This window comes from Dromaius novaehollandiae, chromosome W (assembly GCF_036370855.1).
Source record: "Dromaius novaehollandiae isolate bDroNov1 chromosome W, bDroNov1.hap1, whole genome shotgun sequence".
NCBI lineage: Eukaryota > Metazoa > Chordata > Aves > Casuariiformes > Dromaiidae > Dromaius > Dromaius novaehollandiae.
The window spans coordinates 70,628,194-70,916,411 of NC_088130.1; the positions used below are offsets into that span (position 1 = coordinate 70,628,194).

The 288,218-nt window shown below is 43.8% G+C and overlaps 2 protein-coding genes and 1 long non-coding RNA gene across 7 annotated transcripts; 1 reads left to right on the forward strand and 2 right to left on the reverse strand.

The window, feature by feature from the left end:
• Positions 1 to 301: 301 nt before the first annotated feature.
• LOC135324255 (uncharacterized) lies at positions 302 to 19,670 on the reverse strand. 4 transcript variants are annotated; one of them, XR_010385622.1, is made up of 6 exons: positions 18,076 to 19,670; positions 16,301 to 16,398; positions 15,335 to 15,395; positions 14,820 to 14,898; positions 9,872 to 10,013; positions 302 to 5,872 (listed from the first exon to the last, which is right to left on the reverse strand). It is a non-coding gene; the product is annotated as an uncharacterized LOC135324255 (long non-coding RNA). The 4 variants fall into 4 exon arrangements; XR_010385621.1 differs by having other exon boundaries at positions 14,820 to 15,395; XR_010385620.1 differs by lacking the exons at positions 14,820 to 14,898; positions 15,335 to 15,395; positions 16,301 to 16,398; positions 18,076 to 19,670 and adding exons at positions 10,169 to 10,465; positions 13,425 to 13,862.
• Positions 19,671 to 26,045: 6,375 nt separating this feature from the next.
• On the reverse strand, positions 26,046 to 46,063 carry LOC112985189 (thioredoxin-like protein 1). Its single transcript, XM_064500718.1, has 8 exons — positions 45,797 to 46,063; positions 43,711 to 43,807; positions 42,472 to 42,645; positions 38,427 to 38,549; positions 37,985 to 38,054; positions 37,184 to 37,356; positions 34,423 to 34,527; positions 26,046 to 27,752 (listed from the first exon to the last, which is right to left on the reverse strand). Exons 1-8 carry the CDS (start codon positions 45,892 to 45,894, stop codon positions 27,723 to 27,725), a joined length of 870 nt encoding a protein of 289 aa, XP_064356788.1. The 5' UTR covers positions 45,895 to 46,063; the 3' UTR covers positions 26,046 to 27,722.
• Positions 46,064 to 48,130: 2,067 nt separating this feature from the next.
• LOC112985188 (WD repeat-containing protein 7) lies at positions 48,131 to 212,361 on the forward strand. 2 transcript variants are annotated; one of them, XM_064500699.1, is made up of 28 exons: positions 48,131 to 48,345; positions 61,064 to 61,235; positions 62,482 to 62,588; positions 63,584 to 63,662; positions 64,240 to 64,414; positions 66,953 to 67,029; positions 70,601 to 70,720; positions 71,158 to 71,303; positions 72,432 to 72,534; positions 73,503 to 73,644; positions 74,468 to 74,716; positions 76,290 to 76,510; positions 78,024 to 78,219; positions 79,347 to 79,561; positions 86,134 to 86,903; positions 87,465 to 87,553; positions 90,846 to 90,935; positions 93,121 to 93,239; positions 95,371 to 95,494; positions 107,962 to 108,075; positions 133,621 to 133,842; positions 155,201 to 155,387; positions 168,007 to 168,124; positions 169,408 to 169,557; positions 170,507 to 170,589; positions 177,128 to 177,227; positions 205,826 to 205,930; positions 209,472 to 212,361. In XM_064500699.1, exons 2-28 carry the CDS (start codon positions 61,077 to 61,079, stop codon positions 209,673 to 209,675), a joined length of 4,464 nt encoding a protein of 1,487 aa, XP_064356769.1. In that variant the 5' UTR covers positions 48,131 to 48,345; positions 61,064 to 61,076; the 3' UTR covers positions 209,676 to 212,361. The 2 variants fall into 2 exon arrangements, with proteins under 2 accessions (XP_064356769.1, XP_064356770.1); XM_064500700.1 differs by lacking the exon at positions 90,846 to 90,935 and having other exon boundaries at positions 48,142 to 48,345.
• Positions 212,362 to 288,218: the final 75,857 nt, after the last annotated feature.

The following is a 288,218-nucleotide window of genomic DNA, read 5'->3' on the forward strand; positions in this document are numbered from 1 at the left end:
TGCAGGGCAGTTCCCTCTCCTCCCTCGCAGTCCGGAGGATTTCATCCACGTGCCATTCGGAAGAACGGTCAGGATTCGCTGTGGTGCCCCAGGTAAATAATGTGTGCAATATTGATGAATATGTTCACGGGCTAGACCAGGCGGCGGTAGCTCCTGCAGAGCCGTTCTGGCCCGGCCGGTCGGTAATGCGTGCTTGGAAACCTGCGATGGGAAAACCGGAGCGGCTCCGACCGCAGAGCTGCCCGGACTGTTATCACATCGCGCCGGAGCAGCGGCAGAGCTGAGAGTCGTCCTCCTCCTTCGCTGCGCACCTGGGAAACCCTGGGAATCAAGCCCTGGTGTCCCATGCGCTTCCAAAATTCAGGCACGGTTGTCTTGGTGGCAATGCCCACGGCGGGGAGAAGATCAAGTAACGACGTGGGTTGTTAGGCTGCACTCGTGTCTCTCTTGGAAGCTCAGGCCATCAGCCTCGGGAAGGAGGACCTGCCCCAGCACCTCCAGAGCCCGCAGCACCCTTGCTCTCCGGTTTCACGCTCCTTTGATTCGTCCATTGGATGGACACACAAGACACGTTTGCAATGACATCCTGCAAGAGTTACTGAAGGTGGAATAGACATCTTTTCACTTCTTTAAAAAGAGATTTTCCTGTTTGAACAAGCCGGACCCATGGATGCTCTCTGGCACTACGGTTAGCAGACAATTACGGGCAGAATCATGCAGCAACTACTACCTAAGTTCGCCAGCATTTCTCAGAGTCAGACCTTCTCTTCTGTTCTTACAGCCGTAGCAGAAGCAGTGGCCCTGGCAGGTGTCTGACCACGGTTTCTACCTGGGAAAACACCAACCTCGTCCAGACAGCCATTTCCAGAAAACGGACAAGCAAAATGCAAGTCATTTGTGCCCGTGCAAAAGGGATTGTAACACTGAGATCTGAGGCACCCAGTGAGAAAGTCGAAAGCTGCTGCCTGATGTAGGGCTTCTTATTTGCAAATCATACATTTTTTATGCTAAAAAATAAAACAGTCTATGAAGAAAACTCATTGGGTTGAGCCAATATCAGTGATTCAGGATAAGTGAATCCAAGGAGATGAAGCATGTTTAATGTAATTACACATCCACTTCTTGTGATGTACGACCATGCGAAGCATTACTAATCCCCAAACAGATACCTGCAGGGAGGACTATCAAGAACAGCTGTTTGGACAACAAGAAATGAACCACACGAACTCGCAGTTCTGCCGGCTTTCAGCAGAGCGGCTCTGAGAGTCAGGTTTTGTCCAGTAAGTGCAAGATTTACAAGGAATTAAACAGTGTTCCGCAAGAAAGTACATTAGTTTCTTTTATAAATCACACTGCCAACTCATTTATTATTGTAATAACCTTCAGCATTCCCATTATTGGAGAGGACTTCTCCTGAAATGAAAAATGACTTTCTTAACTCAGTGCATGGACCTTGCCGTCATACTCATTTTGGCTTGCTCTTTCAAATGGCAGCAGAGAAAGACGTAAACCTTTATTCCCAAACAGTAGCATCAATTGCAAACTAATATGCTGGGTGAGTTTATTATGCATTTGAGAGTTAATAAATAAGAGAGATAATAGCATAAGCAGTATCTTTCCTCTTGGTTTACTCAAGAAAACTCCTCCATTGAAGTTGTTGAAGATGGTTAAGCTATCAACACAGTTGGTTACATGCAGCCCATTTAATTACAAGAACCTATAAGCTCTTTACCATCATATTACAGTACTTTAATAAGCTATATTTTATTTATAAGTGATTGCCAAGTTTATTACACTTATTATCAAACATTCGCTTAAGTGAATAACTAGAATTACTTTTGTGAATTTTTTTCAAGTTTGCAGTGAGATAATTGAATTATGAGCAGCCGTTTCCTACAGATGCCAACAGGTGCAAGGAGGATTGGCAGAACTGTTGTAAATGTTCCCACCACTGCTTTTTCAAAGCACTGAACGAAACATTTTTATCATAAAGGGCTGGCAGCAAATGAGCGCTTTTCTCCAAATAACGTATCAGTGCACACCTCAAGGATCTGAGGACTGAGTCCGGTGGCATCATGGTCAGACCATTATATACACTTTTACCAAATTTGTTGGGGGGTAACTTGAGGACTTTGAGGGTGCTAAGACAGCTCTTTGTGATTTTGTGGTGCTGGGGAGTATCCCGTTCTCCCCAGGTGCTGATTTTTCCAGTGATTCTTACAGTATGATGGTAGCAGGAGATGTCTACCTTCTAGCCCTTTTCAGGGCTAGATTGGTGCCAAGACTGAACACGCCATATTCATGAAAGGTTTCTTGCTACCATCAGAGAGACGTCAGATAGGTGTTCAAGTTACGCAGGCGTCTCAGCACCTGGCAAACCACTCAGCCGTAGCAAGTGCTCAAGGAAAGCGATTTGTGTGTCCACAGTTCTCTTTTGGTTGTATCTTAACAGGTAACATGGCAGCGTCCCACCACAGAGCTGCAGGAAATCCAAAGATCTCTAGAACACACTATGTCCTAGATATATATAAAATACTTCTCAAGAGATCGTAGCTGAGCATAGCAGGGGCACAGGAGGTGCACAGCTGCTTCTCCCGTGCTCCAGTGCGAGTCTATGCCCCGGCGTCCAGGTACGCCTTGCTGCTGCGGGATGCGTGCTTCAGACTTGCCTTGCAGTCACGGTTGGCAAAGTGGAGGTCTCGCTGCTGGGTAGAAGTCTTGCATTAAAGAAGGCTTCCTCTTCTGAACATTAGTAGAGTTATTGAAGTGATTTTAGAAGATATGAACCAAACAAAATATCTTAATGCCTCTTAGAAATAGAGGCATTCATGTGTCCGATGCGGCACATGATTCATCTCAGGCCACAGCAAACACGTCCACGTGACGATCAAGAGTTTCCTTTTGCAGGACTCTTCAGGGTCTGGACTGGTGCAGTGTGTTTGCCAGTTTCAAAGAAAAGCATGCACATTATAACCGTTCTGTGCTCTTACTGTAAGAATATATTCCTCCCTGGCAGCAGGCTGGCCAGGAACCAGCACTGCCGCATGTTGCATCCCATGAAGTGATGAAATCGTGGCTGTACACCAGAATTTTTCAGATGATGCTGAATGCCGTGCAAGATCACACTCTTCTTTCCGTTTAGCAGCATCGGCCCTGTGGCTGCAGGAGATGGGCCATCCTGCTTATTTGAGGACAGGGATCTCTTTGTCACAAATTTCATCTCCGTTTGTGTCTCCCCTCCCTTTTTTAGTTCAGGTTACTTTGAATTGGCTGCACCTGTATTTCCCGTAGTCCCACCTTCCCTCTCTCCCTCTGAAGACTCTTTGGAAGTTCTCCTCAGTTTCAAGTTCAAAGGCTTGTTTTAAATCATTATTTCATTGCATTCTGTGCTCTTCGGAGATCCACATTTAGACGTCCCCCAGAAAGAAAGCCCTCCCTGCAAATACTGGAGGTCTCCCAGGGTCCCTCTCACCGGGGAACGTGCTTGCCTTGACAGCTCTCGGGTGGAGAACCGTGGACTGAAAGGCGCTGGGATCCAAGGGGCAGGACTTGCTCTCCTGAATGCGGTTCGTGCGCATTTGAAGAGCTGCAGGACCTTGCTCTACGTGCCACCGACCGCCTTCCCTGCCCTGGAGGCGAGTATCTACGATCTACTTCAGATGTCTGGTCTCCCTTGGTCACGGGAGCAGGCGAGGACACGGCTCCCCACCGCTCTGAGCGGGGTGGGAAGCACTGCTGCCCCCGTCGTGTTCACCAGCCATACCGTACATCATCACAGGTGCGATAAAAACACGTGAAGAGCTGGGACGTGTTCCGCCTTGGACACGTGCGCACAAACAATAACATTTTTTCTGTCGCGATTGTCACAAACAACTACATTTTTCCTGTTGTTATTGCCAATACACAGTATAAGCAATAGATATAGGTCAGGGAACCATCAGGCTAGAGAGGAATCAGAACTGCGCTTGGTTTCCAAGTCAGGTCGGTTCAGATAAAACAAAATCTAGCCACATTTCTATAAACAACTCAAACGTAATTATTTTGAAACTATTGGCCAATGCACATGCTGCCATGTGTGTCCTGCTTTCAGGAATTAATGTGTTTTACTCATAAGCCACCTACTGCTGTTTACTTTATTAATGACATTCTGGTCATCTCTCCTGAGGGCAGTAAACGGAAGCTAAATTTGGCTCACCGTCTCCATCGCAGTGATTTAGTCTATCGGGCACTGGCTCCTTACAAAGCTGCACCGAACGTGGACAAACACAAAGAGAATTATTGTTCGCTGCTAATGAGCAGTCGTGTGGCAGGAGCCGCGTTGCGCTGCCGAAACGAGGGGTTTTCCATCGCTCTCCTCGCGCCACGCGGACGGCTGGGGCTCGGCCCCGGCTGCCGGGAAGCCAGCGGAGAGCAGCGACCGCCCCGCACGCTGCGAAATGCTCGGAGCCACCCGTCGCGCCGTCTCGGGGAGGCTGGGTGTTTTCACTGTGAGCAAAAAGAATGAGTCTCCCTAAGAGGAAACAGCTTGACACCGGCCGAACAGGTCACCGCTGTAACAGGCACGATAATAGATTTCTTAAGCTATATGTTTTCTCCAGCCCTTTAGATGTTCGACAATGCTCGGACCACCCAAGTTAATTTAATGCAAATGTAATTTAACGGGTTCCTTGTGCGCGGCTCTTAAATGACTCAAGCTTTCTGCAATGCACGCATCCAAAAATGAGCGAGGATTCGTGCTCGCTCGATGCTTTAAAGACGGGGTCGAAGCGAACGGCAGCCGCACTTTGGCTTTGCACAACAGCAACAAACTCAGCTCACAGACCAGGCGTTTTGGCTCAAATAATGACTCCCATTAAAGAAACGACAACCCTCCCTTATAATGCATCGCGTATAAGGAATGGCGTTTATAGTATGGAAAACTAATTGGTTTAGGAATCAAATCTGAAAAATGCACCATCGTCACCTGCCGCTGGTGGGTAGCGAAGCCCCGCGGCCCGCAAGCCGAGGCGGGTCCTGGCAGAGCGGGGAAGGTGCCGTCCGCGCTCACGGGCGCTCGTGCACGCTTCCACTCTTGGCCATCGGAGATTAAAACCCCTGTCGTGGTGGTCGCACGCGTTTCCCCGAGTGGAACTGAAGACCGCTTTCCTCACCTTATCTCCAAAAGCTGTCGCCGGCACGGCTAATGAATATGCTACTATGCTTATTAGCATTGTTGTTTGTTTGCGTTGAGCTAAAATAAATTGGAAGAAAGGCTTGCCAGATGCTTTCTTAAAGACAGTGGTAGGAAAAGAAAAAAAGCACACGAGCAGGGGTGTTTGGGGAAGGATTGCTATTTGCATGCCTTCATTTATTTTCCTTTCCAACTCACTTCTGTGGAGAAACCGTGGAAAAAGCTGGCTTTTCTGGGCTTGCTCCCCGCTCGGCAGCGCTTTAAGGTAAGGCTTCAAGCTCTGCCCCGGCTATGGCCCTGGCCTATGGGGTCATCAGTAGGGAGCAGAGTGAACAGGAGAGCAGCCCAGGGCCACGCAGCGTGGTGCTGCTCCTGTGTCCTACAGCTCTCCTCGCACAGGCGCGAGAGGACCGGGCACCACGCGCCTACGTTCAAGGGTTTGGGGCCAGTTTTGCGCCGGCGGAGCGGCTTTGTGCCGGGGGTGACGCGCAGCGCTCGCCGCCCGCTCCCTGTGTTTACGTTCCTTCTGCTTAATATTTCTGCAATCTTCTCTGGCATCATACACTGGTAATTTTTCTCCTCCTACTTCACACTTCTGATAAGCCTTCTGGTCCCGCAGCAGATGCATTGTGAATCTTCTCCTCCTAAGTATCTTGCATATGTTTCATTAAAAGTGTTTGTTTCTTCCATCAGCTTGAAGTTCTAATGGGGAAAAAAAATAACTTTTTGGACTTTGCTCGGCAGCACATGGCCCCGCGTGCCGCAGCCCCGCGGGGTCCCCACGCCGGTCACACGCTGTGCCGGTGCCGCCGGGGCACGGGGGAAACTGAGGCACGGCTGCGCGGGGACAACCGCCCGTCAGCACAGGGCCCTTGCACCCGGTGCTGCGCAGCATGGAATGAAAAGAGTAAAATGCCTTCTTTTTAAAAAAGGAACATCAATAAAATTGTTAGTTTAAAAAAAAAGAATACAACAGCCCACTTGCGGGTTCGTGCCTTGCAGACGAGGCGGCCAGGTCTGGCACACAGCCGTTAGCGCGGCGCGGTAATTACTAACTTCTCCTTGGAAGAGGCACAAGACAATTCCTTCCGCATTTCCCTGCCTGCATTACTTTCTCCATCGTCCCTTGGAGGTAGCCCCAGCCCCCTCCTACACATTGCACCAGGCACCCAGCCCTTGCCCGCGCCCCAGGCGCAGCACTAACCCTGCTGGCTACAGGCTCCCGTGGGAATTTGGAGATATCATGGGGGGGGGGGGGGCGAGGAGGGGGAGGTTGTACCTCAGTTCCCCAGATGGAGAATGGGAATAATAGTAAAAATAACCTTTTTTTATATTTGCACCTAACTCCCCTCCCAGGCAGCCCGGGCAACGCGAGCCGGGGCAGCAGCGAGCGCCGCGTGCTGTAACTCCGCGCCAGACCCTCCGCACCGCGCCAGTAAGACCCCCGCCCGCATTAACAGCCCAGCGCACGCCGGTGTCGCGTCGCCCCGAACTCAGCTGCCGTTCGTAACACACCTCAGCCCGCGCTTTCCGTCCCCTGGGAGAAACGTAGGTAGTTACAATGCCTGCAGCGTGCGGACGTTAAAAATAACATAGCGTCCTGCAAGTCCTGACAAACTTCCCCCAAACTGAGTAAGGGTACCCGAAATTGTCTGATTCCACGCCCTTTTATAGAAGTGGTTTTGTGCCCTATTTCAATACGCATTAGCCTCTGCACGAACGGCTTCTGTCCGTGTCTGCAAAGCGGAGCTGCCGGGGCGGCGGTGCGGGGCCCCAAAGCGCCTCTCCCGCTCCTGCTATTATTTTTACTAGTATTTTTGCGAAGCCCCTCGGCGGGGCTGCAGCCAGGCCTGGGGGCTGCGGGAGCAGCCGGCCTCTCCCGGCGTTTCGCCGCCCGCCGCGGCTCTTCCCGGCGGGCAGGACAGACCTCCGCGCCTGCTTCCCGCTCCTCCCGCGCAGGCGGGACAGGAGGGTCTCCGGGAGCAGCGGGGGCAGCGCCTCGGAGCCCCCCGTGCCCACGCGACGGGGGATGCGCTGGGGCTCACGTCTCCGGTCACCAGCCATGCAGGGGCCACCACCCACATGGCCCGAAACACCAGCTTGGGAGCTGGGCAGGGGCTTGATCCTGACACGCGACTTGCTGCTTGCTCCAAGAGTCGCGTCTACCAGCACCATCGATGCACCATAATATTTCCCAATTTTTAAGAAGCGGCACAGTTATGCACTTGTTCCAAATATCCCTAAAACTCAAATTTAAAAAAAAACCTAAATAAAAGCATGCTATACTTCCATTCATTCTGTTTGCCATATTTCTTATCAGAAAATAATACTAATTCTTACATAGAAGTGCAATTAAATAAATGCTATAATAGTTACAAATACAGTCAAATAAGCCTTCAACTGTAAGAGTTTATACAAAATACATTATGCCACAAAGATAATTTAGGTGAAAGCTGAGATATGCCTGATGAATTAGTTCATAATATTTACCTAGATTATGTATAATAAATGTAATGTATATCATTTATATCTATATACTCCTAATTTAGTTGCAATCAGAAAATAATGCAATGTGAATTCATATAAAAAAGCAATTCTGCACAGGAAAATTAAAATGGTATAGCATATTGTTTTATATGAAATATTGAGCTGTGTAATCATATTTCTTATATCTTTAAAGCAGATTCCGTAGGAAAAACATGTTTGCTCTCGTTGGAGCTTCTTTATACGAGTATAAAAGCTTCCATTTCATATCGTCATAAACAGGGGGAATTTCGCAAAAACGCTATCAGCGTTTTTCTCCCTTTTCCATCAGCATTAAAATGTGATAAACAGATACTCAGAAACACAGGCCACTCCTGATTTTGTTTCTTTTGTGTTTCTTGAGTTATTCGGAGAGACGCTTTTGCTCATTTATTAAGAACGGGGCATTTGTAGGAATCAGCCGTGCGGGGCAGGAAAGGCTGTTGGCGATTTTGGATCTCCAAAGGGACCTCGCCAGCTCTCAGAACAGCCCGCAAATTAACTGCACAACTACAAATTCCCCTTTTCTTTGATTCAGCACCATCCCCTTCAGGAAGGAAGTACCCCACACTGAAGCTCTCTGCGATATATTCCGCACGTGCCCACATTTAATTACTTTTTCCTCTCTCCCATCCCCACGCGCTAGGTTTTCCCCAGCCGATAAGGCAAACGTTGGCCCCTTCCAGACCCAGAGCACCCGCAAACCCCCAGCGCTTAAGCAAGTGCTACGGGAAGGAATGGAAAAATCAATAAAATTGACGGGTGCTAATTTTAAAAATAGTTCTTTGAGGCTTTCCCATTATAAGCTAGCTGTGCAATTAAAAGCCTACAGTACGGTTTTTCTGCGGCGTGCTGCCCTCCTCTTGCTCTCCGCTAGTTTTAAGGAGTTTCTTCTTGCTCCTTCCCCGGGCGGCACAAGCCAGGTTTCGGCAAGGAGCAAACGCGCTCCTTATCGCTTCCTGGCGCGGTAAAGACCGAGCACAACGTGGATCATTCCCGCGTGCCTCCCAGAAGCGGAGCAGTGCTGCGGCCGTCATAACCGGGATGTATTTCATTTTAATGCTTCCGTTGCGAACAGAGCGGGATGAAAAATTTCCATTAAAACTTTCATTCTTCAATGGTAAAGCGTCCTTTGCCAAAAACACCTATTTTTGTTTTCCCTCACAGACCATTTTTTAATTTTTAGGTTTCTTACCTAACAAAGTCATTCATTGTTTTAAAGAAGGAATGCTAAATTTAAGTATTAACTAACTATAGGCAGAAGAAGTCAGGTAACGGCAGAGCAGCGGCTGCTCCAGATGGTCACTAGATCAGTCACAACTTCAACCAAAATAAATTTTAAAATGAAAACATGCCAAATAATTGAAGGGCAAGTAAAAGGGGCTTCAAATAACGAGAAAAAATGAGAAAAGACGACGTGTCTGTGCCTTAGCGACGTGGCTGAGGAAAGGCTGCTGCGTCTCGCCCCCTTCGCCCCCCGCCCACGCTCGCCCTGACGCCCGTGTCACCGCGCGGAGCGTGCGGCTTGCCGAGATACACGCCAGGGAAAATGGGAGAGACAAAGTTTAAAAATGTGCAAACAAATAAATTAATATTTCACAAAAGTTCACTGCAGAAGAAACTGCATTTTCCCAACGAGTGGCATCGGGACAACCTGCGCGTTGGGCTGCCTGCGCGCCGAGCGGAGAGGCAGTGGTCTTGGTGAGTAAAATACATGTTACAAAGGTTAGAGAAAGTCACCGAGCAATTTTCATTGTCTGCTCCCTGTCAAGATGCTGAAAGTCGAAAGTTTCCCCCCGTGCTAATAACACACTATTAGTTACACATGACTGCCTCACTGGAGCTGAACCAACACGGCTCCTGCTCGCTCAGTCCCACATTTCTCCGGCGGCAGCTAGGGAAGGAAACCAAACCCTTCCCAACTCGCGGCACAGGTCAGCGCGCGGGGCGACAGGCACCTTCACACCGGCCAAGCGCTGCTCGGGCCTCCGAGCACCTGCGAAACACGCTGCAGGAACACGGGGGCCTGCGGACGGAAAACGCAGGGGAAACCGTGGGATTATGCAATCTAAAGGTAACTCCCAAAGGATTCCTGCGGTATCCGTAGGGAGCCGACATGATCCGCCGCAGGATCAGGCAGGCAGGTTTGCTTGGCGGTTCCTCCGCTACGACACATACCTCTGTGCAAAGCCAGGGCTGGGGAAAGGTCCACGTCACCTCTTATCATCGCTCTGATGGAAGCTGAAGAAACCCGATTTCTCTCTGCTGCAGACGTTTTCCGTGTTCTGCACTTGGCTATGTTGTTTTTATACCGGCGTATCTGAATAGAAAATTAGGCCCAGTAGATTTAATCATGAAAGAAAATGGAAATATTTCTATCGGAAATCAGTTTTAACTTAAGCATCCACATGCTCTTTAGTTGATACAACAATATTAATTCTATAAGCACCGAGGAACTCTGTGCCTTATACTCACCGAAGACAGAAGAGATCCTGGGAAATCAGATACATCTCCAGAAGATAAGGTATTTAAAGAGGATTTGGGAAATGTCTACAAAAATGTTGCTACGGTTCAGCGCTCAGTCTCTCAATACACCGGAGGTGGCCTGGCCGTTGCGGGGACGAGCCCCGAGGTCAACTCAAGCTCCCCGGAGCGCCGCTTCGCTGTCTTGGCCATCACCAGCGATCATGGGAAAGAGGCAGAAGCTCCGCATCCCAGGAGAGGTCTACTTCCATCTCTTTTACCATACACGACAGCTTATTTCTGGTACAACTTTAAAAAAGCATTTGCTCACCATAAGCCCTGCTATTCTGCATGGAATCCCCTAAATTACAGCTGCTGCTACGAAATTAAGATGTATATCGGGAAACCACTTACAAACCCTCTATCTGTTGCATCTGGAAGTTCTGGAGCGCTGATTAGTTAAACTCAATTATGAGATAGCCCTAAAGGCAAAAACTGCAAGTAGTGACTTTTGCTAAGGATTCTCCTGTTGGCGTTGTTACCCAAAATACAAAATGCTGCGATTCTAAATATGGAATCTATCTTCATGAAAAAAGTTAAGAGACTCAACTTCTTCAGAACATTTCTTCCCAAGTTAGGTAATAATTAAATACAAATTAATTACCATCACAAAGCATAGCATTTAGGCAAAAACGTGCATTTTTGAGGAACGTTAGTAACTCGTTCTTTAACTACGCAGCTCGGCAGCATAGTTTGGTTTCAAAACTGCCTCATCTTTATCCTATTGCTTCTAGAGTCTCCCTGTGAGCTCCGATTTCAAAAGGGACCATCCATTCCCACATGTAGCATGTCGGTAATGCAAATAACATGTTGGCACAAGCTAGACCAACAGCGGCTGACATGTGGAAATCCGGTGCGAGCTCGGAGAAGCGATCCAGAGAGTCAGCAGCTGCAGCCGAAACAGATCTGCTAACTCGCCAGCACGGGAAAGCACTTAACCCAGTCTGGAGCCCATGTGAGGCCACGGGGACTGCTCCCCAGCTCCAAGTTGAGTCTATGCTGAAGTGCTTTGCTGGAACAAGGCCTAAAGCAGCAGCATCCGTCACTGCTATGTTAATTAGAGTTCTTAGGATTTTGGAGACCAACTTTGATCTTCCTGGGTGCTGATTTCACCATGCCAGGTCAACTGATCATGCTAAATAATTGATTTTTTAAGTCTTTTCTGATCTTTGTTTTTAAACATACTAGCAAGACAGATTTATTTTTATTTTTTCAAGAGTGCTTGCAGAGTAGGGTTCAACAGGGTTCAATTTGACATTCATCAAGTAACGGTCCTCCACTTCTTGCCCAGTGTCAAAGCATCAGTCCAAGGGTCACCCAACATGACAGTGTAAAAATTAAATGCATCAAGAAAAACAAAATCTTATTCTTGAGAAGAATTCCTCTATTACAAAATTGGCTTTGTTCTGAATCAGGAAGATCCAAATACCAAAAATATTTATGTAATGGAAAACCCCCAGAATTCTGGTTTGAAAATAGCAGAATGACCTTTTGGAAGCAAAGCATTTTGGCAATTATGTAATATTTTTAAAAGTGTAAAAAGACTAAAATCTTAAGGTCTACACTAACATTCACTTTCCCTTTTTGTCAATCCTTTCAGAATTCTTCCATGGAAAAATTTATGAAAACTGATGTTCTCATCGACCATTTCAGTTTCCACGGAAGTGCATTTTCCAATGAAAAATTGTTCAGATAATTTCCTTTCTGCCTGCTTTAACTGCTCAAACTGGTTGAAAAAAAGCTTTGGGAATTTCTAGGGGATAATTGCTTTAACCATTCAGCCTCACAGCTTGCTATCATGAATCCTATATCTAGAGAAAACTCTCTGTTAACACAAGAAGTTACTGGGAGCCCTCAGGTGCTTTGTGCACTTGAAAAATCAAGCTATTTGATTGAATTTCTGAATATAGTTTTTTCATACTGGAAGCAGAATTATATTAAATTATATCATATTATAATTTATTGCTTATGAATGATATTGGAAGTGCTGATGGAATACATGAAGTATGACATTGGAACTCACATCTTTATTTCATTCCAGAGTAATAAAGGGTTATTCTACCCTGACGTATTTATAGTATTGAATGGAGGAGTCAATTATGCGCCAGGTAATTCTCTACCGGGTCTACCTATAGCCCCGAAGACTTGTAAGATAAAGGAGGCGACAGGAAATTAGGAGTGTGACAGTGCACCTGTACTTCATAATTGGCAAACCATCACCAAACCTGGCCCAGAGGCCAACTGCGATGGTCCTTCCCGTTACCTTGGTGGGCTGCTAGCACACCAGTAAGACCAGAACCATCATCCTGCTTGCTGTAAAAGTGCATTTCTTTCCTGTTCCATTTTCCACTTTACAATATTCTTCTTCTTCCACTGCATCAAATGCCATAAAAAGTGGACGTAGCCAGGAGATTTTTGCCAAAAAAATGAAGATCACTGAAAAATGCTTGTTCATTTAAATGACAGATTCACAAAATAGGTTACTGCTTGAGAAGTCTCCTGTCTCTCTTTTCCTTTCAGGGAGAAACAGTTAACCTTCTAAAAACGCTATGTTTAAACATTTGTTTTGAGAACTCATGTTTTCAGATTTTTCAAACAGCTTTTTACAGCATTTAGAATATTTATCTATAAACAGGTTTTCATAAAAGAAAAAGTCAAAATTCACATTAAGCATTACAAAATAAAGAAATGTTTCAATGGCTTTTAACTTTCTCCTTCAGTTTGGTGATTCATGGGAAATTGTGCGAGTTTTTGTCCAGTTCAGATTCACACCAGCTTCAGGATGTGGAACGCCGTGGCCGGACAAGGACCGTGTTTCCTGCCCCGGTTTAAAAACCCCACGGCTGCTACCCGCAGCCAGAGCTGCCCTGAAACTGCTCACTATAACATTAAGAAAGAAGTTAAGACAGGCAACTCCTACATTATGTTTGGGAAGAGAGGACCTGCACATACACAATAATAAAGCCTTCCAAAGCCAAAATTAGATGAGAGGGTATTCTTCATAAATGTCTTCAGTTTTTTAGTAGGATCATAGTCGAGGGCAAAGGAACTGTTTTTTCCCAAGTAAGAAGCAGCTGAATTCAACCAAGAAAGCCCTTGAAAGCAACACTGGGATTTCTGATGACACTGAACAGCTTGGATCAAGACCTTCCTTGCCATAAGCACAACAGAGTGAAACCAGAAGTGCTGCAGACATGCACTAATTTACCCTGTGCAGCCCTCCGTCCTCCTGAACGCGAGATGCTTCTCCCGGGCAGCGGACACGGTCTCGTGCGTGCACTCACCGCTGCCCGTGCATCGACAGGCACCTTCCACGCAAGCCAAGAGCATCAAAGCGAACGTGCAAATTAACACGGTAACCTAAAAACGAAAGATGGGAGATTATGAGGCCGTGCTTTCCCTTGAAACCCGGCCACCCTGGGAGCGCAGGTGGGGCGCAGCCGAAACGCCGTGCACCTGCTCTTCTTCTCTGCTTTTGTCTGTACTGCCGGCACAAGCTGAGCATCGCCTTTCGTTATCGCTCTCCTACTTATCCCGTAACCACCAGGAGCTCGGGGATACTGTAAATGACACAAGCCACATCCCTCTCTCACCCCGCATGCCCGCCGCTGCACCAGCCCAGCCGCCGGAGGGGATTAACGCGTTTAACGGGCGGCTCCCCACTCCGCGCCGGGCGAGCTTGCCCACCACCCCCAGCCGCTGCCGGCTCCACGGCGGCTCCTCCCAGCCGGGCAGATCACAGGATGTGGCGTTTCCATGTGCAAACACACCCTCTTGCAGCGCTTGACATGCAAGTGGACGTGAAGAATTCTATGAAGTGCGAGATTAGGGCTTTTAAAATAATTGTGATAAATGATAGCATCTGCATGCACTAATTTCCCTCAAGATGGGTTAGATTAATTTCATGAAGTTAACGTCCAGAATAGCAAACATTAGCTGTTCGTGTGACCAGCGTTTTGAAGCGGTTTGAGCTCTCGCAGCTCTGCGTGTGCTTTCGAGCACTGTCAGTACAGAGAAGCACCAAGAGATTTAGGAAAAAGAAGTGAGGGAGCCCGAACTGGCCTCCTGACAAGGAACTCGGGAGATTCAGTGGGTAAACTGGTTACCTAGGCACATCGGGGTCCATTGGAGCTCAACTGCTCCTCTAAGCAAGATGCCCATGTTTGAAGGCAACAGCGATGGCCACGTACTCCTGCCCCTGTTGGCCATTAGCACAGGCGGTGAAATGATTCTCCTCGATTTATCTATTACACAAAGACATACAATTCCCATCCGACTCCTGCAGCCTTCATGCGTGACAAACTTGCGTTGTGCCTCCTGGAGTTTTGCCCACACGAAGGCTGTGAATCAAGCCTGCTCTTGTGCGAGCGTTTGGCTTTCCACGACGAATGGGAAATTGGACTTCCTCTGTGCAGGTGCAGAAGTAGAGGAAAGAGCAATTTGGCAGGTGTTTGTCCTTCCTGGTGCACCTGGTCATTGGGAGTTTGTTGATTATCGTATCATATTGGTGTACCACCGTATAAAGTGGTTTAATTAAGCCCACACAGCCATCAGAGCGCAAGCGTCACCTTTCTACCACGGACAAGGCAATGCCCATACTCACCCCCATGCCGCCAGCAACCTCGCACAGGCAGAGCGTCGCAGGAGAGACCACATCGGCAGGAGACAACAGCCCTTCGCATCTGCTCAGGAAACAAAGTTCGGAGTTTGGTATTAATATTTTATTGTATTACTAGCGTGTATTAGCGCACTTATTCCATATTGCGTATCACGCTGCTCGTACAGTAGGGTGAAGGATCCTTTAACAACATTTGCTGAATGCTGTGAACAACCTATGGCTGAGGACAATCAGCTCTACCAAGATAAATAGTGTTTGACCTGTGTTTTTCAACACCATGTATGTTACTTGATCCCACATAAGACACAGCTGAAGGGGATCGTATACTATTAGTTCACTATGGTTTCCCTTTTGAACAGACTGTAGAGAACAGACGGTGATTTTTACTGTCCACAGGGATGTGTGAAGTGCTGCAGTCACTTGCTCCTCCTCTTTTTCAAGATCTGGGACTACAATTTCCAATGCTACCAAGTTCACATCAGTGTTTGAACATACACCACCTTCTCATCTGGTTCAGCGAGCTCCATCACAAGTAACCAAATGTCTGTGAGATACAAGCATCTGGAAGAAAAAAAGCTTAGCTGAAACTCAGCCCAGAGGAAATGGAAGTTAGCAGAAATATGGTAACACTTAGCAGAGCAAGCCAAGACCGGGATTCTCTCCTCCGCTGAGAGGATCCATGCTGCAGCTGCCAAACCAGTGCCAAGAACCGGGATATTACTGGGAGCCTGCTCTATGAATAGGATTGGGCTGTCGAGAAACAAAGAAATCATCTATTTTATATCATGTTTATTTGCCCAGTTCCTTCCAGACCTACCAACCCTGATGGCACATGCAGCATCTACAGGATGAGCGGCAGTCATTCCTCCTGCCTGACCTAAACATCAACATCAGCCAAACCTCTGCTGAGCAACCACGCACAGCTGAAGCAGAGCTAGATTTCCTATCTACTGCAGGAATGATCAAAGCCTCTTCCATTGCCCTACTTCTAGACCCCACCTGTTTCCTTAAGACCCTCCGGAGTAAGGAGATATTTTAATGCCAAGACACCCAGGAGACTCGGACAGGAGGGTTGCAGAGCAGTCACAGCCTGGGGTTACTGTCAGGCCCCTCAAAAAAGGATAATCTTCTAGCAAAAGATGAAAAAAAGGGTAGGGGGAAGGTTATAAAGAGTGCAAAATTCACCTTTTTACAGAAGCTTATTCTTCCTAATGCCCCCTCTGCCTGCACACATCTACATCATTAAAACCTGCGCTACCAGGAGATCATCTGCACAGTCTGGATTGCTGCTTCTTTTGTGGGCTAAATACTTACACCATACAGCAAGTTTTATTTCCAATATTTTTACAGGATATTTCTGGAACTGAGGAGATAGAAAGCGTAGAGGCATGGGACAGAGTGAAAAATAAAAGACACATTCAGACCACAAGATGAAACACATACAGTTGTGTACACTACAGAAGTACCTTTATCTGAAGAGAGGTCCGCGTTTCAGTCACGTTTGGAGTTCAGGTCTCGTGGCCAAGGCCTCCTCCTGAACAGCTGAAGCCTTTCCAGCTGGACACTTTGTTCGAAGAAAGATAATGCACAAGACACAAGGATCATTTCAGCTGCTCTTGACGAGGCACCTCCCTGACACACCAGCTGCTTACAGGCCAAGCAGGACACGCAGCCTACGCACAGCTCTGAGCACGCAGGGCTTATACTATGCTTTAAACAGTCTCTAATATATATGTATATATACATATATATGAAAGCGTAACTTCAATTCATTAGGATCTGTGAAGTTTGCCCTTATCTTCTGAAATTGCTTGTGGCATTCAAAGCCCTCCTTAGTTAACAACCCTTTTGGGTCTTATAGCTTATTTAAATTTAAAAATGCTTTTGCAGAAACTCTGTTGAAGTTGCAATATTTTCTGCAGCAGCGTTCCCTATTTCTATGTAACCTGTACCCACCCCAAACGTGAATCTGAAATTCAAATCTACAACAACGTACAATAAAGCTCACATCAGGCCTTTCTATCAAAACATGCTTGAATGAGTAACTCGGTGCTGATGGTCCTGAACCCTGGGGAAAGCCAGATCTGGGGACCATAACTACAGTGGCCAATTTGCTTGCTTGCTTGTCCCAAGGGCAAGCTTGGTAAGAACAGGTTATGGCTGAACAACAGGACTGAGAGCTGCATAATTAATAAAATAACAGGTAAAAGTCAGGTTTTGCTTCGCTTCGGTCACAAGCATGAGACTGAACTCCGAGAAGCACGTGGACCCGAGCTCCACCGCCGGGTAACCATCGGTAGAGGGTCAGTACAGCTTCCCACGCCGGAGGGCAAAAGCAGCAACAGAGCTGAGCACCCTCTGAAAATCTGATTGTGATTTTTTCCCTCACAAAAGACAACGGGCTTTACGTTACACAACACGATGACTAGAAGAGGGAACACAAACTTGCCCCTTTCACTATACTAAGAAAGTATTTGAAAAAATAACTTGAGTTTAAAAAACATTTAATTTCTCCTGTTCATCCTATATATTCCACTGTCACTTCTAGGGTGAAACAGACTCCTTGCTGGGGCAGAACTCACAACTGATGCGGTTTAACATCGTGGCCCTGAAACATCTGTATGCAAAAAATTGCAATGCTTAACATCGAGAATCGACGTTTGATAGTAATTATCAACTAATGTAATTCATTGAATGCATTTGATTTTATTTATAATTTTAAAATGTTTGTGTAACTTTACCAAAGGGCTTTTTTAAATGTATAAATGACTTTTACATATATGACTGCATTATTGAGATTGTCGTGATTGACTGATTGAGGTGAGGTCCTGACCTTACAACTAAATGCACCTTTATGGCACCTAACAGCTGCACAGCGTCACAATTTCAGTGGAATCTGTGCATGCAGAAGCATTCGTTAATAACAGAGCTGTCTTTTATTTTTATTTTCTTGTATCGGCACTACATAAGTACTCTGGTCTTGGCAAACTAATCCAAAATACACGCGTACCAAAATAATTCTCATTTCTGCTAATTTTGAGGAGAAGGAAGCCGACTTAGGTTAGAAGAACGTGGAGGTGGGAATGGAGGGCGACAGCGGCTGCAAGGCTTTGGGGGGTTCCTCGCTTTCTGCGCTCGGCTGGGGAGGACGCACCGACGACCTCCCGCAGCCGCAGCGCCAGACCAGCGCACAAACAGCGCGTTTGGGCTCTACGGCGCAGATAAATACGTATATACATACATGTATTTTTTAAGCTGGCCTTCCCAGGTTGCATCAGAGGCGTTGGCTCTGCTGGGAGAGGTGCTCGCCGCTGCAGAGCGCCCGATGGTCGGTGCTCCTGTGCAGTCCCAGCTCCTGAGGCCAAGTCACCTTTCAGATCTGTAGCGGAGATTTGTCCTGGGCCTGGAGAGAGAGAAAGAGCCACTCCACGGCTACACGTGCAGATACGGGGATGTGAAGTTGCTGTCCCCCCCGACAACACACACACACCTTGCACCAGACGCCCTGCCAACAGCAGAGCCAAGCTTGGGATAATCAGTCTAAATGTAGATTCATTTTGGCAGTTGCAGACTCGAATTAGAAAAAACAATTAGCTGATCTGTCAGAGGCCCTAATAGAGACACACAGTTCAGAGAGCTCTGAAATTTAGGTGCGTAGATTTAAAACAACGCAGGCACAAAATCGTGCAATTTAATCTTTAAGCGTAGCACCTTTCTTCCTCCCCCTTTTGCAGGTGCACGAGGATGCCGGCAGCCCCGGGCGCCAGGGCACGTACGGGCGCTTGGATTTCGCCTCCGCGTTGTTTTCAATTAGAGGCTTTCCTGCATGTGATGCACCAAGGGGAAAACACCACTTAGACTCAGAACTAAGGTACTCCCAGGGACAAATATGATTAATGGGATAATCTTGTAGATTACAATAGTTAGAGGCAGTTCCTGCCATTTCCCGCTCTCCGAGGACTGGCTCCGCTCGCATCCAGTGCAGACAGCTGCAGACTCCGCAGCGCTGGCATTACCAGCGCAGGACTGTGCTCTGCCCCCGAAACCGCCCGCGACGCGCAGCTTCCACGGGCGCCTAGGGTCCAGGCTGCGCCTTACAGCCAGATCTCCAACCGGGGAAGGTTCCTGATGGAGAGAGTCTGCGGAGCCAGCGGCGTGCATGCTCACCTTTGCATAGAGATATGCACATCCACAGCATGCACATCCACAGCAGGTAATGTCCTTAAATTCATCAGGTCTTAATTAAACAATGACCAGTGAGACAGCCTCACATTCACTGGAAGAGCTGCAGCTGATGGGTAATGGCAGCAACGGCTCCCGACTTCTGCACGAGCCCCCGTCCACGCAGGGCTGCAGACGTGCTGCGGGAGGCATCTGCAGAGCTTCATGGAAAGTTTCTTAGAGCGTACAACAGGGCACCAGATATGGACAAAACCCTCCGCTATCGAATTCAAGTTCTTTTTCTCTGCCCCTTTGCACTCTGTAGCACTCAAAAATTAATGGCAAAAGTTAGAACACACTTTATCAGAGAAAAGTCATTTTGGCAAATAGCTGGCAAACCCCAATTTCTGATTCTGGCATAAGAATGCAAGATTAATATTTCCAGCAAGGTGATCAGCAAGAAAAATCTCTGCATAAACACTGGCACGCAGATGATTGCCACCGGGCTTCGCGGCCAGCGGCACAGTGAAAGGAGGAAGGCAGTTCACTTCTTTCAGAGATTTGTTTCAGGTCATCGTATCTGCAAGCACCACCCGCATCTATTCACTTTGCAGGGTGGGCTTTGGATTTTCCTTGTTTTGTGGGGTTTTTTTTGGGGGGGGGGGGCGGTGGGGGAGGGAGACAAAACAAATTCAAGTGCAAAATTCAACACAAGAAGAGACAAATTACATGGCAAATTTCATAGCTGCAAAGTTTCAGAACACACAAAAACTTGGATAACATTTTTAAGGAACATAATTAATTGAACTTGTACTTAGGTTTCACCTAAACCTTTGTTTGTGCAAAACTCTGCTGTTCTGAAAGAATGCAACAAGGAAAAAGTATTTTTATGCACATTTATGGGATGTTCAGCTGAACTCAGGCTGGTGTAATCGGTGCTTTACACGTACCATGTATTATTCATTCTGGGAAAGAAATGCTAATTTTGAGTATTTTCAACTCATTTTTTTGTATTTCACCAGCTCACATATAACTATTCATTACTGTTTACCTAAATTTACACGAAATTTGCTTTTAATTATATATGCAAACAGAATCTTAATATGAAGCAAAACAAGTCACACATTGTCCACTAGAACCATCCACACCTTACAGTTTCTGTGATGCCCCTCTCTGCAATCAGAGCCCGTTGCAGCTGCTCCTTCAAATTCAGAAGGAGGGGTACCTGAAAACAAAAAGGGGAGGGCTTGATTTTTTTTCCATATAGCTCACCTGTTTGCTCTGCCAAAGATGGGAGGGTTAAGATTTCACTTGAAATTAGTCACCTACATACAGGGTGGAAGCCCAAAGAATCTGACCACCTAATTTTCATTCATGGTGATGCAGTTTTTCTCTTTCTTCGACTGGTTTATTGTATCAAGTAAGCCAGGGTTGCTGAGATCTTAGCAATATTTCTTTGACTTTCTCTCTACCCAGTGGCCCCTGAATGAAGTGGAAAATGCAGTAATCTTTCTGTATCGCTACTTATTAGGCCCCTTTATCTATCCCCATTGGTTACTTTTTTCCCCTGAATTCAACTTTTTAACATTACGTATTTAACATTACTTATGCAAACATAACCTATGCAAAACAAAGTACATTCCCTTCATCCACCCCACAGAGCCCCTCCGAAATATTGGATATTTATCTATTTGGAGCAAAATTAACAGAAATCCTCCTACCCCCTGACTTATTCACACGTACGATTTTATTTATCCCATCTGCAAGACTCCCAACCACCAGGAAAGCTAACACACGTTTCTTCAGGCAGGATATAACAAATTGACTCCTTCGATTTAATGAAAACAAGCTATTTTCCTGGTGCTTTTGTCGTCCTCCAAGTCGGGGCACAAGGCAGGCTGTGGGTGAGGCTGGCTCGACCACAGCAGCCCGAGCTGGCCGCGGCTCGGACCCATCCGCTCCCGCCGCGCGTAGCTGCTGCACGCTAAGGCAGCGCAAGGCTCCCGCCCGCGCCCCAGCCTTCCCGGAGCGCGTTACCCGAGCTGCTACTGGCATCTGGTGGAAGGCGCAGGCAAGGGAAGCTTCTCCTTCACGAGCGTGTCCCTGTGGTCACACCAAATGACCAAAATGCACCAAAAGGTCTTACTAAGATGTGCAGCACACGCATGCTTCTGACCCCAAAAGTGTTCAAACGTTTCTATGTTTGAGCGCTTTTTCCATTTTTACTGTACACTATACACCTATATACTATACACTTATATGCAACAATAAAGAAAGCAAAATACCACCTTTTTCAGTGTAAATGGAGGTATCTCAGAATCTTTACACAGAAGGTGTGTCGTGCAAGTTGTACCCCGCTTTGTCTGCTCTGAACAAAGACTTCACCAAAGTTAAAGGATCCGATTTGAAGCTACTGAGGAGCGTTTCTCTACTAAAGCAGGGCCTTGGGGGCTCGCAGGGGACGGAAGAAAGGGCAGAATGTGGTCAGGATCTCGGACAAAGCGTTATGGGCAAGACTGCTGAGGGAGATGCAAACCCAAGGCTACCTGCAAAGCTCCCCTCAACCACGTAACTTGCGGTTTGCTTCATTTAGAAGCATCTGTTTCTTAGAAAAGACTTCCACTAAGAAAAATTTGTCTTTTAATATTCAGATAAGAAGGTCAATGATTATAAATACGCTATAGCCACTTAAACTTTAAAAAAAAAAAAATCGTTCAGCAGAATTATGCATGAACAAGCCAGCCACAGGCATTAGATAGTTGTGTACAAGTAACACTTGGGAGCACAAACTAAAGCAATAGAAGAATGGTGTGGTGCGTTATGTGCTCACCCGCTTTAGTTCTGTTTCGGGAATACCCTGTGTTGGAATAAAGAGGAATCCAGAAGTCAGACCTTCCAAATTGTGCCAGCATTCAAGGGCAGCAAGGAGGAGCTGCTTTGACATCAGTCCCTGTGCAAAAAAATAGAAATATTAAGACAGGATCAAAAGAGAATCAAGATGCAGGAATACAGTTAATGCCAATTGACAAAGGTTTATGGAAAATAAGACTTTAATCAAGCAAAGCTAATTCATACACACTTCTTTTTTTTTTTTGACAAGCTTACATGCTTAGATGGAAGGTAACTGTAGAGATATGTTTTCTAGACTGTTCAGCTTTCTGACAAAAGCTGGCACCCTGACATCAGTAAAACATGTGAAGTATATTTAAAAATAGCCCAAAAGTAATTTAATGGAATCATTGTCTCCTGCACACATTTACAGAAACGTCCCACAGGAACTGGGTTGCAGGACTGACACTGCTCTACGCTTACGGGTGATCTGGAGCCAAGCCTAAGGTCATCGTTGATAAAACATCCAGATAAGGTCGCACAAAAAAGTAAGTAAGGACAAAGCACAGAATGATCTTGGTTGCTTGATGCGAGAAGCATTTTGCTGGAATGGTGTGAATACAGGCAAATACGTTTCACAACAATGAAAGCAGCCGTACTTAGCGAAAGGGGGAGGCACGCAGGACAGGAGGTCTAGCAAAAGGATCTAGGAGCCATGTGGCAAAGCAGGCATGTTACATAACCCAAAATAAAAAGGGTCTTCTGTCACCTTGTGTCATGCATTGCTAGGACACTTTGAGGTAACCTGTAGAAAAGGCCCTAGCCAGCAGAGGTAACCGAGCCCACACAGACACAAACCAGCGGTTACAACATTGAATGTAACTGGGTTGCTGGAGGCATCAGGACGAAGCGCCGGCGGCTGGGGAGGACGGCGACGTGAGCGTAACCGCGGAACAGGCACGGAGGAACCGGGACAAGGCGCGCGGCCACCAGCGGCCAGGGAGGATAGCCATCAAAGACAACCACAGAGAACATGTAAACCGGCGCAGGAGATAAACCAGAAACGCGCCCCAGCCACTGGCTTCTCTTACAGTGGCATCAGGAAGGTGCAAGAGAGAATATGGGAACGCACTGCTCACATGTGAGCTTCTTACTGATTAAAAACTGAGTTTTGAAGAACCTTACTCAGCTGGGTGTATCGGCTCGTCATGTACTTAAATGAAGATTTTATTTAAATCTCTGGTTAAGTAAGACTGTTGCTTGGTGTTTAACAAGTTAATGATGCTCCAACACCGGTTCTGAAACCTCAGCAGACCACTTCACATCCAGAGCTTTGATCCAGTTTTCTCCAGACATGGTTGAACACATGCATGTGCCAAGACCCTTAAAGACACTCACCTGTACTCTGCCCATATTTTGAAGGTTTTTGCAAGCCATAGGATTAAAAAAAAATGGTTTTGAACAAAAACCTTACAGACTTTTTCAAACAGCATGCTGAGCATGCTTGAAGGTTGCAGTGGAGGTGGAGGGGAGTGCAGGGGAGCAGCAGTGCACCCATGCCACTTACACAACGTTCCCATTGCTTAACGTACCTGCATCACTCCTTCCACTAAACCTCTCCTTCCACTCACTGCTGATAAAGATTTTTTTTTCCCTATTTCCTCAGTCAACATTTTCACATTGTGCAATTATTCAAGAAGGGAACTTTACTGGTGATTTATCATCAAGAAAAGAAAACCATTTGGCAGTTAAAGGCTACAGGAAAAGAGAAACCACATATATTTTTATGTCCTAAACCACTTACGCAACACACTGGCATTAAGCAAGGGAGTATGCCCCTTACTTCAATAGAAATACTTGTTTAAGAATTAAGTATAGAAAGTCATCTGGATTTTCACTACACTCAAAAACAAACACAAAAAAGACATTCCATCAAGAAATATCCGAATGGAAGAGACCCTACACTAAAGGTTCAGCCAGAAAGAAGGGATGTATTTAACATCACAGAACCAAATCTTTAAGAAGACTAGAAGCAAAAGTTAAGAGGTACAGAATGCACTTCAGTTCATGCCAAACTAGGCTAGGATTTAAATTCAGTATTAGATACTCCTTATGTTCCCCAACACATGTGAATTCTACTACACAAAATCTTGATACTTGAGGCAGTACTTCAGTATTTTATTGGCACATCTCCAAAGTACTCTTGTAAATCCAGTTATAAACTTGCTGCTACAGCAAAAGATAGTGCAACTTCCACAAAATTTGTGTTTGCCACAGGTTAAAGTATTAATCCTCTGAGCACAGTAAGTCTTCCCTCATTCTGAGTTTTATTACCTTTGATATTTCCTGCACATTCAAAGTATTCCTAAGTCAGGCTCCCTTCCTCCAGGTGCATTAGCAACGCGTTGGACAAACACAGACGATACCTAAAAAAGCAATGTCCACAGAAACAGCTATGCTAGTTCAGCCAACGCAAAATCCACAAACACACACGCCCCAAATTTAACCAGCCAGCGGCATCGGTCTTCAAGCTAAGTCTTTATACAAGATGCATACAAAAACATCGTGGAAAAACAACCATGAGTTCCTGAACTACCAATTCCACCACTGAGCCCATTTCATCGGTTTCGGTTCTGCAAAGTCAACCGAGGACAACGAACCCCGGTGCACCCGCTTGCCCCTCCGCATCGCGGCTCACCAGCGCCCTTCCCCTCGCCGCAGCTGCAGAGCGCGAGCCAGCGCCGCCAGCGCAGCTCTCCTACTGCTAGGAAATCCCACAAATATCCTGAACTAAGTGACGACACAGTAGAAATAGGAAAGCGGTAACACCTATTTCAACGTGGTATTTTGTAGGAATTGGACAGATAAAATACACACTTCCTTGACCATGAGCATTTTTCAGGCCTTTGCTTTGAACCATTACTTTTATACTTTCTTAATTTAGGAACCAAATGGTATTTAGAGGTTAATTCTTTAATATCTAAAACCCATATCAGAAATAAAAACAGAGAGGACTACAGCATCTAAATAACTTCTCTAGCATTTGCTATCTCTAGCAGTCTTCAGATCACATCCAGCAGCTTTCTGCTAAAACACACTTACTAAGCTCAACACCGAAGTAAAACAAAGGATGCTCTTAAGATGAGCCTCCCTCGGAGGCTCCTAACACACGATACCTGACAGCAATTCCAGGCCCCCTTTTGAATTTTTTAATGCATCCACACAGGAGTGTTTTACACTGTGATATTCCACAGTATCGCACCGCAAAGAAATTGCTATATGCAGCCCGCAGCCTGAGAGCCCAGCCCAGCCCAGCCATCGATACAAGCCGATCTTCAGGATCTCCAGGATTAGACAATTTAAAGAACCTTTTAAAGAACCTTTTGGCATTTAAATAAACTAAGCGAAACAATCCTCTCACAACCAGCTTCACCATTTCTGAAGGAAGTGAGAAAAGGTTCCAGCTAAGAAAGTGGTTTTTAAGCTAACAGATCAAGCTGGATGCTTGCTACAAAATACATGTCTACCCACAAATTTTCACCAAACTCAGTATTTCACTGCCCATTCAATGGGACAACCTTTGCTTAAAACAATACGGCAAGGGTGGGGAGGGTGAAGGGGGAAAAGGGGATAAGACTACTTTTAAAGCTATGTCAGACCTTGCTTATGCATCAAAATATGCATTTTTTAACACATACCTGCCACTCACCTCAGTAAGATTTCTGAACAATAAATACATCAGCTTATTCCACCTGCTTACCCTGAAAAAAATGTCAGTTACAGAAAATTTTTTTATATGTATATATATATATATATATATATGTATATATATGCAGAAAACTGAGCAGAAAACTGATTTAAACTAAAGGCAGTGAATGTTAGTAACCTGCAACTTGGGTTAGCAATGAATTCCCATTAACAGGCCCAGCCTTTGCAAAATCTGAACATAAGGAGGATGATGGCTTCCCTTTTAGGACTCCTGTTAAATTATGAAACAGGTAACTTGATCACATAACTCTTCCATTAAGAAATGAGCTCAGTAAACAACGTAAGCGCTTGCATTGCATGCATTCGGTCTGAGAGCGCGAGACAGATGCATACACCTGCAAACACCATTTAAAGGTAACGACACTCAGTATCACATCATAACTTCGGTTTTGTTATTTTAGGCTTCTCATGCATGTTTTTACCCCACTTTCCATTAAGTGAAACATGTAACAGTTACCTCTAAACATTTATTTAAATCTATTTACATAGTATCATTATGGAAGGTATGCATCATGCAACCAATGGAATCACAAGAGTCTCATAAACAATATAAATTTGACTAATCTTTTACAAAGATGAGAATCACTAGGTTATCAAATTCTCTCAGGTATAAATATTATGAGGTAAGCAATACTTAAGATGAGGCACTTAAACAATAACCCAAAAGGTAGTTAGTGTACAAAATTATAAACAGGAACAGTTATTTATATTGCCCTCAATTATATTTAAAAATGATTTTATATTCTATATACAGTGTCTTACATGCCTTATATCCCCCACTGAAGCAAAACATTAAGTACGAAAGAAATCAAGTCATCATCACATGCCATTAGATATAAGTATACAGGTAGATGAGTAAACTGGAATATGCAGTGATACAGTAAAAAGAGTGCCTCACAAAAAGAATGTTTTTCTAGACAATTCCCAGTTTTCTGTTTGGGGAAAATATATATGCCAACAGAAAGTTAACTTGGTATTAACATACAAATCTGCCAAGCCAGAAAAGAAGAACCCTACTGTGTTCAAGGAAGGAATGCCAATTAGGACAGGATTTAAGCCTTAGTGGGATTTATGGTAATTAGAAATGTAACTTTACAAAGAAATTAATTATGTCAATTAAAACACTTAGTAAATTTTACTGGGAATTTATATAGTATTATATGTATATAGTGCCGATCAATGCCCAATTTATTAAAATTACTTAGGGCACACTTCCAAGAAAATATACCAAAGTAGCATAGGAATTCCAATTAAGATGTGAAACTAGTATTTGCAATAAGCATTTCCTTATCAAGATGCAGAGACAGGAAAAAATGCCCAATAAAAGAAATAAGGAATTAAAAGGGGGGGGGGGGGCAGCAGGGGGAGGCACAGATGTCTATTCATCCCCATAACTGCACAGCTTGCTGGAGTCTGCCTGGGAAAGAAGATCAATATTTTCTAATGATATTAAACAAAAAAAATCCAAAAGACTCAAGAATTCTTAATGCTGAAAAACTTCTACCAGCATGCTGTTTGCAACAAATCTGCACATTAATGGAACAGAATCTTAAAATAGGCTTCCTCATCTTATGCTTTTCCTTTTTTTTTGGGGGGGGGGGGGGGGGGGGGCTAGGGGGGAGGGGGTGTTCCAGAATGGGTGCAGTTATTCCTGTCTGAGAATTATCTTTATTTTGTGGGAACAATGATCCTAATTTCACTCAGCCTTATAACAAACTAGCTCTGAATTTTATTTTTAAAAGGCCTGTGAACCAGCCATCTATGTTTTACTTATATTTGACATTTTAAAGTCCTTAAACAAATGCAAGCTACATTATGTCTTCTGTTTCTTAAGATAAGCCAGTCTAGTTTTGAAGTTTAAATGGAACAATGAAAGAGCCACAGTTACTAGAATAACAAAATTAAACTTGGCAAAAGTAGTGAATTTTATTTACAAATACATGTACCAGGGATTACAACAGAAACACACTAGTGAAACTCCATCTCAACAAAAGCAATGATTTATTGATAATGGCATTAATCGAAACAGACTGACGGTCTCTGGCTATGGTCAAGCAGTTATCCAGGAGTTGTAGATAAAGGTGAAGATCTCATCTGACTGCAATAAGGCCTTCCAGTGTCTTTAGCATCCTAGTGGCTCTCTCCTTTTTTGCCAACTACCTGATAAAAGAAAAAACAGAAAATCATGAATGTTTAAACTGAAAACCACTTGCCAAATATCTTTAAAGTAAGCCTTGATATAAGTAAGAGCTACTGGATTTTCAACTAAGTTAATGCATTTAAGCATGCATTGTAGCACCTGCAGAAGAAGGAGCTGTAAATCCCTCTAAAGAGCTTTAAGAGGGATGTGAGACACACGAGGAACTCCTATCTTCAGCATTAATCCAGCTAGCAAAGCATCAATCTCATTTTGAGAAGAGTTACGAGACAGCAACAGCAACAGAACAGCCCACACTATTAAAAATATACGTTACATACCAAACATCCAACCCTAACATACTACATAAAACACTACAATGGGAAGAGAACCACTAGGTGCTCAAATTTAAGTCTCCTCATTTGCCTTGGCACCATGCCCTTACTACATACCTCAGTGAGAACATTTACCTTATAATGCAGCTCAAGCCTAAAAACAAATGCAGGAGTCACCTGTTTTTCAGTTACTTCCTTGTCAAAATGTTATTCCTTACCAAGGCTCCTTCTAAGCTCCAATTCTGTGAATTCGACCTAGAATCAGAGTCAGCTTGGTACTTTCCTTTTTAGAAAGGACCACCACCGCCATCAGACTTCGGTGAGGTTTGCCCGCCAACAGCAAATACAACTCCATCCCTCTATACGTGGCCATGCGGGTTTAGAACGTGAAGTTAATATAGTTCATAAAGGAAGGGTATCCAGTCCCCTTCACTAAGATAACTGAACACGAGACAGCGAGCAGAAGGTGATGCTGTTTTAGTCGCATTTCAGGAAAAAAAACCTCAGGCTTAATTCTGTGCTCTTGAAGACAATAGAAAATATCCATTTAAGTCAAACCAAACTAAAAAGAAAGTCTTCAAATTTAAGCCTTAGAATTGCAAGAGAGACCTTGGGCAAGGCACCAATTCCCAATCCATTTCCATCTAAATAGAGAGTAGCACTTACCTATCTGACAAGGTGCTGTCAGAATTAGCAGGAACAGAGCTTTGAAGATGTACACTAATGGAACATAAAATTTCTCATTGCTACTCATAATAATGCTAGAATCTGAGGTAAGAGATTCCTTGTGTTCTAACAAATTTACTTATATGGCAAAATGTGTTAAGGATTAATTTCCTCTGCAGTTAAGTGACAATATACCACACAAGATTCATACAGTCAATACTGAAAGACTGGGGCAGGGTGGGGGAGACACCCAAAAAACAACCCTAAACTACGCAAGCCTCATGGACCCACTAAAAGTATTCTTACTGATCCTTCCCCTTTTTCCAATTCTTGCCAAACTTCAAAAGGGAGAGTTTTCCACTGTTCAGCTGCTTTTGGAGATCTCAGTTCTCATCTTTGCAAAGTAATGAGATCTGTTGATGAAAAGCACTTTTAAAGACAGTTTTCACCTTTACAGTGCCCTTGGCCAGGAACATTTTCACCAAGGCATAAATTTAACCTAATGCTTAAGGTCTGAAAATTCCAATTTGACAACACGAGGAAGGAAAAAAAAAATTCAGAAGTCCAATCACTTGCATTAAGATTCAATTAATCAAGTTAAAAAATACAGTTAAACTTGACATGGAGCAATATTTATTCTTCATGTGCTTCCAAAGCAAACTGTGTTCAGACTCAGATTAAGCAAAAAACAGTTACAACATTAAAGATTAGATGTTAGCAAGTGTTTAACATCAATGAAAAGTATTGCTGTACCAGTCTGTGGTGGAAATTGACAACTCGCCCATGTGTATAATCTGCAAAAATTAATCACGCTCATATGGATATTTTGTCACCACAGGTCAAAGCAGCTCATTTTCTGATCATCCCGCTCCACCTTCCCAAACAGAAAATGCCTACATAAACTGAAAAATTATCTCTATTCTTGTCTCAGAAATAGATCCACCTTCCTTCTGTTTACAGGAGGAACCATCATCTAGTATAGTCTAAGATACTGGTAACAGCTTGTAATTCTGACCAAGTACAAGAAAGTTGAGGCAAGCTTTTTGTAAATGAACTTCCCAAGAATCAGTCCACAGCCTGACAGTGACAACAAAAACAAAACAAAAGAAAAACAAAGACAGAAAAAAAGACAAAAAAGCCCACAACCCACCCCTTGGTTCGTTACAAATGGCAGGACTGGAAACATCACGCATCACTGAACATCTCGGAGCAGGTAGCTCTTTAAAGTTTAGTTTTTTATTTAAAGGGGTCAAAGAACTACAGTTAGGTGCTGTTGGAGAACCCTCAGCCAGCTGCCTATGCGCAAAGGCTCAGAGAGGAGGTGCCCAGTGCTACTCCTGGGACAACTGAGAGCACACTGCTGCCCATTCTGGCTTGCATGCTACTTATTGAAGGATCACATCAAGGAAGGATGCTAAGCCCTAGTAAGATATTAACAGCAAAAACAAGAAGATCAATTCCTGGTAAAGCATTCCACAAAACACTTCAAAAAGCTTTACAAAATGCAATGCAGACTGAAGAATGAGTTACAGAAAACAGCTTGTAAAAGTGTTTTATGGTATGCCTTTAAACTGCCTAGTTAGGAACAGGAGAGGACCGAAAAATTTGGCAAGACTGAAAGGTAAACATAAGTGTTTAAAGTGAGATTTGGAAAAAGATGAATTGATGAATCAGAAGGTAGAGAAGGCTGCTCCAGACGGTAGAAGGTGCAGAGAAGAAGGCTCTTGCATCAGTGCTGAGATTGTGGAAAGGGTGAAAGAGATGCTAGATGAACACAGGGAGCAAGGGAGGGAGTAGTGCGAGACCAGACCAATCTTATTATTACTTTTTTAATTTCTTCTGCATTTTTAGTTCTTTAGGGATGGGAAGTTAAGCTGAAAAACAAACAAACAAAATGTTACAAGAAAAAGAGAAGCAGCACAGAGTGCAAACAGGCAGTTTTGAGTAGAAAGTCAGTCATCATTCAAGAGGGGACAAAACAAATCCCCCAACCTGTTCATATTCATCTGTGCCCCCACCTCAGAACTGAGCAATGTCTGTTTTATTTGTTAATACCAGAAATAAAAACAAAAGCCTTACTGAGCATCAATTAAGAGTTGCATGCTCTTCTAAAACAAAAAAAGCACGTTTAAAAGTTCACCACAAGATTCACAGGAACGCACCTAAGACTAAACTATCAATCAATAGGGAAAAAAACCCACAGAGCTTTGCCTTGACTCAATACTGTTAGTGGTCTGCCCAACATAGTAATTTGATTGAGAAACGTCTTTGAGCAAAAGACTAAATCTCAAATGTGGTTTACTACTGTAATTTGCATTATAAGTTACATCTTAAGTCAGACCTTGTGTGGCCAAAAACCAGGAGAAATGTCTCTAATGTTAAGGATACCCCTCTGCCCCTTTTTTAAAGAAAAAAAAAATGCCTTTAAAACAAGTTTTTCCAAAAGCATTTCAGAGTATATTAAATATGTATGGCAATGGAAAATTCAAAATAGTCTTCTGCTGTTTAGGACCCCTTCATTTAAACAGGGCAAAGGATCTTAGGTCTCTCCCCACTATTCTTCATGCTTAACCAACACTGCAGTCACTTCCATGTGAGATATTGTTTTTGTTTCCTCTTTCACTGCTACTGAAATGTTATGGGAATTGCCAAATTTTCCCTCCTCCCTAGATGTTAAAATCCAAGCCTGTGAAAGGAGCAGAATATGCACAGTATATAAAACAAGTTTAAAGCAGCTTTTTGCAACTGTATTCACTGAATCTATCAATAGCAACTACACGTATGTCAAAATTAACTTGGGGCAAAAAATTACTACAGAAGGACCTTAACCAGGCCTGTGTAGCACTTCTGTTATTACTCAGAGTAGATGAAACTCAGCTTCACATTCAACAGTGAAACAATACCTCATTTATATTAAAATGCATGAACTGACTTCCTGAGCAAGAGAAGGTGTTTCTTCTCACAGCCTAGATGGTGCTAACAGAGCACCACACAAGCAAATATGAATTTTCCTTGACTGTCTGGAAGACAAGAGTGCTTCAGTTATGTATCTTAATAACCAACTGACGAGCTGGGAGCTGCCATGACAAGGTATGTGTTCAGACCCCACCGCAGCTGGGAAACAAAATACGTGAGCCTGATCCTCAGAAGTAGTAGTTTAAACCATTGACTTTTTACTTTGAAATTGCATATGTATACAATTAACTGAGCAGTGATGTGATGAATCGTAAGAATATGACTGGTCATGTTCACATCCACTTCTTAATTATCTAATTTGCAGAGCATGAGTTAACTGATTCTTATAAACACTTTTCAAAAACTCAAATTCAAGGAAAAACACATTCCCCCATCTTGTTAACCATGTTGTAGTACAGTTTCCACCATAATTAGAAGAGAAATATGGAACAGTACAGAGACAGACTGAGATGAGGGAGTGAGACAGATGAAAGTGGTGAGGAGTAGTGTGGGTAACTACTCAAGGAGATGAAAAGAAAAATAAGGTTTCCCAGCTAATCTACAGACCTAAAAATAATTAATGCCCAACGCTATATTAAGGTTTCGTAGCTGACAGGATCACTGGAAGATGGGAAACAAAAGTTAAAATTCCTAAGAGCACTGTAACTCTGCCAGACTACACATCCCATTTGTTATGATAAAATATTTTAACAGCCTAATATTAAAACTACATGTTCAGGAAGCAAAACAGGAATATTATATATAGTGTCTACAAGTATCTGAGTTGAGACACAATTAGCTACTTCTTAACTCAGTAAGGTAGGCAACACCCCTATTTAAACCAGTTCTGACAAGTTCCTTACCAGCCTGATGTTAACATTACAATGTCAGCACTATGTTACTGTTTGGATTATATATTCTTCATAGGTTTGTTCCCCTCCCCCCCACATAAATGGATGTCACAAGAGACAAGGGCACACTCCTTGACGGAGCTAGGGAAGCTGAAAGGGTTAACCGGCGTGGTATTTACTAGGCTGTATAGCCGGCTTCCAAGCATCCACGCCGCCTCTAAAGCTGAAAGATTTATATAGCCCCTCAAACTACAGACGATGATGCTTGGAGACCCACACTGTTTAAGTACTCAAACCACTCTATAAAGACACAGAATTGGAACTGCATGTGTGAATTAAAAAGCCTGCTGGCCACAAAAACACTGACTGGACTTCAGATTGTTATACAGCAGTAAACTTTTGGCTAAGGCAGTACTGAGCAGAGCCACACCAAACCAAGTCTTTGTCCAGGCAATTTAAAATATCATAGGGAAAAAAAAACATTACACAGGCTCAGCGTTAGTTTCAAACCCACATAACGTTCCAGAAAACTTTAAATTGCTTGACAGTGCACCCAAAACAAGACTGTTCAGATATTACGTTTTTATTGATAAGCAGAAGGTTGGGTTTAAAGAGGGCACTTGTTTTCCCCGCCACCAAACAATACCAGGATGTACTGCAGGTTAATGAGGTTATGTTAATATAGTAACTGCATAAACCATCACACAGAGATGCCCTAGTAACAAAAGCAGTGACAAAAAAGCAGTAAAACAAAAATCAAAACATGTAAGTATATTGTAAATTAACTAACATATTTCTAGTTTCAAGTGAACCCGGGTGCTGCATTAAAATGGTCCAAAACTGATATCCAATTGATTTTAGTACACTGGAGCAACTTTTTCAGTGACTTCTCTTCAGGTTGCAGTGAAAGGCAACAAAATCTGTTTAACTTCTATTACCTTAATTATGATCTGCAAACATACTGAAGTTTTACCTGTAGAAATTCCTAAGATCAAGTTTGAATGTTAAAAACATTTCAAGTACATGAAATGTTGGCAAGCGTTTGCGTTTTTAACCTTTTAAAGTTTTAGGCAGTTTGTATAATAAGTTCCTTGGTGCTTTCAATGTTACTGTTGTCTATATAGTAGCTTAGTAGATAGTGTTACAGCAGTATTTGCCCTTGTAAGAGGACTAGTAACTCGGTAAGTTTTAAAGCAGTATATTTAAAATATCTGCATTAAATTTTCAAAAAGCTGTAAGCAGCTTTAAAGTTTCAATACTTTCAAACCCATTTCACATTCTCAAAAATCAAAAGGAATTGAGAGAGCCTTACTGCTAGGTACCAGCGGGTCTAAGTCATACTATAACAAGTTGTTTGTCTCTTCTTCATTTCCTCTTAAATGAGAAGAGAGATGTGTTTTAAAAATACCTTGTGATCATTTTTTCAGATCTCTCAAGTTACTTAAAGTTGCCCCATGGACAAAAATCATTCACCACAGCAGAAATCAAAAGTAGTCTATTTTGTCTGTGCGCTTGCTTCTCTACTTTCTGAACACCACCAGAACACAAATTTCAGAATCAAGGCATACATCTCAAAACTATTAAAAAACAACACTATCTGTAGTGTAAAAAACTTCAGGGACCTTCAGATTGCAAGCACTTGCTGTATATATGTTCTTACCAGTTACTTTTACAAAGGTGATCAATAAAGAACCTGCAAGCAAGTCAAAAGATCTTTAAAATAAAGGAAGATGTATTGTTCTGGATGCCAAATCTACCTTACCTTAAATTGTTGAAATACAGTAACAGCCAAGCATATTTGTTCAGTCAGCCCATTTTCAAGTAGCCTTAAAAAACTCAAAAACGCTTTAAAAAAGAAAAAAGAGAGAGAGAGAGAGAGAACTCACTCGCTTGAAATCATTCATATTTGTTGCTTGGACTGGAGTTCCAATAAATGTGAAGTACGTAATTCTTGTTGTTTCTTCATCACCATGATTGGATTGGACAAATAACTAAGAAAAAAAAACCACCACACACACCACAAGTTAAACAGTCCATTCCTCAATTAATACATAAGATCTATTAGGCTCCCAAGATTTTTGAACTAACCAAATAACACACTTTCAATTACAAAGGCCTTGTTATCCTTCAGAGATGTTTTTGTCCGCTTATTTTAAATAATTATACAGGATGCTACTATTTTTGAAGTTTGTTAAAATATTTTGCTTGGGTTTTCCCCAGTTTCCTCTCCTAATCTGAGACCGCATGCAGCAAATGTAAAACTATGCATTTAAGAAATCAAAATTCACTATTCATTTTATTCTGATTTCAAATGAAGTTAAATGTTGATTTAACTATGTTAGCTGAAGCCCATACTCATAAATAAACTATTACAATGGCTTTATAATTATGTTTTTCAGTATGAAAACTAGATCTATGATGTTATTTCAAGGTTTCAAGCAAATATCAAGCTTCTTTTGAAATACGAATTAAGAATTAAAAATAGATTTGGTCAGTCCTTAGCTAACACTGGAACCACTACACTTTAGCAAGCAGACAAATGAAAGGACAGTTTTTTGCATGAAGCAGTAGTAGTGAGGAGCCTGGACTCAGAAGAGCAATGAGATGTTTATGGATCTCTCCACACTACGGCGAGCACAGGGAAAGGAAGAATGAGGAAGAAGGTGGGTAGTTGGGTCAGCAGCAGAGAAAAGAAAAAGGAGAGGGAGGACAACACGTGGGCAAGGGACAGCACTTATCTCAAGGCCATTCCACAAGCAATAGCAGTAACTACTAAGATGTCATTTCTGTCTCAGAAATTTTCTGTGCCACAGACCACCAAATGCTGAGGGTACACATCACTACATGCTTGCCTTGTATTTATACTTTTTTTGCGACAACACTGAACGCTTGAGTGTGTGTGATAAGCTAGATGGATGGCTGATCTAAACCAGTGCAGACATTCACCCCTCTTCCAAGTGAATTCTCACTACGTATTTTCCTATAAAAACAGCATGTATGGCAGGTCAGAGTTGAAGCACTGAAAAACACCACAAAAAGTACTTTTTGGAGAAATAGAAGAGCATGTCAATGACCAATTTGTTGAAAAATAATGTGAATTGCCATTTGTTTAGCAAAATTCTCTCTCAGTAGCAATATTAAAAGTTCAGTAAATAAGGAGACAAAGACTAAACATCTATGCTGATTTAGTGGCAACAAATACCACTGTAGTGAAGAGAAGCACAAAACAAATGGAGAAAAAAACATACCTAGACCATATGAATCAGAAGTACAGTGTTTAGAATTAATAACTAAAAACTAGCTTAGGAGCAAAAGAAACCTAGCAGCAACATATATAAGTGAAGGATGAAGCTGCCAATACTGACATGGAAGTGTTCAATAAATATTTCTGGTTATGCTTGGAAGAAAAGCAGAACAATTTATGCATGCTAAAATTGTGCCTCCTCCAGTTAATCAGGAACAAAACAGAAGACTTTTCTCTGTAGAACACTGAGTAGAACTTCATAACCTGCACTGGAAAGCCAGATGGCTGATGAGATGTCTGGCCTTCTCATTTTCAGGGAGTCTTAAACACAGAATTCAGGTTTAATTAGGCAAATAGGAGCATACTATTGTGGTGTCCACATCCAAAGAGTGCAAAAAAGTGGAACATCTAGTTAATCACATCATCATTTGTCTGGTGCTTCTACATCAGCCTGAATAAAGCTGACACAAGATTTTCTTAAAGAACACACACATAACTTGTACTTGTCAGCACAGCTTTGTGAAATACAAGCCTATTGACAGATCCCCGTTTCATTTTGGGGAGGCTAAAGTTGTTATCTTGATTGCAAAGGTAACTCCATGGATGTAACAGACTGGGAAAGGAGTTACTTAGGCTTATCAGTATTATCAGTAAAACAGGCTAAATATAAAAGTGGCCAAGTGATCTAAAATGCAGTCCAATTCAGACCACAGAAAGCATTTTCTTAGAACAGAAGTCATTTTGGACAACACAACACTAGAGGAAATGGGGCTCAGGCAGTACCAGAACATTGAATTAATTTCAGTGCCACTTTAGTCCTAGCACATAAGGTACTAGAACACATATTTTGAAAATGGAAGAGGAGAAACTGCACCTGCATTTAAGAGGCATAAAAACTACGTGAAATCTGCAGAAAGTATCTTACAGCTAAGGAATTTGAAAACTCATTAAAAGACAAAATAGATTTGATTACAGCATTTAAGAACCCTCACAGGGACTAGGTACTGAGTTTAAAGTCATAGTAAATACTTCACTTGATATTCAGAGGGAAATAGCTGTCTCATTTCAATAATAAGACTACTGAAAAAACAGGATTCCTTGACTCTGAACTCTTCAAAGACAAGATGCCTCTCAAGAAGGTGTGCTAGTAAAAATGTGTTAAACAGCATACTAGCTCATGAAGAGATGGAAGTAAACTCTATGTTACATAGGCCAATATATACATCGCACGTGCACGGCCTTATCTTCCCTGAAATTCCACAAATCTGTTTAGCATGAACATGCAGCATGCAACCAGTTGAGAGCAACTAAGAACATTTGCAATCAAATAAACATGCACAGTGTTTTAAAAAACCTATGAAGTTCTCAGCCTGCACAGATTTCAGAACAGAAGTTTTACTTACAGTTACACTGTTAACGTTCTGAAATTTTACATAGCGAAGCTGAACAATACCATCTTCTTTAATATCATCTGGTGTTAGCTCCAGGGCTTGAGTTGGTTCACTTCGTTCTGCTTCCTCAAAATCCATAGATCGAGGAAGGTTAATAAAGATTTTTATGTACTTTGGACCTTGTCCTGTGTTAAAATAAATTAGTTACTTTAAAAATACAACATGTGGGATTCAGTTGCTTAAGTAAGTTTTCAAGATGCTCTCTGAGAAGCTCTTGCATATCCCAGGTCTCTCACTACTGCTCTAGAAGCCTTCAACAGTTCCAGCATCTTAGTTTGCCAATCCTAAAGTGACATCCTGGATATTGTAGAATATCTGCAGGTGTACTACTCATCTATGGTTATGCAACAGAGTTTCACAAAAGAAATCCAATTAAAAAAAAGTTTGAAATCGACAACTTTACTTTGTCATGTAACACCTGAACATTATGTTTTGCTACATACTAATTACGCCACACTTTCTGGTAGGTCTCACATTTAACTCTTCAACTGATTGTAGGTTTTTCCTTGCAGGAAGTCAAAAGATAATAAATATTTACATTTGTGCCACAGCAAATACTAGAGTACCAGGTCAGCACAATATTGATGCAAGACCATTATTATCCAATTCATTAACACCAATTTTACTGAAGCTATTTTAGGATTCACAGAGGGCAAAAGGTTCCAGTAACAGCAGTCTCACTTTCAGGAATTTCAGTCAAATACTGACAAAGCTTTGATTTAGAATATGACTGAATAGACACACTTCACTCACCATTATCTGGCCCCTGAAGTTTCATAGAATAAAGCTTGACAGGTTGACTAAAAGCAACAGTGATAAGCAGCTGTGGAGGAAAAAGTTGGTGTTAAATACTGCTTTCTTCATTCATAAACAAATAGCACAATAGCTAACCAGAAATAAGTCTGAGCCTTCAAACGGAACCAGTTATTTACATTCACTATATTCCACACATACACAAGTCTGTCAATTTAAAGCATCAGTACATGCTATGCTGCTGGGAATTTATTTATACATAAAGGGGTGGAAAACTGGAAGTGCTATAGTAACCTCTGTATATAAGTTTTACTTCTATCCTACTACCATCTCCCACTATTACTTACACTACCATAAGGATATAAAGACAAATTCTTCAAAACATGTTTGTAGACCAGACCATCACTGAAAATATCTGACTTAAGATAAGCGTCTGCTGTACCTGCTCATCACAGTCTGATTCCAGGTAGGTAGCGTCTTTACGTAAACAATTATCAAAACCATGCTCATCACTTTCATTAAGACATTCACAGCCAGCTTTATTGATAAATGGCATTAAATCCATCTGAAAGTAAAAACAAAAGAGCATTGCTGAGTGCACAAGACATGTGCCATCAACTCTCTGGGGATTAGTAAACATCTGAATTAATGGAATTCTTCATTCAACATATTAAAAAAAACAAAACCAAAACAAAACATAGAAAACCTCAGGGGTTCATATCAGAAGACCTTTCAAACAAAAGCTACAGATATGGTTGTACTTGAATTTATCCTATTCATAAGTCAATGAAGTTTTTCCCCCTGTATTCAAAGTCCCACATCCCTGGAACACAGGTTTACTATATCCAGAATGAGAAATTGGGCAAAGGGAGAATTTTCAGATACACTTTTGGTAAACAAAGACTACAGCATTGTTAAGTCCTCACACCACAAGATCACAAATTGATCAACTAAAAGCTCCGATAGATATGTCCTGGCAGGTTAAAGTGGCCCCTATCCACGCTGTAAAGCCTCAACCCTTTAAAAGGTGACGTTACCGCAGAGGCAGAACAGCCTGAATCAATCTCCAGATTGCCAGAATTTTTGGCCTAGCAACTAAAGCAAGCCAAGTTTGATTTAAGCATAATAAGCTGGGCTAAAATCAAGTATTTCATATGTTAAGGCCTAAAGCTTGAAGACAAACTATCTCAACACCAGGATGTAGAGTCTTGGAACAGTCTGGATGTAAGAACTAAAGGAACTTCCTTAAGTACAAAGACCTAAATAGCCCTTCTTAAAGGCATTATATATCAGATCCCAAAGGATAATATATACCTCAAAGAAAAATCCTACACGTTAGCTTGAAAACACAATTAACTAAATCCAAACACAGGCTGCGGAGGGAATGGCAGTTTCTCTGTCCTACTGCTCATTTCCGATATCCCACTGCCATTAGCTCTAGCAATTAAGTTGTTCTGCACAAAGAGTAACACTTTCTGCTCCCCTAGCTTTCAAACCAAGGCTTAGCTTTCAGCTTGCCTGCTCAGTAGATAGAAGGTAAGACAGCAGAAGAAACACACAGCTGAGCAAGAGCAGGATACTTTCCTGAAGCCAGCGGCAGTCAGGACTGGATCAAGCATATAATAAAACTGCATTTCAGCCCATCACCAACTGTCAAACAAGCCTAGCAGGAACACCATATAGCTCTGAATTTAGTCAGGGCTTGATTCATATGGGGAAGATGCCATCTGATTGGTAATAGGTTATATTTGTCTCAACATTACTCTAATGTAAAAGAATCAGATACACATGAACCTCATGTATTTGTCATTTACTTAAAAGGTTTTCAGTGTGTTTTGGGCTGCAAAAGTAACAAGCAAAACCTTTGCCTTTTGACATTCCCACACTGGATTTCACCTTAAACGGGAGCGTTCACACACAAAATGAAGTGCATGCATACCACAGAACAGTTTAACAAGCCGTGGAGCTGCTAGCAGTTCAAGTGACCACTGCTCTCGCAGTTTATTTAAATGAAAAAAACTCAATTGGATTTGTACCCTGCTTGCACATGACATAGGTGAAATGTAATACACTGCACAGCTAACTGTTTATATCTGTCAGAACAATAGACATTCTAACTTTAAGGAGTAACATTACACCGAGGATTTCCTGGAGAACACCACCTAAGATGACAGCTCTAGGAAAGTGTTTTGTCACATTAGAGTTCTCATTTACATGTGTTTGTTAGTACAGCTGTCAGACACGCTTATGATTTGCAACGCACAGTTGCCCTGAGGTAATATGAAAACACGCAGAATACAGTGAAAGTAGTTTCCTGAGAGCACCAAATATTTCTAATCAGATTGCTCTGTGACTGAAGTTTTGGCCAAAACTTCAAGTATGCCTTTAAAGTTTTGATTTGTCTAGAAGACATGGGCATATCACACCATCGTGAAAATCTATTCATAAATACTCCTTCTTTAAGGTTCTTTTAAATGCTCAGAAGAAAATTTTAAAAGAAAACCTTAGAGTTAGTTGAGACTTTGATGCAAGATTTAAAACCATTCAGTTTGCAAACATGTATTTATGAGTGCTCACTTTTCAGTTTGCAGTTCATTCACTAACAATTCAGCAATTTCAGCTAAGTGCTGATGAGAAAGCCAGAACGTAAGACCAATTTAAAATTCCAGAAAAACAATTATATTTGTCATCTTTGGCCAAACCAGAATGTAGAAAGCATTCAACCTCACTTAAGATGCTCCCATTTTATCATTCTGTAGAGTAATGCAAAGAAAACTGTTGAAAAAATACAGCTATAGAGTTAAAGATATAGATAAAATATCAATGGGTTAACATAACATTACACATTTATGTCAGCATTTTTTAAATTTACTTTTCTTCCACATGAAGTTAAATGCATTTCAGTTATCTGTACCTCTACTGGTTATTTAACACTTTCACACTATGGAAAAAAATAATCTCAGACTTAATCTCAATCTTATTAATGCAAGCAGTGATATACAAGGAGAAAGGAATCACACTCTTTTGCACATTTACTAATTACTAAAGCTTTATTAGGTGTTCTGACTGGGATCAGCAACTAACATCTCAAAAGAAAAGAAACCCTTAGTTTGTCAAAACAGAAAAAGAAGTTCCTGACAAGCTGTCATTGATGAAATGTTTCATTTTCCCAGTGGCTAGATAAATGTCTCTCCAAGTACTATCCTGCAGGAATTTGTCTCGACATCACTGAGCATTTATGATGATCAAGCAAACAGAAATCAGAACACATCATAATGCTAAGCAACTGTTTTCTACAATAGGCAAAACAATTTAGTTTAGATTATCTGTGAATGCTGGATCAGTGAGTTGCTAACAGTTATATGCAGTATCCCAGCAGAAACAAAAATGAGAGGCGTTCAGCATTAACTTGAAAGCAAGAAAATATTCAGCAAAAGGTAATTCTTGTACGCCACTCAGACCAGGTACATCATATCTCTTTCAAGGATTTGTATTACATTTTATACTCTATATCCTCTTAAGTTCTTTACAGAGAAGGAAGAATCTGAAAAAAACATTCTGTAGTACCATCCACTTCTGAAAACATTAGAAATTAGGCACGGGAAAAATCATTCGATATCATTTATCTAACAATACTCCCCAAAAGGCAGGCCATTTCAGGGCGAGCTGCTGTAGGACAAGATGGATCCAAACTATTTCCGAGGTTAATTCCTTTGGCAAAGAGATAGTAATTTTTTTTCACTTACACAAATCCATACCCTATTTTTATCACTGTTGCAATATGCTACACCCATTACTTCCTCTGTATTGAAAGGCACCAAGAAGAGAGAACAAGGTTTGGGGGTTTTGCTGTTGTTTGAGGGGGTAGGGGGAAGGGGACTGTTCTAAGAGACAGGCGACACGGAGAGGATTAAAAGAAGGGTAGGGAAGAAGAAGAAAGAAGAGGGGAAAAATCCAGGTCAACCTATCACCACAAAGACAACAGAGAAGATTTCTTTGGGAACAACCAGAGCAAAAAAAAAAACAAAAACAAAACACCTTTCCAAGGTTTTTGACAGTTATTTATGACGATGCTGTTTTCCCACGGAAGTTTTTGCACTTAAAAAAAAAAAAAAAAAAAAGCTTTTCGTGCAGATACCTGATCAGGGCACAGATAAGCAGCAGAATAAGCAACTGTAGCAGAAACTTCCTCGTGAAACATGAAATTCACTGTTTTAACCACCAGCACCTATGCTTGGAGATTTTTTCTTAATACATTTTACAATGCTACAACAGCGCTTACCAGTATGTACATGTTAATCTTTGAATTTTGTCTGAAAAAGGAAACCCAGAGAGGTGATCTTCCCAAAGCCTTGCAGAACTTGCACTGTTGCCTAAAGCAGCATTATTTGTTTGACCAGAATATGTTTAGAAAGCAACAGATTTTTCATGTGTTAAATTTATGCAAACATTGGAAAAAAAACAATCTTAAGAGAAGAGATGCATACATATCCTTTTGGGATATCTGTATCTTCATTGTTTCCAGGGTCATTCTCCAGGTGCTGTTTAATTTTTTCTTCTAAACCTACAGCATCTGCTCCTTGATATTGGTCGATTCGCACTTTGTTTCGAAAAAACAGAAATGTTGGTGTTGCTGATATATTATTGGTAGCAGCTGTTCCCTAGAATGCATAAATTAGTTACAAGTGTTACCTAACAGACTAATATTAGACAGAAACATTAGCTTGCTTCACTTAGATAAGGATGTACATATTACATGTCAATCAGGTTTCGTCACCTCCAATGTCACAAACATTTGCTATATAAACAGCTGTAACTCAAATGCCAATTTAAAATACATTTATTCTTCAGCTTCTCCTAATTCTTTACATATTTGGCTATTCTTTGAATAGACTTCATCTTGTCAATAGATTTGTTTGTACACCATAAAAATCACTGTACTTCCTTGTTCTCAAAAGCAGTATCTGTTTCAAAGAGGAGGACTGCTTCATTTAACACTTCTATTTTACAGGCTTTTCTTTTCAACTATATTCCTCCTGCCCCCTCCCAAGCCACGTTTAAGCACATCCAGGAAGTTGCAGCCTGTGGGTGACAGTGACTTCCATTTGATTTCTACCTGTACTTATATTTGTTATGCATCCATAGTAGTTTTTTCTACAACTTTGCACAATTCAGTGTCATTTGCAAATGAAGTTACCATTTCATATTCATCTCTCTCCATTATCATCAGCAATATTTGTAGTAATTCACGACACTTTGCGACACTTTGCACTGCATGCTAAAATAGTACTGCGTAATATTTCAGAGATGCCTAGCCCTGCTAATCATATCAGTTTACTGCATTTCTCACGTTGATCAATAATTATGCTAGAATTTGTTTAGAAAAACTTAACGTACTCCTTTTAATTCATACTTGTGTTATCTTCCACACTTAACTGTACTGTCTAAATAGTATGCACAAGAGCAACTGTTAAACTGTCCGTATATTATTTAAATGAAAGATACCAAAATGGTAATTGCAAGAATAGTTTTTAAAATAAAAGTGTGGGTTTTCACATCTTTGTGTGTACCCTAATTTTGCAGACTTCTACAATACAACTATTCATGATTCACGAAACTCATAATAGCCACAGTCTCTTAGGATACTGTTTGAACAATTTTCCTTTATTATCTGCTCTCTTATAAGGTCTAGTTTCCTAGCTAGAAATATGTTTTTGAATACCAACCTGGCACTGATGTACATCCACCTCCAAAAACGTTGCCTGAGGATATTTGTTACTCAGGGCATTGAAAGCAGGGGCTATCCTTAAACAAGGGCCACATCTGTGAAAACGAAACAAAGTTTAAGTTAACACAACCTTTTTTTGAAAAACACCTGCCCCAAACAGAAGACGCATGTTCATGTTCTTATCCTTGGTCCATGTCAAAAAACCTTCCTACCTGGCTGACAGATGGTGAGCAATCAGTGATACGATTAAGAATGACATTTAGAAACACATTACAAAGTGTTAATTCCCATTTCCTTAGACAGTTTCAATGTCACATGATTACCTGCTCCTATTAATTAAACTAACTTCACATTTTCTGTCTAGTGTGTTTAGTTGTAGCATCTTTCACTGCAAAATCCTTCTAAGTAAAGACAAGTAACTATTGAGGGCAAAGAGTCGCCTGCTTTTCCTGAAAGCTGCAAAATATTCTCTCAGTGGAAAAACAGTACTAATGATCCAGTTTAGCACCTGTGAAAATATTAGCTACAGTAAACTCTCTACAGATGACTTAGAATTCCTAATATGTTAGTATTAAATATTTAATGACTCCTACTGAAGGTTTATTACGGTAAAACTCATTTATTAGTGTTAAGGAATAACGAACTGAAACTGTCTAGAGGTAGACGCTTAGCACAACTTTTATAAAACTTGCTTAGCATGAGTAGCTAAATTTGCGGAAGCCTTATGCCACATTTAGATAAAATAATGAACTTTTACTTAGTCCAGTAAGGAAAGGGCCTCAGAGCTGGTTCAAACTAGGAAGATAAGGAAGCTACAAGCAGTCTGCATTCCTGTGTCTCACACTCCGAAAGGGAGGGTGCCAAGACTCTGAAATCAGACCAGTGCAGGGCATCAGGACCTTGAGGGGCAAAGCCTTAGCTCACTGCTGGGGCAGTGTTAATTGTTATGATTTAGAATCACCTCCTCCTCCTTGAGAGACAACAGTAAGACCCAACAAGAAACGAAGGTACAACCATCAGCAGAAACCACAACAGTAAAGATAAGGGAGAAAAACAGCCTGCCTAGGAACAACGATGAGAGCCAAAAAGGAGCCAGGAGACCCCAGACCTAAAAATTACTATTGGTCTGAACTACCGCATGAGAAGTGGGAAACTTAATTTGAAAAAGCTATAATAGCCCAGGGATTTCTTTGGTCAGGGTCCCTCTTTGGAAGCACACAACTCGACCTGTAATTACCGCATGCGTGTAACTAAAATTTAATTATTTAATTTGTTTTGATTTGGCTCTGAACTTTTCTGCGGGAACATTGGGTCAGGCCCTGTTATGGTGGCCGACAAGCCTAATTTCCATGACACTAGAAATGTTTACCAGTTACTGCCATACTTACTAGGTTTTGGTATTGATCTGACTTCTGCCAGGATAACTGTATCAGCTTGGGTGAAAATACATATTGTTTAATGAAGATAACTTTGGTGCAGAGATGGACGTAGGCTGACGAGGGAATAACCTTACAACTTAGCTTGTTGTGGAAGAAGCAGTTAAAAAGAAAAACGTTAAAAAAAAGTAGAAATTCCCTCCAACAGCATACTCATAAACGCTACACCTAAACCAGAGAGCTCTCTCTATGTGAATCCACCAACACACGCAGCTGTACAACAGCACAAAAAGGTCTAATTCGCTCTTCCTAGTCTCGTTTGAGAGCAGATATGAATCCGCAGCAGCACAGCAGGGCAAACCTACGGACAGCCACATGCTGAAGACACCAAGGCAATGCTTAAACGGAACCCAACATACTGGCTTGGCTGTAGCCAAAATATTTTTGTGGACACACGCACCAGCACTATTGGTAATTGCAAAATCAGCAATACCTCTACAGTTAAGTGCGGTTGACCCACCAATAAATAAATAAATAAGTTAGAAATCAGACATCAGATACGTGCACGTTAATGGTTTTTCAGCACTCATTCAGATACACAGTTATTAATCCCCGGGGCCTTCTCGAGTACAACACACTCCACTTATCCCTCCGCAGTCCCCCCCCCCCCCCGCCGTCGCTGGGCGCGGCCCTGGCGGCGCCACTCACCCGCGCATGGTGAACTTCACCACGGCGAGGCGGGAGCCGGCGGCGCTGAGCTCGGGCTGGAACTCGGTGTCGTTGGCGATCACCTTGACGCCCACCATCCTCGCCGCGCCGGGCGGGCCAGGCCGGGCCGGGCCGAGCGCGGGCGCAGGCTCCCCTCAGCGGCGAGGCCGGAGCGGCGCGGGCGCGGCGGCGGGCAGCCTGGCGATCTGCACCGTCACGGCGCGCAGGGGCGCCCAGCATGCACCGCACGGCGCAGGCGCCGCGCCGCTCCCCGCCGCCGCTTCCGGGCCCCGAGCGCCGCCGCCAGAGGCGCCGCCCCTCCCGCTCGCCACACCCAGCCCCGGCGCCGCGAGCGCCATATTGGTCGAGGGCGCGGCGGGGCTATCGGCCATTTTAGCTAAGGGCAGCCGCGCGGGGAGACGGAAGCGGTGTGGCGGCCATCTTGGTTGAGGGCAAGACCAAGGCGAGCGCGGAGGAACCGCCGCCATCTTGGGCGGGCAGGGAAGCTGTGGCGCAGGCGCGGTCGCTGCGGCCGAAGAGGACGTGGCCGGGCTACACCAGGCCGCCTCCCGTGGAGGAGACCGCGGCGCCCACCCGCAAGGGTATGAAGACGCAGAGCTTGTGGAAACCTCCACCTTAGTCGAGGCCACGTAACCAGCTGGCAGCGGGCTGGAGACGGCCCTGTTCTCCCCAGAGACACACATCCACTCCTCAGGAAAATGGGAGAGAAAAGGGGGGAGAGCACTAACCCTCTCCCTTTCCAGGCCTCTGGGGCAGGCCAGAAAATTTAACAAAATACTTTCTGCAGCTTCAGAAAACTTGCCTGGGCCTTTTATATGATGTAGGTCAAATTTAAAACAATCTCTGTAAACATGAAAGCAAGAAAAAATACCTACTTCTGTTGTTACATAATTCCACGTGATTTTTGACCAACACAAGCTTTAGCAATTTAGTATTAGAGGACGACTGGAAAATCTCTGTTCTCCCAGCTGAAAGTAATTCACATGCAAAATAGTCTGCTGTTCCAGACAGGCATCTGTTCTTCTTGGATGATAGGGTATTCATACTTGCTTGCCAGGAGTCACATGGCTGTATGTAATTTGCATATATATATATATATATATATATATATATATAAGCATTACTTTTATCATCAAAAATATACCCACATAGTCACAATATTTGTTTGTAATTTTATATTCCAGAGTTGAATTGAAATTGCTTGCTAATTCAACAGCAGTAAAAATTTGGAGTTGATAAGCTTTGTCTTTAGCCATCAGTTACAGGGAGCTCGTGGTATGGAGTATATTTGATACCAGTCCCTATTTAGGTAACATGCTATGTGCCAACATATAGTAAAGCCAGTTGTGAACTAATATCACTATTTAGATTAATTCTGGCAAAGAGAAAATGCTGCCATTTAACCGCAGAAATATTTTTTCCTTTCTCTCCTAAACAGTTGTGTGGGATTGCTGTACACTGTTAAACAGCTGATAGGAAAAAAACAGTCATCGCTAATGCCATTAACACCAACATCTTTGATGAATTTGTATGCAGCTAAAAAAATGTTTTTTCGGTTGCAAAGAAGATAAAGTCAGTGCCTTCTGCTATGCCTTCTCGGCTCGGTCCATAGACAAGGCTCGGAGAACAAATCAGGCTTATGTGGGTTGATGTGTGTAAGGCCTCGGCTTCGTTTCATCTGTAAGCCGAAAAATGTGAAGGGAATGAATTCCCCCAAAACAGGATAACTTAAAAGTAGCCCCTAGTGTTGGCAGTGTTTTTGTGGCATTACAGGGAGGCCACTTTAGCTCTTTTGTAGATAGCAATTAATTGCATGTTCTTTAATTTCCTGATGTTTTTATAAAGCAAAGCGTGGGTGATAACTGAACAAATGGAAGTCCCCAATGATCAGTAGGGGAATAAACAAAGAGGAGGTAGTCAAGTGTGTGTATGAACTATGTTACAAGATAAATTAAGACGCAAATTGAAAGCAGAACTCCCTCCACCAAGTTCTGCAGTGTCATTACCGACAGCGTATCGCTAGGCGTTGTTGGGCTGACATACGCTTTCCGATGTTTCCCCGTGAGCAGACGGACAGACGCTGATTTCTCGCCCCCCGCACCGGAGGGACGTGTAAGACACCGCCGCGCAGCTTCTGCCGAGGGGCCCTTTAATCACGTTTTCGGTGCGGCTTGGCGCGCCGTTCCGCGCTGCCGCCCGGCACACGCGCCCCGGGAGTTACCGGCCGCGGTAACCCGCGCCCGCCTCAGCGTTGCCGCCGCCGCCGCCCCCTCAGGCAGCCGCCGCGGGCGGAGCAGGGCGGGCGCCGCTCCCGCCGCCCCGGTTGCCATGGCGACGCCGGCTCCCTCCGCCTGCCGTCAGTCACGGCGAGCGGGGGCTTTGCGACAGCGGCGGTAGGAGTCACGGCAGCCGGAGTTGGGCAGCGGCTCTGCCGCACCGGGCCGCGGGCGAGCCGAGCCGAGGCGGCGGCGGGGACGGGGACGGGGGCGAGGCGCCCGGGCGGCCTCCCAGCGCCGCGGCGGGCTCAGGTGAGTGCGGGGGCGGCGCGCAGTGAGGGGGCTCCCCCCCACACCGCCCCTCCTCCGGGACCCCGCGCAGCGCGGCCCACGCCGGGGCGGCGGCGCCATGTTGTGCGCGGGGGGCCCCCTGCCCTGCCCTGCCCGGGGCCGTCCCCTGCCCGGGGGGGGGGGGGGGGGGGGGCGCTGAAGTGGGGGGGCCCTGCCGGTTACCTGAGGGAAGGCCCTCGGTAGGGGGGCGCCTGGGAACCCCCCACCGCCCGCTGCGGGAGCGGGGGCGTCTCTCACCGCGGAGCCCCCGCGGCCTCCCCGGTCTGTTTCCTTCCCCTGGGTGACAGCGCGGCGCTGCGGGCGGGGCGCGGAGCTGCTGTCCTGCGTGTGACCGTGACGGCCCGGAAAAAACGGGAAAAATACGTGCGGTTTTCGTGTGTCGCCAGAGTGAGCGCCAGGGAAATCTGCAGGCGGCTTCCACAGGCGCTGTTCACTGTAACGAAGGGTTCTGAGTCCCCAATTATTATTATTTTCTCTCATTTCTTGTTTTGTAAACTTCTATGTATACATAGGATAGCTTTTTCCTTCTTTGTTTTTGGTCACTGTTCCTACCTTCATATTGTGAAATACTCTTAAATCAGGCTTTTGTAGTCACTGACTTGCCTGGGGAGAGCAAAAATCTTCTGTTATTTTGTCATTGTTTTTGTTGCTGTATAAAGACTAGGGAAGAGCTTGTGTCTGAATTAGCTGAGTCTTTCACTTTTCACTGTAGAAGGCAAATTCCTGTTTCTTTTGATGGGTTTATTTTTGATTATGGGTGTGTTTGGAGGACTTGGCAATATTAGGGTATTTGTATTTAGGTTACAGTAATACATCACAACCAAATCAAGGCATAGGGTCCTGTGCCACGTCCTGAGGAAACAAGTAACCAGAAGACTGTATTGTCTTAGAGAGCTTGAACTACAAACATGATATGAAATGCAGCAGTGCAGATTGACTGTAGATATTACAGACAGGTGAACCAGGATGATGTAGAGATACTGACCGGACAATGTTATTGGAGATGCTCCTGATCTTTATTTTGTTTGGTTTTGGTTTTTTTTAAGAATTGTAGACTTGAAGTGATGAATTTTCAATCAACAGATTACATGGGATAAAAGCCAGCCAGGTGCCCATTCTTGTTTAATCCTTGATCAGCAAAATGAGAACGACAGTCTGGTTTGCTGATTGTTATCACCTGGCTTGAAATCTCCTATTCACTTCACGTAAGATTCTGTGTGGCTTTGATCAAGTTCGGAACAGTGGTTTAGTCCTCTCCTGCAGATAGACTTAGCTCTGCTTTAATGAGTAGCGTTAGGGAGGTCAGTGTGGATATTCATAGCAGTAAAATTAAATACGTTGTATTTAGAATATCAGGGCTTTTGAAAAGAAAGTCCTTATGCCTCTTGGTTATTAAGTAGGAATACATTGGTTCTCCTTGAGAATTGCTTGTTTTGACATCAGATGAATAAAGTTGAGTATCAGCATGAATACACTTTACAGTTTAGCTCAGCAGCTGCTCTCCGATTCTGTGTGTTTGTGTGTCCGTGCATGTACATGTACGTGTGCATGCGTGGAGTGGGTCTGGCGTTGAAACCGCCAGCCTGCCTATCTTGTTGCTAAGCCAGTTTCCTGACTTTGCCACCGCCATGAAAAATTCACTCCTTGGTTCTACTCTACAGCAAACAAAATTAACTGTGTTCTTGGAAATGAGAGCTACTTCACCTGTTTACCTATGATAATCTCTTAGTGAACAATTTCACTTTTAAATATTTCTTTTTATAAGTACGTTTTAGCACAAGGTTGCAATACTTTCTTTTGTTGTAGTTGCAAATCAGAAACTTGAGCCAGTGAATGTATCAAGTATAAAGGCATAGTTGCCATTCCCTAATTTTGGTATTCTGTGCTTACCAGGTGTCTGCTGAAATGCTAATTATTTGTTACATGTGTCAAAGAACTGTCCTGATAAATGATTTTTACAGTGGTTTGTATCATGACAGTATGGTCCAAAATTTTTTTTTAACTTAAAAAAGCCTGCAGGGTTTTATTACTGAAAAAACATTAATATTAAAAAGCTTAATTCTTTCCCAAACTCCTTTTTTTAGATGAACAATAGGCTAGGAAAGCAAAAATGTGATATTTTGCATTTGATACTTTTATGGTGAATAAAAACAAAATACAAAAGACTGAAAATTACTGATAGGCTTTCGGAAACAATTTTTAATTAACGCAGCAAACTATACTGACCATTTGCACTTAATAACGGCATTGTTTGTTTAATCACCGTCTATTTAAACAAAGTTATAGATGTCTGAACATTTGGGTCCTGATTGCAAAAGATTTCTGCAACGCTGGGGAAATTATTTTAGTTTTCTTCCCTCACCTGCCTTAGCCCCTTTTCTCGAGCTCCACGTATTAAATGGAAAAGATCATTGGTAATAATACTAAAAATTTGTGATTTTATAAAAAGCATTGGATTATTCAAATGGAAGACATGTTGTGACAGAGGTTATCTTTTCCAATAAATGTGTGCCTTCATGTAAATAGTTTCAGGAGAGGTGTTAAAATGCTCAACTAGTGTTGTCTCTTTCAATGAAAGATGCTGTAAGCGTGGAAAGTATTAAGCATTTAAAATTGCTGCTCACTCGAAAATTTGCAATCCACTTAGAAGGTTTGTCCTAGTGTCATGGATGGCAGCCATCCCTGTACTTATTGGTGACAAATCTGAATAGTAATGTAATTTAGATGCTAGGAAAAAAAGTATTAAAGTGTGGAAAAAATGGGTAGGCAAAGGAGTGACTTATTCTGAACCTTTCTGAGCTGCTTTGCACGAACATAAGCACAGTTGCATTTCTGTAAAAGCGGGTGTTCATTTGACAGTCTTCAGTGCTTCATTCTGGAACTGTGACATGCTGAGACCAAATCTGATACAGAAACAGTCATTTCACAGATGTATTTTTTTCCCTGACACATTCTTTTAGCATCCATACATATCCTAAGATTAATTCTTTAAATGCATGTGCTTTAATCCAAAAAGATGTGTTTTACATACTTCTTCTTTTATACATTTTCTTCGCCTTTGCTGTGCTCCATCAGAACAAAGCTAGATTTAGTTATTTTTATGCTCCCTTCCTAAAAGAAGCATTCCGGTTTCCTGCTCCGCTTTGTAACCTTTCTGTGCACCTTCCTGAATCTGTCCGTCCTGGGAAATAGGCTCACGCAGAGTACCTGGCTCACTACGCTCAGTCTGTGCAGTGATATGCAGCGGTACTGTATCTGAACGTGAAATTATTGACGTGTTCTCTGAGTCTTAGTGTTTTCTTGAATGACTGATACCCTCATCTCCCTTTTGGGAGGTGCCGCTGTGATTTGCTCTGGCGCAGAGCACGTCCATGGCAGTTAGATGCACAGTACTGCAGACAGCAGCCAGGTAACTGCGAAGGCTGGTGGTGTCATATGCCATCAGTCCGGGTGGCAATTACTTATATTCGTGCACGTGGAGTAGACCTAAACCAGTTTTCCTTTTGGTGACAGACCTGGCATTACTTCTGTGCTTCTGTAGTTGTAGCAGTTACTGATGTTTTAAAGGTATGTGTGCAAACTGTTAGGGCTGAGTATGACAAAAGGGTGAAAAACTTGTGTGCTCTGTCAGTCTGGTCTACGCTGAGAAAGTCATCAGCAGTGCAAATGGCCTGGGCAGCGTGTTCAGTCACGCCAAAGTACCATGTTGATCACACCTGGGGTTTATCTTGCCTCGAGATGTCTCCAATACCGTGTTCTGTTTTTCCTTCCCCTCCTTTAGCTTTGTTTCCTGCTTGTACAAGGTGTAACGTCATTATCCCTGCTTCTTTTTAAATATTTCCTGATATTTTATTATCTAACTGCTGAAATATATTAAGGGGGAAAAAAAAAAGCACCTGCATACCAGGTGCTGTACTGGCCACAACTGCCTCTCTGCACGCAGGGCATAGAAATAGCAGCAGCTAGAGGATCGTATCCACTTGCTAGTGACAGGCACAGAGCTGGTTTTATTGTCCCAAGGCAATGCAGAGGTGAAAAGCCACTGTCTCTAGCTTCTGGCCTATCATAAATTAATCCTGCCTGGGTGCTTTTTCTGTCTGCAAAAATCCTTATTTTGAATGCTGTTTCAATAACTAATTGTTGAGTCTTGCAAGGTTTTGGGAGGTCTCTAACTCAGCTATCTTATCTGCAAGTTCTGGGAAGACTAGAGGAAATTACAAATAAAATGAGGTTTCAGGAACAGTTTGCATAAAGGTGAAAGAAAGTTCGTAGATTTTTCTGTCTGTTACTATCACTTGGCAAGATAAAAAGTGTATGCAAGAATAAGACAGGCAGAAATGTTTTTTGAAAATATGAGAATTAGTTTCTACGTGTAGGTCATGGCAGAAAGTCATAAGCCGTATGATCAAAGTTTTGAGTTCTGCTGTGGTTTGTATGCAGAATATTTTTGATTAGGTGATATTCTTACTTGCTCTATATTAGATTTTTTTTTTTTTTTTAAATGTGGCAGATGATGCAGAGGACAAGAAAAATCATGGAAATTATGTGACTGCATCTGTCATAGAAACAGTTATTTTAAAGTTCTCTGACCTCATATCAGATCTTTGTCTGTATAGCTGTGGCTATCAGACCTGGTTGTTCCCCCAGTTATATTGAACAGTAAGCTACTGTTAACTTTAAATTTCCCTGCCTCTGCCTTATATCTTTATCATCAGACTCTTTTTTTTTTTTTTTTTTTTTTTTTAAATTACTGTGTGTTTTCTGTTTTATTATAGTGCAGTAAGTTAGCTGTGGACAATTTGCCATAACTTATTAAGCATGAAGGTGCAAGTTAGTGTTTAGAGGACTGTAGCTTCATAGAGAGGTTTATATGAGAGTCTTTGATTCAGTCTGAGTAAAGCTATTGAATTATCCCAGATCATTTATTTTGCCTAAGTATCAGCTTTAAACACTGCCATAGAAAGTCACTTGACTAGTTTATCAGATTAGTATGTTCTAAACTTTTACCCATGTGAGAATTTAAAAATGATATAGTAATGATATTCTTTCAAATCCGTCTTTGCTAATGTGAAAATGGTGAATTTAATCTAATTTTTTGGATGCTCTCATAATTTAAGGGATCAATTTCTCTTTAAATGTGAAGAACACCACTGAAACATTTGTTTGGTGTATGTAACTAACTAGATTATATTTTGACGATATTGGGAACTTAGTGATAAGGGACATGGAAAAGGCCAAAGTACTCCATGCCATTTTTGCCTTGTTTTTCACTGATAAAGTGAAAATCCATGGGACCAGACAGTGGCTCGCGTCGGTAGGAGACTCTTCTCTGTCACCTTTGAAAGGTCATGGTGGTCTGGGGAGGTTCCTGCTGGCTGCCGAAAGGCAAAGGTCAAACCTCTCTTCAGGAAGGGCAGGGAGGATCTGGGGAGGTACGGGCTGGTCAGGCTGGTGTCAGTCCCTGGGGAGGCTGTGGAGCACATCCTCCTGGAAATTGTCTTCAGGCACATGAAGGGCAAGAGGGTGTTTTCCAAGAGCAAGTCACGCCTGCCCAGTCTGGTTGCCTGCGGTGTGTGATGAGATGGAGCTGCCTCTGTGGACAGGGGAGAGCAATGGATGTCGTATGCCTTGGCTTTAGTTAGGCCTTTCACGCGACCTCCCACCATATCCTTGTAGCCAAGTTTGTGAGATGTGGCCTGGAGAAGTGGGCGGTGAGGTGGGTGGAAGCTTGGCTCTCACGCCGGGCACCAAGGGCTGTGATCAGCAGTACAGGGCCCCGCTGGCGGCTGGTGTTGCCCCTCGGAGATACGGAGGCCCGCACCGTTTAATGTGTTTATTAATGATCTGGGCAGTGGGATGCAGTGCACTCTCAGCAAGTTCCTGGATGATGCTGAACTGGGGGGAGTAAAGGGCAGGGCTGTATTCAGGGGGACCGTGACAGGCTGGAGAAAGGACTGACAGGAACCTCATAAAGTTCAGTGGAACCAGATGCATCAGAAGTGGAATAGCAGAGAGTAGAGGCTGGAGTCTGACTGGCTAGAAAGCAGCTTTGCAGGAAAGGACCTGGGTGTCCTGGTGGAGGACAAGCTGACCATGAAGCATTAGCAAGACTGTAGCCAGCAAGTCAGGGGAAGTGATTTTTCCCCTCTCTTTGGCACTTCCAAGTTTGCATCTGCAGTACCGTGTCCAGTTTGGGGCTCCTCCGTGCAAGAAAGATGTTGCTGTACTGGAGCGAGTCTGGCGGAGGGCTGCCAGGATGGTTCAGCATTCGTGTTTTGAGTTACGTAAAGATAAAGCAGCTGAAAAAATTGAGATCTAAATTGAAAAAATACGTATTTTACATTTTTCTAGTCATTATGTCTGGTGAAATATGCCCCACTCTCCAGACTGTTCTGGGAGATCCTCAGAGAGATGGAAACTTAAGGGCATAGGTAGAGGTTATCTGGTGTAGGTGACAGGAGGATGAACCTGCCTTACTTAAAAAAGATTAAAAAAAATTTATATGCAATAACACAAACTTGTCCTTTCACTGTATGTGCAGGGGAACAAAACCAGGACTCTGGCACTTGTGGCAGCAATGGGGAAAACTGAATGCTCCCCGTGGAGTGGGAAGAGCTTAACTCAGTTTGATGTTTCCAGTTAATTTTCCAGCTCAAATTTCCAGTTCCTAGTTCTGCAAAAATAGGCAGTTTATTCAAGAAAGGTATAAATAGCTAAACATGGGATTTCGTATGTGATGATTCACTTTGTGCTTTTGTCAATAGGTACAGTGTTTATTTGCTACTGTAGTTTGTCGTCATTGATGTTTAAAAAAATTATATATTGATTGTTTACAGACATTAAATGAGTTTTGGTTTTTGCAGGGGATGTATTTGGCGTTCACCAATGATAGAGAAGTGTTGTTCTTTGTAGACTGAATTCTTCGTCTGTTAAAATGTGGTACTTGCGGTATTTTCTGAAAATGAAGTTTTTAATGAAGGCATTGCGATACCATAATAAAAAACTAGAAGGAAAGAGGTAGCTCTTCTTTTTGTTCTCACTCCCAAGGACTGATATTTAATATCCTAAGAATTATCTTTCTCTCTTTTAGATAAAAAAGTTTTGAAATGTGTATGTGTTTAAGCCTTTAAAATGTATTTTTGATATTAATGTTTTCAGTACTTTCTCTCACATTTTTCTGTATGGAAAATATAAAATACATTGGGTTATTTATATGTGCTAGCACTTTTGTGTGTTGTAATATCCTTTTCTTTCCTTGTGAAAATTCAGTTTGTGGTTAAGTATGTATCTATAGTGCTGTCAAATTTAAAGTTTTTTTTAAGTAGTTTGCGGCATTAAGCTTACTGTAAAAATGCAAAGAAGTAGTAATTGCGTGCTCTGATAGGGGAGCTTCTATATTTATTCAAAAGTGCAGTTATTTGCGCCACAGAGATAAGCATAAAGATGAATAGTATGGCTTGTTCCCTGAACTATGAACAATAAGAAATGAAATGGATGAGAAAAGAGGTTTTTATGTTGCTCATCAGCATTTATAGCTGAGGTACTCTTAGATTTTTCAGCTTTGAAATTATTGAGGGATTGCTATATTATCCATTTAAAAGAAATACTAATTCACAGATTGCATTAACGGTCAAATATCTTTTACTGTCATGAAAAAAAAACTTGAAGGAAGTGTGGTGAAACCAGTGGTGTTAAGATTACTGCTAAACCAGTATGTCTTCTAATCCCAGGTAAGGAGAATGCACTGTGTATTTTACGTTCAGGCGGCTGCTGTTGTAGCATCCTTCAGGATTAATTTTGGCCTGGTTTTGTCTTTCTAGTCTACAGTAGTTGAGCTACTGAGGGGAATTTTTTGGAAGTAGTGAGGGAAGAACACTTTGGAAAGGAAGTTGTAACTCAAGTGTTATTTAAGGGCTTTAGTATTAATATATCTAAAAGAAATTTCTACCTCTCCACACCTTTCCCAGCATGTCGTTCATTTTAGGAGTACAAAAATTGGGTGACAAAAGACTTAAGTTGTTTTTATATGATTTCATTTTTGTGTGATGTCTGGATATGTTTTATTTCTGTCTTTCGTGATATTTTTCTGATTAAATCACTGTAAATGAAGTATTTTTAGAATTGTAACTTTTTGGTTAACAGGTCTGCGGTCATTAGTAAGGTCGCTGTGTCCTTGCAGAATTTTTAATTGTTTACAGTTCTGTATTGTGATCATCCAGACAGGGAACAATTGATCTGCTATTGCATAACAGTTAGCAATATGTTTTCCAGCATGTTTTAAAAATACTAATTTTAATGTAGCTTGTAGGATGTTGTAATAGATTACATGCTTGATCTTTGGTCTTTGCTCATAGTTTTTCATTAAATAATAGCTCTTTGTAAAATAGTTCCTAGTAAACATAGTATAATCAGATGCAAGAAATGAGCTGACATAAAATGGCATTTCATAATAAGTGTTAGTATTGCTTTCATGATTTGGATTTTGTGAATAACTGTAATGCATCTCTCTTTCCAGAAGTTTGAGGCTTGGTACATCCAGCAGGTCTTGCAACCTCTTTGAAATCATGCCTTTTTTCCTCTTTATGGTTTCCAATACTTAGCTACTCATTATTCTACTATTCACTGTCTTCCCTTCCCCCATTTTTCCATGTACATTATCATGTTTGATTTCTCTGGCTGCAGAGGTTGTTTGCTCTAGAAATATAGGCAGCATTTGTCAAAACTAATACGAAATTACTTTCTTGAAGAAATTGCACTGCAGTTTCTGTATAGATGAGGGATGAGAACTTGTGTTGATCTCCATGTAGCATAGAAAAAAATATATCAGTAAAAGCTATGCTTCTGTTTTGAAATGGAAAGGATTTTGGATGCAGAAGCACTTAAGTATAGAAGTCAACACTGGGAGTAACGGGGGTATGTAAGATCAAAAAGTGAAATTCATGTTTGGTATCGGTAAGATCTGTGTAGTTGCCTCTGTTTGTATCAAATTTGAGTTTGTCTGAAAGAGGGTCATTAAAACCTTGAATAATAGTTTTCAATAGACCTGAAAATTGTTGAATTAAGTTCCAACAGCTTCCATGAAATTCTGAGGCTCAAACTTGTGCTTCCACCGGAAAAAAGGCAGGCAGAGTTGTCCTGCGCTGTGCTGTGCTGTGCGGCGAGAGCTGGGGGGTGAGCGAGCGTGACTGTGCGGCTGTACGTTGCTCGCTTCTGATAGCCAGAGCTGTTGTCTGCTAGGGCTGTCGCAGGGACACGACGGGGAGCTCGGATAGTGCAGTGGGGAAGTCGAGTTGCAGTAAACCTGGCTTAGATTCAGGATGACTTTTTTTTTTTTTCCCTCCCCCTTTTTCATAATGAGAGTATCTTTTTCGCTTTCGAAATGTGCTACAAAAAAGTTTGCATCTCTGTGGACAAATGCAAATGTTACTACATCACACAAGCAAGAAAAATACATATGTCTATATAAAGATACAAAATATGTATTTTAAAAGTTTCTTGAATAATTTCTGCCTGTGTCTGACTTGTTTATACTCCTGTAAATGAGAAATTCTGTTCTGGTTTGAGCTATAGTAAGTTCAGGACATAAACCTCTGCAAGACAGTACAGAGGGAGCATCTCCTTTATTTGGCAAAACAGCGTTCCCGGTTCGTTCATCACAAAATACTACAAGCAATAACTTTCCATAACTCAAGCTTTTACTGTGGTTTAGGAGAACAGCTACTGCAACTCTTCTTGAATGTGGAATAAGAGACCAATAGCAAAATGTCAGTCATTCCTGATGTATTTTCCCTACTCGATGGTTGCACTTACTGTTTTCAGTTGTTTCTTAGCAAGTCATCGCATCTGGAATGGATCTTGCATATGTCATTATAATCTTACCATTGGTAAGATCTAGATATAACTTAAATTCTAGCATTTTTATTTATTAAATATAGAATACACCTGAAAAGTATACCCCAAACCATCTTGAGCTCAGCCAGTTTACTGGGCAGCAACAGAAGATTTTGTATTTTACGGTTTACCTTTCCTCTGTGTGGACTTTCCATGCATGGTTGGTCTAACCGGGTTCCCTGCCCAAGGGGAGATGGGCAGTTTAGATAGCTTGTGCTTGCCTCAGTCCTGCCCCAGGCAGAGACGGGGAAATAAAGTGACAAGCTCGGCGTAAGCAAACTTTCACTCTGGCCGAGTGAAGAATTGTAGCTTATAAACACATTTAAATGGGCTGTAAGCTCAGAATATTGCTAACATAAACAGTGTTTTGTTTTTGCTCTTAAGCCTTGTGCCAATCCTTGTAATTGTTTTATTATTATTTCAGTTTCTGTGGGGTTTTCTATTTCTCTGAAGTTATGATTCAGACACTTTTGTTCTCCATTTCCCAATCTCCAGGAAAATTTAGGCTTTATGACAGATAAGCTGGACTTTTTTTATTATTATTATTATATGTGTCAGTATGTTTGTAAGATATTAAATAACGTTGCTTGTTGGAGGGCGGCCAGAACGTAGTCCTTATGGCGAGCTGCAGCGATGAAGGCTGTCCCTGGATATCATATAAGCACATTTGGCGTTAGTATAGTTCCTCAGAAGACTTCTGTTTGAGTGGCTGGCTAGTTGTTGCTTTGTTTTTAAATACAATTTGACTCTTTAAATAAATAAAACTTTGAAATCCGTAGATGAACTTTACAAAGATTGTCAAATCTACTAGCTGAGGCAGTGAGTTTGGAAGAGATCTTACTGTAGTGCCGCTGGACTTGTGTTTGCAGGGCTTCTCTCTCTCTTTTTTCTGGTCTGGCTTCAGGAGTGTTAGCAGAGATCTCACCGTAGCCCCGTGCCTGGTGCTGCTGCCCTCCGCGGGAGCCGGAGTGGAGCCTGCAGCAGCTCGCGGCGGCTGGACTCAGGGCCGCTCCTCAGGAGAGCCCTGGGATCGGCCTGGCTGTAGGCGCAGGGCGCTGTGAAGGCTTGGGAGCGGAGGCAGAGGGGCATCTCGTAGAAGTGAGACCAAACGCACTACAGCAGTTCTGTTGAGCGTAGTTGTTTTTCTAAGTTGAAACATGCTGTGGTACAACTATTAATTTTGTTTTTTATTTAAAAAGTTTTATTGACCTGATAACGGAATAGTAGGGAACTTCATATGTCTTTTATGATAGTTCAGTGGCCTTTGCTCCAACATGCATGCTATATATATTAATATATTTATTTATTCATATAATGTGTGTAATATAAGGAGTAAAATTCACTGATTTATATAATAAGGTAACTCTTTGCTGTTCCTGAGGCCCAGACTGTTATATGGTGCTGCAGGTGCTGGGAGACTTGGGTTTCATTTAAACGCCGGCCTTTGTGCTGCCTGTGTTGCCTCTTCATCTTTGCTGCTTATAGCCGGGCTGTGAGTCCTTGAGATTTCCTTGAGCATCTTGGAGATATTTGGAAGAGTGGGGTCAGTTGTCACAAAACGAATTGATTACATGAGTATATCGCCCTTATCGAGCAAAACTTGGCAACATGAACCCTGAAGTGCCATAAAGCAGGGGATAAACAGAACTAACTCAGTTCCTGCCTTTAAAGTCTCAGCCTTTAAATCAGTACAGTTCTGTTTTGGAATTTAGCTCCTGGTGGTTGGCAGTGCTGAAGAGATGAGGAAGCATGAGGGGTGGTCTGCAGTTGCAGTGTTTATCCCTGCCCTCTCTTTCTTTAGCTGTAGTGCTGACAATGCTAGTGACAGTTCCTTTTTTTCCCCTTTTTCCTGCCTACCACCACTTCTCTTGCTATTGCATGTTCTGATTTCCTTTCCCTTCTCAGGTGGGCCGTAGAAGTACCTCTTTAGCCACCATTACTGGGGAGGTGGAAGGCTGAATACATTTACCATCAAGGCTTAGGAACCAGAAACTAGAAAATTCAAAGCTACTTTTAATTAGACTATTTCTACTTTTAGTTACCGTTTGTTTGTTAGGTAGTCCCTTTAGCTGTGTGTGAAAGGATAAAAACAATCAGGTAAAGAGAATTAATGAAGGGATTGCAATAACCTTGAACTGTTTTCCAGCTCCAACTTCAGCTAATGCAGGATATTATGCATTCCAGCATAAATATCCATTTAAAAAGGTTAGGCTGATGTGACACTGTTCGAACTGAAAAATGTTTTTGGAAAGTGTATGGTGATGTGTAGAAAACACCAGACCCTGTTTTTGACTAAGGTCATCACATTTGACAAATGGGGATGGATTCTACTGATTGGGCATATAGTAGCTGTTACAAACCTGGGACTGGAAGCATTTGCTGCTCCAGAATTATTTCAAGAAGACTGATATTGGAAAAAGTGCCTATGTAAGTAGGGAAATGCCACTTTGAAAAATCTCTTTTGCAAAATGTGTAAGAAACTAACATTGTGAAGTTTTAATGCAATCACAGTTCATTGCATTTTTCAAATGACTGCTTAAAGAATATATTATTCAATCCCTGGGTTAGCTGTGAAGATGCACATATTCCCCAATGAGAGAAGAGTTGATTATATATTGTACTTTATTTGAAGCGTAGCATATATAGTAACTATATTTCTCATGTATAAAATATTTACAGTCACTTCAGATTAATCTTTTACGTTTTTGTGAGGATGAGATGATGATAAGTGCAAAAAAGGCATGCACCTGCTGAGACCTAATGCTTTTTATCGTGATTAAATTGACAGGTGTGAAAGCAAAATGGCAGGGAATAGCCTTGTGCTGCCCATCGTCCTCTGGGGCCGTAAAGCTCCCACGCACTGCATATCAACGTTGCTGTTAATGGATGACGTGTCCATGATCGTCACGGGATGTCACGACGGACAAATATGTCTCTGGGACCTCTCTGTAGATTTAGAGGTAGGTCTAAACTCCACGTATAACTTCAATTTTCTTTGTATTTGAAGTGTTTGCCACTGCTGCCAAAGTGACTTTTCTTCTTTGATATTGTAGCATCCATTCCAGTGTTCAGTTGTTTCTATGCTCTTTTCATGTATTCTAACTCCCCCTCTTGCAATGAGGCCTGGAGCTGGCACTATATGCTTCCAGTAGTGAATAGTTCAGATTAGAAAGAGGCATTTTCACTCTGTAACTTTGCTGCTGCAGTAGTACATTTTTGAAGTAATTATTTCCTGTTTTCTGGACATTGGAGATGCCCTAAACTGATAGTTACTTTCAGGTTTAGCTGCTTAATATTTTGTGAAAACAGATTTCTGAGATCAGCTGACAGTATTTAGAGGGCTTCTTAAGGTTATTCTTATTTTATTCAAGCTCTGTTTCCTATGAAAACTGAATGAGAGAAAGCTCTGCTACCAGAGGTAAAGATTGCTGATTAGTTACTGTGTGTCAGCTTCTGCCCTTGAGTTGAAATCTGCAAGTGTCCGTCTTGAAGATGAGGTAGTCATTTGGCTGAATACAAATTGTTTTTTCTCCTCCATTCCAAGGGTTTAAAACTATCCTTTCTTATAAAATCAAGCTGGTTTCAGGCAAGGGTTATACTGAAAAATCTCAGTCTCTGAGTTGCCCCCATAAATTATGTTAGTGTCTAATACATTTAACAAGAAACAACTGGAGAAAGGGACTATTTCTTTCTAGAAAGGGCAAATAAATAAAGGGCAGTTTTCTTTTTTATCTTTAATCTGTGAATGAACTTTTATGTAAAAGTCTTTATAAATGTGAAGGGTTATGAAGTATACTTGATTTGGGGAAATGTTGTTGTTGCAGTATAGCGCAAATTTTCCTTTTGACTTAAGCCAAATGCAAACTATGATTTAAAATTATAGATAGAATTAGTTTTACACAAAATGATTTTTTCCCACAAATTAGCATTACAGTATTAGTTAGAAATTGGTTCTTTCACATACTGTACCAGCATGCTGTGCAAACCTTTTTAAGATTATATTTCTACACCTGTGCAAATAAAGTGTGTGTGTGTGTATTGTGTGTGTGTATATATATAAATATATATACAAGTGTTTTTTTATATATATATAGTATACATAAAATATTTATATACTGTATAAAACAGAAATTTGGAATGTGTATGTTCTAGGTAAGTAATAGTCCCTATGTTGTTTTTGCTTTATGTTTTATTCTCTGATTCTAGATTAATCCCAGAGCTCTGTTGTTTGGTCATACAGCCTCAATTACTTGTTTATCAAAGGCCTCTGCTTCCAGTGAAAAGCAGTATATAGTGAGCGCATCAGAAAGCGGGTGAGTTTTCTGAAGATTTATTGATATGCAGATCTGTTAAATAATGGAAATTGGGGATATGGAAGAGACTGGGTTGCTTACATCCATTTCTCTTCATTCTGCGTTTCTCACCCACACTGTTTTTTACTTAGCCTAATGTCTAACGCATTCGTAGGTATCCCAAATGATGGGAAATACTGAGTGTGGTGTGAATTTTAGATCCGTGGTCTGGAGGAGGATAGAGGTGTGCCTGAGATCTTGGAGGGCTGCCCACATTATTTGTTACACCTTAGGATTCAGTGGCAGGACACAGCACAGTTGTATATAAAGTAATCTGTGCTGCCTTGGATATAATTTATGTTTGGATGGGTAAAGAAATGTATGATGTTGTCAACTGCAGTACAGATACTTCTGTGTTTTCTGTCACTGTTTTGCTTGAGTGACTTTGTAAGTTCAGTTGTGGATGGACACCTGTGTTTTGCTCCTTCCCTCTCCTTATCCAAGACCTGCTTCTTGAGTAAAAGCAAGCTTAAGTCCTGATACATCTGGTTGGCAGGGAATGATTCCTGGACCTCTGAAGCAAACCTCAGTGTTCGCTGCCATGTGATTAATATACTGTTTTTGGTAATATGGGTTTCTTCCTTACAAGTATGGAAAAACTAAGCTAATCTTTGAAGACCTCAGGCGAGGCACTAGAAGTATATAAAAATTTGAAATATTTGTGAGAGAAATCAGGCGTTCTAAGTTACACGCTTGCATTTACTTAGTATTGATGGTTTATGATGAACCATAACATTTTACTCATTTCCCCTCATTAACTGTGCTAGGGAAGCAAAGCTTATTTAGATTATGATGGAAGGACTGGCAATTCAAGTAAATTTTGAGTTTCCTTTATAAAAATACAACTCGTCTAGTCAGTAACAATCATTTAAGTTTCTCCCAATATAAATGATTCCTAAATCCTTAGAAAAATGAAATGTTTTGGATGTAGTTGTAATCTGTCTTTTGTATTTTAGGGAGATGTGTCTGTGGGATGTGAATGATGGCAGATGCATAGAGTTTACTAAATTAGCCTGTGCACATACTGGCATACAGGTTAGTGCTTTGTCTATTCTTGAGAAGTCCTGATATGCATTGTATAGCATGGAAACTGTAGCTCTGTTATTAAAACAAGGCTGGGGTTTTCTGGAAGCTTAACAATGATATTTTATAAGATACTGCAATATGCCAATAAAGCTTATGCTGTATTGTGCATCATCAAATGCCCTCGACCTGGAAATGTGCTTTACTTCAGCTTTTGAAAAAAATATACCATAATTAATTAATCAGAAAGGCTGGAGAGAATAGAGGAAAAGGAGGAGATGTTAAGATGGGGGAGGTGAGAGGGGGAGGATGGTCTTACCAGGGAAGGTTGAGACAGCCTTCTGTCAGCTACAGGAGCTGGGCATGGAGGCAGAGGATTGCCTTGAGAAGATAATAAGAGAAAGGAGGGCCTCTGCAAAAAGCTTCCGTGATGTTACTTGCATACACAGAATTTCCACTGGTTCTCAGTGGCATTTTCTAAACAGATAGCCATTAGAATATATTTATGAAATTGTGATTTTGATTGAAAATGAAGAAGTTGATGCCCCACATGGAGTATAACCTCTGTATTTCGTTAATATCCATTTAGTTCTACCAGTTCACTGTTGGGACTCAGCGTGAAGGGAGACTGTTATGCCATGGACATTATCCAGAAATTCTTGTTGTGGATGCTACCAGTCTTGAAGTTCTTTATTCTTTATTATCAAAGATATCTCCTGACTGGATCAGCTCCATGAGTATCATTCGATCCAATAGAACACAAGGTAATTATTTTTGTTGCTTTTATTATGGCTTTGCCTCCCTGTAAGAGAAATACTATTTTCAACAACCTGGGGGGGAACTAGCATGTTACTTCTTTCCTTTGAGTAATGAAGATGATCTTGTCCAATACCCATCAAGTACTAACCTTTTTAAAAAGCAGTGCATGCATATTTATCTCTAGCCCCTGAAAAGGGGACTGGAGCGTCTCCCATACAAGGAGAGGCCAAGAGAGCTACGATTGTTCAGCCTGGAAAACAAGGCTTGGAGGAGATCTTATCGATGTTTATAACTACCTGATGGGAGGATGTGAAGAGGACAGGGCCAGACACTTCTCAGTGGCACGTGGTGGCAGGATGAGAGGGAATGAGCACAAACTGAAACACGGGAAAATCAAATTAAATGCAAGAAACACTTTTTTACTGAGAGGTGGTTGAATGCTGGAGCAGGTGCCCAGAGAGGTTGTGGCATCTCCATCCTTGGCGATAGTCAAACCTGCCTGGACGTGGTCCTGGGCAGGCTGCTCTGGTGACCCTGCTGCAGCAGGGGCTGGACCAGGGGATCTCCAGGGCTCTCAGCCAGCCCCATTCTGAGGCTGCTTTAATATTTCTTCAGAGGGAAGACCTGATAATCTTTAACATTTTTAATATTTTCTCTGCTGCTATTCTGCCAGAGGAGAGTTGTTGCTCCGGTTATATTTAAATGCTTTTTCATGAGCAGAACCTCAATTCTAGCCTAATTCAGTGTGTTCATGTGCACACACCTGTGTTCATGTGCACACACCTGTGTTCATGTGCACACACCTGTGTTCATGTGCACACACCTGTGTTCATGTGCACAGCAGGTTCCATGTTCACTTAGTGAATAGTTTTGTTATCTCCTTCAAGGTGTGCATGTGTTGAAACCTGGAGAACAAGGTGATACCTTGTTTTCTCTTTGGGAACCGAGGAGTTTGGGAGAACACTGTGCTAGCAAGAGCCTCTAAGCTGACACAAGAGTAAAAGAAAGGCTGCAAGCACTCTAAATGCCGAGGCTGTCATCTTTATTAATGTGATGTGTAGTACACATCAAGATCATTTAGTGGCATTAGTGATTAGTGGCTTTACGAAAAGCACTGTCGTAATATTTTGGAAGCTGTTGTAGGAAATGTGTAAGGAGTTTGCTGATTAAAGTACACAATAGGATTATATGCCCGGAGAGGCTGGAAGAAATATTGCAATGTTGTAACCATTGCTGGGGAAGAGGAAAGAAATCTAAGACTGCAGAGAGAGGAACTTTCTGTGACTGTGATGACAGTCAGTTTAGTGGAGAGGCATGTGGGTAGACTCCGTGTTTGGCAGTGGGTTGGTTGACATGATTTGAAGTGATACCCATCCACACATACCTGTTTTGCCCTCGGCTGCTTTGTATTACTTTGCTGGGCTTTAAATTCTGGCAGTTGAGGAGCAGAGATGAGTCATTCAAGTGTTGCTGTCCTGCAGGCTGTAATTTCGGGGAGAGTGAGGGCAGTAAAAGTCTCAGTGATTACTGTTTCGGTTTACTTAACTAAGTCTGCTACTGAATGCAGGTCAGCAAACTTGCTTCCTAAGGGTGGTGGGTTCCTATGGGGAAGAAATGCTGGGAAAAGCATCCTGAAGCAAGGAGAGATTTTTATCTTGGCTTGAGGTCAAGAACAGTTTGTAAACTGAGAGTGTTCCCAAGCCCTGGGGTGGGAAAACTCCACTGCAGACCTCAAAAACCATCTGAGTTACCCGACTAACAGCAAATGAACTCTGGTGTTAAGTCTTTTCAGATGCTGCCTTTCATTTTATTTCTTGTTTTGTAATTGTTTTCATATTTTGTAATCAAGAAGCTGCCCCTTGATTTGATGGACTTTCTGTCTTAGCACCGGACTTCTCAGGTATAAATGGGAATCTCTAGGAAGTTTGACTAGCAAAAATGTGCTGCTTTCAAAAACACTGTATTAGATTCATTACCTTCTGGGAACCTCCAACCCAAGACAACTGGGACTGCTTTTCCACATCTCTGCCCCTTTCATTTGGAGCCTCAAGTATTAGTTAAGAGAACTTGTCCCCTCTCCTGGTGGGAACGAGCCTCTAAACATAAAACCAGTGAGTGTGAGTATGTGTGTGCGCACACGTACTTACTTGCAAAACACCAACTCACAAATAAACGTTGGGGTTTCGAAGCAAATAAACGTTGGGGTTTCGAAGCAAATAAACGTTGGGGTTTCGAAGCAAATAAACGTTGGGGTTTCGAAGCAAATAAACGTTGGGGTTTCGAAGCAAATAAACGTTGGGGTTTCGAAGCAAATAAACGTTGGGGTTTCGAAGCAAATAAACGTTGGGGTTTCGAAGCAAATAAACGTTGGGGTTTCGAAGCAAATAAACGTTGGGGTTTCGAAGCAAATACTTCAAGAATGTTTTGATAAAATTTAATATTGAGTTATTCTTATGTATTTTTGTACTCGGATATGCACAAATGTGCAATAAAAGGGAAAAGTTCTATTTATCGATCTAATTCTTGTTTTTATTTTTCTCTAGAGGATACTGTTGTAGCTGTTTCGGTGACTGGCATTCTGAAAGTCTGGATAATAACCTCTGAAGTTAGTCGCATGCAGGTGAGCAAAGGCTTCTGAACCGATGGTATTTGCTGGGCATGCCAATATCAACTGTTAACTCACATAAATTTTTGTTGTGATGGTGAGAGAATCTTAGTCCTTTTTCCTGTTTTTTCCATATGCCCAGTAATATTATGGTCTTTTTTTCTTTTACCCTCCGAAAATGATCTTCCTTAATCTTGCTTAACCAACTCTTCAAGTTACTAACAGAATTCTCAATGAAGATGCTTTTTCTCTTGTCTTACGTCTCACTCTCACAGAACTGGCTTCAAAGTCAAGAACCTGTGATTTAAAGTTAAGAATCTCTAATTTCTAGAAGTCTTTATTTGTACCATTTAATTATTTATGTTAATTAGATACAAATTTTTTTTGTCTGTTGGCTTTTAATTTTTCCCTCTTTAAAATCCTATTCTTTCCCTAAGTCATCCTGTGCATGTCACGGGATTGTTGACTTCCAAAGAGAATTTAGTAACAAGATTGTTGCGGTAATACTTAGCGTTCCAGACTGAGGTGGATGCTGTATGTATAGCTTCATGTGACACAAACAAAATGAATACATTAGAGAGCTTGCAGTCTAAGTACTCTTTAGCCAAAGCAGATGATATTGATAAATAGTTGTTTACTTTGTATAGAAGAAATAGGGTACAAAGTTGAAACTTACTGTGTATTGCACAGGAAGTGTGTCTTTAATATGGCGATGAAATTATAAAAGTCACAATGTGACTTTAAGTACAGTTATCTTTAAGAACATAAAAAATGGAATGGAGAACTTAGTTTTTATTTTTTATTATAGTTTTATATTATTATAGATAATAGGAATTTCTTTTAAAAATTATATAATTTTCTTTGAGAAAGATAAAGAAGAAGTGAGAAGTAGAGGCGTTCGAAGGGCTTGCAGAGCAAAGAATACAATTTTTAGGAATTTTTATTATTAATGATAACTCCTGTTTGGCAATTTTTGCCTTCCTGTGTACTAATCAATAAAAGGTCCTATGGGAGATTTGCCACACTTCTCATAGATTTCTTGCAAACTAACTATTCACAGAAACTTCTTATAAGAGATGGCTATTACTTGGATACCTTTACAGATGTTTAGCAGCTAAGAAAATATAATTTTATTATATATGGAAGAACAAATTCAGTTTTCTGATTTCAGAAATGTTTACAGCACAAAAGCAATGTAGTTTGAATTAGCTTGAAAGACCAATATAATGGAATGCTTTGCTTTTCATCCCATCAGGGTACCTCAAAGTCGTTATTCAAATTTTTTTGTTTCTTAGTTTCAACATAGTTGAAGTTATACTTGATTTCACATCATTTCAGAGCATTTTCTGGAAACCCTTGTCATGCAACTAGTAGTATTCTAACTAACATCACATTTAAAAATTACATTAAAAATCAAGGTGTTAGCAATAGAGAGTATTGGCTCTTCCGAAAATGAGACGCACAAAGACATAACTGAACAGGAGCTTTATCATAGTCTGTCTGGGATATTGGGAACCCTGAAAGAAAGAAATCAGAGCTGAATCTACTTAGTTTCTACTGACTATCTGAAAGCAGGGTAATTCCCTGAAAGAGACGATGCTAAATAGGCACCACTAATCTGTCCAGCTGGGGAATTTGTTAGACTTAAGTGACAAAACAGGATACCACATGGTCTTGTAGATCTTCTTATGAGGAATGCTAGAACAAGAACTGCTACGAGCCTTTGGGTTTTCCGTAGAGGTTGGCCATCTGTCATGTTATGAAACACAGCGGAGTCCCTTTTGACATGTTCTCTGTCATCTTCCTAAATTGAGCTTGAGCAAAAGAAAAAATTCACCTGGGTGTTTTCTTGTTATCTGATTTCCATAAGTGTGTGTGTGTGTGTGTGTGTGTGGCAGGGGGGTTGTGTGTGTAAAGACTGTCAGTTTTAAAAATTTGTCTTTATCATACTTTCTGAACACTTAACTGTTTCTATGTATAAATGTGTGTAGGACAGAATGTTTACTTGCCATTTTTAAGATGAGAAAAAAATATTCCAGGAAAATAGTATTTTGTTGCAGATCTCTGCAACAGAGCTAGGAGCTGAACCTAGGACACGAGAGTCCCTGCTTCTGCCCTAATTGCTTGGCTAAGCTGACTTCCTCTACCCTGCCTTGATAAGGTTGGGTTTTTAGCCGGTTTCACAAGGCTCTTCATTTTCACAAAGTGGATGGGATTGCACACAGGCTGCTATGTACATCTCCTGTTTAGAGCGCAGCAAAGCATTTAGTCTGTAGCCTGTTGGTCGTTTCGGCTCGGGTTTTCATAACCGTGTATAACTGGAACAATACAGACACAAGAAAACGGGAGAGAATTGCCAGGCTTTTCAGACGATGCGTGGTGGTCTGGGTTCTTATCTGCCTGATGCTGTACTTTCCCAAGTAACTGGATTGCTGTATCTATGGCAGTCTTTGATATATTTGAAAATTGCTCCCCCCTCCACCCCAGGACATAGCTTCTTAAGTAATCAGGTAGTTTCAGTGCCCCAAATTAAATATGTATGATGTGGTGTACATGGCATAACCAACCAATTTGATATGTGTACCTTTTATTTTTTTCTTCTTCCTAGTGCAAGGCTTTGTATTCATGTTGTTGCTGGCAGTTCTTATTAATGTTCTCATCAGGTGTTAGAGGAGAAGATTTGGAGCAGACAAGTCACCACTGTCCTTCAGGGTATCCCAAGTCAGAGTGAAGATGGACAGAGTCTGCAAGTGAGGATTAACTTGGGAGCTAGTTCATGTGTTTTTCGGATCTGGACAGGTTAGCAGTAACCACCCTCGGCATAACCAAAAGCGAAGGTTGTGCTCTGCGGTGGGCTAGTGGGATTCCAAAGGGATTTTCCTCATTGGCCCAGATTAGTCCAGGTACAGCATCAACCCAACAGACCACCCTAACACCCCTAACTCAGTGAAGGGTGTAGTGCCTAGTGGGTAAGGTGTCATGCTATTTGATAGCGCTGCGTTGAACCTCAGAAGAAAGTGGTCAGCAGTGGCTGAATCTTAGCCTCTAGCCAAGGGTCAGACTGCTGCAGAGAACAGAGACGTCAGGTAGTGGACAGGAGTTGGGGCAGGAAACAGGGGCTTGCAGATTCAGCAGTTCAGGTCTCCGACTCTGCTGACATGCCGGATGCTATTTGCACCTGATTATTGCTATATACAAATAAAAATAATGACCTCCTGTTTATTCCAGTTGATGTGTTTTTGTGTGTGTGTCTCTCTCTCCAAGGAAATTTCTTACATATCACTTCTTTGGTTCCGCTTTTCTGCGTATGTGCTACCCTTGCACGTGTGATAGTCTGCAGACTTGAGTATCGCAGGAAGACTGATGTTCAACAGACGACATACCCATGAGGGTATCAAAATAAAACAAATATTTACTTCAATTAGGATTTATAGAAATGTTTTTGATTTGAGCCAAATGTAAGCCATTGGGAAATGGCTTTCTTTGAAGGTACTGTTTTTATGACAGAAGCTAATATGACTCTTTAATTTCCAATTCATTTTCTTAATAGAATACAATTAATTTAATGTAACTTTCTTTTTCTTAGGATACTACACCAGTATTTGAAGAGGAGTCTAAACCTATTTATTGTCAAAACTGTCAAAGCATTTCTTTCTGTGCGTTTACCCAGCGGTCATTGTTGGTAGTGTGCTCCAAATACTGGAGGGTAAGGAAAGCCGGTTGAATAAAAGCTGTTTTTTCACTGTAGATAAATGCCAGTAAGGCATTCAGACCAAGAGGCTTATCCTCTTTATAAATTCAAACTCTCTAGTTCATTGAGTGTAATCCCCTGAAAGTATATTGTCTTGCAGCGTAGGGAATATGTTGCTTTATTTCAATAAAACAAGGCCTATTACCTAGACAAAATATGCAGTATAATGTAATACATGTAATAATGTAATATCCTGCCATATTTATAACATTTTGGATAGTCCTGTAGTTATTAGGTAGACGTTAGTTTTTTTTCTAATAAATTTTCTGTATCTTAAGTAAATATTGTTCTAAGACAATTTAATATGTCTGTGCTGAAATACTGAAATTAGCTTCTGTCTGGGCATTTTAATGTGTAGTTGGTTAATGATAGACTTTTCTGTTTCTTTGCAGGTTTTCGATGCTGGAGATTATTCCCTCTTGTGTTCAGTCCCTAGTGAGAATGAACAGACCTGGACTGGTGGTGACTTTGTGTCAGCTGATAAAGTGATTGTATGGACAGAAGATGGGCAAAGTTTTATATACAAATTACCAGCCAGGTACTCAAAATGGAAACACGGTCTATTTCTTTATTTGTTGAGGGGAAAAGAACAAGAGAGGCTTTGAATAAATATTTAATATCTTTGGCTTGTATTTAGTTACAAGATTATATGAAAGTTATAGAAACTAGTATTCCATGAGCATATTTTAAAGTGTATGTCCCCAAAATGCATCATTTTGAAGTAATGCTCAGTAATTTAAAATCAAAGATTGTCTCACTATGTTCTGATACTACTGTAACTCTTTCACTTCATAATGATAGCTGTTGGAGAATGTGTGATGGGAAGGGTTGCATTTTGCTGTTGAATAGGTGACATAAACAAATTGAAATCAAATGTATGCTTTAAATATATCCTAAAACTTTCTTCCATGAGGAAGAAATAGGGTTTGGCTATATGAAGCAGAATGTAAATGATGATGGTATGATAACTGAGTACTCTCTAAGCCTTTTAAGGGAAGGCTGTGTAGGATGAACAGTTATGTTTTTGGACATAAATGTAAAAATAGAAAGTTAAATTAAAATTAGATATTGCAGGGAGTAAGCAGATTTAGAAAGACAGAAGTAAAATAAAGGAATTTTTTTGGTTCGCTTTTGACATCTTTTACTACTTGCTGTGCACCTATTTCTTTGTTCTGGGGGGAAATATTAGTGTTATCCTAGAGATCCCTGAATGTCCTGTGATAAATCAGAGGAGAACATTTCTTTCCCACCCCATATCCTCTCACAGCACAAGGACGAGAGGTCTGTCTGGTGATCTGTTGGAGGGTTTGGTGTATTTTGCTCCTGAATCTATCTGATTCCAAGACAAATATGTTGAACTCTGGAGCAGACACTAAAGCCAGCCTTCTTTCTTTCCTTTTCTTCAGTTATGAATGTGTGTGGGGACTGAGCTGAAAGCATTTGGAGCACTTATTTATTGACTGAGAATGGCCTGTACATTAAAATTATTGTAATGATCTGCTATACACTGTATTAACAATTGAAAATGTAATGATTAGAGGCTTGGGAGGGTTGTTTTTGCTTTTGAAACTAAAAAAAATCTGAAGTATTCTTTATCTAGCGATATAACAATCTCTTTCTAATAATGTAAGGAATTTTATTCCCTTTTTTTTGTTTGTAAACCTAGTTGTCTACCAGCTAGTGATTCATTTCGCAGTGATGTGGGAAAAGCAGTGGAAAATTTAATTCCACCTTTACTGTACAGTGTATTGGACAGAGCAGATAAACAGGTAAAATATATTTCCTCCAGATTTTATCATCTGTACTTTCTTGTGCACTGCATTTCTTTTTTTTAAAGAATTGAAACTCACTTAGCATTCCAAGTGACCTGTTCTTCTCTTTCAAAGTAGATGTTTAGAGTTTCTTGTTCTAGTGAAAGTAGACGTTTAGGAGAATAACTGGTACAAGACAACTTCTGTGTTTTTATGGTTTGTTTGTTTTTGTTTTCTCATAAGTGTAGTGATTAGTCTCTGGTCCAGTGAGTCTTCAGTTCTTTTGTACTAAGAGCTTATCGTGCATCAGTGCCTGGAGGATTAGAAGTCAAGCTGTGATGTGCCTAATGATTAGGCAGTCACTGAACAAATGCTTTTAGTATCACAACTTAGGTTTTAAATGCCTAAATTTTTGCAAAGGAAGTAAGATCCCATTTTTCAGGCCCAAATCCTCTTTGAATTATTATCCATTCTTATGTTATACAGTAAACTGTATGTGCGATAAATTGATACGGCTTCAGACTGTTGTGTAATTACATCTAGTAATGTACAGTACTATTAGTAAGTCTGACTTAGCCTTGTAATAACAGTATTGGACATTGGTATTTTTATACATTTAATTTTTTTTAACTTTGTGTTGTCCATCAATTCATATATTTTTTTGTTTCTGTTTTTGGACTTCTTCACTGAGTAGTATATCTCAAACTCGTTATTTTTAAAATGTCAATAATTTTAAGTGTTTGTGTGCATATAAAATATAAAATTTTCCTCTCTCCTAAATCTGTGACATGTTTTTAACTAATCAGTTTTCTCTGGTTCGTATTGCTGTACTTATCCTTTCTCCTATGGAAAGGCTAAAGCCAAGAGTGGCTAGTTCCTGTTCTGGTCTTAAAAGAGACAGTGGATTATGTGGAAAGTGAATTTTGAGGTCAGTACGTGATTTACATGTGCCTGAAGTTGTTCTAATTATTATTTTTTTTTAACAGTTATTAATATGTCCCCCAGTTACTCGATTCTTCTATGGACGTCGAGAGTTTTTCAATAAACTCTTAATACAAGGAGACTCTTCAGGGAGACTGTGTATTTGGAGTGTGCCTGATACACTTGAACAACAGGATAGTGCAGAAGGTATACTTAATTTACGATTTTGCTGCCAAGAACTTGGCATCTCAGAAGCAATGCCCAAGCAGAAGTCAGGCATCTCTATGTAAATTCTTGTTAATATGTTTCGTAGCTGGCTAAAACACTTTATTTTCTTACAAATGCATCAGTCGTTTCCCCAAGCCTTGAATGATGTGTTTTCATAGTTGATTGGTCATGTAAGTGTACTTTCTATATTGCATTTGCTTAACCCACTTCTGTGTCAATATACAAATCAAGAAAGGCCAATTGTATTGAGGAGTAAGTTAGAAATCTCTTGGAAATACATGAATAAACTGAAATGAAGGAAGTTTGTTGGGCTGTTTTTGCACTAGATTCCACTTTGTTTCCAACACTCGGGCAGTCCCTCCGCAACCTTTAGTTTCAGGTTACCAACCATTTTTTCCTCCAATTCAGACTTTTTGATCTGAATGACTGAAGCTTCAAATGAAATCTATGTTGCTTGAATAGTTGTGTGGTGTGTATGTGGGTTTTTTTTGTTGTTGTTTTTTTTTTTTTTAATTGTTAGCTTATTGTAAGAGCTATAGTAATTTAAGTTTTAAATATATGATCAAAATCTCACTTTACTCTGAATACTTCTCAGGAGATAAGTTTTACCTCTTTTACTTTCCAAATACCAGCTCTCACAAATATTCATTGTTTCCACGTGTTGCTGTAGCAGCACTCATCTACTTGGTCAATTAATTTCCAGGATGTGTATGTTACTTGGTTTAAAGTGTTGTAACGTGGCAGGCTTTGAGATCTTTTCAGAAAATCTTTTTTTTTTTTTTTTTTTTTTTTCCTTAAACAGGGCTGCAAGCAACAACTTCAATATCCCTACAGGAAGCTTTTAATAAACTTAGTCCTCACCCTGCTGGAATTATAGACCAATTAAGCTTAATACCAAACATCAATGAACCACTTAAAGTGACAGCCAGCGTGTATATCCCAGCGCATGGGCGTCTGGTTTGCGGTCGTGAAGATGGAAGCATTGTTATTGTGCCAGCAACACAAACTGCTATAGTTCAGCTTCTGCAAGGAGAGCATATGCTTAGGAGAGGTACGTAAATAAGCTTTAGAAAAGCACAGTTGGGTTACAGAATGTGCTGATCTCTTACTAGGTACGCTGAAATGAGAAATAGTTTCAAGAAGTGAGCATTAAGCTGTTTTACAAATATGCTTTAAAAAGTGGGGGAAGAGGAGAAAGTGGAGAAATCATGTAACCATATTCTTAATAAGCCTGATGTTCTTTTATGTAATGAGAAACTGAAGTGATAAATCAAGTGTGGCCAGCTTGCTTCAGTTTTTTGGGATGTCCCTTCACTAGAAAGGCTCAGGTATTTCTCCTGGATTTTTTTTTGAGATGTAATAGCAAAGTTACAGTGGGAAACATCTTGTGTTTTCTATGCAGAATTGTTCTGAGCAGCACATGCAGCTGGGGTAGTAGTGTGCCTGTGAAGATCTCCTTGGACAAATAACTCATTTAAAAGAGAACTTGTCCTTGTGTGTCATGTAGTTAAAGTGCATTATACATTGGCCTGCTGCTGTACATTCTGGTTCCAGATAATTTTATCCTAATATTTTTATGATCTTGATGTTTCAGAACAAATGTTTTTTGTCTTGAGTTTTTATATATGCTGGTAAATAAAAATGATGTTTAAATATTTTTCTAGTATATGGATATATGAGATTATCAGTTATAATATTTTCCGTAGATAATTGATTTCCTTTATATAATTTTAAACAGCAGTGAATTTTTATGTAAAGCTCAATTGCCTGAAAGTCAGTAATATTACTCTGCAGTTCACTGCTGGTGACTCTTAACCTCATAAAAATACAGAAGTGCTTGTGTGTATCCTGTGTTTGACTGCTGGGCTTGCTAGAAAGCGTAATCAGAGAAAGAGAAAAAAAGTTCAACTATGTCATGCAGACTTTCTGTAACAAATTTGATTCTGATGCTTAACATACTGACTATCAAATTTGCCATTTAATCAGACAGTTTTTCTATGCTCGTTTTTCATTAGTTAAAAAGCTACAATAGCTATGGCTTAAGTGATCTCAGTGAATAGAAGACTTACCAGTCAGCTCTGTGTTCACAAAGACTATTTTTTTTCTAAATTTAAATTTAATACCATTAACCTGTTCAGCACAAGCACCACCTGGGTAACACTGTAGACTTGCATGCTACTGTTGTGGCCAATGCAAAGTAAGATTTTTGCAGTCTTCCTGATAGTTGTCCTCTTGGTTATGACCCTGAATAAATTTAGGTTTGAGTGGGAGGAGTATTCCCCCCCTGCCCCCACACCAATCTTTGTGGTCTTTTAATTGGGGGGGGGGGGGGGTTGTTTTAAGAAAGCTGAATTACTTTCAGGTGAGATCTTGTGACAAGACAAAAGAAGAATCATTCAGTCCATGAAGTCTTAAATACTTGTGAACCTTTCAAAACAAGGCAAGGCAAATGCTTAAAGAACTTAAGACAAATTGCAATATGTCTCTATCTTTTTAATCGAGAGCAGACTGCTGCTTATTATTCTGTATTAAAAACTGTTCTAGTGATTTTTCTTCTTTCTTTTTTTTTTTCCCTTCAAACCCCCTTCCTCCCTTCTCCCTTTCCTACCCCCCAAATTTCTTAGGTTGGCCACCTCACCGGACTCTCCGAGGTCATCGAAACAAAATTACATGTTTACTGTATCCTCATCAGGTTTCTTCTCGTTATGATCAAAGGTATTTGATCTCAGGTGGTGTGGATTTCTCAGTCATCATATGGGATATATTTTCTGGAGAGATGAAACATATCTTCTGTGTACATGGTGGAGAAATTACACAGCTTCTAGTTCCACCAGAAAACTGTAGTGTAAGTTTGAATCCTTCTTGAGAATGTGAATGTAATATAAAACACTGAAGACTTAGAATTGAGCTGAAGTATAATGCTTGCAGATATTTAAAAAGAGTTTAATTGCTCTGTTAATTTCATTTTTGTTTGTGTCATGATCTAGCCAGGTAAAGGATTAAAAATAGTGGGAAAACTGAATATTAAAACATAGGGAAATGGTTGGCATTACGTGATATGAAGCATTAACAGTGGGAGAAGGTTTTTACAACATGGAAGCAAAGTCTTTGCCCTGCATTTGTTTGCCTATCACATTCCCAAGCAACTGACATAGTTTATAAATGCAATTTTATTTTTCATAATTTGGGTGAATGGGAAGAGTTTTATGAACAAATTGCCATCAACTTGTTTGAAAGAAAATCCTGGTTTCTGTCTTTCGCTTAACAGATTTTCCTTGCCCTTTATTTCCTTTTGTCTTCCATTGTTCTTTTTGAACAACACTTTTCTGCTTAATTATTTTCATTTTCTTACTACTTCTGTTCCTTGAGCTCATTTGCTTTATCTCTGCACTGCTTAGCTCTGCTGATATGCTCTATTCCTCCCTGGATCTCGACTTTAAAAATACTTGAGAATTAGCATGTTGAACTAAGCTAAGGGTAGATGTAGGCTTTTTTATAAAAGCTTATCTAACTATTAGCCTACAATCAAATGAAGTCTAGGAAAAGCTGGAAAAAATAAATATATAAAATTTAAAACTATATTTTTAAAAACTGTGAGCTGTATGAGTAGTTCTTTTGAGTAACTTTACCTCTAGCAGTGCTTAAGTGTGTGTGCAGAGTAACATATATTCTGTATTATAAATTAAAATGCTTGGCCTCTCTTTTTTTCATTGTTTTACTAAGAAACATGCATCAGCATGCTAGCTAAAGCATTTCTGTCTGTCGCATAAAAATTTAAATATAAGTGACAGAGTTGAGTGCACGTATTCTGTATTTTATTTGAAGGTGAACTGCTTTATCAACTGACTGAATCTGTTTTTCAAATAATTTGTTTTATAACTTTTATGACTGTTTTGAACCTTTCACAGTCATTTTTCTTTGAGATTTTAAATATTTGAAAAGCGTGGGGAGAGAAAACTTTTTTTTTCCTTTTTGTGGAAAAATTGAAAGATGTCCTTAATAGTTACTTTATAAGGTCAAAGAAATGTATCAGTATGGAACTGCCTTAATGAATATGAAATAGTGTTGTTGGTTCAGCACGTTGAATTTTTCTATCCAAGGTAGCCATATCATTTGGTAACGTTGAGAGGGCAGGATGTTCTCATACCTATGCAAGTGGCTGGATTCAAGAGAATTTCTGTGGGTGAAATTCTGGTTCTGATGAAGTCACTAGGAATTTTGCTGTAGACTGATGCGCTTGTGTTTTGCTTATAAAGTGGATTGTTTATCACTGAACAGTCTGAAGAGTATTTTAGTTTTTATTAAATGTCAACTAATTGTATTATGATCAAAATAATTCTTGTGTGTTTTTTCTTAAGGCAAGAGTCCAGCACTGTATTTGCTCTGTTGCCAGTGATCACTCAGTAGGTCTTCTGAGTTTGCGGGAGAAAAAATGTATCATGCTGGCATCCCGTCACCTTTTCCCCATCCAAGTAATAAAATGGAGGCCTTCAGATGACTACCTGGTGGTGGGATGCTCGGATGGATCTGTGTATGTCTGGCAAATGGATACTGGTAAGGTTTAATGCAAAGATATGTATTTTTTCTTTTTAAAAAAATCAATATATTTGCCAATAGTTCTGTGTAAGTTGCATATCAGGGAGACGAGTTTAACTTTTTCACGTGTTTATATTTAAAAATTTAGCTCTCCAGATGTTCTCTAAATTCGTAGACTGTGTAAGCATTTGTTAGATACGTATTTCAGTATTTGGAAGAACTCATTTAGTTTTAGAGAAATATACCTTGCTGAGGCTGTTTTTCCCCTACATGATTTCCTATTTATCTTTACAGTCCTCTAAATTTATTAGCGTTTGTGCAATTTACTTCAAGCTTTGTGTAGAGGTGCAGCATCTTCAATCTGGAAGTTTAATCGCTTGCAGAGTGAAGAATAATCATAAGGGTTTTTTATTTTTTATTTTTATTTTTTTAAGTTAATGGTTAAAATTTTAGTTCTCGGATAGTGTAAAAGACTTCAGGAAACCAAGAACAAACCTTAACAGAGTGGGTAACAAGGCATAAAATAATAGCTATGTTGTAGAAAACTGTTTGTGGTATTTGAAAGGGAGAAGGCAAGAAATAATGTATCCAAATATATACCGTAAGTAACTACCTTCTAACTCATTAACTGAGTTAAGAAAAAAAAAAATCCAAACATGTAATAATGTCTGAATATTGTTTTCAGCTTATCATGAAAACTAGATGAGAATATTTGTTGTTGAAGTTCTAGGAAGCAAAACGAAGCCTGATAATCATCATGGACAGGTTAAGCCACACAGGTAGTTGGGTGGGAGAAGGAATTCAAAATGATTTGAAAATACCCTTTTACTAAAAATGTCAAGCAACTGCAGTCATCACTATGTGATCAGTAGAGAATCGTGTTGTGTTTTTGTTTTTTGTTTTTTTTTTTATTTGATTTTGGTTTTGTTTATTTGCTGCTTTTTCTTTACATCCTTCAACATCATGGAAATTTAGGGAAAAAAACATACCCTTAGGAATATAAATTCTAAAAATAGCTGTTTACACAACCAAAAGTTTTAGGCATAGCATCCTGTGATGTAAGGTGTTTTCACACATGGTAGTTGTGATATTTTGGACTTTCTGAATTGTTTCTGCTAAGCTAATGCTTTTCAAAATATGTGAAGGTGCGCTGGACAGGTGTGTGATGGGAATAACAGCAGTTGAAATCTTGAACGCTTGTGATGAGGCAGTTCCAGCTGCTGTGGACTCCCTCAGTCATCCAGCTGTCAACCTGAAGCAGGCCATGACAAGACGTAGTCTGGCTGCTCTGAAAAATATGGCACATCAGAAACTACAGACTCTTGCCACTAACCTTTTAGCTTCAGAAGCATCTGACAAAGTAAGTTGTGGTTTTGTTTTTAATGCAGTATCTGGAACATATTCCATTGTTTATGAAAACAAATAATATGGAAAGTCTTCATTGTAAAATTATTGTGGATCTTATCCAAAGCATTTTATAATTTTAGTAGCAAGACCTAAACTGATTTTGATGCTTTGAGTCAGTCCCAGAAGTATGTTTTCTTGGACCAAAAATTTCATCCTTGTTCAATGTAATTATGTCGTTTCTAATGCCGGTGGTGTTATCTAGAATTACATTTTGAAAGCACGAGGCCAGTTCCTGCTTTTTTCTGGGTTTGGGGTTGGGTTTTTCAGGTTTGTTTGTTTGTTTTTTAATGTTTGTTTGTTTTTAATGTAGAATTAATAAATTGTACTTACCAGGAAGGACTCTGAATCCAGATTTTTTCATATTTAAAAGTAGTTGGATTCCTTCTATAACTGTAACACATTTTATTTTATGTGAATTTACAGTGTAGTTTTAAGTGGGCTTTCAGAAGTTGGCTTCTGAAAAGACAAGTTAAAATATTTTCTCTAAACATGTTAATGCCATTTGAGATAGGCAGTGCCTTTCAGGAAGTAGCATATTTATTTTCTGTCTCAACTATTGTTTAAATTTTAACACTTGCTTTTTAAATATTTGTCAATATGTATTTAACTCATAAATATCACAATATTAGTTAAAAACAGACATAGTAAAATTATATAAGTTCAGGTGTGCATACTAGTTCTTTTCTGAATTGAATAATTTTTTTGTACTGCATAAGGGAGGAAGGTTTAGGAAAAAGAAAGTGAGAATAAAAATTCGAGAGAAGAAGAAATACATTCTGCCAGTAATGAAACACTTCTTATTTTCAGCCCATTATGCAATATTTCTGTTTTATTTCTTTACAGGCTTGTTCCCAATTTTAATAGTATGTTTTATAGAAAATTAGTGATTAAAAGCTCTAGATAGGAGACTAGTCTCCTGTTTTGCTTTTGAATATATTGAGTCCCTTAGCAATGGTAATAGCTGCCCAGTTTATAAGGGAAAACAATTATATATGTGCAGAGCTGAGGAAGTTAAAAGTTGCTGGAGGAATAATCACTTTATGAAAAATGTATGTTGAAAGATCTGCTGGGATTTCTCTCACCACTCTCCACCCATTAGGGATTTCTTTCACCACTCTTCTGTACGGAGATTATGGGCCTCAGAGAAATCCTGTCGGAAACACCTTCCTGGCTTCGGCTTCCAGGAATTTGCAGGCTGTATCTAGATGAAAGTGAAGGGCTACATTTTTTTTTTTTTCTTTTTAGCTGGAGTGGGGCTATAAAGAGTGAGTAGACACAGGTGCATGGTATAGAAGCAAAATATTCCTTATTCCTTTTTTCTGTTGGGAAAGCTAAAATTCTGTGTTTTATGTCATGAATATAGACAGTTGTGGAGGATGATGGTGAATCTATTAAATTTAAATTGTCAGAGTCCCATGTTTTCTTTATAGTTTTTATAAACAAATCTCATAAGGAATATCATGTATTGAATTACTATACTTGTCTTACACCCTTCCCCACAGAGAGGGTTATGTGGGGGGGATTTTTAATTTTATAGTGTTTTTAATTTCACAACAATGTTAATTCCCCTTCAGAATTGATAACATATATTAACAAACACCATGAAGAAATTTGAGGAGTGGAATCGACATTGATTTGTCTTTTCTTTTTTCCTTCTCCCTCCCTCCCCCTCCTATTACACGTGCTTTATACATTCCTGCAGACCTCTCTAAAGACGGAGCTATATGGTGCTATAGCTTGGTTTATTTATTTATTTATTTTCCCCCAATTGTGGCTGTGTGACAGGCCAGAAAAAGTATTAGTAAAATAGGCATATGAACAGATATAAGTGGAACCAGCAGAACTTAAATGCTCAAAATTAATTACGGTTTGAGAAGGATTTTAAGTGTTTAAAGCAAGATTTTAATGGGCTTAGCTCATTCCTAAATATTTCAGTTTATGTGATAAATTCAAATGCAGTAATCTGTAGTGACTGGTTAAAAGCATTCACTAACTGTTACTGAGCTACACATACAGAGCCATGACATGTTTATGCGTGTACATTTAGACACACGAGTTTACAATTTACATGGGTATTACTGAGCTGTTGCAGCAATGGACTGCTTATCAGCACGAGCAATAAGTAAGTGCTTGTATGAAGAGCCCTGCTAAGCACTCTGCTAACCTTCCTGTGAATATTCTGCTGAAGATGAAGTAAACTGTTCGGGTGTTGCCAGCTGGAGGGTGAGCCTGCACGTTAGCCCGTGGGGTCGAGGGATGATTGCTTTTCTCTGTCCTGGTTGTAATTTAAAATTACTGCATAAGTAGGGAAGCAACTTCAAAATATTTTGAAGGGAGAGGAAGTCCTTTTCTAACAACCAGCAACAAGAGCTCTTTTTCTGAATTGATCTCATAATAATACCTTGAATTTCAAAATTATGTAATATAAAGGGTAATTTTAACATTAGTTTTAACCTTCTGAAGAGTGAATAGAGTACAATGTAGGAGGTATCCCAGGAAAAATTAGTACTATATAAAATTTTTAAGGAACTACAGTGTGGAGGACAGTACAGTACAAGAGTTGATGCTGAATATCCTCTTAATTTTAATTTGCTACTGTTCATATTAAATCTGCTTTAAAATAATGCAGTCCTTAGGCCTTTCAAATTATATATTCTCATTTTTATATGCTTGATCAATCTTCCAGTAGTTCAGAAATACAATTTAATTATTTATAATTGTGAGAGGAGACCCAGAGCCTAGATGTAGTCCTAGATTCTGGCTCAATTTTTTCAGTCTTTAGTGGAGCTGGGCTGAACAAAGCTGCCAGTCAGTCTTTGCAAGCAGCAGAGACAGTAGAGATGGGTGGGGGGGGGGAGCAAAAAGTAAATTTTAGAAGTAGGCTGAAGTATCAAAGGTAGTTTAGCTGATGGGCTAAATAGTGTATCAGAACAAATCATCAGAGGAGAGCTTGAAGGAAGAGCTTCTCCTGGGCTTTGCATCATGCATCTTTGTTAAAGGTGCAAAATATAGAGAAAGGATGACTTCTGGCCTTGTGAGGGTTTCATGAACTTTGCCACAGAGAGACTATAACACCTGATTTTTTTTTTTTAATTTTATCTTTCTATTAAAATAAAAATTTAATACAAAGAAGTGCAAAACTATCTTGAAGGAAACTGGGTAGAAAATATCCTCAGAGCTGTGTGTTGAGGAAATATGTGAGAGGTTTTCCTTGCCGCGAGCAATCTGCTGTAGCTGACCCTGCTTTGAGCAGGGAGTTGGACTCGGCGATCTCCAGAGGTCCCTTCCAATTCTCTATCCTGCTTACACGTGTTCTTACTGATGATCTGGTATGCTGCCATTCATCCTAGCTCTTCCCCCCCCCCCCCCCCCCCCAATAATGACCTGTTAGAGTAGGCTGTGCAGGTAGTAAATTTGATTATCCTATTAATGCCATTTAAAATTTTAACTGAGTCCTAAGAGAAAGAGCTTTCATTGTTGCTTTCGTCTTTCTTTCAAGTCGTGCAGACTTCTAGTGTGCTGGTAGTTTTGGCTGTGGGCCAGCAGAGGGGAGCAGAGACCTGCTTCCAGCACGTATCAGTATCTTTCTTCATGCATTAAATAACATTTTTTTCAAGCAGAATGTATGGAGACCCCACTTTAGAGCACCATCTTGTTTCCACAAGGATACGCGTTCAGACTTGTGTACTGGTATTCCTCCCGAATCCCGTATCACTTTGCACAAGCGTAAACCTTGATGTTGTATGTGCAGTTATTGCAGCTCTGATCGGGGGATTGCTGGCTGCTGAAGGCAGCAATTGCGTTACAGTGCACAGCACACAAAGGACACAAAGAGCAAAAAAGAGAGCAATGATCATCAATAGCTAAAATATTTTTGTTAAATTGTTCCTTCTAATTTTATAATTGAGACCATTACCAGAGACCATTGTATAAAAAGGTACCTACATTACATTCTGAGAAAATGACAACTAGATTTGTAATGAATAAGGAATATGTGAATAAATCAGTGCATTGCAGAACATAAGTAGCAGTTATTGACATTTAATTATTTCTATTCTGGTCCCTATTATTCATGAACTGCTTCTCATGACAAACTTATTTAATAAGCATAACTTCTTTATTCTCAGAGTTGACCACAGGCAAAAAGGAACAGAATTTGGGTATTTGCTCCTGTGCTTTAGGCCCCTTGGCTGTTTATGTAGCGTTCTGAACTAATCAGCACTGCAGCTTCTTTCAGAAATGTAAGAAAAGAGAGAGAAGATAATGATCTCTGTTTAATTTTTCTTTCATAACCCATTCATAACTTGTGACCAAATGTCACTGGTAGAGTCATAACTTCATTACATAAATGAAATGGATTTTAATTTGAGGAAAGACAGACATTCAGAATTATGTGATTCTTGTGGAGCAGTGCATGTTATTGAAGATTTTGCCAGGTCTGTGTTTCACTGGCGGAGAGTCTTTTTGTGTGTTCTGAATATGTCTCTTCGGGAGGGGGGTGTGCGTGTGTGCGCGCACGTGCGCATATGCTCACGATACCAGTGCGTTGCAATAATGTGAAATGTTTAAAGAGCACTCTTCAGAACTGTTGTTGGTGATATTTTCATAGAGAAAACCTCCCTCATGATGTGAGGAGATGTCAAAGGAGACGTTCCTTCAAGGCAATAAGTTGTCTTTTCAGGGACAAAAAAAGTATGATTATGAATTATAAAAAGAAAACTGGTCATTGGTGGATTCAGTGCCTGAAACTACAGCTGAGGCTGTGAAAACATCAAGGACTATTCATTGTATATTCAGTGAGAATCATCCTTTAAAAACGAACAATAACTAGTGAGTGCAGCAAGCAAACCAGTAATCAGTACTTGTTCTCTTTTACTGCAACACCGTACAATAAAACACATGTGGATGTTCTTTCTAAGTAAGCAAAATATTAGCAGTCTTAAGTTAACAGTCTGCAAATTAAAAAATAAAGTATTAGTGTGGTGGAAAATTGAAGATTACAAAGTCAAACAAAACTGAAATAATGGATTGCTTTAAATAAACTCGAACAAACCTTGTGCATGTTATGTTTAGGCAAGATAAAAGACGCTGTGTCTTACCACCTCAAAAATATGATTCTTTTTATGTTATCTTGAATTGCTCAGAATATTCAGAAATGAACATTCAGTGATCCTCAGAAATGAGCCCACAAAAACTGCAGTGGATCACCGGCTGCTCCTGACTGCAGCACAGTATAACTTAACCTCTTCTGGAGAGATTTCAAATATAAAGCTAATATAAAACTTTAGGGAGGGCGTTTTTTCCTCTGAAGACTTTCCTGTAAAAAAGGGATCTCATTAAAAAAAATCTTATATCCCTGAAGAATATAAGGTATCAGAGCCACAGAAAAAGCAGAGAGCTTTACGGGTAAAAAAATCGGTGTGAGAGAGAAGCTTGGGAATTGCAGTAGCACGCTTTTTGCATAAACAGCATCATACACTGAAGCAGTCATTGAACAGGATGTGGCAGACATGCTTTTTTAAAGCTAACACCATTTTTCGAGTCTGTGTAGCTTAATGGAAGAGGAATATATGTAAATTGTATGTGTGTATGTATGTACATTGTATATGTAAATTCAGTTTTCAAACACCTCCTATGATATCCTGTACAAAGTTATTAAGGAGGCTAAGTAGTCACAGGATTAGAAATATGTATTGTCTTGAGAGAGAAAGTCCTTGAGGGAGGGAAGAAATGGACATATATGTCCAACTTTCCAGTTAAAAGACACTAAGTAGAATATGCAAATGTTTCTATGATTCATGCTGATAAATACATTTGTTAATGAAAATGGCTGCATAATTTGTATGTAATAGAGAGTTTATCAGTTATTTGAATTATATATAGTGTGTGTGTGTGTGTATTTATATATACATAGAGTATATTTATAAAAACTTTGTTAATTTCTACATATCTGCTGTTAAATGTCCATTTGTGGTTAAAAGAAAGACTCTAGAGAATGGAAATAATAGGGACACTTAAGATAATACCAAACTGAAAGACCTGATATTAAAATTAAGGCTGAGTTATGAGACTAGAGGTAGGAGCTTTGACTACATTGCTTTTTCAGTGCTTCTTATATCCAAATGTAAACTCTTTGGTGCTTTTTAAATTTAATAAAAACAAAATATTGGAATTTTTTTGTACTCTGAGTATAGCTTATCTTTTAGAATGCATGTTCTGTATAACAAATGTGAAGTTCCCTCTTACCTAGAGAGCTGTGTTTATCTGGAACTTCTGTAAGGGGGATTTCGTATTTTAGGGATGTCATATTTGATCACAAGTTTCATATTCCTGGCATCTAAAAAGAATGTTGTAAAATGTCTGGAAAGAATGTAGTAAAATTCTTCACTAACATATTCATAACATGTTTTAAACCCATGTGAGTTTTCAGAGCTTCTTCAATTTATGAATTAGCTTCGTGAAAAGTGTTAAGTAATCCAATTAAAATTTCAAAATATATATATATTTTTTTTTTTTTAATTACAGGGGAATTTACCTAAATATTCACATAACTCCCTGATGGTTCAAGCTATAAAGACCAACTTAACAGATCCGGATATACACGTGCTCTTCTTTGATGTAGAAGCACTGATTATTCAGCTGCTGACGGAAGAAGCCTCTAGGCCTAATACCGCACTTATTTCCCCAGAGAACTTGCAGAAAGCATCTGGCAGCTCTGACAAAGGAGGCTCTTTTCTGGCCGGGAAACGAGCAGCAGTTCTCTTCCAGCAGGTCAAGGAAACCATCAAAGAGAATATAAAAGAACATCTTCTTGATGACGAAGATGAGGATGAAGAATCAATAAGACAGAGAAGAGAGGACAGTGACCCAGAATATCGCTCTAGCAAATCTAAACCATTAACCTTGTTAGAATATAACCTAACCATGGATACGGCAAAGCTTTTTATGTCCTGTCTTCACGCCTGGGGCTTGAATTCTGTTCTAGATGAGCTTTGCCTTGATCGTCTTGGGATGCTTAAGCCACACTGTTCCGTGTCCTTTGGCCTGCTGTCTAGAGGAGGCCACATGTCTCTCATGCTTCCTGGGTATAATCAGTCTATAGGTAAACCATCATATGATGGTGTGGAATTAGGAAGAAAAATGTCCATTACCGAAGGACTAGGAAAGGGGACATACGGTGTATCACGTGCTGTCACCACTCAGCATCTCCTGTCTGTTATTTCACTGGCAAACACGCTGATGAGTATGACTAACGCAACTTTTATTGGAGACCATATGAAGAAAGGTCCAACCAGGTATGGAAAATATTCATTTTGTTTAACTCGTGATAACTTTTTTTCAGTCCGTATTTTAATACGGATTTTAATTTGTTTAATTTTACTCTTGGGTTTGATGTATTAAATGGCCGTGATAACCTTTGATATCTAGATGAACAGAATGTATTTCTTTTTTCTTCAATGTATTATTTTTCATGCCAAGATAGCTTTATTGCATTTAATGGAGTTATGCAAGTTAAAATGTTAATATAGTGTAGAGTTATAATAATTTGCCCTGATGGGGCTGAGAGGCCTTTTTTGTCCTTTATTTTTTATGCTTGTTGGTTTTAAGGAGTTTTTATAATTAACAGGTCAAATTCTGAGTTAATGAAAACATATACTTTTCATCATATTTCATCAAAGAATAAACTTACCTAGGAATTGTAGTTGAGCTCTATTTTTTGATATCAAACTGACTTCTCTTACAGGGTTGCCTTTCAAAATTTGTTTAGTTACAATATCTTTAGCAAATAATCCTTTTTTTTTTTTTTCTTTCCCCCCCCCTTTTCCTCTCCCCCTTCACACACACTTTATACTTAGGCCTCCTAGGCCAGGCACTCCTGAGATGTCAAAAGTGAAGGCACCCCCTTCAATTTCAAGTCATGCAGCTCAAGGACAAATTAAGCAAGGTAAAAATCACCTTCTGTAAAACAATTTGATATCTCATTTCAGCTCCTGACACTGAAGTTGTCAACTTACTATCAAGTCATAAAAAAAAATATTACTAGCTTCTACATGGGGGGGAAAAAAGTAGTGTAATATTCTAGGCAAAAATTTTAATGACTAAGACCTTTTTGAAAATCTATATAAGATGCTTATACTGTCATGAGGTCATTCTCTGACATTGAATTTTTGCGTATTTTAAGTGCTCCCAAGCATCCTGGTGTTGAGGATCAGGTGATAGTCAAACAGTTAGTCTACAACTAAGTGGTACACAGATTGGCCTGATACAAAAATGCTTATAATACATCTAAGTTAAAGTTTAAAGATAAACACATGTAAGTAATATATACGTTACCTCTCCCTCTTGAGAAAGATGAAGCCAAATGTTTATTTTAACACTATTTCCACCTTTGCTGCTATTGTTATCGGTTGCAGTTATGAAAGATGGCAATGGATGATAGTTTAGCATCCTTTATTAGTCTTTTGTAATCTGCATCTTTTCTTTCATAAGTGCAATGATTATGTATACAGATATAAAACAATATGTGCTATAAGAGAAGGAGGTGTGTGAGATTAGACATGAGCTTTCCACCGGAGTGGAGTGGTAAAGAGAGCTTCCTCCGGACGCTGGAGGCCCCGAGGAGATGCTGGCTGCCCGAGAGCAAGGAGACGGAAGAGGAAGGTGGCTCCTTCTGCACTTTCTGTAAATTAGGTCGCTCCTGTTTGGGGCAAACAAACTAATTCTCCTAATGCCAAAAATAGAGTAAACGTTAAAATACCATGATGTGGCCAATTTTTAGTTGAGCACAAAATCAAGGAGCAAATGGATTGTTGGAAAGAGAACAGAAGAAGGGATGGTGTGGCCCTATTCTTAGGGATGCGGCCAGACATCCTTCATGGAAAAGAAGGGTAGTCCAGCCGCGGCGCTGGTAGAGAGGAGCTGCAATGTTTATCCATTGGGGATAATGGGTAAATAAAATCTGTCAGAAAATGCCAGTTGTGGTTAAGAGTGCAAGAATGAAACCATTGCCAACATGAGAGCAGCTGAAGGCTTTAACAACTTGGGGAGAGCATACAGGTGGGAGCTTTGAAGCCAGTAGGTGAAATTGATTGCAGAGTTACTCCTGGCTTTGAGGGCCGTTTCGCTGTATGATAAAACAAAGAGAGAAGATATATACACCATTGATCTTTACTGTGACCTTCAGTTGGAGAGGGAAACTCATTTTCAGGAGTGGCATACATCAAGTTTTCTTTTCACGGTCAGGGATGCTATGTAAATAGAGAAGTAGTGGTCAAAAAAGCAGAAATAAACCCCCCAAAAACCAGGAAGGGCTGTTGTCCTTAACATGGAAAGGGGGGGGGTGGGGGGCGTTTTGTTTTTCACAACCATTTACTACTTATTTTGAAAGAGAAGTGTTTGAAAGGTCAAGATTTCCCAGAAATCATGTTTATATGGCAAATTCGATGTTAAAAAAAAAAAAAAAAAGTATTTCTCACAGGTAGGGTTTATGTTTCACTATAGTTCCATTTTGATTATCCTTTCCAGCATGAAAGCTATGTCATTTTTCTTTGAAATAGGTTTGCTAATTACAATGATGAACACGTTTTTGTTACCAAAAGGAAATGTATAAAACTGCTTGGGAGAACAATTGATAAAAATGAAATTCTCTGTGCTGTTGAAAGTACAGAAAAACACTGTAGTTTTTAAACAATCACTTTTTTTCTATATTTGGTGGCATGTGGTACATGCTCTTGGGGGAAGATGGCTTTGTTTCTGAGGGTACGCTTAGATCTTGGGTTTCTTCAGTATTCTTCCTGCACATCCCTTTATGTGCAGCATCTTGCTGCTTATAGATTTCTAGTGCTATTGTTTAAAAAAAAAAATCAATTAGTACAGCTACAGTTAATGCCTGTTATGACATGCTTGATCTCCATCTATTTGACCTGTGTTTGTCCTGAGATCGGTAGAGCTCAATGCTACTCGGCTATCGTGCCAGCTGCTTCTGTTACAGTGGCTGATACAATTAGTGACGTTTGATGGGAGCTAACAACAATAAAAAAAGAGAGAGAAAGAAAAACTTCAAAATAAGACTGCACTTCTTTACAAAGAATTAATCTTTTTTTCATAAATTAAATAGCTGTTTTTCACAGCTACTGAAACTAATTGTTGTTGTCATGATGTGATTTATGCTGGTCGTCCTGTCACTGTACACGTGCCATGATGATGCAGTCATGTGGAAAGTATGGAAAAAGTAGTTTTGATGCAGATGTCCTACAGTGACAAAAGAAGTTCACTGCCTGAAAAGCAAACATACTATTCAGAAGACAATGCTTAATCTGTTCAGGAGCTTGCACCCATTGTTGTTCTGCAACGGAATAAAAGAGGGGGATTAATTTGAAGATGCTTGTGCATGACATATGATAATTTCTCTATAGGCAGGAAGTGTCAGATAGTGACCTGTAAATCTTAGCACTGACCTCTGGTTGTAGCATGTGTATGCCATAAGGTCTACGTATCTTTTCATGTGATAATTTCAAGTCATGAAGCATTAGTGAAGTGTAATGTTTAGAACTGCTTTTAAAATGCATTTGCACCAAGAAATTACACAGTTCATAAAGTAAATGTCACAACTCCTGCCTTGAATAACACTCATGAACTGTGCTCGTTTATAGCTGCTTTTATACAGTCTTATACTGTATAAAGCTGCTTTTATACAGTCTTTATACGTTGTATATTCTTAGTGCTTTCTTAGCAGATTTAGGTTTAAAATTATTTGAATATTGAGACACACTTAAACAGAATTATATCAAAACTAACAATCAGTAATACATTCTGTGCCATTTTAGAGTATTAGAAATAAACTGGACGTTTGGTTCTAGGCGAGTTAATGAATAGTGGCAACTCAAAATCTCTCTAGATGTGGGAAAAGCGCAAAAATAGTGGAACTTGTATTTTTCTATTCATAGCGAAGTATTGCAAAATGAATCCACAGTCTTTAAGAATATATTTGTGATCTTTGTTTACAGGTACTTTGTCTTTTCAAAACACAAGTTTATGTTAGTATATCTGTGTTTTTCTGCAGTTGCATGTCTTCCTCTCACTGACATTGCACTAAACCTAGAATTTTTTTTTTAATTTAATATCATAGTTTCCTCCAGTTTTGTTTTTCATTCTTCAGTAATACTAATCTGTTTTTCAGAAGCTGCTATCCTCACTTTCCTATTTTTTCTCTTTATTTCTTTTTTTTCTTCTGCAAGTTGCTCCTGCTGTTTCTTCTAGCACTGAAGCTGGTCACTCTGGCTCTGACACTGCTCCTACTTTACATACCTGTTTCTTAGTAAATGAAGGTATTCTTTCCTCATTTTCTATCTATTTGTCTCTTACTTTCAACTAATGTCCTTTATCATTGTTATGACATGACTTTAATTTAATCTGTGTAGGTGTTTTTCTTTGTAAGAAAGAGGCAATGAGTTTAATGTTGTATACTTTGCCATTAATGCTGGTAAAGGGTGAGTAGATCTGGTTTGTGTGTCTTGGACTTTGTGGAAAGCCAGTTCTTGAATATTGTTTGGGAGATTATATTTCAGAACTTATTTGGTCTTGCTGATCTTTTTTTTTTTTTATTTTAAACAAATAATCTCAGTCTTTTCAAGTAGGGAAAATATAAATCTTTAAGTTGACAAATTTAAGAACAAGATGAGGCTTGTTCTTCTAGAAGGCTCCTTCTAGAAGAACACTATATCAGCTGCTCCCTTAACTAAGAAATAGTGCTGTGCTTCTTTGGATGCCTCTATCTACAAACATGGTAATATATGAATGAAAGAAGTTGTAGTGTGCTTGGTTTTGTGTTCTCTTTGTGTGCCGTTTCCTGTGTTTCTGTTGTGGATATAACTTCTGTCTCGCAGTAGGAAGGTTCAAATCTGAAATTTAGAGTCTTGAGAGTACCTGCTAGCGTGAGTATGTGATAGCGTTTCCACTTCTGCGTGAAACGAACACCAGCGTTCTGCAGTCTCCATTACAAACTGAAAGACTAAAAATATAGTGGTCCTTTTAAAAAGAAACAAACAGAATTGTTTTCATGTCATTTTAAATTCTATTTGTCATTTTAAATTCTATTTTTGATGCTTATGAAAACTTAAAGTGCTTGGATTTAAGCTACGTGGGTTTTGTGGTTGGTTCCCCCCCCACACACACTAAAATATTTATCGACTTTATGAAAAATGTCCTTCTGCCAAAAAGGCTGGTGCATGTGCATGCGTGCGTGCACAACTTCTATCTCTGTTAGTAAGTTGTAGTAAGTTGCTTTTAATACCTATTTTGATAGCCTTATTACAAAGCCATAAATTCCTGCTTTCATATACCTCTAGTAGAAATAGCTCTTAAAATAGGAAATTCTGTTTTTTAACCCATTTTTTTCTGCAAGAAAAACTGACATAATTTCTGTTCTTGTAGTACCATGAATAAAGGGGTTTACTAGATGAAATATCAGAGTTCTTAATTCTCAGTAATGCTGACAATTTAAAAATATAGATGCTCACCTGAAATACTTATCAATTTTCTCCAGTCAGCATACAGCATAATAATAAAATAAACTTTTTGTGTAGAAGAAATTACAAGAATTTAAAAAGCTATGTTGTTTGAACTTGATATGCTTTTCTATTTTTAACTACATAGTATTTCAGGGTTATAGTATGATTATATCTGAAGTAAGCAAGTTTACGTAAGATTTAGATGGAAAGATAAGAATAGCAAGCAAATGTGCTTGTGTGCTTTTGCATAACTTAAAATTGAACATAGAATTTTATACAGTTTTTCTAACAATAATTCATATGTTCAGTTTTCTGTAACTGGATTATATCACACTTGCAAGTAGGACATTAAAGATCATGATAAGTAATATAAATTATTGTTTGAACAGGTCATCTAAAGTAATCTTGACCTGAGGACCATGGCTTACGCTTTTAAAATGTTAGCCATAGTACTACTTTTAGGAACTCTTTTTGTATTTAGTAAGTATGTTGAGCATATTCATAAGCCTGCAACCTCAAAATCCAAGTATGTAGCTAAATATTATCACTTTTGGGAAGTCTTTTTGAGAGGGGATGGGAAACAAGGGATGTTTGCATTTAGTCACGACTGATTTGAGATGGTCTTCTGCTGGTATCTCTCTTGGACATTGCATGTCTTTAAGAGATCTGTCCATATATTTCTCTTGAAGAGCTCATTCAGTCCCCGTTTCTGAAACAGGCAGTTCACGTGCTGTAAAACGTGATCTGAAGTTGGTTGGAATCAGTAAAAAGACGTGTATTATCCCTAGAGCTTGGGGGTCCAGCCCATGGCAGGGTGAGCCCTGCATTCCCATGGCAGAAGAAAAGAATTCTGTTTTGTTTAAGAAAATAGCTGTAGTGTTTTTTTTCTCTTGCCCTCCTTCTCCCCCAGTGGCCAGTGGAAATTTCTTTGATGGTATTCTAAACTTAAAACTGCTTCAGTGCTTATTATGTTTTATGTTCCTGTTATGATGTATTTTGACAGGGTGGAGCCAGCTTGCTGCCATGCACTGCGTTATGCTCCCTGACCTGTTAGGACTGGATAAATTCAGACCTCCTCTTCTGGAGATGCTAGCTCGCAGGTGGCAGGACCGATGCTTGGAGGTGATTTCAGTAGTAATTTTGTACTGCTCGCTTTTTTTTTTCCTGCTTGTGGTTAATACTTTACTTCAAAGGTGCAAAACAGTATGTTTTCAAATCTCAGTCTACTTTTTTAAAATGTTAGATTCTTTGGTTTAAACTAGTGCATTGCGTTTCAGTGGGGGGCGGCACCTGAGGAACACCCAAACTGAGATCTGGGTGGGCAAACACTGGAGCAGGTTGTCCAGAGAGGTGGTGGGTTCTCCATCGCTGGAGATGCTCAAAACCGGACTGGACACAGTCCTGAGTAACCTGCTCTGGTTGACCTGCTTTGAGAAGGGGCCCTGGACTTAGGCGGGCTCCAGAGGTCCCTTCCAACCTCACTGATTCTGCAATAATAATGTATATCTGTGATTTACCTAACTGGCCACTGGATGTCATCCTTGTTCTGCAACAGTTGCTGTGAATACTCTTACTTGACACTAGAAAAGCTCATTTCCCCAATTTTTGGAATTTTGTTTCATTTTTTTCTATTTGGAGGTGTGGGGTAGGAGGTAGAAGGGGAACTGGGAGTGTTCCTTACACTGCAAACAAAACCTAAATAGGAGAATGTCTGTTTTGTTACTTTCTGAATTTTGTCTATTCATGCAAATAGAGTGTACTTTTTTAAACTGTCTGATGCTGTTATCTTTTATGAATCCATTTTTCCTTAGAGAATACTAATTTGTTTCCGACCCAGAAGTTTCTATAGTTATTACTTATTTCACATACAGTTGGTTAATTTTGCAGCTAATGTGTCAAAATGTTGGAAGTGTAATCATGTCTGTAAATTTTCTTACTTTCTATGTGGCATGTAGTAAGCAGAAATGTTGTGTACATATTTAAAAAGAAAATTATTGGATTAAAATTTTTCAAGATTTCATCAAGAATCTCATTAGGATCAAAAAAATTTTCTACTCTTTTTTTTTTCTTTTAAGAGACTGCTGAGTTGCTTTATTTTTTGAAGTGCATATACAGTAGTCAGTAAATAGTTTGTCACCCAGCTATTTGATAAATGACTAGTTGGCCTTAACGCTACACCTATGCTGTTGTGGCAAAAAATTTTGTTGATTGTGCAGCTTTCAAAGAAAGAAAGGAGTTACAGAGCTGGATTGTGGACTGTAGGTCTTCTGCAGTCTTGTAACTTAATCAGAAATGGTTTTTGCTCCCTGATTGCCTCTTGCAGAACTTGTCCTTTGCTAGATAGCATGTATGGTGAGATGGTTTCCTGAGAGTGTCATTACTTTGAAACTAATTAAAATTTGTAAGCAACAGACATTCAGTTACAGGCTACCTTTAGGTGTCAGGATATTATATTTATATCATGGAACAGTTGAGGTTGGAAGGGATCTCTGGAGAGACAGTTTCGAATATCTCTAAGGATGGAGTCTCCACAACTTCTCTGGGCAACCTTTTCCAGTGTTCAGTCTCCCTCACAGTAAAAAAAAAAAGTGTTTCCTTATGCTCAGGTGGGATTTCCTGTGTTTCAGTTTGTCCCCATTGCTTCTTGTCCATATTTCCTCTCTGTCCACAGTTTTCTATTTGACCTCGGTCAAGTGACTTGACTTCTTTGTGCGATAAATCCTGTAGGACAACACTAATATGTATATTTGTAAATGTTATGGATTCTTCAGGTAGAAGTGACAAATAATAAGGACACATAGTACAAGACAGTATTTTGTACTTCTTGGTGTAAAAAAAAAAAAAAAAAAAAAAAAAAAAAATTCCCTTAAACTTTGGAAAACCTTTTTATTTATATATTTTTTTCTGCTTTTATTGCTAAGTCTTCCATGTGAAAAATTATTTTTAAGTGATTTTTGTCTTGCTACTACATTCCAACATTCCTGACATTTGGACATTCTCTGGTTTTCTCGTGGGGCAGCACATCTATGCTGTGTCCTCTGCTGAGAGTCATGATAGTGTAGGCATGTCTTACGGATTTTTATTTTGCTTCTGTATTTAAAGTGGGGGGTGTTGGAGGAAAAAATTATTGAAAGCTTAGCTCATGTTTCTATATAGTTTTTTAAAATGTTGCTTTTTCTTGGTTTTAAATTATACTTAAAACATGCTAATAAATAAGATTTGAGTTTGTATGATGTTCTGATTGGCCTTATAGGTAAGAGAAGCTGCCCAGGCCTTGCTGTTAGCAGAACTGCGAAGAATCGAACAGGCAGGTCGGAAAGAAACAATTGATGCGTGGGCTCCATATTTACCGCAGTGTATCGACAGTGTTATATCACGTAAGTAGTTCTGTGTTTAATCGGAAAATAATTTGGTTGCTAGATAAAGGAAGAAAGAACTTCATAAACAACAACGTGAGCAGCACTACAAACCTTTTCCATAGAACGTATAGTTGAATTGTAGAAATTGTTATAATGCATCCTTTGGTGACCAAAAGGGTTCTGAAGGGCAGTAATGAGTGCAGGGTCTGTCTATCGATGCCTGTTAAGCCCTTGCTGTGACTCCAGGCCAGTGAGTATTCACAAACAGCGGTCACCAGTGCTGCCAGGAGGTGTGGGCAAAGATGGTACCATAGATCACCGAGGATTCGTTAGGCAATAATTTATGGTGATGTTTGATTAGATGAGTATGAGATTATGGTACTTCCCTTGATACTGAAAGGTAGAACACTTTCTCCTCTTTCTCAGCAAATTAATGACATTTTAAAATTAGAAGTTGCTGGGCTTTAGGGCATTAGAAGCTTAACCTGGTTTTACAAAGAGCAAAGACAGTGCAGGAGCAGCAGAGGAAAGCTCTCTCGCAATGTTACACCAAGGTGTCTTAAGCTGTACCAGGAGTACGTCTAGGAATGAGAGTTGTTCCCTTTTGATCTGTCTGGTAATTTATAAAATATATACATCAGGAAGTCATTTCAAACAGGCCTCTGCGTAATCTTTTTTGGTAACTTAAAAATACTGCTACAAATATACTTCTGTAACAATATTTCTATGATTTAATTTGGTTATAAAATAAAGTACTGTTTTGCTTAACAGTTGTTCTGCAATTTTTTCTTGTCAGCTTTTTTCTCTTTCATTAGAGTGGTGTTTAAAGATGTGAGATTGTATAAACTAATACTGTTTTAAGATGTATTATTTTTTAATTTGTAAGGTGAACAAAGTTTTAGTTTTGCTCAGTTATGAGTCTAACTGCAGTGATCCTTAATATCGTCTTGTCCTCTTCAGTAAAATGCTATCCTTTGAAACGTTCCAAGTGAAGGTGGAATAATACAGTTGTTTTTTGTTTTTTAATACTTTTCCTAAAACCTTTGAAAGTCACTTAGATTTCTAAATGATTAGCCATGTTTGAAGCAGGTGGGTCATGGGCAAAGAAGAGTTTTAACTGAATTTAACATGACTCAGAGCAAATAGTCTTTTGTGTAATTTTAACTATTACACACAAATATATATTTACCAAAAGATTATGCTCCTGACCATAATTTTGTATGTATATCTTGCAGTAATAGTCAGGGATATGCAATATAATATTCCTTTTCTTCTCCAAATCTGTTATACGGTTACTGACCATGGTTTTGGCTGTTGTGATTTCTTCTAAACCAGCTATTTTCATTTTATTCATTGCTATTTAAGCAGATGTTTTACAGACTCGTAGAATACATTTTTGGACGATCTGTCAGCATTGTAAGATAGTTCACTCAGTTATCCATCCAGAAACTTGCCTTTATATAATAATATCCAAAAATGTCCGATGCATATAGCAAATCAGTAAAAACTTGTATTTTCTTTGACACGACAATGAGAATAATAGATGCTCCTTTTTCTGAAAATGAGCCTCTTTTTCCAGGGAAGAGTATAGTTCCTGTACAGAGAAAGATCTCTATTAAGTACCAATTGATTTTTTGAGATGTGTAATAATTTTATTAAATCTAAATTGAATGCACATATTACAGGGAACACAGCATTTTAAAGTGTTGTTAAGAATTTGTTGTTCGGACTAAGCTGTTGTTAATCACAGCCTTTAGCCATATAGCATTTGCCTTGTTACTGGGATGCTGTTACACAATTAGACCTGCAATCAAGCAATGAGTAATAAGTGACAGCAGGTTGTATATACATGCCAAAGAGCCTTGATTCATACTGATAGATATTTGTGACATTCTGCATACTTGGATTTGTTTTTTAATTGATCCTGCTATGAGGTCAGGTATACTCAGTTTGTAGACACAGCTGTAGTTGCCTTTTCTTCCAGGGAGTAGCTGCTATAGCAACTACTGATGATTACTAATTTCTTTTCTCTACAGTGATAGTGAATGACCTTGTTGGGTGCAAGGTTATGGATGTAATTGTGTTGGTGAAGTTTATGTAAACTGCTCTGTAATGTCTGCTTGCTTCAGCCAGCGGACTGTTTCCAAAAAAGGAACTTTTTTTAATGATACCTGAAAACAGCTGCTAATTTGTGTTAATTCCAATCATTTGCTATTTCTAGTACTTCTCATTACTTAAATCCTTACATCTGAAGGTTTTATAGAAACGTATGCAGCTCTGTTTGATGTGCATCTTCTGGAAGCATAATATTTTGTTCCATCTCTTAAAGCTTGCTTTTGTGCTCAGGTTACAAGGAAGGGGTGCGTTTTTGTAACAATAGCCAGGGGCCCCTGTAAGAAGAATTTGCAGTATTTTGTAAGAAAGCTTGCGTGCAGTCGTTGTTACGGAAATTAGGCTTGTCAGCCACCCTAACAGGGCTCCACCCTAGGTTCCTGCAAGTAAAGTTCAGAGCCAATCAAAGCAAATTAAATAATTAAATTTTAATCACGCGCGTGCCGTAATTACAGCTCGAGCCGGGTGCCTCCGAAGAGGGACCTCAACAAAAAAAATCCTGGGCAATTATAGTTTTTTCAACTTAAGTTTCCCACCCCTCACACGGTAGTTAGACCAATAGTAATTTTTAGGTCTGGGGTCTCCTGCTCTTCATTGGGTCGCATCGTTGTTCCTCGGTAAGCTGTTTTTCTCTTTATCTTTGTTTTTTTGCGGTTTCTGCTGACGGTCGTACCTTCATTTCTTGTTGGGTCTTGCGGTTGTCTCCCAAGGTCTTATTTTCAAAGTCTTGGCTTCTTCCCTTTTGGAGTGGGTGACACAGGTGCGCAGACTGCCTGTGGCTTCCCTATCCTCCCAGCCTGAACCAGCTCTGAGGCACTAGTTTTTACTAAACTAAGTAAAGGTTCATTACTTTATTCAAGTGCAGCCTAAGGCTTCAGCAAATTTAGCTACTCACACTAAGCAAGTTTTATGTAAGTTGTGCTAAGCGGCTATCTCTAGACAGTTTCAATTCACTATTCTTTAACAGTAGTATTTTAGCTTTTAAAATAGTTATTGGCAGATCAAAGGATAGTATTTATTTCAAAACTGAATTAGTATATGCTTATCTAATCACAACAAACAAGAATATTTTAGAACACAGGAGGAAAATATAAAATAGAAAAAGCAGCTGACCTTAGTTGAATGAATGACTGGAATATAACCGTTCAATATTGTGAAAGCACTAATAGTGAAAATTTCATTTTTTTCCGTATTAGAAGAGTGGAAAACCATGTGAATGGAGGCTACTTTTACAATGGGTGTCCCCTCAAAGAGTTCATGGTTCTCCTGAATGACTAGGCTGAGAGGGCAGATAATAATACTATTGTCTGTATCAACGTATACAGAGATAATGACACCCCGAAGAAGAAAAAATAATTATGGTATCAGAAAGGAGAAACAAAATAATTATGAAACAAGGAATTTTACTTTTGTGTGTAGAGTAAAACATACAGAAGTTTCCTGTGTTGAATTATAAGACATGATAAACAGGGACATGTGGTTTTTTTTTGTTTTGTTTTTTTTTGTTTTTGTTTTTTTTTAAGATTTGGGGCAGAACTGAAGGGGATAAAAATTACTTATGAAGACCAAAATGGACACAATTTGAATCATGGACTTTGGAAAAGTATAATTTTATGACAAAAAGGCAAGGAGGAGTATGATGAATCAAAAAATACTATTTGAGTCCCTTCAGCACTACTTCCTATAAAATATTATCCGCGTATTTTGTGTTCAGCACATTTTATTACTTCACAATATTTTTATATAAATTATGTAAAAAACCAAATGCTTCTCTTATGCACTGACAGGTTCACTTCAATTAAAACAAGTGGTAATCATTAATAAAATTCTGCTGCTGGAGTGAAATACTTTGTCATGTGCATTCAGTTGGCTCTTAAATGAATCAAATGTGTGGCACCAGGGAACAGAGATGAAGTCTTTGCACCACTTGCATATTCTGTGCACAGATCCGATGGCAGTTTTGGACATGAGTTTGCTCATAAAGATCAAGCTAACTGGCATGTTGCCCAACTTTTTGATAATTATGTGTTCAGGGAACTTGAAAGACAGTCAAACTTAAAAGATTATCAAAAGATAATCCAACATTAGTGATGGAAGAGAGAGTATTGCGAACAACAGAAATACAAATTTTTAGAACTTTTGGTGGAGTAATGCCCCCAGTTAGTGCAATCATAAAATGATTAGCCAGATTTTATTCCCTTGACCTGTTTTCCCATTTTGAGGAACATGGAGAAATGTTAGCTGGTGCCACATTGTAGAACCTACCAAATGTGGCAGCTTAGGAATTATTTCATACAACCCTTTTTTGTAAATTCAGAATTTTTCTCAGTCTTTTTCTCAGCACATGCTGAAACAATAATTAAGGCTTCATGCTTAGTAAAGTACTAGTAGTCTTGTTCTGCTGTTGTCTTTGAATTATTTAGCTATTATTACTTGACACTTGCATGATAAAAGCAGAAGCTGTTTTTTACTGTATTTTTAATTGATTTGTGTGCATGCTACCAGTTTGTGTCTAGATGTTTTCTAACAATCTGACAAGCAACGGAGAGTTTTAGGACTGAATGTGTAAAACACCGTTAAGGTCTATGCACCTCTGTCTGGATTTTATTCTGCAGTTTTTCATTTCAAAAATGTTTTACTCGAGCATTTATTTTAGCTATTCTTTCTAGATCTGTCTAACAGTTTGTCTCATTTTTCATTATTTTTGTATGTTTGTTTACCAGTTAATTTTTTAAAAGCCCCACTCTATGTAGTAATTAATGTTTCATATGGTAGTACAGCATTTTTTATCATCTAAATTGCTTGTCTGATGTGAGTGGCCTTTGAAATGAAGTATGAGACTTAGTGGAGTAACAGCATGCTGCTGTAGATCTATTACTATCATTATAGCACTGGAAAGTGCATTTCTAATGCAGTTTAAAAGGAGCTTTTCACTTTTAAACTCCAATAGAATATGTTAATCTAAGGACTACGCAGTATCCTGTGTTGTCTTTTGCAGAAATTCATGTAGTTTGTATGCATCCTGTAAATAGCAACCGATCCCTCGCAGAGGATAACCTGTGGTCTTAATCACGTTGCTGTGGCCGTGTTGAAACCTGCAGTTGCATCTATCGTGCAGATAGGGCTTTTTGTGTAACAGTGAGTCTGCAACTTTTTGAAGTCAGTGGTGGCAGGGCAGCATTCAAATCTGGGTGGCCCGGCTTGCTCATGGGAAGTTACATATGCATTTCAGGAAAACAGAATTTTTGAAAGTAATAAGGTGGTGAAGCAGATAAGACTCAGTGTGTTGTGACCTTTTTCGTATTTCTCTTTTCTCTACTCCTTACGTGTTGACACAGAATTTTGGGATTCTAAACATATGCATAAATGTTACATGCAGAGCAAACTCTCCAAGGTGGTGGATACTCCTCAAATGTTGTGCTTGCTACATCATAACACAATTTTTCCCTACAATGCAGGGTAACAATATACAAACGAGACTAGCCTTTACAAGGACTTCTGTGTTTTGTATAACCTACACCGTAAGGAAATACCTCTAGAGGAGTTTGTAAGATCCAAGTAGTCCTTATTCTAATGGGGACATTTCTTCTTATTCATATAGCACAAATAATAATTCATCTGTAGTTCAAAAGGCATACGTTATGCATATTGGTATAAATTTTCCATCTGTTGGAGTGATCACTTTTCAAGATGTTAGTGTTAATTATATTACTTCCACAAATGATTTTTCTTTTTTTAAAAAATTTTCTTTCTGTGTATTGTTCTATTAACATGCCTAGATTTGAGAAATACAATACGATTTATGCCCAGTTCATGCTTGCTGATCTTTCTGAATAGATTTTATTTGAGCAGCTATTTCATGAAGGGGTCACATTGTGAGATTAGGGGCTCAAGCACTAATCCAGTAAGATACTTGAAGGAAATATGTGGTCAAAAACTAGATATTTGTTTTAAACACTGAGTCAATAAAATATACTAAAGGGATAATTTTATGTTACACTGTGAAGGGTTGTTAAAAAAAAAAAAAAAACTGTGAAAAGGAAGTTGAAATTAGTGAAGAGGGAGAAAGGATATCTACCGAAAAAAAGGAGAAATTATTTTACAAAGAAAGTGAGTCTTAAAATCTATTCCTTCCTGCTGCATCCATTTCTTTACAGTGATCAGACATCGGGGCAGGAATAGGCAGCTCTGGATTAGAGATTAGTATCTTTGACCACTACCTATTAAACATATATATTGCAAATACTGAATATACCTTGCTAATTGTCCAGCAATTCTTTAATTTTCATTTTGACACCAAACTCAGATTAGCAGCTTGCAAGTGGTGGAGCTGTGGAAGTCAACAGTGATATTCTACATGGTCAGTTGTAGTAGTTTATGCTGCTATCATATATATTTATGCAGTACCCATTTGAGGCTACATCCTTGACCTTCATTTTTATTTCACCTTTTTACCATTCTTTTTTGTTGAGTATAGATTCTGAGGGCCGGGGCTGTCATATTAAAAAAAAAATACACTAATAGAGTCTGTTATCTTTAGTGTCTGGTATTATTAGCATATTTGGAAGGTAATTAAGCATTTTTCTCTATCTGTAGTGTAGTAAATTGTAATCAAATAACTTGGACATTGAGGTCATCAGTGAGCGGGAAGCTGCCAACTGTCCAAAAGAAATCTCTTTAATATCTTTATGCTGAAAAGGCAGGGAAATCTAAACAGTGAAAATTTAAGCAGTTTACTGCATTTGGACAGTTTATCTGTGTTGTATACTTTATCAGTATTAATGATTTTATACTTGTATTTTAAGTGCTAGAAGACAGATTGTTTTGTAACCATCGTCTGTGTCTTTTATGTGCGTTTTGGAAGAGCGAAGCGGAAGAGCCCTGGGCTGGGGGTGGCTGTGCCGGGGAGCCGGTGCGCGGCACCCGAGCCGTCCGCGGTGCTCGCTGCTCGCACGTGGCTTCCACTCAAACGCACGCAACCAGCAACAGCCTGTGTTGGTGCTGCCCGTGTGTGTGGTTAGTCAATCTGAGTCTCAAGAAGACTTTGTCATGCAGTTTATAGGCTGGGAAAAAGCTGGATATTTCTGGTCTATTTGGTACCCGATGGACAGAGAGTTAAGCCATGCAAAGGCCACGTGATTGTTTCGTCAGTAGAGTCCAAGCTGAAGCATCCTGCTGGGAGAAGGTATGTTAGTTCTGGGCTTGCACTTCATTTCTGTGATCTTGTGCTTTTAGTTGATTCAGAGCATTGGCAGAACTTGTGCCAGCTCGGAATATATGATGCAGCTGGACCTAGAGCCTTCACAGAGTCCCGCTGAATGTTTGATTCATGGCATCTTGGAGAAAAATGGGACTGCCCTTCAACAGCAGTGTTTTTCTACAGTCATAGATGATCATCATCTTAATGAAGCAAAAACATAAGCAGTGCTTGCTTTTATTCTTGCTGCCCAATTACTTCTCTTGGAGATTATACAACTGTGCAATTGTAGGTCTCCCTTGACAGCATTTGTGGAAAAATACTCACTGTGGAAATAAAAAGGAAAAAAACTAAAGCATCTCTGACAGCTTAAATATATTAATCATGTGCAGTGCGTTTTTCCTCTTTGAGTGACTCTGAATAAGAATATACAATACAGAGGTGTCACACAAAAATATTTCAGACTGTCATGATGAAATATTATTTTCACAGGTATATTTAAAAGGTTGTTGCTATCCTGCAGGAAAACTTCTAATCATTCTGGTTGAAAATGGTTAGTTTCATATTTATTGTGTTATCTTATTCAGTTTTTATTTCTAAGTGGCTAACTGTGATGTCACACGGAGAGAATTATGACTTTAAAGAATAAACAGCAGGACTGTGTGTTTTTTCTTAAAACTAAGGTCCCATTTCGTGTCAATGGTTTTGACAAAAAAGAGAAAGGGAAAATTCTACAAAACTTGAGCAAATTTGTTTCTAAATCTAGCACATGTTTATTGGACTATTCTTTATTGGTAATATTCACCCATTAAGCTGTAGAACAGAAATAAAAAGTCCTGGTATAACTTCATAAGAATATGAAGTTCTGATTTTTCAGATCAGCTCCAGGTTTTGGTAAATCTGCCATCATCTTTAAGGCATTTAATTTTGAATGGTGTCCTTGCTTGTCTAGGAGACATAGGGAGAAAGAGGTAGGTATGTAAGCTAGAACTATGCTTCGAGATGCTGTTTTTCCCTGCAGCTTTTTTTTCCCCCAAGATGATGGGTCGGTGGAGGAGGGAGAAAGCCAAGCAGATCTTATTTGCTCCTGTGTGGGTCTGCCAGCCCCGCAGTCGCTTGTGCTGGAGGCCAGCCTCAGACTGGCCCCATTAGACTATCGCTCCTCCAAGCAGCTCAGTTATAGCTGCCTACGCGGCTTCTGCATCCAGTGAATTAGAGTTCAGGTGTTAGAACAGATTAGGCTTAGTTTCACAGCGTGTTGTGGTTGAACAATAAATCTGTGTTTTATTTGGGCCTTCTAAACCCAAAATTGGCATGTCAGCCTGTTGCCTGCAAATCAAATGGGAATGGATGTATAAGTGATGTTATGAATTAGAGGTATTGGAGATGTTTCAGCCATTGATATTTTTCAGGTTCCCACAAGGAGGAAAAAAGTTGGGCTTTCTAAGCTCCATTTTATACCTGCTGAGATAAGGTCTTGCAATTGTGTATTTTTTGTCATAGTCTTATCTGTTCCTCTTTTTTCACAATATACAATTGTTTCTAAAATGTCGCATAGTCCATTGTGTATTTTGCATGAGGAAGTATTTTCAGGTGAAGTTCCAGAAGGAAAATACACTACTTTCTTCTTTTACCTACCTATTTTTAAGAGTGAAGACTATCTTCAGGGTAAAATGGAATCTGCAAATCAAGTTCTTTTCTTAAAGGGATTTCTTTGCTGAATATTATATTCACCTTTGTGCTTTTTTCTCTCGCTCTCTCTCTTTTTTTCTTTTTTTTTTTAAACATTGGTTATTGTAACGTTTTCCTAAAATGTTGAAGCAATCATTTCCCAGACTCTGTGCACTAGGAACACCTAAAATCTTGTGGTGGTAGATTTGTATGCTTAGTAGTAGAAAGTATAGTGTATTTTTAAATATGTGATGTTACTGGAGATACAAAAATGGTTACTATGTCTTTAAAGGAAAGCAAAAGGTTATCTTTCTGTGGCCTTTGTGTGTATGTGCTGATGTGGATGTGGGCAGGCAGACAAGCAGTGTGTGCAGAGAGACTAGGGAACTGGCTGAGGATCGATAGGAATGGTGTGAAGTGAATTAATGTGAGGCAAGCAGGCTGTCTGTCATAAGGATTGCAGGGAATGTGGGGCAGTGCTGGTCAGTCACTGCAGAAATCTGTTTTCAATAAATTCTGTCTAGAAATTAAGTGTAGACCCTTCTGCTGCTCCCCATATCGTTAAATCCAAGTTCATTCAGGTAAATGTTTGTATCAAATTATTGTCCATTTTTAAGTGAAAATCTTGAATGCTGTAGCAGCATGACATTAAAGAAATTCATATATCGTTAAACTGTACATCTTTAACCTGCTTCAAATAGTAACCCATGTTATCACTGCAAAACAATAAATATGATCAGTCTATAATAGTGAACTTGCTGTCGTTTTTTATTAATATATTTCTGGTAGATGTAAACATCTCTTAGTTTTATTTAAAGCCTGATTAATTGAGTAGAACTTAATTAAACTTCCATCGATTTAAGCAGGAGTTTTCAATGAGTAAGGATAGTTTGATTGGACCCCAAAGACTTTGCTATTTATACGTATGGTTGATCTTACTCTTGCAAGATTTGAGTTAAAAGAGCACAAAGAAGCAGCTCAATTTTGCACTGCAATGTTTTAATGTATTAAATGAATAATTAGTTTAGAATGCTACAGCAAATAGTAAATTGTAGTAATGGTGTAAGTTTCTAATATGTGTATATCTTGCTTAATTTTCTAATAGATCTAATGTGTCAACTGGCTTATTTTCAATACGTTCAAGTTTTTATGTCCTTTTCATTTCTAAAATCTGTTTCTTAGACATTCTTGGTCAATTATGTAAGAAAGCTCTTGTGTGCAGGAATATACGTTCCTTCATCTTGGGTTTTTATTGAGAGGAATATTGCCTGACTTATTTGCATGCTTGTTATTTTTCTTCCCTTTGGTTTTATCCATTCCATAGCTTTCTGGGAATGTTTAACCATTCTGATTAAATAGATTTGTTCTTATAGTTTTAGTTGTATACCATTGTAATAGACTTTGCTTTTCTTTTTTTTTTCTTTTTTTTTTTTATACTGTACTTAAAAACAACTCATGCAAGGCGTTTATTTCCTCCCGTTGCATCATCAATAGTCTTGATAAATTTGCTAGAAAGGTGTAGTACATCCTGTACGGAAGATCAACTTTGTTTCAGCATCTCGATGACAGAAAGCAGTGAAAGACTTGATGTAATAACTAAATGAACTGAAGACTCTGAATTTCTGCCCAGCCTAAGCTTGCCTTTTGGGCACTGCTGGACCCTCGGGTTCTACTGACTTGGTTATTTAACCACAGAAAATGTCACGTCTGAGATGAAAGCTGTCGTCAGTAAGAGGCTTCATGAGGCAGTTTTCAAAGGCGTGCACACTCTTTGCTATTCTCTGAGTGTGGAAGGAAATGAAATGATTTTAGATTGTGGGAGTGATATTCAGGGAACAGTTATCCAAGTCTACTGTGTCTGTGGAGATTAGCAACTTGTACTAACTGGGATGTTTGGTAAAGGGAGGTTTTTTCCGTGACAGAGGGGAAAATTCTGTTACTAATGCATCTTAAAAGTGTCCATATTCTTCTCTTAGAATTTTCTTATCACTGTTTTTTTATGTATTGACATAATGAGAAGGAAGTCCATAAAGTTATTAAAAAAAAAAAAATCCTACTATCTTTACAGAGGTTACGCCAGAACCTCTACATAGAAATCAGTGTCAGAAAGTCACTGTGTTACCGCAAGATAAAAGTAATTACTTTGCTGTGAATATTTGCTACTTACCAATCGCACTAAAAAAGTGAAATCTGAGCGTATTAGTGAGAATGTTACTGTTCAGAAACTGGTTCAGAGGAGGCTCGGAAGTGAATGGTTTCCAGACTTGGATTCCCAGACCTTTTCGTACGCTGACCACCCTCAGAGAGAAATTCTTCCTTTGTGATTTATTAGTATACGATCTTCTTTCATTTATCAGTGAAAGTTATATGTTTGGAAAAGACTAGTAACTTATTACACGAAAGGTACTGAGCAAATGAAGTAGTTCATGTTCGTGTTTTCATAAGAACGACCTGCGCACGGAGGAGGAGAAGCGGCGCGTGCAGGAGGCAGTTCCCCATGCTCCCGTACCAGGCAGCTGCTGGTGGCTTGGATCCTTCAGACCGCGGTGCAGGGCTGCCCGGCTGTCAAGCGACAAAGTCATTTACAGAGACCTCATTTCTTGCTGAAATTTGGTCAGTGCTGACAAAGGGCCCTACTCCTTTCTTAATGGGGACTTAATGCCTCTGTAGATTGCAAGCCTAATACCACAATCGGTAAAGCAGCAATCCCTTCATATAATAAGATTTTTGATGGTATAGGCCGACTTAGAGGATATATCAGGAGGAAAGAAATCTTATCAGGGCTTCTCTGCAAACTGCTCTTTTAGCTTTCCTAAATCTCTTTGGTAAGACTATTTGTGAGGCTGGACTTTGCCACCCTTAGCAAAATGCCTGTTTTGATAATGCCGTGATTGGATTGTGGTAAGGCCCGTCCAGGGAATAATTACAGGTTACAGTTGGGCAGAGTGTAATCCGGAGAATTGTAACAGCAATCGTGTGGTATTACGGGGCAAGGTTTGGTGTTTGTAATGTAGTTTCTGATAGCAATTAACTGATGCATCACAACCCAAATGAGCTAACGTGCTGGCGGTAACTTGGAAACCAGCGCTTTCCCTCTTTGGAGAGAGAGACGTAAAACACTAAGAGTAAATGTAATAAAAGTTCTGCCGCTACATATTATTCAGCTTTGTGTTTTGTGGCTAAATAGGATGCTGGTATGTAGGGTGTATGCCTGCTGCTTTTCATGGAGCTAGAAGGAGGTATAAAAGGAAGAAAATGTGTAGGAAAGATATGTATGGTATGCAAAAGATTTCTTTCAATGACGGGTTTATGAAAGGTCTGCGTACAGTTTTAAAGGAAATCAGGAAATAGTTGCCCTTTGCTTTACCAGATTTCATAGAGAGCTGTACTGCATGGTCCAGAACTGAAAAGATAGTTATTTTTATTTCTTTCCTTATCTAAGGACACTATATACCAAGATCATTGCTTTCTGTGGGTGCTCAGGCTTCTCGTTTTTGTTTTGCAGCGGGAGTGACGACAGAAGCCATTCAGACGGGTAGCGCGAGCCCCGATTCCCTGGGGACAGAAGCGAAAGTTCAGGAGGAAGAGCATGACCTCGTTGATGATGACATCACAGCGGGTAAGCGGAAATATGATCAGTGCGTTATTCTTGACGCGTTAGGTATGGTGCAGGGGGAGGCAGAACACTTCGTGCTAAATTTCCATGAGAAAATAAAACACTAAGGCTGCTTATGAAGAAGTGTATGCAATTAGAAATAGAAAGAAGAGTAGAAAAAAGTTTAAAGAAAAGAAAATGCAGACCTTTAGATTAAAACTAAATACCTGCTTTGCTGTAGTTACTGCAGTGTTATTGTGCTACTTCTGAAACGTTTATATTTCATTATATGTCTTTTGTGCTCTTCAATCTATCTACAACTGGCATGCTTAGTTTGCAGTTCTTGAAGAATAAAGGCTAATTGTTTCTATTATTCCTTAAATGAATTACGTTAGTGAAAAAACTGATATAAATGTTACCATCACAGTCTGCCTGATTGAACTGAGATTATTTTTCAACAAGTAAGTGCTGTTAGTTTGTTATGCGCAGAACTCAAGTATGTTTCAATTCTATAATACCAGTATAGCTTTTTACCGTTGTTCTAGTTTATTGTAGATGGGCAGGTAAAATCAAAATTTCTGGTCTGTCACTTCAGAATATGCCTTGATGGACCATACGGAAATGTGCATTTAATTAGAAGTTCATATCTTCAGATTTTTTTTTCCCCGTACTTATTTGTCATGAGGGAAATATCTATACCCTCAATATCGATAATTTCTTAATCCAAATGACTAAAACATGCATTTTAACGTAGCATACTGTAGACTATAGAGCGCAAGAGCTACCTTTTAGATTCAAAGACTTCACTGAGCATTGTATAGATTTTTGTGAGAGTCTAAAACAAAACTTTTTATTTCTATTGACCGGACATCTGTTAGCATGACAGATGTAGTTTTGGGTTAAGTCTCTGGTTGGATGTGACTGAGACAGGATTCCTGGCTGGTGGGAGAACAGACTGTCTGGAACAGTGAGTACTAACAGAAGCGAGGGGATAGCAGGCTAACTTGAAATAGCTGAGAGGGAGGTATGATCCTGGGAGTGCCTTTAATGGCTGGAGGAAGATGCAGAACCTGTCAAGAAACAACAATCGATAGAAGATTGACTCTCAAAAAAATGAAAAGAAACTAATGAATGGGCTCTGGGTACCCTGAAATACAATTTTTTCCCAGCCCTTTCTTTAAATCAGTGTTTCCTACAGAAACGCTTTCTTCACCTTGACTCCACGTCTGTTGGAGACTTTCTCATTCTTTTCCTGGAATTTTTAGTAAGAGCTAGCAGTATTATGAATGAGTGTGTATTATATCTAGGATAGCGTTTTCCCCCTTCAACATCCTATGTTCTTTTCAAGGGGAAGACATTGAAGATGAGATTCATTAGTGGAGTAAGTTCCAGATTGCTTGCATCTTTTGCTATGTGCTAGACTCTTGAATTTTGAGGTTTTCAGAAAGCTATTCAGTATATTGCGGAAGTCTAACAGCAGTAACAATTTTATTTACAAGAAAAATACTTCCATTATTAAAAGCAATTGATTTTTTTTAGAAGTGTCCTGAGTGAAGTTGATAATTTAGTTATCAATTGGATACAATTAACTGAATACAAATATATTTTTGTTCAAAAAGAATAGTCCTATCTGCAAAAGAACATCTGGACAACTAGAATAACCCCCCCCCCCCCAAAAAAAAAAAAAGGTTTTAATTGAGATATTTTTAACGTGACAAGGTGAAGTTTAAATCATGATGCAGCTTCTTTCTATAGCAGTACTTTTAAACCTAATATTTATTGATTGACTGCACAGAGTAATGCTAGTGTGCGGTGGTCAACAGGGATTTTTTCAGTTAAACTTGAGATTCACCACACACTTTCATTTATCCAAATAATTTTTTAAAAGGATCACTTTCACATCAGTCCTTTTAGAGATTAAAGTATTTTAGCTTAGCTGGCTGAAAAACACTGAAGCCTGTTCCTGGAAAATACTTCCATAGTACTTCAGTGCCTATTAAGCATTTAAAAACACATAAGCAGGAGTCGTTTAGAAAATTGGTTCTGTCTTCAAAACCAGAAAAATATTTTGCTTGTACAACTTCAGCTTGTGTGTGGACAATAGCATCCTTTCTCCTACTTGGTCATAAATCTACTGACCTCAGTGCACCGAACTGTGCAATTCCTCATGAGAGTAAATTGGATTTTTTCAAAAAGCATTTTATTTTAAATATAATTTTAGGCTCTGAGATATCATCTAACTTTTCTTTTAGCCATACAAATATATTTTTACAGGAAACACTCAAATGTGGCATAGTGAATTGCTGCATCAGAATAGTTGAGAATTTGAATTGAAATGTAATTTATTCTTAAGGATCTTTAATTCCAAAAGCCTAAAAGATGGGGGATCTGAGCTGTTTTAAGTATAGAAACAAGACTTATTTGTCTAAGAAAGTTTTAAAAAGAATTTCTACATTAGCAAAAAAATCCTAGTTTGAAGGATGAAAAAATAAATGCATATGTTAGTAAGAAAACAGTCTGGTGTGCGGAGCGGTGGGGTAGGCAGATGGCCAGGATGGGTCTTGAGGTGTGCAGATATCGGCATATAGCAAGTACTGTGAATTTGTACAGAGCTGGCTTTGCGTGGTACTGGCTTTTGCTGAACGTGCTGAACTTAACCGAGCAGTGCAATTCGCAGGGTTAGCTGATCCTAGTAAGGTTAGTCACAGATTGGCATATGCCTTGCCAAATAAGTTGATCTACATAATTCTGTTTTGAGCCTGAAAGAGTCTTTCCTGTTGCGCCTGCAGTTCTGTGCTTCTCCTTTGGCCTCTCGAGGAGACCTGAGCGTTGCTGTGCTTCTCTTGCAACAAAGGGAGAACCGGGAACGCTGCCTTTTTTTTTTTTCTTTTTTTCCTCTCCCCTCCTTGAGTTTCTTTTTGTGTAAAGGTTGGTTATGCTGTAGTCCATTTTCTGCAGCACGACATCAGGACGTGTTAGCGCACGGCACTGGAGAGGGAGTAGTCAACCTTCCCCTTGTCCCCGTCTGATCCCTTGCGTAGAGGGAGAAATAACTGTTCGAAAACTGCTTCTGCATTTACCCGCTGAAAATCCTCGTAGCAAGTTCAGGCAATAATGGGATGCTCTAAAGTCTCAATCAAGCACACTCTCGTCCTTGGCGTGTGAATAGTACGGAAGTTATTTCGGATAGATGAGAAGGTTGCAGCAATTACAGCAGTGTGCATACAAAAGGTTATATGAAAAATAAAATCTAGGAACCCTACTGATAAATGTTTATCAACTTGAAAATTTAAAGTTTAAATAGTTAGATCTTTTTCTTCAGTATTCACAAATGTATTTTTCAGCCTAATGAGTAGTATTTTTTTAAGCAATAGTTACCCTGTAAGTGGCAAAATTAGAAGTGAGAAATATCCCTAGATTATCGCATATTCTAAACTTAAAAATAGCCTTTGAATCAGTAGAAATGTGTGTCTGTTATCGTAATGAGTCAGGAGTACAGGGGCAGGGATTGTGTTTGTGTTTCGTCTTGTATTTCCCCACACCGTAGCGACTGTGCAGGTGCAGCAGTGCCTGGCATATATTTGCAGTAATTTGGGGTAATTCTTATTTTCCCCACACAACTTGGAGTTTCTGATTTTGGTATCATCTAACTATTTTAATTTGTTTTTAATATAGTTCCTACATCATAAATGATTTTCCTATGGAGCATTACAGTTTCTAGCCCCAAAAGCTTCCAATTTAACAGAAGAAAATATTTCAACAAACTGATTGCTGAAAGCTTTGTACAGCCTTGTGGTGGTGTGGGTTTTTTTTTGTTTTGTTTTGTTTTTTTTTAATACGTTGGGGTTTTGACCCACTCCTTAGTTTCTCTTCGTCCTTTCTTCCTGGGGGAGCTGGGCATCTGCAGGGAGAGACAGGTGCAGTTGCGCATTACTCGCCTCCCATTGCGGCCAGATTTCCCCCGAAAATTTGGTGTGGAGTGGAAGTCCACAACAAATGCCACCATCTGCCATCCCCAACAAACAAGCCAGCGGCCCACTGTTCAGCACAATGAGGGTGCCGGAGGAGTCAATCTCTGCACAAAGTTCCTGCTGGGTTTCATTTAAGTAGGTTAGGCCAGACCTGAGAACCTTCTCCAAACCCTGTCACACACATTTTTGTATCTCCAAAGTCTGTCATAGGGAGATCAAAGAAGCTTTTAATTTGTGTTTAATCACTCATTGGAAAACCATCTACCATATCATGCACCGACTATTATGGAAAACACCAGAAAAGTGAGGTTTTGTCATTTAAAGCAAACTTCATCTCTTTCAGATGCTAATTAAGAAAATAGAGAAAATGCACGCTGTCCCTGCTCTGTCGCCTGATCTGTTCTGTTACAGTTAAGAATGGAGGGTTAATTCAGGGATTCAGGTTGTTTAACAAGGAAATGTTAATTTTTAATGGAGTTTTCATGTGCACTAACTAGAATTCCAAAGCACTTTGACAAAACTAATTTGATATACAAGTATCTATTAATCTAGAGTCTAGGCTCAATCTAGGTTCTTAAAATTTGTCATTAGGTGTCTGCAAGGAAGTGTGAAAATTATAGGTAAAAGAACTCTTGGGGGTTTTTTTTGTTTTTTTTTTTTTTTTGTTTTGTTTTTTTTTTAAGGAAGCGTACTTCGTGTAAAAACTCAGGATCAGTTGGTTTTTCAGCCCGGCTGCATGTCTTTGAAAAGATGTGGGCATCTGTCAGTCAAGCAGATGTCACCCAATAAACTCCATAAAGAGATCTGCTCTCCGTAAGAGGGTTAGGGGCTTGACATCTGTCTGAATGGCATATGTCCGTGTTGGGATAGTGCTACGCGTACTCGTTAGGTACTAATACGAGAAAACTAGTCCATTTGGGGGTTGGGGGATGCTTTTCTAATTAATATAAAAGTGTACAGCATAGCAGTTTCAGAGAATTGTGCGTTTTAAGCAGTTCTGGTGGCCGTTGTGCGCTTGCCCGGCATCGTCTGTCGTTAGCCTCTTCCTGGCAACTGTCTAAGGAGTTGAGCAAGGTTTGTTAAAGAGCCAAATTCAAACCAGCCCATCGGTTTGTGTTAAGCTGTGATATTTATATTGATTTAGAAATAGCTGACACTTTTAAAAATGACCTAGATTAAAAAGTATTGCCTTAAGCTAAAATACTAAAATAAAAATGACAAAATGAGATTTGCTTAACATACGGCAATATGCATAGCTCTTCTGAACTGCAAAACTTGGATTACTGTTCCCTCCAGTATCTTTGTCCTCTGTGGAAGGCAGCATCAGTTCTTCATAAGACCTGTGGATCCAAAAAACAAATAACACGCTTGGACGCGTGTGCCAGCTTCACTTTGAGCAGCTGCTGCGTTTGCCGTTCACACAGCCCGTTCGTAAGGAGCTGGCTCTGAAAGTTTGTGCAAAACTTCCTTACAACTGCCCGTGTTCTCTGGGGTTTGGGGGCCGGGGGCAACAGCAGGTTAAAGCGCTTGAGGTCTTTGTTGGCGCCCGCCTTTGTGCAGCGCTGGGCTGCCGGCCGCAGCCCTTGGTCTTCCCGGCTGGATGAGGATGCAGGGCTTTGCTGAGGATCAACGCCTGGAGAGAGCTACAGCGTTCAAAGCACAGACGCCTTAATGTGTTAGTTAAAAATTAACTGTTTATCATTCGTTCTCTATATATGTACTTACACCATTACATTTTCAATGTAGATGCCATAACCTATCACGAAAGCAAGTAACTTTTTTAAATTAAAAAAAGTATTTACTTTATCTATCATGTGTTTCAGTGAAAAAGTGTATTACATGAAAGCCATATTTGCTGTTCTGAAGAAAGAATCGGTTAGAAACTGATTTCTTTAGTGTAGCTTGAAAAGCAATCTTTAACATGCATTCATCTAAAAGTTTACTTGTGAATTTCATTTTTCATTTTTATTTTGCATACTTTTTGATATCTATATTTACTTGATGATACACAGCTTAAAATCTAAGCTTCACGTAGTCTAACTGGTGTCAGTCCTTGCACCTCCTTATTTCGCGTGTGCAGGTGGGCCGTCGGCATGGCTTGTGTGTCGTGTGTCTGCTCTGAAGATCGATCTGTGGTTCTGGGGCTGAAGTTCTTTTGTCTGTTGTTGGTGACAGATGTCGTCTTCCAACTTTGTGCAGCCGTCCTTTGTTCCACAGCCACTCTGAAAAATTGTATTAACTTAAGGAAAAGAGAAATAACTCTTCCTAGAAAAACATTTATGGCTAAAATGATGTGGATAGTCTTGTTTTGTTTTGTTTTCCTCGCTGCCCATCTTTTCTTGGTGACTTTAGGCAGAAATATTACGGTGTGATGCTTTCTTTAACTTATCTAAAGATTTTTCTATTGATTGTAAGCATCTCTCTAAATTATTATTGAGAATAATTTCCTCAAATGTAGCAGTGTGGTTATAAAGAGATATGTTATTTAAGAAAAAAAATATTAAAATGCATTTTTCTTTAATATTATTGAGAATCCTCATTTCCTTGTTTTCTTTCTATTCTGCTTGTTTCATTTTTCTCCATACATTTTCCATTCATCCATCTCCATTCATTTTCTCCAATTTTCTCATTCTTTTTAGTTTCACCTTTTTTGATTCTAATACTAATGTAATGAAGTTTAAAAGTATATGGTGGGAAAATGCTTAAATCTATGCGGAGTTTTCTTTGAGTATTGCGGCAAGGGACCAAATAAATTTACGTTAAGTCACTTAACCCCTAATTATTGCATTTTCTAGCAGACTTTGGGATCTGCCTTATCTTGAAAGGTGGTGAGATATCAGATGTTTTTTCTGTAGGTTTAAGCATTGGAATGTTTTATGCTACACTATGTTGACGTTAGGCCAGTCATCTTTCTGCCAGACTACAAAATCATTTTTGATATACATCCTGGTTTGGTGCCTATTAAATTCAGTGAATGTTGGGTGGGCCTCCTGGAAATCAAAACTTGGTTTGGTTTAAGTGTTAGTCTTAATGGCTTTTCCCAGGAGGTAAGTAGACGTACCTGTGCAGTTCTCTGTGTTTCTTTAGAAAGGCCCTGTGAAGTGTAGTAGAGTGTCAAACACAGTAGTGGAGTTATAAAATCTGTTCACTTACGGTGCGTGAAGCTGAGCATCATGCCTCGATATTTCGTCAGTGGTAAAATATGCAGAGTAGTTCCTTGAAAGGGACAGACCTTGGCCTACTAAAAAAACTAAAAAATTTCGTGGCCAGAGCAGAAAGATCTACTCTGTATAGTCACAAACTAACCTTAATGCTGTAGTATTTTAATTTTTTTTTTTCTAGTGAGTTAACTTGTGAGACTAAAATCGATAATCTTTTCTGCAGGAGATCTGCATGTTCAGCATGGTACTAAGCTGTGATAACGTTGTGTTTTATGTGTAAAAATAGCGTTGTGCGTTTGCTGGTGTGGGCAAGGTTGTGCTGTGTGGAGCCTGCGCTGGGCTGGGGCGATGCAGCGTCGCTGTCCCTTAGCCCCTGTGCGGTCAGCTCTGCAGCTCGGAGCAGCTTCCTCCGCGAGGGCTTTACCTTAGGGCAGAAGCTGCATTTGAGGACCACCGTTCCTGGCCTGCGTATCCATCCCGCTGTCTGAATTGGTGCTCTATGTACCTGGCGCTGACCGCTGAGCTTCTCGCAGGTAACGGTACGATCTTGAGGGTGGCTCGCCGTCGGCGGGAGGGCTCAGCGGTGTGCCGCCGGCACCGTCCCCGCGGGAAGCACGCGCTGCGGGTTCGGCTGGTTTGTTTTTGATTGCCCAAAAGTGTATAAATTAACTCAACCTTAAAAAAATAAAATAAAAAAATGTGTCAACATGTAATAACAGGCTGAGAACAATATTATAGAACAGTCCAGTTTTTAATATGCTTGATCAATAGTTGTTCTTCACAAGCAATCATTATGTGCCACCTTCTTATACAGTGAGAATATTTATATATTTAGATATATTCCCTATCTGTATAGAGAAAAATTTTCATTTTTACACACAAAGTATTTAATTTTTTTAAAAATGGACTTAATGACAGTCCTTATTTAATGTAACCTATGGTTTGTGAGCTGGAAAACATTTAAAGAGAGCTAATAACATTGACTTTTGCATGTTTAAGATTGCCTTTTGAAAACATGAAATCCAGCTACAAGATTTTCAGGAATATCTACAGGAAACATCTTTTTCCAAAAATGCTTTGTTTTAATTTAGAAGCTTATCAGGTAGATCTGTGATCAGGAGGGCACCTGGGCATAATAGTGATTCATTAAACAGGTAGGACAAGATTTTCCTCTTTGCTACAGCAAACCAGCTTAGGCGCAGAATAGGTGTGAAGTGAAGCAGCATTGCTCCACTGCTGCTCTCCTTTCTGCTTCTGCTTTTTGCCTCAGTTGATCCTTCTACTTCTACATTTGAAGATGGTGGTTTATTTCTGCTAACACATGGTATCTAGTAACAAAATCCGAATATAAGTGCTAAGGAGAATGGAAGTTGAAGATCCATAATTTTTCATGCCTAACACAGATTACTTTCATTTTGAAATATTGTGATTGAGCCTCCCCCCCATAAGCAAGGGTGGTTGTGTCACTGTCATCAGCCACAGATGAATCTTTCAAAATCTCAAATTCTTCAACTGAAGGCTGCTCTTTTTTGCTGCAGTTTCCATGGAAATGGATGTCAGATCATCAACACTGGGTTGGGAGGGGAAAGTGAAAGAGGCCTTTTAAAGTGACCAGTTATCCAAAATGGTGAATGAAACTATCAGTCTCTAATTCCCTCTATCTGGTAGGTGATGCTTTTTACAGATGTGACAGAGCTCCTCTGCATATTAAAGGCCCATGCAGTCATGCCGTGTCAACTGGCAGGACTCCTCTTTATAGCCTCTGTGTATTGTAAAGCGATATACAAAGGCAATATCTTTTTATTTGTTCAAATTAATATAGCTGAAAAAGTCAAATTTCAGTACACCTAGCCTTCTTCAGGTCTGAAATAGAAACAAGATTCACTGTATTAATTTAATAATCTCTTTAATGTCTGTGGATGTATGACAAAGTGTTAGCTTTGAAATCCAAGGCGATGTATGGGAAAGATGATATAATGGCATAGTACTATTGAAGTAAATTGCATGAAAAGATTACACAGTTAAAGTAGGGATGTCTGCCGGTTCTGAAGCAGTTGAAGATGATTATGTTTTTGGAAAACATAGTATGTTTTTGAAGTATGCACTTCTGGAAACATCACCTAATATCTTTTCAGTCTTATTTTAGAGAGTTTTATATTAGAGAAAGACAGCACTGACAGTCCTGAAAATGGAAATCTTCTGTTTAACTGCATAATGTTGGTGGCAGAGGCAACAGCAGTAGTATCCCCCAGCACCATCCTCTCCCAGCCTTGGTGCCAAAACCATTCCTCAGGGCTAATCTGGATCATTTCAAGAGATGCTGGAATGTGTAGACACTATTTCTGTCCTTTTCTTCTTGATGCAAATACCTTCCTAAAAATTAATGAGCTGAACATTAGGGATTCTTGTCCATTGGAGCTAGACTTAGACTGCTCCTTTCTGCCAGGAGACTTCTCAGAGACTTACGTTCTGAAGAGGGGAGGGAGGGAAGACTTCCTCTTCCATCCCTGCCCTCCCAAAAGAGGAGGATTTTATTCCTGGAAGAGTATTTTCAAGCTTAGTTTGATTTTTAAGCCCAGTGGGTAGATTGTTGGGTGATGCGTCTGGGAAATGGTAAGGTCACCAGTGCTGGCGTAATTCTTAGCCAGCTTATCTTCAGCTGTTGTTTTGCCTGACATAATTTTCCATGTAATCTCAACTGTTTGTCTTACATTGAAGAATGTCTTCAAAGGTGCAGCAAGTCTTGGTATTTTAGTATTTAATATAGGAGTTTTACTTCATATGTGATACCTTGATGAGATACCTGCCAGAGAAGGCATTTAAAGCATGCACTGGAGCAGCAGCAGAGTGAAGCAGCTCTGGAGGCCCCTTGATAAAATGAGCTTGAGCCAGGTAAGGGCACTCCTTCCCAAGGGTGAGGTGCTCGCTTCCTGAGGTTCGGCAGCTTTCGGTTGCAGCTATGATGTGCAGCTCCTTCTAAGGTACAGCATTTTCAGAAGTTTGTATAGTAATGAACAGTTGCAAATACCGCTCAGATTTTGCTTAATCCACCACAGCAAATTTAAACTTGACTGCTAAACATTACGGTGCTGGCAAGGTTTACGTGTCTTGGGATAAGTAAGCTTTAGTCATGCACCAAATGCTTTAAGAAGCTGCTCTGCTGTTAACATGTATAGCGTCCATTACGTTCAGCAGTATTTACTTGGCTAAGTTAGGCACTTGTCGGTGGAAGAGTGTTCTTACGAATGCGGCAATAATTGGGATAAGCCTTAACTCTCAACTCTAGGAGTTTCCATGTGGAAATTACCACTTTCCCAGAAGCTTGTACAGGTTATTACATGAATCAGTTGCCTGATGACCAACACATTCTTATATATATGATGTACAACTTTTTAAAGATTTCCTTTAGTCTGGGAAGCAACTTCAGAAGTTTTTGGAAATTCTTTGTTTGTCTCAAGTTTCCTGTGCATCTGTATCTGTGGTCTGAAATCCCTGGCTACAGTTTTATGCAACAGCAAGTAAGCTGTTTTCTGTCTGCAATCCTGTAAATCCATTGCAGAATATGAATTTAAATATTGTTCTGCATCATCAGCAGTAATAAAAATTCTGAAATTGGCTTGTTTATTATTTAGGTATCTAAATTCTATTGCCCTGAGGTTATATAAATTCCTGGAGCAGTGACCTAGTGATGTAAAGGAAATACCTGAAACCTATAATTATATATACAATTTTATTTTTATTTTATTTTTTAATTTTTGGACTCACTGGTGATATATGACACAGATACTGGATAAGGCTTTGAATGTCAAGCCACAATTTCATTTTTAACTACATGTATTTTGTAAAAGTAACCAAAGATAGTGTCTGGCGTTTGGATACAGAACAGCCCTTATAACTCAGGGTTAAACAATACCAAAGTCCCTTTGTCCCTTGGGGACTGCTTTGAGCAGTGAGGAAAGAGATGTGATCTGCATGGCTCCAGCAGTCCTCCTCCCTGTCCGTCACCAGGCCCTTTCCACTTGCGGTCCCTCGGGGGCACCACGCCACTTCTCCTTGCGTATCTGGAGCTCTGTGCCCTCCTTGCGGGGTGATCTGCACGCTCTGAAAGCCCTCTGGCCCTCCTCGAGACAGGTCTCATCCTGCAGGCTAGAGCTGAGTGCGTGCTGTCACACTGAAAACGTGTCAGAGCAAACTCCTGCCATGTTGTCAGTGCTGCCAAGGTGGAAACGAATTCTTGAAGGCTGACGTGTCCTAACGCTCCTCCTGGGCTGAGCCCACTGGCTTCTTCAGACATGTATGTCCTCCAAGTGTAAAACCTCCCAGAACTGCTCCGTCTCTCTGCAGCCTGTGTACTCCAGTGAAATCCCATTCCAGTAATCTGGAAAGGAATCTCGTGTCCCGAAATCCTCTTTGATACCTCTGTTGTGTCTCTTAATGTCCTCATTATCCCTGAAGTATTGATAAGGGTTTTTTTGACCCTAAAAGAAGCAGTTACTAGCTTGGCAAAGAACGTGGTCACATGGCAGGTGAAATCTAAATGCACAGATATCACCTGGTTTTGCTTAAGGGATTATCAGCTGCTTTTCCTCCACGTCTAGGACATAAAATACTTCATCTGCCTTGTATTAGCTGAGAATCACCACATATAATGACTCATTTGATTACTAGTAAGCTTCTAGAGTGGGCTCTTTTTTCTTCTCTCTTTTGTAAGTAGGATTCTTTGTTCCCTTACTGTTGTTAAGTGCGGTTACAAACCTAGTGTGCTTATCAGTCCAAATATGCAAGAAGATGGGAGGGTGTGATAATAGCTGGTTGTAGTAGCTGTAGTAGCCATCATGGCCAATTTGGGGAGTGAACCCGTGGGCTATGGAGCCATAGATTAAAAAGCAAAGCCTGGAATTTAAGAGTTTAGATTAAAATTCTCTAAAGCTTAGTGAAAACACCTGGAATGCGATTTAACCTCACACTGTGCCAAACCCAGGTCCTCATAATTGCCATCACTGAATCAAAGGACGAGTAAAAAACTGTACAAACTGTGGATCAATGGTGTCATCCACTGAGGCCCCCTTCCCAGGTGGAGAAAAGGTAGCGTATTTGTGTTTGGTGCCTTTTCAGGCACTAAACCTATAGGAGGGATTCATAATCCCTGGATCCTTAATCCATTACATCAGCCGATGACCCTTAGTCATTTTGCTTATAATCTTTTGGTGTGCTATTCCTTCTGTCCCTTGTATTGATTTCAAATTTCTCACATGAACTTGGTGTGCAAGTCTTTCATGTGTCATCTAAACACTTTCTGTAACCCTGACTGTATGTAGACTCTGTTTCTTTGGGTAATCCTTTAAGAGGTCCCCACTTCATCAGTTCAAACACATTTGTACTATGTAGTGGTCTTGTGGCATTAATGCCTTATCTCCTCCTCTGATCCGTTTTCCTTCTCAGAAAAGATCAGGTGCTATCTCTGACACCCCAAGCAGCACCAGATGTATCTATGGTGGATTTTGAAACCAAAGAAAGGAAAAAGAAAAAAATTCTGTTGAAATCATGGAACTAGCTCCAGACATCCAGTAGGACAGTAATCTACTGGACAGAAATTGTTGACCAGCTAATTGCGATAGCAAGACTGTATCTGTAACAATCTGTGTGGTATGTCAAGGTGAGGTCAAAAACGTTGACCATAAAATTGCTATCTTTGACCTTCCTGCCCAAGGAGAGTCTTTTCTAGTTGCCACTGTATGCCTGAATTTCTAGTCTTGAATGGATACTGAGTTTTGATACCTTCTCCTCACTTTAGGGGAGAAAAGCCCCTGTCAACTGTGATATCTTTAACATGTCCTGCTATCTATGCACGTATGCAGACAACTAAGTGAAGGTATTCTCTGGTCCTTGCATGGTCTTGCCTTTACAGGCTTACTCCTTTTCTTCATGCATTCATCTGGGGTCTCTTCCTAGTCCAATTAGGAAATAAGCTGATGTATTCCATAGTCCAAAAGGACAAGAATCAAAGGTTTAGAAGAGCATCCTTTAACCATACAGTCTGAAAGCCTGGGGGAAGGGAGGCAGGGAATGGGGTGACGTTATGGTTCAGGGTTTTTTGCTCCTGTGTGTGGATCACGCACTTTCTCTCATCTATTCACCCCATACATGTGATGCCCTTAGGGACAGAGGAGACTCGAGAGGCAGAGGAGGAGGAAGATTTGTAAAAGTGGCCAGGACGTAGTGAGTAGCTATTGCATCTCACTCACCTGAACATTCGTCTTTCTCATGTGAATCAAAGTGCTGCCTGGAAGCTCTTCTCTCTCCAGAAAATTTTCCTGGCCTCTGTCTTCATCTTCATCTGCGTTTCGCTCCATTTGCTGTATGAGGGGTTGCACTGCTCAGAGCAAGTAGGAGGTAGTCGTAATAGCAGAGGCAACTTGCCTGTAAGGCTGTCTTGGCTTCACTCCTCTGGCTACCTGTGCTGCGGCTACGGCAGATCTGGGGCGGCTGTGTGGTCTGCTTGTGAAAACCTTTCCCTGAGTGCCTTCTTTTTGACATGGTCCTCCGTTTTCTTTCTCTTCCTCCCCCAGTCATTGCTGTGGCCGCTGTTTGTAGTAGGAAGGGATGGTGGGTCATGCAGCCCTCGTCCCTTCTGGGAGGGAGGGAAGGAAAACACCCATTCCTTCACTTATCCTGTTCTCCAAAGCAGGAGTCTTCCCTGTTGATCTTTGCTTGTCTCATAGTGCCCCAGCAAATGATTCTTTTGTGTCTCCTCCTCCTCCTTGCCTGGCCAGCCTCTCCTCTCCCCTTCCCAGTCCTTCTCCTCAAGCCTCAGCAGTCGCTGTGGCAGGGGCCTCTGTTTCACTGAACTTCCAGCTGGGCTCTCTCTCATGACGTGCACTTTGTGTTTTAAGTGTTACTCTCTGCTCTTAAGGAAAGCATGCGTGTCCCTGGTGAGTTTGGTTTTTAAAGCCCTCTTCTCCTAATGAGCTCCCAGCATGAGAGCCCCTGCAAAGATAGCTTCGGTTCACCAATGCGTTGCTCTTCTGCAGCTCGTAGGATCCTTCCTTCGTTACAACAGAAATCTTGGTTAAATGCAGATATGAAAGGAGAGGTGATGTCCTGACCTTGTCATTTCCTTACATGCAGGCTCTCCGAGTACTGTAAACTTTTCACGCGCTCGCCTAGTTTGTCACTTTTCCCATCACTGGTAGCTCTTTCTCGCTACTTCTCTACAGTGTTTTCAAAAGTGTATTTTAGCTGTGTGTGGCTCTTCTCTTCTTGTTTGCAAACTACTCCTCTCTCTGCATGTTTTACAGGATCTGGTGATAGGAAGAGCATAACTTAGAGGGTCGCTATTAAGCGGATGAGGGAGCTGTAAGTTTATAGCAATTTCAGACGACGAATCTTCCCGGAGGGCGTTAGGCGCAATAAAAAACAAAAGCTGTAGAAGTTACCAGGCTGACATTTAAAACAATAAATAAAAGGTACCAAGGGACTTAGTCACATCTGTATGACTTTAAGCTTCTGACTTAGGTGTTCTGAATTTCTTTCCCTCCCTCTTTCCAACACCTCTAGAAAGTTTGAATCCTGGCTTGTCCTTTCCATACATAAAATACACGATGCGAATTCCCGCAAGCTGCCATGCTTTGCAAAGGAGTTTAAAGGAATGAGAATACCTAGGCAACATCTTGCAGCATTTTACAAATGAAGAATTGCAGCTGGTTGGATTAATTGCATAAAGAGAAATTGTGTCAATTTACTTCTATTAATACTAGACTTTTCTACTTGATACAAATACATGTACTGTGCTAAGAAAAAATTAGGGCCTTTTCCATGAATGTGGTTGGTTGTATACTTTAAGCATATGATTAATCCCAGCAAAATTAAAGAGAATATTCTTCTTAAAATTAGATATATTTCTACATTTTAAAAATACTATTTTCTTAGTCTGTGTTGAAGCCTTTGTAAGTGGATTGCTGAAGGGACTTTTAAAGCTATGAAGAGTTATTACTGTTGGTGCTGTCTGATCTCATTTTCTTCTAAACAAAACTATTTTTCATAAAGACAACGGTCTGATACAAAATTTATAGCAGTTTCTTGTAGCATGTGTTTTTATAGCAGTTGGTTTTATAGTGTGTTATAGCATTTTTCTGTACCCTTCTGTATAGTCAGATAAGTTTTCAAAGTAGTAATTTAAAGCAGCAGTTATCTATATCGTGCATGAAAAACCTGACATAAGTTTAAAATATATATAAATGGCCATACCTTTTAATACTGGAAATGACTTGTTCTCACATTTCAGATAGCTCTACTTTGGATATCTGTAATTCAAAAATAAAATATAATGTAAACCACATTGAGCTTTTAAAAAAGACTGTAGTTTCGAGAGCACTCTTTTATACCAAAAAATTTAATTCCACCTACTTACGCAATGGAGTAAAAGATTAGAGTTCCTACTTCTCAATTCTTTTACCAGTCGTTGCACTTTGATAAATAAATAGATCATCTAAGATTCAATAGGCCAATTGCAGCACATAATAGCTATTCAGAGGCAATTAAACTGCCTTTTTTCATGCCGGCATGTGAGCTCGCCCTTTCGCAACCTTCAACTTGATTTGTGGTGATTCAAAATTAACTTAAAAGTCTTGTTTGCTGACAGCTTAAAGCTTAATTGACTGAAAGCCAAATAGAGTGTGTGCTGCATTCAGCACTGGCGCGAGCGATAAAGCCGTGGGTAAATTGCGCGTGTTGCAAGAGGGCGGGCGGTCCCTGCTCGGCCGCTGAATTTGGGTATGTTCATAGAAACTTCCTTGTTTTGTAGAGGAGCTGCTCGGTGCTGCACGTCGTGCCTCTGCCGCAGCCGACTGAGCCTGGCTTTGGTGCCTCTGCGATCGCGTTTCTCCCCCCGCCCTCCCCAGTGACAGCAGTGACGCGAAGCACCGTAGGAGGGCCTGCAAATAAATGTTTGAGAGAGGGTTTTTTCTTACAACAGAGTGATCTCAGAGATGTGTAGCACCACTTCAGATTAGATAATGTCTTTAGGCAGTGGGAATGTATTTTAATCAATTAAAATCAGAAATATTTTAAAAGCAAATTTAAATTGTCAGACGTATGATAGATATGTCAGAATAATATTAATGGCACCTTACCTGTTTTCCTACTGCAGATTTTTAAACTTCTGTTCATGTGAAAGTGAAATTTTAGTATATAAAAGATACAGGACATAGATTCTGATATTGCTCTATATCTTACTAATTTCTGGGCAAATCATAGCTATCTAATTTTGTCCACTTTATTGATTTCCGATGGGAACATTATCTTTTCCGAAGGCATCAGGAAAAGTTGTAGTTCAGTTTCAAAACGACTCTGATTTCCAAATAGTTCCTTATTCTTGCCTTCCTTTCAATAAAATAGTAATCGTGCTTCAGAATGTAACGGCCAGATTTGTAGTGGCTTTATCGAAGTTTTACCTGTGTCCAGAGACATCTGAAAGTGGAGAATGATGTTTTTAAAAAATTGATTCTGCTTACAAGCAGCTTATTAAAAGCTTTTGGGAAAAGAAAGATATCTTGTTTACCTTTTTCTGGCTTTTAGTTATGTGCAAACTAATTGCTCCTAATGTGAATATTAATGATATGATCTCTCACTATTTTGTAATATTCGGTTTGCCTGAAGGAATTATGATCGTGTGTGATTTAACGGTAGAGTTATTTAAATACTCAGAGTTGCCAGAAGCTTATAAAGCTGTTAGATAGACGTTGCTGTGTGATTTTCATAAGGTCACTGGTTTTGTGTAGGAAATGGCCTTTCCTGCACCTAATAACTACTTTTTGCAACCACGCTGCTTGTAACGTATTGCAGCTTACCAGAGTTTTCTTCTCTGCTGTAGCATTCCTTTTACGAGAGAATATTTCACTGTATTGAATGTGTGGGAACATAAAATGGGTGAGGATGATGGTTCTTCTCACCGAGCTAAGAGCAGTGAAAAATACCCGAGACAAAATGGATTCTCTGCTCTTCAGATGGAGGAGAATAGTTCATATTTTTATTGAATACGCTTTGCTTTTATTTAAAGCACTGACTTAATACATCAAAACTTTCCTTATTAGTAGAAACATTATAATGAATATGATCAAAATTTTACAAATACATAATAAACATTTTAAATATTTTTATTTGTGACTCATTTATACAGACAGTGATGAAAAATACAAATTTTTGGAAATTACAGCACCAAACTGCATATAAAAATTGAAAGTGGAAGGTCAGAGTACAATTAATACTTTAATAACTAGTGTTTTATTATGTTTTATTATGATTTATAGATGTGTTATGAAACAATCAAATGCTGCTTTGGTAAAATTTACTCCAAGGTTATAAATACTTTAAGCCAAATGGCTTTCAACAAAATTTACTTATTTTAAGACAATGAGTGCTTAGTCAAGCTTCTTGGTGGAGTTACGTGCACGCCGGCGAGGACAGCCGATCTGTGTGCTCCCTTTGGAAAGCGAATAGGGCGTTTTCAGCACACAGTTCACGAGCCTTTGGTGAGAAAAGGAAAGTTTAATGCTAATAGAAAATAGATTAATGTATGCCTGTATATGCCAAAAGTGAAACTTACTGCTGCTTTACTTGCTGTTGGGTATTCAATTACTATTAAGTGTTTATTTCTTTGTTATGTCGCTTTGTTAGGGACAGAAGGTGGCTGACAATAGCAGCTTCAATGTTTGCAGTCACATAGGTGGAATTAGTTTATCACTGGTTTAACGTAGCCTCGTTATAAAGTAACAGTTGGCGCTCAAATCAGTGTTTCCTGCAGCAAAGAAGTTGCAGCGAGACCTAATGAAAATCTATAGCTGTATGGAAGTAATTGTTAAAATATCATCTATCACTAGCTTTAGTCAGAATATTTGAAGCACTCTGATTTAGGCAGTGCCGTTCTGCGTTTCCAGCTGAGATAAGGTACGGAACATTTTTGATAAATACCAATAAACTGTACTATGAATTATTCTTTTCTTTGCTTACAAGGTAAAATCGTTCAAATGCTCATTTATAAATTTTTTAGGGCATGCTTTCTGGGCGAAACGGGCTTAGCGGCCGTAGCAGCCGGGGAGTTGAGTAGACGTTGCCTTTGCAGCGGAACGGCGTTGCGGCCAGGTGTGCCGTAGCCAGGAGGGATGCTGCTGCAGAGCAGCGTGAGCATCCCTAAGTGCTAATGAGTACGCAGGAGTCTATACTAATGCCTCGTGGATGCTGAACAAATTCAGACGTTAAGCTTTTTAGGAAGAATGAATGATGGCTAATGATTATTTAATGACAGGTCTCTGGACTGAAAGGCACTTAGCACTCAGAGTGTTCTGCAAAGCCTATTTCTCAGCGCTTCCGACAGGTTTATTTGGTCTCACCTTGAGTGGAGCCGAGCGGTATTGATTTCATTGGTGTGGGCTTAAGCACACTATTGGCTTAGGATAGCACCACCTATGCAGAAGAAAATCGGTGCCTTAACCCTTCGGGCTGCACATAACTGCTCTTTAATATTTTGATTACAGGCAGACAGATTGCTGACAGATTTTATCTTGAATACTGCCTTTACTAGTTAGCGAATACCTTGCAGTTTTTCAGTAAGGTATATTTTGTAACACGCCGTATGGATAAACCAGGGTGATTTACATGTGGGTCTGATTTCTTAGGGTATCTGATTGCACTCGGTTGATGGGGTCAGAACTCTATTTTGAGATAGAACCTCTTAAATGAAAGATTTAATGAAGATGAATTTTCTGTTCAAGTTTTGGAAGTATTTTGGTGGCTGCAAAAGTCTTTTCTAAAAATATTACTCTGTAATGATAGAGCGTTATTCACCAGGGCAGTTTTTAATGTTCTCATCTGTCTGCAAGCTGCTGCCACTGACTGGCCCAGAGCTGTCTTACTGGCATCGCAGAGGGGATGCACTATTAAAAAGCAAAGCAGAAAATGTCCTGCTTTTCATAATGCAAGCTATTTTGATGTACTGATATTAAGTTATTAAGCTAGTCCATCGTAGATTACCTATGAAACATTTCCTTTTATTAAAAAAATAAAGTTTAAAGACTTCCAATTTTTACAGTAGTAACAATGCTCCATTATTTCAAATACTTTCCTGGGGACACTAAAAGAATATAACAAGGCAAATATTATTAAATGAATCAAAAAAGCGTGCTGCTAGGGAGCAGGCCTGGAGAGGGGGGCTTCTGTTTTGATTCCAGCGCGATTGTTTCACTCATCCTTACCTGAATTTATGTTCAAGCAGTGTTGCCAAGTGCTCTTTTGTTATCTAAGTATGTATGTATCTCTCTTTAAAATGGGCGTACCTTGTCACTGAGAATAATAGAAACGTACAGGAAATTTTCATAAACTTACTGGTTTATTCCGTGGCCTCCTTCCCTGTCTAATAGTTTGGTAGCAGATACCTTTATAAAACACAGCAAAAGATTCATTTAAAAATACTAACCGTTGCTATACTGAAGTGCCTGCACTTGTTTCCTTGAGCAAATTTAATGTAAACAGTGTGCATTTCAACTCGATATAAATAATGCTGCAGAGTATCTTTTTTTAATCTTTTGTAGTTCATGTCCCAAATATTGGAATGATAAAAAGGTTGATTACAAAATGAATTACCTATTAATGAAATCATGTTCAGTTCTACATCTCGTGTACTTCCCAGGTCAGCCCACCTTAGAAGTACTGTGAAAGCAACAAAATGAAAATGCTAAAAATGCTTAGTGAGGGTAGAAAATAAATACTGGATTTCAGAGATAGTCTCTCAACTAGTCTCTCCTCTGCCTTGCTGCTGAATTGCCAGATTTCCGCGTTGCACTGAACTGACTTGTGTATTGACTGTCATGATGGCAGTCAAGCTCGAAACTGATTTTTAAAATGTGGGAGAGGAAAAAAAGAAGCATAGTTTTGCAAAATATGTGAGCACATCAGATATGTGATTCTCTGTTTTGTCTTACACTCATATAAATCTCATAAATACGTTAAAGATTGCGATTGCTCCAGATTAAGAGATAGAGATCACCACTTCTGCAATGCAGGAATTCTCCATCTTTGCAGATTTTTTTACCCCTCCATGAACAAAAGACTGAAAAAAGAAATAAATTGGTCCAAGGGAAATTTTTTTTTATATATATTTGCTCTTTTGTTCCAAGTGGTAGGGGAATTGGTGCATAATTTAAATCTTGGTAAGCTCGCTTTGGCTTCGTCACGTGCTGGGCAGCACCAGGTGATATATTCCACCCGGCTGACTGCCCTTGCACAATTTTTCTAGTGTACAGTATTTCATCAGAAGAGGCTGTTCTGTGTTATTAGGCGTCATCTTTTAGCATAAGCATTTCGAGCTCCTCTGGGGAGCGAGGAAGTAAGGAGACGCGGTGTGGGAGCGTCCCGCCGTGGCCGCGGGGGACGGAGCAGCCGGGGTGGGGTGTCCGCTGGGGCAGCGGCTGCCTTTCCCCGGGAGGCTGGGCACGGCCGAGGGGGCAGCGGGGTGGTAGCCCGACATACGGGTTCTTTCCCCTCTTCTTGGACCAAATGTTGTCACGTATGTTGCACTTAGGCCCTAATACTAAGAACGAATAAGACGTCAGAATCGGTTTGCATGGCCAGGCAGTGTATTTAGCAAAAAACACTCTTTTTTTGTGAATGAACAGGGTGGATTTGGGCAGAGGAAGGGGTTAGAAAATTAAATACCTTCCTGTCACAGCAGTGTATTTAATGCAAACTGACCCAAACTTCAGGGAGGTGCTATGTAGTCACTTTTTTTTTTTTTTAAGCAATATATAGGAGTAAGCTTTAAAGAACTCGATCACATTAGCTGTATCAAAGCACCTTTCGGTGTTGCGCACATGTGCACTCACATGCAGCCAGGGTGTTTTGGGACCAGTAGGGTCATAATGCACATCTGTAATTTTTTTCTCTTTCAAAATAACCCTCCACCCTTTTCAGATGTTAATATGGGGGTTTATGGAGGACTTGTCCCTGCTTCGCCAGTGGAGGGAGCTATTTATATAGGAATAGTTAATCTTGCAAGCACCCAAAATATTTTAAATAATGGGAGTCTAGTAATGAGTAACAACAGTTTTCGTAAGGTTAGCTAAAATGGATTATTTTCTCAGTCTTCCTACATTTTTCACATAATCACTTTGTTATTATTTCTCTATAAGATTTCTCAGTTCTGATTTTATTGTAAATATTACTGCTTTGTAAGCTTCCAGAAGCACTGAAATTGTTAAAATTGTTCTTCTGTGTATGATTTTAAAAACTAGAAATCTAGGAAAAGCAGTCGTGTGGCTTTGTATTTTAAGAATTCCTAACAATTAAAGCTGAAGAAAAGAAGTATCTTTTATAGGTACACATGCATTTTAACACATATCATACATTTTTACATATATGATGCATGCTTAAATTTTTTGCAATATCTTTTTTTAGCTCACTAGGAGAGCATTATGTAAATTTTTTAAGAAAAATTGTATTATTTAAAGAAACAATTATTTAAGAAATATTTAAAATTACTGACATGAAAATATCATGCAATTGCATAATTTATTTTTTGCCCATATGAGTATAAACAAAATCACATTTCCCCCCTCATAGCTATTACACATTCTTTTATAATTTTCTGTATCTTGCAAAAAAAACTCTTGAAGTTTCAAATCTAAACAGTTGCAGTGGTTGTTGCTGCTAATGTAACATCTGCAGTTACCACATTTTGGTATATGCTTGTCTCTGGCATCCGGTGCAAGGACTCTGAGGATTTTCTGAATTTGGCTAGCTATACTTTTTCAGCTAGATTGGGGAAAAAAAAAAATAGAGTGAGATGGAGAGAAATCCTCCCCCCCCCCCCCCCCCCCCGGCTCACTTGCAACCCCCTCCCGTTATAAGTAAGCAAAAGAAATGCAGAGATAGGCACCTAGCAAACGGGAGGGAAAAGCTTCAGTGCTCTCCATGGAGTGCCTTTTGCAAGTTCTTATCTATAGATAGTGACTTCTGACTCTGAAACGCTATATCCACTGCTGTGAAATTTAAACTGTGGTGAAAATCAAGAGGACTTGCAGGTTTGGGGATTCTTTGCATCCTGAAAGTACCAGATTCAGATGCAAGGTCGGGGTTCTCTTCCTGATCTGATGCAAAGTGTATTTGTGGCCTTGGGCAAATAATGCTATTCATTTAGGTCCTTGTATTTCTGCCCACTAAGGTGAAAGTCGTATTTTTTTCACCCCTATCCTTGCGGCATGCCTGGCCGTGTGCACCTGTACTACGTCCATTCGGGTCAGACTGCTCTCTCCAGTATTAGAGCGTATGGCGTGGAAACGGGGCTGTAGCAAGATCTTTTCAAGGGTTTTCACTTTAATGGATTTTATGCACACTAGATGTTGTGACGAAACCTCAATGGTTAGCTTTGCATTTGAATTATTTGACGTAATTACAACTTTGTAGTTAATTGTCATTCATTGCAGTTCATGATGCTTTGAGTCGGTGGCTTTCCCTAACTCTAGCACTACGATGGAGCACATCTGGGAGGCTTTTCTGGTGGCCTCAGACGGCAAGAGGCAACCCGTCTGTGGTCACAACCTGCTAAGGTAGCAGCCTGTGCTCTGGTGGTATATTCTGGTAGTAATAAATTGGTCTAGCACCTACTTCTGTAAGGCTTTAATACCTAATACGATAACAGAGTACCATCAATATGTGCCTAATAGCAGATATAAAGTATCTGGTAGTAGTCCATCTCTCATAAAACCGCCTTCAGCCTTAATTCAAATCCATTGATTCCTATTCCAGTTAAACCTGAAGAACTTAATTTGTCTTTTAATCCTTTTATTGTAAGCTGGGATAAAATTAATTTTACCCAAGAACTGTGCAAAGCCAATTAACATGATCTTTAGTGTTATTTAGTAAAGTGCTTCAAACTGTTAAATTTATCCTGACCTCGTGGCTGCACTCTCTGCCTGCTTTTTAAATGAAGCAATCAATACCTGACAGCCTTTTAAACAATCTGGACTTCTGAAATATTTTACCCCTATTTTAAGCGGTTTATAAATATGCTTAGTCACTTTGTGAAACCGCCAAAGCGGTTTCCTCCACGCCATCGTTTATGTTCAATTTTCAGCAAATCTTGTATTTGGAAAGATTGTAATACGCTGGTTTTCTCAAAAAAAGGAAGAAGACCCAGCTAATTGAATCCCGGGAAGTGACAGGTTTCTGTGTTGTCGTGCAGCACAGGAAGTTTGGTATTTTTACAAGTGAAAACATAGAAGGTTTTTGTCCTTTCGCCAGCGCGGCTCCTGCTTTCCACACAGGGCTATTTGGGGTTATTAATTTTCTCCCCGTGATAGGGTGATCAACCGTCCTGTCAGGAAAATGGATCTCCGTGTCACCCCTTAGCATGATTAAGCGGAGGCGCGTCGCTGTGAGAAAATACCAGATTTTCCCGAGACAAATGCAGCTGCGGAGAGGACTGCCGCGGCTGGAGGCATCCCTTCAGTCTGGGCGCTCCGCACGGCGCTCGGTTCATTCGCTGGGAATCGCTAGGACTAATTGTGTGTTTCTGCCGGTAATCCAAGGAAAGCAGAGGGAAAAACATTTCGATGCTGGTTCTCCTGTGTGGAGGCGTGCGGGGCGGGGGGGCGTTTTGTCCCCGGGGGCGGGCTGCTTGGGCGCATTTGTGCATTTTCTTGGCGTTTTCCGTGTTAATTACGGGCCAAGCGCCGCAGGGCGTGCTGTAGAGAGTGCCGACGTCTTCTGCGGGAACGCCGAGGGCTCGCGTTGGGTAGGGCTTTTACCTGCCCCTTCCTCACCGCTAAGATGGGGACGGGGAGGTTCTGCTGGTCCAGGCACGTAGCCCAAGGCTCCTAAACGTCCCTCCTTCCCGTGGCGGGGGGAGGCGGGGGCCGCGGTCAGCGCCCGGCCCATCGATCGGCTGCTGCAGGCCGGCTCCCGCAGCTGCTCCGCCGCCTCCCCTCCGGCCCGCGGCGGGGCGGGAATCCATAACCGGAGCCATGCTGACCCAAGCAGCGGGAGAAACCAAATTAAACGGTGTGAAGCCGTCTCGGAGCAGGAGCTGGCACCAATTCGTCTTGGTCGGCGGCGGCGCGCGGAGGGAAGGAGAGGACCGGGCACCCACGCGCCGGCGTCGCTCACGAGGGACGGCGCAACAGCTAAAACGCCCAGATTTCACTCTGTCCGTTACAGTCCATTTCCATCCCTCTTCCTGGGAAGGCAGCTGCTATTGATTTTTTTTCCTTTTTTCCCTCTCCTGCCATTGTTCAGCTTTTAGGGGTTTTTCCCCCCCTTTTTGGCTGGCACATCGCGGCCGCAGCTACAGCACTGTTGCCCGCACCGGGATAGTTTTCTACTACATATTCTAAAATGCAGTTAATTTTTGCGCAGGTAGCGTTTGATTTTCCATCACGTGGTGTGCCCATCGCTAGCAGGAGCCTGCGAATTCACCTGCCGTTAATCCCGGCCGTGATAAGTCTCCTTTAATGCCGGTGGTGCCGTCCGACCTCCGCACAAAGCCGGGGCAGCAGCGTGCTGCGGGCAGGATTGAGACTTCGTTATTTTGGCCGAATATGTGGTAGTGCATTTGCTAGTGCACTGCGAATTAGTGTTATAAATAAAAGGGAATGGTAGTTGTCAGAGTAAATGAACACCCTATTTTCATTCTAGTAAATTTCTTCTAAGTTTTTTGTCTCTACTCCAAAAAAGCATCATCTGCTTAGTGAAATTAAGAATCCCTGGACTGTATTAGACTAGTGATTTAAAACTAATAGTTTTATTTAACATTCATAATACACTGAGGTTTTTTAAAATGTCGTATGTAACACAATAGCCTACAAAAACACTAATTCAGTTTAATGGCATATACTGTTAAAATTAATAAAAATTGGAATATGATGACAGTCACTAAAACAAAAGCATGCTTTTATGTAATACAAATATATTATTTAAAATATTCATCTTGAAAAAAAAAACTGATTACTACTTTGGCTTAACTTGTTACTCAGATTTAAAATAAGCAAGAAGCGAACCATAAATCACCTTTCAGAAAAAGTTGATTAAATACAGAATTCCATGGATTTTCTTCCAAATGAAGAAGTAAAACCGTACAAAGTTGGAACAGTTTTCTGATGGTTTATTTTCCTGGAACATCTTGATGGTTTTTGATGGGTGGGTGTCACTAACGGCAGATGTTACAGTGGGTGGTATTTTGACTTGGGTCACGCATCGTAGGTGTGGAGAAGTGGAGTGGAATCAGATGAAGCGACTGAAAATCCTGGTGAAAATCCCTGGCAGGGAACGGTGCTTAAGACATGCTCCAGGTTAAACGGAATCCGCTGCTTCTCTCTTCTCAGGAAAGGACAATTTTGTTTGGAGTATTAATGAACAACCCTGCTCTTCATATTTCTTTCTTTTCATTTTAGGTTGTCTGTCCGGTCTCCCACAAATGAAAAAAATATCTACGTCGTATGAGGAGAGAAGGAAGCAAGCTACCGCCATTGTCTTGCTTGGAGTGATCGGAGCAGAATTTGGAGCTGAAATTGAGCCTCCAAAACTCCTGACTCGGCCACGCAGTTCTAGTCAAATTCCCGAGGGATTTGGTTTAACTAGTGGTGGATCAAATTATTCCTTGGCAAGGCATACGTGTAAGTATCCTGGCTACCGTTTTCTCTTGTTTCGTTTTAATTATGTTATAGCTTTATCTTTTACTTATGTTTCAGTACGAACCTGTTCATTAATAATTTCCTTTCAGAGAACAAAATCAAGAGAAAAAATTTTGAACATACAGATAAGCAACACCGCGATAAGAAGCTGCCAAGAAATTAGCACTGATTCAGATAGCTGAGCAGAACTGAGTCTGGGACTAGATAGTGAGATTTGCAGTGGTGCTGTTGAGAGGGAGGTACCTGCCTCTGGAAGACAACCATTAAAATATTTACTGTCACGGTCAAGCACTTCTTGCTGAAATACTAACATCATTTATTCTCCTTCCTGTTACACTTAAATGTAGTCTTAGATACAAGCATTTTATGTAACTATTCTTTTTTTTTTCCTCCTGAAAACACTCTTTGGGTTAGTAGAAAGAGGGAGAACACCTTAACCTTAGTCCTGCCTCTTCCATTGATTAATCTTCATCATATGAGAGCTCTTGTTCTTAATGGAGGTATTCTTCTGTGACTGAAGCACGAGCAAGTATGTTCACCCGGCATACTTTTGGCAATATTGGTCAGTAGGCTGCACAAAAGCATACGTGGCTATGCAAAAAAAACATGCAAGATGCCTAATGTGAAAAACAGAGACAAATATAATGGAAAAATGGTGGGGTATATGATGTACTGTGTAATAGAACTTTACATTCAGGTAACATATCCAGAATTAGTAAAGATGTAATTATTTTTAGTATGGACAGTAATTGTGATCTTATGTTAAGATGGTTGCATATTTATGCCTTAAATTGACTAGTTGATGTTAATTTTGTAAATCTAATAGGAGCAAAGGCAGCCACAGTGCACTGTGTTCCTACAGCTGTATTGGACATGTTCCTGAGCAGGCTGATACTTGTTTCTTTTACGTGGAGTCTGGTGAAAGTTCCCTTTGTCACCTCTGTAAAATGACTCTGAAGCCCTACAGACTCATTGCCAATATTGCTTGAAAAAATGTCAACTATCTTTAAAAATGATTAACAATAGATAGTTATTAGATAATTTTATAGCAATGGATTTCTCATCCTGTACTAGTTCAGTCTCTACCAGATGCCCAAATGCTTTTGAGGAAAAGTGAAAAAACAAATAATTGAAAACCAATATACTGTCTCGGCTCAGACCTATTACAAGAGGAGGGCGGGTAGTAAAGGTAAGAGGAGGTGAGAATGCTATTGCTAAGCTTGCCAGTACTTCAGCTGTTCTAGGGGTTACGCTTCAGGCTGCAGCCAAGCAAAGAAACTGTCCTTCCATGTGGGATCCTGGTTGTAACAGGCTGTCGGTTATCATCTCCAAACTGCACTGTTACAGTGCAGCAACCTAAAAATCGTTTTGGACATGCACTTAATTGTCGCATAGTACAGTGTTCTGTGTATTTGGCAAAAGAAATCTTGAAGGTCTCATCTATCATAGCATGACTGAGGACATATTTTGTATTGTTTTCATTTCTTATGTTTCTGCTTGTTTTTATTCCAGAGAATATTGTTACTGTAAGTGAGAATATTCACTGGAATATCAGGTTACAGAGTTCTGTTCAGAAAAGGTACAAAACTCATTCTAACTTCTTTTCTAGTCCTTTTTATCCTCCAGTTTGTTTTTCCAATGAAATGTGCGAATAATCAGTTTCATAATGATAGCTTTTTTTATCTTTGTTGTAATGAAATGCAGGAAAAGTGCTGCCCTTTCAGTTATGTGATAATATAATACCATATGAATAATAATAAATGAACATAGTTTTATTACTGTACTAATACATTAAACATGCTTTAGACCATTCCCTTCAGTCGAGGCCTGCTGGCATGGGATGGTTTGCATCTACACTGTTAAATTCACTGAGGCTCCAAAACGTGGTGGTGATGTGTGAGCTGCCCATACCAGCCCCGAACGATGCCCAGGAATTGCGCGGGCGAGTGTTAGTCGGCGCAGAGCAGCCCTGTGCTAGCAAGCCTTGTAACAAAGCTTGGAGCATCGCGCTCAGGAGCTCACGGGCGTTACGCGGCACTGCTTCAGCCACTGGTATAGGTGTAACCACCATATTCCACAAAGTGGGAAAGGCACCACACCGATTTCCGAAAGGCAAAGGAAAGGCCAGTTCAAAGAGCACGTAGCTTGGCAAGGTACACAGATCTGAAAAACGTGCAGTGGGGAAGGCAAGGGTTAGCTGTGCAGCACTTCGGGAAGCAGGTTGTATTTCTGAGAAACCTGGCGAAAAATCTGTCCTTTTTTCTTTTTTTTTCCGCAAATGACATCTTCATATACCTCATTTGTAGATCCGTTCTTGTGCTTTAGGAAATAAGATTACTCTGTCAGCCCTTTGCAGAAGTGAAATTTTAAAGTCTTGCAGTTCCCTGCTTCCTTCTCTCCTTTAACGATTTTTTTGCAAACATAGGGAACTCTCCTTTGAATAGTTATGTGTTTTATTTCTTTTTTACTGGTCATGGCATCGGGAGGTGACTATTTTCTTCTATTTTTTTCTAGTGCGTTCTGCATAGTTGCTCAATTGAAGTTACTAAGCTATTTCTCTCTTCAGACAACATCTGTTGCCCAAAGGAGAGAGAACAGCAGAGAACAGACTTTCCCGTATCTCGGCATGAGCTGGCACAGCAGAGTGTTTTACTTGGGTTGGGCAAAACGGATTCTTCCCTGTTTTTCCGTTATGGTGTGAGACTTCTTTTCAGAGTGATATTTGGGCACAGGGTCAAAGCAGGCTTTAATTGTCTTTAGATTTTCCTAAAATAAGAGGATACTGACTGCTCTGTTAGACTCTGAACAGCGTAGGGTGCCCTGTGTGCCGCTGGGAAGCTGTGCTGGTGATGCAGGGATCTGATTTGAGCTAGTTGGTGGTGTCACTTGCTGTTAGGAGCAGTGTCTTTGTTTATCTATCTGCATGTTATTTTTGTTATTTTGAGGCTTAGCAGAGTTATAAGCTCCAACCTAGAGCTCTTATTAATCATAATCTTAGAAACACTGCACAGCTGTCTGGCTGACTGACAGGTTGAATTTCAGTCTTCAATGTGGAAGAAGCTTGACACACTAAAACATTGAAAATTTGATCAAAGACCATAAAGTAATATTTGAAATGGACCAAGGGCCAGAGGAAGAGCAGAGCAGTTTTGCCCATGCCAGTCTGGATTGCAGAAGGCAGGTGCTTTATCGTTTGCTAGTGATAGCCTGTTCGCTGTCTTCCCGTGCAAGGGAACTGAAGTAAACCAGGCTGGAAGTGACGTGAATGGATCACTCCTACGGGAATTCTTCAAAAGAGAGGGCCATTGCAACCCTCAAGAAATAAAGATTAGTTGGAGAAAAGCAAACAGGAGATGCTGGGTTATATTTGTGGTTGATGATGGTATTAGCAATACTCTCATCTGTGTTTGTCAAGGGATGAAGAAGGATCTTCATCACCATATTTTACCTGTGACCCTTGCAATAAGAGTGTTCGTTAAGGTCAGTATTGCCGTCTTTCTGGTGTGATCTACGCAGAAGCCAAAGTACAGTGTTACATTTTCTTAGAGGTGAGTGGTTAGTGTTTTCTCAGATGTTTTGCTGAAGTAGAGGAAGTTGAGCTGGAAAATTTGATCATCATAACAATGTTCATTTCTTCAGTTTTGGGTATGTTTGTGTATTTTAAGAAACTTGGCAAGCCTGAAAGAGGAAGACAGAAATTTCATTAGTGGGAGGTGATTTGAGGGAGTGGAGGCTGGAGGCAGGGAACACTAACGAGCGCAGGGCAGGGCAGCATGGAGCTGCGCATGTGTGGTGAGCGTGATAGTGCTTGTCTTTAATTTAAGAAAGGAGAGGTAGGGCAGGTGAGTTGGATTGGGTAATGATTCATTTTTGTCAGAAAGAGGATTCTGCATCCTGTCAGCCAAACGCATGTGAAGCTATCCGTAGGTACACTGACAGTAAACAAAATAACTGAACTCCACTTTTTTTCTAGCATGCCATTCTGACAGAACTCCTCTTAAGGATTTAAGAAGTATTAAATGTCTTTGGATTTGTGTTTGGCTAGGCCTGAAGCATTTTTAAGCAATGCTTTTTGAGGTGGGGAAGATTGAGATAGTCTTTGGAAATGTCTGCAGGATGAACACATCTTCCACTTGGATTAATTCACTTGTGAACTTGGCCATGTCTATGCAGCAACGTGTCAGTAGCTGTGACAGGCGCTCGTTCTGCCAGAGCTATGGCGTTACGAACAGCTTCCTTCTGTGGCACTTCCACCGTAAGCATCTAAACCTCTACGGCAGGGGTGGGCTTTTTGGATAGTCATGAAACGGAAGGGTATCAGCATAATGCCGGAGACTGATGTTTGCTTCTGGAGGTCTCTTCTCTAGCCCTGGTGTAATCATGACTCCTTAGATCACCTATGCACAGGTTGTGCAATAGCAAGGCCCTTCCCAAAGGAATAGAAAGACTTGCTGGAAAAGGAAATAATTGCTTACCAGAAAACGCTGTTTTGAGGATGTTTTTTCTGTGTATGATCATACTTCTTAGAAGTCCATTCTAATCTTTACTCCACATGTGTAATACTGCAGTAGGAATTACTTTGAAAACTGAATAGTTCATCAGAAATTGAACAATTCTTTGAATGTGCAAGAGTAATGTTATTAGTATGCACTAGGACTTAAGTTTTGTCTTTATGTCTTATTATGACTTACAGGCACCATTCTAAAATACATATGGGTTATTGCTCTGTCTTTCAATGACAGAAAATATTTTTTGGCCCTTAGCTGAGCAGTTGATAAGGTGTAGTCCATTTTCTGAAAGCTGGCTCTAGGACATAAATGATGCTACGAAGCAACAGAAGCTTAGATAAAGAAATTATTGGTTCTCCTCCATTTCAGGTTGTATTTCTTTTTATTTCTCGGTGCTATAGCATGCCATAAATACTGATGGAAGCCTGGTGCCATATGGCTATCTTCAAACCAGAAGAGGCCTGCCTGCCTTTTAACCATCCACGACATACAGCTTCAGTTCCCTGGGCAAGCTGCTAAGGTGTGCCTAGGTTGGAGAGCTGCTGTGGCAGGTTTCCTTTGCCCATCTGTGTGGCAGCATTTCCAGAAACAGCGTTTCTGATGATTCTTTCATCCGCTTTACTGTGACTTATTCAGATATGATGCCTTTTTAATCTAGGTATTTTATTATCATGCACTGAAATTATATGCTGCAAGTTACACAAAGTAATGAGAAAAATGGCATGTAGTGAAAGCCCACAATATTTCCTAATTCGAAATAAGTTACCAAAATTATTTATTTATTTATGCCATTAACATTATAATGCTGGTTTTTAGCTATATAAGTTGTACACATTATGATTTACTGTATTAAGAAAATAATTGTGATAATGTCTTTTGGAGAAGATGAAATTCTCCAGAAATTCGCACTGTGACCTTGCCTGACATCTCGCATTAATCTCTGTTGACCTTACAAATAGTTCATGAGATATTTAATTATAAAATGCCACCCAAAGAATTTCTCATTACAGATGCACCACACCACACTTAAACTGCAGCTAATGCTGTGTTTATAAAGTTAATGGGCTGATAAATCTGAATGACCGTTCTGTCCTGAATATGAAAATACTTGATTCCATTGTTAATGCAGTATATTTTTCAAAGCATCTGCCAGCAATATAGTTATTAATGATAAGCGTTTTGCCCTTTAACTCAGTCAGTGTCATATGCGACGACATGTGCGAGGCATCGAGTTACTTGCATAGTTTTCGCAGGCCGCGTGCGCGTGCTCCCTTCCGGAGCGAGGTCTGGGGTCCGTGTTGTCTGCTGTGCGGCAGCCGCTCCGGTTCTGGGGGGGTTGGTCTGGGAGAGCTAGCCAGCCACGAGGTTCCTAACTCTTGCCAAACCATTTTTCATTTTTTAATTATCATTTCCCAATTTCATAGCAGCTGACCTTCTGCCTTTTCACTGCAGGCCAGGAGGGGAAGCAAGTGAAAATTCTGGACAGAAATAGGAATCTATCTGCCTGCATAGTTATGGGGGGTCATCCTGCTGCCATTACAATGACTTTTCCAGTACGGGGCCACATTTGTAAACTTTCTGCACCTTTGAACAGAAACCTTTACGCTGTTTCTCTAAGTCTCTGGGAACATTCAGCCAAAACCATTACATCATTAGCTTAGGATGAAGAAAATAAGATTTATTTTTCAAAGCAAATACAATTTTAATAACATTGGAAATTCAGCACATCAGTGTTTGAAGCAGGGATTTGACATTAGGGAAATAGCTGTTGTGTCAGAGGTGTGCCTTTTCTGTCCTCTTCCAGGAAATCTGTCAAATTTGGCAAAATTCATAAAGCTGTAGCAGCTAGGCTAGAAGGGGTCTCACAAGATCATCTAGCTCATTTCGCTGCCCCAGTTTTTGCGCTAATCTTAAACTCTCAAATGATGGGGACTCCATAATCTTCCTAGGAAATCTATTCCAGCTCTTTGCTCTCCTTGTTTGAAGGTTTTTCCTGAGTTAGCTCCTCCAGTTTGTGTTGATGCCAAGTGCAGAACTGTATCAACCCAATGAGAAGCAGTTCAATTAAAACATTTTATTCACCCCGAAGATGTGGTTCTGTACTTCCCTTATATCTAAAACTCTTCAAGAGGAGCTTTGAAATGAATAAGCATTTTTGCAACAGGCTTTCTGTTTTTGAGGTGTTTTTTTGCAAACACATATGATTGTTTTCACAGCATTCACCTAGGCTGAGTGGATGTTTGTTTCCCACGGAGAAATAGATACAAGAATGATTGGAGTTAATTTTCATTCTGAATATAAAATCCTTTAGAGATGTATTACAGAATTTTAAAGTAATTAATTCGTTCATACCCCAAATCATAGAATAACTTTCTTTTGCTGTATGAGAATTTCAGTCCCAGAGCAATTCTTTCCTGTACAAGGAGTATGTTAGAAATCCTGTACAGACACATTTTTCCATGTTCATAAGTTTACTGATACGAATTTCGGAAAGATCTGCTGTTAGATTTGAACATTAGGACTTTGGCATCCTATTGCAGGTTCCGGAGAAGTGTTCTGTCCTAACCAAGGATCCAGCAGTGCGTACCCCAATGCTTAATCTTTTCTAGCTTTATCCCCTCCAGCCCGTCCTCCTCCATGCTAACCTCATGCCCCTCAAGTGTCCGTGCTGCACTTGTGCAGGTGGAGAGGAGGAGGAGAAACGCTCGGAGTGCAGACAAGCATTCGGTGCCCGGGACCGGGCTGAAGCAGCCGCGGATGCCCACTGCGGAGAGCCCCGGGTTGTCTGTAGCCCCGAGAAAGAGGCCAGTTACGTTCTCTGTGCTCGTCACGTATTTGCTGCCTCATTATTGAACGCGATCTTTTCAGCTTTACATTTTTTTTCCAATGAATCTCCAGCACATTCAACTTTCAGTGGCGTTCAACATCTTCCTTTGTGCGTATTTTATGTGGGTAACCCAAGATATGTCCCTGGTGTTACAGCCTCATCTCCCGTCCCACTCTCCATTTCCCTTTCCAAAATGTGAGTTACTGGAGCTTTCTGATAGCGCAGCTGTTGGTTTCCAGTCCCTCCTCAAACTGAGTGGGTTTTTGCTTATCAATGCGAGTAATGCGTATTTTTATATTGATCTTACAGAGATAGCAAAACTGTTATTTCTGAAAGGATCCAAAATTACAACCTAAAATACCAGATTCCTTATACTTTGGCAAATTTTTAAGCAATTGAAAACACTGCTTTAGAGTAAATGTTAAAGGCAAATATGCTGATGGTATCCTAGATAGGCATAGCCGAACCGAACACTAAAAAAAGAGAGAGATGTTATAGAACTGATCTCCTGCTATCCTAGTGACATTTCTAATTCCATCAGGAAGCAAACATGGGATTCAGTCTTAGCTATTGCATTCTCTGTTTTTCTCTTTTCTCCAGACAGTAATGAGTGGTACTACCACTTAGTCTTAAAATTGTCTAATATTTCTGTTTGTAAGATCCTCTTTTCAGTTGTCTAAAGCTGTCAGGTAAAAGTGTTGAACCTAAAAGTTGATGTTAGTTATGCTTAACAGACTGAATTTCTTTGGAAAATGTCTTCTGAAAAGATTTGGTCATTTGCAGGAAGAGTACAGGAAAAGATTCTGTTTTAATGTTAGCTTGAAAAAAATAAATTGTATAATAATGGCCATGGAAGTTTTATTATTCCATATTTTGGTGCAGGGATTTAAAGTTCATGGGGAATAAGGATATGTGTATCTTTCTGTGTTCCTGTGGTTTAGCTCCTGGCAGATTTATACGTTGTTTAAGGACTGACCTGTTTGGCTGCTGCTTCTCTAAAGCTTTGTCTGAACTGGGCACACCTGCTCTGAGGTGGAGGGGACGCTAAGGGTCTTTCCTACAGTTTTTCTTCTGAGCTCTTTTCATCAGTCACAACACTGCATCAGCTGTGAGGAGGAGGAGGAGGAGGAGGAGGAGGAGGGCTTTCCTGTGCTGGTGGCACCTGCGTTCCTCCAGGAAAGCCCCATGGCTGTGGGAAGAGCTGCTCAGCTGGACCTCTGGGCAAAAAGGGAAGAGGAGAGGAGTGGTGGAAACCAGCTAGTGGGGAGGAGATGCAGACAAGGGGAAGGAGGGAGGAAGAAGGAGGAGGCGAGAAGCAGATGGGACAGGAATGGCTGGGGGAGAAGGTGGGAGAGGGCTAGCAGGTTTGGTGAGGATCCTGGTGGGGTAGATGGTGTGAATGAGACCGACTGCTAGATGGAGCTGGGCAGAAGAATTCAGATTTGAGGAAGACAGGAACAAAGATGTCTGCGTCCCACAGTTTCCACATTTAATTACCTAAGGCACTGCTCCTTGGATCTTAGCGCTGCCTTTGAAACCCACCATAGATCCCGTAGCCTGGCTTGGCTGCACGAGGTGTGACAGCCTCCCATAAGTCACTCCACTGTCTGCAGTGACAGAGGTCTCGCCTAAACTCCAATTCTGATAATGCCGATTTTAGGTATTGGTTCAATTCCTCTTAAGGGTTTGACTAGGGTTTACTAGGGAGTTACCTGTGTTTGAGTGTTGATGCATACAAAACTGCAATAAAAAATAAGTTTCAGTCAAGACTGCAAGTTCTGCTGTTAAGGAAGAAACTATAGTTAAGTTTGAATGTGCTGCTTGAATTCAGCTTGCTTGTAGGTATGCACTGAGTCAAGTCTTTAATTCTTATACGGGACTGTTATCATATGGAGTGCAGAATGGATTGTGGTCACTGAATGAATTATCCCACATTTTATTATCCTCAATTTGGGATTTTTGCTCTTTTGCATTATTTACTGCCTGATAATTCCAAGTTGACCACTCATTAACATCTTCGAAGTCTCATCATTGCAGCCTGTGAATGCCTTTTATAAACAATATATTTATTTTCACGATACTTCTAAAAGATTAAATTTATTGCTACTGGGGTGGTGTTTGTGTATGTTAGAGAGAGGTTTACTTTTCAAGGTACACTTTGGCTGTGGTTCAGCAATCCATTTTTACGTGTATTTATGCACAGAAAGAGTAAGTAGGCACAAGATTATGTAGAGTATGGAGTCAGATATTTCCCGTGCTTTGTTAAATGGAGGTTTCTGGCATTATAGATTTTTGCACAGTGTATCAAGTGCTCTTCACCTGCAAATAAAAGGCAACGCAGTCTGAACCTGAGACTCGGTGAACGCAGGATTATTTGCTGTATCAACTCGCTGAAACCTTTTGTAATGTCTTTTGAACCATTAGTTCTTCTGTGTTGTGAAAATCTTTTAATCGCCACTCCAGACGGTCAGAAATGGTGCTGGCGAGGAGAGGGTCGTTTCCACTGGCGGTGTGCACCTGTGGCACAGCTGATGCTTTGAACCAGCAGCAGCAATTAATGCAGAGGAGAGCACTCGGGATCACCGCTTACACGTGCAGTGAATCAGCTGAGCACCTGAACAGCAGCCTTTGGGGGCAGATTAAACACAATGGCTCAGGAACTTCATTTAAAAAAAACCACTAGCAACAACAATGTGATTAAAGCAAATTACAGATTTTATTATTAAGAGATTGCTAACGGTGCATGTCATTTTATTGGCTTTATTTTTATATCAGGCAGAAAGATTTGCATATTTGTATGAATCCCATGGTTTGTGTTATTGCTCTGGTTCTTGGGATGCTCTGAAATTCAGTGTACAAGTATACCTACAGTGTCCTTCCTCATCCCACCCCACCCCGAGCTGTTGTGGCGAGATCAGTGTCAAGCCGAATTTTGTCCTGAGAGGGGAATTGTGGTTTATTTAAAAAAAATAAATAAACAAAACTGTATCTAAGCCTTAGAGATAATAACTTGAAAAAATAGTCAATCTATATGGCAGAAAACCATCAATCTTTGCCTTGATATTATGCCCTAATTTGAATCTCTATTTACTTGTTGGCTTTAGTGGGAAAACTGAATCTGAAAACTCAATTTGCCTTTTTCTCCCAAATCCTGTAGCGGACTGAAATGATTTGAATGATGTGTCAGAACCTTCTTTTTTGCAAATTTAATATTTTGGTTATTGTAATGAGTTGGTACACAGTAAACTAAAAATCTCGTCTCTGTGTTTTGAATATAAAGGAGCCTAATAATGTAAGAGCTTAGTAACAAATCAGTGTCAGTCAGTTACAGTTTTTAGCAGTCTATAAGCTACATATTTTGCAGATAGGGAACAGAACAGTAGAAGCACTGGGAAGGTAGTTCAGGTATTAGAAAAAGAGTATCATAGGAGAGAATCCATAAGGAAAATAAGGAAAATAGTCACTTGCTAAGAAAATAAAATTTATGTGATTTAGCTGTCAGTGTGAGAGCACCATCCCTAAAAACCTTCAAAAACAGTATGAATGCCACCAAAGTTTTCTAGACAGATAAAGGTCTCAAGGAGTTTAATTTTCTTTTCGTTTTTGTGAAAGTTACTCTTTGGGTGGATAAAGAGACTGTGCTGATGTCCGAGAGGAAGGTAAGGAGAACAAAGACCCTGGATGTCTTTTGGCAGCCTGAACTGATGGTGTTTTGTGCTGAGAAGCAGGTAAAGCGGATTTCTTTCTTTTTATACAAGGAACAAGAATTCCCTTTCAATGTCACGAGAATCCCTTCCTCTTTTGCAGTGGTTTCTCACATCAGCACCATCCTCGAGCTCCTAACGGTTATTCACAAAGTGTTCCTGGCCGACTGGGCATGCCGTAGCGTGGAGGGGACCCGAGGGCGGCATCCTTTGGGCTCAGGCCCCGTCCCAAGCACGGGACACTTCCCATTGCTCTTTACAGCCCCTTTTAGGGCCAGGGTGAGACATGCAGGAAGCTGAAGGTGTAAAATTGATGGAAACCTTCAGCACCTGTGGGGAGTGTAATTCCTGATTTAGGTTCTTGGGAATTGCTGAGACCTTCAAGCTTAAGGCCTCGTGTTTTTACATCCTGAGGGTTTATGTATAGGAAGCAGTTGTAGTTTCAGGAGGGAGAAAACCTGCCCGAGGAAACCTAACTTCAGGCAAGCGGGATGTACCGCGGTCAATCTGCATGTGCTTGTTTCCACGTGTTTGCAAGTATGTATGGTATCCTTAGAAGTGGCATGTATGTAAAGATCGTAGTCCAGTGCGAGGTGCTTCGCGGTGCTGAGGTTAGCAGATTTGTCAGGGTCGATTGCTTTAGGGTGACACCACACCACAATTACGGAGAGTATGTGCTCCATCACCTGCCTTCTCTTATCCTCATTGGCTGCCAGAGGAATCGTCTTTATCAGGATGTATTGAAAAGAGTAGCTGGATTTTTAAGAGCAATTTCTGTGATATCAGTTTTTGCATTTGGGTGGGAAATTCAAAAAAATATATACTCATTTTTTGCTTTATACTGCTTTTTGCTTCTTGTTTATTCGTAAGAAGCTTATGATAAGAGAAACAGGATTCACTGTGCGTATCTGAGGGAAAGTATAGCTTCAGCTCCAGGGATGTGTGTACAAGGGAACTGAAAACAGGGAGGCTTAACGGTTTGCTATGCTAGATACTTGTGTTATATTTTGCAGCTGTGGTTCATAATTGCAACGCATGTTTTCTGGCCACAGAGTATTGCAGTCTAGCACATTACCTGCGATTCATTCTTTCCTTCCTGATGCGGCCAGCGAAAGGCCCTCGCTATTGGAGTCTGATTACAATTTCCATTTCGCGCAAATAACCAGCCAGTTGTGAAGCTGATGAAAAGCACTGAGTGCCACTGATGGCACAACAAGCAATAACAATTTTTAGTATAACAAACCATGTGCAAAGTCTAGATCATTGCACCGTATTGGTCACATATGTGTCTTAACTGGGCTGTCCTTAGTAAAGAGAAAGATTTTTTTCCAACAAAAGAGACCAATTTTAGTTTTATTTTGCTGTGTTTTGTATGAGTGATACCTACTCTTAAATTATGGTTACATTTAGAGGTCGTATTTGAATGTTACAGAGGGCTTAGCAAACAACCGTATATTTGAGGATTGTATTGCATTATTTACATGCAGTGTTACTAATTTAGAATATCTATTTTCATATGCCAGATGGGAAAACCAAAGAGTCGCATATGCTTTTTGCTGTTCAGTGTCTGTATGTAAGGAAATAGTGTCCAAACATTGTCAATCAATAGTTTGGATGTTTAAAAAGAACACTCAAAATATGGGGTTTTTTAGGAACTGCTGCTTAATATGCATGTCAGTAAATCAGCAATCGCTTGCTTTCATCATGAGGGTGATGAAAAGAAACTCGGAAACTACTTTAATTCATCACACATTAACATTATTCCTTCATTAGGGTGGCAGGAGAGAATTCAGTGTTCCACAGTGTCTTGCAGAAATATATGATATGAATAACCTCAAGCCCAGGAAAACACTTGGGAAATTAGCTAATTAGGATTGTTCATTTTAGGAGGGAGAAACACAGGAGATGATATACAAAAATAATCATCGTAATATTGTTTTAGAGAGAATCAGCAGGGGGTTAAATTTATAGTATATAGGTTGATTAGTACTTTGTATTGTAACTGTTGTGAAGTATTTGAAGTTTCTCTGAGCTCTTTTAGTGTTTCTCTTAAGGTATTTTTTCCTTTTCTGTGCTGGGAGCTTTAGGGTTGCTTGGGAAGAAGGTAGGATTTGCCTTAGTGAGAAACCTCTGGAACTTCTTGAGGCATTCTGTCTTTAGATAAATTGTTTTCAGTGTCAGATTCCAACTTTTCTTCTTACGTGCTCTTTCCATATAGGCAGCTGAGTTGCCGTGTTGTGCAAGTGGCAGCACTTATTGCTTACAGTAAAAACTGTTGCTGAAACCTACAGGTCCTTTGTTAATTTCTAATTTCTTTAATTTTGTATTTTATAAGTGTTTATATCCATGTTAACTTCACGAAAGTACAGGAGCACGTAATCAACTCAACGTGTACAACTTGAGTACCATCCTGGGGCTCCTCTCGGAGACGATGGTCCACACATGGTTGAAACTTGTGTGGAGAACAGCAGTAAAAAGGTATCAGATGGTTGTGCTGCCCTGAGAGTTCACACCGGCCACGCGGCTTTCCGGCAGCCAGGAATAAATTACGTGTCTTTGGGGATAAACACCGGCGTGTTTATACATCAGACCCCGGTGTGATGGAGAGCGTTAAATTCTGATCCCCTGCTCGTACTAGTCTTTGCACTGGCTTTACTTATTTCACTGGGATTGTGCAAGTGTCTTCCACCGTTACGTAGGTCAAAAGTTATCCAAACGGCTTTAAAAAGATTATTTGTAATTATGTTTAACAGGAAAGATTTCTAAGAGTAACACATTGTTTAGTCAGCACTGTGCAAAGAACAGCTGCTGCCTATAAAATGATCATTTTTACAGAAATAGCATCATTTAGAAAAATTTGCATAATTTGAAGTAAATAATAGATATATTTATGTAATAATTATACAATTAACAGGAATGCAAATGTGAAGTTTGCACGGTTATGACCTGAGTTCTATTGATTTTCTGCACCCTGGTAGATTGTAAACAAATTTGGGATTAAAATAACGATGGCTTACTGTTTCTGTAGCACTGTAATATAACTTCATAGTTAGAGGAAGAATGCTTTTAAACCGCCATAGTTGGGTCTTCTCCATAAATTGAAACAAGTCTGATCTAAAACTCATTTACTGTCTTGGAGCAGAATTGATCTTGCTTTCACGTTTGATTCCCCCACTGCAGATTTGGAGAGGAAGAAAAATGGCGTTGTTAGGGCAGTGCAACTGGGCCGTAGTCGGGCAGAAAAGCCTGGGAAAGCAGCCGTTATAAACATTCTCCTTCTTTTCTTTTTCTCTCTCTTCCTAAGGATTTATGTAAAATCTGGCATGATTTTCATATAACTTAAAGGCAGTGCTCACCTGGCCCCGCTGTCAAAAACCCTTTGCTGTCCATTCACGTAATGTAAAACACAATCTATAATTCTGTTTAAAAGTAGTGCTGTGAATTTACTGCATCTAAAATGGGTTGTTCTGACCTGTTAAACCTCTCTTTAATCCTTAGGATTTACAGAGATAATTAACGTGGTGTAAATGTTTCCCTTAACATTAAATAATATTTCTGTTGTTTTTTAAATCCTCAAAGTGAACGAGGACGCTTCCTTTCCAATCAGATAAACAAGCGATGCAAAAAAAACTTGTTGTTCTTTTAATGCTAAAAAATGAAATCCTAACTGTCTGATAAAGTTAAAAATGTGCGGTTAAAAAAAAGAAAGAAAACCTTTAATTTGCAATATCCCGAGAGGCTGTTATAAATTCCAAGGTGAATGTTGCTCCTCTCACACGCTGCCCAATGGCCGAAAGCCACCGGTGCAGAACATGGAGGCCGACTGGGCCTGATAGGGTGCTAGGGGGGTATTTTTCATAATAATCTTCATCCCTCTCAAATTACCAATCTTCTGATGTTTTTACATTTAGAAGTATTTATCTTTTGGAAGTCAATAAAGAAAAGGACCTATCGCAGTTCATAAATACTGTTTTAAAAGTACATTTTTGGTAATGCGAAGTTTTGCTCTTTTTTCAGAAAATGAACTCAGTTACCTCAACTACCAATTTAGCTATACTGACAAAACAAGCAAGGGTTACTTTTCCCTGCTTCTCCAGTTGTTTTCCAGAACGGTACTGATGCTCGAGTACGTATGCTGGAAGGGGCTGTACTTCAGCCCTCCAAAGAGCAAAAAGGTGAAAATATCGCAGCTGCGGCCGGCCGGTGCGACGCGAGGCTGCCGATCGCTTCCCCCCCCCAGCACCGCTGCGGCCCCGCGGGATAGCGGCTATTGATTTCCCGCGCAGTGAATGTGCTGTGGTTCTCGCCCGTCAGCGCGGCAGGTCGGGGCGGGCTGGGCCTCCGCGGGCAGGATTTACTCCATCAGGGATACGGGGAATTAATGCTGAGTCCTCGCGCAGCGGGTGAAACTGCACGAAGCGCCCGACTGGAGACGCAGCGAAGCAGTGCTTGGGGGAACGTGCCCCGCAGGTATAAATCTGGTGCGTATCTTGTCTCATCTCGAGCACAAAATGGCTGCGCAGCAGTTCAGGCTTGTTAAATTATCCGTCTGTCTGTCTGCTCCCTGCGTAGCCGCTCCGCTAGGGACGCAGCGAAACACGACAGCAGCACCCGGGTTTCCGCCCGCCGCAGACGGGGACGCGTGCCGGAGCTCGGAGGTGTCGCTCGCTGGGGAGCAGAGCAGTCGTGCCCTGCTCATGTCCACTCTTCTGGGGGGTTTCTTTCTCCTTTCATACATGAGCAATTCAAATTTAATTCTTAATTGTCTTTTACTTTGCATAAAATGCAGGATCCGTTATTGTCCTGCACAACAGTTACTTAGCATCTTAATATACTGTAAGATCATTCTTCTGAAAATAAATAAAAATATTACTTATTCGTATCAATTTTGAAATTACCCTAGAAGCTGGGCCCTTGCACCTGTTGCAGGAATGGTGCAGAAATGGCTTGGAGACAGGCAGCAAAAGGGAATTGTCTCCTAGCAAAATTCAGTTGAAAAAAATGAAATTTAAGTGTGAGAATTGTATTTAAAGACAAAAAAAATGCTGAAAATAAGTTAGTTCTGTAAAAATAAGGACATGTGATATTGCATGTGAGTATGAAAAAATTTGTTTTCATAATTGCATCTTTATAAAATTTTGAATTATTCACATTATCAAATAATGTAGCATGGCATTTTTTTTAATTCCGGCCTAACAAATGTCCTCTGACTTACTCCAATCGTAAAGATCAGACAAGAGATATAATAAAAATTCAGTGCACTAGAAATAGGAAGGGATGACGGGATATGGATTTTTAACCTAGCTATCCAAATTTATATTTCTGTCTTTCTTTTGGCATTTCACACATTTGCACGTCAAATCAGGGAAAAAAAATCATCCAGAAGGGGTGACAATTTGATCTGGTTTCTTGTAGAAAAATACTATGCCCACAGACACGGGGAGAGAGGGAAGACTGAAAAATTAGTTGGAGCTTGATCCTTCACTTCTGTTTTCCTCTATAAAATTGGAAAAAGATGCAAAGCAAGTTCAGCCATATTCTTGGTGTCTATCATTTTTATTTAGTTGGAGCTTGATCTCGTGGCAAATTATGAGAACGGGAATCAGAGTATCGGTGTCTTGTTCATGCCTGTGCTATTGATTTTCCCGAGCAAATTATTTAATTTTTTTAAATCTATCTGCAAAACGGGGATAACAATGCTGACCGCTGTAATATGTTCAAAGCTCTTGAGATTCAGCAAGAAAAGACATGTTGGAAATCCAAGGGGGTATATGCATTGAATATAACTGAATATGTATTCAGGTTGCGTTTGCATTAATAAAAATGGCATAGCGTCAAAACCCTTTATTTTACTGTTCACGCAGACGCGTGAGAAGCAGGTGCCGGCGAAGCCACAGGCTTGCTGTGTCCCCCCGAGCTGGTGGGAGCACTCCAGAGCACGCGGCCAAAATGCGATCTTTCTATCTATATTTGCTGAGGAAAATTGAGTCTTGGTTTGCAAACCCTGATGAATGCAGTCGCTCCCTTATGCTAGCAGGGAGGTCTCCTCTCCCCAGTGACAGCATTTCTCGTAGCCTTTTAACCCACCAGCTCCTATATTTCCTTGTATTTGTGGCCTATGTGTAGCAATGCAGAATAAAACATCTGAAACAGTGATATTTTAATACAAATATATACGGGAATGTCACTTCCTGAGCTGCGTTTCTGCTAAGCTGCTGCTTGAAGTGCTCTTGTCTGACAAGTCACACCCTAATTTTTAATGAAAAGAGCTTTGGGGGGTTTGTTTCTTAATGACTTTTTACAGCAGAATGTGCATGTAAATCGTTAAAACTTATTTACTTACCTGACATTAAAACTTACCTAGGTCAGAATTTTTTTTTAATAACATGATGTTGTTTAGATTTCCAGCAAAAGAGAAAAAAAATCTGATTTAGCAATTTCAAAATATATTTTAATATATCAGCCCTTCTGAAAGCAAACGTGGAAGTACGTAAAGGAATGATGATGTGTTTCGGAAGAGTCTTTCCCGTTGCATCCCTGTGCTGGCCGGGATTGCGTTAGGGGCTTTTGGACCCGTTCTCCTGCACGGATGCCCGACCCGGGCTCCAGGGCCGGGGTCCGGGGAGGAGGCGCGGGTGCAGCCCCGCCGCTGCCGCCCCGGGTGAGGGGCTCCAGGGTTCAGCGCGAGGGAGCTCGGCAGCTCCGATCAGCAGAGCTTTTCCAGGGCTAATTACCTCTTTACTGCGCTGACTCTAATGTGACATGTTTATTGCCTTAACTAACAACTCATTAGCTTAGTTGATGTTTTTGTCAATATTAATTCGTTCATTTAAGCCAAGTCAAAGCTTAAACAAAGATGTCCAGGCTGAGAAACGGGCAGCACGGCGACTTTTGTTTAGTCCATCTTTTTCTTTAGCTCCGTTTGCGCACGGGGGGCTTCAACGAGAGAGGCACCAGGAGGGTTTCCAGGCGGCAGGTACGCAGGTTTCATTGCGAAACCTTCTTATTCTGAGAAATAAAATTCACTCAAATTAAAGCTTTGTGGTCTGCTTGCTTTAAGCAGAAACTTCCAGTTCTTCTTTTGTTGCGCGTATGTAATGGTTCAGTGTGAATTTGTCAGAAAAGCATGTCTGTTGTTGGCCTTTCTGGCTGCTAAATATGATGGGCGGCTTATTTAATAAACAAAACAAGCAACTCGTAGAAGATAGCTCTTAAAGCTAAAGAAAAACCTATAAAAATCAATAGGGTATCTCTGCCACAACAGAGAGCTGAATGGTTATTATTAAAGAGGGAACACATAACTATGTAGAAATAATGATAAATTATCTGGGCGTATTTCATGTTTTAGCCGTCCCTTGCATTTATTAATATATGATTGCCTTTATATTAATGAGAAAATAATTTGTTAAATGAGATTATTAGTGCTATTTTCTGAACGTGGATCAGAATTAATGTATGTGGGCCTTGCTTGGGGCATCATTTCTTTCTCTCATTCTTTAGCTCCGTTTCCTTCCCCTTCCTTTCAGGGAAGGAGGGAGATCATTGATGTTGGTTGCTTGCTCGGGTATGAGGGGTCCCAAAAGGGACAGCGGTGATGACAGTCCCTCCGTCGCTCCATGTCCGAGTGGTCAGAGCCCTCGGACGTGACAGCGATGACCCAGAGTTGGTTCCCTCACCTGTGCAAGAGAAGCGTGTGAGCTTACGTCTCCGCCTTACCTTCCCCACCAAATACTCCGGCCTTCGGAGGCAGAGACACGTTCATCCCTTCCTGCCCAAGTTTCTGCCCCTCCCAGGTTTCCTCCGCGTTGCTGCGTGTTCTGCAGCCCGCACCGCTGAGCACCGTGGCTGGAAGGCACTTGGCACCTTCTGGACACCTTCCCGGTGGCTGGGAGAGCTCGGCTGAGGGCAGCCACTGCCCACGAGCTGCCCCGACGTCTGGCCGCGGGCACGCGACGGGTTTACTGGCAGATGGATTTCTTTGCTTTGTAGGATTTTTGCTCAGTTCTCTTGTACCCCAAGACTTCGTGGGAGCAGTTCGTTTGTGGCCGCAGGAGCAGAGCTCTGGTGGAGCTTTCTGGGGTTTTTTTTTTCAGTTAAATGTCTCATAAGATGGAAAATGCAAAAATCTAAAAATTTCCAAGAACCCGAAATTTAATATTTGTGTTAGCACCTGGTGGCAATCAGTGCCAGTAGCTGCTTTGCTTGGCTGCAACTGGGATGCTCTGTTCTGTTTGAATTCCTTGTTGATAAAGTCAATGAGCCGAGGCAGACAGCGAGTAGTGGGTGGCCCCGTGCCCCCTGTGCCTGTGGCTTTGTTCACGTGGTAGCACATCCTTAACTCAGCCGGCATGCTTTGTAATAACGTAAATCATCAGAAATTCATTCGCTTTTAAAGCGCATATAATCTGTAATCTCAAGGGCTGCAACCGTAATTGAGCTATTAATTAATGCATCATCCTTTTAGTATGACCTTCCTTTCCCCCGTCTGCCCCTCAGTCCGTGATGCTGGCGGATAGTTTGGCCAGATAGTTGCAGATCTCTGTCCGCAGGCGTCGGCTCTTCTAGTTATTTAAAAGTCTTGTAGGTCGCGTTGGGCGCGTGAGCGCGGGGCGCAGCTGGGGAGCCCTCCGCGCCGGAGGGGCAGCGTCACCGACGGGCTGCCTGCAGAGACACAGCGATGCGCTGCCTTAGAAATGACTTTATTCCGTTTCATAAATAAAGCATTACTAATCTCCGTGCATTTTACACGGAGGAGATTTCGATAGGAAGCAGGTTTTGCAAGGAAGAAAAATCTTTGCTGCAAAATTACGGCTCCCAGGTGCCCCGCAGCTAGCGGCAGAGGCTGGGCAGCCCGGCGGCGGGGCGAGGAGTTGGTCTGATTTTCACTAACGCTTTCCTCCCCTTCGTTCGCTTCCTGCACGAGTCCTGGGGCACGTCCAAGTTGCAAACTCCCCGAGCTCCTGCCCCGGTTCATCGTGTTGCCGAGGAATGCTTTGCTTGCAGGTCTCTCTCTTTGCCCCGTGAAAGGCAGCCGCCTTTCGCGGCTTTGGTGCGGAGAGGAGGAGGGTGCTGTGCTCCCTGCAAGCCGCGGCGCGGGGGCCTTCGCCGCGGGGTGAGGCTGAGGAGGAGCGGTGAGCCGCGGCGTTGCGCTGACGTGACCGCTCCACTTCTGCAGCGTCGGCCGCCGAAGCGGTGTCCCCGCACGGCCCGGTTCGTCTAAATTAAAAGCCGTCGCTGCCGGTCAGGGAGACGGTGTCGTCGCCGGGGGTTTCCGCTAGCGAGCGGAGCGTCTGTAATGGGAGCGGCGAGGGCCCCAGAGCGAGCGGTGCCGTCGGGGCTCCTTTCTGCTCCCCCCTGCTCGGCTGAGCTGCCCTAGCAGAGCGGCTTGCGGCTGCGGCCAAGGGGCTTCTTAAAAACTGCATGACTTAAACAGTGTTTATTTTAACTGATGTTTTGCCCAGCTTAATTTTGTAAACTTTTCTTAGATGCTTCCTTAAAAATTATGTATGTTTTTTTCTGAGCGCTGCCTTTTGTGAGCACTTTTTGTTATCCAGGTTAACGTTGTTATTTGCTTGCTTGTTTTCTGGGGGTGTCCAAGGGGGGGGCGGGGGGGCTCGCTGCGGTTTCTTTCCTGTTGAGTCACTGTGGCATGTTTCACACTTTTCAGGAAGAAATATTCACACATGATTTTCTTTTTTTATTTTTTTCACAAAAATATATTTAGGATTATTTATTTTCTCCATAAAACACTATGTTTAAGGCTCAAAAATGGCAATATTGGCAGGTGCCCATTTGGTTCGGCTCCCTGGGTCACCTAGTCCGATTTGGCCGTGTTCGGATAGCAGCCTGGCCGTTGCTGCCCTGGAGATCGCTTGGAAGCCCTCGTGCATGCAGGCTGCATGGGCTGCACCGTGGCTAACGGGATGCAAAACTTTGACTGGGATCTTTCCTACGCTTCTGGGTACCTGAAAATTGTCATCGCCTGTCACTGCAGCTCACGAGCCTAATTGCTGTCTAGGGTGCATGGAAGTAGCACCAGCTGTTTTCTGCATAAATGTGTTATTCGAAGACTGTTTCTCATTTGTAAGATGTTTTTCAACAGTGCTTTCAAATTTACTTAATATTTCAAAGAAGGCCTTGGTTTTGTGTCTATCTGTCCGTCAGGCTTTCCCTCCCTTGCAGAGGTCCTCCGAAGGGCTTTGTCCCGTGGGGGGATAAAGCGCGAGCGCGGTGCCCGGCCGCGCAGGTTGCCGTGCCGCGTGCTCCCGGTCACCGCGGCTCTCTCCCGTTGTGTGCGGCAGGCAAGGCGCTGACGTTCCTGCTGCTGCAGCCGCCCAGCCCCAAGCTGCCCGCGCACAGCACCATCCGCCGCACCGCCATCGACCTCATCGGCCGCGGCTTCACCGTCTGGGAGCCCTACATGGACGTCTCCGCCGTGCTCATGGGGCTGCTGGAGCTCTGCGCCGACGCCGAGAAGCAGCTCGCCAAGTAGGTACCGCGCTCGGCCCGGCTCGCGTTCCTGCGGCCCTTCGTCGGGGTGCTGACGGCCGTCGCGTCTGCAGGAGGGTGGGAGAAGGACGAATCCCCTCTGTTCGGGCTCTGCCCTTGAGCCAGGGCCATCAGCGGGTACCTTCACGCCTGCCTTGGTCTTGCTCGCGTTGCAGCTTGGGCAGCACCAGCCGGTGGCCTCCAAAGGGACGCTCATGCGCTTAGTAAGTTTGAGAAAACAAAGGAGCCAAACACGTTTTTAAAAACTAAAATATGTATTTTCCTTTTTTTAAAAAAACATAATATCTTTTTACCCATTCTGAAACGTAAAGCTGGTATTTTCAGAAGGTATTTTCCACCAGTATGCCTCAATACGTGGCATTTTGTTCCATGGTTTTACAAGCCATCGCATTGCAACGTGAGGTATTCTGGATCATGTACTTTGGAAAAGGTGGTTTTTTATTAATGGTGTTGCTGAATTCCTATGTGTAAGATCATTATTCATGGCTATCTAGGCTTTTGTTTTCCTCAGTTAAATTCAGTTCACAAAGATAGCATCAAGATAATTTGTAGATGTAAAGATTACTAAGAAATCATAAGCTCAACAGACCACTACTTGTGTCGGGTGTCAGAGAGCGGCTTGCAGCGTCCTGAACAAGGTCTCAGTGGTGTGCTGTCCTGCACGTGGCCTGACCTCTTTCAGATCAAGTCATCTTTCAGTTAGGTATTTGTAACTGGGATTAAATCAGACTGAGAAATTAAGTCTGTCACTTCAGCATAGAGCACACACTGAAAAGGCAGTACTATTTATCTTTTCTGTGCATGGAGCGCCGGGATGCCTATATGTTCCATCTGAACATCACTAGATTGCTATAACTTCAAATCATGTCTACACAGCATTGTAATAACTTGTCTGTGACACTCGAGGTGGCCACATATTCTTACTAAAATGTGTTTGTAAAAGAAAAAAGAAGTGGTTTCACTCAACTCAATACGATAGACTATGCTGATAAATTCAGCAGAATGAAATAATAATCAGTTCTCTGAATTTATTTGCCAGTAATGCCATTATTATGCCTGCCCTGTTTTAATGTTTGTTAAATCACAGAAGATTATTACCTTCCTCTACTCAGAGGGTTGTCAGTTTCTGCACTGTTATAGGCCAAGAAAATAAAATTTACAAGGTCAGAGCTGACAAAGTTAAGAAAAACTCAGTTTAATCTTCCATAAATAGTACAGTTATTTTTCCAAGTATAATATATGGTTTGAAAGATGATCTTCATTTATTTTTAGGCCCTTCTGTCGTTACTGTTATATTCTTCCCCTCAGAAAAGCAACAGTTACCACACTAAGAAACTAAACAAAAAGGTAATAGTGCTAGCAGTGTATTTGCTTGGATATTTATCAGGTAAAAGTAAATGAAGGTTGGGTTTCCCCCGGCTCAGCCGGTCCTGCCGGGATGCAGAGGCTCCTGGCTGTGAGGGGCTGGCGGGAACCAGGGAGGGCTCTTGTGAGCAAGGGAAACTGCACCAAATCCGAGTGAAGACCGTGACGGCGGGCGGTTGCCTGAGCACGCACGTGCCGTGACGCCTGGCGCGTCAGGCAGCGGGAGCTGTGCAGGCAGCGGACCTCAAGCCCGATGCTTTAAGACAGCCGTAAAAGAGGTAGAAAGCAGGAAGGAGGATGTGTGAGCAGTGATGTAGAGGTGACCATTCATACGCTTGCAAATAGCGCAGGTATGTAAGAAGTAGGAAAGACCGCAATACATCCTAAACAGAAGTTATGAGAGAGGGAAACAATTTAAATATGCAATCCAAGAGTGAAGCAAGAGCTGGAGCTGCTGCAAGTCCTCGGCACCGGCTGGCGCGCGGGGCAGAGCGAAGGACGGCACAGCCCCGGCCCCCAGCTCCGCTTGCGGGAGGACTTGAAAACCCATGTGTGCAGCAGCTGGGGAGGGAACCGATGTCAGAGCCTCCGGCTTTTCGTTGTTGGCTAGCTCGTACCTTACGGCATTCATATCGTAGGTAAATAGGTACGTAGCATGTACGTAAATGCGTATTAGCAAATGGGGTTTGGGTGAGTAAGAGGGATGATGAGATGTTCATGGGAGCAGGAGATAAGAAACTATGAAGGTGTTGCTAAGGAAAAAGGAGAAAATGGGTATCAAGATAAATATTATTGGCAGGGCAGAGGATATAAAATTAGTGTTAAGAAAGAACAGGAAACATATTAGGAAGCGAGTTGTTCAAGGTCTGAGGTTACGGACCGAACGCGCTGAGGAAATGTGAGGAGGGCGGCAGGAGACTGCATCTACTGACTTGCAAGGAAAATCAGTTTAGCTTAATTTGATAAACCTTGAGGGTTTCCGGTTCATGCATTTTAATGACTGTCTTTAGTGCAATTACAACTCATATGCTATTTTGCTAAAATATTTATTTAAGCTGTAAATACTTCATTTTATGTATAGCCTCCTCTCTGCAGTTTATCATCTGTGTGCTGCTTCGTCCGCTCTCGCTCCTCGCTCCGTTAGGCCCAGGCTGGGTTCTCGCGCCTGGCGGTGCCGCTGACCCATCGGGTAATGATGGCGAGGCGTACAGGGGAAGTCGTTAGGATGACCTCTGTCATAACGGTAGACACCGCATTTTGTGTTAAGATAACTGGAGTCTTAAATTTTAGCTTTTCTATAATGTATATAGTTTTGCAGGAGATGAGTAGTATTTCTGTTGAGTATCCACAGACTTTATTATCTGAGGCCCAAAAGCAATAAATTTCAATTTGGGACCCGATTCTCACATGAACAGTCTCTACTCACACCATTAATCTGATTAATGGCAACCAGTGTATTTGCACAGTGGAGGGTTTTGCCATATAGCCCTTGTTTTTATTGTTGTTTGTTGTAAAATTGATCATCTTGTCTCAAGTTTATTCTAAATCTCTATCTGAACAGATTTTATTTTTAAAGTTCCATCTCCCCCTATTTTTTTATTTAGTTTTTATCACATAAAGCAAGCCACTTAACCTCTCCTTTTGCAAGTTTATCTTATGCTTTGTATTAAACAAAACATAGTAAATATAAGAAGCAACCACAGTTGCTTTTACTTTTAACATAATACCTTGATGAATGTTAGTAACTGTACAGCATAAAATTAATATAAATATAAAATGTTCAGAGATAGGTACGCAAGTTCTTGCATCGGGACAAATTAATCTGCAAACATCCCGCTCCTGTTCTGGGATGAGGATTGCCATATTCCCTGCGTGTCATCTGGAATCTTTTTGGAGATGTTGTGTTGCTCCTCTGCAGCAAATATAAATTGGGCGAATACAAATTTAGTACTTATTTGCTTGTCAGTATGGATTAATATTGTAGTATTAAAGTGTTGCAGACATCCACTTAGAAAATAATTGTAAGCAAAAATATTTACATCTATTAAGCAATAACTTTCCTCACACAATGTAGAAAACATTGATGGCTTTTCTGATAGAACCTCAGAAACTCTTTTCTCATTAAGTAGGTTAATATTCTTAAATTCGTAGGCTGTTTTTGCGTTCAGAGTTCTGAATCTGGAATATGTGCTTTACGGGCTGTGTTTCCCTGCAGAACAGAAACAAAATCTTTAGTACGTGTGAGTTGTGATCACGCTGTTTGTTTCGGTAGAGCTTTCCCAGTTTGCACCAGTTGAAAACACGGTGCTCTCCGTTTGGTGTTCCAAGCACCATGTGAATATTCAGTAGTATTTTAAACATGTTTCAGGTTTGATTTTTATTTTATATAGTGCTTTCTACATAAGGAATATCACTAATGAGATTATTAAGTGTTAATTTGTAAACTACTCATTAGTGGGGAAATAATTCCATTCCTAAAGGAAACCTGTATACTTGGTCTTTGAAATTTGGGGGAAAAAAAAAACTCATAGCTGAAAACACAGAGGTCATAGCTGATTGTTTAGGTAGTATTTTTACTGTATTTCTTTTCATAAAGTAGAGGTTCATTTTTCAGCAAGTAATATTTTGTTTTGTGGAATTGTTAACGTCTATCAAAGTTTCTGGATGCATCCTGAAGGATGTGGGAGAGAGTATTTTACATTACTAAAAAGGTAAATGTAGTACTTTAAGCTGCAGTAGGTCAGTAAATAGTCATATGCATATATAATTGTGTGGTTAGAATATGGAGGGGATTTGGTGAGCTTATATATATTCTTGTTTACAGTACTACTATAGTGATATAAGTTTGGGTACTAAAAAACAACTGAGGGAATTTGTATCCTTAAAGAATTATCCAGTTTTGCATTTTATTCTAAGCTATGCTAAATCACAGTAAAAGTTGTTCTTTTATGTGACACTATATGAAACTGTGGAATAGCCTGATAATTGGAAATATTTTTATTTATAAATATTATTGTCAATTGTTTAACCTATGTATTAGTATTTTTAGATACGTTTTTATTTTTGTCAAGAAATTCTTTTGTAGAAATAATATTTAACACCATGAGTACCTTTAGAAACCTGTATCATTTAACCTTAGAATTCATTTTTCTCCTTTTAGAGCTTACAGTTCTACCGTGCTGTCTTATGAATGGACTGTATTTTATAAATATATTTATAAATGTTTGCTAATAAGCACACATTTTACGTGATGCATACAGTAAGGGACTGACAGGGCTGCCTTATTCCCATATATACATCTTATCGTCAGTCTGTAGAAGCATTAGGATTTATAACTTTCTTTTACATTATATAAAGGTAGACGTTACCGATTTTATATAGTGTATTTAATTTCCTCAAAATTTTGAAGAATGAATGATTGTTGTGTTGGGAACTAAAGGAGGAATATGTACAAACTGGATGAATACTGTTGTTTGGCTGACCTTCCTTCATTTTGTTTTTTAATTTGACAAAAGAAGACAAAATATTTTACCTTCCCAGAGAGTCAAGTAAGTTCTACTGTATTTAAATGTAGACTTAGATAAACCAAGTGAATACGGTTCTTCAGAAAGTCATTTTCCTCTCGCCGTTACATCCTGAGCTGTCATAAAGATTAGTATGGCTCTCTCTACGCAGCGCCCCAAATAAATGAATGCATCAGTGTGTAGCCTTGAGGAGCCCGGTGCAATTTTCATCATGATAAATTGCATAATAAGCGGGAAAGTGTTTGCTTATTAATCCATAACAAGATTTAGATTGAAAATGCCCTGTTAGGTTCACGACAGGTACAGTGGTGACTGCCGACGGAGCACGGCGCGGCGGAGCGGCAGCGCGTGCTTTGTGTCAGGCTTGCGCCTTAAAAAACAAAAAAAACAAAAAAACCCCACACATTTATTGACCACAAAAGCAGTGTTTTCCTTTTTTGCCCCTCTGAATTAAACAAACACCTGAGCTGAAATGCACAGCTCTGGTCTTCGTACCTCCTCCGCTCGCCCAGCCCCGGAGGCTATGCCGTGCAAGGCAGCGAGGCCGTGCGAAGCTGCTTGCTCGGGAGGATTAAGAGCGTTTCTCCAGCATTAATTAGCCTTTGATTTTTTGGCATAGGTGACTGTAGGGATCGTTGTTGTCCATAATTTTTGCTCTTTGAGTTGCAAGCTGCAGTTTGATATAGATTATGATACAATACCTCAGAATTAACCATTGAATTCTAGTCGGTCCATACGGTTATACCCCTCTGTGCACTGAAATAATGAGGTTGCATCTCTTTAGTGTTGCCTGTGCGTGTGTGATGAAAACTTCCCTATGCTTCTGCATCGGTGCAGGCTCTGTCCGTGGGAGTGGGGGTACGCGGTGGGACCTCCACGGTTTGCAGTGCGGTTCTGGGTGCATTGCTGCTGGGGTTTCTGTTAGACACGAAAATACCCCCGTCTTCCCCTTTTCCCCTTTCCCCTTGCCTCAGAGCATCCAAGCGAAGCTGGGAAGCACAGGGAAAAGGGGGCTGGGTTTTGTGGAGTAACTGCTCTCCCGACGGGCCGGTGGTGCTCCACCTCCGAGCGCCTTGATGGCCCTCCGTGCCTCCCGCCTCGGGTGCTTCCCGCAGGCTTCCCCTCGCGAGGAAGTGGCCAGGGCTTGTTCAGTTTTATTTAGTAAAGAAGCATTAAACAAGATCATTATCTTTTATGCAGAAATTTCACAGTTTTAGTCCTATGGAGTTGAAGTTTTCATCTGGCATCTGGCAGCTTATGAACGTCCAGAAATTTAGAGGTCAGGTTCCTAGATTTTGTTCGCCACCATCGTCCTGTTTTTCTTAGATACCGCCTTAAATTCTCTCCCTTCCTCTTTGTCCGTATTCCTTTGCCTGTTGATCCCAAATTTAGATTAAGCATGAGTATTTGTATTAAAATACAACAGACAGTAATTGCTTCAAGTAATTTGGAAAGCCAGGTTCTCAAATACAGAAAAATGGTTTGCGGAAGAGCCTGAGAGCCAGAAACAGGGTCTGTCTTCTGTGTGTGCACGCAAAGTCTGTCATTAGTCTCCTGAAGTGAAGATGCAAAATGCTTGTGCTTTATTCATTATTCAGACAGTGACATTGAATATATTCAGTATCAGCTCCTAAAATTCCGGGAGGTTGAGTTCCTGCCGTGCGGGAGTCGCCGCTGAGAGCCCCGGCGTGACGCGGGCAGGGTAGTACAGCCCAAGCCGTTCAGCTCAGCAGCTGCGTTTTCTTTTTTTTCTTCCAAAGTCAAGGAAAATTTCTCAGTTCTGAAGTTCTGCGGGGATTTTGGGCATCAGGATATGGACTTTTCCGTGATATTCTTGTGGGGAGGGGTCTTTTTTAATATATGAAAATGCAGTCTATTGATTCTTGAAGGGCATGATGCTTCATTAAATTCAAGTAGGCATGATATTTATTGTTAGCAACTCAAATTAACAAAATGTGTTTTAAAATAACCTTTTGGCTCTGTCTCTTTCAGTCAATTCCACACAATTACTTCAAAATCTTAAATATTTTTGTACGTTTTAAGAGTATCAATTTCTATCTAAACGCAAAGTAATGAAAGACTAAAAAAGGGGGTAAATCTTGAAAATAGTATCCCAATACATTAACATTTTTTCAGATGAACTGCTAAGAATAAAATAACTTAAATAAGGTATATAAACACAGAAACAAAAAGCTGACAAAAAGCGAATAAAGAGCTTCCAACTGAACTTGCTAATAAGCATCAGCTTTTCTTTGAGAAATTAGATAAAAAGTGCAAATGTAAAGCTCAATTGAATGGAGTAGCTAAATCCAGGTTTTCCACCTCTGACTGACTGGTTATTTGAATCAGCCGGCTATGCATCAGCTGCAGGTGCCCAGGCGCGTGCCGGTCGCGCTCCCGGCGGTTGCAGCCCCGGGTTAAGATGCTCTAACCAAGAGGAGCTTTTGCTGTGCCCCGGCAGCGCCGCTCAATTACTGCGGTTACCGGAGGGTTTGTGCTGTCGCGTGCGTGTCAGAAACGAGCTCCTCTGAAAAATGATGCTGAGAGCATAAAAAGATACCCGAAATCCTTCCTGAGGCGGAGGACGGGGTTCAGGTGGTGGCAGGAATCGCGTTCTTGCTTCACTGGGTTTGGAGCGTTTTTGCAGGAGGGAGCAGGAGCTGCGCTCCTTCGGGTCCTCGGGGAAGGAAAGGGCGGCCGGTGGGCAGCACTGAACAAAAACAGGTGTCTGAAGTGGGACGCGGTTGTGTTAGGGGTCTTAATGCAGGAATTTTCTGTGGTCTCTCGTTCAAAGAGCAAAAATGTGAGAGGTAGTAACTATTCAGTATTTTGCAAAGGTGGCTGTCCCCATCCTGGCTTTGCAGGCGGCAGGAAGGATCGGTGGGTTTTGCCACAGCTGTGTATCAAGGGCAAATCAGATTTGTGCAGAATAGTGACTTTCTGCCTCCAGAAAGTTTGCTTTTCCTGGGGTGCTCTTTTCTGCCCCGATCAGGGCGTCCAATTAGCTGGTTTTCGTTTGAGGCCTAGACACCTCACTGCTCCATGGGCTCGGTGCGGGGAGCATCCAGACATCCCTCAGCCGGTCTGTCGCTGGTTAGCTGAAGCTGTCCGTGCCGGGTCTGCACTGCAGCTGGAGACCGTGCGGGGTCCTCGGGGACGGGAAGGGTTGAAAGCGGCTCAGCTCGCGTGGGGCTTTTTAGAATAAAACTTTTCCTCTTTTTTTCCCTTAAATATGATTTTTAATGGCCTGCTTCTGCACAACAGATGCATCGTCTCAGCCCAGTGCAAAATTACCCGTCGCACTGTGATTCGGCTCAGATGCAACTTTTCTCTGCGGCCTTGGCCAAGTTGCTTGGCCATTCTGCCTTGAACCTGCTGCAGGCAGCGGTGGCACGGTGGGTGATCGGGGGGCTTCGCGGCGGGGAGCCCGGAGCAGCTCGCCTCTCCCGCACGGAGCGACGGCCATCTCGGAGCCGGCCAAAGCCCCGTGGGTGGCAGAGCCACACGCTAGCGATCCCGCGGCCAGCGCTGCCCTCGAGACCGGCCTGACCTCGCGCGGGGCCGGCAGCGCGTTGGCCCCGCATCTGCCCGCGCTTTGTTGGGCGGCGGGGGCCATGCGCCAGCCCTGAAAGGGGCCGTGCCGGCCAGCTGGCCCGGCGCCGCCGGGGGTTAATCGCCGGCCGCATGCTCCCACTGCGCCACGATGCTAATGAACGAACAAAAAGCCTGTTGCTGTTCGGGGAAGGGCACGCTTTGCCAGGCGTCGTGCGGGGACAGCGCTGCCGGCAGAGACGTGCGGCCCTCCGAGAGACAGCAGTGCTGCTTCCGAAAGATGGGTCTGGCCAGAGGTCACTTTGTGGTTTCTTGTTCTTCCTCCTGTGTTTCATGGTTCTTACTTGTATAATTCTTACGTAATTTTTTAAGTTATATACAAATACACTTTTACAAGTAAAAGGTTATGGAGACATCTTTATAACACTGTTGCAGAGACTTTACCGGTTTCCAAAATCTGTGTTTTTAATGCAGATAATGCTGGTGAGGAAAGGGAAGGAAAACGATGCTGAACGCTGCTTTGTGTTTTTGTGGAGTCAGTCTGTAAAGTGCTCGCAGCCACCTCGTGCTGCAGTCGCTCCAGGAAAATAGCCAATTCGGCAGCGAGCATTTTAACCACAGTGAAGTTGTTTGCAGCAGTGTTTCGTCTGTAGGCTTTCAGAACATGAAATCACAGGTTGAATATGGAATTAGTTTTAAAAGATGCTTAAAAAAATCAACAGGACATATGTTCCTCTATAGACACTTCTCTCTGCCTTCCTCCCTCCCTCCCCATCTCTCTTTCTCTCTCTCCCCCCTCCTTTTCCCCTTTAAAAAAAATTACAGCAGTTAATAATGCAGCTGTTCACTTACCAAATGGCACCTAAATCCTCTACAAAGCAACAGACTTTGCAAAAAGATATTTGGGCTGTTCAACTCGCATTACTCTCTCCCTCCCCCAAATCAATAGCACAGCTCAGGGGAGGAGAAAACCCTCCAAGCGGTGCCTGGAAGGACGACTGCAGTGCAGCTGGGGGAACGGCACGTCGCTTATTCCCTCTTACCCACATTTGCTGGCATGTTTTCTTGTTAAAGCATTGAAAAAGACTTTCATACCTTCTATCCTGGCTCTGAAAAAGTAGATTTCCTCCAGTCCCACTTGCAGATAATGTTGATATAAAATCCGCAATAAGACAGAATAGGAAGACAAAATATTTTTCTGTTTTAGCCAAAAAGATCCGAAGATCTCGAGGATTAGCAAGGTGAATAGACAGACTGGCTTGAATAGTTCTGGAGATAAATATTTCTGGAGATTGAACAAACATGCCGATGCTTTTTCCCTGCGATTTTGAGTCCTGTAGGTGTGGATCGCACGTGGGGTTTGTAATGCGGAGGGATGCAAAGGTGGTGTTACATCGTTGGGGCGGGGGGGCTGGCACTTCTGAAGTGCAAGAACAATGTTCTGTGGTTTTGGGTTTTTTTTTTTTTTTTTTTTTTTAATAACATCTTTTGGATTGTTTAAATTTCTCCTTTCCCTCATTTTCCAGAGCAGAATGAGCCTGGTGCTTTCTTTTCAGAGCGGAATGAGCTCTGTTGACCCTGATAAAGCGGTTTGTACCAATTTGGAAGCACGTAGAGATGTGTAAGGGACGTAAGTGTTGACCGGTTCTGCTTTGCTCCGTGTCGGTGCCTTATCCTCGGAGGGTCCCATGCCGCAGAGGCACCTGACAGCTCGCTGGTGGGCAGGTGCCGGGGATGAGGAGGGAGCTGCCTTCGGCCCCGCGCGCCCAGCTGCATCCGAGCTGGCACGGGGGGATTTGGAGCAGCGCATTTCCCCCCATCGATTGTCGCAGTGCTCAGCGTGCAGGAGGAACGCGGCCGTCGGGCCGAGCCGTGCCGCTGCGAGCAGCGCGGGGGCAAGGGCTGCACCCGCCAAGAGCTTCGTGTTGCTCCCTCATAGCTGTGGTGTGAGGTATAATGAGCCACGCTGGGGAACAGGGCCATCGCCTGCGTTTGGAAGTACACAGTATTTTTCTGAAATTGCAGATCTTTGATAAGATGACTTCATTGCGCTGGTACAGATTTTATTGAATGCATTCCTCCTCATGTGCATCTGTTAAGGTATTAAACCACCTGAAATCGCATTGATAGTGGAGAAGGCTGTAGATTTTATCTTTTTTCATGTAATAAAAACTATCTTGTGTTGTTAACATGCACTTAAATGACACAGTTACTTTAACAAAAAGCTTCAGTTTTATTCACACTTAGCATTCACATATGCTTGTAATATAGACAGCTGAGGTGTAGAAATTCCCTTAAACCTTGATGCGTTTTTGTTTAGCCAGTTAGTGCTGCTCATATACATATATATATAAATATATATATATATATGTTCTGGAAAAGCAGACTTGCAAGTTTGCAACATAGGAGAATTTGGCTTCACCTCTGATCTTCAGGAACGGTGGTTGCTGCTTGCTGAGCATAGCAGCACGCAGAGAACTGCTTCGTTTTTGCAGAAGAACAATACGCCTGTGTGTGTTCTTCACAAGTTAGCACTTTTTTTTTCACTGCATAATCTCTAGGTAAAGCAGCGAAGAGGAGGGGTAGCCGACCCGCTTGGGCTTTGCGGCTGCCCCGGTGCCCGTTCCTCGGTGTCCTCCCCAGCGTCGGTGCTTGCAGTTTTCTGTTTAGGTTGGACGTTGCTGGAAAGCGTGGCCATAACAGCAGGCTTTGTCAGACCACGTATTACAGTGGATTTTACGATGTTCTGGAGCTGGGAAACAGTGGTTCCTGGCCTCTCTTTCCTTGCTACAGTAGTCACGTCAGAGCAGGTTTTCTTTGCAGGCTGGGTTAACGTTTGAGGTTAATCTTGGTGAGCGCTGGTTCCCAGATGTTCTGCCCTCTTCTGTGGGAGCCCTGATCTCCACGTGGCAGCGTGTTCTTCCCCGTCTCTCCGTACCTCTTCTCCTACCGTTTTTCTCCTGGGCTGCTGCTGTCTTCTGCGGGTGGAACGTTCCCTCCGTGGAGGGGTGGGTGCCTGCAGCGTGTCCAACGCAGCGGTCAACCACCGCTTTGGCACGGCCTTCTCGGCCCGTAACCTGTAGCTCACATCACGCGGATGCCTTTGAGCGTTGCCGAATGGGAATGGGTTAGTCTTGTCGCGAGAGACGGCTAACGCCCGTCTCCCTGTGCGAGCCGGGGTTGCGTATGCAGGAGGCTGCCAGCCCAGAGAGGTGTCTGCGCTTCGGCACTCGCGGCGTGGATGTTTTGGGCGGCCTGTGGGTGGGAGGGCAGGAAGGTTTGCAGCATTGCTGGAGAACGTACAAATACCCTAGCGAAACCGCAGTCTGCTAGGGCCTAGCTACCGGTGATAATTAAAACAGTACATTTGAAGGAAGGAAACTTTCAGACAAAAATAGCCAATATAGCTTGTCAGGGAACATATTCTGTCAATGACCAAATACTAGATTTTATTTTTAGTTAATGAAGTTGTCTATTACTTATCGTTTCTTGCATTTAGCTTGTCACAGCAAATAAAAACTGTGTATGGAAAAGTTAGATGCAGATTAATCCCTTACTGTTAATTGGAGGGTGGCAGTGTTACAAATTCTAAAGAGTATTTGAATAATTTCAGTAAGTAGAAAGCATAAGGTATGGGCTTGTCTGTCTGTCTTCATCTTATTATCCCTATCATGCAATAAAGAAAATCTAAGTGGTTGAATGGTTTTAGTTCAAAAAGCTTCTTGCTTTACTCTCCTGCAACCAGTGCTTAGCTAAATGAAGTAGAATTACTGTGAATAGTATATTCTCCAGCCTGCTTTTAAAATTTTGTAAAGGAATAAAACAAAACAGATACTTTGGAAGACATTCTTTATTTGCCTTGTCCTCAGTTTGGTGATATGTATTCAATACATACAGATAATTTGTTAACAAGGCCTTTTTAACACTTTGGACAGATGCACATACTGTTTTCAATCTTCATGGTTAATTATTCGATTTTGTGTGTGATGATAGAACACCCTGACTCCTAATCACCGCTCATTGTTGGGAGTCCATTATATTCGAACTGTTTGAGTGCTCCCGTTGACCTTGAACTGACATTATAAGCTGTGTCTAATCTTTGCACTCTATATTTCTAATGCCTCTTTTCTTCCCCGCTTTGTCTGGCGCCTGTTTAGCATCACAATGGGGCTGCCGCTGAGCCCCGCGGCCGACTCGGCCCGCTCGGCGCGCCACGCGCTCTCGCTCATCGCCACGGCCCGGCCACCCGCCTTCATCACCACCATCGCCAAGGAGGTGAGCGGAGCTTCGCCCCAGCTGCCGGCCAAGCAGCAGCGATCGCGATTTTCGCAGGTTTTCTGGTGTGCGTTGGCAGTCCAGAGTTATCAGACAGAAATAACAAATCAGGTGCCCTTCCCATCTGCCCCAAAAAGAAGGAGAACAAGTGTGATCCTTACGTTCCCGAACGCTGGTCTTTCGAATCACCCCTGCTCCGTGACAGCACTGATACTTAGCTGAATGTGATGAGCTGTAGCTGGTGTGCTGGCTACATCAACTTCAAAGTCTTGTTTATCCCTTATTTAGGCAATGTCAGTACTACCTGATGACGTGTTAAGCGTCAAGTAAAACAGAGCGGTGGCCAACAACAGGCACGATGCTCGGAGCGGAGGGCGAGGGGCCGAGGGCACCGGCGGGAGGTCGGGGGAGGTCAGGCACCCTCGTCCTGCGGGTGCCTTGAGGGAGCCCAAGTACAGGCTGGGGCTTCTGCCTGGCTGAAGGACAGAGGATGTTCAGTGTCAGGCCAAAAAAGGTCTGTTATAACGCAGCAGTCTACTGCCCATAGAAATGTGTACAAATATGTGAAAATTATGTAAAGAAAGCAAGACCCAGGCATTTGCTTATCTTGACCGTTAGTTTTACAGGATTAAGAATTATTCAAAGAAGTTAAATCCTTGTTTCAATGCTATATGGAGGATAAGCATTAATGACACTAGTGATTACTAGTAGCAGGGCGAGGGGGAAATAACCCATAGGTCTCCAAGTAAAGCAAAGCCTTCTGCACAGTACAGATTCTCCTGAAGTACCGTATATGTTCAACTTGTCTTAAAAAATACTTTTTTGGTGTGCTGTATGATCCAAATTAATACTTCCGGATTGGCCGTAAGATGTTTCATTCTTTGTAAATGGTATGGTTTTCAGAATGTAATTTTAAGTAATTACTGTTTAAACTGAAATCCTTCGGGTTGCCTTTCTTTACCAACATCGTCTCAGACCTGATCTGATTAGCATTACATTTTGGACTAGTTATTTTGCTGTACTAGCTGAATCAAAAGTGCAGTCAGACTTGTGGGCGATGAGCAAACAGAAATCGCCACTGCCCACGTGCTTTGATTTCACGTATATAAAACCACTAGAAAAGTGGGAAAAACAAAATACGTGGTAAGAGTGCAACACCCTGCAGGAGCATTCTCACTAGACACCGTAAGTGTGTTGGGAATTAGCAAACGGCACCCCGGCGAGCATGGCTGAAGGGCGTTTAGCGGGTCCGAGTTTTCACACGTGGTCTTGCTCTTTGGTAGGTGCACAGGCACACGGCCCTGGCCGCCAACACGCAGTCCCAGCAGAACATTCACACCACCACCCTTGCCCGGGCTAAAGGAGAGATCTTGAGAGTCATCGAAATATTGATTGAGAAGATGCCTACCGATGTGGTGGACCTCCTCGTGGAGGTAAGACTGGTGTGCCATAACTGTCTGTGGGTTTGATGCAGCGGTGAATAATGTATTGGCCTGGAAAGCAGGAAAGTAGGATTTCTTTCTGCAGGGAATGCGATTTTGTTTTTCCCAGGAATCTTAAAAACTGAGAAGGAAACACTTGGAGAACTTGGTGGGGTTAAGCAGAAAAGTGATACCAAGGGATAGTTCTTGACTCGCCTCCTGTTCTATTTTTTGCCTTTGTTTGCTGTTAGAGAAATTCCGTTTTTCTGAGGAGCTTGTGAGAAAGTATCTTTTCAGAAGGTAATAAAGAGGAAAAGGTGGGTACTTTTGAACATGGGTTAAAGACACGGTTACGGGCATGGAGCTCAAGTAAAAGGAGCTACTGCATAGGGAAGTGTGTGTGAGAGAAGAACAGAATAGTAATCTTATTCCTGTAGCTCATATAAAAAGAAGGTGAAAAAGAGGAAGAGAATAGGTCAATTTTAGATACATTGTCATTGCTGGAAAAAAAATGAGCAGGAGAATTTGCTGGAGGTGTGGGTGTGCTCATAGTAGTAATACTTGAATGCACTGAGGGATCACATGGACATTTTGGGGTTTTGCACCTTTTGGTGCTGACAAATACTGTTGAAGAATGTCACAGATGACATAATCGATTCTTATCGTTGGTATTGATGCTCAGAAGCCTTCTTCACAACAGAGCTACTTACAGGGCTCCAACAGCTAATGTTTACCAGTAATTTGTTGTTTTATGACTGTTTAGTGGTACTCTGAATGTTGCTTGAGTCGCCACAACTGCTGTTGTGAAGTCCGTTACATGCAAGATAGGTTTTTGTTTTAATCCCAATCATATTTTAAACATAAATATCAAAGATACATTCAGACCCAGAAATTCTCTATTTTTACCTGTTCAGAACTACACAATGCACAATGTTAAATGACTTTAACTTTTGTTTCCAAGGTTATGGACATCATCATGTATTGCCTTGAAGGATCTCTAGTTAAGAAAAAAGGTCTTCAGGAATGCTTTCCAGCCATCTGCAGGTAAACTCTTCCTTCAAGAATACTGTGAAGAAAAAGAATTTAGAAATATTTCCTTTCGGTGACCTGTGGAGTGAAACAGTCTTTTGCATGATACTTGCACCTTAAAACATCCAGTGTGCAGAGTGTTTTTTAGCGCACGTGTAAGCCTTTATGGGTTTTTAAATCTCTGTCACATCTGACAGAGATATGGATCAGAAAAGAAAAGCATTAACAGCTCTTTGAAGTTCTAGTATTTAAAAAGTCCAAATATAGGAAAATGTTGTGCAGTCTCTTGAAAAACTCTGTCCTGCTCCACCTCCACACTTCCCAGCTGCCCCACTGGAACAACCACAGGAGCTGACCAGATTGACTGCATAGCTGCCTTTCGAAGGATTTATAAACATCTAATTTTTTTCCTGGTGCAACAATGATGATGATATACTTATTAAATTAGCTTCTAGATTCCAATACACACAACCTGCTTGCATGAGTTAGTTGCCACCATAGTAGACATTGGGAAGCAAAGAAAAAAAAATTAGGTCAGACTCTGACAGTATAAAATAAGAGCTTGCTTTAGGGGATTTTGGAGCAGTTGTTGCTCCAGTGGAGAATTTTGAAAGTAAATGTTATTTTGTCTATGGCAATAACCAACTGCTGTAATCCACCTAGTAGCTGACAGTAGGGCATAGTTCTAAGACAACAGCTTAGATGTGCAATTTTACATATATGTAAGCATGGCCGTAGGGCGCAAAGAGGAGGCTCTCAGCGCTGGAGGATGCTTTTGCAATCCGTGCTCTCCAGGCCTCCTGGGCCATTCACAGAGCCCCGTAATACAGCCGTCCCGTAGGAAAAATAGGTAAAACTGAGATAACAAGAAATAGGAAGTACCAAATGCCTTCCCATAACAGAGGCCTGCTTTTTCTGCCTTGCAGCTGTTTTTCAGGCGTCCACCAGCTGAGCAAGCTGTGCTCCGCACTTTTGGCCTATCTAATGAGTGATGGCCGTGTTGCCATGCTGCGTAGTTGTCCTCTTCCCATGATTGCTCACATCCTTTTTTCTGCCTGCCCATCTGCCTGGTTCTCTCGGGTGGATAGAAATTGTGTTGTAAAGTGCCTTTTTCATCTTCTTTTCCTCCGCGTTTTTGAACAGGGCTCTAAAGACTTGGGCGAGCTCCTTGGCAGCTTTATGTTTGCAAAGGTTTCACTACTCTCCCACTGGCATCTTTGAAAGATGAACAGAACGGGGACACGGGGAACAAAAGCTGGACCTCGGCTTGCAGCTCGTACGTGACAGGCCTGTCCTTCTCAGGTTGCTAATTCATGTGGCAGGAAGTAGGACACAAAGGGTATTATCCGATTGTTTCCTAAAAACACAGCACAGTGGATGCATAGGATTCAATTGAAATTAAACCTCCCAAAATCAAAAGAGCCCTGCTGGTGGCTTTAAGCTGTCTCACAGTCTGTTGTGTGTGTAACTTGTTTAGAAAGCGTTTAAAATTGTCGCTCTGTGGACATTGTGGACGTTATCTGAGGAGATAATATGCATTAATGGCATAAAGTCAAAGGGAAGGCGAAGCGTGGTAGCTTTCCTGTTTGTCCACCTTGCTGGTGGCTTTGCAGGTTGGGGGACACTGGAAGACGCAAGCAGTAGTTCAGTAGCTGACTCCCACTGACCTTCAAATGCAATTGAGCGTTATCAGTCACTTCTGTCTTAGAATAGTTCTACTTGGTTCTTAAAAAGGTACTTTTAAATAATAAAACGTGATTTATAAAATGTGAACATTTACAGTATCTGTAGACTATTATAAATATCCCAGTTATACTATTAAACTGGTACAACCAATAAATTAAAATATTCATCTGTCGAGTGGTACATTTTAACTTAATAAGCTATTAAAATATTGAATAGTTTCAAGAAAAGAACTATTATCCTGTTGACAGATAAGATACTGATAGAGGTAATCTTCCTTCTTCCTGATACTTTAAAAGGCTTAACTTAAAATATAAGTGCAAGGGCAAGTGGGAATTAATGCAAAAAATCTCCCTATTTCAGTAGTACCTTTATAGCGGTACATTGTCTTAAAATTTTGTTAAATTACTAGCAATATTTCCTATTAAACATAGTTATAGCCATTGTAAAAATGATACAGCACCCCACCGATCTGATCATTGAGCCCAATGGAAATTTTCATAAGATTTTAGCAAATCGTTGAGTCTCTGGAGGGATTCCAAGTGGAAACACTTTGACATAATCCTATTACTAATTCTTTAATATCCTAATGCTCTTTCTGCTATACTGTATTATATGGACAGATGTTGTGATTAAATCATTCAGCTGTCTAAATACTTCTACTAGGTGTGCAAGCTCTGCTTGCTCACAGAAGATTACAGAAATACCATATTGATAGCTATAAAGACAAACATTTGTTTGGTGCCTACACGGACTCTTTTGAAGTGATGTTCTAATTTTAGTGGAACAGTAAAACCTAGGGCCGTGAGCAACAGTGTGCTGGGTTAAAGCACCAGATTATCTTTCCTCTGATTTTTTCATCTTTTTTACTGTTGTACAAATGTGGCAGTCATGCTGTTAATTGCTGTGAATGTAACTCAATCCCATCTGGTGGTGATGAGGTAAATCCATCACTGTGCAACATAGTTTATAGCATATGATTAGGGTGTATATTTGCTTTTCCCGTAAGTGTTATTTTTTATAAGTGATTTTATTACCTTTTGTCATGTTCTATGCAAACTCTTTTCTTATCAAAACAAAGGATTGAGTGAGTTGATGTTTAAAAAAAAATTTTAAGGATAATATTGAGGGCAGCATAATTCTGTTTGACTTGAGCATTTTCCAGATGCAGCAGTTACATGCATCTGAGTGGTCCCTGACGGAATCTGCCTGGTCACATCATGTATGTAGTATATACTGTTGATTTAAAGCCTTCTATATATTCTCACACGAGAAGCTACATTAAGTTTAAAATAACAACTATTTTGCCCAGCTTTTTATTAGGGTGCAGTCTTGCAGGAAGCATTAGAACTTCAAATATTAGACAAAGCAAGCTTGTACATCAACGTGGTATATTGTGATTATTGCCAGGGTTTTGGAGACTAAAGTTCAGGAAGTGATGGTCTAACGCTTTGAGGTGCTATTATGGTAATGCTCAGAGAAAGTCTAAAAAGCCTGATTCCACAGGAGGGAAGGAAAGAGAGCACAACATGAAATATGGCTGAAGAGTAGCCAAGATGCCATCCAGACCCCCCTCTGGCTGATTGCAAGATACTGAAGTTCTAAACTAAGATTTAATAACGGTGTCATGGTGTGAAACAACAAATTGTTTTCAGTGAACATTTAACTTTCCTTTTTTGCACTGTTTCTCTTCTTTATGAATGCAAACAGAAGTCTTTAATTACAACACAGTGCTAAAACCTGATGAATTTACTGAAACTTGATGTTGAACTCATGACACTTGTAGTTTAAGAAGGCCAAAAGAGTATTGCCTCTATAAACTGTACCTCGTAGGTGGTTCCCAGTGTTTAAAAGTCCTGACCCCTGAAAATAAACTCTGTTAACTCTGTGACATTCTACACATTAAAAAAAAAAAAAGGTATTATATGTTAAGAATTCTTCAAAATTTTATGCAATTTTGTAGAAATGAACCCAAAGCTTCACTTACATCCATCAAACCAGATATGGTCACTGTTGCAGCTGGACGCAGCCTCAGCCAGCTTCCAGCACCCTGCCCAGCGTGGGCAGACTCCGCTTTAGAGGAGCAGCTCGTGGCTGTGTTGAGCCGCTGCAGTCGTTTTTGCAAAGTCTCTTTAAACAGCATCCAGAAAGACTTGAGCTCAGTGAAGCCTGGCTTTGCTTGGGGCTTTGGTTTTTGTTTGCTTTCCTGTCGCCGTGTTAAAGGTGACGTGGGCACCGTTGTGGGTGTCAAAAGAAGTCTTCCTTTCTGCTTTTTTGTAATTAATGCGTAAATACCTTTGACAGAGATGCATGGAACATTTTTGTTTTGAAAGTGACTGCTTGGCTTTTCTTCCACTTTCTGCACGTGCTGCAGTAGAAGCAGCAACGATCTTCTCCCTTTTTCATCAGCTAGTTCTGTCACTAGCGTCAAAGCAAGAGAGCTTCAGCCATATAGTATAAGTTATTTTTGTCCAGTGTCAAGTTAACATGGCTGTGACAAGCTGAACCTGCTTGCAGAAGGCATGAGGATCAGAAGGGAAGGCTGGGCCATGCTGCCCTTCGTCTTAACATACAGTTTTCGTTTTTGAAAGATGGGAGGGAAGGGTGCGTACAAGTGACAGCTCATGCTTGAATTTGGAGCATTACCTTGTACCAGCAGTAGCAGCATCGTTAATTTGGTTCCACCAGAATTCCTCAGAAGCTTAGGTGGAGTTGTCTTTTGGCCGACTAGTTTCTTTTAAAAGCAGTAGTAGAGCAGGGATTCCATTAAGGTGCCAACCAGGGATGGATGCATCAGCTAGACTCGCAAAAAAGAACTTGTAGTATAGTCTGAATATATATTGGCATATCTTTCTGTATTAAATTCTACCATATAGAGGCTTAGAAAGTGATGCAAAAGATTAAAATATTTAAACATACAGGTGGTTGACACAGTGGTAAGCTAACAAGGATAAGGATCGAGACTATTGAGTTGAAAACTGAATGTCTGACTAAGGAATATTTCTTAGAAAATTAAACTCAAAAATGTCTATTTCCGTGAAGCTTTTTTTTCCAAGCACTCTTTTGTTATGTAGACTGATGGATTTTTTCTTTTTGAGGAAAAATACTGACTCAGCTCTCTGTCTAAATGGGCGCTTAAATGCAGGAAGGAGAGAAATGCTGTGTGCTTGCACGGGGTGGTCTGTGATACTCTCTTTCTGAATCTGCTGGAGGAGACCAGTGGTCTGTGCCCATTCAGTGGTGTAATAGAACTAACGGGGATATAAAACATTTTATATAAAAACTTTTTGTTGTATTCCATTTCACTTAAAATGATCAAGCAGTGTGTATTTTTCTGTAAGATTAAATATAAACCCCGAGTTTGCTGGTTCTGTAAAGCAGCTTTGCAGATAGCCTCCTTCCTGCTCACCTGGGAAATAATAATGTAAAATAATAACAATAAAAAGTAATAAAATAATATTTAAAAATTATAAAAAATAATAATGCTTTAATAATGTGGGTGGTGACAGTTGGACATGAAATGGTGTGTAAACTGTGAACGCGCTCTCATTACAGTCCTCTCCTTACCGCTGTAGCAATGCGCGTGCAGTACTCACGCACCGATGGGCTGTAGCACCCGTGGGTGCCCGCTCGCCCGGAGGGTTATCCCTTTCCTCGCCTGGGACCGGCTCCTGCCTCTCCTGCTCCCTGGCTGGTTCCCAACAGCTTTTGAGCATTTCCAAGCACTTTCCTGGCTGGAAAAGGAAGTAGCGGAGATGGCACGTGGCCTGGAAGTATTTCCATACCCAGGGAAAACGGGGCGCCGGAGCACGTCCAAGCTGCTTGCTCTCACCCTTTTCCTGCGTGAGAATTGGCAATTTCCCTTTCTTTTTTTTTAAAGCCTTGTTTCATGCTTTTCTTCCTGACTGCCGCCCTGCACTGCAGAAACAAGCGCAGGAGGAACAACGTACTCATATGAGAGTAGATTTTATAGCACTCTGGGAATACTTTAAGGAAAAAAGGCAATAGATCATGGTAAGATATTGCTAGTATCATTGTTTCAAGCCATAAATGTGGTCGGCAGTGTATTTTTATAGACTGATTCTAGCAATCTCTGGCAGAATTTGCTACTGTAAAATTTAACTGTAAAATTAAAATTTACCAGCAATGGAGTAGGCGCTTTTCAAAGATCTGCTCTCCCATTTAGAAAAAAGGCATACTAATATTTCCAAATACTTGAATGGGAAATAAGGATTTTAAAACTCTCCTGTGTTTCAAGGTGTAAAATTCCTTGAATTTTGAAATTCCCTGAATTCAACTTAATGCCATATCCTCGCACTGAATCTTAAGGGATATCACATACTTCTCAGTTCTTCGCCTGGAGGAGTGCTACAGGGTTAGCGATAGTTTGGTAACTTGTCCTTTCTTTAAAACCAAACAAAAATTTATGAGTTGGCCTATTTTTCCCTGCCCTTTTTCATTCTGTGTGTCTTATTTGATTTTCAAGGAAAAATGCTTTGAAATCTTTCAGGACTTAAAGATTCTTATTTAATCATTTGACATCCAGCACTGTCATGGTGCTGAGCTGTAAACAACATATACACGTGGACATTCAGAGAACTTATAATTGTTATTTAGGTTATTACCAAACTCAGCAGAAGTATTTCACTCTCCATATAGAATATTTTTATCACAGTTCTGCAGTAATTTCTCAGATATCAGGTGGCTTTGTTTGCTAAATGCCACGAATGAAAACTGGCAGCTGATGGATTTTTGCGTCAAATCTCCATTGTAGCACTGATGTTAATTACCCAGTGGCATTGCAAATTAATTTTAACATCATGCAGGCAGGTCGGATCTCACCTGTTACTTGTTACACTCTTCAATTCAGGTTCTACATGGTCAGCTATTATGAGCGGAGTCACAGGATAGCGGTTGGAGCTCGCCATGGTTCAGTGGCCCTCTATGACATCCGGACTGGGAAATGTCAGGTAAATAAATCATTGTGACTTCCTCCCCATAAAGTGTGCGAGTTATTGAAAGGAAAGAGCAGCCAGCACTGCATCAGTTGATGTGCTGAGCTGCTGGAACATTATGGATAATGCTAAGGGGATCAATAGTTTAATGAAGGACTCAAAGTATATAGAGCCCTACTGTCTTCATTCACTGCAGCCGAATGGGTGCCACAGATGGGTGAATAATAAAAGCCTAAAGTTAGGTGATACTTCTGCCCTGAAATAAATAAAAAATCTGATTTAAAAAAAAAAAAAAAAAAGATTTTATAGAAGTAGATTTATCTGCTATATTAAGCATGAAGAAAACCCCCGGTAACTTTTTTTCCTAAAACTCCTCTCTGTGAAACAACGTGATGCTTATGTTTGAGGTATTTTCACTCTTCTGATATACATATACATATTTTCTTGCCAGTTACCACTGGTCTAGGACTGGAAATACTTAAGGATAACATTGAAATGATTCGTTTACTTGAATTTGCTCAGAAATAAAAGTGTTTAAATAACAAAGCATTTATCCTCCATCATCTTTTCAGAAAAATTCATTGGTAATATTCTTTCATATTCCTTGTAATATGTGATCAACTATTACTTCTCAGTGAATTTCAATAGCTTTTTATATAAAATTTAGATAAAGTATATACATTTTGGATCTGCTTTATTAGTTCTTTCTGCTTTTTTGTGTAAATGTAGTGTTTTTTTGTTTCTAAACTTAGACTAAAATCCGTTCTGCGTAGTCCTTGCCAAATGGGTGCTACAGGCCAGGTAGCACAGATTTCTGCCGGCTGAATCTGCGGTGCCGCTCGGTCCTTTGCGGGCAGAGCCACAGGCTTAGGTCTGCATGGGCAGTTCATTTTCTGCTGCTAACTGTTGGGAGTTATTTCCCACGTGTAGTAGCTGCGAATGTTGTATGCTTTGGTATTTTTTGATTAGACAGGTGTCCTGAGGAAGCCGAGATGGCCAAATTTATTTTACAAATACGTATCTAATGCTAGCAAGTCGTAGCAGTAACAACTAGTTGTTTCCATCTTGTTTCGGATTAAGTCATCTGCATCGTGTTTTCTCAATTTAACTATTAAAGCAGTCCACAAGAAGTGGTACGTATTGCTATGGCAGGTTTTGGTGAGCATTTTTGACATGCTTATCTGGAGATAACTGAAAATTAAGAAAAGTACTTGTGTTCTGGTTGTGCAGATTTCTGATCCTTTGGTTACATTTGGATGACTGGCCTAATTTTAATCACCAAATGTATTCCAGTACAGTAAGCTGTGCTATTTCCATCTCCTACTGTATCGCATTCATCAGAGCTCATGTTGTTTCACGTCAATGACCGCTGTGCTGAGGTCCAGCCGTCAGGCCCCAGCAGAGATGAGCACCGCGCTGCGCACAGCTCTTCCTCCTCCTCCTCTTCCCAAACACGGGCTGGTGCTTGTCCGCGCCGAGGGACGTATCCATAAGGGCTTCCTTTTTCGTGTTAGTCGATGTTTCCTTGCATTAGCTTCCTGAACTAAGTCCAGGTTTGCATCAGTGAATTGAATAGTTCTGTGGGTTAATTTGACATGCTAGTGAATATTCAAACACTTGTTTTCTTACTTTCTCAACACGGCTCTAGACAGGTCATGGGAAGCGGAGAGGGCCTTGGCGGAAGAGACGGCCTTCGAGGGTGACGAGGGCAGGGGCGTTTGCAGCCGTTGTTGTTACGGGCAGGACCAGGGCAATTCGGCGGGCGCCGGATCCGCGATTTCTCGGGGGCAATGCCGTCTGTGGCATGCAGGTTTCCTGGTCCGGTTCTGACCGCCTCAGTCCCTCCTCACAGCTGCACATTCCAAACCGCTCCTCAGGCAGAAAATCAGGTTAGGGGTGTATAGCAGAAAATAATGCTTCAAAATTCAGAAAAGCTCCTTTTTTGTGGTTGTTATTTTTACAAAAGTTAAAGCCGCTCAAAGTGCTTCTCAAAACCCTGAAAGTGCCTTGGGGTCTTTCTGAACAGGGTCAGAACGGGACTGAGACCGCTCAGCCTGGGGTCACCGGCCGGGGGTCCCCTGCGCCGGGGATGGGGACCAGGGGTCCTGCGTGCTGGGGATGGGGATCCCGCGCTCCTGTGCCGCTCCGGGGCCCGGGGTCCTGCTCCCACTCCGGGGCCGTGCATCCCTGCTCCCGTGCTGGGGCTGGGGCTGGGGCCGGGGCCGCGCTCTAATGCAGAGCAGGAGCCCAATTCTCGATCTCCAGGGTAACATTGGTACCGCAGACCCTGTACACTCGTCCTCTTCTGCGCTCTGCTGTTGGGACCATTGCATCTTCTGTCCTAATTCCTTCTGTATTTCTATCAAGAAAAGTATTTATCCAACCTACACCAGTTTCTATCTTAAGCTCTTTCAGTTTCTTTCCGTTTGTAATGTTTCTTGAACAATGTTGCCAGAAATACAATATCAAAAAATTGCTTCAGCATTCCTATTTTAAAGAGAAATGATGATGCTTGAATCTTTGAAGCCATAAAAATAATCTCGCATTTAGTAAATACGTTTGTGTTTCAGAAGCAGAGGTCTTGAAGCGCACGTGACAGTCTGTTAGTTACCCAGGTGTAATTCACACGGAAGCTGTTTTCAAACAGGCATCGGAATTACTTACGGGATAAGGGGAAGGGGGAAGGACTGTTTGTTTTTCCATTTATGCTCATCGTCAAGGGTGTACGTTAACTGAGATTAATGCTGCGATAAGCCCCTGGGGAGAACCGGGAGCTGCCGGTGCTCCAGGTAGGACCTCCTTGGGATCTGAGCCTGCTCCTGCCATAGCCGCCGTCACGTCGCCCCGGATCAACTGGCCAAGCTCCACCTGAAAAAACGTTGGGTTTCTTGACACCCAGTGCTGCTCTTGGAGGGTCGTTCCAGAGCGTCGATGGCCTGAAGTATCACGGGTTGGAAAGCCTGTTTATTCCAGCCCCAATACGGTTATAGTTAGTTCTGTACAAGTTTTTTTTAATCTTTGTACCAGCATGGACCTTTAGCATGAATAATAATTCCCTCTCTCTGGTTTTTATCCCTTGGCCTTGCTTACAGGCAGCATTAAAATTCCATTTCAGCCTATGTTTTGAAAGGTGAAATGAACTGAGGGTTTTTAAAAGTTTCTTTCCAGTAATAGACTCTGTTTTCCTTAATCATCCCGAGACAAAATATTAATGTTGCTCCACATAGATGGACTGAAATGTTTATTCCAGTTATACTGCTTAGTTTCCCCAAACCTACTTTCCTTTCTCTCCTGTGAAGGCACAACTTCAAAGCACTGTTTACTTGAATATTGTTCTGCAAGATGCAACTCCGCTTGAGTTTGGTCAAGTCTCATGTTTTTGACCCATACCTGTTATGTCCGTAGATGTTTCTGATGCATGACTTTCCCTTCTTCCTTGTAGATTCTTTATTTATTCCTAATGCATTTTTGACAGTGTGTTATCAGGTTACTCGGGACGCCTTCCCTTAGCTTAGGATGCAGATCGTGGGTAGTTCTGCCACCCGTGTCACTGGCACCTGAACGTGGACGTGTATCTCAGGCTTTCTATAGCCAGCGTTTCTCTAATGCCAGAACCAATCTAATTACCGTTACCTTCTGGGCTTCCAGGTGGTATTTGGGGAGGGAATCTGCCATGAAGAGCACTCAAGAATGGAAGCGCTCTGTTAGTTAAAGCATTTCAGTTTAACTCCAAACCTTGGGTTACACCAAAAGGCTTCGTAGACAGTCTGCTTACTTCTCGCCTGGGTCATGTGGGTGGTGCCCTGGTCCCACCAAGGCCAGTGCCTGGTTTGCTGTTGAGTGCAATGCCCTCAGGATTTTGCCCTCCTCTGTTTCGTTCTCTCGCTCCGGAGCAGGAGGATTGAGGAGAGTGGCCGGCTTTCTCCATGCCGTGTTGGTGCGTAACGCGGAGGAGCCCCGTCGCATGTCCGCGGAAGCATGCTCGCCCACAGCCGCGGGTCCTGGGAGCTTGAGGGGAGCCTGTGCAGGCAGCGCCGTGCTCCTGGCGAACGGGCGGGAGGCGTTCAGATTGCCTTTAGAGACAGGGGCTCAGTACGTTGCACGTGTAAAACCAGAGCTGGGCACCAGAGGGGTGCTGCTTCGTGTTTCTCAAAGAGCCGAGCAGATGGGGAACCTCCGTTGGAGGTCATGCAGTGACCATGGATGGAGACCACGGTCTCCATCCCCAGCAGCCAGGCGAGTCAGTCTTAGGTGCCTGAATGGCAGTGAAGGACCATCCAGTCTACCAGGGTGAGCCCGTGCCTCTACCGATGTGCATCCGCTCACAAGGATCGCGCGTGACGGCCGGCGGTCCCTGCCCAAGGCTGGGGAGGACCTCCTCCTTCCCTTCCTGTTGAGGTGAACCGCTTCTCCACCCCGCTTGGCCTTCACAGCATCCCGGCCGTGGTGATGCAAGCTCAAACCCGCTCCTGGGGGCAAAATCCCTCGCTTTGGAGGCGACGGAGCAAAGCTCAGCCAGGCTGGGCCAGCTTTTGGGAGCCCCGTTTCCGACGGGCTGCTCGATGTGCGTCTGCAGGGCTGTGTCCAAGCAGCATCGGTTAGGAGATGTGGGAGACACCAGAAATCCTCCTGAGAGGAGGAGAAACCTGCGCTTGCGGTTGCTTTTGACTTTGTGATGTTCGCCTTGAATAATTCATGGAAGAAATAATCTGATAATCTATTACTGTGAATGTTAAATTAATTATCCTGGATGAAATTAAGTCTTAAAATGTTATTTTTTTCTTATCACGCAGCCATGCTAAATTAAAAAAAATCCTCTTTAAGCTCAAATGGTAGCAAGACCTGAGTAGTCTGGCTTTTTATTTTGCTGAAATTATGTCAAAGAATTGACATGGGGTTTAGCTGTCTCCTTACAGTTTGTCAAAAATTTTGTAATAATTATCAGCAGTAGCACAAACTCTTGTCCTAAATATGTGCTCCATTAAAAGCAGTTATTTTATTTCTATGCTATAGGCTAAATAGGGTGCTAATGATAGGAATTTTATCATCTGTTTGAAGAAAACAGAGAGGTATTTTAACTTAATAATAGAAAGCAAGAACACTTTAAATGCATTTTTTTTTCCTTCCAGCATATTTTTATTTGGTTTTCAAGAAAGATGGTTGTCCATAGTGACTGAGAAATTACATCTAATGATTAATAGAATGATGGATGTCAAGAATCACCTTTTTTTAACAAATAATAAATCAACATTCTTATGTGATAGGTTTTTTCCAGAAAAATGTATAATATTAGTATCACTTATTTAACAAGGTGTCAATTATTAATACTACCAGTAAAACGTTGCCTCAAAGCAAAAGTAGTCCGCAGCTCAGTATTTGCCTTTTGTTTTGCCTTCTTAGTAAATGTACAGATGCATCTACTAGCATGTGAATTTTACTTAATATTTTAAAACATAGATCATTATGATACTTTAAATTTTTAAACAGTTCCGCATTAAACTCCTACTTTCCAGTGTATGTCTTGCTCATTTCAGACTTATGGGTTTTAGTTTGTTTTTTAAAATATTAAATGGGAATGAAATCGCAGTCCTTCTGCATCCTGTGAAGAGCATTCCAAATACCCATCATTTTTCTGATGTAATGATTGTTTACAATTTAATATATAGAGACTGAATTCTCTCTCCCTCTCTTTTTTCTATAAAATTATTTATTAAATAGGTACTGAGAGCTGTTTCCCGTTCCCCGGGCCTGGTGCGCGCCGCATATGCGTTGGCACTAATTTCATTTTCCGGTGCTTTCGTGCCCGAGCCGCGTGTGCTGTGGGAAGTGGAGCAGGGCAGCGTCCTTCCCGTGGCGGTATTGATTTGCCCTTCAGCTGTTTGCAGCGCGCAGAGAACCCAGGGCCGTGTTGTTGATTATCTACACAATGTCTCGGTGAACATTATTGACCCATTGCCGCTTGCTGCCTATGGCTCTTGATTTTTCACACCGTCTCCATGACACTCATAATAAAACATACTATCTTATTGCTGCCCGGCCCTGGAAGCCAACTGATCTACCCCGAGAAGAACTGCTGCGGTTCTGGAGAACGCTGTATTGTATGTGGGATGAAGCGGTGGAGCGATGTTAAGATTGTCTTTGTATTCTCCTTTAACAGCTACCAGTATCCCATGGTTGGACTCCATCCTGTAATAACGTCGTTTACTTAGAGAAAAAGAGGCTGATGTATTTTTGCGTTATGCTATTGAAAATCACAGTAAAATTGTAGGTGAGGCTGGATCAAAGCTGCTTTTGGAATCTTTGAATGATCAAAAGAATCAAATAACAGTTAAAAAGGAAAAAAAAAGAAGTTTTACTGTTATGAAAAGTGAAACAATATAAATCATCAGGATCACTTTTACCCTTTTAAATGCTTTGATAAGTCCCAAAGTAATTATCATAAATAGAAATAGCCAACAGTTTAGCTACTTTATTTTAGCCAAGAAGTTATCAGCTGTTTTCAAATTTATTAAACTATATTTGACTATAAAGTAACTATATCTTGGGGGAGATTGGGGGGGTGGTTGGAATCATTTCATTTATTACATTAATATTACTTTGTATTGTAAACATTAATATTGACCATATTAATATGACATAACATTACAGTGTTAATATTACTTTAGATTATTGCTGTAAACTGCCTTTGTGGGCAGGTTTCTTTGTTTTGTTTCTTCATAAATAGAGCTGTCTAACAACAAGCAATTTTGTATTTTGATTGTGTAGTATATTCAGAACTACACTAGGAGGGAGATGCATTCTGGAGGCCAGAGTTAGTTAATGCATTAGTTAAACATTGGTGTGTTTCCAGAAATGTTTTTTTACAATAGCTACTATTGAATTCATTCAGCTTTTTCTTCTGCTAGAAAAGTAGTGGTTTTGTGACCAGAATATTTTTAAATGCTTCAAACATGGTGTTCTGAGACAGATGGTAGGATATAAAAGATCTATAAGAGGATAAGATTTATTTTCAGTCTCATGACATGATGAGCAGCCTTTGGAGGGATGCTGAGCGTCTAAGGAGGACCCAAGTTCCCTGTAAGAGCAGATCTCTTTTTTCTTTCCTTTTTTTTTTTTCTTTTTTTTAATAGGGTCTAGCACCACATCCATCAGTGTGGTATCAACATCCTCCAGAGCTGCATTAAGTAATTTAACGTGTATTCATCACATGTGATGCGTCTCTCAGGACAGCAAAGTTGTGAATGGCCTGAGCCCACAGACTGGAGGCTCTCGGGGTGGAGAGAAGGAGAGCATTAGATGTAGATGGGTCTGCGATCATCAAGTCTCCCTCACTGCGTAAGACAGGACACTTAGATGCAGTATCAGTGGGCAGTGAGTATCCTCTGAAGATCATCTAATCTTGACAATAGATTTTTCAGTAGTAGAAAACCTACCAGAATCATAATGATGTGTTTCAGTAGTTAATTATTGTCATTATTAAAATTATGTTTTATTTCTAGTTTGACAGGGCTTTAGCTTCAACTTCTGACCGCTAGATCCCGTTTCACATTTAACAATTAATGAAAGAAATTGTGGATTTATTTTCCTTTTATGAGTACTCTTGACTGTGATCCAAGTCACACCATAATACTTGATAAAATAATAAAATATCGCCTTCCTTGCCTTTGGATGCTCCGAGGCCAAGCTCTAAGCGCCTCCTCCTTTTCCCTGCACCACACCCCTGCCCCAAGAACCACCTTGTCATGTTCTCGCTGCGTTTGGGCGTCCTTTTAGGGTAGAACAGACCCTTCTGGGAATCCGCCAGGAATACACAAACTCAGCAATTTTTCTGTTTCCAGTTGCAGTCCAAAGCATATCGATCAGCTGCTGTTAAACCCACGTAAGAGCCAACCTCCTTATTACGTCCCGCATGGATGTCTCCCGGGAACGGCGTTCCAGGCAAGGCCACGCGCCAGGCAGCAGCATCCCGGCCGGCATCGGGCTGCACCTGGCCGTGCGCTTGCTCCCTGCAGCTGCTTCCCCGGGAGCTGCTCATGTTGGCTTAGCTAATAACGTCAGCTTTCTTCCATGGTGGGGAACATTGGCGTTTCTCTAACATCTGGAATGAGTCGACGTTAAGTCTTGCAAGCTCCTTAGCTAGTTTGTTGAAGGCTCTTCTGCTTGATGATGGTTGCTCGTGCGCACTTTCTTGGTGAAGCTTTCTATTTGGGAAAGCAAGTGATTCTGTTCAAAATCGTCCTTCTGTCTGAAGAGAATATTCAACGGTTTTAAGCCAGGCTCTGAGGTTACCTGGTGGTGTGTCCAAATACGTCTGGGATGTACGGTAGCCTGGAGAGCGATGGCCAGTTTTTTAATGGTAGTGCTGAAAGGGAACAGTGTTACCAAATCTTGCAGAACTTGAGGATGTTTTATAAATTCTTTCCAAGTGTTTACTGAGGCTTAGTCTGAACAACAGCAAACTGTCGCAGTTTTATTGAATGCATTCGTCAGCTGAAATAATTGGTCATGGTTTGTTTGGGGTTTTTTTTTGTTTTTTTGTTTTTGTTTTTAAGGTATCGCCTATAAACATTTAATGTTAATTTTGTGCTTACGTGTTAAAGTTTCTGTTTCAGTTCTCAAGCTAAACACAGTTCTGGCTGAGAACATTTGAAATTCAGTTTCTTCTTGAAATTCATATTCTGCTTGTTCGTGTGACTTCTGACAAATTTCACCAAATCCCAATTTCCAGAAAAACTGATGGATAGCTAAAAGGGCAAAAGGATGGCAGAAATCTACTCTGTTTTGCGCATAGGTAGGTTATATTCAGGTTGCAGATTACTCATGTCATGCTCAAAAAAGAAACAAAGCCCAAACTAAAACACTCATACCGCCTCTTTCTGTGTCTTAATTTTATTTTTGAAAAGAAATTATCATAAGAAAAGGGCTGAATAAGAATAAAGCTGTGAAGCAATGACACTAATTCATATGTATACTTTTTTTCCTTTATCTGGGTGATCTCATCTCTCATATCCTGCATAATCTAAAGCAAACTACATTTAAATAGACAGATACTTGCTGGAAATTTTGCCGTCGTTTCTGCCGTTGTGTTCATTGTTATGCATAGATTGTCCTTTTTAGGCTGACCTTTCATTTGTACAGCTTTGAGACCGAGCGTGGCTCTGAGTTCAGGGAACACAGGGGTGTTTTTATAAAAATCCATGAAATATGTTCTTTGTCCTCTGACTTGTTCAGTAACAAAAAGATGTTTGATGGTGTGAAGTAGGTATCCACTTAACCAAGCTATTTCAGCGGATTTTTTGAACGGTCGAAGCTCTTTTAAGTGTATGCAGAGATTCCTTTAACTGAGTCATAGTTATCAGGTATTGCAAAGGTTAAGCTTTATCAGCTGCACAAAAAAAGGTTGAGGTTTCATCAAAAACTTCCATCCTCGCTACCTGTCGACCACAATTTGATGATGATTATTGATTATTTCACAGCCTTTCACTCACTCTGGCACTGCGGCCAGCCTTGATATACAGATAGGGCTTCAGTCCAGCTAAAATAAGACTCCATCTTGATAATGGACTGAGATGAGATACTGTTATTTGATAAAGATAATTGATGTTTCACAGTGAATTGGAAAACAGTTCTGCGTGCACCAGATCTGTGGCTGTTCCACCTGCAAAGATGGCCATTGTTTACACACCGTAACAAAGAACTGCAGTTAAACAATGCAGTGCTGCTCTTAACCATCACTGTGCACAGAACGCACTGTGTCAGGATGAGTGGACATTTTAAACCACAAATAAAACATTTAAACTAAGCACAGTTTCTAATTTTGAAGTCAAGATGGACTTTTTTGAACATGCATGTAACTTGGCGTACTTCTGATGAGATGCCCCAAAAAACATTTCTCCTGTTTGGGATGCACTTGATTTATTTGCAGATGAGCTAGTATCCTGAGATCTTTCTTTTTTAATATGTATACCTGTCACTTGACTTAGGCAAAATGCTACTTTTAGAAGCTGAAATTTGGCAAGGTAGAATAAAGTACAGAGTATGTCTAGATTTCTTCATTCTCCAAAAGCAATAGCTCATAAACTGAAAACAGCGCATGCCTGCCATCTCCCACGCATGCCTTTGCTGATTACACGTTTTTCAGCCTCCAGTTTTGAATTGATTAAGGTATCATTCATTGCCAGTTCTGTTCCCCCAAGTTCTTTTAGTCCTATTATAACCTTTGTAACCCCTAATTAAGCAATGGGAGCTGGCAGGGAGTGGGGTTATCGTGAGATAATGACACCCCAAGTGTGTTACGTGGCACAAGGTTCATCCGTGTGCCTCTCATCCTCCCGGGGTGTGATTACCTAATGATAAACGTAGCACATTGCAGCTCGTTGATAGCGCCGCAGCGCGCTCGTGCCACTGCAGTCGTCGCTGAATTACACTTTCCATTCGAAACGTCATTTTTTTTCATTGATTTTACAAACTGACAATTTTGAGGTTTTCTGAAGTGACTTACATACAGTGCAAAGTCGTGACCCTGGAGACATACTTCTTTCTTTTTTGTTTTCAAAGAAAACAAAAACATTTATTTAAGAGTACGAGAACAAAAATATGTGCAGTAATTTTTCCCAGAGTTAAAGCAGTCTCAGCAGATTGGCCACAATTGAAAACAAAGGTCGATGTTAAATTCAAAACATAAATTATTAATATTTTGCATAAGATTGTAAGTTATCATCAACATGCAATTGAAATTTAACTTTTTCTTTAGAGGTGCATTAAGGAAGTAAAAAGAATGATGCTCTGCTACTTTTTTTTTTTCAAATTTAACATTAAATCAGTGTTGTCAGACTATAGGTATATTTCAAGTAACTAGATTTTAGGATACGTTATTTTTATTGGCTTGAGAATGATGGGGAAATATTAATGTCTGAAAGTTGCTTAATAATATTTTGCTCATCAGAGTCTATAGCAGTATTTTAAAGTCACCACAGATTTAGTATCATTATTTGTTAATTATTGTCACGATGTAATGGCTAACTCCTACGTTCTTAGTTTGGGGGCCTCTCCTCATTGTGCCAGTACCATCAGCCATTTCACCTAGCTTAGGAGACCCACCCTGGCATGATGCGTGGGAGACTCATGAGAAGAGTATCTGTTTCTCGCCATTGATTGTAAGGGGAATCTAGAAACTTGGGGTCAGTGTAATTATCTCTACTTAAAGGTGTGTAAGGTAAATTCTCACTGGGCTGCATAAGCTAGTGCAAAATCCCCAGATTAATTGGTACATACTAGTTATTTGATAATTTTTCTTTTCCTTTAGAAACTTTAGTATTGGGATATATAGTGAAAAACTAGCCCTTACTGAGTCACTAACCACAAGACTTTAGTTAAAACACAAGCATGAAAACTGCCTGCTGTCATTACATCTTCTAACCAGCCTAGCAGCGTGACGGGTGGAGGCCTCTCTTTCCAAAAATGCGTGTTCTGCTCTTCCCAGAGAGAGTGTTTACCCTGAAAGAGGTCCTCCCTTGTGCCGAACTGTATCAAGAGTGATTTTTAGTATTACAAAGGTTCGGTGAGGTTATCATCAGTGTCATTTACCAGATGTATTACATTGCAGGAAAGACCCAAAAGCAGGACGGTGCTATGCTTAGCACTGCAGAAACATGAAGTAAAGACCCTGCCCCGGAGAGCTTACCGCTTCTGTAGGCACGGCAGAAGGATGTGCACGAGGAATCGAACACAAGTAGAGCGAATTGTTTCAGAATTTTCTTGGATTTGTTATGTAAATCTCTTCACCGAGACTAAGTTAGGTAGGGATTAACTAAACGGCCAAAGAAAGGAAGAAAGGGTAAGGGTGTGAGACACAAGTGGTGGGAAGGATGGGAACAAAGCTCAACAAGGTAAAACAGCGAATGGTGGTAGCGAGTGATTTGGACAGTGCTATCACGGTATCAATATCTTCCTTCCTCTAGTTTAAAAGTGGATTCAAGCCGTGCTTTTAAACTTCCTCTATCATTCAATCTTGAGAATTTGCGTGTTGTTGACAATTATTAAGTATTTATTTAACATTTTGTTGTCTGTTCTACTTCCATGAATTTTATTGGAAAATATCAGCACAATTCCAGTATCACTGGTGATTCTGAGGTAGTTTTTGGCTATTGACTTGCACGTAGGTATTTTGCTATACCTTGAAAGCGTGAAGAAGGAATTCTCACAGCAGACAGAAAGCAAAGCCCTTCATTTAGACTGAGCTGTACATTTATAAGGTGTGTGAAGCTATGGCCACGGAGTTCTAATATCAGCTGTACAGGTATTTTAATGCATGTTATGGAGAGACGGTATCTTATGTGTAATGCTGTAACCAGAGCAAAGCTGTTGAGCCAGTTTTCTTCCATACAGCACCATACCAGTTGAATGGCCTAACTCTGCATTCTCTGCATTGCAGAGCTTCTGTTGCACTGGAACGGGTTATCTTATTTAAGGAATTCAGGATCAAACTTCAGCATATATATTTATATTTCACATGAATATGATCACTGATGCTTCTCTTGAAGTTTTTACAGCTTTACTGTTTCATAAATTTTAGTGTTTGTTCAGGGACGTTTTTTGGTTTGGGGGGAAATGAAGTTGTTTTGAATATATTGCTGATGTTGTCATTAGAAAAATCAAGATGATTTTAACTCCAAACAGTGAGTTTTAAAATATGTTAATTTAAATGTTGCTTTTGATCAGTTGGTGTTTGTCTGTAGTGTTGGTCAGACGTGTAGAGATCAAGACAAACACTGATTGATCAAAACCAGGACTCTATCCCTTTTTTAATATGATTCGACACCAAAGTCATTCTGCATAGCTGCAGATTTTGCTGCTGCAGTATGTCTTGAATACTACCATCTAAAGGGAAGTAGTGGGTCAGAGCCTCACTGCTGCAAGTGCATGCAGAGGTGCTCGCATCATGGTGGTACCTTGGGTTCATTTCTTGTCCTGTGACTTCAGTAGAGTTAAGTGGCTCTAGCTGCATGTTAGCCCATGTAGTCATAGGGTAATAGGATCATAGGAATATGGTTCTTCAGGCTGGAAGAGGCCTCAGGAGGTCTCTGGTCCAAACTCCTGCTCAGAGAAGGTCAGCTATGAGGTCAGGCTGGATTGCTCAGGACTTTATCCACGGATGGAGTCTACACAGCCTCTCTGGGCAGCCTGCTCCAGTGCTTGACTGTCCTCCTGAGGAAAGTGTCTCCTCCTGTCCGGTCAGGATCTCTCTTGTTTCCACTTATGCCTGTTGTCCCTCATTGTCCCACATCATTGTAAAGAGCCTGGCTCTATCTTCCCAGTGACCTCCTCACAGCTAAGGGATGGCTGCTATTAGGTCCCCCAGAACTCTTCCCTTCTCCAGGGTGAGCAAGCCCCGGTCCTTCAGCCTCTCCTCACAGGGCAGGTGCTCCAGCTCCTCGACCATCTCAGCAGTCCTCTGCTGAGCGTGTTCACAGGCTCTGGACATCAGCTGATATTTGTCATCTGGTCTGCATTCCCTATGAATAGAGAACGGCCTGGGAAAATTAGTGCAAAGAAAAACACACAGTATAGTGTGTGTCGAGAAAACCCTAAAAGATTCTGTTTTCATTGATCGAATCTTGATTTTCTTCATGGATGTCTAGAATTACATTTCGTAGAGACGCTTCTGATTAATCATTAAAACCTGATGTTGAAGCGAGTCCTGCTTAGTGTAAATCAGCTCTAAACCTGTAGCGGAGAAATGTGGAAAGGGCTCCTCGCGGAAGCAGGAGATTCGGTTAGCTGAGTAATTCCTCGTTCTTTAGGGGTTTTTTCCCTCTGTGCAGTCCGTCAGCCCTCTAATCACTTCCGTCAGCACTTCGGTGCCCCGGTTCGCGCAGGGACGTGTGCCAGCAGCGAGGGGCCGGGAGCGGCTGCAGAGCACGGCGTGCAGACACCAGCTCTCGTGCCTAAAATCGTATGCCGTTTGGAGCGGAGGATTAAAGGGAAGCCCGAGTTCTGGTTCGGTTTATTTCCAAGCAAAAGATGTTTTTAAACATTTGCTAGAATCGATGCTCTGTTGGTCTTGGGTGCTTTATTTGGCTCACTACAGAATTAAAATCAGGGCTTCGGCAGTCAAAGCAGTAATTAAACTGTGCATAATATTTTATTTCAGTGCCTGGATACCTGGGTGTATTTTTGTTCTTATACAAGGCAGCATATTGTTCAATATTGTATTTGGAATGAATAGGTTGCCCATGTGAAATAGCTTGTTTTAATTAAATTTGATTGCTAAAGAAATGACACTGTTCTCAAATGGGGAATTTCATAGGTAGAAAGAAGGAAGGCTGTCCTGCAGCCTGCACGTACACGTGCGTTTGCTGACACTGTCACGCTGACAAGTTCAGCTGAGCCAAGAAAGCTGTTAGAAGAAGCACACGTGCTCAGGCTGCGGAGGGAGGGTAGTCGCCAAGCCCAGCCTTTTAATTTTATAGGCTCGAACGCCTTCCCGCTGGTGGCACTGAGGACAGGGATGTGGCATCGGTGCCAACCGCGCGGCAGAGCCATGCTAGGGCGCGAGGAGGCCTGGGAGCCTCGTGGCTGCTCTAGTACGGAGTCCGACTCTCACAAGCAACCGGGAAGTTCACAAGGGAAAATCCATAGCGGTGCAGGACGAGGCAGTGCTGATGAGTGCGTCACGGGCAAGTGGGGCAGAGGTTTAAGGGGATGCTCTTCAACTACCCCAGGACTTAAATGTGCTCACGTTTTCATGCCCTCGCTGATACAGTCGACGTTTTCACATGTGAACCTTGCTCTTCAGCTTTTCTTACTTTATACTTGCAGTGCAAGGCTGCCTGCAGAAGGGGAAGGGCATCGTGCTGTCCTGTATATCACAGACATTTTCCCCAGAGATTGCAGGAGCTTTACCTGATCTTTCTAAACATACCTAATAATACAGTTGAGGGACTTTATTCATTTTCATTTTAACAAAAAAGGCCCTTGCCTATCGGCAGCAAACCCCAACTATGTAAGGCAACTGTCAGGAATAACAAAATAGGCACCTTTTTCAAGTTTCCCTAATGTCTTTTAAAAACAACATGTTTAGTTATGCCCTGTTGGTTAGGCTGGTGGTGCTTTAGCAGGGTACTGTACTTTATGACTGTGACCTGCGTCGATACGTTTCTACCTGGGAAGCTGGTGGGGATTTGGCCAAGGTGTGAATTTACAACACACTAACTCCTCTGCGTTAACTTTCCACTTGGACGCTGTTGGTCTGCACCAAGTCTGCCTTTGTGCATCACAGATAAATCTGCTTTGCACATATAAATATATGCATTAAGCTACAAGCAACAGATGCAAACTGGGAGTCCTCGCTTACGCTCTAGTGACTGCACCATAAATTCGTACCATAACTCTAACTTTCCAGGCTCAGTAGGCTAAGTAATGAGGCCTCAGGAATCGCTGCACAGAATTTATTTTTCCGGACCATAGTGGTCAGCAGTGCTAGTTTCCTGAAGGGCAGTTATGTCTCTTCCTGCTCATTTTCCCAGTTGACCTGGAGGCTGATTTAAAGGCGCTTGCGTGCTCTGCCCTCGTGTGTCTACGACCATTGCAGCTGTAGCAACATTTTGGGGGAGCGGAGAGGCAGGGAAAGATGTCAAGCGTAGACTGTAAATCCAAGGCCAGGTATCAGGAGTGCTTTTGAGTAACCAAAGTTAGTAAAAATTAAATAAAAAGTAGATTCAGTTACAGCTTTCTTACAGTTTAATTCTTATGCCTGGGCTGCTGGCTACCAAAGTGGGGAGTTGACAGTATAATCGATTTTGCTAAGGGTTTTTTTCTTTTTGGAGTGATACAGTTCAGTATACAAGAGTCAAGTAGACTGGAAAAAGATATTAAACTTGCTGACCAGCCTCTGAGGCCACATAACCCCCCACCGAGGTTACAGATTTATTATAGCGCGGAGTTACCCGCGTCTCTGGAAGCAGTGACAGAAAAGGAGGAGGAAATGTTACTGATACGGATTTTATACTGAGGTGTGCAATGACAAGTGAGTTCTCATGTAACACATAAAATAATACCTAATTTAGCTGTTACTTCCTATGCTGGCCATTAAAAAGTGGCCTCAATTCTCCTTTTTCCACACTAGAAGAGCTCTTCTCTCCAGCTGTTGCTAAAACAAGTTTTCAGAGCTGTCTAGGGAGCTGTCCAGATGAGAAGAGGATAAGGATTTTTTTCATTGTTCGTGGGACTTTTATAGGAAATAATTTCTCAGAAATAATACTTTCATTAAAGAGAGTATCTATAGATTACAACATGAAGATCTGGCATCGTTTAGCCAGATCAGTCAAGAATTTTAGTCCTTTGACCTACAGGGCTATCCTTTCCTTTAAAGAAAATCTGAAATTTGTATATAGAAATACTTCCAAAAACAAGATTTCAGACTAATGTTAACTCACAATGCATAACTTGCAAAGTCATATTTAATTTATTTTCCATATTTGAAGTAGAAATGGAAATTCTAAGGAGTCTACATCTAGATGCATGCAAGTATTATGAAATTAAGGGATTGGTTTATGGAGTCTTAATGGTCAACTCATTTTATTACTACATGCTTTTCTTATGTCCGCCTCAAAATCGTGCATTCCTAGTTGCAATTACACACAGAAATATACGTGGTGTTTTATTGCTGTGCTAAAAGGGAGTAAAGGATTTATTTGTACCACTGAGCGTGCACAGACTGTGTAGTAGTAGTGGTGGACATCTTGCCTCCGTTCCCCGCCTCGTGTCCTGTTACGTATCCCAAATCCCCTGTATTTGAAAGACTCTCCTATTTGCATCCCTCGCTGAGATGATCGTTTTTGTTCGTGTAATTTCACTCGTGACCTTGGCTGCTTGCTCGCAGTCCTGCCTCTGTGTCCACGCTGCTCTTTCTTGCGTGTCCTGAACAATCACCATCAGAGTAACGTGCAAAGTCCAGCTTCCCTCCCCTTCCCTGAAACCTCGTGTTTCCCATCTGCGTCGTCATCCTGTTTCCCCTTTCTGCGAACTGCAGGTCGTTACTGGCTATTCCTTCTCTCCCCTCCTTCGGATATCGAGACGTTGTCCAACTTTTGCTCCTTCCACCACCTTTGGGACACTGCCTTCTCTTCCCCCACAGCTGAAGTTCACCCAGTTGCCGGCACCCAAGCTGAAGGCTGCCCTGTGAGGGCCTCCGTCCCCTCGGCCGCCCGTGCCCACCTCCGTGCCGCCAGAAACAGAGCGGATAAAATTGCCCTAGTACTTTCTCACCCTGAAGATCCACAGTTGCTCCTTCTCTCCCGTCGGGACAAATTCAGGTTTCTTGCACTCGTGGCCCTTCACAGCCTTCACTTCCCAAATCGATGACTCTTCTTGCTCTCCATCGTGTTTTATGAATCATGCTGAGTGTTCCCCATCTTGGTGTTTCCTTCAAATAATTCGTGTTGCTTTCCAAGCTGCACAGTGCAGAGTAGAATGGACCATGCCTCAGCGGTCGGGAAAAGGGTATGAAACCCAGCAGGATCGAGTCTTTGGACATGGAGTTTCGTATGTCCCTTTTGCGTGAAGAACTGGCCTTTACTGGGAAGGGAAAGAAAAGCTGAGTTCAGAAAGATTAGTTTGGCTGTTCAAGTTTAATAGAGCCTGTCTTTACACAGGACTTCGTGGCTGGTGTAAAGAAGGCAGCTAATGCTTAAAATGCATTAAATGGTCATGGTCAAACCTAGGTTTCCCCGTTCAGGCTTGCCTGCGACCAACAAACGTGTATTTAAATACGCCTCTTCCTCTTTCCTGCAGATATGCAGAAGTGCCGAAAATCGCGTTGCTAACACACCTGTGTAACTGGCCTGTTTCTCCAGTCTAGACGTGACCTTTGAGACTGCATTTTTTTGCTTTCCGGCATTTGTTCTCTGTTAGGGAAAAACACCGTCATGTATTTAGGCGACGGCTTTCTGCTTTGCTTTTCACATCTTCAAGCGCAAGGCCCGCAGGTACCTGAGTGCAGGAAGGGGCTGCAACCCCGCCGAAGCAGAACCCCGCTGGCTCCCCCTGCTAGACAGAAAGGAAACCCCCTTCCAGGGCTCGGTGTCTCTCGGAGGCACCGGGACGTCTCTTGCGATTCCCTGCGGCTATTGCCACGAGAAGCTGCAAAACGGCACTTCAGCTGCGGATACGGAGGTACTTAGAAAATCTGCCGTGGAACTAAAGCTTTTAATCCAGATGTCCAAGTGCATTTTGGAGGGAACTGAACAACAATTAACAGTGAGCAAGGAGGATCTGTATCCCTAACATACTTAACAAATTCATAACCAGAAAAAAGTTATGAACCTATTGCCTTCTATTCTTTATTTGTCAATTATTGAATAGTTATTGATCACTCATTTGTTCTCCTTTTTCATAGCTGTACAATTACTTGTGATGTTTAAAGTTTTATTGCTCTCTATTATAACGAATGACCTTTCCCAAAACTTACGGTGGTTACTTGAATAAGTGCCCTCGATACTGCGGTGAGCGTTTCTGAACACCCAAATGCAGGCTGTATGCGAGGCACAGCACACTTAGCCCCCGTCCGTTCCCCCCCAACATGGTTTAGCCAGTTTATTTAGGGATTTGCTACTTTTTAGTGTAAAATGGTGTGGAATATGTTAATGTTTTGAGAATCTTGATTTTAACGCTTATAACTCTTGGAAGAAAACAGTGGCAGTGGAAGGAGCAAGCAGCAGCAGGGAGTGCTGCGACAGGCTAGGGTTGGCCAGGAATTACGGAAGACGTGGAAACGGCTGGTGATGGTCAGGAAACGAGAGCAAGGAGCAGCGTGACTGGAAAATCAAGGCTGACTTCAAAAATTGTGGCACAGTGTTGTTTTCTCGCGGAGTCCACAGGGCAGAGGACACTTCTAGAAGGATAATGAAGTCCCCAAACCCTGCGATTCTGGCAGCAGACGCTGATCTTGTTAGCTTTGCCTACTCCATCCAAGTTCGCAGACGCTTTTGTTTAAAGTCTCGGGTCACTTGGGAACTATGGATTTGTGTGTTTTGTGAGTACATTGAAGGCTATGAAGTCAAAGGTTAAAAATACTCCAGTGCTCAAAATATGTATGTGATATTGCTCCAACTAGTTTTCTTTAAAGCTTTTATGAGTAAAGGTGGAGCTGAAAGGGAACAGTTGCACCTTAACAAAAGCCGTTTAAGCACAAGTGCTTCTTGCTGTGACAAAGTCCCGAACCTATTATGGTTTCATCTCCACCGACATAATTTAGAATAGATTTTAGCCAAATGGTATCCTGGCAAAATATGCTTTGAGTGGAAAGAGTAGGAAATTTATTGGAATATTGCACCTGGTTGCAAATCTAGTGACAGCTGCTTAAATAGGAAATGAGAAAAATTTGGCTTTCTGAGCCACACATTTAGCAAGTCACTTAAGGACTAAGAAGTTTTACAGGATTGAGCCACTGCATACTCCAACTGCAAACTTTCAAATAGAAGTGAGAAAATATAGGCAGATGAAAACCAGATTTTTTTGTAAGTTTAACTCTTACTATAAAATAATATTTTACTAACAGTAAGTAGGAAAAGAGAATGTTCCATTTATTTAGATACAGTATCCCAGTTTCCTCTTAATTCACTGTCAGGCTTTAATTCAAGTAGTCTAATTAGAATTTTTAATGGCTTTTTCTTTCAGTAGTAATGATTTTAATGGAATTAAGAACTTTGAAGAACAGCATCTGTAAGAGAGCACAGTACCTCGCTTATCACTGTCTTTGGTGCTACGAGCTATACGATGTTATCAAGATGTAGATTTTTCTTTTCTGAAGTTTTTAATGTTTAAAAAAGACTGATCTGGAAACTGCATTGTTTTAGTGCAGTTCACTGCTAGAAATTATGTCAAATTTACATGTTTACTAGGAAAATATTGTCACCTGTCCTATCTGCTCCTACAATCTGTTTTGATAGTACTTGATTTTACTCTCATTTTTTAGAAGCCAAAGCCGTGCCTGAAACGTGTGGTCAGAATCGTTCTTCTGAGCAGTTCGCGGCAGCGGGCTGTAGGCTTTCCTGGGACTGGGTAATAAATGTGTTTCCTTTGGAGATGGGGGGGATAGGTCCCAGGCGGTGGGGAGGGCTTGCCCCGTTGCTGGGAGCGTGCGCGTGGGTCGGTCTGCGTGACGGGGACCCGACCCGCCTGGCACCGACGCAGCCCCGTCCGCGGTTCATCTCGGATGATAATGCCACCCAGATGCCTCCACAACCTCACTTACGTTCTGCCAAACCTGTTGCAAAGCGTGGGTATTGCCCCCAAAGCCTTCTGTTAGCCACGAAGTTATGCAGCGTTGTTGCCCTTACAGTTAACGACCCATTAGATCCTCCTTTAGCTAGAGCTGCCTCCAGCTTCTCCCCTCCTGGCGCTCCGGTCCCGCAGTCTCCCCCGAATCTCATTCCACATTCGGTGCATCGTTATTACTTACTGTGTTTTAATTCTGTCGTCTTAGCAGTTTATGCAGCCGTTCCCATTAGAGGTGTGATTTACACGTTGAAGGTTGGTTAGATGAAGTCCACCTAACGCGTGGTAACCTAGTCCGTGTGGTGGTTTCTGGAAAACGTTCCAAGGTTTTTCTTGCCGTACAGTGCTCTCTGGAGCTGGGATGTCGGCCCAGACTTCCTCGCATCTGTTGAATACCGGTCTTGAGGGATTTGTGGTTCGAGATCTGAACCTTTACAGTGCTCCATAGCAGTGAGCACGTGTAAATCGAGAGATCTGTCATGTGTCCAATGGGAACTTTTTTCTAGACTCCTGTTCATACTGTGTATTTTTTACACAATCTGTAAGTATTAGTATACGCCTTTTAGTAGGAATTTAAAATAATTCCATTTAATTTCGTAGCTGACAAAATACTATTGAAGAACGTGATATTTGGCACTTTCTTTTTCCATTTTCTTAGATGTAAATATCGTAGCTGTACTCATAATTCACCTTTTCAATTACTTTCCTAGACGTTAAGGCACAAGGCTTAGCCTTCCAGCTGTTGAAACCTCTTTTAAAACTGTGCTTGACAAGGAGATTTGAATTGCACTAATAATACCCTGTTGTCTAACACATACTAATGCGTATCTTCTGAGGTGATGCTACAGTATTATAAACCTCTAAATAAAGATCAATGGCGTTAGATTCATAGATGAAAAATTACTGCTGATATTGGGGACTGACTGGTTTATGTGTATGGAGGTAATTAATAGCCATATGGATTTTGATGGTGCCATGTGAAAATCTCGAACTGACAAGTACATTCCTAAAGCGAGAGCATAAATCAAATGTTTGTGAGCGTCTGGATGTTGAAAAGCAGGCTGGATTGATTTTTGGAGATCCTAGTGCATACTTTAATAACAGTGATGGTTTAGGGGGAGTGCGAGACCGGTTCTTGGCTGTCCTGTACGGTGTCCCGAAACGGCCAGGATCCGCCGCCACGCGTCCGAGGAGCCTTTGAAAACATCCCGTAACACTTGGCTGGCTGCAGCTGTCATCTAATTTTTTCTGGATTAAGTTCGGTCAAGAAAGAAGCTGCCTCATTTTCTGGTTGTCATTTGCCCAGGAAGTAAAAGCAAATTGTAATGAGGGAATCACAGCAGGAGAACCTCCTAACAAATGAGAGGCACATATTGACTGGCAGCCAGCACGCCGTCGCGGTGATAAATGTATTTTTATACACTGCTGCTCAAGGTCACCCTCTGCTCTCGTTGTATGCCGGCTGTCAAATCCCCCAAGCCACATTTTAATACTGAGTAATCGTAATGGTTGATGCAGAATTATGTTACAGTAAGATTAAAAATTAAGTTTGCATTTTATTAAGTTAAAAAAATTTAATACGTGGGCTTTGACTTTATCTTGATATTATTGAGAAGCCACTTGAAGGACAGGAAGAAAATTAATTTGACGAGGCAGATACACCCTTTTCTCAGCACAGTCGTGAGGTTTCTACTGCAGTTGTCGGTATTACTTGAACTGTCACGGAAATTTAATTATTAAACATGCTGAAGTTGATTTGCTATTAAGTTAAAATTATTTTAGATATTTCCGTGAAGTTGCTTGGAGAGTAGGGAATTATTTTTTTAATGTTTGTGGAGACATTTAAGGTGGTGTCTTGCAAGGATTCACTTTTAGCGTGACTGTCGGTGCAGAAGCAGGGTTGGCGTGCCCGTGCCCGTGCCCATGCCATGGTGGATGGCCGCGATGACGCCAAGGAAGACTCGTCCGGCCCATGCGGAGACCCGGGGCCGAGGGCTTGATCCGCAGCGAGGGCAGAGCAGAGCTCTCCGTGCCCAGCGCGCGGTGCAGGTAACGTCGGGTGCTGGTGCCCCGTGCTGACGTTGCCATTGCAGCAGAAGAAGGTGGCCGGGAGGGTGGGCACGGCTGCGAGGTGGCCCTGGGGATGAGGAGGGAGGTTTATCGGCATTTCCTCGGCACCAAGGCAGGGCACGGGAGGCTGGGGCTGCCGCAGCAGCCGTCCTGTTTTGGCGGCAAAGCTCCGTTGGATGGCTGGGCCATAGCAGTGAAGACAAGGCCAACAGCTGTAAACAAAGGTTTTATGGTTTATTTTTTAAATACAAACACCAGCACATACACTATACATTATTCATGAGTAAGGAACTGTCAAGCTTTGCTTTATTCAGAATCCATCTATTTCTGTAAAAAAACCAAATGAAATATAGTAAAAAGAGTTACATAAATGATCCATGCATGGGGGCGAGTTGGTAGCTGATCCTGAACCCGTTCGTAAGCACCCAGAGGGGCCGGGTCTGTGCCGCTTTCCGTGCCGCTTTCCGTGCCTGCCGCGATGCTCTCGCGCCCGCACCGGCCTCTCCGGGAGAGCGAGGACTGCTGGATCGCAGCAACCTTTAGCCTGCAGGGTAGTATTAAGAGGCATAGCTATAGCAACCTCCTGTTTGGAATTAAAGGTCAGCAACCTAATGGGAAGGTGGTAACTTCGGTCGTCTGTGGAAAGCCCGGATATTCCTCTCCGTTGTAGGTACGTGTCTTAAGCGTGTATATTCTGAAATAAGTAAATTTGCCCCATGAAAAATCAAAGTAGTACATGAAGAACTGTATAATAAAACAAGATAGATGTGCTAGAGCCTAAAAGGGAGTGCTGCTGCAAGCAAAGATAAGATTTGCAATCTCCCGAGAAAAGAGAAAAATGGACCCTGGCTGTAGGACGTTGCAGCCGTGTTAAGGTGCTGTTAATCTCTTGGGTGACTCTGAAGCTGAGAAGAGAAGGTGCTGAGATGACTTGCTTACCTTTACAGCATGCATATGCATAGATATGTATATATGTGTGTGCATGTATGTACCTGTATATATAGTCTTTGTAAGTATGTGTTTTTATATATTCATTTCATAGTTATGCCATTTTTGTCTTCATTTCAAAGTCTGATATTTATTCCCCTGAATGATTTGGGCTCTACATATGTTGGAGGTCCCTGTACCCTAATTTAACACTAAAATTCAACCTACGGGTTTTAATTGCAAAAGCAAGCTGCTGTTTGTGGGTATGGAATTAGGCAGTGCATGCCACTTCCAGGGGAGACCTTGGAGACGCACGCCGCTCGGTGAATCACCACCGTCTTGGTTTTGCCTTCATAGCTCATTTTGGGTCACGTTATTTGTGACATGATGCTAAAAAAGCCAGGAAAGACCAGTGAATGACCAGTGCTTGTTCAGAGACTATTTGTACCCCATGCAAAAGTTGGAGCTGATAATTTTATGCCTGTCCAAGCTAAAAGCAGGTGGGTCTCCTTCAGGGCTTCGTGTGGCTGTGACCAACCTCTTGTTTCCTGCCCTTTCCACGCCATGTTGTTGGCATGGTAGTGCTTCTGGGGCATGCATCCGGCACGCCACTTTCGCAGGGGAAAAGTTTTGTTTCCTTCTATTTAAGGTACCCCTTGAGATTTGGAAAATACGTCTCTAATAGTAAAGGCAGTAAAATATTAATATGTTTCTATAGTAGTACATAATTCATCTGGTTATCAGCTTAAAATACACATTTCGGTGTACTTATTAAAATAAAATTGCTGCAGTGATACAGAATGTTTATTTTGTACGTCGGCTTTAACAGAAGAACACAGTTCAGTGCGGGGCTTGGCAAATATTGGACTTAGAATTAGGTTGTCACAGCTTCAGTATATCATGTGTTAAAGGACGACGACAGTGGCAGGTGCAGAAGTCAAATAGTCTCCCAGGAGCATCCTCCCATTAAAAAACAATTGGTTGGGCAGAAGGAAACGACAAACAGCTGCACTTTGTCCCACCGTGTCTCCGGTTCAAAATTAAGACTATTCCCAAACCAGCATTGCGTAGCTTTTTGCATACTTTTCATTGCATGCTAATGTAACTACTTCAGAGTGCAAAAACCGCAAATCATCGGTAACTTAAACGACTAACAAAGAAGCAGGGTTTTGTCACGTATTCTCTGTCGAAGCGTTAGTATCGTAATCCGTTCACGCAGCCTTCGGCGCAGCGGCAGAGCCGTGCCCACCAGCACGGTCCGAGCGCCCCGTAGCTGGGTGCAAGCAGAATATTTTGAATGAGCAGCAGCAAATTCTTCTGCCGTGCTTATTCCTTTGCCTAGGAAAAAGGAAGATGAGCATTGGAAAGTAGGCATTTAGGTAGCGCACTAAAAAAAATCTTTACTTTAAAGGATTAGCATCAATTAGAGAAGCACTTGTTTTAAATAACAAAGCATGCTAACTCCCTTGAGGATTGTAGTTATTGGAACACATTTTCAGTAGTACAGAGAGCAACAAGTGTACCAGTCCCTATCGATTTTCCACCTTTGTATTACCAAAACATTCTTTATTGACAAGTATTACTTGCTTGTTAAGTGCTAGATGGATCTAAACATTGCATCATCTAATTAATTGCCCTTTCAAATTTTCATACTAAGCAGTAAGGATTATATTAAAGACGTGGGTTTGAGGCTCTATTTAAGTTCACTCCTTGTTTACATGCTATAGAATAAATATATTAATGGATTCTTAATATAAAGCTCATTTTAAGTGCAGTGTATTGTCCTTGTAGGTCTTTGTCTTCTGTAGTATTTCAGAGCTGGCCAAAGGGGCACTTCTGTTATTCTCAAAGCCTAATTTAATTCTGAGTGTTACAAAATCCTTTTTGAAAACATTAAAATCGTGCCGTTTTAAGGTTGCCGCAGAGCCTCCTAATGCAGAAGGAGCAACTACTGTGTATTTTTGAAGAAATACTTTGATTTCTTTGTGCACTTCTAATACTACAATTTTAATTATGATAATCCAATACGAGGTCATATTTTCAAAAAGAAAATTGCGTATGTCATCTTGAACTTAAAAAACCTGAATCGGCAACCTTTTTTTGGTTGGTCCCGTGCTCGATATTCCTGTTTATTTGGCTGCGTGTCTTCTCCTTTCATTAGCTATCTTGCAGCCGTTGCAGATCCTGCCGTCCATTTGTAAGGCTGTTTGCAGCCTGCTTTTCCCGTGTCTCCTCTTACACCAACAACGGTGCTACCGCGTTGGCCTCCCACGCAGCCTTGGCCATCGCCGTTTCTGCCTGGTCTGTCAGGCCTGGGATAGCTTCTCCTCCTGCAGCTCGGTACCGTTAGTCCTCTGTACAGGATTTCTAGAGAACGGCAGTATTTGCTGTACTGGATGTAAGAAATCAGCACTTAATAGCTGAAATGAACTCATGCACCAGAGGGAAGAAGCCCAGTTCTGGTAGACGTTCAGAAGCTCCGTACCCCTGGGGAAGGTAGGCGAGCTGTCAGGGTTTGCCAGCGTTAAGATCTCCAAAGCATTAGAAAACACATAATGCAAATGAGTCCAATCTTGTGTAAAGCATCTGCGTATTTTTGCAATTGTTAAACAAGAACCTCAAGTAACTAGTTAAAAAACCTTTAAGTGCGACTCTGACCATGGGTTGACACATGGAATAATTCTTCACCGCACTTCTGACATACATGTTTACATGGTTGGAAATTTTAAACAAGTTGTTTAACCCTTGAGACCATATTTATAAGTGCAGAGTGAGAGTCATTTGGTGAAGCTCACATGAGAAATCAATAGCAGAACCAGGAGTAAAAAATAGGTGTCTCGCGTTCTCCTCAAGGTCTGAATTGCTCCCATAACGCTGGGTGCAGCCATTTGCTCTGGGAGAATAATAGCAGCAGGGTATGTCGTGTTAAATATGGCAAAGGATGTGTATCATGAACGTATCATCAGCTGCTATGAAAAGTATATATTTTAAATGATAGTTTAAGCTATATGTGAGATAACATTAAGTACATTCCAGTTGCTGAGTGTTATTTTTGAAAAAATTCCCTTACACTTAATCTACTACATAAGGTTTGAACTTTTAATTACATTTATAATGGCAGTCGTCCAATGTATTTTAATGGCATGCTCCTAGTAAAATGAAGATTGGACATAACGGGTTGTGTGGACCGGCACAGGAGGAGCGGGGCTGCCAGCCCCTGCGTTGCCAGAGCTCCCCGTGTTTCAGCAGGGCGACCCGGGTGCTTCGTCCTGAGGTTTGCGCGCCGGTGGTTTGGTACTGAGAGGTGTATTTCCTTTCTAAACATGCAGAGATCCTTAAATATTGCAATAGAAATACGGCGTTGTTTGTTGGAGCCGTGAGTCGCGAGTGGAGGAGCACAGTCGTCGCTGTGCCCAAGGCCGGTGCGTGGAGCCAGCTCTGCGCCGTCGGCACGGGCTTGGGACCGCTCCCAAAAAACCAAAAACTCCACGTTTCTGCAAAAATACTGTTGCATTTGCTGTACGATTTGAATGAAGCTTGTGGTCTTCTCGCTGCTGTTTCTCTGCGCGTGGTGCTTGAATGCAATACCTTAAAATACCACGTTCCCCCAGGCTGTGGAAAAGCTGGAGGTGAAACATCTGAGCGTGGAAAAACGGTGAGCGTCCTGGATGTGCGCTCTCCAGGCAGCGCTCCTGGGCTTTGGAACGCTTCTGCTGCTGTTGCCAGGAAGCCAGCAAAACAAGTTGACAAATCTAAATTTCTAAATTGGACTGTATTTTTGTAAAGACTGTTTTGTAAGGCAGGCGTTGAGGGGGTGGCTGAGGTTTCTTTCTTTTTTTTTTTTTTCTTTCTTTCTCTCCAGTTTGGATTTCTGATCATTCCCTGCCTGCCACTTAGTGAATGCTTTTTTAGACCTGCAATTTACAGCCTACTTTTTGGTGTATAAGTATTATATTTTTTAAAAAAATCCAGTTAAAGGCACATTTATGTTCATATACCTGACAAATGGCTTAGATTTAAAAACTGAAATTTGGCAGGGAATTTGTTCATACAGTGATTTCATTAAGTTTTATTGGCTAAGCAGCTATTAAGACATTTAAAAGAAATTGTCAAGATACTTAAAAGGGAGCTGCATGTGCTGAAGTTCCACTAGATAAGTGATTTTAGAGGGGTACTTTTGTGTTTGGGGTTGGCCAGAGGCATTCGAGTGCCCTGAGGAAATCTGAGCGCAAGTCCTGCCTGCAAAACGGCAAGAGTTGAATTTTGCTGTCAGTACTCTCGCTGGCCAAGACTGACTCATTTTCCGCATTTCTGCTTTTAATGTTACCTGCTGATGGGTCGCCGCGAATGCCAGGACGACACCGGGACATGGCAGCGTCACCTCTCCGCGGCTGTGGGTCACCTGCCCCACCTTTACATTGGCGGGGGAAAGGGGAGCAGGGAGGGGGAAATGGGCCTTTCATCCTCCCAAAGCAGCGGCTTCTGCCCGTGGGGCGCGAGCAGGCGTTGGAGACCTGTGGGGAAACCGCTGCCGTGGCTGCAGGCGAGCAGAAGCAGTGCGTGTCGTCATCCTGGCCCCCTTGGCCGGGAGAAGCAAAACGCAGTGAAAAAGAGGCTCCCTTTGCTTTGCAGAGGTATTTGCCGGTTGACAGAATGTCAATCAGAGAATAATTAGCACTAGAACAGCAGAAAGTGCACAGCTTGTTCTCTGCATTTCTGCAAGGATCGCTTGCTAAGCCTGCGGTCAGTGTATAGGTAGGAGTCTGTGGTTGGGGTACCAGGGCAGTATGATGTTCCTGGCTGCCTTTCAGATAATGCTTCAGCTGGCATTGCACAAAAATTATCCCTGAATTCCTGGCAAAAGCCAAACAGCTTGTGAACTCCATGCAGGTGAGGAAGGAGCGGTGCCCTTTCTGGAGGTGCTTCCTCCTCGTGTCCAGGATGAAAGGATATTTCATAGCAGGAAACACTGAAGGAAAAGACTGGGAGAAAAGAATTCAGGACTTAAATATAAATCTTGACTACACCCTTTCTTGAAGTTTAGTATTAAAGATAAGCCACATACAGGTTGTAGATACTTTCTTAGTTGCAAAGAGCCCTAAGATACAATGGTGAAACAGTGGAAAGATGCTGCAGTACTTGTTTGAGACCTCTTCATCCAGGGCTTTTGAACATAGTAGTTAATTTTTACTGACTATAATGATCTATTTCTGTCTTTTAAAAATGTTTCTGGAAGTTTGTATATGATTACATCTATATTTGCTTAAAGGTCTGTGCAATGTCACTGTGATGCTGAGTAATGACACTTCTAAGTTACTGTCCTCTCCCCCTCTTGTTAGACTATCCACGGCCATAAAGGACCCATAACTGCGGTAGCTTTTGCCCCTGATGGCCGGTACCTTGCCACGTACTCCAATTCGGACAGTCACCTCTCCTTCTGGCAGGTAAGGGTTTGCTATGACCTGAGTCTGTGCACACACCTTGCTGATGAAGCGGTGTTTGGGACATTTCTTTACATTGTTCACTAGTAGTATGACACCTAAGGAAATACTGATCATGGCACACGAAAATAACTGCAAACAGGAAAATCCCCCAAGCCGGGCCTCAGCACAGCAGTTCTGTTCGCAGACAGCTCCATGGACCTGCGCTGCCCTGACCGCGCTTGCCTCTGGCCTTACCTGGAGCTAGTGTGCTCCTCCGGCTACTCGCACCTCCTTCAGACGAAGGGTAAATTGGCAAAATCATATAGTTCCTTTGGTTTTTTTTTAAATCCAGTTTAGCTGCTTTTCACTTTGAGCTTCCTGGAGGGTCAGTCAGACTTCATAGGTTTTTGTATAACTCATCTATGAGTTGTGCACAGGGGTGTACAAACGGACTGCACCCGGTACAGTTCTCGCGGTGTGAGCTCTTCAGGAGCTCTTTCTTTTCCCGTTTATTGGAATACCATACGACCATCTTTGAATTTATTTTATGTTTCCCACAGTGTCCAAGTACTGTGGTCCAGAACTGAGACGCAGCACTTGGACCTTCCAGCTTGCTCCTGTAGGGTTCTGCTTCTCCTTCCCTCCACCCGATTTGGGCACGTCAGGTGCCCGAAGTTAGGTCCCATGAAACTCCCCCGGCTTCACGGAGGTGTTTGAGACACACTGTTGAACTCAGGCCTGATCCCAAGTCCCGGGTAGCTTTCAGGTGTAGCTGCTCCCTCTTTGGTCTTTGATATTTGGGGAGATCGCTTTGAATATCAGTGCCTCTATAGAAGAGTTTTTTCTATTGCTGTTTCTACATAAACATTCCTTGCAGGTGTAACTGTCCTGGGAGATGAGGAGCTGTTTGCATACAAATTAGTATGCAACTTCCAGGCAATCAAGGAATAATCTTAAATATTTAACATCTTCATATTTGATATTTCAATTTAAATATGGAACTATTGTAATATTTCAATTTCACGTATCTAAAATGTCCAAACAATAAAATTAAGAGCCATGTAGGAGACACCCAACTAGCTCTGCGCAGGCCAAGACAGCTACTTCTGCTCTGACTCCCTGTCCCAGTAGGTAGTTTTCTCCTCTAATTTCTGGAACCTAGTAAATTCAAGTAGAGAGAGAGATTCTTAGAGTTTTGTTTTATTTTTTAAGCATGAGGCAAAGCTATTAAGATGATCACTGATTCCTGTTCTTGCTGTGCCCCATCCCTTCTTCCCAGCTGGCACAACTGCTCTGCCTCCTCTGCGTTTTGCTGTGTTGCCTCGTGCAGAGATGATTTTCATGTCCGTAATAATGCTGAAAACCGGAGAGCTGAGATATAAACAATATAAGGAGGGTCTGAAATAGAAGGAGAAGCTGAGAATCAGGCCACCATTTTATTAAAGATCTGCAGGTTTCTTGTTTTTAACATATGAGCAGTCTTTTTCATTGTAATCTGAAGTCAGTAAGAGTATTTTTTTTGTCAGTTGTGAATATACATGCAGCTTGATGGGGCAGATAACCAAGGCAATGCTGCCTGCATTCCCTAGGCAGGTTGGGGTTTTTTTTCTTTTTTTTTCTTTCTTTCTTTCCTTTCAAATGGCTTTAGACTTACAAATGTGTTTGGAAACAACTGATCTGATCTAGCAATGTGCACAGACTATCAAAATCATGAGTCTTAGAGCAATCAGACTATAAAATTGGACTCAGTATACCCCTAGTTATCAGTTATATATTTTAAGCTACTTACGCAGTCTTCTGGACTCATTCAGTAGTTCTACAGGTGCCATAAAAAGTATTAAATTATTATCCATCACTATGTAGTGAGCTTTCTGAAACAGTAAATGAGAACTGCAAAAATATTCATCCATCAGTTACATTTATTCAGTTTAAATACTCAGGGAAAGTCTGGAAAGCAATCAGACTTATTGATTTTGATTTTTTACCAGATCTTTTAAAATTGGAAAAGAAAAAGTCTGTATTCAGGCATGAGTTTTAAATGGTGAATTTGCCACATTCCTTCCAGGTGTATAAATGTTAAACTAGCTTTTACATAAAGAGTTAAATATACCTACACATTTAGTTTTAAAATGTGACCTCGTGCACTAGTGATTTTTTCCCTTCTGTGTTCTATTTGGCACTATTATTAATGCAGGAAAATCAGTAACATTAGTCATCTTAAAAGGGTTATTACTCAAGATGATTTAAATTGTGAAAATGTCAGTGGTGCTTGCATGCTCCCTGCTAGAGATGCCATGATTTACACTCTCTGACACCGTTCTGCTGCTGAGAAGAGCCAGAAAAAAAGTAATGGCTTACACTTTGCACTGATCAGAATTCAGAACAGGGCATCAGCAATAACACGCCTTAAATGCTCCGAGATTTGCCAAGGTTTCGCGTGTCACATCTCAGGCGTGCAGCCGGACCGTCATCTGCCTGGTTTGCGTAGGTCCTAGGGCTCTAGCGCGTGTGGATGGAGAGGTTTGCAAGAGTAAAGCAGCGCTTCGGGAAGGGTCCAATTTTGTATATTTTGGTAGGTTAGAGGAAACCAGTGAATATCATTTTTAAAAACGTGGGACTGGACAACGTACATCAGCAGTAATTGGCCTGCTTTCTGAAGGATGTAACTCAACAGATCTCTTCAGATGTGTAACATCTGCATGATTTACTTACAGAGCAGAAAATGAGCAAAGCTCTTGCTCTCTGTTCTGCTTGTACCATCCTGGGGACTGTGCTTCCCTCATTCCGCAGACCACGAGCTCTGTTGTCCTTAGGGTTTTGACAAATAAAAATATTCTAGCATAAATCTTATTAATATTTTACAGGTTTTTCCTTAAATTCTGAATAAATTCTTTATTATTAAAGACAAATAAAGTGTAGGTAGCATTTGCAAAGTACCAAATAAACTGTATATTATTCCTATCTAATTTATTGATTCAGATTTCACAATTGAATTTGGAATAGATACAATCAAGGAAAGCATTAATAAGAAAAGATATGGGGCAAACTGAGAGATCGAAATTGTCACTAACTGCTAAACGTTACTGAGTCCTGTGTGCAGGTGAGAAGTTTAACAGATTCTTGGCTGTACTTTATTTTTCCATTTAGTCATATAAAATAGTCACCTTTATCTTGTGTTTGAAGGATAAAGGAGAATATAGCTGTAAAGGACGTTCCTTAAGGTAGCGTGCCGTGGTATACACTTAGGCAGTTAGGCTGACTTTGTAAATTCCCCATCAAAGGAGAACAGTAAAATGTGCCTACTAAATTTATTGAATCTTCTTCCCTTTTGCAAAGTTGCGTATTGTGTTCAATAAGCATCCCCCAAAAGACCGCGCGCAGTGCTTAAATTCTCAGCCACTCTTCCGCTAAGTGGCATCGTTTGGCTCAAGTCTAATGAAATTTTAATTAAACCTCACCTGAGACAGCAGGTCCCAGTAACTGGGACCAGCAAGGGTTGCTGCAGCTGGGCTGGGCGGGGGGCCGGGCGCGGGGCCGCGGTCACCGCCGGCTCTCTGTGCAGATGAACACCTCGCTGCTGGGCAGCATCGGCATGCTGAACTCGGCGCCCCAGCTCCGCTGCATCAAGACCTACCAGGTGCCGCCGGTGCAGCCGGCCTCGCCGGGGTCCCACAACGCGCTCAAGCTGGCCCGCCTCATCTGGACCTCCAACCGCAACGTCATCCTCATGGCTCACGACGGCAAGGAGCACCGCTTCATGGTCTAGAGCCAGTCCGCCTGTGTTAGCAATGCATTTCGGTTTTACGGTTCCTTGCGTTCTCCGCTTTTCTTTCTCCGTGTCCTTTGAACGCCGGCTCGCCCGCAGCAGTGCCGGCCGACACCACGGCGGGAGCAGCCCGGCTGCACGTTTCTGCACGCTCTCCGGGGCAGAGCCCGGGGCACAGGGATGCTGCCACGGGGTGGGGGGTCCTCGCGGCCGGGAGGGGGGGGGCAGAGGGCTTTGGGGAACATTCCCGGAGACTGCGAAGCGGGTAGCACTGCGGTTGCCCTCCGTGGCGGGATCAGCGTCTGCGGGCATCAAACCCCAGGCTGTGAAGCTGGGCTGGATCCAGTCCCTTCTCATTGGATGCTGAATTAACAGCAGCAGCCCGAATTACAGATGTTGTGTTTTTGTTCGGAGATTCCTAAAGAATCTCAGTGTTTACCAAAAAGGTTCTATGTTTACATGTACTTTCTTCTAGTGACCACTGGTGACCGCTGGCTTGCGTGTCTTGGAGGTTTCCTACTGACCGGGGACCGCACTGCCTCGGGGGTCAGCAGGGGTTGAGTTTTCGGGAGCGCGTAGTCCTTGCTCCTGCCCAAAGAGGCATGTTTGCTCAGCAAAAGCTTAAGCAAGAGCCTAAGTCCTTAGGTGAGCGGGAAGTGCTGACATGCTCAGTCACTGTTTGCTGTAATCTGGAAGAAAGAATAATAATCCACATGTAAATAAAAAAAAATCTCTTGGAGATGGAATAGCAAACTTGAAAAAAGGAATATTTATACATAAAGGTGTTTTTTGCTACGAATGCAGATATTTATTGAAAAAAAGACCTTTTTCTTCCATAAGTCGTTCCCATATGTGCTGGAACTTGCAGGGAAATTAGAATCTGCCCGTCTGCCTTGGCATGTTACTGTAGAAGTCATCGCAGGGTCGCAGATATTCACATTTTGGCTTCGCTGAAGGATGGGATGGTGAGGATGCAAGCCCTCGAGGGAGATAGGACAAGTGTCCTTGGTATTTAGCAATTTTGACAAGAAAAATTATGAAAAAATACATAAAAGGTAGGTCATTCAAATGGATATATTGAAAGATTTTTTTAAGTAGGAATACTCCTATGTAATATTTGCTGTAACTGTGTTTCCCTCTTCTTACATATCTAATTTTGTGAAATACTTAATAGTGTGAAAATGTTTATGCTCACAGTAAAAAAAAAAAAAATCCATAAAATACTATTTTATTTAAGCATATTGATGTATATGTTTGTATAGCTTTTTCTTTGCCGTTTTTGTCTGAAATGCTCACAGAAGGTGGCTGTCTTTACATGATAAAGTAAAACCGGTACTTGCAGAATCCTCCCTCCCCCCAAAAAGAATAAATGAATTTTTAAAATGGCTTCTAAATATAAAAAGCATTGATCTTTTTTTTCTATTTTAAGGTGGTCTGTGTAGTACACTGTACATGAAAGTGAGATTTATAGTCCAGAAGCTACATATCTGTTTACTGTTTAAAAAAATAACAAAAGGTAAGAAATTAAGACCATTAGGAATGTCTAACGCAAACTGCTGTAAATTTTACTCTTTTTTAACTCTGGCCAGAATGTAGTGTATAGTGGAAAAATCTGTGGTAGAATATCAGGGGTTTTTTAAGTGAACTAATACAACATGCATGTACACTGTGTTTATAAAGATATATATGTAACCTCCAAGATTTAAAAAAAAAAAAAAAAAAAAAAAGCCAACAGACTCTTCATCTGTAGAATGAAATACTATACTCCTATATTTAAGTTATACGCGTACGAGGAAAGCTGAAAGGTACACTTTAAACAGGCTCCCATAGGTATTCCAGGATCCTATCACTTCTGTTACAGTATATTTCCAAGTATATATATATATAGTGTGTGTGTTTACATTCAGAAACAAAACACAGCTCCAGTGGGAACGTGACCACACGCCTCAAGTGATTTTCTTGGTGATATAGTGAAAGAACATTTTGAATTATATATACATAAACATGTTTGTTTTAAGCAAGCAGTATAGTGCATTTTTTTTTAATTGCGAAAGAGAGGTGGTAATTTCCTTCCCGTCCTAAGAATTAGTTAAATGAGGCAGAGCTAAAGCATTAATAATGAAGGCTCTCTTAGGTGTGTTGGTAGAGGACCATGATCCCTCAAAACTCCCCATACTGTTGCTATTTAAAAACAATCGAGTTCAGTCCAGACCACTTCGGAGGGCAGTCGGGCCCCCGCAGGCCAGTGCGGGGATAGGACTGTGTGGCAAGGACATGGCAAAATCCTCCATGGAAATACCTTTCTGTTTGAGTGGTATTTGCGCACTAGTTAACCCTCTGCTTGAGGGACTTTGTTAACCCAAGTCCTCAACTTCGTCGCAGCCTCGATCTCCCAGCACTGCGGTAAAATTGGTATCGTCATTCCAGTGTAAGCTTTTAGTGTTTTATTGATTTGTTAGCACTGTATTTGGACTTGTCCTTGTAAATGTAGAGACGTATACGGCTTCATTGGCAGTTTGCAAGCAAAAGATGACATCATGAGACACCTGTATGAAAATGTTGTAATGACTGAAGTCTCCATGTATGGCAAATGGTTAAAACGTCTCCCACTCCCGAGCCGCTGTATGTGTTAAACACCCTGGTGTAAATATGCGTGTGAAATAAACCTGGACTGTATTGAACAATATCGTGGTTTCTGGCATCCACCTCATGACACGTAAATAATTTCTCACTGCTGATTTATTGGACAGTAATCTCATTTTTTTTCACCATAGCCATTTTTTTTTTCATTCGAAAACCAGAATAAATGACGTGCCATCAGTGCAGATGGGGAATCACGCTGAGGGCACTGACACCCTTCATAACAAAAGCCGAAGCTAGGAAGGTGCTGAGAATAAAATTCTCTCCGCTCCCAGAACAAGGCAGCTAAACCAAGCAAAGGAATATTAATCTTCCAAAAAATCATCAGCACCGGTGGTGTTTGCAGGGTGATGCTCTCTCCTCGTCATCCGGGTTTGGGTTCCTCCAAAGGAAGGAAGCGATTGAAACACATTAAGCATTGACGTTTGCGGAGGTAGGCTGCTGTCCTCTGCAAACGGAGCGGGGATTACTAAGTGTATTTAATGGAGCTTTGGATTTGGGTTTGGGTTTGCAATCTGCATCATAAAAAAAAAATAAAATAAATCACAGTTGTTTTTTCTGCAGAAAAAGCCCAAGTAGCTTACGGCCCTCGTTGGTGTGTGATGCAGGCGTGTGCGGCGGGCTGCCCGCGTCCGAGGAGAAGTTTGAGCGGAGCCAGACATTACCTAATAAGACCTCCCAACAAAAAACCACAAAGGAATTGGTTGCAACACCCGTGAATTCCCAGTTTCCAAGGTGTGTGCACGTGTTGAGATATCGACGACTTCGGTATTTTCTTATAGGTAAAATCTGTTCGATAGCAGCGCTATTGATGGTCCCGGGCGCTGATCAGACGTGGAAAGGGCACGACATTAATCGGAAGGTAAAGCCAGGCAGCGCCGGCTGAACTCTCACCTTTCCCCTCTCGGCTGACAGGCAGAGCTGAGTGCTGAAAAATCAATACTTAGGAGCCAGGAGGGAAATATTTCCAACCTCTAACTAGAGAATGTATTTTGACAAGGCCAAGATAATCCAAGCTGCACAGGAGAAAGAGAAAAGAAGACTCATTTTTAAAGCTTGACACTTCAAGGTGTTTTTGTGCAACGGTTTAGAGAGAGCATCGATACATACAAATACCAAAGGTCAAAAAGAAAAGCCAGAAGAATTTCAAAAATTAGATGCACTTTTTTTTTTTTTTTGCTGTTTAGTTCACAAAATATAAAGACTATTTGTGTATAGATATGTTTAAATGTAGTGATCTCAGTATTTACTTACATCCCTCTCATTTAATAGAAATGAAAATAGACCAAAGCCTATATTGTACCTTAAGCAATTTAGCTATAGAAGTATGTGCTTCCTTCCTGCTGTATATCTGCATTCTAGGACATTAATTGTTTTTGATTTGGCATAATTGCGTTTTGATGCAAAATGATCAATATTTTCTTCATTTATGCAACATCATTTCTTGATAATTTAATGTCTGGCTCTGTACTCGAGCACTATAGGAAACAGGCAAAAATGTTGCCGTCCTCCTTTCGCTGCTTACCCGTGGCCAAGCTGCTGCCGGCACCGGGTGCCTGCACGCTGCACCGTGGCCTGGACCCTTTCCAGTCCACTGCCGCGCCGTTGCATGGGGACAGCGCGAGCAAATGGGGCAATCGTTGCATATTTAGCAATAACGCTTCAATCTGCAGCTCTGGGCGAGAGCTGGAGCGTGCTGGCACGCCGGGGTTCGTGGGCAATCCCCGAGCAAGCGCAGCGGGTGAGGCAAGGCTCGGGGGCTTGTACCCCTGGTGCCACGCGGGCCGCGACTGCGAGTCCCAGTCCTGGACATGGACAAGAAACACACGTTTGGCTCAGGTGTAAAACCACATCAAGACTTAATTTCACATGAAGAATGCTGGCAATTCAGGCTAGTGTATGTGATTAGAGCACCTTAGTGGATTCATTTAATACCGATCCAAATACCACCACCCTGAAATGGTGCTTAAAGCCAAGCAGCATCTTGCCTAACCTTGGGAGAAGGAGGCAGCGTGCGCTACGCAGCTACAAATGGGAATCGAAGGACAGACAAGGATTTTTATGGCAGCAGTGAGGAGGTTGCAGCCAAAGGTGGAGAGGGACAAGAACGCGGTTAGGAAGAGCAGGAGCAGAAGCGGCCGCGCTGCAGGTCGGGGCCGGAGAGGTGCAGCGCTGATGGCCGGTGGGAGCGTGAGGACCGTCCCGCGTGGCGGAGGGCCCGGGCGGCACGGCGAAGGCGCGGGACACGGCCTTGCAGCACCGTGCGGGGCCGCGACCGCTTTTGACCCGGGAGAGCAGAGGCAGATTAGGAGTCAGAGGAGATCAAACGAGAAGGTGTTCTCGTCTCCAAGCTTGAAAGAGCATGCATTAGGGCTCCCTGGAAAAGAGCCAGCATGAGGGAAGGTGATAGAGACAAGGAGCAATGTACTTGTGCATTATTAATTAGGTACGCACGGTTGTCTCCAAACTGTCACACAATATTCTGCTTGCACTGGTGCAGTGGAGATGGTCTATCCACTAGTTAGTGTTATTTGGAGTAAGATACTGGAAATGAGAGGTCACTGGAGACTTACAGAAAAAACTGTAGCAGGCACTTCAAATTTATGGCTTTTAGTTGCATAAAATATGAAGGAAGACTCCCCTACTTTTCAATGTCACTGTTCCTCTGCCACCAGGTTTGTGGCATCTTTACTTGGCTAAAAAGGGCCTCTCCTCTGGGGTTGTGTTGGTAGCTCCTGCCTCTCGGACTGAGGACTTCCTCGGGAGAAATTCCAGCCTCGGCCCCCCGTGCCCGGACTTGTGCTGATTTCAGCAGCGTTTCGTTCAGAGCATGCGTGTGTGTGTGTTTTACGTCCTCTTCGAAATATGTCAATCACGCTTAAAAACAAAGCTATTTGAAAATGCAGACCACTAAGGTCAGTGTAAACTACATGGAATGTATTGATCACAGATTTTTTCCAAACGGCATAATGCTACAGTTTTACGTTGCACGTGTGTCCTGCAGACGATCCACGTCCCTTACAGCTGACTCAGAAATTCGTTCAAACACGTCTCGATCTCTCCAGTCGGATGCGACGGGACACGTTCTCTTCCGCAGTCTGGCACCATGCCCCAAACGCCGAGATAACGCCATGCCCATTAGGGCGCATTCAGAACTCCAGCAAATATCAATATAGTCGGTCCTGTGCAGAACCGTGGGGCGGAGAGCCCCATTTTAACACAATTTAAAATGGATGGGAAGGACGTGATACTATTTGTGAAGCAGATTAACTGTGGGGAGGGGTTAGCAGAGGCTATTTCTAGGCTTAGTTTTAGAGCCATAGTTCACCTGAAGGTCCTGCTCCTCTGGTCACCAGAGAGACGTCTGTTTAGGGCATGCCGATTCCTTTGTATAAAAAATGGAGCATTCCTGCATCTGCACGGAAATGGACCGAGCCGTAAAATGCACCAGCGCTCGGGATGTTCCTGCTCTGCGCTCGTCACATGCAGGAGGCACCCCGGTGAAGCCGGGGCAGGTCCAGAGCTCAGGTAAGAAACATTTAGAGCTGGGCCAAATTTGGTTTCAAGTAATGATTTGTGTATCCAAAATACTTTTTCAAACTAGTGAGTGATATGCAAATAAAGCAATGTAAATGGAAGACTTTAAACGTGTAGCAGTAGCTTACATATCTAAAAGTCAGTTTATTAATAGCAGGAATTGGATAGGACCCAAAGGTACTGTGTCCTCTTCGAATGCTGCAGAAACCCTCATTAGCAACAGACAAACGAAGAAGGCGGCGAAGATGAATCTGTCTTCTCTGAGCATCACCTCCAGCGAGGCTGCATTCCCCAGTGCAGCACAGTTTGCTTCAGATCTCATCCTTCTGGCCTGGATACAGTTGCCAGCTCCACAGTCCTGGCTCGAAATCTACGTTCAGGCATTTTCCTTATTCCTATTGTAGAGAATTTCCTTGTGCTGCACTTCTCTCATGTAAACTTCATCTCTTATAGGTCAAATACCTACCTTTGTGTATGGTATCAGGTGGGATTTTTGGTGCTGATCATGGTGTATTACTCTTCAAAGTGAAGCATAACCTAGTTCAGACATTTTTCAGATATGCTTGCTGAAAAACAGTGTTCTTGCAAGTATCAGAATCTGTACAAATTACTTTTCCCTTTAGAAAAGAGAATTCCTGGCCAACTCCAGCTCTTACATCTCTCTCGTCCTGTTTCGCATGTCCTTCCACCTTGTGTAGGAAGGCCAGGAAGCCACGAGGAGCGTAGAGGTTCCTCCTCCTCCCCGTTTCCTTCCGTGCAGAAGGAGCAAATGTGACAGTCACGTTTGCTGTCTGTGGGGTAGAGGATGCTGCACCGGAGCTTGGGGGACGTTTGTGGATGCTGAGAGCAGGACAAGGCAAACCATGAACATCCAGAGACGGACTCTTAGAGGTGTTCAGTTCTGAATTTCTGTTTGGAGGCTTGCCAAATTGTCAGGACCCAGTTTGTGAAAAGAAGACCCAGTTGGGACTTCTACATCCACTTCATTGAAAATTCAAGATGGTTCTTCCTATGTTTAAGCTGTTTGAACGCGAGTGGAAGGAGTACAAATTAAGTAACATCTGTTCCACTATTACTTCAATTTCAAATCAACACTTTTTTGGCATAATTGGTGGTAGGTTAAGTCATAAAAGTAACATATGTTGGGTAGTATCTGTGGCTGCAGGGACGTACTAAATTTGGGTTCTGTGAAAGCAAAACAGGGATTCCTGTGTATTGCAAACAGACTGTCCTGGCTGTGCCTGGATGTTAACAAACACCAAGACTTCCATAGTAATAGTATTTTTGTCTGAATACAAATATCAGTAAAAATATGTATCAAGCAGTCTGAGCCTTCAGTGTGATAAATTGACACTTGATGGCATTAGTTGTCTAGAGTGCTCTTTGAACAGTAGGGCTCATGGGGAACTTCCCTGTATCTCTGATGTCTGAAAATTAAAAATTAATCTTGTATGAAAAATTAAAAGGTAAAACTTTCTGCTGCAACAGCATAGCTTTTTGAATGTTGATTTTGTTTTTAAAATGGAGGGTGAATGTCATCTGCAGGAAGATCATTGTTGGTTGTTACATTTAGAATATATGATTTTAATTGATTTTAGTAAATTGGAAACTGATTTGGAGTGGACTGGAATAGCTTAAAACGTGGGGGGATTGGGTATTTATTTACTGAAGTAACTGATTTTAAACAGAGGCAGTTTATTCACTTTGGTAGAGCTGCTCCCAATTTTCCATAAAGTAAAAGAAATCTACTATTTTTACCATAAACATGATGATGAAATCTGCACATCTCGCAAGTTTAAACTTGATTGGGAAAAAAAAAAAATCTGACGGCAAATAGTGCTTGCTCCACCTCGCTCGCGGTCAGTGAGCCGGCACTGCCGGTGCCCGGAGCCGCAGAAGGTGGTGGAGGAGTGGAGCTGCCCCAGGACCACCGGCTCCCAGAAACCTCATAGTCTCCCATGCGGGAAGGACAGCTCCAGCCGCGCTGGCTGTCCCAGGTGCAATACCTAACTGCGGACTTCTCGCTTTATGTTCATGGCAAAGTGTCCGTATACCACACGGCTAAATACATACCTGACTAAAGGAGCTGTAACAGGAAGACAATTTTGAGTTGTTATCACCATCCAAGCTCCCAGAAAGGCTAGGAGTTGCTGCCATCCTAACAAAAGGGTTTGGTCTTTTGTTAGCTGCGTTATGCTGCAGGCTAGAGCAAAACTGCTGTATTTGTTCCATCTTCAGATCAGTCTTCCATCGCAGTGATCAAAGCAGATGTTGCAGTTAAATCTCAGCCATTTTAGCAAGAATGTCTCTTCTTACAAATTCATCTAGAACCGAGGAGGAGAGAAGGAAATCGAATGCATTACCATTTTCATCAGCATGCGCATTCAGATCTTGCCTTCTCCCAGTTTATTTTAAAAGACCCATTTCTCCATCTTCTGCATGGCCTAAGACATCAACGGTACCATTAGCTGGACTAGCACCAGACTCCGGCTGGCTCTGTCCTGGCATTGCATATAACAGGTAGTACACTTACTGGTTTGATTTGTGAAGACATAGGTGATGAGAAGATATTCAGGTGATATGGTCATCCCTAATTACATGCAGATGGATTATCTGGGTGGTAGGTTAATTGTGCCATGACTGCAAGAGTATCCAGGCTTCCCTTCATGGACCAAATGGAGACTCAAAGCAGTAGTGTTGTGTTTAAATCCTCAGTAGCTCAAAGATTTCTGGCTCTTTTTCTTGTGTTACTCTTTTCATGTGGTGTGTTCCTATACCCTCGATTACGTATGGCACTGCCTGTGGTTTTTTGCTTTGTCCTTGTTCTCCTCCATTATCCAGTTGAGAACTGGTAGTAAGAAGAGAAATATGGCAACTGTTTTTAAGTATACTGGGCCCGTAGACACTCGGGACAGGCCATGAGAGATGCTCAGGGCAGGCCATGAGAACAGCACATTTGAGGAAGAAACCCACCACACCTGACATACGGTGATGGTCTTACCAAAAACACGGTTGCGACCCTGTCCATGTACTCTGAGCCCAACCATCAGACCTTGAGCAGCAAGCTGCATGCGTTGAACAAAAAAGCTGGATGAAATGCTCCTCACAGTTGTAGCTGCCATGATAGTCGAGCTGTAGCTGCTGTGATAGTCAAGCTGTGGTTGCTGCGATAGTCCCAAGCTGAGTTTGAGGCATAGCTTGGGCAGGGCTAAACCAGGAAGGGGTCTTGTCACCCACAGCCGCTGTGCAAAATAGTGTCTCCTCTAAGATACGTCAATGAGCTTTGATAAAATGAAAAAAATAAAATAAAAACCTTTCCGTAATAGAAACTGTGTGAAGAAGGATAGCACGTGTTTTTTGGAAGGACACATGGTGGTTCTGTACAGGAGAGTTTAAAGCAATACTAATCACTTCATTTGAAAGGATGACAAGGGCTAAGGATGAAGGTGTACAAAATAACATGGGCCTACTTTATCCTGCTTTTCATCTTAGTCTCTGACTAAGGTAGCACTCACTGTTCATTGACTCCAAAGGGTCCTCCCTTAGAGAAGCTGAGAGCTTGATGTTGGAGCCTCAAGGTTACCATTCATGAATTTTCACTTCTCATTTTCCTTTGCCGCAGGGCTGTGAATATGCCCCAGCTTTATTTCAGGAGGAGATGGGTAAAGCGTATTTCCAGGGTTTTCACCATTCTGTCTCCCCATCCTCACCTGGAAGACACAGAAGGCCAAATTCTGGCTTTAACTCTCACAAAATAGAATATGTATAACAAAGTATTTCCCTCCATAATCTTGACTGTTACCTTTAAGCCTTTGTGAGGAAGAGAATCGGTTCATATCTTGCTGTCAGTAGGGGACATTAGCATGTAAGGGTAGGGGCTTAGGCCAGCTTTTGCAACCATTTAACAAAAAAGCAATGTTTTTGAGTGTTTTCCTGTATTTTCCTCCTTAAAAAAGAATCAGAAAAGCTATGCAGGAAAGGTGAATCTCCTAATTTGTCTTCTATCTTTCAGAAGCAGCAGAGATTATTGCGTATTATCAATATGTGGGAATATATCAGGCTTATGTGGGCCTTCAGTCTGGGAAGCATACATCAATAGCATTGCCACTGGAGGACCCCAGAAGCTGCTTATCTATTCCCTCGCTTTCAGAAAAAAAGCTGGTCTCAAATGGCCAATGAAGTAGATACCGGGATAGCTCCATATCAATTTTTATACAATCTTCCTTACCATCTTGGCTCTAAAGAGCTGAATCTCAAATCAGTGAAATTAATGGTCATACCACCAGCTAATTTATACTTGTCTCTAAAGCAAGGCATAATGTATTCTGACCAATTGTGCTAGTAGTACCTGACATTAACATTATGGTTAATGAGGATCAGGGATACCATATTGCAATTTTCACTCCACCTGACTGCTTTTATACTGTACCTTCTGAAATATTGTATATCTAATTAAGTAGTGACATTTTTAAAATCATTTAAGGCTCTGGACCCAACCCCAGCTTTCACGCTGTTCCACTGAAGGGAATGGGGTGAGACCATTTATAAATTCAGTCAGATAATTGTATGAATGATATATTTTTTTCATTTAGGTTTTATTAAAAGATAAAGTGTTCCCTGGCAACCCACATCATCCCAATGAGGATTGAAATTAATAGTGAGCCATTAGGTCCAATTTCATGGTAATCTCAGTTCATAAATATGTCTAACTAGTCATCCCATTGACATCCCAGTATTGGTAGTTAGAGACTTGAATCTGAGTCACCTTGAGCTTCCCAGTTACGGGAGGGTAAGAAAGAGAGTGGCTGCTCTGAAGGTGACCTTTGGAGAAGGGAACGTATTTGCTGCTGTGTTGACTGCTTTACAGTCAGCAGGTCATCTGTCAGTGTGGATAGCTTGGGAAGAAGCTGTTTTCCATCTTTCTCTCTTGAAGAATAATGTTGACCCATTTTTAATTATCTTGTTACTCCAGGAGGATCTCAACGGCTGATTTTATGATATTTCAAAGCAGAGATTATATGGCAAAGAATTGCAATGGAATGCAAAAAAGTATGGCATCAAACCGGAACCTGTTTAGCAATGCATGGCATCACTACGAAGCTGCAAAAATATTTCTTTCAGCTTTAAAGACAGAGAGGTTATTAAAATAGGCTGCATATTATGACTTTGTTTGCAGATTAGCCAGAAAGTGGGTTAAAACTCATTTTAAAGCAGTTCAAAATGTGTTACAGAAACATGTGCAACTGTTGTTGTTCCGTCAACCTGTGGAGTGCACACCTCAAAGAGAAGGAGAGACGGAGAGGAGTCGTAGCAGAATGAACTGAGGACCCTGGAAGGAAAAGACACTGTGAGGGAGAACAGAAATGATCAGAAAACAGGTGCAGAAACTGCTGTGACTGGCCCGTGCGTGAGCCGTTAGAGTGAGCACCAGGTTCTCTGGGACCAAAACCAAGTAGCACACCAAGACTTGCAGAACCATTTCCCTGTGCTCACTGAGCCATTTTTTAAACATAGGTAATGGGTTTTTTTGGTTAGAGTGAACTGCTAGGACTCTCATGTTAGCACTGCCAAAAAACTCAGGGTAGGCAAAATCACTTCAGCAAATCTTGTTTTTCTGGGTTTTTTTTTCCTCCTGGAAAATGCATTCTGTGCAGCCAGATTATTCACATATTCAAGATGACTCTAGCAAATAGCTCTCACCATCAACACCAAGACCAGAGGCAAAATCAGGAATATTGGTGTGAGATATTTGCACATCATCCAGACTGCACCGTTCAAGGCAGAAGCTGGGCTTTGCAGAGGTGTGAAGCTTCCCAGGCTGGACCAGGAGGTGGGAGACCTGAGTTTGCATCCTTCTAATCTGGACAAGACACACGGACTGAAGTTCTGTGTGTCCCATGCAGCAAGATTATAAAGCTGAGTGAATGCTTAAGCATTTCATACCGTTGGAATGTCTTTGGAAGAGGAGACTGAAAAATGTCGCCTTGGGAAAATCTGATAGCCCAGTGCTTAAGGTCCTCACTCCTCTGAAATACAGGACACCCCAGTTCATCCTTGTTCCAGAGCAGCTGGAGTGCGAGTCAGAGCCTGGATTTCACATTCCAGTGAGCTTCCTTACCAGTGTCTTGTAGGGAAAAAGAGAAAGGGGCAGGGAGACCACTGGGAGGGTTGCTGGACACTGGAGCAGCTGCCCAGAGAGGTGGTGGCATCTCCATCCTTGGAGATACTCAGACCCGCCTGGACGTGGTCCTGGGCAGGCTGCTCTGGTGACCCTGCTGCAGCAGGGGCTGGACCGGGGGGTCCCCAGGGCTCCCAGCCGGCCCCAGCTGCGTGTGGTGTCCCCGCGTGCCCAACGGCTGCTCGTGAGCCCCAGCCCAGCTCCCAGGCGATGGCTCCGGAGAAGGCCCCTCCGAGCAGCTGCTCTGGAGGAGGGAAAGGCGAAGTAAGCAACAGAGAAACAGGAAACGAGGCCGCTTTCGAGGAAAAAGGCACTTTGTTCCGCTGGTGATTGTTCCCAGATCCCGGCTTGGGAAAAAGCCTAGGTCACGCAAAGGCTTAGCGCATGCGTAAACGTAACGTAATTATCCGTCAGGGCACGTGGCCCTACGTACAGCCACCGCATCAGCAGGACGGAGCAGACGAGGATTCCCTACGGTCGCGCCGGCGGCTTGACACCAGCTGTTTTTCCGAGCCCCGGCAGCGTCCGGCGTGGCGGGAGCGAGCTGCAGATTAGATTTCAAGGTGCTAGTCACCTCTGACCTTTCCGAAATCCGCTGCCACCGGTCATCCATCTTGCAGCCGCTCGCCAGCAACCTCTTAACCATTCCTACAGCCAGCAAACATTAACCATCGATTTCATTGATTAAAATCTGCATCTGCCCTGAAGTAAAGGAAACTACCAGCACTCCCAGGGATTTTAGGCTTGGGTTTTCTTTTCCCTCTCAGCACGTTTATGAAGAATATGTTCATTTTCTGCCCCGAGCGTGAATCTCCAGAAGATTCGTTTGGAGGCGTCGGAGCCGTGGCGCCTGCCGGGAGCCTCCGCGACCCGTCCCCACGCGGCGAAGCCAAGCGTCGAGCCGGCGAGCATCCCTCCAGGGCCGGGCGGCACGGGACGGGGCTCTGGCAGATGGGTGTTTTTAGGAGTCTTCCAGGCCTTTATTTAAGGTGCAGAATATGGTATGTTCGGTCCCTTCCGTGTTGCTTAACAAGCTGGTAGTATACATTTAATTCAGTCCGAAACTAACAGCAGAAGCTTGACATGAAGCCTGTATCCAGTGTGAGTTGAAATCTCTCTATAAAAACATGTTTTCCAAAATGCCAACAGTGTTTTTACCATGTACCTAGTTTTTTCCTACATACCCTCACAGTTTCTGCCTGACATTTAAAAATTTCAGTGCTAGGAGGTTCTGTAAGATCTTTCCAAGGGAAAGAGCCAGCTGAAAGACTTGTTTGGTAGAGGAAGCCGCTCCTCTGGGACGTTAAGCTACCTGCTAGCTGAGCGAGAGAGCAACCGAAATGAGCCTTTCCTGCGTCCAGATGTTCCCTCCTGGTTTCCGATATTTGAAAACAAACCCAGACACCTACATCAGCTGGAGAAGCCGAGTAGGGATCAGGGCTTTTCTGTGGTCCCACGAGCAATAAGATGAAGCATGGAAAAACTCGAGAGCCGCGGGGAGGTACCACTTTTTCCCTCCGCGCAGATAGAAGCTATTTAACAAGCGCATGACGGCTGTCGCCTTGAAGTGCAGCCCTGACCCCAGCCCGGGCCCTCGCGGACGGATGCCGATACCACGAAACGCGTTATCTCAGCCCGTCGGCCCGTTCGTCCCTGTAGAGCCTCAGGGGGCAAGTTGAGGCCTGGAAGACGACGACACTTAACAACAGTATAATGTACTGCGTTACCGATGCTTGGTGCAAATGCAATCGGATTAATGCAAACCCTGTGCGAGGCAGCACTGAGAAGCTGGAATCACGCTAATTCATGCTAATATCCTCTGGGGATAGGGGCAAATATTTGTCCTTAAGTGATCTATTTGGTTGCTGTGAATATTTCTTTTCTCATAATCTCATTTTGTAGCTCGAAGAGAGAATTGCTGAATTAAAAAAAATCCATTTAAAAGAGAGAAAGTATTCACTGAAATATCATGGATAACCGAAAATAGAAATTATAAATATCTAAAGAGCTTTTCGCTTTTAAAGGCATATTTACTGACTCACTAATCCACAAAAAATAAGCTGATTTCACTTGTGCTGCTAGTTTTCTAGTCTTGTGGCAAAACAGAAGATACTCGGGAGAGGAGGTATGAAGCCTGAAAGAGGCCTTGCAGAAGAGAAGCTCAGCGCAACAAGAAGATGCAGATCCCCGTGCACCAGCACCGCTCTCCGTAGGCCATGGGCACGCGTGGCCGAGGAGCGCCTCTGAGCAAACCCTGTCAGTCACTAAGCGTCATGGAGACGGCTTCACTCTCGGCAGATTTTTGCAAGATCTGACCTTAGGAAGCCTGCTTTTCAGAAGACCAGGCTCCAGCAAGAGGGCCCTCTTAACTGGGGAGTCTCCCTTTACTGGCAAGTATCCCTCTTAAGTCTAGCTAGTGTGATGAAAAAAGGGAGGTTTCGTTCACGTTTTACGTGCGAGCCTGTCTGTGCAGGGTTCTTGAGTGAATCGTCTGCTTTGATTTCGTGAAAGAAGAGATGAGATTTAATAGCTATTTCTGCTGGCTCTTTCAGTTTGGTTTAATGAAGTATGTGATCTTATTTTTTGTAGTATCCTATCAAAAATAAGTATTATATCACACATTGCATAAGAGCTAAAGAAATCTGACGTAAATTTTGTCCCCTCAGCTTGCAAAACCAAGCGTGACCTGCTGAAGATTAGCAGTACCGACGTACCTTTAGTGGCATTTATCACTGACGGAAACCTGCATTTATCACCGAGTGGCTTTAAACGCTTTTACTTGCAGTCACTGCCCTTCGGGGGGAGGGCCTGGATGCCGACAGCAGCATCACCGGAGCCCCGAGAGCTGCCGGCTCGTCCAGAGCGGCAGTACTCGTACTGCAGCAGCTGCCACGGCGGCTTTTGTGGCCGTTTTCTCCCCATCCTTCCTCAAAAAGAGGCGAGCCACAGAGGTGGCACGCTCAGGACTCCAATTGTAAACGTCTAATTGGAAAGCAGCAAGGTCAGCTCGTGAAAACGGTCCGGCCCTGTACGTACTCACATGTGTACGGTGCTGGAACGGCATCATTTAATCACACAAAGTTTTTTTGAAGAATGAAGCGGGCCAGAACTCAGATTAAACGCTAACCTGACAAGAAACCAATCAGAGTCATCAGCAAACCATTAAATTGCTTCCAGAAATAAAACCCCACTTACCTCCATGGCAAGAGAAAGAGGAAAGCGGCATCGAAGCTGCTTCCCCCTCCTTGTCCCTTCGGCTGGAAGTCCCCGAAGCCTCGCCGGAGGGCGGCCGCCGGCAGTCTGCTGGTGGGACGTCTGCGAGGTGAGCTCTGGCCATCGTGTGTTTTACTGAGCCTCATGTGCTTTTAGACTTTTTGCAGGCCTTTTGGTGCTTCTCTGCAGCCAGAGCAATGGCACTTCCCTTGAAAGGTGCTGTACAACTGCAGGATGGACGGTTCTTCGTGCCTGCCAGAAGAATCCATGGCTTGGTAGAGAGTCATCCTGGATGGCGTTAGTGTGGAAGTGCATGTATCTGCAGTGTCAGGCAGGTGAAATGTGTGCTGCCCCCCCGGCTGGGATGAAGGGCGATGATGCTGCGGCACTGGGGTGTTGCTGTAGGTCTAAGGACACCCAGGTTCAGGTCCTTTCCCAACACAATTTTGCTAATTTGAGCAGGTCATAAAGAACCAGTTCGGTGAGAGGTGTCGTCAGCCCGAACTGTCCCATCTAACCTCCCCTGAGATGAATGCTTCAGTTGTCCCGTACTGCGGTTCCCAACACGTGGAGAGGGGCTAGTGCCCTTTGCCCAACTCAAACAGCTCTTTCTAAGGCAACTGGTACTGAGGACCGTAACTCCCTGCAGCTCTGAGGCCCGTCCCCGAGCGCAGTGATGTTCCTCAGCCGGCGGCGTGGAGTTTCGGGTCACTTAGGAGGGTGATGTTGGTGCTTTCAGTTCTGAGTCAGGTAAGCTGAGAGGTGAAAACCCTGTGAACAGAGAAGCGTTTTGAAAATGATTTTCTACACCGAGTGTTTAAGCCTTTCATGGCCCTTATGTTTTGTTAACAGAAAGAAATAGTTAAGCTCAATGTTTTTGAAAGATCACAAGGGCTGCAAAATTTCAGTCGACTCCTGTCCTTTCACTTTCCCCTATCTAGCTGTACTAATCTCCGATCGTTTAACTCCATCATGGCAGTTTCCAGGTTTCGTCTGTAAAACCAGATTTAGCACGTTGGGAAGCAGGTCGTTCTTAGGCTAGGGAAGGACCCCGCGTTTCCCCTGCCCGAGGGCTGGGTTGGGCGAAGGCTGGAGGGCCATGGCTGGGCTCTGCCTGGCTAATCTAGCTCACCAAACACTGCCCTTGAAGGAATGGTGGCTCGTTTAAAAATATTTAGGGACGTGGGTAACCGTGAGCCTGGGCTTTTAGGGAAACTCTTTGCCTAGTTCTGTCTGTGGAAATTGTGCTCTTCCTCCAGCTCCTGCCCCGCGTTGTCACCCACCTCTCTGCATCCTCTCCTTCTGCGTGGGAGCCACGTCCCCCAGGAGCGAGTCCCAGGACACTCTCAGGAGCAGCATTTCTGTCCACCTCTGCTGTTCGTCCTTCCTGCGGGCACGGAGCGTCTCGCCAGCCAGTGAGGCCAAGCACAGCAGCACGTCTGCAACACCACCAACGTCTGCAACACCTTCACATCAGCATCTCACAGGTGAAGTGGAGGACCTATTTACCCCAGAAAACAACTGCAGGGTTTTTTTAATTGAGTGCAATTACTTCCCTTGGTAGCATACACTCAAAGTTACGTCCATCACGGATCACGGTGCTGTACTTAGGACTCTCTGCAGTCGACTCCTTAGCTCACGGCTCTGCAGCCCTGTGCAGACTAGCACGAGTCCCCCTGAGGTCCTGCGTGCTGCATCTTGCGTCTGGACCTGGCGTAGCCGCGAGAAGCTGCAGGTTGCTGGGTGGCAGCCTGGCAGGTAGGCACGCACCGAGGTAAAGGCGCTCAGTAATTTCAGCTCAAAACAGCAGAGGATTCATCTGAGGAGCTTCGATTCAAAATTCGAGAGTTGCCCACAACAGTTGCCCCTTAGGGCAGATACCGCTGGGGAGGCGGGCGGTACCGTGACCTGCCTCGCGCCGGTGCCAGGGCCCGGACCCGCAGGTGACACGTCGGGTTAATATTCGTGGCCCGGACACCCGAAGAGAAGTGAGAAGGAAAGGGGTGTTGTGAACTTCACTCTGTAATCACACCTGGCATTTGTTAGGGCTTTTTTTTCTATTTGATTAATTGTTGAAATTACAAACCAAGGCCAACTCTCTGTAATTAAGCCAGGCTTCTTATTTATGTATTTTTAGAATGCTGTATCAGTAGCATCATGGCTAAAGTTACTGGTTCCTGGCATTTGATCCTGGTTCTGATGCATAAAATGAGTCTGAGGAAAGAAGGAAGGCGAAGACGTGGACTCCGACGTGCCGCCGGTGGGGAAGCACAGCGGAAGAACCGGAGCTGTTCCCTTTCCCTCAGCGCAGTTTGTCCCTTAGGCCCTGGCAGTCTGCGCGGACCCGGTCCCTGGGCTGGCGCCCGGCCCTCGTGGTGACGCCGCGCGAGAGCACGGAGACTCCTGACCCCTCACGCAGGCGAAAAGCAAAGGCAGACAGGTGAGAAATATAAACCATCTTTACTGGCTTTAAGACTTAGCAACATGAAGGCTCATGTTTCCCATTTATTTAAATATTTTATTTCAACCTTTAAAACAGAACACCTTATCACAGACACAACAGCACCCTCCAGCAAGCGTGTTTAGAGGCACAGACACAGGGAAATGTCCACCTCTCTTTGCTTTATATATTTATGATTCCTTTCAGAGGACGTATTTATGTACATATATAAAATACTTGCCAAGAGAACATTTTACTCACTGCACTCTCTCACCCCTGTTCTGCCTGGAAGCACCCTTTCTAGCTAGTGTAAAACAGTTTCGAATAATTCCTTTTAATTGCTCTATGGCCTCTGATCACGGGCAGCCTTGGCAGGCGCTGGGCAGTGGCCGTGCCCGGCTGTGTCGGCGAAGCTCTGCAGGGTTGGTCACACTCCTCCTCAGGCAGCCCCAGGCGGGCATCTGTGTGCATATCGCTGTATGTATCCATATGGGCACGTGTATGCATATGGGAGCGTATGTGCCTAGGGGAACATATATCCATATAGGCGCGTATATGCATATGGGCGTATATAGCAGCAGCGTCTGGGGCCTGCGCCCACGAGCCCTGCCCTTCCCAGCGCGCGGCTGGCGCGTGCACGGCACGTAGAGGCACCTTCCCGGCTTCCCCCTTGCAGGCAGGGTCCGGGCAGGGTCCTCCGGCGCAGCTGGAAGCTGTTACATGGCTGGGCTCCCCGCGCCGGTGTCCGCGGGGCGCAGCGTGACCCCCCCCTCGCTTTCGGGTTTTTAGCGTTCACAGCTCTGCTGGGTCGCGGGCTGCTGCCGGGACCGCAGCGTTTAGAGCCAGGCTTCCCCGGGGGCCTGAGCGCAGCGTGGAAAGACCGGGCGGAAGAGGAACGCGGCTGGAGCGTGCAGCAAGGCTCAGCCCTGCGGTTTGAACAGAAAATCTACATTTTCCGTTTCTCCCTTCCTTTCGTACCGTCTCCAGGAGCTTGCCCGCACGCCTGCGCTCCTCGGGGGGTCCCAGAAAACCCTTCGCCGGTGGGTGTTAAAGCCGGGATGGCCGTGAGGACGGTGCTGAAAGCAGGACGCACGGACGCGCCGGGCACGGCCGGGCTGGCGGAGGTGATAGAGGGGGTGGAAATTTCTCCCGAAGGGAGCAAAGGTGCCAGTTGCCAGAACCCGAGGCCAAAACGCTGTGATTTCGGCCTGCCGCGGCGGCTGCGGCGTGCAGCTTCCTCGCCAACCCCTCCGCCAGCTCCGCTGACCTTTCGTAGGATGCCCGGTGGCTCGCAGATGGGAACACCAGACTATTGATTTTTACTGGCTTACGAGAAACTGGGAAGGGGGGAGCAGAAAGGCTTAAAAGTTGGCGTTTAAGCAGGGTTTCCTAAATGGTGATTCCGCAACACCAGCTTGGTGTGAAGGAAAGACAAATAGGCGTCCGTGTCTTTCGAGAAGCCAAGGAATCGCGCCGGATGGCATTTATTCACAGGCCGGGGCATCTGGTGAGCTGCAAGAGACGAAAACAAACAAATAAAACCAGCAACGGAAAACCAAACCCAATCTTTTAAAAGCTCCGTAAGTGAAATGAATTCAACCAACTCCAAATTGGCAACAGTTCCAGGGCCGGAGACCTGCGGGGGATGTAATCAAAGCGAGCGCAGCGAGATGAGTTCCCATCAAGTGCATTGGCTTGGAAAATGGAGAAAGTTTAGGGTCAGGCATATGTATTCCCAGGGGAATGCTTACCATGGCAAATGGGAAGCACAGAGAGCTGCAGACACCACCACCGTGATTACTTGCTTCGGTGTCAATTTTCCGTACTCTGCAGTTCGCGGAAGACATCCACCTGCTCGTACGGTATCGCAGGGCTCGAGCTGTGGGAAGCGGATTTTTTGTTTCCAGGAGCCGAACATTATCCGTGCCGGCACGCTCTCTGTCACATCCCGTGGCTAGCGTAAGCACGTAGCACTGTCCACGGATAAATTAAATTAAACCATCGCTCAGTGTTCTCATTTTTGTTACTTGTACCTCAGTGTTGTCTTTCCTGCTAAGGAGGTGCTTTGACTGTGTACAGTAATTCGTCTGCACGTATGAGCCTGCAGGTAAGGCGAATGCCGGCTCCCCAATGGGCTGCTGTCTTGCAAATGAGGTAAGGTATTCGGAAGGAGCATAAATGGGACCCGCGAACCTGGAGCCACAAGCAGCCTGTAATCAGGGACATCTTATTCATTCGGCCTGCAGTGACTAGTAATTACTCTGTTTACGGGGAATAATCGTTCGGGTTTTGTCACCTGCCTTTCACACCGTTGCGGATGTTAATACCGTGATCCCACATGAACCTGCAGCGGATGCTTTAGACACGGCCGAGGGTCTGTCAGTGGTTTTGGAAGAAATCGCCTTTCCTGTGGCTTCAGATAGTTGTTCTAGTATCAAGAGGACGCAGGAAAAATAATATATGGGAGAACAATCATGCCATCTTTCATTATTTCAAAAGAGGTTAGCCTAAAATTTGAGTGGTTTTTTTTCCACGTTTGAGTAGGGTTTTTTTCCAGAGCTTGTATAATCATTCATCAAAGACTATTTTTATGGAACAAAAAAAAATAAACCCCAACACCAGCCTTTAAGTTAGCAGCGCAGAATGCAAGCAAAGGGAAGCAAAGCTGGAAACGCGCAGTTACCCCCCATCCAGTGCAACCTGTTTTATTTTGCACAAGGTAATGTCAGCTGTGAATTATGTAGGTGAGGGACAATACCACTAATTAGAATTGATGTCAATAACGCAGCTGATAATATGCCGCAAGCGAGGTGTATGTAGCACCAAGCGATCGGCTTCCAAATTCTGTCGCTGCCAGCTCGGGTCGGGATGACCGATCGCTGAGACACGGACCCATCAGTCCTCGTCCGCGCCGTGCAGATCTCCAGGCTGCCCCGTCGCCTGCACGAGGGCTGGGAGATTGGGCACGATCTGCAATGCTCAAAGTCGCTTTCTTCCATTTTATGTTTTTAAGAGCCCGTCTTGCGAGGGGCGGCTGACGACAGAGCAACCCGGAGCAGCACTTACCGAGATTTATGAAACTATTGTTTACAAAACAATGGTCCTGCATTTAGTTATGTCCTAAGGGAGGCAGAGCGCGATGCCGAAGGTCATGATTTTCAGGTCAAAGGTCTGACTCACAAGGGATTAAAAGAGATTAAATATCTTCTTCTCCAAAACTGGAGGTTTGGATAATTAATTGCTCCCTAAACATGAAAGCTTTAAATGATTGCCCTCCATATATGCCCGACACAGCCTCTTTCTCTCATTGCCTCCCTCAGCATGGGAAAATGCAACTGGATGTTAAAAATATTTGTCTTTTTGTATAACATTATCACCATAATTAGAAAGAGAGTTGATGCCAAAAAAGTTAATTTTGCACACTATGCTGACTTCGTTCTTCAGATACATAAGCGCTACATTTAACATGAATATTCGGCCTTTTAAATACGTACGTTGAGGGCCAGATGCAGCCGTGATGTGGAAGCCACAGGAAGGAAGGAAGGGGAACAGCAGCCCAGCGGTGCCCACAGCTGTATCCGACCACCCCAGCACCGCTGGGTCCGGGCAGCTGCCGCCGTCCAGCGCGTCCTGCCCTCCCTCCCTGCAAGCCCAGCCCCAGGGCTCTACTGCAAGTCCTCCGTCACCAGCAGTGTCCTGCTGGGGCTGTCTCATGCTTTTCATAGCCAAATATTTTGTCATTAGCTTAATTGCTTACCCCTCTTTTCTCATCTTGATGCCACTGCAAGATGAACTGAGTTAATCCCGTCCTCCGTTCTCCAATGCGTGGGGCAGCAGCAAATCACAAAGAATCTTCCCAGGAAAAGTAATAATTGCCGGAAAAATTAAAGCAAAATGTGCCTGAGGGGGAATAGAAAAAGCAGACAGCTGATTTTTGCCTGCTGAAGCCAAATCGCAAAAAATAAGAACTCCAGAAGGAAGCATGCGAACACACTCCCGAAGAGCAGCCCCGCGAGGTGACACTGCTTGGGACGTGCGTGGGGCACGCGCGTGACCCGACGTTGGACCGAGGGCTCCAGGTCAGATCCGCAAATCAGACAGAAGCCAAAGCTGCCTCTCTAATCGGTCAAACTGGTTCAACCCAGGAAAAAAAAGAAAAAAATCCAGATTTATGTCCAGACCAGAATGAGCCTAGGAACTGAGGGTCTGCTGGACCTCCTGGATTGGCATCAACCTCCTGGGCTGCTCTGCTGAAATCGCTCCCGCCGCGGGACTGTTCCCCCGGGAGAAGGGCTCCCATGCCCACAGAGGTCCCTCCTGAGCCTGTAATGTGCCTCTGTCGGTGGCCGATCCCTTCCGAGGGGCTTCCCTGGCTCCCCGGTGCCCGCGGCTCGCTGGCCTGGGACAGAGCTGCAGCCCCACGTCCGGGGAAGGGGAACGGTGAGAGCCTCCGGCAGCGCTCAGCAGGCTTCTGCATCCTTGTCCTTGTTTGCTTCTAAAAAAAAGCCTGTTTCGGAAACCTCGTTTCAGAAACCGCAGGATTCTGGGGTGTCCGGTCCCCAGCCGGAGCCCAGGGCCGCTCCGAGCCGCGTCGCACAGGCCTGGGCTGGCGGCACCAGCTCCTCCTCTGTGGCTTCCTCAGGCTCAATTCGAGACCCTCGTCAAAAACATGAATTCCCACAAATTATGTCTAAACCGTTTAGCGATGTTATTGCCGAAAACATGGTAAATTATTAAAGATCAAGGCCAAAAGCCTATGACTGAATAGAAGAGCAAAGAACAACCCCTTTTTCCTTAAAGACCTGATCTTCATCCTCCTCCCTCCTGGCTTCGCCGCCCTGAATTTAACCGACCTCTTTCCGCACCTTGCTAATGATTTAAACGCACTTGAAAATTAATCTGCTGGATAAAATCTTTTCTTCAGAGTCTTTCATTAATTGCTCATCTTTCCCGTATTTCCTTGTAGGAAAACAGGGTTTTAAACCTGCCAGCTGTGGTTTTGTGGGATTCGTCTTGTGCCGCGTCTGCCGGCTCCTCTGCTCTGCCAGCAAGAGGGGAGACGCTTAACCCACGGTGCCCATCCGGCCGCTTCGCGAAGGCGCGAGCTGTGCAGCGCGGGGACGTGCCGGGGGGGTTAAATGCAGGTGTTTATTTGGGGGTATCAGGTCTCCCAGCAAGGGGAGGAATTGGCACAGAGGAAAAGGCGCTTCCCAGTAGCACGTAAAACGGGCAGCCGGGGAAGTGGGGCCCAAGCACGAGAGAGAAGCGCGACGGAGGGGGCCGGGACGTGGAGCAGGGAGCATCGCACGAGGCCTTGGCGAAGTCACTGCTGAGGGTGCCGTGGGTGGTCCGAGGGGCATCCCTCGAGGACTGGGAGAAGGAAGAGGGTCTCGAGACCTGAGAGGGGTGTTCAGAGAGGCAGAGGTCCTGGCCGGATGGGGTGAAACAGCATCTCACACCACCAGCCAGTGCAGGGAGAGGGAAGCGAGCTCAGCGAGACTTGGTTAGGCTTTTCGTGCTTTTCATTCCTCACCTTTTCTTTATGCGTATTTGCAATGCTATTGTCTGTTTTCAAGGCAGCAAATAATGTGTTTGCTTTTTCTTCCATTTTTTAACCTAACATGGCTTCAGTTGAGGTTGATTTTGAGGGCGCTGGTTTAACGTCACAGCATTCCTCCCCCAAAGACGTGCTCTGCCTCTTGAAACCAGGGTACGGAGACACGCTGCCTTAAGGACACAGAGGTCTTCAGGGTAGCCAAAGCACGACGGAGAAGCATCCTCTGGGAGCTGGCTTTGCGACACGTCTCGGAGACGCCGAGGGCCGGGAGCTCCCGCGCAGCAGGCAAGGCGGTGGGGAGCCGACGGGAAGCGCGTGCTTCCCCCCGGGCCTGGAGCCGAGATCCCCCGTCGCAGCCTGGCCCAGCGCTGCAGAGATCTCCCACGGCGGGCTGCAGCCGCTGCGAGCCACAGGCTGCTCCGTTTGGGTATGAGACATTTTACACTTACATGTTAACTGAGATAAACGTATTTCTGCAAAGCAAAGCTGAATTTGCATTTTCTAGACCAAAAAAAAAAAAAAAAAAAAAAAGCATTTTGGGCAAAGTTGTTGATGAGCTTGGCTTCTTTGCTGCATGTCTTTCCAGGAAGCCTTGCCAGACGCGTGCCCTCAAGGCACAGAGACGGGCTGTGCTTGCGGCTCGGGCGATGCCTCATCGCCTGTGACAGACACAACAAAGCCAAACTCTCGTCGTGGTAGCAGGGGCGGGCCTGAGATAAAATACGTGGCTCCAGCCACTTAAAAAGTTGCAGAATTTAAAATATGGAAGTTGATGGAAGAGGCCACGGCTGAAAAATAATGCCTGTGTCTGCAGGCACAGAAAAGGGAATATACCCTGCTTGCCCCCCTTGCAGCCTGCATGCTCAGTGCCTGTGGAGCACTGTTGACCTGATGGCCGGAGCCACGTCTGTGGGTCCTTGACCCCTGGCTGATGCTTTTGTCCCCCGAACCTGCCCCAGCAGAGCCTCAGCCTCTGCCGGTGCCGCCTCTTTGCCACTGCTTAGTGTCTGTTATTAATTTGCCGGTTAAGATTTTTTGAACTTGTCTGCAGAAAATCTGTAACTTGTGGTGAGACAGCCACAAATTCAAGTCATCGTTAGTTTAAATGATATTAAGTATGTTATGTGCCAGAGGCCAACGGAACTGGTTGTCCTTCAGCGTCTCTGTTTACGGACATAGCGTGTTGGAGGGCAACAGGATGGAAACCGGAGTCTGGAGGATTCTCATGTGTTGTTAAGTACCGAGGAGTTGTCAGAGTCAGTGTGAGCCGAAATATGAGACACAGATGTCCTGCAGGGAGGAAGAGGCAGAAGAAGAAATACAGCGGCTAAGGAGCCAAATAGTGAAAAGAAGCTGGAAGCTACCAGGCTTCTCTCTGTGCAGAGACAGAGACAAAGGCAGTAGTTATACGCCGGGGCAAAAAGAGACTTTCGCTGCATTACTGGAAACACGGGTAGAGGCACATTTCCAGCACAGTTAACATCTGGAAGCAAACCTTGTCTAAGCAGGACCTGAGCAAACTCACTTTCAAAGCGTTTGCGAGTAGTACTACTTTTAATTACTCCATGTTTAAAAGTTATATATAGAACAGATCATATTATATTGCAAATCAATAGGTGAAACTCTAAGTAATTACTGATCACAGGGTTCTTACAGTTGAAACCAGCATATAAAGACTGTTTGTGTCCGTTTTTCATGATGTGGCATTGATATGTCCTATGAATATGGAAGCCAGGTAGTATGTACCGAATCTTAATGCGGAATGACAGTTCAGCATGAGGACATCCCCTTCCTCCCTGACAAGTTAAGAAAAGGTATTCGCAGAGCAGCTGGGGCCAGCTGGGAGCCCTGGGGACCCCCCGGTCCAGCCCCTGCTGCAGCAGGGCCACCAGAGCAGCCTGCCCAGGACCACGTCCAGGCGGGGCTGAATATCTCCAAGGATGGAGATGCCACCACCTCTCTGGGCAACCCGCTCTAATGCTTGATCATCCTCACAGGGAAGTGTTTTCTTGTGTTCAGGTGGAATTTCCCGTGTTTCAGTCTGCGCCCGTTGCCCCTCGTCCTGTCACCGGGCACCACTGGGAAGAGCCTGGCCCTGGTCTCTTGACATCCTCCCTTTTAGGGAGGATTTATAAAATCAGGTATTTATAAAAATTGATAAGATCCCCCCCTGCCATGGCTTCTCTTCCTGAAGCTGAACAGTCCCAGCTCTCTCAGCATCTCCTCGTTACGAGAGATGCTCCAGTCCCTTAACTACCTTCTTGGTTCTTCTCTGGACTCACTCCAGTAGCTCCAAGTCTCCCTTGTATTGGGAGCCCAGCACCGGCCGCAGCACCCCAGATGTGGCCTCAGCAGCGCTGAGGAGAGGCGAGGGATCCCCCGCCTCGACCTGCTGGCAACGCTTCTTCTAATGCAGCCCAGGCTGTTGGCCTCCTTTTCTGCAAGGGTGCATTGCAAGCTGGTGCTGGTGCTTTGAAGTGTTAACACAGTTGTCCCCTGTCCTTGGACTTATCACAGCAAATCGTGCATGGATAACTGGCAAAATTCTTCCACAAAACACAGTTTAATTTACCTCAGTGGAGTCATGACAGTGGTGGCTTTATCTAGAGAAAATTCGGGGCATCAGGACTCCCCCCTTTTCACCTCTTCCATAACGCAGTCTCGAGTTCAAAGGCAGCCGGCGTGCAGTGAACGGTCTGGCACATCCCCAGCCATGTGGCAGGAGATGCTAAACACGGCAAAGGAGATAAGGCAAAGGGCTTGCAGTTCTTTTATTCAGGCTATCATTGCTCGTGTCTTTGCACTTTACTGGTCATGGGTGTACTGAAGACGAAGTGTCATCCATCTCTCTTCATTTGTATTGCGGTTGCACAAAGCAGTTCCAGCCTAAGGGCTGCAAGCCCACAATACGGTAAATGCTCTCTGTCTCCACAGTACATACAATACAGAAGTGACATTGTAAGGGCTTAGGTGGCCAGAGACCAGCTTTGATCTTGATAGCTAAAGTGGGCTGAGATCATATTCAGAGCAGTGCTTTCAGATATTGGCAACAGGTCTTCCACCAATTGCCACTTTTTCTGTTGAAATCCTCTCCTTCCACAGTGCTCCTGACCTCAGGAATAGGGTATTGCTGCGGTTGACTGTTGTTCAGTATTTCACTGACCGCCTACATTTACTCTGGGAACGGTTTTAGACTATTTTGGTTGCCCAAGTGCTCAAGAAGTCCTGAATCCAGTGCTCAGTGTAACTGGTCTGATCAGCTTCAGATGTCGGAACTTACAGAACCCATGGCCAGATTTTGGCTCTTCCCTGAAGCCCGGTGTGGTTTGCAGGGATGTGTCTTTGGGTGGTTCCACTTTCCAGCTGCAGGGAGAGAGCGGGAGGATGCTGCAGATGTGAGAGAAATGCTTTTAAGCACCCTGTGTCCGGAGTGATGAACCGGACCAGGAATTAAAAAGCAAAACAAAGCAAAACCTGACTGGGAGAGTGAGGCAGCTAAAGATCCAAAAGAGCTGAAAAACATACAAAACTCATAATCAGAGCTGAGAAAGAACCACACACAGACTCACACATGCTGTGACAACCAGGATAAGCCAGGACTGCACATCCTAAGAGGAAAGACACAGGCATCGCTTCGTAGAGGTCTCTGAGCATTTTGCAATAGAGAAAAGGATATTACTACAGCTGCAGCAGCGTTCCTAGGAGAATTAACTGTTGCAGACAGCTGCAGCAGTAGATGAGATGGACTGTCAATCAGAAGGGAAATGGATGATGCACTCATTTTGATTTGGGCACAGATGTGCAAGCCAGCGTGTTGGGGGGAACAGCAGGATTGTCATGAAAGGAGAAGTCGTAGGTAGTCTAAGGTGAAGAGGAAGTTCTCACCTTGCACTGGTAATCCCAACTAAAGGTTTGAACTAAAAGTTCAAATTGGCAATAAGATAAAAAGGATAGAAATTAGTATGAGAACTAAGGATAAAGCATCTACTACAAAGAAAGTGCAGACCTCAGCAAGAGGGGACACTCTTAGGGGGAGAATAGTCAAGGAAGAACAAGGGAAAACTGGGAAACCCCTCAGCAGAGCATAGAGTGGAGCTAATGTCCCAGTGCCCCCATCAGCTGGTTCCTGGAAAATGCCCCTTGCCCTAAGCCAGAGGCTGAAAGAGGTTTGCTGCCTGCAGAATCAGAACGAGCAGGGAAACCTGCATGGTCAGGAGACATCACCGCTGCAAGGACAAGGAGCAGAGCCCTTCCCTTGGCTGCACACTGGAGAGGAGGCAGCAAACGTGTCAGGAGGAAGCTTCCTTCACCACTTAAAAGGGGAGAAACTCTGGGAGATGTGAGCAGAGTCAAATGTTTTCTGTGCCTCCAGTCTGGAGACATATCATAAAATGACAGTGTCACCATTGTGCCCCACGATGGCTTTAGCAGCGTTATTTACTGCCTTGGTTAAAACACTTCTCTGATGGTTAGGAGTAGGGGGACCGAGTTCATGCCTCCAGGCTGAGCTGCATTTATCCACTCTAAAATCTGGAGCACGAGGTAGACTCCACATTCCTTTTTTTTTTTTTCCTTACTCCCCCTGCGGAAAGGCTGAAAAGTCATCAGTTATTGCTAAACTGAGTTGGTTCCAGACTATAAAATTGATGTATCATGAAGAGAAGAGCAGAGCAGAGAAGATCAGAAGCAGAGCCTGCCCTCTGCCCAAAGGCACACAGGGCTGAGGCAGACCGAGGCCAAAGGCAGGCTTGTTGGCTCCAACCCTGCTGGAAGAAGAGCGTACGGAGCATCCCCCACGCTGGCTACCTTGTAGCAAAGGTATCAGAAATAATTAAGTGGTTTTAACCTAATTACCATCCTTCTGGCCCAGATCTATTCACAAATGCTGATTTGTTACTGCCCATTTCCTGCTCTCGAGGAGAGAGGGAGCCAGGGAAAAGCTCCTTTTGATTTCTGTGCTTCCTTCAGCCCCACAGATCCGATTCCAAACAGCACATGAAATGCAAAAGATCTGTCACAGAGCAACCTCCAATAGTGCAAGTCATGCTGAGTTCAGGGTGCCCTGCAAAGATAGGAAACAGTCAAAATTTGTCAGATAATCAGTGATTATGAATTATTTGTTCAGCTCTGCTAACCATGCTGGTGAGTCCTAGGATGATGACCCATGCTGAGGATCAGGAATTAGAACCAGAAGGGCGAAAGGAGACGGGAGCCCTTTTCACGTCTCATCATGTCTAATTAAGGGAAGCTCAGAAGCTCCAAACACAGTTTGAGATTTAAAAATAAATGAAGCAAATTTTTTTAAAAATAGAGTTTGAATTGCAAATCAATGAGATGATAGTGCATGCACAAGTTTTGAGGTATCTGTCCTACAGCTATATTTGTGCAGTTAGATTTAGGGTTTTGAGCAGGCAGCAGGTTCGGAGACCTCCAGAAATCCCTTCCGACCTTAACTATTCATGAATCTGCAATTGCATCTTTGCAGTGAGACTGTCTCTAAGCAGCCTTGCTTTCCATCACGGTACAGAGCTAGGAATGGCCAGTTCTCCTCCTTTTCCCGGAGGCCACATGCCCCTTCTCCGGTGCCCAGGGTAGGACGGGATCCTGGCGGGGACAAAGGCAGAGCTGCAGCCCACGCCTGGAGCTGAGCATGCAGGTACATGGGAGGGTTAGTGCGTGACACCGTGAAATACGAGCTTCCAGGCCTGAAACGTCCTGGCATCCACAGTGGCAGTCCTGTGCCCTGCAGTTCTGTGCGCTATTGCTGCTCATGAAATGGTTTCTGCCCTGACAAAACCGAGCCAGACGTTGCCTGCCAGGATGGCACGTAGAGAGGCCTTAGGACGGCCACCGAGTCCTTGTCTGGACCTTGGTCCGTGCCTACAGCCTTCCCCTGAGGGATGGTCCAGGCAAGCGGTTCAGACCTAACGGTTACAAAAGAAAGTTTACATGCTCACGAAGATGTTAGATTAAATACCACATCCCCTGAGGAGCTCTTGTAAACTTTATAAAGACACCTGCTAGAGCTGGGCCACTGCTAAGAAAAGGAACTAGCAACGCACAGCTTGTGCCAGAAAGTAATGAATTGTCTATAACTGAGAAATGCTGCTCCTACAAACAGCCGAGCAGGCTACGGAGTGTAAAAGGGTATAAAAAAATTACAGTGGCATTGTTGGTGTTGAAGGATAAACTGCTTTGTATAGTGACACTCATGTTACAATGTCAATTGGTGGAGGGGTTTTGTAGTGAATTATATGATGAAGAAAGAGCCATGATTCAAAAGCTGTCATCAAAAGGAACCTCTGCTCTGTATAAATAGTGCACAAGTCATCCACTTTAATAGGATGCAAACAACATTGTCATGTACCAGATGAGACAGGTCGCAAGTCAACCTGTCATATTCTAGGACAATTGAATTGATTTGTGTTTGCTATCTTGTTTTGTTTCTAAATGGTTTGCATGGAAAAATATGAGGAGGCAGAAGCTCTCGGATTCTGCAGCTAACGCTGGATTTCACAGCCACCCATCCACGCTGTGCTTGTCATTCCTGCCGAAAGTAGGACACGGCGTCCGCACTTGGGGCTATTTATCGTATTTATATTTAGCATTTAGCCAATGCTAAACCATGATAGGGGAGAGGGGAAAAAATGATGCACAAAATTAATCCAAAGACACTTGCCTTGCTTTTCATTTTCTGAAGAAGAAACGTAAATCATCGCTTTGTGCAGTTTCACATGTTGTTTCTTCTGGGAAAACTAGAAAACAAGCTGCAAGTGAATGGAGAGATTCGGTGAGGACTGAGTAGTCGCCACATTAAAAATAAAAGCTTGAGTTAGACGTTTCTAGGGACAGGTCGCTGAAGAATTTCATTTGATCTCCACATTTTTGAAATAAGTTAATGAAGTCCTCAAATTGAGGTCCCCGCACATAAATGCCAGGGAAAAGTCTCAAGGCCAGAATCTTTTTCAGAAGAAGCTATGCAGGTAATACAGCAGGAAACACCATCGCGGTCTATAGCGAACTGACGGACTTTTATACAAGCGTGCATTACTCTCGTTACTTAGAAGCGCGAGCTGACGATCTGCACCATATTGCAGGCTTGCAGGCGAGAAGCGACGGGTGATGGAGGTGGAGAGGATCCCAGAAGAACCAAAAGTCAGAGAGTGCATGAAATCTGGACTGAGCTATTCCTTTTACCTGTTTTTCCCACTTTTGAGCGTGCAACGTACGGTGCTTGTGACTCGGGATAGCGGTGCATAGGTGACTGATAGTCTTTAACACTTCCACAGACCTGAGGCGAGTCAGCAGCTATGAAAGCCCGTTTATGCAAGTATATGTATCTATATGTTCAAGTTTAGAGCAATGTGCCAAAGCTACTAACCTGCATGTGCGTGTTCCTGCCTGCTGCAGCCCTCCTCCCCGTCCCTGTTTTTTCCCATTGCTTCATGCCACGCCGGCTCTTGGCCACGGACGAGCGTGGCCGCCCTTGCCCCAGCTCCGCCACCGCACCAGCCTGCTTCTCCTGGGAACCTCACCGCGATTCCTCTGAAGCTTTCTTAAGTAGTGGGGTTTTGCCCCATAATGGTCCTTGTAGCCCTTCCTGTTAGGGAACCACAGACCTGCCTGTGGTAGGTGTGCGATGAGACCACGCCACTGAACCCCTCAAGTTTCAAGAAATATATTTAGGTATCTGAGGACTTGGAGTGTATTAGCAGGCACTGAGCTCCCCCAGCTTGGACGACAGCCGGGACCCCCACGGCTGGACGTACCGGGAGCCCACAGCAGCCGGCGATTTCAGAGTCACTGCCGCTTGGTTGTATAGCTGTGTCCCGAGTTTAAGCTGCATTTTAACTTTCCTGGCTTTCAAATGTTGCAAAAACTACTTTTTGTCTGATAAATGTGAAATACAAGATGGTGACACTGTGACTTTACAACTTTAGCACTGCTTTAACCAGTAATGTCCTTAAATTTAAAGCAAGCACCCAAAGAACACAGACATCTGCAGTCTTACCTGAAATTGAGTTTTATATTTATAATCTGTTTTCTGCTGTGGATAAAGATATTCTGCAAACATCTGCTTGTGGGCGATCGCACGTGAACATCAGCTCCCTGCAGTTTAACGAAGGCAGAGGTGTGCGAGGGCTGGATTAAGATCGCGTTATGTATCGTTAAATATCCGTACCCATCGCCAGGAGTCGGGCAGCCACCAGCTAGTTGCCGTTATGGTCTGTGGGGATGCACCAGCAGCTCCAGGGGCATCTCCGGGGGCTGTAACCGGCGTGCGGACCCCTTGCTGGATCGTGCCCAGCCGCACGGGGCCGTGCAGGGCTCGCGGACCGCGCCGAGGCAGCAGCAGCTGACGGTTGTGCTCATGTTCAATAGCGATAAATCTATAAAAGCACGGTGACGTTTTTAGGACAAGCTATTTTTGCCTTGTGAGTGGGCTGGAAAAAAAAAAAAATCAGACCAGCTTTCAAGAAATGAAAGCACCTTATTTATTCTAAGAAAACAGCGCTTACTGATTAACCTCAAGCTTTTCCACCGTGTCTCTTATGACATAAGACTTGATTCCAGAAAACTCAAGGTTAAAAGGAGGGGGCTGGGGGCAAAGTTGGAGGATCGTGTGGATGAGGGTCAAAATTTGGTTTACAGCTGAAAATGTCATGCAGCTGTTAAATGCAGAGTTGTACTGTAAATGCTATAAAATCACTACTCCTTAAGAACAGCCACGCCAAAGCTGAAGCTCAGTAGCTGTTTGTCAACACAAGAGCAATATGATGACACGATAGCACAAGAACTTATAAAAACATATTCTTCAGTGGAAACTAAACGGGGATTTAGACGGACAAGTGAAAATGGACAAGGGGGCAAAAGACAGAAAATAAATTACCCCAAACTTCTCCTTCTTATACTTCATTTGCTCAGGAGTTTGCAAAATTTCTCGTGTGCATTGATTTTTTTTTTTTTATGCATGAAATTCCATGAAATTTATGACAATTCTGTGAAGTGAAAAATGGCATGGTTTGCAGATCTCTGGGGGCATATATACAGCGAGGGGAATTCAGCTCTTCCAGCCTCCTTGCAACTCAGAGACATACAAACTGCAGTGTGAAGAGGCTCCCAGACTTTCTTTTTCTTTTTCTTTTCTTTTTTTTCAGTGGGGATAATAATAACAGTGTCAAGGACACCATTCAAGTTGATGCCTGGAGAGCTATTCAGTATAGACCTATTTACGGCCATTATAAAATGCCTGTGGATAGTTCAACGACCGATTTTCAAGAGTCTTTTTCTACTGTTTGAAGGATCAGGAAAATCTATCAAGCTGGAGAAATTAAGCTATTTTTCTTCAGGGGAAGAGAAACAGAGTAGGGAGCTTCTTACATTAAAATGCTGCTGTAGATTCCCAATGAATGAAAAATTGGTCTGCATAATAATGAGCCAGGAGATAGATTTTTAAAAGGCTTAAAACCACTCTTCACGGCTGCTGTTGTAGCAAGAGGCATGTAAGGCGATCGTGCCAAGTTTTGCCTTATAAAGTTAACAGATCACTGCTCTGCAGTCGGCTGGCAGCAGGTTTTGTTTTCTTCTGGGGTCTCAGCAAGCAGGAAAGTAAGAAGTGGCTGGATCGCGGCCGTGGGATGGTCAGATTTGGAGGGTAACCCGACAACGGGCCGTTCTGTGCGGCGTGCCGCCGAGATTCAGCCGGTGCCGTCCACGTGCGGCGAAGAGGCTCACGCCGGCCGCGGAGCCGCGGAGCGGAGGTGCCGCTCCGATGTCGTGGGGAGGGTTGCGCTAATGCAGCAGCAAGCGGCTGCGCCGAAGGCGATGCAGGTGTGAGGTGATGCAGCGAGCGCCTTGAAGCCTCATCGCCACCAACCTGTGCTTCTGAAAAAGAAGTGGGAAAGCGGCGCTAAACTGCAGCAAACCCACCAGCAGAGGAAAATGCACCGCAGCCACCACGCTGGGCTTTCGCTCCCGTCACCGTGCCCCAGCGCTGTGCTGTAGCACCAGCTGCAAGAGCAGCCAAAATCCCGCCCGGTCCCCAGCAAGTGCCGGGGCCAGGATGCAGGCTCTGCTGCTTGGCAGCGCTGCTCCAGCCGCCGAGGAGGAAGAGGAGGAGGATGGCAGCACACAGGACCTGGCCTGGCAGCTTTGCCGTGCTGCTTGGGCAGCGTGCATCGCTAAAAGGGCGACGTTTGCCGAAACGAAACACTTCCCCTCGGCCCGGCAGTGCAGGAGTGCAGGGTTTTCACGTGGGACCCAAGGCAGGTCCCCGGCATTTTGCACCTCCGTGGCTGCTCCCCGGCACACGTAGCGGCTCCTTGTGCTGCCGGCGTGGGAGCCGAGGGGGCCGCGGCCCCGCTCCCCCGGGAGCTTCCCGGCCGCTCCACCTGCTCCGATGCAGCAACTCCACAAATTGGCCTCTCTACCATAGCGGCACGGCCACCCCAAAGGGGTTTGGGGCCATCGCTTCTGCTCCGAACGACGTTTCAGGCCGGTGCATCCAGCTGGAGGCAGCCCCAAACCCCGGGGAGAGAGGGAGGAGGGCAAAGGCATTTTTGGATCAGCTGCCCACATCATCCCAACACTGCAGGGTGACCGTGGTACGGGCTTCGTGCTGCTGGGAGGAAGGAAAACCCCTTCCTGCACGCGCGTGCGTGCACGTACACACACCCTTAAACAGGCCTTGGGTGGATTCAGCCATCCGTCACTCACCAAGGTTGCACGGGGAGTCACGGGGAGAAGGAAGCTAAACCGGGGTCTCCCCAATCCCAGCCCAGTGTCCCAGGCACTGCCCCATGCTTGGCCTGGCTCAGGACGGATTTAGCCTCCAGCATTGGCCCTTCGTTGCTCATCCCACCAAATGCCCTGCACAGCGTCGCTGCCCTTCGGCCCCTGCAGCGCGGTGTGGATGCCTGCACCCAGTCCCCGTCCCCGTCCCCGTCCCGGTCCCCATCCCGGTCCTGGGGGAGAGGTTTCAGGGATTCAAGGAAAGGCTGGGGGAGCCATGTAAAATAAACCTGTTGTCACTTGCTGAGCACAGAGACGTCCCCTGGCTCAGGAAGCCCCCGAGGTACCTCCAAGTGCTGGTGTCCAACGAGCTCTCGTAGACACTCACCTCTTCCTAACCTCCCCACAGCACACCGATGGTCTCCAGCTCCCTGAGCCGGGCTTGGTCCCACCCAGCGCAGCCCCCCGTACCTCTCACGAGCAGGGAGCACCCCAAAGCAGCAGGAATCACCCAGAATCGGGCTCCTTGGACACCTGGCAGGTCCCCGCCACCGCTCTGCGCTCCGCGGCACGCAGCCAGGCCCCGGTTTGCACGCGTTTCCCTTATCTTCGCTATTTCCCTCCCGCCTGGTGTTTGCACTGCCAGCTGCTAGCGTGCATAGCTTGGAAATATCATACAAAGCAGTTTGCTTGAGAAAAAAATGCGGCGTTTGAGTAATGCGTGTTAATTACTTGCATGATAAAAGTCGATCAATATGCTAAACAAACAACTCTCTCCCTGCTCAAATGGGCTCCCGTCGCGATTTTGTTATCCAGCGCCTGCCCTCCTGCCATCCCGAAGCCATAAATGGAAGCCCATTTTCTTTTCCAGTGACTTAAGCTACATTTAATTGAGTGGGAAAGACATTTATTTTTTCCCTTAAAAGATGCCAACTCCCTTCTGAGCATAACCACAACAAGCATCCTTTCCGCGGCCTCTCCCAGCGCATCGCCCGGCGCGCGCGGATCTGCTGCGGCGCTCAGCGCCGGCCGTGGTCCCCGCGTCCCCCTCCTGCTGCGGCCAATATATCTGTCAAGGAGAAGACGACAGCATAGCATTTAGCTTTAAATGATCTAATCATATTTCCTTGCTCGCATTTACAGTGTGCGCGCCTTCCATTTTATTTTTATGGTGCACAGGGTCTCCGCTGATGGGGATGGATGATCGCAGTGCCCCCAAATCATAAATTTCCCGCATCTTTATTAAACGCGAGCGCCCTGTTTGTGTTCAGCAGATTGCCGCCGCACACTGTGTTTCTCACCGGGAAAGGCAGGTCCGAGAGCCGCGGAGGTGGAGGGCACCCACGCGAGCGCGGCCCGGAGAAGTCCCTCTGCGGGAGCCGGGGCCAACGTGCTGTGTCTCGGCAAGGCCACGTCGCGTGTCACTGCCTCCCTGCATCTGACAAGCACATAATGTGCAAGGTCCTATTTACCGGCTAGATTTGACCAGAGGCTTAGAATAACGATAGGAGCAGTTATTCTCTTTATTTTTCATAAAACATCAGTGTTAGCAATGCTTCTGTTGCAGCAGAAGTTCAGAAATCTCACTTCTAGCTTTCAGGATCTTCTTTGCAGCAGCCCGTTGGCATGCCTGCTTCACTCTTCAGCCTAACCATCTGCAGCAGGTTTCCTTTTTTTGCGCTTTATGAGAGGTAGCAAGGCACAGGTTATTGATTGCGTCTCTTCCACAAATCAACAGTATGCACAATGCGAATATTAATAAATAATGACGTTCTGATGAGCGGGATCTGGGTCTGCCACATGCTCTTTGGGCAGAATTCTTTACTTTAAGCATTAGCCTTCGCGTGTGCCGCTTCTGCATTGTATTTTCTCCTGCGGGTAATGCTGCTTCCCGTTAGGCCGTGTCTAGGAAACGTTTTGAGGGCATTCCCATGGGACGGCAACTTGGATGGTGAATTCCCAGGCTAACACTGCGAGTGCTCCAGGACCGGCAGCCTGCCCTGCCTTTGCGGCGTGGCGGACGGCTGCTGCCGGCGCTGAGCCTTGCACCGGGACGGGACGGGACGGGACGGGACGGGACGGGACGGGACGGGACGGGCAGGACCACGCTGTTGCAGCAGGTTTGGTACCCGAGCATCAGAGGCAGAGAAGAGGTGGGCTGTGCTTTGGGCAGTGCTTCGCTCCGGGGGGAGGGTTGTTTTTAAGCCAGGGCAAGCACGCGTCTGCAAGAGCACAGGCAGGGCGACGGCGCAGGTGCTCTGCGGGACGGTCTCGGCACCCAGCGGGGGTGGTGGTCCGGACCAGAGGCACGGTGACAGCAGCCACCACCTCGGCCGGGTGCCTCAGGCAGGGCCTCCCGCATGGTCCACGGAAGGAGGTGTCTGCTGGAAGCAACGCCCAGAGCAGCGGGATGCCCGCAGGTGGGCTCGGGAGGCCGCCAGCCATGTCTCGGAGCAGCGCCTTCCCGACCGGAGAGATGGAGGAAGAGGGAAGAGACCAAAGCAGGCTTGGAGGCTTCCTCCACCTTCAGGGAAGGTCTAGGCACGGGACAACGCTGGGTCGGGGCTGTGTCCTTGGCAGACCAGCACACCACATCCCACGCACCGGTGCAGGACACCAGGCTCTCGAGGACCAGCGCAGTGCCTCCAAGGCAAGAGCAAGGCTTTTCACTCTTGCCAGGTTGAGGCTATCATCACTTTAATTCCCATCACTGCTTTCGTGTCCTCTGGATGCCTTTATTCAACGAGAAACCTGAAGCAAAGCCTTTGATGTGGTCCCTCAAGCGTGACGAAGAACTTTGGGAGCATCTCAGCTGCTTTGCTGGCTCCAGTTTTGCACCAAGCCAAAGCCTAGCTCCCAGAGCCAGGTCTGAGCCACATCCGCGCCTTGGGCACAGCTCCCAGCCTGGCACAAAGCTGTCCGGGGGTTGGAGGTGGGACTGGCTCTTTGAGACAGGTCTTCTGCAGCGAATGGGGCAAGTCCCATTTGCACGGGATGCGGCATTGCTTTCTCCTGCCTTGTTTCAGTGCAAACACAGGAGCACGGCAGCATGGCTTTTGTGAGCTTTTGTGCTTTATTTTGTTCAACTTTCTGCTTTTTTCCAGCGGGGACACCCCTTTGGAAGCCAGCAGAGAAGGAGGAAGGCAGTCCCGCAGCGCACGGCTCCACGGCACAGGGCTGCGGTGCTGCGGGACGGGTCCATCGAGCCCCGGCAGGGCACCACGGAGGGGCCACGTGCAGCCAAGGGCAGCGCTTGCCCCGGGCTGCTGCCGCGGCGAAGCATTCCCCCAGCGCCGCGTGCTGCCGCACATGCCAGGGGAAGCGGCCCGGGCCACGCGCCAGGGAAACGCGGAGCGCTCGGCCAGCCCCGCTGCCGGAGACCTTCGGCAGTGCCCAGGAGCAGCAGGCAGGGCCGCGTGCGCAGCGCATTCCCACCGTTATCGCCCAGGTCTCTGCAGCTCCGTGTTGAAGCTCTCCTCCTCCCCGTGTGACGGGCACGGGTGAAGGCAGACGCAGCGGGACCGTTCGTGCCAGCCCCTGCACGGGCACAGCCGCACGCGGGCATGGGGCAATGCCGCACCGCTTTGCTGCTTGCAAAGGACCTTCTGGCTCTTTCCCAGCTCGTGAGTCTGTCCAACCTCCAAAGCTGCTGCAGAGGCCTCCTGCCCCTTCCTGACCTGCGCAGAGAGAAACGGCCTTCGCCTCCCGCCTAACGCCGTCGCTAGTGGTCCCCGACGCGGCGCGGGTCCCCGCTGCCCAGCGCAGCACTCGCTGCCGGCACCGCGCTCCGGGGCCGCGCGCAGCTGGCGGCTCTCGCGGGAAACGCGGCCGCTCCCGCCGCCCTCCTCCCCGCCGCCCCGCGCCCCTTCCCGGACTCTGTCCTTTGTTGAAAGACGCAGCGGAGGGGATGCAGCCGCTCTTTGTGCCGGCAATTTGAATTTGACCCTTTCCAGCACCAAAAATCAATACTCCTGTGGAGAAGCAGTGGGTGCTATTTTTCTAAACCCTGTTTACAGCAGTGCAGTCCTTTAAGGCAGATGTTAGCTGCTTCGGAGGCCGCTGCATACTTCACCAAATTTTACAAAGCATTTTCTGAGCACATAATGACAGTATTATCCTTGTGCACCCGCTGAGAATAGGCGGGCTCACAATAAATACCTACTTCTAGGACGCACAAGTAAGAGTACGTCTTATCTGTCCAGATGCGGGGAAAAAAAAGCCCCTAATTTACATCCCGGAAAGCACTGGGGTGTGACAAAGGTCATCAGCCGACACGGCACCCTCAACCGGAATGAAAAATATATGAGCGGGGGCAGCCGCGCTTGCAGAGATAGCAGCCGCGGAGGTGCTGGCTCAGACGCCTCGTGCCACCGCACCGGGCGGCACCGGGGAGCATCCGTGGTCCAGCCCCGCTCCGCCGGCACCAGCTCCCTCCCGGGCTGCAGGGAGGAGGCTCCTGCGCCTCCGGCAGCGAGGACAGAGATGCATCCTGGTTGGCGAGCATCGCCCGGCTCCGGACTCGTCCCGGACCACTTGCACTTGATTTGACAGAAAGTCACCGATATAAAAGGCACGCCACCCGCCCGAGCGGATCAGCTGTCACCCACTGCACATCTCCGGTGTATGCACTCTCTTTTTCTTCCTTTAATTTCCTACTACATGCCACACTCGTACAGCTCCGTTCCTTTGAGCGTCCCAGGATACAGCTACATTGATCAGTGTTGCCGGACCAGGGAACAGGTCCATACTTCTGCCAATAAGAAGATGCCGGGTGAGCTATTGGCACCCATTTCGTGCTGTAGCCAGCCAAAGCACAGCCCGTCTGAGGGTACTGTCCATCCTTACAGCCGGTGACCACAAGAGCCCTCTTGGACAGTGCAGTTCCCTCTTGAGAGAAGACTTCTTCAAGATCCTCCCCTGCAGGTGCCCCCTCCTGCGCAGCACGCTCAGAGCTGCCTCCCCCGGCCTTTGCAGACCCCCCCGGCCTGCAAGCTGCGGGCTGAGGACCTCTCTTCGGGGCGGGGGGGTCCCGGGGTTATGGGGTGTTGCCCAAAGGCTGACGGGGTTCATGGAGATGCCGAGGGATGAGCCCATCTCACAGTCCAACAAGCAGCACGAGCCAGACTCTTCTCCTGCGCTCTTCCCTCAAGGTCACCTCCAGCCTGTCCCCGAGGATGAGCCTTTTTCCACCCAAATGGACTGCGCACGCGTTTGCCTTAGGCACAACTCAAAACGCGGCAGCCTTGCTGCCCTGAATACGTCTGGGCACCGCCGGCGAATCCTCCCACGGTGGAGCGTGCTGTCAGGCCGAGTCGGAGGTGCCCTAAATAAATCGTTGGCAGAAGACCCCGCAGGTGCCACTCAGACCAGTCGGTCCTGCGTCCGCTGGTGCACCGTGGTGTTTATTCACTGAGCAAACACAGTGAGAGCACACACGCACAGATCTGGGGTGCAAGCAGCACAGGAGAACTTCTCATTTGCTCTGGAGCTAAATCTCCTTCCTACCCTGTCCCCAGTGTCCACTGCAGGCTGACAGTGAAGCAGCAACTTCTCCTTTTAGATCCGTCTAAGTAACAAGCCTCATGGCTGCTCCAGGTGAATCCTGGACGTCCACAGTCTGGAGAGGCTTTGGAGCACGTTCTCCGTTGCTTCTCCGTTTCCCTGGAAACATGCACCATGCAGAGAATCTGCCACTCGCCAGAACTGCTGGACTCGCCCTGTTTTGTGGCTGGGACACTGTAACTGTAACTAGGAGGTTGGAGTTCTTGGCTTCTGCACCCCAGAGCGTTCACAGTGATGTCCACCTCGCGGACAGCTCTCCGGGGAGCAGCAGCCCCCGTGACCACCTGTGCCAGGGATGAGGCATTTGGAGGCTCTAACTTGAAACCTAAACCGGATCCTGGAGCTTTGAGGGTTGTCCATTATTGCAATGAAATGCATCACGGAGTCGTGGCCTTCGGCAGTCGGGGAGTACCTGGGAGCCTGCAGTCCTAGTTCAGGTGCTGCCTTTGTTCCTCACGTTTCCAGGAAATGTTCTGGGTTTTACCAAAGGCCCCAAGACTTGCCAGTTAATGAGCTAATGAGGCAACTCGGACTGGCTCTCTCCAGTGTCTGAAAGCCTGGCACTACCCTCCTCTGGAGGTAGACCCTGATGTTCTGCGTCTCAGCGCCAGATCAAATAAAACCGTCTTTGGCAAGTCCCTGGTGACAGCAGCCCATTACGGCGCGTGGTTAGATTCCTGGAATTAGCAGTTAGATTAAGAAATGCAGCCCTGGAATTAGCAAAGACGTGTGTGATGCTGAGGTGGGGCTACACATCAGCGGAATTGCTCCCCAGGCACCCAGGGAAAACAAAAAGGAGGAAATGACTAAGCAACCGTGTGCCATTAGGCAGGAGCCGGGCACTGCCTGGATTAATTGTGAGTACTCCGCTCCAGGAGAAGCTTTTAGCCATCAGAGACTCCCGGCTGCTGGAGGGTGTCACTATGAGAACAGGTCCTACCGTGCCATTAGAAACGAAAAAAGGACAAAGAAAAATGAGTAGGAAGTCAGGAGGGAATACAAAATCATTAACAAAACTCCTAATACAGTGGAAGAAATGTCAATATGAATGCCGAACTAATGGGCCGGTCTCCTAAAAAATTTTATTATCTCTGAAGTTTTAAATAATGTATTGCATTCAGATCGCTGATGTCCCTCATGACATTAATCTTTGCTCTTACAATTCAGCACAAGAACAGTGGTAAATCAGAGATACTGACTGTTGTCTATGCTTTTTGCAGAGAATAATTGATCAAAGATTTATTTATTATCCAAGCCATGATTGATATATAGGAGTTTTGCTTGATCAAGTTAATTACAAACAATAACTTACTATACTTCTGCATGGGAAGCCCGTTGTTGCAGAGGTGATAACACCGCCGAAGTGATAAGATACCAGTTGGTGTCTGGTTCCCTGTGTGTTTCTGGACCGTTTACCTGTGGCAGATAAAACGGCTATCACCGTCAATAATCAACTTGACGCGGAGCCAGAGGATTTAGCAGCGTCAGATCTGAAGCGCTGTTTCCTTAGCACTGGCTGGGTCAGTGCATTAATTTTCAAACAACAAAAAGAGATGGTTAAATGGTAACTTATTCATGACTCTGCACAAGGAAGGAAGCAGCTCTGTGAAGTTATTGTGCTCTGCAAGAGAAGCTACAGGCATACCCCGCTTTATTGCGCTTTGCTTTACTGCGCTTCGCAGATATTGCGGTCTTTACAAATTGAAGGTTTGCAGCAACCCAGCGTCGAGCAAGTCTCCTGGTGCCGTTTTTCCAACCGCACGTGCTCACTTCGTGTCCCTGTGTCACATTCCGGTAATTCTCGCAATATTTCACGCAATAATTTTTTAGACATAATGGTATTGCACACTCAACAGACTGCAGTATAGTGTAAACGTAACTGTTATATGCACTGGGAAACCAAAAAGCTCGCGTGACTAGCTTCGTTGCGGTATTTGCTGTACTGCGGTGGTCTGGAGCCGAACCGGCAGTACCTCCGAGGTACGCCTGTGCCGTAGCATCAAACAGAGGCGGGGATCACATTCGGATTAGAACAGGGATAATTAGAGAAACTTGACATTTGTTTTAAATATTAGAAGACGGTTGAGAAACGTTGCCTGCAGAGCACCTGCAGGATGGCTTACGGCAGCGTCGATCCCGAACGCAGCCCAGGAGCAGACAGCTGCAAACGGTGGCTCCGGTCACGCGACTGCAGCCCTTCCGCAGAAAAGCGGCAATTCCTTATGCCCCAGAGAGCATGTCACGGAAGGGTCATTAAAAGATAAAGGTGGGACTGTCGGGGATCCCCTGGGCTGTTGAATCCCGTCCTCTGCTGGCTTAGCACGTCATATAATCAGCCTTGCGAACCCTGCTAGCCCCATTTTGCAGCTGGCTAGACTGGACCCTCGTCCCCACCACTCCTGCCCTCCAACCCTCCCTCCGTTGAGGCCTTCACGTTGCCCAGATGTGTCCGTAGCCCATTCATCCCGTGCACCCGTAACTGGCCAGACTAGCTTTTACTGCTGCCCTGTTCATACTGGACTTGCCAAATGCCTGGATTTGACCCAAACAGCCTGGATTTCAGGTATCAGCTGCTGGGGTCTAGTTTCCCCAGCTCTGCTGGAAATAGTATAGCTGAAGCATTCACAAACTTTTGTTATCTATCTGTTATACAGCCACCTGACACTGCCAGAATGGCAATATCCAGGGATCTGCCTCTGCATTCAGATTTTCTTTCGTCTTTTTCTTTTTCATTATTATTATAAGTGGTGAGCCTTGTTTACATCAGACATACTTGTTACCAGTAAGGTACAACCTTGCTCTTCCCTAGTATTAAATTTCTTCTCATTTCTCAAGGTCATCCAGATCTTTCTAGAAGACGTTCTGGTTCTTCTCCAAATCAGCAGCTATTACATTAGCTCCGCTCTTCCTGAGCTGAGGTCGTATACGGACAAACAGGAAAAGTCTGGTTTCCCAGCTAGGATGCCAAGCCCGTTTCCACCTTGAGACATCAACATGCAAGCATGGAAGCACGGCATGTTATAAAAACACGGTCACGAAGCAAAGTGTCACAAGACATGGCAAAATGGCAAGGAGAGATGGCCAGACGCAGTCTGGTGAAGAACCGACGTTGCATGACCCAGACCTGGGGCAGCCCAGTCTAGCCCTGACCTTCTGCAGGACATGGACAAACAGCCTAGCGTCAGCCCTTCTCCTACTATTTGTACAAAAACACAAACAACCTTTCCATGGACAACAAAGGACATTTGAAAACTTTTGCGTCATCTCCTTGCTCTTGTCCAAGCTTTTCAACCTAATAACTTTTCAACAAAGTCACCATTTCACTGAAATAACTGCCTTTGTGACTAACATTTAACTCCATAGTATGGTTGACATCACTTGGAGCAGTAAATACAAGTCCACTGAACTGGAAAAATCTGAATGTGGCTTTAATTTCCTGCAGAAGCTCATTGCCTGGTCGGTTTTACTCGCATGGAGAAGCTGTCCTGCAAACCCCGCTCATGGTGGGAGGCTAGAAGACATCGCTGGGGCTGGAGCCACGGTCCTGAGACCTGACAGCAAGGAATGGTCCCATTGCAGACACCCCCGATAGACTCTCTTCCTTGTGAAACGAAAGCGAAGAGAAGAAGAAGGAAAAAAAACCTTGTTTCTGAGCCAATATGCATCTAAAAAATTAATTTGGGGCTGGGATTCTCATGATCTTATGGGAGTTAGGCACTCAACCCAAGTGAAATGCTAGCGGCTTTGACATCTAAGAGCTCTTTTAAAGATCCCAGTCTTAATTGTTGGGGGTTTTTTTCCCAAATCACAGCCGTAGTTCAGGCTTCAAGCCTTTCCCAAACAAGTTTATCCATCCGTAATTACCACTAAGAAAGTGACCTCTCTGAAAGCCGCACACTGCCGCTTTCCTCTTGGCTGACAGACAACTGTCAGCCAGGCAGGAGCTACTAATTAGCAACTGATAAATATAAGCGTGCTGTCTTCCCCGAGCAGAGCACCGCTTGATGACAGTAATTAATTGTTCATCGATTCCCACAGGCGGGCGCGGGGTCTGCTCGGCCGCCTCCGCGCTGCCCGCGATGGCCCGGTCCGGGGCGGCTCCGTGGTCCCGGGCGGCCCCGCTGCTCCGTCCCGCGCGGCCCCAGCGCGAGCAACGGTGCCCAAAGGGGCCTCGCAGCTCGGCGGCACTGAACGCTTGTCTTCATTTGCCGTCTTTATTCTATCCCCTCGTCCTTCCGTGTATTGAAGCAATGAAAAATTAAAGCTGCAGGAAAAACGAAGCGACACCCGAGGAAGGGTGGAAGAGGCCACGAGCTTGCAGCCGTTCGTGGCAGCCGTGGCTCTGTGCGTGCGAGCGGTCCCCGGGCACCCACGGGCGTCTGCAGGCCCCAGACCCGCGGGCAGCGACGGTTCACGAGCGGCGGCGAGGAAAGCGTCCGCGTGAAGAGGAGCTGAGCTATTCCTGTGCCTGCTGAAGTCAGGGAGCACCTGCCGCGGGAACACAAACGAGGCCTCCAATGCTGACCCCAAAAATGCGTGTACCTCTCATCGTGACCCAGACACGCTTTTTCCAAGAGGAAAAACAGCAAAACCACTTGAAAAAAAGAACCTTAAATAGACCTTTAAAATATTGCTCCCAAAGGAAATACTTGAATGTCAAGTGTCCATCCCAAGCATATTTTGACGTTCATTATCACCCTATAAACGCTCTAAAATAGGGGTTATTTCCTGCCAAGACTATCTGTTCTGCTATGGAAAAGCTGAGCCAACGCTGCAGTAGCGGCACGGCGCGGACAAGCCTCCGCAGTGGAAATGCTGCCGTGACGGCAATGTTCCCGGTGTCGTTTCCGAGAACGTTTCAGTGCTCCCAAACTCCCAGCGAGGCTCTGCTGGGCGACAGCCAACGCGCTGGCGCTGGCGTTTCCTAAAGGGCTTTAGAGGCGGTGACGGGCTTCTCCGCGGGGACGGACCGGGCTGCGGGTCACCCCGTTTCTGGGACGCGGGAATCCCACTGGGGCCGGGCCGGTCAGGACGCAGGAGCCCCATCGGGAAGATGAACACAGCCATGGAGTACCGAAAATGCGATACTGAAAATGCATGGTTGTATAAACAGCAGCTCACGGAGGGGGAGAGTGCCTGCAAACCGCTGCCTGGTGGACCCTAGCCCAAACGCTACGCAGCGTTTGCTGTTGCTCGCGGCATCCTCTGCGTGCATTAAATGCTTGTTTGCACAAAGTCAGGACACGTCTGTTCTTGCAGGCAGACAGCTCCATCAAAACCTACTTCCCTTTTTAACACCTTTTTTTTGGTTTTTCTCGCTTGGAGCGATACTTCCTGCAAGTGGCAGGAGGAGCCAAGCTCGGCTTGCGAGCCAGTGGCGCGTTCGGCAGAGACGCGGCAGGGGAGGGGAGCGCGCGCCTTACAGCCAGCACTGCTGCGCTGCTCCCCTGCAAGCCCGGGGACACACGCTCCCCCCCGCAGCCCGCAGGCAGACGCTGCTGAACCCCCCCCCCCTTCAGCCCTTCCAGCAAGCCGTCGCGACCCGCTCGCTCCCCGGTGCCCGGTCGCCTCCGGCGTCTCCCCCCAGCCCCCTCCGCCGGTCACCCGCCGTGAACCCCCACGGCGTGTCCTGGACCCACCTGAAAGCGGGAGAAGTCGCAGTAAAAATGCAGCAACCACGGCAGATGGCTTAAAGCGTGGCTTAGGCGGGGAGCGCAGGCTCCAGGGCTAACGCTGCCTGGCCCAGGGCAGAGGGACGAGCTGCCGTCCGCACCTGGCCTGCCCCTGCACCCACAGCCCGTCTCCGCTTCACCTTCCCGTTCTGAAATGAGACTTTAAGGAAGCAAAAACAAATTCCCTTTCCAACAGAGAAAAAAATTGTTTCCCTCTCCCTGCTTTGGAGCAAGACTCTCCAACTCAGGATATTAACTTCTAAAAAGCCTGAAAATCCCTAAAAGGTGCTCGGCCAGCTGGCACCTGGGTGTGATAAATCACATTTCAGCCTGTTCTGGCAGAAATACTGGGGCGGCCGCGTGCCGGGGTCAGGTGCCGGAGCAACGGGCTGTCCCCGCGCATCGGCGGTGTCGGCGGCCACGCCGGAGCCAGGACGCGCCGGCAGCCCCAGCGGCCCCCCACCCTCGGGGCCGGCCCCGCTCCCGGGTCCCCCCGTCCCGCAGCGCCCACGCTCCCGCCCGTCTTAATTAATCCCCGTTCCGGTTTCTTCCCCCCCGGTTTGGGTCAGGCCCCGCAGCGCCTGCCTGCTTCATTGCACCCCAGGGAGTCTTTTGTTCTGAAGAGGTGAAAAATTGTACCCACAAAAAGAGTTCCCCCTCCGATCAATGCTCCCTAACAACTGTATTGATTAGCTGCAGCAACATTTTTCATTTATTAATTATGAAGAAGATGTTCCAGGGGTTTCTTCAAGTTAACTCTCGTGGCTTTTCCTCTCCCGTCCCCCCGGGCCGAGCGCGGCCTGACGGGGCTGCAGCGCTCCGGGATGGGCTTTCCTCCCCGGGCCGGGCACCAGGGCCAGGCGAAAAGCAGCAGCAAGTGCAAGCTTCGCCCGGGAGTAGTCACCTCAGCCTGGACAGGCTGGAGAGCTTCCCTAGTGTCCGCTAGGGATGAAGACTACGGCAAGATGCTGGGATTTGGCCAATGTCGCACAGCGGCGAATTAAAGTTTACGGAGAAGTTGTCCCACCGCCGCCTGCCCTGATCCCACAGCACCCCGGGCCGCACAGGGATGGATGGCCTCGATGCAGCGCGGGATACATGCAGCCTGCAAGGGTTTCTTCCTTCCTTCCCTTTTTTATTTTTCGCTTTTGGTCCTATTTCTCCTTTTTTTCCCCTTACTCTGTGGAATATCTCTGTATAGCTAAAGCACATGATGGTTTGTCCCATATATACTGCTAACCCGAACTGCAACACTGTCTTTAGTTGTAAGTATTATTGCTAGTCCAATTAGCCATGAAGGAAAACATCGATGCTGGGTTTTGCCCTTTTTTTCCACTTTGCAGAAAGATCAGAACTGCTGCAGCTGAGCTCACAGCAGTGATGCCAGTGGGCGCGGGAACAGCTGGATTTTTTTGCGTGATATACTCTCACTCAAATTGAGTGAGGTTGTGCCTTTTCTTATGAAAATTGTATTTTGGTAGAAAACTGCATTTTCAATTTCGTTCTTTTTCAGTGGAAACTGCCTTTCAGATATCAGACCGGCTGTCTAACCCCTGAACAAGAAAACCTGTGTGTGTGTGTTTGGTTGTGTCCCAAAATGGAAACCTTGGGAATGGATTTGTTACGTGGAAATGGCCCCATCAGCGTTAGCTAAAGGACCTGGCTCCCGCTTTGGACTCTTCACTTGCTGCACTTTGGCCGTGAGAAGCTGCGGGCGTCCTGGGAGAGCTGCTCCGACCGCTCGGCCGAGCACGAGAGCAGGCTGCGAGCACGAGGCTCCAAAAATAAAATAAGCTGTTCAAATCTCAGTGAAAAGCTTTTACAAAAAGAAAAAAAGAGAGAGAAAACTTGCTGTTTCGAAAAATGCCTGCTTTCTCCCAAACAGTTCCCCATTTCACTCCCTGCGAGGCATGTCCCCATGGCAACAGGACGCTGAAACCACTCATTTGAACCGGTCAAAAAAGGGCCATAATGTTGTTCCCCCTCCCTGTATCACCAGCCACAACTTTTTAATATGCACCAAACACGTGATCCTTGATTTGGGAGCCCAAAACTAATGCCCAGATGCCTGCTGGGGGCTTGGATGTGTCCCCACAGTGCTGGGAACAGTTGGGCGCTTTGGCCCCAGCTACCTGCACACCATCAAATTCAATGTCTTCCTGGCTTTTATTGCTGAGAATCATCGACACCAGGAGCAGCAATTCATATGATCGTTGTCTTCCCCTTTCTCCTGTTTGCACAGTGTGAATGCATTTTCCATAGCAGCCCCCGTTTCCCTGCGGAGCCGCCCAGCCGTGCTCCGCTCTCTGCGCCGAGATGCGCTGAGCACCGCAGAGAGGCTCCAGGCCCCGTCTCGGGAGTCGCCCGCGCAGCTCGGAGGGGTCCCGCGCGCTCGCCGGGCCCGGCGGCGTCTGCAAACGCGTCGCTGGGTGAAGGCCTGGGCGAGAACGCCGTAAATTGGGCGAAGGAGTCAATGGAGGGCGAAGGAGCCCCAGAGCCAGCTAGAAGGAGGAACAAGAAAGGAAAAGGAAGGTCAGAAAGAGGGTAATTAAGGAAATGCAGCAAAGAGAAATTATACAGGGGAGGATTAGAAATGTACAATTGGTGTCAGTACCTGGGAACATAAATCACGTGTAGTGGGAAGGAGATAGCATAGCCACGAAGGAAACCCAAGGATGATAGCGGACTGATTATGAGTTTGAAATATGGTATGTTGGCAAAAAATCTGCTATGATTTATGTCCTGTCACAGGCTATCCCGGGAAGGTGGCAGGCCTTTCCCGAATAGCTCTTCTGAGACTGAAACTCCAGCGCTGAATTGATTTCCGAGTATACCAGCCTGCGTTCGGCTGCAGATGGTAACAAATAACACAAAGAGGAGAATTAGGAAAAATTAGGAAATCAAAAAAGGAGATTGCAGTCACGGGAAAACAAATGCATCAAGCACAGACTCAGCAGAACAGACAGAGGACAAATAGATATTTAGGTACTGGTTTACCGCTTACTCATAACCAAGACAGAGCGCACTTGCCAGCAAAAATATATTGCATTTGAGAATTTTATTAATATATCATAACATAACAAACTGTTGTTGATCTGGTTATATAATTACAGCCTCTGTTATCTTTCAGTTTTACAAGAAAACCCCGATAAACAAGCATAATCCCAGTGATTACCCAGAATTATCCTATAACACGGTACCGGTCTTACAGAGAGGTTTCACAACTTGGTTTTTGCGGTCCTACCCAAAACCAGCAGTGATTACCAGGCCCTATGAAGGTCTGAGGTGAAAGTCCGTACACTTTGTAGACACCTACCTATGAAAATAAAAATGGGCTACAAATCTAGGTACTAAAGATACTAAGGAGTTGGAAAGGTTGACGTGTAAGGAAAAGCTTTAAAAGACGATACCCAGACTAAAACACGTGTCTGCAGCAGAAAAGCAAGCGGAACGTGTGCTCCTCAGCGGGTGGAAATCGGAGCACCCCCAGCGCTGCCTGCGTCAGCGGCGCACGAGCCCCGGGGCGGAGGCCGGGCTGCACGAGGGCCGACCACGGGGGTCCGGGGGGGACGAGGCCGCGTGGCCGGGCGGGAGGCAGGTAACCTAGCCGGAGCAAGGCTTCGCGAGGAGCATCGGCCGAAAATCCCCAGCGACAGGGATAAAGCAGAGAACAGGAAAAGTGGAAGAGATGATCAATACCTGAAGAAAAGAAACAGAAAGAGAACCGCAAACAATTTTTATTACTGATCTATGCAGCAAGGCGCCTGCACTGCAGACCTATTTTTTTTTTTAGAGAAAGTGTAATAATAGTGAAGAAAAAAAGGATTTGAATGAGGGCAATGACTGCAGCATCTTTCAAACGAATTTAGTACTCCTGATTTGCTCTTTCTGGCAGCCTCGACAGCGCAAGTCCCTGGCACAGCGCGCAGGGTCCATCCGCCCTACAGACATGTCCTGCTGTCAGTCCGGGCGGTTAACGAGCCAGGTAGGGTCCCCGAAGAGCGCAGGGCCACCGGGCGCAGGGCGCTGGCACTGGCCGGAGAAGGACACTGGCGCGATCCTTCCTTGAGCCCGGACGAGGTTCCGATTCCCAGTGGTTAATCAGTAAAACCTTGCTCGCTTAACCCCGCAGCACAGGGAGGTGCCAACACGAGCTGTGGGCATGTGGGAAAACACAGCACAGAATCGATCCACATTTGGTATAAACAGATATAAAGACAAGAAAGCATTTATTTTCCCTTTTCCTTTAAAAAATAGTTTATTTAAATGAGTAAGTGAAGACTTATCTCTTCTTGGCCATGGTCTTCCTTCTCCACACACATAAATGTTCCTCGCTGTTATCATCCTCACGCAATCACTCATATACACCCAAAAAATCTTTTATTCACTCAGTAAATATGGTTCTTTCCGGCCAATAATAAGAGGAATTTGAAATATGGATGCATGAATGGATGGATGGATGGACAGATATTTAGAATAATATGGTGGATAGGTAGCTGATATCACAGCAGAGGCAGAGATGAAAGATAGAAGTGGTGAAAAATGCATGCCAGGAAACAATTTTAACATCCTATAAACAGTTCCTAGGACAAGACAGGAAATCTTGAGGTCAGTGAGGGAAGTGCACTGGTTCTGCAGGCTCTGAGCCAACCCCTGGCTCTGCTGTCTTCCCATCGAGCAGCAGGAGCGGGATCTTCCGCGGCACGTGGGTCCAGGAGAGGTGAGGGTGCAGGAGAGCCATCCCCTTCCACGGCACACCTGGGCTGGCTTTGCTTTGGCTATAAGCCCCTCTGAAATGATCCAGGCATCATAAATAACCAGCAGAAGTCTCTGGTCATAACCAGCAGAACCAAAAGTTTCTTGATGTTTCCTGTGAAAGCTACCACCGTAAAATGTTAAGTGATCAGAGAGAGCTGATGAAAACGGGGCATGGGCTGGAGAGGGTTGCAGAAAGCAGGTGACTCTTCTGCCCAAAACCGAAGGTGCAGTGCGAAGGGCAGACAGTGACGTTAACTTCAAATCCACCTTCATCCCAATGAAATGCAAATGTAAAATAAAACCAGTTTTTTTACAATGGGGTTTCCCAAGGCCGCACGTGTGGAGATGTAACGTTCACCCAGCATGGCCAGCGAGCGGCCAGAGGATGGCAGGTCCCCTCCCACCGCCCAGGGCAGCCTGGACAGGCACAGGTGGGTGCAAGGCTCGGACTGAAGCCCAGGGACCCAGGAAGCCAAGCGTGAACCCAGCCAGCAGCTCTGCCGCCCCTCCGGGCTGGGACCAAAGCTTGCCTTGGCGGCCGCACCGGGACACCGGGAGATGCCCGTCTTAGCTCCCTGCACCCAGCAACACGCGTCAGAGGAAGCCTGCCTGGTTTCACCGGTGTCGGGCGTGGTCTTCAAAGGAGGGATGACAAGAGACCGTAGCCGTGGCTTGCATGGCGTTGGTTCATCATTAGCCTGCAGGGACACTGAGGACGGTGGCTTGGGAACGCTTGTTCTCCGTCTCTTCCACCCTCAGAACTGGGGGCATCAAATGAAACTAGAGGGGGAGGGATCAAACTGGAAGGAGAGGTGTCTTCCCCCAGCGTGCAGTTAAGGTGCGCAACTCATTACTTGCTGCTGTAAGCGCTAAACAGTTTACGGCACTCAAGAGGGGACTGGACAAATTCAGGGAAATGATACCACCAAGGACTGTTACGCACAAAGGCAGAGACCCTGTTTTTGCTCAGGAACTCCCTCAAACGGCAGCGAGCTGACAGCGCTTTCCGTCTGCCCCGTTCTCTGCGCTCCCTCAGCTGGCTGCTCTTTGCCCTCGCCGCAGGCAGGTACGGGGCTAGATTTTGCCATCTGTTCTCATTAAGCAGGTGCAGAAAAGTCAAGAAAAACTTGAATGCAAATAATATCGGGATGGGAGGACAGTCATAGCTGAATCTGTACTTTGCAGCATGGAGCTGTTTCTACACATATGTGTTTAAGCCAGCATATTAATTTGGCTAGAGAATTAATAAAACACTAAGTACAAGTCAGGTGCGGCAGGATTCAGATAAACTCTTGAAAAAGATGTTCTGGCAGGAGGTGTTTTTTGACTTTAAATCACGTGAAGTGGGGCTGGGAAGGATCTCAGGAGGTCACTTATTGAACCTCCTCCCTGGTGGCAGGTTCCCGAACCCTCCAGCTATGGGAGGCCACAGCATCTCCAGGCAGCCGATGCCAGGGCCTAACCATTAGAAAAATTCCCTACATTTCCTAAAAAAATTAACCTAAATCTCTCTTGCACTCGGTGCAAGAGAGCTTAGCACAAATGCAGTGCCGCCTTTTTAGCACTGTCCTACTTTCACGCCGGCTTCCTCCGGGTGCAAGCAGTGCCGGGGAGGCCGGGACTGGTTTGCTCGGTGCCGGCGAGCGTCTCAGCGGCATCGCCGGGATTAGGGCCAGGAGCCTCACGGCGCCGGGTCCCGCGCCTGAACCAGTTTAAGCACAGGACTCCTGCTGTAAAACAGATGGTAAGGAAAAACGATGGGAGAAGATTAATAATAGTACTGATAGAAAACTAGATCGAAGGGATCAGGACATAACAGAGAGGCTGGACAATAATTTGATGTCTCCGTAGTAAATGAAGAGGACAGATGCTTGCTTAAATTTGGGGATTAGACTTCGTAGCCTAAAGAAGATAATAAATGGAATGATTGCAGTATTAAAATGTTAGTCTTCCAGTTGGCAGTATAAGAAGACCTTGGCAAATAAAATAATAAATAAGAATAAACATGAAGAGGCGCTTTAGCTCAATGGAAATTCTTTTCTGAAAGGAGCCTTGGGCGATCCAAAGAGAATCCTTTGGCCACAATTTTCCAGGAAAGGTTAGTACAATATATGTTTTTTTCTTCTTTTCATCTAACTTTTACACCATTTGGACTTTTGCCTTTAGTAAATATGATGTCATTTTAATGGGACGGTCTAAGTACATGATTGTGAGACAGATACAAGAACATCTTACGGGTGCAGCCAAAGGCAGAGAACGTGTGCAGTGGCCTTGTGGAGACCTGGCTTGAGTAAACCAGAGCTTAGGTTACAAGGGTGTACAACATATCCTAATTCGTCATTTCCAGTGGTTTGCATTTTGCTGAACTTGGTATTCTGGAAGGGCATGAGATGCTACGGGACGATCTTAACTCTGCATTAATGAAGGATGTTATAATTGAATGTCCTTGCTTCGTAAGAGGAAAGAGAAATGTTGTTCATAGGAGTCAGGCTTGTTTAAGCAGCAGTAAGAACCTGTTGTCTTGCAGCTGAGATGCTGCAACGTGGTGTGATTCAGGAGCGGCCATCCCTCCCTGTGCCTTTCGCGTTTTATCACAGTGGGATGGCGATAATGAGCACATATTGGAAAGAGAGGCGTGTGCAGCTGCTCTTGGGCCTCCTGACCGACAGTGGAAACTGCCTGGGTCTCGAGGCAGTGCCGGTTTCCTTCCCTCCCCAGCGCCTGGCTCCTCTGCCTGGCTCCTCACCTGCGCTTAGGCAGGTTCGTGCGCACGGGCGGAGGAGAGATGGTCCCAGGGCGCATCTGGCTGCTCTTCAGCTCCCCACAGCCCTTGCCCCATGCTCCTTCTGCGTGAAGGTGCCCCACCAGGGCCCCCAGGTTATGCCTCGTGAAAGAAAAGCAAAGCAGAGAAGACACTTTTGAGGTGCTGCTTCCCTTGTCAGGCTGAGCGCTGGGCTGGCTTTGGCAGTGGCTGGCTGTAGCCCAAGCGCAAAGGCGGCTGCACCGTGCCGAAACCCCGGCTGCCACCGGAAAGCTGGTGGGCGGCAGAGGCTGCCCAGATGACCCGCAGCCCGTCTGCCGCAGGAGCCAAGCTCGCGGGAGGGCTCAGTGCTCTCCGCCAGCCGGTTCGTGGAGTGGTTTCCCCAGGGAGGGGGACGACAGGCATTGCCCAAGGCGTTGAGAATAGGTGGGAGATAATCAGACGTACGGTTCAACCCCCAGGCCTTTACCAAAAACAGCCGGCTTGATGAGGCAGCTGTGCTGTAGGAAGCCACTGCTCGGTTGTCCCACTAACCTGACCCTGCAATTTTGAGGTAGTCTGAATACGGGTTTTGCTTGGTTTTGTGGTGAGCTTTGGGTTAGGAAATGGCCTGAGTGGCATCTCTTGTCATCACAGTTAAACCCAAGGTAGGAACACAGACCCAAACTTTCGAAATCCATTTTCGGAAATGTCTCTGGACTATGGTGGAAATCTGGTGGGACTCCTGAGATCGCTGTAACGCAGCCGTGATTTCGCTTGCTATGTTTGGACTATCCCTGAAATCCAGTGGCACACCAGCTTAATCCCTCTCGTTCTCCTTTCCGGATCTCTGTTCGTTGTTAGTCTAATTGGCACGTTGAGGTTTATGATAAAGACCAAGCCCACCTAGTAATGGCGAATACCGTGGTTGCCTGGGGTTCATTCGCTGCAGTTCTTGTGTTTATTATTGCCAGAATTAAATACTTTCCCATGGAGAAATGGCTAATGATGTCACTAAAATATGAGGAGGGAGGAGGCAATTTTGCCCGCTCCTGACCTAGCTATTCTTGCTTAGTCAAACAAAACACCCTCGTTTTGTTTGTGATATAAAAGGTTGCTGCAGCGGATTACGCCTGGGCAGGCCAAGCAGGCAGGAGGAGGAGAGGAAAGTACTTTATGAGAGAGAAGTCTCCTCTTTGCACACAAATATCTAAAAACTATTAATTTTGGGGCAGCAGCTAGGAAGAAATACATGAAAGGGAAATTGATTTCTATTTAAATGGTATGTTTTCATCACCTTTTTTCAGAGCGTGAACATTCATCTTTGAGTACCTGTGCTAATTGATTTCAAATGCAATTCAACACCATCACCGTAGAATAATAAATCCAGGAGGGAAGCAGCGGGAGGAGGGGCGTCGGCTAAGCCCCGGGCGGCCGGGCGGAAGGGGGGCCAGCCCCCCCCGTGCCGATGTCCCCACGGGACACGCTGCTCGGTGCCCGCGCGGGACCCCCACGCGGCACGGGACAGCTGCCCTTCGGAGGGATGCGGGAAGTGACACGTCTTGAGGACGAAAGGTATAAAGCCAGGCTGTAAAACGTGGGCTCGATCTCATTAGAGGAGTCGTTTAGGGATCACGGAGGTTTATAGCTGGTACGAAGGGTCCCGTTAATCCAAATAATCTCCCAGAAAGAGAAGCCATCGTGAAGGGAAGGGGGTGCATGACTGGCACCAGGAAACGGAGACCTCCCCGGGGCCTCGGCGCTGTGCTGGGCGAGGGGCGGGGGCGAGGGGGGGTCGGCTCCCTGCGGGCCCCGGGTGCAGCCCCAGGTGACCCTGCGGGGAAACCAGGCAGAAGCCGCCGCCGGGGTCTGCGCCCCGGCCCAGCGCCGTGGCCACGGCGGAAAAGGCGTAATTGCAGGGGCTGGGGAAAGGGCTTTGCTTCAAAGGGAGGCAGAGGGGAACTGGCAGGTGACAACCGCGGGGAAATGGAAGCTGCAGACAGGACTGAACCGATGCCAGCTCCTGAAAGGGGTCTTTCTTTTATTAAAGATTTTGTGTGCTTCTGCATGCTCTTTGGTCGCCTTGCTCCGTGTCACGCTGATTTCCAGCATGCTGTGATGTAAAATGCCATGATGCAATCCGCTACCAAGTGGAGAAAGTTAAAAGAAACCCTTTGAGCACTCACACTGTGAGCTGCTCCTCTCAGGAGCGCTGTTAGTCCTTGCAAGCACCTGAATTAAATTTATTGCTGGGGATATTGGCTACAGCATCTCCCCGTGCAGGAGGAAAAGTAAATAAAATTTCCTTCAGGCACATTGATCTTCATGGTGAGCCACCTGATAGTTACAGCAAGAACTTAAAAAATTTAAAAAGGCACACACACACCCCAGTCTGCAGGTGAAACGGTGAATTGGTGGGGCTGTGCTTTAACTACACCCGGGCAGCCGGGTCCGGCACCCCCTTTCCCACGAGCATCAGCTAATTTGCCTTTCCCGGCTGGCAGAAGGGGGAAAAGAAGGGAGTCAGAGCGTCGGAAGGCAAACAATAAGACCCGAAGATAAAAATAAGCGCTAAATGCCATTAAATATTTACGCTGTGCTCAGAGACCCTTATTAGCAAGCAAGCGGGGCATCGGGTGCAGCCCTCGGCATCGGCAGCCGCTTCCCAGGAAACCCGCGGCAGGGCCGGGATCTGCTCCCGGAGCACGGCTGGAGCTGCCGACCGCTGGGCTCGCAGCCGTGGGGCCGTGGGACCCACCGCGGGGCACCGGGCCGGGACCCCACGCCTCCAGAGCGCGATCCACCGGGTCTTGGCTGGCGCGGGAGAGGGGGGCTGCTCCTCCACGTGAAGGCAGCAATCAACGCCCACCCAGCTGTGCGGCAGGCAGGTTACCGTGGTCCCTCTCCTCGGATGCTGTTGACCTGGTTCCTCGCCTCACGCAAGCATTGCACTGGTCTAATTGCGCAGGTTTCAGCGGGCTGGCTCCGGGGGCGAGCCCGGGTGCCTCCGCGCCCTGCCAGCGCTCCTCCTGGACGCGGAGCGGGGCCGGGACCTCCCGGCTCTGCTGCAGGCAGCAGGCGTCGGACACGGAGCTCTGCAACACCAGGAAGGCACGCACAAGCTCGAGGAAAATAAACCCACACCGTCCACATCGCGAAGGACCTGGGAGCCAGGAGCTCTGCCAGGCTGGCGGGGATGTAGCACCGCAGCTTCCCGCGCACCGGGGAGGACCCGCAGCCACGGCCCGGGAGCCGCGAGAGCCAGCGATGCTAGTGAGCACTCTCGGGTCAGACTTCTTATGCAGCGTTTTACTGAGTCCCACATGGCGCTGACTAAAATATTAGTACAGTGCAACATCAATAAAAGCACTGTTAAATGGAGAACAGACTGAGTGAGAAAAAAAATCAGTAAGTAGGTGTTGGGAAGGAATCGTCCTTGAAGACAAGGTTTGGAGTTAGTTTTGGCTGGACTGCGGTATTTTTATCAGTGGCTTGGTAAGAAGTGTAATGTAAAGACTGAAGATATGTAAAAGCATGGCTCTCTTGTTAATGCAGGGTCGCTGAAACCAACGCATTTTAACATAGTTTTGGGCAAAGGACGTCACGTTGGAGTGTGCCACATGGCAGACTATTCTGTGGAACAGCAACTCTGAAAAACATCCAGCTTTTATGTATTTATCCTAGAATAAATGGTGGAACATGATACCCAAAGAGCTACCGTGGAAAAATGGGCTAATGGGAGCCCTGGCTAAGTGCAAGAGCCAGGGGCGAGAAGGTGGTGAGCTGCTCCTTCTCAGTATGCGGCACTTGCAGACAGATCCTGCAATGCTATAGCCTGTTGTGATACTTACAGCTCAAAAGGATGCTGAGAAATTGGGGAGGGAACAGAAAATAGCCATAAAAATTGCTTGCGAGCCAAAAATACACTGCACAGAAACAGACTAAAAGAGGCTGGTATGTTGAGCTTATCAAGAAAGGCATGAAAGATGCCCTTATCGCAAGATGCTGAGAACTTCTGCAGGAAAAAGGTGTGGGATACTAAGACATCTTTAACCCGCTAGAGAGAGCAGAACTAGACAAACCCCACGAGAAAAGAGGGCCCCAAATTAAAGTCATAGGAACAAACTCCCCCCGGGGGCGGCAGATTTAGTGTCTTCTACCAAGGCAGGGTGCCTTTCCCAAACGGACCTTTTAAACGGACACCAGCTCTTGGGCACAATGCAGGATTAATGAGTGAAATTCAAAGACCTTTTATAAATGAAGGATATGTGAACTTCAGTATGGTGTTGCGGTATGAAAGTTCAATAGCAATATTCATATCGAGTTATCTCCCAGTTTATGGTGCTTAAGATTGACCGGTTTGATTCACATTTAATCTGAGTCATTTCATATATCCTGGGGAAGAATCTGTATGTAAAAATTGCCCAAATTTGAGATTATGCTGCATGTTATCTGTCCTTTTGCACTCTCCATCTCTGGGATGGAGATGTGCATTTTTGCCACGTAATAGCTTAACCGTAAGTAAGCAGTACTGTAGGGGCACAATCTTTTCAAAATATCCTCAGCTCGTTCGTTCTCCTGTGTCCTTCATTACTCCAAGGGACTGGACAACGCAGGGGGAGCAGAGCTGATGCGGTGTGCGGGAGCTGCATAGCAGGAGGCAGATGGTTCCCAGGAGCCACGAAACTCGTGTGAATCGGGACAAAACGCAGGGAATCGGTTTCTCAATCCTTGTCTTTCCCTGTCTCCTTCCCCCTAGATCAAGGAACTGTAACCTTGCCAGAGAGAGTGTTAGACCTTAAAAACAAGCAAACAAATGAGAAACCCTCCTGATCACTGCTACTGCAATTAAACCCAGAAACAGTCTGAATGCTTGTATCGATGCAGCTGGGACTGTAAGCAAAATAAAACCAGTAAAATAATAGCCAGTGGACAGTCAGAGACCATGGAAAACCTATTGATTGCAACAGGGTCTCTTTTCTGTACGGCAGAACGATCTCAGAAGAGCTGAGCTTCGGGTAATTTCCAGCAAACAATGTATTGTAAACCATTATTTGTGGGTCCTGAAAATCGAACTGAAGCATCCAGGTCTCTCTAGTACATGCTTATTTAAGAGAAGACTCCAGTAACAAGGAGCTAGTCACTGTCAGAGCATATTGCTTTGCTCTTTTGGTGCACAAATGCTTTGCTTTATTTGTGCGAAAATGGAGTTGGGAGGAAGCACGAAGGCCATGCGGAGATGAAGCGAAGGCCCCTAACCAGGGCTATCGTTTTACAGAGGTGCTCTGGGGGCATCACCAACAGCGGTGTGAAGCATGAGCGACCTGGCAGACCACCCCTGGCTGAAAACAAAACACTCGCCCTCCATTTTCGGTGAGCCGGTAACCAGAAGCGTGGGGCTCCGGGAGGTGCCGAAGCCTCGTGCCCACATCCCCTTCTTATTTCTGCATCTGGAGAGACCCCCCCCAAAAAAAAAACCCACCTCTGAATCGTTCCCGGCTTCGAACTCCTGAAAGCCAGCGGCAGCTCCAGGTCCGAACGGCAGATGTGCGTCGGAGCGGCTCCAGAATCCAGGTGTGCTGGTGGCGGGCAATGGGGAGCACGGGGGCTGTTGAAACACCCGCCCCTCGGCCGGACTGACCCACCGCCGTGGGGGCCGGTGCAGGCAGGCCCTGCCGAGCCTTGGGCCAGGGCCGCTCTGCGGCACACGGAAAGCCCCGCCATGGGACACCTCCCTTGCCAGCACCCCCCATTTCGTTTGCAAAGCGTTTCTGGAAACCCTCTGATCAGCTGCTGGTCTGCAGCTCAGAGACTAAAAATAAATGACTTATTTTGTTTGGCTAAGCTTCTCTTCCCAGATCATTCCAGTTGGAGCTACTAAAGGGCTTGACTTCGCTCCCGGTCCCTGACTGATGGCGTGTACCACTGCAGGTCCCAAGGGCCGCGCAGGAACAGGGCCAGCGACACCCGCCAGCACCAAACCACAAAGTCATCAGTGGTGCCCGGCTCAAAGACTAGCAGCCAAGCTTGCCCGGGTAGCCCTGGAAAGAAATGACACAGCCCCAGCAGTGAAAAACACGGTGGCAGCAGGCAGCGGCATAGCTTTCCACGGGGGACAGAGACGTGAAGGCAGTGACCGGAGGAGAAGCTTACCGGAGACGGAGGAGGGCTGACGGAGCGGGAAGAGGGGTCAGCACGGGAGGAAGGCAGGCAAGAGGACCACTGGTGCCTGACCACTTAGGGCAGAGGCCGGGCAAGCACAGTGAAGACATCGCTGAGGACCGCAGGTCACACTCTCCCTTTTCCTCTGACCTGGAAGTATCAAGGAAGCAAGGGAGAAAGGGAGTCACTTGGAGGTCTCCAGTCCCTCATACAGGTTCTGGGTCCAGAGGATGAAGGGAGGACGGTGGACTCGGAGGGGCCCCTCTTCGCTGTTCCTCCTCAGCGCAGCATGGTGTAGGAGGACTGGAAGAATCAAGAAGGTTCCTTGGAGCAATGCAGAAAGGGTATCTCCGCTTTGACCCCTGAGCTGCTGTGTAATCCAAGCCTGAGCTCTCGTAGTCCTGCTTTCTCCTGTGCTGCTCTTCATCATGGGAGAAAATCCCTTCATTGTGCCAGACGCTGGGCACACGCGCGTCCCTGGGAGACTCCAGAGCTTCCTCTCCCACCTCAGTGTCTCCTGTTGGCTCTGCCGTCCCCGTCCTGAGGGGTCCTGGCTGCGGGGACCGCGAGCACCAGCAGTCCCACCGCTGGCTGGTCGCTCTCCGGCGCGGAAGAGCGGCAGCCCCACGAGGGAGGGATGCCTTCCGCGGGATCCTAGGGGAAGAGGGAGCGCGCGGTGGAGCCTGCCGCCGCAGAGCCGTGGGGAGGGAAGCTGGGTGTGGGTTACATCACCTTCACAACGTCCTGCTTGCGACAGGGATGGGCAGCCGCGCTGCAGCCCAGCAGCCAGAGGCGAGGAGAGGTGAGGCAAGGCAGGAAAATCCCATAAAGCGCTCTTCTGGGTGTCATTACCCACGGCTTCCACCATGCGCTGGGATCTTACTCATTGCCTCTGTGTCAGGAAGAGGGTGAATAAATGGCACGCAACCTGCACTGAAATGCAAATGGAGGTAAGAGCGCGCCGCGCCGCAGGAGCCGCCGAGCCGAGCCGTACGGCCACATCTCCCGCAAGCCGGGGCGGGAGCCGCGCGGCAGCCGTGCCTGAAGGAAGTCCGCGGAGGCAGTCCCCGGGCCTGCCTCACCCTGCAGTAATCGAGGGCATTACGGAACATGCCGCGAGTGTCAAGTGGATCACAGAGTATTTATCACAGTACGGCTAGGGTGAGTGTGCGCAGCAGTTGGCCTGCTGCTTTATTAGGGTTATATCGCTCTGACGGGCAGTGAAAGGAGCGCGAGGTGAAATTAAAAAAGCCCTCGCGATAGATAGAAAGAAAAATGGCACAAACAAGTCGCACGCCTTCCACAACACGCAGGTCTGTGTTGGGTGTGCAAAGCTGGCTTTCCCTGGATTCATTTTGTTTAGCTTTGTGCACTTTCCACTGGAAAAGAAAGAAAGGGATAAAAAGCAGATCGGGATCAGGGACCCCCCTTACATGTTTTTCTTGATGCAACATACTCTTTTATAAGGGCTTCGTGGATTGCCATAAGATAAATGGCATCGTTCCTTTGTTAGCATTGGCTCCTTAGTTTGTCATTGGAAATAAAAGAGGGAAAAGCACCTCTGAGCCTGTCCTGCACTATCCTGGTTTGCACAAAGTGGATTTCCCTGCTCACGTGGCAGGAGCCGAAAATTCGAGGGTCTTCCCTTCGAGGGTCTTCCCTTTGAGGGTCTTCCCTATGCCTTCAGAACGCTTCTGCCCTGCTGCGGCCGAGCTAAATGCCAAGCGGTCCCAGTGCCCCGCTTCCCCGTTGGCCAGCTAGTTGGATGGGCCGCGGTACCGGCCCCAAGGCAACAGCACCACGAGGGCGCTCGCTCCTTCGGCAGAGCCTCGGTCACAAATAACGTGAGACAGGGTCACTCCGGTCCCTATTCCGGAGGTGTCGTATCACGGCCGGGGGGTAACGCAGCGCTTGGCTCTCCAGCTGCTCGGTGCTCAGCGAGTCCGGACGGCTGGGCTGGCCCGAAACACCCGCACGGCTGCTCGGGGTCCTCGTCCCGGGAAGGTTTGTGAGCGAGGCCAGGCTTCGCCCCGTCCTGGCCGGGGAGGTGGTTTTGTCCCCGGGAGCGGTGCCCCGGGGTGCAGCATCCCCTCGCCCTTACGGACCAGGAACCGCCTGTGCGTCCGTCCCTTCACCTTTTCTGATGTGCGACCTGCTGGCTGAGTCCAGAGCGGAGAACTGCAATATGTTATCGTTTATCCCTTGCCATATTCTTCTCTAAACACACCTAGCAAGCTCCCCGCGTCAATTATAGCTGATTTAGTTTGCAGGAGCTGCCAGGGAGGAGACCTGCTGATAGACGCCCGCTTGCGCTTTCCCAGGTCTGTCGTCCCCGTCGCATCCCGCACGTCGCAGCAGCACGGGCGCGAGGGCCCGTCGCGCGCGGGACCGGGGGCCCTGGGTTCAAACCCCGTTAGCAGCGGGTCAGCTCGGCCCGTCCCTCGGCGGGGACAGATGGGCCGCGTTAGCCGGCGCCCGGGCAGCCCCTCGCAGCCCCTCGCAGCCCCTCGCAGGGCCGGGCCGGGCCGTAAAAAAAGCGCTGCCAGACACCTACGGGCGCTGCAGGTCTTGGGGCACGTTGAGTTGAAAAGGGGGCTCGCCCTGTGGTTTCTGCCGGGGAGGCACATCCGTCTCCCGCAGCCGCGCACGGGCTGCTGACACCAGCGCTCGGCCCAGGGAGCCGGGATCATTTGTGCTAACTGCAAAGCCTGGTGATATAAAAGCACAGTGATGAGCGTTTATGCTGAACGCTGGGCGTAGGGGTGAAGATGGAGACCGGCCGGCGTCCCCAGCCAGCGCGGGAGCTGCGGCAGCGGCAGGCGCAGGCACCCGGGTCCCCGGGGAGCACCGGGGCCTCTCCGCCTCCTTCTCAGCCGTGTGCCCCAGACGGCAGGTCAGCGCTTCCCTCTTTTCCACCGGAAAGGGAAAGCATGAACCACCTGGAGAGGTGGTTCCACTAGAAGGGAAAGAAAACGTGCCGATGAGAGTGGATTTCAGGGGCCAGAGCAAGTATTTCGGAAGTGTTTCAACCACAGCTCAAAGACTTGCAACAAATGTCCAGCCTGGAAAAGACACGGGCTAAGAGTGGGTATCCATAGAGGACCATAAAATCATGAATGCAGAGGGAAGGCAGGGAAGGAATGGAAACCAAACGTGACTTATAACACAAGAACTGAAGGGCATCCAACAAATTTATCGGTCGAAAGGCTTGAAGAGATCAAGAGGAAAAAGAAAAGATTTGGAAGGGAACGGGCAGGTGGAAGTCGCTGCCAGAGGAGGCAGCGGGGCAGCAGATGCATACGTCCAACACACACACATTTCTACATATATATCTAAGTACGTACATTCATTCAAAAATTAAGTATGCATTGTTAAAGGAGAAGAAAATAGTCATAGGGCTAAACCACATTGCTTAAAATGCATTCATTTCCTCATGCTGCAAATCAGCATGGAGGAGGCCGGCACGAATTTATGGCACCGAAAAGGACAGGCAATAAAATACAGGGTGAAAACATAGGTATAATGGTGTCAGCAAAAAGACAAGGCACAAATCAGGAATTCGCACAGTTTTGCATTCCCTGTTTCAGTAGGGGAAAAAAAAATCACTTCTCCGAAGTTTTACAGTTAATTTATGTACTTTACCGTGGAAAGTATTAAGTAACCAAACAAAACCTCATGGTAAGTATATAAAACATTTACACATTGTTAAGCAAAAAAATCCAGCCTTGTGGGCTGTGTGCCCTGAACCAGATTTTGTATTTTTCTGCAGAATTAGTGATCAATTTTAACAATTAGCTCAATATTTTTTAGTACTTCAGAACAGCAAGGTCTGAATTCAGACTTCTGCCACATCCGCCAGGGTTTTGTGCTAAAACAGGGCTGTTCCCGGGCCAGGGCGGGCGGAGAGGGGCATCCCGGGCTCAGCGGGCAGGAACGGCCCTTTTCTGGGCAATCCGGGCCCGTTCTGCTGCGCCTTTGAGCGAGATTGCCCTGTGGGTGCATTACGCTGGTTTAGGGCGATGACATATCGGCTCTGGTGGTATTTGGGACTGTTGTAGATGAGCAGTTGTCAACAGGCCTCTGCAGCCTCTGCTGGCAGCTGGTGCCTGGAAAAAGGAATAAAAGCAACAAATCAGCCTCAAAGCACAATTAAAAGCCGGCATCCCGCGGACTGTCGTTGTCCTCGCCCCAGCAGCAGGACCGGGCACAGAGCTGGCAACGTGGCCGGATCCCCACTCGGATATCAGGCTCCCAGGAGCGGAGGGTGAGGGGTCCTGCCCCGCCAGCCGTAGGGAACATCCGCTCCTTGCTGGAGCTGTTGGGAAAAAAATGCAAAACGCTGTGCCCACCGCCTTGCAAAATGCTGTACCCGCTGCCTTGCAAAATGCTGTGCCCGTCACCTTCGCAGGGTGCCCAGCTATTCCCGAAGGCAGGAATATCCAGGACGAGAAACGCCGCCGTTCTTAATTAGCCATGGCCCCAGAATCCATACCTTTTCTTGATTAAAATAGATGTATTTATGTATTTACTGGAGCTGTCGCCATTCCCTGCCAGAGCATTTTGTAAGCAGAATATGTCTTTCCATATCGGAAAGGCTGTCAGAAATATCAATAACCCGCAGTCCCAAACACAAACACCGGCGCCTTTCCGCAGCAGTTCACGCCAGCATGAAGAAGCCCGTTGTGGCTTCCACCACACTTTAAAAGCCGAGTTTATAGGCGCTACCTTGTGCTTCACGTGTAACAAAGAGATTTCACTGCGAGTTCAGAGGTTATGAATTTGATAAACTGTCTCATATTTTTAAATGAAAAAATGATACTTCATCTTTCTAATGACAAAAAACTTGGAGACGGTTTACAGTAATATATGCCTTCTTTAATACATGGCTTGCAATCTCAGTCCAATGGCTGTATGAAGAATGGAGTAGCAGGCAAAAGGTTAATAGAGCATTGGTCCTTTTTTAATTGAAAAAATGACTGAGGGACCATGTAGCCGCCCGAGCAGTACTATTATTACAGGCTGTAAGTACTGTTCCAGAGACTTACTGTTCACCTGGGAGCAGCGTAACCAGCACCAGCCCCCGTCTCCCGGCCTCGGCAGGAATGCCAGCCTCTTCCCAAACAGGTTGATAACCAGCTGGCTTCTGAAGATGGACATTATTCCGTGAATGTTTCTCTTCCTTTGCAGACTTTGCCTGCGCCGTGATTCTGGAGAGAGGAGTTTGCTGAACCACCGGGGAAATTGCGGGACTTGCCCTCCTCCGGCTCGTGCTTCGGTAGCGCCGCTCCCGATCTGCGCCGGCACGAGGAGGGACCTGGGCCGAGCCGCGTGTCCTGCACGGGGTTTGATATCCAGGTGGGAGCAGGGTGCACGGCCTGGTGTGGGGACGGGCTTTGCCGGGACATCTGGCCCTTTGGTGCTGGCCCGCTCACGTCCTCGCCAGGGATGAGTCCGTTCACGCAGCGGGAGGGAGATGTCTCCCACCGCCGTGGGTGCATCTCGCCCTCTCCCTGAAGCCCCAGGTTCCTGCTCTCCTCCTCTGCACCGCTCTTTAATGGAAACAGCTCAATTCTCACAGGGAAATCTGTCCGCTTTTCCACGATAAAACAATTGCAAAGCTTTCACACCCTGGTCTTAGCAGGCTTTGCGTGCTGCACGTAGGACATGGTGGGTTTAAATGTGTGAACTGGCAAACGAAGAGGGCACGTAATTGGGGATAGGCACCCGCAGAGCGCTTGTCTGCGCATGGAGCACGGAGGCCGCGCTACGCCAGCCGCGCGTGTGCTCGGCGAGCCAGCCTCAGCGCTGCGCCGCGGATTTCTCATGGAGCAGCGGAGTTGGAAACCCCGGGGAAAATCTATGTCCGCCAATGGAAGAAGCGGAGATAATAAATGAGGCCAATAACATAGGAAAAACTCTCGGAAAGCCTGCAAAAATAGGCCTTGAGACTAAAAGTACCCTGCAACCCTCTGGAGAAAACATACGCAAATAATAAATAAAAGATGAAACTTGTATAAATTATGGCAGTAAATTATAATGTGAAGAAATATAGAGCTTAATGTCCTGCTTAGGCTGCAAAGCTGGGGGTGCTCCGCGGAGCAGGGCTGGCAGTCGTTAGCTTCTGAGCCTTCCCTAAGCTGGGGGTGTTTTCAGTCATTACAAATACAGGAATTGGGGAGGGTTGGGCCTGGAGCTGCGGTGGCAGCTGGGGACAGAGATCCCCGTTTAAAATGCAGCAATGGGCCAAAAGCAGCAAGGGTCAGAGGCTGCCCCGACGCCAAGGGGCCAACGGGGAAGGGGACACCGGCGCTCCAGAAATGTGTGTGACTGCACGCCTGGCAGCCCTGCAAGGGAATGAGGAAGAGCCGTGACGAGCTTTCCTGGAAAACCGGCAGACAAGGGAAAAGTGCATTTAAGATTACAGGGATTAAAATTAAGATTAACGGAAATCCATCCCCTCTTTGGGGTTCCTATAGGATTGCGCAGATGAAGAGAGAAGCGACCTTTGGCAGCGATGTTCATTCAGGAGCTGAGGTTAGTGTCCGGCTCAAAGCCAGGGCGACTCTACAACAAAACATTATACGGGGGGACTTTGGCTCCGGAGGCAAGTGTAATTGATTAAGAATTCTCATCAAGCTGGCTGTGTCATCCAAAGGAGCTGAACCTGGGCTGGCTGGGAAGCAAAATTCTTAAATAGTTTGCGGTGGTACTTTGAGTCAGCCGAGAATTTATGCTTTGGAGGAGCAGCTCTATCTGTCATCGGTGAAAAGCCTCATTTACAGAGGGACAACATGAGAAAAGGCAATCAGCTCGAAATCTGCTAAGCTGTGAATTTATAACTGCTCTGCAGAGGAAAGGTTGTCTCTTGTTTCAAGTCCCGTCAGCAGGAGAGTCAGGGAGTGAAATGGAGGCCGGGATGTGGCAAGTACCAGGTGGCCTTGGGAGATGCATTGCCCCATGGACAGAACACCCCACGGATGGGACACCCCATGGATGGGATGCCCCATGGACAGAACACCCCACGGATGGGACACCCCATGGATGGGATGCCCCATGGACAGAACACCCCACGGATGGGACACCCCATGGATGGGATGCCCCATGGACAGAACACCCCATGGATGGGACACCCCATGGATGGGATGCCCCATGGACAGAACACCCCACGGATGGGACACCCCATGGATGGGATGCCCCATAGATGGGACTCCCTGTGGATGGGACACCCCATGGATGGGATGCCCCATGGACAGAACACCCCACGGATGGGACACCCCATGGATGGGATGCCCCATGGACAGAACACCCCACGGATGGGACACCCCATGGATGGGATGCCCCATAGATGGGACTCCCTGTGGATGGGACACCCCACGTATGGGACACGCTGCAGAAGCGGCACAGGCGCTGCCCAGACGCCCCAGCTCCACCCAGCCTCCCAAATTTCCAGGGCGAGCATGTTTCAGCAGCAAGCAGCTCGGAGGGCCGTTCACTCTCGTGACTTGTCGGTGCATCCCCAGGCTTCCTCCCACGAAGCTTCAACAACTCTGAAAAAGGAGGTGGACCCACTAACCAACAACTGCTGGCAATGCTGCTGAAGGACAGACAGCATCTCATGGAAGAATATATCTTCTGATCACTAATGGGTAAAAATTCTTATGGTAAAAAAGAAGTGGGAAAAAAATGCATGTGAGAGTCCTCTGTCTAACTCCTAACACTTCGCAAGGCCACCCTCTTCCAGGGGAGGAGAGGTGGCAGAATCATATACCTGTGGTTGAGAGGGGTCTCAGGAAAGGCCAGTGCCCAGGTCCCACCACTGCTGCAGGACACATCACACGCAGCGGGAGGTCACAGCCATCCCCGAACAGAAATGGCCACGAAGCCCATGCAGGGAGACCACGAGCACCAAAGCCAGGCTGCTGCCCTCCCCACGCGGCCACTGCAAACCTGCACAGAAATGCACAGCCGTCTGCATCCCCCCATGGAAACAGTACCGTTTTTGTGGTGCTTCCTTGCCTTTGCAGGAAGGGGAGTCCATGCAGAACAGTCAGGCAGCCAAATGTGCCCCAGGAGTTTCTCCAGGGAAACGCTACGTCTCGCAAAGGCATATCTCATCCAGTCCTGCACTTCCTCAGTTTGGGGAAGGAAAAATGACAACTATGGTGGATTGACTGTATTTACTGAAACCCACTGCTGACAGAGGGGTGACACCCACATGACACACTGCAGAGACTACAGATGCTCTAAGCCACAAATGGCCACAGTATAGGCCGATTATAATGTTTCTTGCAGCACTTTCATGCACTTCAGCAATGGACCGAATCATAAGTCTTTAACACCTTAATTTGCTGCCTCTTACGAAAACGAGTCCTTGCAAAACCCCAGTACAATTCAGTATCACTTTGCTAGTTTGGTTACATCATCGCAACAAATACAGACGTGTTATGCAATAGCCAAGGGTCTGAGAAATAGCTAACCTGCTTCCCAGAACAACTCAGTGGTGATTTTGGATTTTTTACCATTTGTGAATATTGGTGATGAATTATTAAAGTTGCGCAGTCACCCAAATTAGCACGGCTTGCATTAATCCTGGTGCTCGGGTACTTCTGTGATGGACCTCCATATAAAACCATTGACTGAAGGATGGATAGCTAACACAGTCATTTTCGCTGCATTTTTCTCCCCTGTGGAGGATGAGCTTCAGTTACTCCCATCCATCTAATTCTTTCAAGTCATCTTCATTCTGCAATTTCCCCTCGCCCCGAAAAGAGTAAAAAATCGATCCATTTCTTTCCAATTTCCAAGCGGGAGAAGGAAGGAACCCACTGAAAGGCAGAGGAAGCCTATGCCACTCTCGGTATTTCTGCCCGCCGCTCGCGCACGCGTTCCCTGCGAGGGGTGTGTGAATGCGGATGGTCAGGAGAGTATTGATTCCTCTCGCGGAAAGTGCAGCAGGCAGAGTTTACACTCTGACCTTCAACTCACCCTTCCAGAGTAAAAAACACACAACTTCAAGTTTCTGCAAGACAAAAAAAAAAGTGCAGTTTCTTCACCGAGAAGCTCCCCCTGGAGAAGGTGAAAACTCTCCAAAGGAATAAGGCAGAGGTCCTTCGCTCGCAGCTGCACAGCTCAGCCCTCTGGGACCCAGGGCAGCGGGAGGTGCCACCAGCGCCTGCAGCACAGGTGACACCAGAGCTGCTGGTCCTTTTCGCATCCTTCCTTGGTTTCTGCATCTCGGTGGCACTCCCGCTTCTCCCAGCGACGGAGTGCTGCCGTGCCCAGGGCTGTCCGGCGGCGCGTCCAAGGCTCCACCGCAGCGGGGCCGCGTGAGCAGCTCTCCGGCAGCGATGCTCGCCCCGTTGACGTCTGCCGTGTCAATGCATGAGGCAAGGCCAAAACGCGCTGCCGGAGGGGGGATGCTGTGAACCCGGGCGATGAAATGACTTGCCCAGCTTCGCGCCGGGCCACTGACCATGGGGCTAAAGCAGGAGCCACAGTGGAGATGCTGAGGAGGAGCCTGTCCTGGGGAATTTTGCTTTATGCCGCTTTAAAGTGGCATTCAGTGTGCTACGCCTTGACAGCGCTGCAGGGCCAGCTCCCTGCTCTCTCGCACCGTGGAAGAACAGTCTTTTATTGATGCTTTGTCCATGCGGGACTGCAAATGAGGGAGGGAGGACGTCCTCAGCCGGCGCGGGCAGTGTGGAGAGCCCCTGCACTCCCACCCGTGCAGCTGCCAGCGGGAACGGGCGTTTCGCCGTCGGGTGTCCACAGTCGCCCGCTCCTGGCTCAAAGACACGGTGATTGCCTTCTTGTTGGGGCGAGAGAGGACCTAATCAATACAAACGCAACGCGATTGACAGGGCAGGGCAGCACATCAAAGACGGGCTCTTCCCACCCACCATCGTTAACTCCGGCTGGGAGCAGCAGCAGCAAAGGGGAGAGGGTTGCAGCAGCAAAGGTGAACACGACCGCTTCGGGACCGGCGGTGGGGAGACCTTTGGGGACATCAGCGTAGGGCGGAGAACACAAGGCTATTTTCCAGTGGTTTCTTTTGTTCCTGCAGAGAAGTAGCACTGAGCGTGCGGACATGCCACCTCCCGGCGGGAATCCCACGTGGTAGGTGATTAGAGCGTTCGTCTGCACCTGAGAACCCGGATATCCAAGTGAAGTGCCTTCCTGTGGTGGTGCTTTTGAAGAGAAAATGAGCAAAATGCATGCTCAGCCGAACTGCGAGGCACCAGCAACCCTGACCTCCCAGAGAGCGTCGTGGAAGAGGCTAAACCGAACGCAGGTGAGCTGCAGAGAGAGGAACGGCGTTATGAAGCGCAGAAGTGAAGGCCGGGGAGAAGAGTAGGAAGGCAGGACTGGAAGCAAAGACAAGACATGAGAAGAGGTCATGAAGAGGATGAAGAAAGCAGATACACCTGAGAGCGAAGGTGAAACTGGACACGCACGGCCTCACGTTAAGGTCTGTGGCCCTAAATGGACCTGAGCATAAAGGGTATTAAAATGTGTCACCCTGCCACAGTGCACAGCAGTCGTTACGTCAGAAAGCAGCATCCCAGAGGGTCAGACCAGAAGCTGTCGAGAACACAGACTTTTGTCCTGTGGAAGTTGCTGTAATTCAGCTCACAATACTGGAGAACAAAAAAATGTGTGAAGACAGATCCTAAAAACCTCGCATCCCCTTGGTGCCACACTGCTTCCTCCGGGGCTGCTGCGATGAGCTGCCCGGCTCCAGATCAGGGTCTCTTTCCCCAGCCCCCCTGCAAGGGGGCTTCCTAACCAGCCTGCACCTCCCCCGGGAGCCCAAATTATCCAGCTCTTGTGACAAGCCAAGCATCGCATCAGAGGAGAGGCCACGGCGTGTCGTGGGAGGTGTCATCCGGCCAAGGCAGGTGAACTACAGTCCCCATAAGGCAGTGGCTCAGCAGGCAGGCACAGCGCCTTGGCTTGCAGGGAGCTCGGCTCAGCTCATCCGGGTAAAACGATTGGGTTTGGACAACTGCAGTACGAATGAAATATTTTGTTCTGTTTTCCTAATGAAATATTACAAATATTTACTGGCACGCTCAGGAAAATAATTGGTCTTACTAAAAACATCTTTTCTATTACAAAATAAGCATATTTGTTGGACAGTCATTCTCATCTGTGCAAACTGGACAGAACCCCACAGGTACTTGTGCTTTCATTGCTTTGGTTTCGTAGCATCCTGCACCCACCCTGTGCAGCTAAACATGACTTCACCAAGGCCAAGAAGGATCTAGGTCACTACTTATTATTTCATATACCATGTATAGCAGCTGGCCCCCAGTTAAGTCTGGGGAAATTTTGCTGCTGACTTAATTGTGGAAGGAGTTTCATGAGCCTCGGAGCAGAAACCACTGCGATTCGGACTTCCCAGTGCACTCAGTGGGAACAGCGATCGGCGTGAGCCCTTCGGCTTGGCTCGCTTGGCGGGGGTTTCCAGAAATATGGCAATCCCAAGGGAGAGGAATGAGAGAGGATTGTGAAAAGCACGGTAAACATCTTCTGCTGTATTTAAATTCCCTTCAGAAGCTGTTCACAGAACTTCTGCTGTGGTGACACTTTAAAGTGATTACCGTAATGGATTTTTGCATTCTACAGCACAATAGAATTAGAGGAAGGATTTAGTAAATGTATTAAATCTGTTAAAGGAGAAGTATGGGAGCTGGCCTTGTTTTCAATTAATTGTATTTGATTTTAACTGCTCTGTACAGTTTTACTGCAGAGCAGGACCTTTAATAATGCAGGCATTGTTTGCTTTAGCATATTGTATGACATCTATTTTTTAGATAGTTAACAAAAAAGTCAAATATACAACCAAAATAACATTCTAAAGGTAAATTTCTTTGCTGCAGTGTGGTTACTTTTATACTAAATTTATGCTATAATATATCACTATTGTACCTTGTGCCATATCTGACAACAAATATGATTTTAGGTGTCATGCAGCAGGCATTTAATTATTGGAGACATGGGCTTAATGGTATTTGTGTCACAGGAGCAAACAGTACAGATGTATCTTGACTCAAGGAGACTGAAATGCTTGCTTCAAAACAACCTCTCTTGGTAATAGGTAATTTTACAAAAATGGTTAAATGAATCAGATTCAAACGAGATCTGTTTTTTTCATCTGATCAATAGATCCGAAAGAAACAATGCCAAATATCATGAATTATTGTACAGCACTGATGACTGTGAGGACAATGGGAATAGCAAAGACAAATACACACCTATTCCTCTGTTATTGCCGTAAGCCTTTTATTACTATTATGGGTGATTAAAAATTCCATTAATCAGACGCTAATCAGATTAAATTCTATGAATTAATTTTTCTGGAAATAACTAAGACAAACATGCTGTGCAGAACTCACTTAATGAAATAGCAGTGGTTTATTTGCAAAATTAGGGCTTGTGCATATTTAAGGCCTAAGCTGGAAAAATCCACTGCCTTGTGGGCACAGTCAGAAGCACGGACTAGAGAAGCCACGTATTTTTTACCCATTTTAAGTAAAAGAAAGGTCTTGCTCTAAGTAATTTATGATTCATTACACAAACAGCTCATTAGCTTGGACTAGAATATAACATTACAGTCATTTAAGAAATAATTCCCTGATTTAGTATTTGGAGAAAGGAGGCTGCACGGCAGACAAAGTGCGTGTCCTCTGCCTGGAGACAGCCGCGCGGGGAAGCGAGGGGAAAAGCAGGGGGATGCAAAGCAAAAGGCATCGGCGTGCAGAAAAACACCTGCCTCGCTGCAGCGTTTTCTAGGTAGGCTTGAACTTATGCCTATTTTAGACATAATGGCTCACATACAAAAGACAGCTACACTAATTACGTAGGCACTAACGACAGCCGAGACAGCCAGAGCCTCGGTTCCAAAGTTCCCTCAACTGCGAGGCTTGCAGTGACTCACTGCTGCTAAAACCCTAAAACGTTTGCTTTATCTCGCCTTTGCACTTACCTGTGCTATAAAACCACCATAAATAATTTGTTAAAACTTGCAGATAATAATATGTAACGTCCTGATTGTACAGGCACATCTCTATCTGGTTGAAGTTTGGCCTGTTCTTTATAAATGTCAACAAAAAGGTGTGGAACAATCCCGAAAGCCCTTCAAGAGCCCACGGGAATGGCCATTGCCTCAGCAGACGTCTGCACAGAGCCTTCGGCGCTGTGAAGTTCAAAATCCCCTGGCATTACGTGTCGCTAAATAGCCCCAAGGCATTTCAGTTGATGAGGTCGTTACAGCTTCCTCAAAGCTTTCGGCAACCAGGCTATCAGCAACAGGAGGTCTCGGCGGAGGCAATCTCCAGGTTATGGCTTCACAGGAGCAGTTGCATCATGATGTTATCCCCTACGGTGTCGTGAACGGCTGCTGACACCGGTTTTGCACGGCCGCATGTCCCGTCTCCCTGTGGTGCTCCTGCTTCCAGGGCCTGGGACAACGTTGCACCGGTGCCGCAGCAGGACGAGGAAAGATGGCCTTGAAGGATCGCTCTAAAACAAGGTAGTTTTGTTGTATGCCAACAGCACATAACCCAGGGGACTCCAGGCAGAGGCCAGCTTCTGCAGCTGGCGTTTACATGAAAGGCAGCATTTTTTCCCTAGGCTGAAGTCTGCAAGGCAGCTGAGAAGCACGGCGCTTACCAAGTTAAACTGCTCAGCAGGCTTGATTCAGGCCCCTGAAACCCACTGATTTGAAAATGGCAGTTTTCTTATTGGCTTATCTCTATCTGCTCTTCCATGCCTGTCCCACCCTCAACCCGTTCTCTGTGGGCAGGAGGTCAACGGGAGCCAAGAGTCCTCCGCAATCGCAGAAATCAGGAAAAAATTCAAATATCACAAGGACCTTCATGAAAATTTGAGAGTTTACAAGCGAGCATCTGCCATGCAGACCAACACCTGAGTGAACTGAGCAGAGCCAGCTCAGGTAGCAGTGCGGTTCGGGTTTGCTGCCTCGGGTCCAACGCAATGGTTTGCCCGGGTGGTGAGTCCTCTCCCCACGTGCCGACACACGCTGTGCCCATGGGTCCTACGTAATGCTTTTTGTGTTAAAATAAAGCACTGACAGAGCTGTTAAATCCAGTGTCAAACTCTGCAAGCATCATCAAAGACAAGCAGACCTTCTGTTTACCTTCAGTTATGAACTTCTCTAGAAATCACCTATGTATTACTATTTCTTGTGCCTCTATGAATAATCGGTGCATTTGCTGTTGAAAGTTCCACGTTTGGCCTTTCTAAGCCGTTTGATTAGGAAGCAGAGAGAATATTTTAGCAGCAAAGAAGGCAGCGGTAATCAGCACTGGTAGAAATAATCCAATTTTCTGTGCAGAGAAGGGCAGGGGTCTTCCTAGGAGGTCAGCGCTCCCGTAGCACAATTACAACTTTAATTAATGAAATTGGCTGAACCTCCGCCGGCAGAGGCAGCGCGCTCGTCCCCAGCCACGAAGGACCCACGGGCTGAGCAGTAAATGCCTGGAGCTGCAGGACGCCGGCACCGCAGCCCGGCTCCCGAGCCCGGCTCCAGCGGAGCCCGGACGCCCCAGCCAGCCTCCACCACCGCTCGCCGCGCAGACGCATCCCTTGGGCTCGGCAGTCAAGACCGAGCCCAAACTGCCCTTCTGCAGCGGCTTTGTAATGAGCAGTGAGACTTTCGGCATGTCGTGTTGTTCAGACATGCTGTCTGCAATTAATATTGCATAGCAGCCTCCTGATTCCTAAATTATGTATTTCTCCTTTTCAGCATCATATATTTTTGCACAGGGTTAATTATTTTCCATCGTTCCGCCTTTAGCAACAGTCGTCTTAATTAACTGGGCCAAGCTCTGCTCTCACTTGCACCTGGCTGAGCTGCATGAAATCAGGGGAGCTGCAGAGGTATAAATGAGGAAGGAATTGTGAGCATTGGTGTAAAAATAAAATGCTCCCCTCTCTTGTTGATTAATGCTTAAAACAAAGCATAATCTCCAACTGCCGACTAAATGTCATGGAGTAAATATTGGAGAACATTCAGTCTGAGTGGCTTTCACGTGTGCAGTCAAGATCTGCTTGTTCTCCTCCTCTAGGTACCTTGTACCCACCGAGGAAGGTGGACCGAGCTGAATTAAGACACTCAGATAAATCCTGCGCCTGTAGAAATCAGCAGCTCTGCCGTGGAGTTTGACAGAGGCCGGACTTTGTGGCTTCGGTCCAAGCAAGCAGCATGCAGCGAGCCAGGAGCCCTCTCAAAGCAGCGGGGGCTTCTCTTCAAGGCCGGGCACCGAACGCCGCTGGGGACAGAAGGTTTTATTGCAACCAGCGGTGCCCGCGCTCGCCAATGCGCCCCGCAGCCTGCACCGCCGAGAGCAGTAGTGCTCCGGTCTTGCAGTCCCTGCGCTTAACCTGCTATCCACCGTCTCTTAACAGCCCCCCAGCGCTGGCAAAAAAAGGGCTTATCTTGGACTATTCTTCCTTGCTTGCATTTCCTGACAGCCCCCCATTAAACCAGACCAAAGCATCCATCCAGAGGAGGCTCCAATAAGTGGATCCACATGCAATATTCATGCATCATTTCAGAATAGCTACAAATCCATCACCCTTGTCAGCAGCACGGTGCACGCGCCTAATGTTATCCTTAAGCACCTTTTTGAACCAGAGCCCTAACGATGACCACATAGTTTGGCCTGGAAAGCAGCAGAGGAGGCTGGAGATGCCTGCAGTGGCCATGAGGTGCCCGGGGGACGCGGGCAGGTCTGGACACTCCTCTGACCATGTGCACGAGGCTGAAGACACTTCTCAGACTTTTCTAGCAGCGAACAGGCCTGCAAGGGGATGAGGCTGATGAGGCTGATGAGGCGTTGTTGCGTCGATACCGTGCAGCTTTCCTTCTCCCCCGCACGCGCTCACCCGTGCAGCCGCCCAGCGAACGCCTCAGGGCGCTTTGCTGATTTCTTTGCAAACCCCTTGTTGCAGGAGCCCATCGACCTCCCATCGCAGCCCGGCTTTGAAAACAGTCTGAAAACCCTTTCCGAAACCCAGCGGTAGGGAGGAAGCCCCATCCCACCCCACAGAACAGCTTCTCTGCTGTGCAGGTCAAAGCAGCCACTGCAGCATCAACAGCACAGCGGAAATAAGCATATCCGACGGGAGCGTAACGCCACAGCTTTCGGAGAGGTTTGTTTACCAGCTCCTTCAGTGTCTGGCCAGCACCACATTGCAGCTCCCAAACTGACTTCATCCCTCAAGATTAATTTTTACACAATCATCCAGGAGTCTGTGATAATCACTCCATAAAAAAAGGAAGAGATTTGGGATTATTTTCAATGCAAAGGATTAAGTTTAAATACAAGTAATCTGCGGGAAGCTCAGCTGCATGCACACTACTAATCGCTCTTTCACTCTTTCTAACTTTAGCCCTTTGAGTTGCATTTTCCATAGCGGAAATGTTTGTCCTTGGTAAGGTCAGGACAGTGCTCACCATCACCAGCACACTTCAAGGGCCACATCCACATGTCACACTCACAGGTTCCTCTATTTATACAGACTGTCAACACGGTGTCCGAGCCCCTTTCACGTGGGATCCATGCAGCAAAGGCCCTGTGGGGCTGGCTGGGCTCTTGGCATCTTTTGCTGTTCCCGAGACAGCTCTCTGCTCGCGTGGTTTGCTCTGGCATCAGACTCATTTACCTTGGGGGAAGGTGCATGGAGCAGTAATTAGCCTGGTAAGCTTTTAATGCACTGCCACAACTGCCTTGGTGGGATCTTTAAAAAAATAAATAAGTATCTAAGATAAAATAAATAACTGGCTTAAATCCTGAAGTCTTTCTTAAATTCCTGAAGGTTTACCCAGGTGAGGTCTGAATAATAATCTGTGAGCTGGCACTTTCCCTGGGCCCGGGCTGTCCCGCATGCATTCCCGGGACCTCCTCGGAGGGGAAGCTCCAGAGGGGCCGCTCCCAGAGGGATGGACTGAGCGTGTGGCCGAGGAGCTCAGGGAAAACCCGCGGAGGAGCTCAACCTGCTCCTGAAACTGTCCAGCCCCAAAGGCAGCAATCCCCGCTTCTACATGCAAGGTGCAGGACTAGCGTCACAAGAAACAGCAGGAAGAATCTACAACAAGGAATTCCAAGATAAAAATGACTTGAGCTAACTGCATTTGAAAAAGAAGCTGGTGCTGGACCGTGTTCACGTAGGGTATCGGTGCACGGCAAACACTGCCAGGCCTGCCCTCAGCCAAGGCGCTCTGCAGGGCTGTACCGTAGGCTCCCTGGGACGGCGAGGAGAGCAAATTTAAAGGCTAATAGAAAACATTGTATGTGCTGAAGTCAGAAAGAGATGCATGCCCTTTATCTCCAGCAAGCGTTTTGCAAATATAATGAAAATAAATGTGTATCTGGGGTTGTTCTGACCACAGCCATAAGGATACAGAGCCAGATTTTTAAAACAAAATAACTTAGGCACTTAAAAAAGGACTGAAGAAAACTTTAGGTACTTATGTTCAAAATTATCATCTAAGGAAACCCAATTCAGCAGCCACCTAACCTGAAAGCACTTACGCACACTCGGGCAGACATTCAACAAAGCATTTAGAGACCCAAAGAGCTGCATCAGCAGGAAATTTGGGGCCCACGTTCAAGAGGGTGACTCAGGGAAACCTGAGCCGCTCTGGCGCAGCAAGGCCCCTGCGCATCCCTGCGTGTGCAGCCGCACGAAGCCGAGCAGCGGCTCCACGCCCGGCCCCCGGCTCCCAGCTCCCGCGAGGGCCTTTAGGTTTGGTTCCCAGGGCAGAAAATGGGGGCTGCCACCTCTCACAGCCCTCACAACCTTCAAACCCCATCGCAGACCATCACAGACCATCAGGGCCTCTCACAGCCCTTGAACCCATCACAACCCGTCAAAACCTGCTACCATCTATCACAGCCCGTCACAGCCCTCGAACCCCATCACAGCCCATCACAACCCATCACAACCCACCACAGCCCACCACAGCCTGTCAGGGCCCGTCACAGCCCTCCAACCCCATCACTGCCCATCACAACCCATCACTGCCCATCACAACCCATCACTGCCCATCACAACCCATCACAACCCATTGCAGCCTGCCACAGCCCGCGAGGGCCATGGCCAAGGCCAACCATCTGTGTTGGGTGGATGAGGGACCCAGCCAGGTGCTCCTGCACTCCGTCAGAGGGGGCTGGAAGGAGGGATGGAAACAGGCAGGAAGGTCCCTGTTTGCCCAGCTCCCCCCTTCAGAGTGTCCCAGTGCTTACACGGTCAATGAATATCACTTTTTGCCTATGTTTTCTCTGCTGCTGTCGTGGTCTATGGTCCATGCAGTGCCCCCCCACCCTGGTATAGATGGCAAAGCTCTTGAGATGCCACCACACTCTGCGTGGCAGAACAGTTACCTCTGGCTGTGTCCTGTCATTGCAGTCACCAGCACAGCTCTCGGCGATGCCACTGGGCGAGGGTTAGGTCTTTGACAGCCACCGCCTTTTCATTCACAGCAAGTCAAACGTTTTAGCTCTGTTTATAGCTAGCCCTTACCTATGTTGGCTCATGCAACTGTTTTAAGACTGAAGACCTTCAGGAATGGGTCCTTTATTAATAAAATGCCATTATTAGAGTAGCAGGTGGCTCTTTCTTTACCTTCATCCCTGGGGGAATGTATTTTCAGTACAAGCGGAGATGTTGCAAACCAGCGGTCAAAGCTAAACAAGGCTGAGGAAGGAGAATGCTCCTGATAACAAATTCATAGAGCTTCACACACCAGCAAGCTAACAGCTCGCTGTTTTTAAAGAGATTTTAAAACTATTTTGGGTGCAGTCAGTCAGACCAAGACCCCCTGACTGCTTGGAGACCCTAAACATGCGCTTCAAAGGAGGGGAAAACACAGAAAAGCTAGTAATGAAAAGGTTCAGTTCTGCAGGTGCAAAACTTCAAAGTCTGACTTTCCTGTAGAGTTAAAAAGACCATGCCTCATTTTTATGAACAAGTCAAAATGTGGGAACCTTTCCTAAGTGAACACTCAGCTCACTGGGTGTTTCTTTTACGGAGTTTCAAAGCCAGCCAGTGCTCCTGCTTTCTTTTATGTAGCGTGCCTGTGTTTTCCCTCCATTGATAAGCTGTTGCCTCTTGTCTTCTCTGGCTGAATCCTTGCCCCTATCTGAGCTCTGTCTGAAACCCTTCCCACCAACAGTCTTTTTTAGTATCTGTAAAAATCCTGTTGTATGCAGCTGTTGGATGCTATTTCCTTACTTGCAACGGCACAAATTCTGTTTATGACAGACCCACATAGGCCTACACGTATATTAGAAAGAGTGTAATTACGTTCATGCTTCACAGTGA

Bases quoted from the DNA above. Each gene is read 5' to 3' on its own strand.
- LOC112985189 (XM_064500718.1), bottom strand. From the start codon at position 45,894: ATGGTGGGCGTCAAGGTGATCGCCAACGACACCGAGTTCCAGCCCGAG. The intron at 43,808-45,796 runs GTGAGTGGCGCC...TCGTTTTCACAG, and splicing joins GTGAAGTTCACCATGCGCGG to ATGTGGCCCTTGTTTAAGGA. The intron at 27,753-34,422 runs GTGAGTTCTCTC...TTCTTTTATCAG, and splicing joins ATATGAATGATTTCAAGCGA to GTAGTTGGCAAAAAAGGAGA.
- LOC112985188 (XM_064500699.1), top strand. From the start codon at position 61,077: ATGGCAGGGAATAGCCTTGTGCTGCCCATCGTCCTCTGGGGCCGTAAA. The intron at 70,721-71,157 runs GTAAGGAAAGCC...GTTTCTTTGCAG, and splicing joins TGTGCTCCAAATACTGGAGG to GTTTTCGATGCTGGAGATTA. The intron at 79,562-86,133 runs GTAAGTTGTGGT...TTTTAATTACAG, and splicing joins CTTCAGAAGCATCTGACAAA to GGGAATTTACCTAAATATTC.